The sequence below is a fragment of the Amia ocellicauda genome, chromosome 1, assembly GCF_036373705.1.
Source record: "Amia ocellicauda isolate fAmiCal2 chromosome 1, fAmiCal2.hap1, whole genome shotgun sequence".
NCBI lineage: Eukaryota > Metazoa > Chordata > Actinopteri > Amiiformes > Amiidae > Amia > Amia ocellicauda.
In genome coordinates, this window is record NC_089850.1 from 20,483,569 (window position 1) to 20,743,182 (window position 259,614).

General features: G+C 43.6%; 11 protein-coding genes across 26 annotated transcripts; 5 read left to right on the top strand and 6 right to left on the bottom strand.

Annotated features, from left to right (window-relative positions):
• The first annotated feature begins 784 nt into the window (after positions 1 to 784).
• On the top strand, positions 785 to 8,056 carry dnajc27 (DnaJ (Hsp40) homolog, subfamily C, member 27). The gene is made up of 8 exons (XM_066698162.1): positions 785 to 1,251; positions 1,354 to 1,457; positions 1,897 to 1,979; positions 2,359 to 2,428; positions 2,855 to 3,019; positions 3,344 to 3,466; positions 3,988 to 4,148; positions 5,252 to 8,056. The coding sequence occupies exons 2-8, from the start codon at positions 1,371 to 1,373 to the stop codon at positions 5,382 to 5,384; spliced, it is 822 nt and encodes a 273-aa protein (XP_066554259.1). The 5' UTR covers positions 785 to 1,251; positions 1,354 to 1,370; the 3' UTR covers positions 5,385 to 8,056.
• Positions 8,057 to 12,229: 4,173 nt separating this feature from the next.
• LOC136758676 (adenylate cyclase type 8) lies at positions 12,230 to 25,607 on the top strand. The gene is made up of 18 exons (XM_066713250.1): positions 12,230 to 13,132; positions 13,422 to 13,571; positions 13,862 to 13,992; positions 15,812 to 15,923; positions 16,149 to 16,276; positions 17,973 to 18,131; positions 18,710 to 18,950; positions 19,252 to 19,440; positions 19,812 to 19,912; positions 20,193 to 20,394; positions 20,565 to 20,660; positions 20,828 to 21,000; positions 21,166 to 21,247; positions 21,924 to 22,082; positions 22,279 to 22,425; positions 22,915 to 23,007; positions 23,229 to 23,343; positions 23,608 to 25,607. The coding sequence occupies exons 1-18, from the start codon at positions 12,230 to 12,232 to the stop codon at positions 24,036 to 24,038; spliced, it is 3,612 nt and encodes a 1,203-aa protein (XP_066569347.1). The 3' UTR covers positions 24,039 to 25,607.
• On the bottom strand, positions 25,389 to 58,519 carry lpin1a (lipin 1a). 6 transcript variants are annotated; one of them, XM_066698182.1, is made up of 21 exons: positions 58,331 to 58,518; positions 46,965 to 47,165; positions 46,357 to 46,452; positions 42,177 to 42,502; positions 39,150 to 39,254; positions 38,031 to 38,135; positions 36,883 to 37,009; positions 36,333 to 36,639; positions 36,154 to 36,247; positions 34,304 to 34,491; positions 34,013 to 34,106; positions 33,473 to 33,542; positions 32,141 to 32,233; positions 31,715 to 31,782; positions 31,464 to 31,602; positions 31,024 to 31,172; positions 29,215 to 29,301; positions 28,681 to 28,833; positions 28,457 to 28,571; positions 28,266 to 28,369; positions 25,389 to 27,896 (listed from the first exon to the last, which is right to left on the bottom strand). In XM_066698182.1, the coding sequence occupies exons 1-21, from the start codon at positions 58,463 to 58,465 to the stop codon at positions 27,737 to 27,739; spliced, it is 2,916 nt and encodes a 971-aa protein (XP_066554279.1). In that variant the 5' UTR covers positions 58,466 to 58,518; the 3' UTR covers positions 25,389 to 27,736. The 6 variants fall into 6 exon arrangements, with proteins under 6 accessions (XP_066554279.1, XP_066554270.1, XP_066554306.1 ...); XM_066698173.1 differs by having other exon boundaries at positions 31,706 to 31,782; XM_066698209.1 differs by lacking the exon at positions 58,331 to 58,518 and adding an exon at positions 50,949 to 51,099 and having other exon boundaries at positions 31,706 to 31,782.
• A 4,222-nt stretch (positions 58,520 to 62,741) lies between these two features.
• Positions 62,742 to 97,622, bottom strand: greb1 (growth regulating estrogen receptor binding 1). 2 transcript variants are annotated; one of them, XM_066698241.1, is made up of 33 exons: positions 97,517 to 97,622; positions 86,341 to 86,498; positions 85,854 to 85,964; positions 85,439 to 85,615; positions 84,213 to 84,392; positions 83,760 to 83,900; positions 83,174 to 83,314; positions 82,039 to 82,161; positions 81,547 to 81,684; positions 80,692 to 80,877; positions 80,064 to 80,414; positions 79,608 to 79,736; positions 79,191 to 79,301; positions 78,784 to 78,981; positions 78,365 to 78,545; positions 78,077 to 78,260; positions 77,619 to 77,755; positions 77,153 to 77,492; positions 76,792 to 76,907; positions 73,293 to 73,492; positions 72,950 to 73,039; positions 72,265 to 72,836; positions 71,590 to 71,692; positions 70,904 to 71,059; positions 70,376 to 70,512; positions 69,936 to 70,097; positions 69,633 to 69,837; positions 69,373 to 69,547; positions 69,021 to 69,239; positions 68,711 to 68,846; positions 68,015 to 68,215; positions 67,537 to 67,675; positions 62,742 to 65,698 (listed from the first exon to the last, which is right to left on the bottom strand). In XM_066698241.1, exons 2-33 carry the CDS (start codon positions 86,495 to 86,497, stop codon positions 65,535 to 65,537), a joined length of 5,760 nt encoding a protein of 1,919 aa, XP_066554338.1. In that variant the 5' UTR covers position 86,498; positions 97,517 to 97,622; the 3' UTR covers positions 62,742 to 65,534. The 2 variants fall into 2 exon arrangements, with proteins under 2 accessions (XP_066554338.1, XP_066554328.1); XM_066698231.1 differs by having other exon boundaries at positions 83,174 to 83,332.
• A 6,863-nt stretch (positions 97,623 to 104,485) lies between these two features.
• On the top strand, positions 104,486 to 159,258 carry rock2a (rho-associated, coiled-coil containing protein kinase 2a). Of its 9 annotated transcripts, none has more exons than XM_066698288.1 (35): positions 104,486 to 105,341; positions 127,229 to 127,310; positions 128,057 to 128,157; positions 129,376 to 129,513; positions 132,189 to 132,449; positions 134,046 to 134,193; positions 135,218 to 135,356; positions 138,242 to 138,333; positions 139,610 to 139,769; positions 140,258 to 140,321; positions 140,775 to 140,786; positions 140,903 to 140,991; positions 141,260 to 141,308; positions 141,605 to 141,740; positions 142,158 to 142,249; positions 143,034 to 143,280; positions 143,882 to 143,988; positions 144,334 to 144,493; positions 144,732 to 144,892; positions 145,464 to 145,648; positions 146,130 to 146,199; positions 146,318 to 146,421; positions 146,548 to 146,734; positions 147,674 to 147,767; positions 147,881 to 147,975; positions 148,377 to 148,568; positions 148,779 to 148,947; positions 150,078 to 150,272; positions 151,334 to 151,404; positions 151,799 to 151,887; positions 152,060 to 152,138; positions 152,512 to 152,779; positions 152,910 to 153,123; positions 153,905 to 153,956; positions 157,489 to 159,258. In XM_066698288.1, the coding sequence occupies exons 1-34, from the start codon at positions 105,243 to 105,245 to the stop codon at positions 153,936 to 153,938; spliced, it is 4,383 nt and encodes a 1,460-aa protein (XP_066554385.1). In that variant the 5' UTR covers positions 104,486 to 105,242; the 3' UTR covers positions 153,939 to 153,956; positions 157,489 to 159,258. The 9 variants fall into 9 exon arrangements, with proteins under 9 accessions (XP_066554385.1, XP_066554358.1, XP_066554367.1 ...); XM_066698261.1 differs by lacking the exon at positions 153,905 to 153,956 and adding an exon at positions 154,558 to 154,647; XM_066698270.1 differs by lacking the exon at positions 153,905 to 153,956 and adding an exon at positions 154,558 to 154,637.
• A 310-nt stretch (positions 159,259 to 159,568) lies between these two features.
• Positions 159,569 to 164,571, bottom strand: slc66a3 (solute carrier family 66 member 3). Its single transcript, XM_066698335.1, has 7 exons — positions 164,316 to 164,571; positions 162,832 to 162,914; positions 162,430 to 162,499; positions 162,111 to 162,168; positions 161,567 to 161,687; positions 161,207 to 161,248; positions 159,569 to 160,970 (listed from the first exon to the last, which is right to left on the bottom strand). The coding sequence occupies exons 1-7, from the start codon at positions 164,459 to 164,461 to the stop codon at positions 160,879 to 160,881; spliced, it is 612 nt and encodes a 203-aa protein (XP_066554432.1). The 5' UTR covers positions 164,462 to 164,571; the 3' UTR covers positions 159,569 to 160,878.
• Positions 164,572 to 168,535: 3,964 nt separating this feature from the next.
• On the top strand, positions 168,536 to 170,237 carry LOC136758684 (somatostatin receptor type 3-like). The gene is made up of 2 exons (XM_066713263.1): positions 168,536 to 168,999; positions 169,829 to 170,237. Exons 1-2 carry the CDS (start codon positions 168,536 to 168,538, stop codon positions 170,235 to 170,237), a joined length of 873 nt encoding a protein of 290 aa, XP_066569360.1.
• cimip5 (ciliary microtubule inner protein 5) lies at positions 170,118 to 172,356 on the bottom strand. Its single transcript, XM_066714901.1, has 3 exons — positions 172,102 to 172,356; positions 171,591 to 171,630; positions 170,118 to 171,398 (listed from the first exon to the last, which is right to left on the bottom strand). The coding sequence occupies exons 1-3, from the start codon at positions 172,323 to 172,325 to the stop codon at positions 171,207 to 171,209; spliced, it is 456 nt and encodes a 151-aa protein (XP_066570998.1). The 5' UTR covers positions 172,326 to 172,356; the 3' UTR covers positions 170,118 to 171,206.
• Positions 172,357 to 172,514: 158 nt separating this feature from the next.
• On the bottom strand, positions 172,515 to 176,293 carry LOC136758691 (proline-rich protein 36-like). The gene is made up of 2 exons (XM_066713275.1): positions 176,264 to 176,293; positions 172,515 to 173,774 (listed from the first exon to the last, which is right to left on the bottom strand). Exons 1-2 carry the CDS (start codon positions 176,291 to 176,293, stop codon positions 172,515 to 172,517), a joined length of 1,290 nt encoding a protein of 429 aa, XP_066569372.1.
• A 1,042-nt stretch (positions 176,294 to 177,335) lies between these two features.
• LOC136739269 (leucine-rich alpha-2-glycoprotein) lies at positions 177,336 to 182,465 on the top strand. 2 transcript variants are annotated; one of them, XM_066698349.1, is made up of 2 exons: positions 177,336 to 177,404; positions 177,684 to 182,465. In XM_066698349.1, the coding sequence occupies exon 2, from the start codon at positions 177,699 to 177,701 to the stop codon at positions 178,704 to 178,706; it is 1,008 nt and encodes a 335-aa protein (XP_066554446.1). In that variant the 5' UTR covers positions 177,336 to 177,404; positions 177,684 to 177,698; the 3' UTR covers positions 178,707 to 182,465. The 2 variants fall into 2 exon arrangements, with proteins under 2 accessions (XP_066554446.1, XP_066554455.1); XM_066698358.1 differs by having other exon boundaries at positions 177,386 to 177,404; positions 177,680 to 182,465.
• Positions 182,466 to 254,899: 72,434 nt separating this feature from the next.
• Positions 254,900 to 257,143, bottom strand: kcnf1b (potassium voltage-gated channel, subfamily F, member 1b). The gene has a single exon (XM_066698371.1). It carries the CDS (start codon positions 256,763 to 256,765, stop codon positions 255,326 to 255,328), a length of 1,440 nt encoding a protein of 479 aa, XP_066554468.1. The 5' UTR covers positions 256,766 to 257,143; the 3' UTR covers positions 254,900 to 255,325.
• Positions 257,144 to 259,614: the final 2,471 nt, after the last annotated feature.

A 259,614-nucleotide genomic window follows, 5' to 3' on the forward strand; every position in this document is an offset into this window, starting at 1 on the left:
TGCCAAATAAATGACCACTGCACGACATCATCATATAATACACACAGCAGGGCAGACTAATTCAACAGATGGTCACTGCTGTCAATGTGTAACACAGAAAAACTAAATGTGTGTCTGCTTTCTAAAAGTTTCAATCATATTCTGAAGAATTTCAATATTTTATTATACTATTTCTATTAAATCTATGAAGGTGTATCACATAAGGTTAGAATAAACACGCAAACTGCGTATTGTGTGGGGTTTCTTATGTACTTAACAGTCTATTCAAACAAATGAGCGTATCGGCCTTCAGATGATTTTGATTGAATTACAAAACAGTTGTGTTTAAAAAATAATGCCCATCACCATCTTCAAATAAACATAGACATGATTTCACTTTGCACAATTAATAACGTGGCTACACTTAAAACAATCATTTGATGAGGTACCATTGAATGCATACAAGTCTTGTGATTTAAATGCCAGTGTGTCAATGTGGCTGTGTTGCATAAATGCAGTTTACAATCTGATTCAGGATTTGTCTCGGAATAAAAGTGTAGCTTCTCCTTTAACCCACACAGCGAATCTGCGACCCCCGTCTTAAAGATGACATATACGGGAAGTGTTAACATAGAAACTCTAACAACTGAATAACACAAAATGTAATCTCTTTTATTTACTGCATTTGCTGACCGTGAAGTGTATTTCTTGACATAAAATACATCTATGCTACTGATATATTTTTTTTTTTCGGATTGTGTGTTAGTGTGGAATCTGCTGCTCGGATTTTCATCGCACGGAGCCAAACCGGAAAAGGTGGCAGGAAAAAACAAACAAACTGGACACAATCCCACTGGAAACATGGAGCAGCCGATATTCCCAGTCGACGGTGTGAGGGAACGGGTGTTAAACCATGTCCGATATCCGCAGCAGTAATTCATAAAATCAGTAACTACACCGGGCTGCTAGGATGTTTAAAGAGACGGAAAATGCGCATATTTGTTTTCCTAATGTCAGCTAACCCTTTGGGCCCGCATCACTGACATATTTATAGTTTATGTATGGGCATTTGGTGGCATTGATGAGATATAGTGTCCTATTACAATGCACGCATTAGAAAATATACATGTAGTGATCATTCGCAGAAATAGTTATGAGGACCTTTTTTAAATTGGTTTTCGCTTTTTAATCGTGCGCTGTTGTCTGAAGTGTTTGGCCACCGACAGTGTTGTACTGGGATGGAAACTCATTAGGATCATCCATTCCGTGACGGTATGCTCGCCTGCGCAGATTTGCTTCTCTAGGGTGATTTCGTTTGTAACTCTTTATCGCGGTCACACGTTGGATGTTTTTGAGCATTAATATCACCAGCAGCACGGCGAAGGGGGGTCATGGAGACCAACTTGCAGAAGAGACGGGAGAATAAGAAATCCCTGCGGGTCAAAGTCATCAGCCTGGGCAATGCGGAAGTGGGGAAGGTGAGCCGGCTGGGCTGTCAGGCACACCGGCGGATGGGCTTCACAGACTTCATATACAGGGGGACGGCCATCTAAACTGTGATGATGATCAGCATGACATAATTGCATACAATAAGACATGGCCTGTTCTTAAACCCCTTTCATTTGCACTATTTATGTTCACCAGCTTCCAGTCACTGTGTAGCTTCTTAGCAGTCAAATAAGCATGGCCTTCTGAGCTCTGTTTTGTTGGGACTACAAGTATTCAGTAGCTACATAAATAATACAAGACGTTTATTAAATTGCTAACTTGTGGGCAATGTATTGGTACTGTATCGGTGTAGCATTGTGTGCAGGTGTGTGTGTACTAAACTCAGTAGGAGCTGTTTAGGCAAAATGTACAGGTCCAAATACAGCACCCTGGCATCCAGACAGATTGACTTTTTTTGTTGTTTTTCAGAGCTGCATTATTAAACGCTACTGTGAGAAGAGGTTTGTTCCCAAGTACCTTGCTACAATCGGAATCGACTATGGTGTAACTAAGTAAGTTCCCCTACCCGATTTTCCTGTCCAGCATTCACTGAGTGTTATGTTTAAAGCTCATCTAGTGTCTCACAAAACACAAATGCAGCTTACCTTGATCATTTCTGCTTACTAGGAAGCAGAGGGATAGTCTTTCAACACTTAAATATAGATGCAGATGCTTGTGCTTCACACATTACAGATATGTGGTTTTTAAGGCACTGCCTGGTGTTTCTGTGGTGGTTTAACTGGCACCTCCGGATCCAGGATTGCTTTGACCATGCAGTGTATGCCTTAGAGATTAATCCTCCTTAAACATAACTCAGCCTCTGATCTTGATATGATGAGTAAAGGGATGCTGTCTGATTTACACTTGATTGTCTTCCCATGTTATCCCCAGGGTCCAAGTCCGCGACAGAGAGATCAAAGTGAACATTTTTGACATGGCGGGACACCCTTTCTTCTACGAGGTGAGTTGGGATTTTATTTGCCCTGTACCTAGATAGACATGATGTGCTGAACAGAGGGTGGCAATAAAGAACAGCCTGGTATGATCTCGAGAGCACTGCCAGTGTGTGACAGTTCACAAAAAGCCTGCTGTACTCACTTTCTCCAGCAAAGGGAGCTAAATCGGCAGAGAAGCAGCCATACTTTGTAATGTATTCTTATTAGTTCTTATTAATTTAATTGCTGTTTAAAGTTGTTTTTATCATCATTATTTTCCCAAAAGCAATCAGTGTAAATCTATTGCTGAATTTGTATTTTTTTTCTTTGTAACTGCCTTCCCCACACCCAATCTGGAAGCCACATTAGCAAGCCCAACATACTACATCCTCTCTCCTCTCTCTCTCTCTCTCTCTCTCCCCCCTTCCTCTTCTCCCTCTCTCTCTGGTTAGGTACGAAATGAGTTCTATAAGGACTCCCAGGGTGTGATCCTGGTCTATGATGTGGGTCTGAAGGAGAGCTTTGACTCTCTGGACAGCTGGCTGGGGGAGATGAAGCAGGAGATGGGCTCTCATGCCAACATGGAGAGCATCGTGTTCATTGTGTGTGCCAACAAGGTAAGGTACACAGTGCTCTGTGTCCACAGTGGCTCTCTGTTCCTTGTGTTTGGCCAAACAAGTCCTCCTGCACAGAACACTTCAGAATATGCAGTGGCATCGGTGGGTGCCAGCATTCAGCATTAGTTTCCCCAAATGTCCACACAACACAAGTCCATAATATTGTGTTTACTTAATTTAATTCACATTTGTCCCTTCAGAGCCCAAGCTGGTAAAATCATAAGACGTGCAAGGCTGTGACTGTGTGTGTCTGTGAGTGTGTGCGTGTGTCTTTGTGCATGCATGTGTGTGATAGTGTCTGAACACTGTGGCGCTGTGCCTCAGGTGGACCTGACGAAGAGGCGTGTGGTGGACGAGAGCGAGGGCCGGCTGTGGGCCGAGAGCAGGGGCTTCCATTACTTCGAGACTTCGGCGCAGAGCGGGGAAGGCATCAGTGAGATGTTCCAGGTGAGGCAAGAGCTCCTCCTGACAGTGCGGCACCTGCAGCCCTCCTGCACTGTGCTGAACACTGAGCTGAGCACTGTGCCGGATTGGCTTGAGTCATTGATTTATTTGAATGGGACTGGTCAAATGCAACATATATGTGTATATTTTGTACGTATGCATGTATGCCAAATGATGTCATTTCAAATGCTTTACATTGTGGAGATCCAATTCTCTGGACAGAATTTACAACATTGCTATTAGAACCACCTTTCTTTAATAATTTTGCCACTCTGCCTGCTGGTTACAGGCCACTTTACCACATTCCTGCACTCCGAATGTACATAAGAGACAATGGCTCTCAGGGTGCAACTCAACTCCTTGAATGCTGTTCTCTCAACAGGCAGTAAATGAACAGTTTGTCTGGAAGAAGAAATCCTTCATTGAAGTTTTAGTATCAGATAATCAAACTCATTTTCCAGTCAGTCTGTGAAATGAGAAGCTGTGGGCATCTCTCTGAGTTCAGTGGCACCCTTTTCTTCCAGGCTTTCTTTTCCTCCATTGCGGACATGTGTGAGAACGGGGGCCGGCGGCCCGTGTCAGGGGTCAACGTGGGGTTCACCAGGGAGCAGGCCGACACCATCCGCAGGATCCGCAGCAGCAAAGACAGCTGGGATATGCTGGGGGTCAAACCAGGGGCCACAAGGTCAGTGTGGCGAAGGCATTCACACTGCACTTCAGTCCAGGGTCATTACACAGGTCATAAACCAGCTATCTGCACACAATCCCATAAGCAATGTCACACTATGGACAAGGCGCAAATCATAACCTTCATATGCCGAGCAGCAGTTCAGTTTCACATTATTTCAAAGAAATACATTAATTAATATACCAGCCCACAACAGAAAAGGTCCCCATTAGCAGGATAAGCAGCCTTGCTCAGCAGCAGGGGGATTACTGCTCTCCTAAACCCCTTTACCGGATGGGTTTTGAGGCTTTGCCTTTGAGAAACACCCAGCTGAGGTGACACAACGCAGTCCTGTGACCTGCAGTGGACAAGCATGCACAGCTTTTTTTCTCTTTCTTTTTCTAAATGCAGACAGACTGACAGACAGACAGAGATTCACACACAGACAGACACACAGACATAGGAGACAGACAGATAGACAGACACAAAGACTCACACACACACACATACACACGTACGCACAGTCTTGTGTCATGAAGTTGAGCTCGGGACATGTGCTTAATCGTGTGTGTAAGGAGAGTACAGTGAGAATCTCATTAGCTCATGGACTTCTGGGTATTCGCTCTGTGGACATGAGTTTGTTAGTCTTAGTTGTCCTGTTACTGGATTGTATCATGAGCTCTTGGAGACCAGGACACTGTGTCTGTGGAGCCGCTCCTCCAGCTAGTGAGGAAGCCCTACTTAAAAAATCCCCCCTTAAGCACGTGCTTTAATCTGCTCGCCGCCCGCACTGTGGAGGGGTTTGCTGTAGCGTTCCCTAGACATTTTTATAATGGAAGACAAAAAATCTTTAACTCTGCATATTGGGGGGAAGAAAGCAAGGTTTTAAAGTTCCTGTGTCTGAATTATCCCCCACATAAATCTCCAGATATGCGTGTCTTTGATATCTGTACATTCCTGAAAATACCTTTTAAGGATATTTGGGTGTTTTTTGAGACACCCCAAAATAGTGTAGTTTTGTTGCAGAGATAGTGATGTCAATGGCCTTGTTCTGTGGTGCTGATGAGGCGTGTGTGTTCTGTGAGTGTGTGCTGATGAGGCGTGTGTGTTTTGTGTTGCAGGGAGGAGGTGAACAAAGCCTACAGGAAGCTGGCCGTGCTGCTACACCCTGACAAGTGTGTGGCCCCCGGCAGTGAAGACGCCTTCAAGGCTGTGGTGAACGCCCGAACCTCCCTGCTCAAGAACATCAAGTGAGGTCTGGAGCCAGCAGCCTGGGTCCTGGGAGGCCACAGTCCTCCAGGGGCTTTGGGTCCCTTAACTAACGGACTAAATAAATAAATTAATAAAACCTGGAAACAACAACACTGAATTGGCTCCATCTAGCTGCAGAAACAGGTTTGATTAATTAATTGTGGAGTTGAGGTGGAAACAAATCATCCAAAATATACCAAAACAGAAGACCCTGTGCGGTCCTGCACTGCGCTGTGGCCCTCCAGGACCAAGGAACCCCATCTCTGGGGCCGGCGCTCTCGGGATCCCCACCCCATGTTGGATCCTTCACCCTGTTCCTGTCCACCATAGCAGCCGTCCCGTCCTGTCCTGTGACCTCAAAAGAACCTTGCGGGATCCCAGCGAGCTCGGAGGCACGTGTGTCTGTGGCAGCTGTCCATCACTGCAGGTCTGCTTTGATCTTGTGCCATATTTTAAATATAATTAATTAAAGAGTGGTAATTATAAGCGTGAGCAAAACACTTAATAGCCACAGACAACCTTCCTGACTGCCTGCCGCCTGTGTGAGTGTCTCACAGAGCCAGCTGCTTCCTTGCTCTCATCGCCTATGCACATTCGCATCTCTTGCCCGAGAATGTCAGTCTGCGGTTTTCGCTACTCAGTTTTCCAGGTTATGAGATATTAGAAAGCTGAGATCCCCTGCTGTGGCATGAGAACAGAGAGTGTGTGTCTGGTCTGATGAGGGTGACTGAGACGATTATGGTATTTCATGGGGGGAACAAATTGTGTCAAATGGGAAGGAAAGTTTCCTTTATCTTTAATAGGGCCGTGAAGATCACGAGAGGTGTTCTGTCAGTGTTGCAGACAGGTGTCCGTTATGCTTTTTATTACATTGGGTTTTATGTGGTTTGTAGAAGCATGGTTACCCTGAAATTAAACTCCCTGGACACCCTTGATTTTTGTATGTTTTTCTTGTCCTATTGATTTTTCCCTAGAATTTGCTGTGATTTTGACCTAATTTTTACAGTGAGGAGGTTTTGATTTTTAGCCTTTCTCCATCTTCTAAACCAAGTATTGCTTTATTGACAGACACTTTGGAGACTGGAAAAAAAAATATATATATATATATATATATTTATGTGTACCTGTATTATTATTATTATGATTTATTTATTAGCAGATGCTTTTACCCAAGGCGACATACAGATTTCACAAGAAACATTTTCAAAGCAGTAGTAAATACACTTTCTAATGCTTTGAAAATGTATTGGGTAAAGTATATTCGATATATATTTGTCTTATTTGTTTGATGATTGTACACTCTCAGTACAAACTAGCAGCTACAGACACAGTGACAGTCACCAGTACAGGCGATTCTCACCAGATTCACACTGCTGTAATGTGGTTCACTGCTTGATGCAGGTGTGAAAGGGAAAGGGCTGTGAGGAGTATTACTTTCGATTAATTGATTTCGGTTAATCGATGTGAAAACACAATGTCTTAGGCAGGTGTCAAATTCTGATTGTTTATTCGTTCAGATTGCCAATTGCTTGTTTTCATGTTTTTTAAAGTTGACAGCTCATTCTGGGAACACAGACGGTAAAACAGAAACAAACCGAAAACAAAAACAAAGATGTTTTTTTAAATCACTAGTTTCCCTTTGCTCTCATATAAAAAAAATACTTCTAGTTGAAGTAGTTTCAAATTTGAAAATTGGGGGGGAATGATGACGAGAGGAGGGGAAAAAAACAAAAACTGAAGACCTTGCCTTATAACTCGTTATTATATTGTGTTCAGTGATTAAATAATTATTTCAGGTGCACTGATCATAGCTGATGTTACCAACTGGTCTTTCCTTGTGGCTAAAACAACGCACTGCTGGTGACAACCTTTACACTAAGGAACCATTCTCCCTGGAATCCAGTGAATGTAATCCCAGTTCTGTTTTCTCATCTGATGCATTATTTTTAACTATGTGTGTGTATATATATATATATTCTGTCAATAGATGTATACAGTATGCACAAACTGATCAAGTGAATCTTTCTCTCTATGACAGGGTTCTGTAAATGCTATCCATGAGACGTCGTAGCACTTTCAGCCAGTGGCTTTGTTGCCGTGACCTATAATGATACAGACACTTGGTTTCGTTACACACCAGACACAATATTTTTCTAACTGTTGGCTGAAGAGTCGGTGTACATTGCTCTTTGTTTTTATTGTATGTATTTATTTGCTTTGACTTGACTCTTAATCTGTGACTCTGATCCTGACTACAGAAGCTTTCACTATAAACGGCTACGAGTGTGTTAATCAGATGTCATAACCACCTGTAAATGTACAGAAACAAGCTGCACAGAGCACATCATTTCCCTTCCTTAGGTAATATAGTTACGCTCCTTGTCTCAAGTTGACTTAATGAAGCCACTAAGCATTGTTTTAGTTTTTTAATTAAACCACCCAGAAAAATGTTGAACGTTTTTGGTATCAATTTGCGCACTTCCACAAGCAAGACATGGGTGAGCTGTGATTCGCTGTGTGCAGCTGTAGTTTAGACTGTATTGAATGGTGCACTTTGGCTGACCGTCTCTCCTTGTGTGTTTTGGGAAATTGTTGTTATTTGTGAAATTTAACCAGCATGTTTTATTTTTGACTTATTATTTTTTGTTTTTTATAATAAAATATAAGACAAATGACCAGCCTGCCAAGCCCTTTTTTACTGCAGTGGTGTCTGTCTGTCTGTCTAGCTTTCAAGGTCTGTATTGGCATCTTCATATCTTAAAAGCCCAAATCCTGTCAGTCCTTCCTCGTACAGTTCCCGATCAGGTTCCTGATTCATGTTTCTTTCTCCACGTCTCTCGATAACACACTGTAACGTTTTGGTTGCTTTATAAATAAGAACAATTATGTGGCTTATAGGACCCTTTTAAATAAGGCATTGACAACACAAGTCATCTTGGCTGTCAAATGTTACTGTTACTCACACTGTCATCATCGCCAGAGAGTCTCTTTGCTATTAAAACACGACAGGTGAAGAGGAATCTAGTGACAACTGTTATCCTCTCAGATCAGATGTCTTTCAGATCTCAAGGCCACACCCAATCCTGCAGATTTTAGAGATCTCTGAAAATGTTTACCTGCATTGATCCCTGGGAGAAAGAATTAACGTAAAAGCCTGAAATTGTACTCCGCTAATGGAATAATTAGTTCAATTAACTAGTTTAGAGCTCAAGTGAAATCCAATACCCCTCTGACACTACAGAAGACTATCTGAGGCACATGGTTTTGTGGACCAAAGGTGAAAAACAATATCATGGATTACAGTACAGTGTAAGTGCACTGCAGTGCATTATAGTACAATACAGTACAGTATATTAGGGTGAAGCCCATAAGCTTCTCTAGGTCAAGAGACCAGGCAGTAAATAATGACTCTGTATGAAAATGATGCACAAGTATTTTGCTGAAACTTACAACGGTATTGTGCTGCACTGTGCTACACTATAACTGCACCTTCAACTCCGATCATATTACTACACACAAATCTAAAGTTATCATGTCTCAGGGATGTGTGTTTGTGTCTCGTCTTCTGCCTCGGTAATGGCAGTTTAATTTTTAATAGGTAAATCAACTATTTCGGATGATATAAAGCAAAAATCACACTTACAGTTTAATCTTTCTAGTACAAAAGCTGAGGGAGCAGTTACAAATTGTTGGAATATATTATTATTAATAAGAAGAATATTCCAGCAAGTCTGTTCCCTTGGCTAAGTGTTCACTAGATAGTAGATAGGGAATCTCGTTAATCTATTAATAATAATAATAATAATAATAATAATAATAATAATAGAAGTGGGAGGGATAATTTTTCAAAGCACAACAATTTATTGGAAGAGGAACATATGGCTGTTAGGTAGATTTCCAACCTTGCACAGATCATCATTTATAATTAGCGAGAGCGAGATCACTGGCACGCGCTCTATCCAGCTTAATAGGAATATCCCCTGAACGCAGCTCAGCCTGGGAAACCAACTGTTCTCTCTGTCTCTCACACACAGACCCTAGTCTTGGGGAGGGTGGGTTATCTCCAGTAGAGCTGACAGTCCACCATTTCAGACACCCACTGTGTGAATGTGTTGAACCGCTTGTTCTCAAAGTGGCAGGGAAAAGCAGACAAACCAATCAATAAAAACACTTTACAACCAAGGCCAAGGCACACGCTGATGCCAACGTTAGTAGGAACTGACCAGGTAAGACTAAAGTGGAATGGCACCATAATTACATGTCTTTCTCTGTACAGCATCTGCCCGTCCTGGTGCCATCTAGCCAACTACCTATCGACCTATTAATATAGTGTATGTAAATGGCACAGTTGCAGTAGGTAAGCCAGGGCGGTGTGTGGGATTAACCGCTCAGAGGAGACGCCTCAGCACACCTGACCTCTAGGTTCCCACCCACTAATCGCCTCACATGGGCCAAAGCGTCACCGAATGTTCCAGACTGCTTTCATTGGCTTTCCTTTTTAAAAATATATAAATCCTGATCTTTCACCCCACACCCCACACTCCAAAGTAGCCAATAATAATAATACAGACCTCCATATATCTGGATTTGGGCTTTTTGAAACCAGGTTTGGCTCACACCCCAGACTGGCCCCTGAACCTCCTCCCACTGGTGGGAAGATTTCCATCCCTCCATCATTAGTGCTACTCAAAACGTTCTGACTGTGGGCTGAGCCTCCTCGCAAACTCAATAGATGGCATCTCACCCATGATGGTGTTGTGAAGCATTTTCCTTTCTAAGTGATAAACAATTATTCTGACAATCATTATGTTATTGTCACCCACACCCACACAAAAATGTATTGTGTTTGGGTGTCTTTGTATTCAGTCATATTCCCAGCCAGTCATTAGTTTAGTGGGTCACTGTACAGGTACACAACTTTTCCATATTAACAGTAAACAATGAGAGTCATTATAAAATATATGAGTATATCTGGAGTATATGTATATTCAGGTTCAGGTGTTGTGCAACTCACTTTTTGTGTGAGGCACAGTGATTGTAGACTGTGACAATGCTGCTACACACAGCACATTCATCAACAATACGACATCGACAATACCACTTGATGCCAAGTTAATAATCCTGTTTAATTGACTTAATTTGGTGGCTCTCCCGATTCCTGTGCTATCCTCAGTCATGTTTTCCCTTCTTCCTTACCATACTTCTTTACTCTTTCCTGTTGGGGTTTACACTGGATCCGCTAGAAGGATTAACCTCAACAGCTTGCTGTAGTTAACTATCTTATAGGAAAGGGTCAAGAGAACAGCTTTTGCCATCTGGCTATCTGACTAAGAGTCAACACTACACTACAGACAACTGCTGTGCGGATACAAGACAACACCGAAGACTTACAAGCTTCCTACTGACAGCCGAAGAGCGAGACACTGCATTTTGTAAAAAAATGATTCTTACATCAACTGCTGTATATTGTAAACCTCCACAAAACAAGAAGGAAAGGAACAAAGACAAACAAAGACAACAGCAGCAGCAAACTGGTCTGGAATCAATACTCTAAATATCTTATTTGGCGATGCTTCTAGGTTACCCAAAAGCAAGAACAGGTGAGAGTTTGTGAAAGGACTGAAGGGGACCTGAATCCAAAGTTCTCATGTGGAGTTTCCGGACCTGTTGCTAGATTTCCTCATTTGCACAAAGGGATACAGATTGTTTTCATGGACTTATTCTCTATGATCCACAATGACTCGGGCACATATTATCATAACAACAAAGTCATGACACTTCTTCAGTTTGTACAGGAAGTTATCAGCACCAGCTAAAACACTGTGTTTTGGGAAAATTAATGTAAGTAGTAGTAGTAGTAGTTGTTGTGTTGTTGTATTGAAAAAAAAAATCTAATTTAGTCATACCAGACTACTGAAAAAAGCCTTATTTGCATTTTGTCCTGTTTTAAAGCTTGTAATCCTAAAGGAATCTGCTAAGCAACATAATAATCATAATAATCGTAACAACAACAATAATAATAATAATAATGGAACATGTATGGCTGGATTCACAGACCTTGATTCACAGTTCTTGTCCAGGACAACTCTACCTAAAATAACATTAGGTATTCATTGACTAGTGTTCATTTTAGTCTGTGAAACCAGACCTTAATTAAACACTTAGCAAACTCCTAGAATGCCTAGCCCTCGGCTGTTTGATTGCTGTGACAGATGACAGGTCCCAAGTCCTCCTCAGGTCGCGTGGTGAGCTGAAGCTGGCTGTGGGCCATTTGCCATGTTGAAATCCCTTTTCTTTTCCCTCTCAAGTTAGTCCACACAAACTGTGCATCTGTGGACCTTCTTCAGACTAACCCACTATCAGTGAAGTCCCAAAGAAAATGTATAAATCTTACTACTTATTGCAGTCAAGGTCAAGTCTAACAAAAAACAAAAAACAAAAAAACATTTAATTAAAAAAATGATTCAATGTGTAAGATGTGTAGCAGCAGAATCCACAGCGATTAGGTCTGTAGCATTAGCACAGCATAGCTATATTATAACATGCATGAAACCTGGCTGGATTCTTGTGGAACATTACACTGTGTCTCTTATTGCTCATTCTGGACAATAAAAAAGGACTTGGTCCAGAATGGGCTGTAACTGACCTACAGTACTTCATATTCACTACTAAGGACATTAATACACAAGATAATATTTGGGCTTCTCTCTTATTCTACTATTTATGACGCTGGATTCTGAGATGTGACGTGCTTTCCTTGTTCCTGACTGTCAGGGTGCAGCGGTGGGGTGGCTGTGACGCCTCCTGAATCCTAAGGTCAGGCCTGCAGATACGCTGAGGTCACAGACATGGCGGCAGTGCCAGCAGCGGCAGGGGGGGCTGAGGAAGAAGAGGAATCGGAGTCAAAGGCCTCACCCTTGCGGCTGAAGAAGACGCTGTGGAAGAATGCGGCCAGGAACATCCTGGGAAAACGGGAGCAGGGCGGGGCTGGTGGGACCGGCGGGGGCGGCGGGGGCTTAGATCCCCAGCGCCGGATCACGGTGACAGACGAGTGCATCAGTGACATCAACAGGCAGATCCGCAACAAGATGTCGCGGGGGGAGCAGTCGAGCAAGAGGCGCTTGTCCACGGCCCGTGTGCACCCCAGCGGAGAGCGGGGCTCCACCAGCACGCAGAAGAGCAGCACCCTGAGCGACTGCATTCACGATGCCGACTTCTTCATAAGCTGGGGCACCACAGTCAAGGGCGTCTTCCTGCCCACCCTGCAGCACACATTCAAGTCGCGTGACCTAGAACAGCTGTACCAGCGCTACTCCTCCCACCAGCGGAGGACCTCCTTGATCGTCACTAACATCATCGACATCATCACCAAGATGCACATCATCTTCATCTACCTAGCCATGGCCCCGGAGATGGTGGACTCGCTGCAGGGGGGCATGGCAGCCCTGTTCATGGCCCTGGGGGTGGCGCTGTGTGTGGTGGTGCTCACCAACAAGCGGGCCTCCTCCCCCGACTACCTGCGCTACGCCGGCCTGGCCAGCTGGCTGTCCCAGACTGTGCAGGTGTTGGGGGGGCTGGTGTGCGGCCTGGAGAAGGACGAGTCCTGGTACGTCCTGTTCTCCCTCTTCGCCACCTACACCCTGCTGCCCCTGCCCTTCCTCTGGTCCCTCTGCACCGGCTCACTCACCTCCACCCTGCACCTGCTGGCGGACATATTCAGGAACTTCGAGGAGGCCGCGCTGCTCCGAAAGGTAGGGTCTTCGGTGTCCAGTGTTTTTTTCTGTTTACTAGAAAAAGCCATGATATTAATGGCTTGGGAACTAGTTAATCTTCCCCCAGCCTCCAAACTACACTCTACACCTCAGTGAAAACACCCACTCTTTTCAAAATCAAATTCTCCCATTTAATCTGCCCAGATTTAGCTGCAGCACAAGCACTCATGCATACCTCTGAGCCCTGGTGCTGCAGCAGCCCAGAGTACTGAGGATGCCGTGCCCAGCATGAGTCCCAGTCTTCTCACTGTCCGCTCTTGCTGTGCAGGTGCTGGCCAAGGGGCTGCTGTACGGCAGCATGAATGTAGCTGGCCTCTTCATCCACTACCTGTCTGACCGCACCCAAAGGCAGGCATTCCTGGAGACACGCAGGTGCATCGAGGGCCGGGTGAAGCTGGAGAGAGAGAACCAGAGACAGGTGAGGGCTGGGGGAGACAGAGGGAGGGACAAAGTAAGGAAGGTGGGAGAAGTTGTTTACCTACTGCCAATATCAGTGCCTGTGTCACAGACTGGCTGGTATATGGAGAGAGGCCTGTATATAATGATGTCATCTAGAAGGATCACCAGCACACTACCCTGCAGGGACAGTAACCCAATGCTGGGTGGACCCAATCCAGTCTGCACTGGGGGAGGCTGGGGTGGCATAGGGAAGTGCACTGTGCAGAGCTACAGTGTCTGTATTGTAACCCCCCCCGCCCCGATATGAAGGAGCGGCTGGTGCTGTCCATCTTGCCTCGATTCGTGGCCCTGGAGATGATCGCCGACATGAGCAGCATTGAGGACGAGCAGCTGCCCCAGCAGTTCCACAAGATCTACATCCACCAGTACAAGGATGTCAGGTGAGTTGGGCAGGGCCAGGGGTGGGGCAAAGGCAGAGGCATTGAACCAGCCATCCCAGGCAAGTTAGTACTAGGTCAAACACAGGCGCAAGCACACCGCTGCATAACCTGGAGTGCGCACAGAAACACACACAGGCACACTTACTCAGAGGTAAGTTACACCTGCATACACACACAGGAGTACACCTCCACACTCTCTAGGTAGTCAATCGCTTCAATGACTTCCTCCCCTGCTTGTGAGTTTGCTGATAACTAAACAATCCATTATGGGATGCACACTGCCTGTAACAGACAGAGCACAAAAAAACAGCCCCATTGGGGCAGGTGTAGCCATGGCCATTTTTCTTCTCTTTCGCTTTGCCAGGCAACGTTCAGCCCTTTTCTCCTCAGCCAACTGCACTCCATTCTGGCAGAGCCCCAGAACCAAGTAGTACAGTCTCAAAGAGAGGTGGAGTTTATATCAGCCACTTTTTGTGCCCACCTGTAGAATGTCGGTCCAGTTGCAACTGTCCATACAAGATCTTTCACGGCAAGTGGTCCTATGGCATCCGGTTACATGGCCAAGCCATCTGAGTTGGTGGTGAATGATGGATGCCTCAATGCTACTACAGTTGGTACTAATTTTTTTTAGCAGCTTGGAGCCTCCTGATGTTGAAGAGGTTCCCATGTAATCTAAGTCCAGGGTCACTCCACTCCAAAGTCTTTGTGCAGGAGTGTTGTAACACATAGAAAGAAGACACTGAATGTGATCAGCACAAGCAAACTCCCTTGCCTTACACCAGTACCTACTCCAAAAGGGAGGGATTCCTGACTGCCAAGTATTACATTGGCATCATCCCCTCATTGAACTGCCACAGGATGTTCACAAATGGATTTGTCCTCCTTGTTTCTGTATATAATGACAATATTTGCATCCCTCCATTGATGGGAGATGCACTCTTGACTCCATATCTCAGAGGGGTCAATTGATAACAAATGGTCCTCCCTAACTACACTACACTTTGAGTCAGCAACCCACTCCATCGGCTACAGCAACACGAAACATCAGGACTGGTTGGATGAAAACCCCAAGCATATTACAATCTTACTTGACAGCATGCACAAGGCATATAAAGCCACAGTCAACAAACCCAATTCTGAAACACAGGCACAGGCAGACTGGCATAAACTGGAGCGTACACAGAGACACACGCACCAGCACACTTACACAGGAGTGTACACACATAGGTGCAAACACACCTGCAAACACACACAGGAGTTTACCTCCACACAGGCATGCACACACACAGGCACACATACGTGCAGGTGCACACACAAAGGAGCAAACCTGAGCACACGGAGACGTACAGCACTGTCACCAACAGTAATACATCTACTACCTTTTAATTGTTATTTCTTAGAGAGCTGCAGAGTGAAAGTCAGAACAAATTAAATTACCGGGGTTTCTGATTTGCAAATGGAGTGGGAAATTGGATTGAGTTACTCATTAACTGCACGGGCTAAGACGGGATCTTCTTATTAACATGGCAGAAGTTTCTGTGACTTGCCGCTGCAGCTTCGTCATGCAAAGGTACCTTTAACACTTGTAATTCCTGACCCCTAGTGGACAGACATGCACATAGCACACAATAACCAATACTTGCAGGAAGTTAAAAATGGGATTCCATTTACCACTCTTGCCCCTCAGTCTGGCATTGCTCCTTTAATTGACTTCTGCCCTCCAGTCATCCCATATCCTCTTTCCCTGACCTCAGCATCTCTCCATCCCCTCTCTCTCTCTCTCTCTCTATCTCTCTCTTTCTCTCTCTCTATCTCTCAGCATCCTGTTTGCAGACATCAAGGGCTTCACATCCCTGTCTCTGAGGTTGTCCGCCCAGGAGCTGGTCTGCACTCTGAACGAGCTGTTTGGCCGCTTCGACTGCCTGTCTGAGGTGAGCCAATGCAGCAGCCAGAGACCAGACTGGACCCCCCACCTCCAGTATCCATCAAAAACAATTAGTTTGCCAAATCATAAAGTCCATCCTGCTGTTTAAATGTCAAGTTGTGTATGTGTGTGTACATGCATGTGTACGTGCGTGCGTGGCTGCATGCATGTGTCAAGCTTTGTTGTTTTGTGTCTTGCCACACTGGTTAGTTTTGTTTCTTCTGCTCAACAGGAGCACCACTGTATGCGAATAAAAACTCTGGGAGACTGCTACTACTGTGTTTCAGGTTTGCCCGAACCACAGAGCGCCCACGCACGCTGCTGTGTGGAGATGGGGTTAGCAATGATCAAAACCATCAGGTGAGCGCTTCCTCTCTCTCCTGCACACCAGCACTGGCTCTCCATGCCTTAAGAGTCTCTGGACTGAATAAAAACATATCTGATTAGTAACTCATACTTTTAACTGCTTGGTTTCCTTAAGAATATTAGTAATTCTTTTTAACAGTTAAGAAATATAAAAATAAAAACACTTCCAGCACTTGAAGAGGACTCACATTCATATTACTATACTGTAATCATGACTCTGTAGTGTGGACAGACAGAGAGAGAGAGTCAGAGGGAGACAGACAGAGAGAAAGAGAGACAGAGACAGAGACAGTCTCTGAACAGGAGACTATATCAGGCCTTGGACACTGTAATAATGTACACAAATATATTTCTGCAAACACTGGCCCATATTCTATACCTGAAATATACACTCACCTAAAGGATTATTAGGAACACCTGTTCAATTTCTCATGAATGCAATTATCTAACCAACCAATCACATGGCAGTTGCTTCAATGCATTTAGGGGTGTGGTCCTGGTCAAGACAATCTCCTGAACTCCAAACTGAATGTCTGAATGGGAAAGAAAGGTGATTTAAGCCATTTTGAGCGTGGCATGGTTGTTGGTGCCAGACGGGCCGGTCTGAGTATTTCACAATCTGCTCAGTTACTGGGATTTTCACACACAACCATTTCGAGGGTTTACAAAGAATGGTGTGAAAAGGGAAAACATCCAGTATGCGGCAGTCCTGTGGGCGAAAATGCCTTGTTGATGCTAGAGGTCAGAGGAGAATGGGCCGACTGATTCAAGCTGATAGAAGAGCAACTTTGACTGAAATAACCGCTCGTTACAACCGAGGTATGCAGCAAAGCATTTGTGAAGCCACAACACGTACAACCTTGTGGCGGATGGGCTACAACAGCAGAAGACCCCACCGGGTACCACTCATCTCCACTACAAATAGGAAAAAGAGGCTACAATTTGCACAAGCTCACCAAAATTGGACAGTTGAAGACTGGAAAAATGTTGCCTGGTCTGATGAGTCTCGATTTCTGTTGAGACATTCAGATGGTAGAGTCAGAATTTGGCGTAAACAGAATGAGAACATGGATCCATCATGCCTTGTTACCACTGTGCAGGCTGGTGGTGGTGGTGTAATGGTGTGGGGGATGTTTTCTTGGCACACTTTAGGCCCCTTAGTGCCAATTGGGCATCGTTTAAATGCCACGGCCTACCTGAGCATTGTTTCTGACCATGTCCATCCCTTTATGACCACCATGTACCCATCCTCTGATGGCTACTTCCAGCAGGATAATGCACCATGTCACAAAGGTCGAATCATTTCAAATTGGTTTCTTGAACATGACAATGAGTTCACTGTACTAAACTGGCCCCCAGAGTCACCAGATCTCAACCCAATAGAGCATCTTTGGGATGTGGTGGAACGGGAGCTTCGTGCCCTGGATGTGCATCCCACAAATCTCCATCAACTGCAAGATGCTATCCTATCAATATGGGCCAACATTTCTAAAGAATGCTTTCAGCACCTTGTTGAATCAATGCCACGTAGAATTAAGGCAGTTCTGAAGGCGAAAGGGGGTCAAACACAGTATTAGTATGGTGTTCCTAATAATCCTTTAGGTGAGTGTACTTCAATATATACAATCACTTTCTCATTTCATTATTTGTGCACATATAGAGATGTCTGTTTACATGTTTTGCTCCTCAGGCACGTGAGGAGGCAGCTGGAGCATGAGGTGGACATGCGCATTGGCATCCACTCAGGCTCGGTGCTGTGCGGGGTGCTGGGGCTGCAGAAGTGGCAGTTTGACGTGTGGTCCTGGGATGTGGACATTGCCAACAAGCTGGAGGCAGGCGGCATCCCTGGGTACGACCTGGCCTTCTCAGCCACCCTAATATCAGCATGGCAACATGGCAATGTAGTGGGCATGGAACAATGTGACGCTGTGGTAACACAGATTGGTGATTGACCACAGGATGTTTGGCATTTTGTAATTGTGTATATATATATATATATATATATATATATATATATATATATATATATATATATATGCCCTGGACAATGGCATTTTCTAAGAAATAAAGAAGAAGAAGAAGAAGAAGAAGAAGAAGAAGAAGAAGAAGATTATATCTACTGGACATATGTATGTAAAATCGCAGAACTGCAAGGTATTCAAAGTCCAGAGATGGAGCTATGAAATATGCACAGAGCATTTCTTCTGCCCACTCAGAGAACCATTTTAAAGATACAGAACATTTTTCTCACTTCATTATTGACAACAACCAACAGACAACCAAACTACCTCCACACACAACACCTCCTAGAATGAAAAGTGTTAACTGGGATTGCTGCCCTTATGGAAATGTTAGAAGTTAAGAGTAAAAATTTCCCTGTTGGTTAAAAAAGCCGTGACTTTTTCCCTCTCTTCGCCCCCTCGGCAGGCGCGTCCACATCTCCCGGGCGACGCTGGACTGCTTGGGAGGGCTGTACGAGACTGAGGAAGGCCACGGGCAGGAGCGCAACGAATTCCTCCGTAAGCACAACATTGACACCTTTCTGATCTGCCACACGGACGACGCAGAGCCACTTGGGGTCACCAACGGCGAGGCGCGGCAGCACAGCGCTGGAGAGACTGCCTGGAGACCTGAGCTGCCATTCGGGAACATCATTGGCATGAGCAGTGTGAGTATTCACCACCGCCTCCCACACAGCAGCTCCGATCACTTTGTATTGTTCCCCCGATGAGCACTCCTCTCCTGAGCTTTACAATCTTGGAAGGTCTGAATCTTCATCCTGCCGCTCAAAGTTCTGGAGATACCTGTCAGTATTTCGATTGCCTCTGTGAAGTGTCAGGCAGTAAGAGACAGAGGAAAGGGATCTTCACAATGGCACCAGGAGACAGTTTGTTCCTGGGGTTTTCCCTGCCTGTTTTCACCACACTTCTCTGGACCACTTTTATTTCTCTTCACTGCTCTTCCTGCAGATCTTGGCGACCTTCACAACTGGCACTGGCAGTCAGCTTCCCCACCAGATGGCCACCAAGCTCTCAGGCTCCTGGGAAATCAACAAGTGCATCGAGCACGCCATCGAGGTGAGGAGCAGCGAGCGTCTGCGGCAGGAGCACATTGCCCCCATCACCCTGGGCTTCAAGGATGCGCACATCGAGGCCAAGGTAGAGATTTCCTGACTCTGCTTTTGCAAACAGACCAGGCAATGAGGGAAGGTGGGGCGGGGGGCAATTCCTTTTGTTAAATTCCAGTTCCTGTTCTGTAATTCCAGAATTCGAAATGGAATTGACCTGAAGCCGACCTCAGCCCTGAACAGGAGGGTTTGTTAACAGGATATTGGTACATTCCTAAAGTTGCTCACAGATTAGACCCCCAGCCCTGCTTGATCTGTTCAAGGAAGAGACTGTCAAAAGACACATTAAGACTGTCATGGGCGTATTGATCACAGGGTAGCCCAGCCGGAGCTCAGAGAGTAAAGCCATCACAGACCCTTCTCACTGTGTCCCTTTCTAACTGCCCCTCTGTGCTTCTCTAGTTTTCCCAAATGCGAGATGAGATGTTCAAATCCAACCTGGTCTGCTCCTTCCTCATGGTGGTCTTCCTCATTGCAGTCCAGTGCCTCATCCCTGCCCCACAGTGAGTAAATGTCAGTACCCACAAGGGCCCCAGTGGGACAGAACAACACTGTAGGCTACACATTCCAGCCAAAGCTCAGTTTACAGTTGAGATATGAAGAGTACATTGAACCTCTTACCGGCGAGTCTATATGTTAGCGTGTGGGTCTGTGTGTGTGTGTGTGCATTTATGTGTGTGTGTAGGAGGGAGTTTGTCTTCTATGTTAGAAGACAAAACCTTTTCACAGGAGGAGTGCACCCTTTCTGTGTGGGTAACAAGGTGTCCATCTCTCCTGGCTCAGGATGTTCCCCATGCTGGTGCAGTTTGGAATCTTCTTACTGGTCTACCTGGCCATGCTGCTGGTCACTATGGCAGAAGAGTTCAAGAGCTGCCCCTTGGCACTGCAGTACCTCTGCTGCTGGATCCACGAGACCAAGGGTGCCCGGAACCTGCTCACTCTGACCGCCATCGCCATCAACTTCGGAGCAGCCTCCTGCAACATTGTGAGTCCCCTCCCCTCGCCTGGTGCGATGCCATAGCCTCCTGCTACCTTTTTGCAGTTTTTTTAAATTGTGATTTAATCGCTGCTCAGTGTGTTGTGCAGGTGGCACTAGGGCACATGGGACACAGAATGCATATGATATTCTTTGCATTATATTTTATTCTGTCCCAGATGTGGTGTAAACCCTCTGAAATAGAGAGCAAAGCCAACAAGAGCAGTGAACAGCAGTCCAGTCCGTGGCCAACCAACATCTGCACCCACCCAGAGGTAGGAGGCTCGCAGGAAGAGCAGAGCAGTGTTCTCTGTTCGGGATACATTGAGTTCTCCTCTGGATAAACATACTGGTTTGTTTTTTCTTTAGTGTGAAACTGAATTATTGAACTGACATCCTGGATAATTGATGCTACCCCCTCCTCCCCTCCTCTGCTCTGCAGTACTTCGTCCTGAGCGGGGTGGTCGCCATGGTGACGTGCGCAGTGTTCCTGCGTCTGAGCTCCCTGCTGAAGCTGGCTGTCCTGCTGGTGATGATCACGGTCTACACCTACCTGATTGAGGTGGCCTTCCACATGCTCTTCATCCACCACGACCAACACTACCACGTTCACAGGTGCCCTAACCCCCCTGCCCTTCCCATGCACTGGACTGTGCTTCTCATTGTGCGCCCAACAATCCCACAGTGCTTTGCAGCATCGTGGGGTTTGCCTGCACTGTACTGCTTTGCTAGACAGGCCAGTCAGAGTTCTGAACTGGACTTGTGTTTATGACTCCTCAGCTCCCACTACCTGCGCAGAAAGGGCATCTCTCTGCTGCTGATGGCCATGTTCGTGGTTGCCGTGTACTACAACGGCCGTCAGGTGAGCTCACGCCTGTACTGGTGTCCCGAGAACGTTCCCCTGGCTGTCATGAGAGAGGCTTTGTGAATCCCTGACACTAGATCTGGGTCCAGCATTTCCGAAGCGGCTCTTGGTTTTCAAGACTCTTTTCAGAGCTGTAATAAACAAATCAATTACCCAGCCATTCCTGGCAATGACACAATACAGGGGAGTACCTCTCTGGTCTTGCAGCGCCTCCACCCCGGTCCAGTCCAGCACGATTTCTCAATCTGAACCTGCAGCATCTTGACTGGGAAATGTTGCTAATAAACCCCTGACAGCACTTGACTGGACTAGCTAGAAGCTATACAGGTATCCAAACTCTATAAATAAAGAACTCCCTGCTTTAGAAAGGGCTTCATTGGTGCAATTAGCGTGAATCATAAGGTGATTGATATAATTAGCAGAGCATGTGGAACAGAAGCTCAGAGATCCCACAGAGCTGAGGAGCACTAGACTGGAGGCAGAGGAAATGTGATGTAGGTTAGAGTTGGTCAGTCCCTGGTCCCTGGTGACTGTAAGACCTGCAGGGTTTGTATTTTCACCAGGGGGTCAAAAGCCTCTGTTGTGGTAGAAGGAGAAGAAGAGAAAGAGAGACAGAAACATGTACCAGGTTCTCAACCAATGTTCCTGTTACTGTTCTTCCCCCTCTGCTCAGCTGGAGGCGACGGCAAGGCTGGACTTCCTGTGGCGTCTGCAGGCGAGGCAGGAAGTGGAGGACATGAAGGAGTTGAGGGAGCACAACGAGAACCTCCTGAAAAACATCCTGCCTGCCCATGTGGCACACCACTTCCTGGAGAGGGACAGGAACAATGAGGTACTGGATTGGACCTCACTGGCCAATAGTCTGTATCAGTTTTCTAACACAAACGTTTTGTATATTTTATGAAGAAATTCAGCTTGGGTTCTGAATACACAAATCTCCTCACTGTATCATGCTGTGTCTGGTCTCAGGCCTGAAATGATTTTTGTGGATTTAGCTATTTTTCTCCTCTCCTCCTCCTCATCTCCAGGACTTGTATTCTCAGTCGTATGACAAGGTGGGTGTGATGTTTGCCTCGATCCCTGGCTTTGCAGATTTCTATGCCCAAAAGGAGCTGAACAGCCAAAGCGTGGAGTGTCTGCGGCTTCTCAATGAGATCATCACCGACTTTGACGAGGTGAGGCCCAGCGCTCTCTCTTTGCCCACACAGTGGCCGCACAACACAGCCAGGGGGAAATGAAAGGGCATAAGGAGTCCATTGTTTCAGGGTCACGTGATCTGCTTAAGCAGCTACGGAAAGCATCAGAAGACCTCTCTCTGACTCTGGTCTGAACCAACAAATGGCAAATCACAGGCTTGGTCACAGCTTATTTTACCATCAGAGGCCACTTTCTACTGCTTATAAATAATCTTGTAAAATTATTACGTTTTTAATCTGAGATTTGTGCATAGGGCAACGTTTTTGGTTTGATGTAGGCTTGTGTTGTGTATGTTATTTTCCAGCCACATGAATGCTGTGACAGTTGATTTGGCAATCACAGGATTCTCAGTATATGTTAGTCCTCAATGGGATTCTTTGACATTGTTTATGACAGCAGTTTTGTTTTGGGGGTTTTATAGCAGCCAGAGAGTCACATAAAAGCATGTTTATATATTCTTGGCACAGCTGCTTGGGGAAAAGTATTTTGAGAACATAGAAAAAATCAAGACCATTGGGAGCTGTTACATGGCTGCGTCCGGCCTCTCTCCAGAAAAACAGGCAAGTCCTCTCTTGGCACTCTCATATGTATAGATATATTTATTTATTCATTCGTTTTCCTGCATTATGACTCAGTTGAGCTTCAGCTTGTATTTTTCCAAAGGAAGATTACACTACTCTCTCTCTCTCTCTCTCTCTCTCTCTCTCTCTCTCTCTCTCTCTCTCTCTCTCTCTCTCTCTCTCTCTCTCTCTCTCTCTCTCTCTCTCTCTCTCTCTCTCAGGAGTGCGCGGATGAGTGGCACCACCTCAGTGAACTGGTTAACTTTGCATTTGCTATGCAGGAAACCCTGAGAACTATTAACAGACATTCCTACCAGACTTTCCAGCTCCGTGTTGGTAAGCACAACCCGTATTCTCAAAACTAAAAATAACAAAAACCAAAAAACAGAAAAACGACCTCCTTCATTTGTCCACTGTTGTTCCTTTGCCCAGATCTTGCTGTTCTCAGACGTCTGTCTTCTACATCACCCAACCCCACTCACTTAATCCTCTCCATCTCACTTTCTCTTACCTTGTCTGTACAGCCAGTGACTGAACAGAAATAAAATAACAATAATCCCATCCTCCCCACCCCACCCCACCCCGCCTGCCTCACTCTAGGAATTGCCCACGGCCCGGTGGTGGCGGGGGTGATCGGTGCCAAGAAGCCGCAGTACGACATCTGGGGCATGACAGTCAACCTGGCCAGCAGGATGGACAGCACCGGACTGAGCGGCCGGATCCAGGTGCCCGAGGAGACGCAGCTCCTCCTGGCGGACCGCGGCTTTGTGCTGGAGCTCCGAGGCGAGATCTACGTCAAGGGTGTGAGTGAGCGCCAGGGCGGGGTCCGCACTTACTTCCTGTGCGACCGCAACCTGGGCTCCGGCTTCCTGAACTCCGAGAGGGCCTCCAGCAAGGGAGGGGGAAGCAGCGCCTCTGGGCAAACCGGTCTGGCAGCCATGGTGTTCGGTCTCATTCAGGCACGGAACAAGGAGAAACGCAGAGAGGCCGACGGGGTCTTCAACCTGTCCGCCCACTCGGACCAGTGCTGAGCCCAGCTGGTGGGGTTGCATCTCCTGTGCTGTGCTGTGGGGGGGTGTTAAAGGCGAGGCTCACATTTCCTGCAGGCCGTCTTCAGGAGTGCAGCAGCGAAGGATGGCAGGTCTGGAAAAGCACAGAGCCATGTCATCTGTTCAAAGTACTTTCTGATTGTTCACTGTGTCTGCAAAAGCAATATTTCGTTGTTTATTGTCCTGCTTTGGGGATCTTTCTAGATCAGCTCTAAGGGGTCAGGATCTGTGGTCGACCACATAGGTGTGCTTTCCCAAAAACCTCTTGTTTGCAGGCGAGTGTTCACACGTGGCTCTGGACTCACCTGCTTCATGTAAAGCTGTATGCAAAGACAACCAGATGACACGCGCAGATTGATGACTTCAATTTAGTTTCTCCAAGACCGCCAGCGGACTGTCCTCAGGTTCAGGTCCCGCAAACATTGAGGCATTTGTTCAGCTCGGGTTCTGAACACAAAACGGACAAACAGACCTCTGCGTGCAGCTGCAGGCCCCCTGGAGGAGGAGGACGGAAACACAGCGAATCCACACTCAGCCGAGACGCTCAAGCACTGTTGAAACTAATCCAAAGAGAAATCGTTGTGCATTCATTTGTTTCACAGCTGGACTATGTCTCAGTGGAGGTATAATGTATATATTGTGTATAGAAAGCCCTATTGAGTTTTGTAAATGACTGATCCTCAGAGCCAGTCCCAGGCTGAAAGCAGAATAGATAAAGTAGATAATCTTAATGATAATCACGCATCTCTTCCACTTCCAATTTTGGATACAAATCCACTTTTTCACTGCTATACGTGACTCACATAGTTTTCATTGCCAATATGAAGAGTGCTGCTGGTTTTCAGTGTTAATTTTGATCAAAACTACTTAGCTTTACAAACCCCTAGAGAAAACAGCACAGCACACTCACACAATACACTTCTGTGTACTACACACACACACACACTCACACACAAATATATGAAAGACTAGAATACACCCTTTAAAACACAGAGGAATGTGATTAATTTCATATTTTAATTAATCTCTGAGGTCCTGATTCTATCTTCCAAGTTTCCCTTAAAATCAATACCAGAAAAGCACCGACAAAAATAGAACCCACAAGCATTTTGAGAATCAGGCCAAAATAACACAGGTGACTTACTTTTCCCTCAGCTTTTTGCATTCGAGTTTTGCAACCGGTCATCCAAAGTGGGCTTTGTACAGCAGAAGTTAGCCACTGAAGAGCCAGCTTGGGCTCTCCATGAACATATTAAACAGCCCCCTTGCTTGTAAGTGTGCATGGAGAGAAAGTGAATCGAGAGGACAGGTAAGCCACAGGCCCAGACGGACTGCTGATTTCTCTTAGTGTTTATTGAAGTCACTATTAATACAGCCAGATATGAATGGCATTGATTTCAAAACACATGAAACACTACAGAGGTCTGTTCTGTACATCTCAAAAAGAAATAAACCACAATTAATGACAGCCATGAGTAAGGCAATATAAAGCTCATTATTAACACAGATCTTTCATAGAAAGAATATTGTCATTCTAACTGGTCAGGAAGATCAACAGGACAATACAGGACACTGAGATCAGGGGGGACTACAGAAGACATTTCTGCAGTGGTCTAGAGTAAGGCTGGGAATCACTCAACCTATTTACATTGCAATGTGTAGCTGTGTGGCCAGCGTGTTTTCACAATACTATGGTACTTAAGAGTGTGTCAGTTGCAGAATTTGTTAACAGTGAATAGTGTTTCAGTACAGTAAAAAATAAAACACATACAGTTTAAAATTATACTTCTCTTAAAACTCCCCTGATCTGAAACACAAAGCGTTTTCACTTTTTAAACCTAATGTAATTCATTTGACTCCCATGTATTGATAAAAGGATGTTAAACACACAGTAAGATGGGGTCAACATGAAGGGAAGAGTGAGCGGTGACATAAAAACAAGACAAATTCTGCTAATCCAGTAACCAGGAACATTTTCAATGCAAACTGCGCAACAGATTCATAATCTACGCCTCACATGTTGTCCGACACGTTAGAAAAAATAGATGGATAACATTGTATCCTGTGTTTATAAAATGCACGTTCCTTTAACACCACTTATAAATTGTGTAACAAAATACATATGTTCTGTTCATGCAGGAGACCGATTGAAACCTCAATGTGGGACATCAATACCTGCTGTGATGTAAAATGATGGCTTTTCAACTTCAGTTAGAATGGGATTCCCTTGCTCCTATTGGGCAAAGTCCACTGTCAATCACCTCAGATGGATGTGTGAGACGGTCTGGTGATAATATCAAAAGCACCATCATCAGTCAGCCTGCAGAGCTGAAGGCAGGCGTTTTGCATTGAGCTCTTGCAAAATTGTGTTTAGTTTTATTCTAACATTGTCTCAAAGTGCTGTGTAACACTAACATAAATCACTCCTATGGACTATATTGTCTGCTGCACATGGATTTTAACTTGCTGTTGCTCTGTGTGTCCCAGAAAGGGCAGCGCTTTTGTAGCCCTTGTAGCAGCAAGCCAAACCACAAGGCTGGAGTCCAGTGGTTTTGTTTGTGGAAAAGAATGACAGAAAGATGACCCTGAGTTTTCTTTGTATGGAAATGGCTCATTTTCAAAGCAGAATTTTTTCCAATTTCACTGTTTGGGGGCTATATTTCCAGACAGGTTTGTTGGGAACTGGGCCGTGTTCGAAACGAAAATGATCTTGCCAATATAACATCACCAATAAAACACTACAAAGCTAATGTTCCTATCTGAATACTCTCTACTGGGTGACCAGTATCATTGTATATATATATATATATATATATATATATATATATATGTATATATATATATATATATATATATATGTATATATGTATATATGTATATATGTATATATGTATATATATATATATAGTACCACCACATTGGGATTTCTGTGTAATCTATCATATAAATCAGTGGCATGCGTTGTTAATAGGGACACCTGGCCAGGCTGCAGGTTACTGAACACATGTGGAGAACAGGCTTTGGGCAACAGCCTCACAAAAATGCTTTCCCTTGACAAGGTATCGGATTAGTTAGCAATATCTTTATATATTGATACGTTTATGCCTGTACACTTCTATAAAGCATCACCTCCTATCGTTCACCAAGACTCTTCACAATAAGTGTGAAATTACAAGGAATAGACAGCCTCTTTGAGGGTAGTGTCAGTGTGTCGAGGTCTCTGCTTCTGGAGTGCTGAAGGATGACGTATTGCTCCTTTATTGCACCATTGGAAACGTGCCTTTCCTCACTCTCAAACACAGCAGCTCAACCCTCAGGCTGCAGGCCAGCACCGCACAGCGACCTTCAGCTTATTATTACTTTGAAAATTAAAAAGTTGAAACACGAAATATCCTCGGAGGTCTCTGTGTTGGAGTACCGAATCAAAGACAATCATGCTCTTTTTTCTTCTCTTTCTGATTCTCAGTCAAAGCTTGTGCAATAAGTTAGGTGATTTTCTTGAGTTCAAACCAGCTGTCAAAGGAAGCTGAAACTAAACCAAAACAAACTTAAACAGATAGTCCATATTTTATAAAATAGATCTGACATTTCTGAGAAGTGCTCTTTGCTTATGTGTAAGAGGTATATCGATACAAGGGACGTGTGAAAAGCAGACGGCCGTGCGTCCTTCAGCCCCAGCCTCAGCTGGACTCGATGTGGATGTCGGGACTCTCCACAGACGGCAGCTGCTCCCTCCAGTAGGTGAACTGGCTGAATGTGTCGGAGCAGGGGAAGTCCGAAGAGTCGCCACACCGCATCAGTGGGAACACGTGATCCACCACCTCACACAACCGGACGTAGCTGGGATTCAAAAGAACAGGTCTGTGAGACATGGAGACGCAGGGAGACAGAGGGACAGAGACACACAGACATGGAGGAACACAGACACATGGAAACCAGAAGACAGAGGGACAGAGAGACACAGACACAGAGTAACAGGGAAACAGGAAGACAGAGGGACAGCGGTAAAGAGACACAGACACGATGACAGAGACACACCAAGGTAAAGAGATAGAGAAACTGACACTCAGAGACAGAGACACACAGGCACAGATAAAGACACAGATACAGAGACAAAGAGGTAAAGAGACACACAGAGACAAAGATAGAGACACCCCGAGGTAAAAAGACACAGAGACAGAGACTCTCAAACACAGATCCGCCCCTTACGATGATATGTTGGTCTTTGCGTGTTCTTGTACGAGTTCTCCTTTTGGGTTAACGGTGAAAATTCGGTTCAGTGGAACGCCCACTTCCTTATATGAATACACATCCTAGGGGAGAAATAAAGAAGATACAAATCAGGTTTTTAATTTAATCCACTGCGCCTACACACCTGGTGTCAGTCTGGGTCTACTTACTGTTGGTCTATTTCCAAAAGCAGCGTAAAAAGGCTGGGGGTTTGGAAAAAACAGGTTCTTTATGTCCGTCAGACACTCGATTTTGAACTTCTCTGGTTTCTTTTCGATGACTTCCCTAAAGTGGCAGAAAAATTAATAAAAATCAAATCAGGACAGCTGGATCAGTTATTGCAAGCACTGAAAGCTGAAAGGGGAGATACAGTGTGTGGAGTGGGGGTACTTGCCTGTGGAGAGCTGAGAACAGGCTGCTGGGACTGAGCAGCACGGGACCCTGTGGCAGCATGGTGCCCCTCTCATTGACCCAGTGCAGGTACCCCCGGGTCATGTCCGCCATCCCAATGGCACGAGCCGAGCAGTACAGGAACTTATAGCCGTTCCTGAAAGACAACCAGGAAGCTGCAGAACTCGGAGGCTCCACAATCAGACCACAATTGCCAGCACCTTCACTTGAGACCGTTTTGTTTACTTGTAAGAATAGAGGGGCTCTGCAGGGCCACAGGGTTCTCTCTTAATTCCAGGAGCCCCTTATTTAGCCATTTGTTACTGACTCAGGCTTGCCTGGTGGGCGCCACTACAGACACTCAATCAAAATAAACAAAGTGGGCACAGTCTGGTTTTATCAAGAGTTTTTACGGTCTGGAAAATAATGCTGTGTAATCATGTTGGACCTCAGCCTGCTCTGCTAAGCCGTGCCTCAAGAGTCTCTAGGTGAAGTGGCTGTGTAGGTGCCTCTCTCACCGGTACAGAGCTGCACTTACTGGCTGACTTTGTGATACAGCCGGGCAATCCCCTGGTGAGTCCAGTCTTTACCAAGCGTCGGCAAAATGTGGCCCAGCGTGTCAGACCTGCACGTGCCAAAAGAAAGGTGTTACGAGAGAAAGAACTAGAAGAATGTGCACAGCTGACAGAACACAGACACTATTCTAACATTTAACACAAGCATAGAACCATACAGAACCACACAACCACACAACCACTGCAAAGCAAACAGCAGAACTTACAGTATCTGCTGGTCTCTGCTTTTTTCTTCTTTTAAATGGAATTACACATTATAATAATTGAATACGAATATTAAACCATCAACATGTCCACATACCATCTATACATATATATATATATATATATATATATATATATATATATATATATATATATATATATATAGTAAATACCTTGTACTGGACAAATTAATTTTGTTTTTGCTAGGGTTAAGCGATTGCCTAATTTTAGAAACTGTTTAGTTTGTTTTTGCACTGTGCCAGTGCTGGATGACACTCCTCCCCTGCGAAGGTATCAGTGTCTCTTTCTCGTTTTGTTGCGGTTGTTCTACCGGTATGCTTATTGCTTTGCAAGTCTGAAAAAGTATATTCTATCCATCTATCTTTCTAGTAATTTAATTCTAATTAAATCAATGTTTATTGACTGTATTTCGTGTACAATGATCAATTGAATACACATATGCAAAAGTTATTATTCTCTTTCTTGATTGCGGTTGTGCATATTGCTGTGCATGTCTGAAAAATAAAGGCTTATTCTGTCGTATTCTAGTACTTTTATGTTTATTTTGTCAAATTTACATGGATTATTTAAAGACAAAAGCACAATTATTATATTATATACTTGTAGAAAACCTATACACTATTTTTTAAGTCTTAATAATACACAAAGAAAAGTTAAGCTCGACAGTGCACGCACACACATGACACTAATGTGCAGACACATGAATGCGCACAGAAAGAGGAATTCTCAGCAAACCATCAAACACATGCCTACAGTTATAGAAGTTATGGAAAATTCCCTGCCGTTTACTTTTGGCATAACTCGACAGAGTGAAAACTTTAATCTTTTTCTTGCAAACCTTACAATGCTGTCCGCAAACGTGGACCTTTTTTTAACCATAGTGTATAATGTATATTTAATTGTATCGAGCCACCTCTCTTTAAAACGGAAGCATTCCGGCACATTTGCCTCAGTGGGCGCTGATGCGCGCCGTCTCAGCAGCTCACACTCAGCGCATCAAACACACCGGCAGATCAAACAGGAGTCGTACTGGCCGCGGCATAAAGCAATCAACTGGCTCTCCAACCACTGTAGTTATATCCCGAAGATAATGCATTTAATCAGACTGATGATTTATTATGACAGTGACTAGCAAATTTAAAAAATATATATATTCACAAAATTCCAGCACTTTATTCAAAATTCAAGCACTTCACAACCTTGAAAATGCCACCTTAAAATTCAAGCATTTTCAAGGATTTCAAGCACCGGTACGAACCCTGTATTCTCTAAGCAGATTTTAGATTAATTATATATGATACAATCAATCTAATTCTAATTTCTAATTTAGAGTGTGTACTGGGGTTCACTGACTACAGAACTCCATTGTGCACAGTGCGGCCTGCCTCAGTGTTCTGCCCAGCAGAGGGCACAAGATGACAAAAGCATTACACTCAAAACATAAGCTAGCAACTCCACACTACAAGAATAAATAATCTTTAACAGAAAAAGAAAAGGCATGAGTGTTTATCACAGGCAGGGAAACTGAGCCTCCATTGCCACCGTACCTGGTGATGGTGCCATCGATGTCGGAGATGACTATCTTGTCATCCCAGCTCCACAGGTAGATGGTGCCCTCACAGCGACAGGTGCCCTGGTACTGGGTGGTAACACTGAAGACCACGTCGTTGGGCCCGTCCTTCAGCTGCAAGCTCATCTGAGGAACAGTGCAGTAGATGTCTAAACTCATCTGATAGTTTTAACTGCAAAAATCCAACATTCTTCTAAATTATAATTATTATTTATTTATTAGCAGACGCCCTTGTAAAGAGGAACTTACAAAATAAATCATAGGTAATCTAATTTCTAAGGAGATCACGAGCTCAAATGAAAGCGGTGACTGAAGGCTCAGCTACAACACCAACCCACTTAGACAGCAGGTTCTGCCAAGACCTCGAAAGACAACATTGACCAAAAAAAACAAAGCCATCTTGCCAGGCCCACTCACCAGCTGCTCAGAGGTGAGCCGGAGAGTCTTCTTGTACGAGACGCCAGCTGAGGACAGTGAGACGGGCTCGGCCTGTGTGGAGTCAGCGCTCCTGGCGGCCCTATGATCTTCATCGCTGGACGAAGACTCATCCTTCATCCTGCAGCACAACCAGAGCAGACATTCAGCACCGAGTGTCACTCCCCTGGGAGTCACCGCATGCAGAAATATCCAGAAGGTATGAATGTAAAAGAAAGACTCACGGCTCATACCTGCCTGCAGAATCCATGTTGCCAGTCTGCTCTCCTTTCACACCAAGTCCTTGTTCAGATGTGGATTCCTACCAAACGCACACACAAATCACAATTAACAGTGACCCTTTCTACAGGGGGAAAGGTCTTTCTTATCGTTGAACCACAAAATCGTTTTATGTCAGGATCTCATGATTACGAGGTAAATTCTCTCAGGATCTCCATCTTGAAAGTCCTTGTCCCACAATCATGAGAGAGGGCAATGATAATATCGAGGCACTGAGACTGGGAAAGATGCCAAAATGTTTTTATCGAGGGGAAAAAAGCATGAAGCAAGTGAGAAGACGGTTATTTTTAGTCCACATTTTTTTCCTTTTTTTCATTTGGTTCAATCATGTGTTTTGTGCTTTTCGGATTTGATTTGGTTTGGTTTTTTGGGAAGCTTACCGGCTTCGCGCTGCTGTTGCGGCCCCTCCAGGAGAACCACCACCTCCCTCCTTTCCTCGGCATCTTCTCTTTCATAATGTTCTCTACTGTCGCCTGGAGTAAATGCACAAACTCAACTTAACCAAAAACAAACTCAGCCCAATCGGCAAATAAATAAAGACAAAAAAGGAAACGGAAAAACACACACACACACCAAATAAACCAACACAAGCATGCAAAAACCACAGCTGCACGATCACAATGTTGCAATGACCAGCAACAGAACGACAACCCAATGGAACGACCACGGGACACGAATGGGAACATACAGGGCTGGATCCAAAGATCCTGGGGAAGCAAAACCAGAGCAAATCCACAAGAGACGAGACGTAACTGAAGCATGAGTTCTTGGGGCCACGTTTTTAAAATTAAAATACAAAATAATAATGGAATCACACACAAACCAAAGGAGAAAACAGAGGTGGGGTGGGGGAGGGATAAAAATAAACATTACTCAACTTTCAGGTCAGTGTTTTCACACTGAAGAACACACACAACAGCACAGATTACAGTGGAAGGTTTGCATTGGAATCACAGTTTATACACACGATGCACACAGACGATAGACTTTCACATTTCAGTAGCATTCCCCATGTTTCCAATTGGATCAAGCTGTGGGTTTTAGAGAAATAAAACCACAAACTAATTAATTATGTCCTCCAATCTTTATAGCCAGTGCCAGGCTTTTAACTTGGATTCCAATGCAAGTTGCTCTTGAAGGGATTGTTTGTTACAAGGCTGAAGACAAGAACACAATTGAGAGGGAGAAAAATGACCAACAGAGACACATGTCCAGTTTGTCCCCTGTTGATTGTGGTTCTAAAATCAAAGCAAGTGTGCCTTTGAAATATTTGTATTGCTTACATATGCAAAGTGGCAATATACTGTCTGTGTGGCAGTATCATTTTAATGACGGAAAAGCTTTCAGTTTCCTTAAATGAGAAACACACACACACACACACACACGCACAGAAGCCAGGGCACCTCAGTTGCCAAACCCTTATCATGTCTGCAAGGCCAGTCAAACCACCCTGTTAGTAAATGCCAAACAGACCAAGGGAGCATGCAGCAAAAAAAGATCTGTCGTCACAATCCAAAGTCAGAGCTGACATCAACATACACACAGATGTGATGTGCTGCTACTACTGTGCTATGCTGTTGTGCACTGAGTAAAGTCTTTACAAACACAACATGAGGCCTAGCAGGTCCTCCATTCACACAAAACATCGGCATCTGCACAACTCATGACAGAAGATGATGATCCCACCCTTTCTTCAGCTGTCTCCCACTCACCTTGGGCAGGGGCTTCTGGAAGGCCTGCATTGCTAACATCAGAGGGGCAGCTGTGGTCCAGTTGTAATACCTAAAGCACAGGGGGATATTTTCCCATTAATGTGTATCCGCAGCCCAGACTTAGACACACTGGCCCATAATCATACACCTGTGCGAAAGTGAAATTTGCCATCGCCTCTATTCAGGGACTCACTCAAGAAAACAAAGATTACGTTTCCTGTGTGCTTTATCATGAGCAGAAGGGAAAAAAATAAAAATAAAATAATAATAATAATAATAATAATAATAATAATAATAATAATAATAAAAATAATAATAATACTGAGTGTAAGTCTCAGGTGGAATATAAAAATACCCGCTAACATGTCAAATTGATCACCTACATTTATATTAATTTAATTTGTTTGCATTACAAAGTGTACAGAATGTTGATAAACAGCTTAAAGCATAAGCAGTAGAGCCCCAAAATATAACCTTAAAGGGCATCATAAACTCAAACAAGGTTCACACTGCACGCCTGCTCTTGGCGATGATGCTTACTTGCTTCCGATCTTCACTACAAGGTTTGGATCATCAATAATCGCTGGGTTTTCAACAAACTGTTGATAAGACACTGCCTTTTCCTGAAACTGTTCTAAAGTGAGAAAGAAGAAAACAAATCAGTTGATCAGCTAGTTTTACATGAACAGAAAGCTTTTCAAAATGTGTGAATCTGTACTTGGCCATGGCATGAGTGTCCCACAGTTTGTGTCACAGTTTACTATACCGTCCCATGCTTCGCTGTGAAGTGCTTTGTACTCACACCCTTTACAATTTGGCATGGGGGGTTACCTATAGTGATCTCTTTGTTGTCAGTCAGCCCCCCACACAGGGAAATGGTGATGGATGGCAGGTCGCCTAGCTGGTCAGAGAAGCTCTCCACTCCGCTGTCCATCCCCGAGCTGCCAACGGACTGTGGAGACTGGTTGGCAGAGCGGGCTCCGCTCTCTGAGCAGCTCCTGCCCGGGCCGCCGCCATCGCTGTGCCAACAAGCACAAAAGCCATCGTTATGGCAACAAAAACGGTACTGACTCAACTCCAAATCCCTGTCAACACAGAGATCGTGGGACTACCTGCATTTTCCTTTAATTACAAATCTATTACAAATATATAAATACATCGAAATTGTCTGCATTTTCATAAAATGGTGGTTATATCCAAATAAATTGAGAAATTAAATGAAACGGACCCATATCCTGGATGTGTTTGTACAAGTTTGATTATTTCCCTGTTTTGCCAGTTTCCTTCCATTGTGTTTACTGGGCTATTGGTTCTAACCAGGGTGCCGGTTCAGTCTGGAATCACTACCAAGAACTAGTCAGGAGGGAAAGGCAAACGATACGTCAGTCTTGGTGCATTTCACGCTATGAGCAGGTCATCAGTTGTATGGTTGTGTGTTTTTGCGGTGTGGTCACTGGACCAGCAATCACAGATCATTTAAACCAGTGAACCCAGTACGAGACTCGGCTCTCGGTTCATGGTGGCCTGACGAGAGGCACTGTGTGGGACTTGACACACTGCAGCAAAGTTAAATCAACTGAAATAAATGAGAAATCTGAGTATATCTATATCTCCCAAAAGTCTGGGTTTGCAGATCTGTGATTGATTGATTGCTCAAAACAACTTATTTTATTTTTCATTATTTAAAGATTTTAAAGAAGTAATGTCAAACAAATTAAATAATTCAAAACACACCACCATCAGTGTCACTTTAATTCAGTCTAAAGGCTCGTTCACACGAGAGGTTTGTTTCATATTCGGTTCTGTTGGAGAAGAGCGTGAACAACAGATTTCAATTGGTAAACGAACCAAACCGAAACTAAATGAGACAGCGAAAGACGTGGCCTCGGTCCATTTGGTAAAATAAAGGAGTTCGGTTCGCTTGGAAAACTTGAATGTGACACTGGGAGGTGTCGGTTATTTTTCATAAAGAAAGCTAACCCCACATTTCACAAAATAACGTGTAGTTTTTACTACAGTAACAGTAAAGATAACATGCACATTTATGTATTCATTCATTCACTTATTGTTAACGGTGACATCAGTAATCTGACAACAATTAGATATTGGGCTTTTCATCAAGGGTGTTACAATTTTTTTTCTAAATGGAATATAATGCAAATTAAAGCTAATACATCAGAGTGTACAGTTTTATCTAAGATGCTCCGTGTGAACGAGCGGCTTATTTGTACTTTTGTTTGTGTGGGAAAATAAGTGTCAGAAATAACTATATGCTATATGCTATAAAAACCCTTAAATTTAATGTATTATGTAAAGTAGCACTATGTGTTTAAAGATATGGCAGTAGCAGTAAAATACTCCTAGATGGATATTTAGGGGACGTCACACTACTGTGTTATTGTATATTTTTATATAGGCAAAACAATCACCATTCATTTTCCTGATCCATTCACACAGACCCATTGCTGGAAAACTGCCAGCAATTACACTAGGACCCTTGCCGGAAAATTGCCAGCAACGATTTGCCGGCAATAACCCATTCACACAGACCTTGCCGGCAACAAAATGCCACCAATTGCCGGCAATTGTTTCAGTGCGAATGTGGTTTGTCTTAGCTGTACTGTGTGTCAAATCTAAATCAGTGAACTCTACCTGCTCATGGCTAACAGACTGGTATTCACCTCTTAGGGAAGTACAGAGCGGCCACTTCAGGCTCTAGTTCTGTGATGTCATCCAGATAAACGCCATCCGCTCCCAGGTGGCGGCTCCTCTTATCTGAGGGGAGATCAGAGCACTGGCTCAGTAATGACAGATATATAGACAGTGTGCCGTGCTGTGCTGGGGTGTGGTGGTGCTGTACCTTTCTTTTTGGAGGGCGAGTCAGTTTTGCTGGCTGCGCGGGGCTGCCCTGTGCAGGGGCTCGGATCCTCGCTCTCCAGGTGCAGCCGAGAGGTGGCACCAGCAGCTCCGGCCACCAGGGCCTCCAGCTCCAGCCCCCCCGCAGCCTCGCTCTCACACAGCCCCGCAGGGCCGAACAGGGCGGGAGGTGGGGTGCTGTTGTCCCGTGTCTCCGGGGGAGAGTCCCCCGAGATCACCCTGAAGTGAGTGCTTTCAGACACTGGGATATTCACCAGCACCGACTGCTCTGATTTGGAGGAAAACGAGCGCTACAACAGAAGAAAAGAAACAAAAGAAAGAAAGGATTGTCACTATTCAATAAATGGTCACAGACTGAAAAAACTCACCAGCCTTTGATTTTTCCCCACCTGCACATTGCCCAGCCTTACTGAACGTTAATTTCAGATTCTAACTCGTGTCGGCAGGAGCAACGGACAGGACGGACGGACTGACTGACTGACTCACTGACAGTCCTTCCTCTCAACCACATGTTCTGCTCTGAGGGTCTGTACCTTGGCAGCTTGGGGCAGCTCTCCCCATGCCCACAGCATCTCTGGGTTGTTCTTTTTGCCTTTGTCAGAGCCTTTGGTGACTAGCTCTGAGTCACTCTTCGGGGTCGAAGGTCGCGATCCACTGGGGCTGGAGACAGGAGAGAAAGACCCAGTCATGGGGAAATCCGATGGACAGCCGGCTACACGCACAGCAATCCACTGTACAGGCCAGTTATTAAGCACAAGTGAAACATCCTCACAATGTGGTTAATTTATTATTTAGTCAGGATATGCCTCACCAGCTTCTCAGAAGGATGACTGTGCAGTTTTTTAATCTTTACTTCAATGACATTCAAACTAAATACCAAAGCACCTGAGGACAACTACTGATTTATTTCTCTTAGATACATATTGATAAACAGTTTCAAACTGAATAGCTGATTTACTCAAAACTGCTGCATGCTTCTCAGGGTAATTTAACAAGCAGTTTAGCCCTGAGAAAGGCGATATTAACAAACTGATGGCGCAAGGAATGCATTTTATGTTTCCTTTTGCATCCTTGCAGCTATATTTCTGCCTAAAAAACAAACATGACATCTTGTTATTACTAGTAAGGAAAGCTGGAAGACAAGTGTTATGTTCTAGCTCATGAATACTAATCAGTCGAGTGTTAATGAGGTGCCATAGTTCGGTGTGGTTTTGGTGTCTTAAGGATCGTGATGAGGAGAGTCTCAGCAGCACAGATGGCACAATGAGAGGATCAGGTCAGGCTGAAGAGAGACTGGAGAAGCCTGGACTGTTCTTCAGGATGTTCAGTAAAGGCAGTGAAACTGGGTATGGCTGGGGAATGCCTGAACTATTAGTCTGTGTGCCGGTACACTGCCGATCCCACCAGCTCTTAATTAATCTCCAGTGTCAAGCCCACTGTATAGTGCCCGATGGGAGCCCGAGTCACACACCAGCCAACCCGGGAGAGTCGCCTCACAAAACATTCAAGAAGTTTAACTTTGCGAGACAACTCTCCGATTGTCCGATTCTATGACGAAACCCCACTGGTAGAGAAGGGACGGGCACTATACAATGGGCTTCCGTGTATTATATGTTAGTAGGAAGAACAACCATGTCAGCAGGGTCATGGAGGGGGACAACAAGATGAATCAGTCTTATACCTGTCTGTAGACTGGAAGAGAGAAGAGTTCTGTGGGCAAGAGACAGACAAGCCGCCGCTTGCAGGGATTGGCAGAGTGCACCGAGCACTGTACTCTGTCGTCTGGCTACAGATTTACAGCACAGTGGAAGAAAAAGGTTACATGTCAGGTTTCTGGTTTTTTTTGGGTTTCGTGACTTTTGTTTGTTTTGTTTTCCCCCCAGTTTGGGGTCACAGAATAATACAACATTCTTTAAAGAGGACCCCATGGCACCTGCTTGGAGGGGTGAGGCTTCTGCAGGTGCCACATTAGAAAATGACATTTGATAAACTGAGAGAGGGAATGGAGTCTGGGAGGCAGCGGCGTACCCCAGCCCTGTACATCAAAAGTGTTGTGGGAAGTTAATATTGTGGTTTCTGTGTGTTATTTAATTTGCTGCTCTCTTTGCCATGGTTATGCTTCTATGTGGTCACTGCTTTGTTTGCTAGATATTTCTAACCATGCATTGCAGCACAAAAAACATTGCTTAAGAAAACATTTCTTAAGAGACTGTGACAGATTTAAACAAGGCAGTAGGTCTGTGCTACAGCTTTAGTTCTTTTTTTTTTCCAAAACCTTCAAAGAGGTTTCAGAGTGTGTAGCCAACATTCGTCCCTAGGGCAGCGTCTTGTGCAACACAGAGACCACTCTGACACAGCGGGCAGGACAACCGAGAGCCATACTGCTATCATATGGTTGGCAGACATGACAACCTGCAGACACTTGGAGATGCATTACATCATGCAGGGCAAGGGGGCAAGATAAGTTGGCTGCAAAGTGACTTTTAAAGCCTGATTTGTGGAACTGAGTCACTTTATTCATATCTGTATAGATGCAGAAGCTGGAAACATTAAACACACAGCTTTTAAAAGCAGATAGAGTTAACTTTGCAACCAACTCATTACTTTTTCCCTTTGGAAAATCACGCTCCGCATAGCCAGCTTGTCTCCATGTAGGCAGAACAGGGTTTGCTGGCCACGCTGTCTGAATGTTAATGAAGCCAGCAGACACACTGAGGCTAAGAGAAGCTCAGGTGCAGACCCAAATCTAAAAACATCACAACTACAGTACAACTTCATGAATTCGCCTGAAGCGACGTACCTCTGAACAGGTGACCACTCTCCGTCCGAGCGTGCGTACACCTGGCTCTGCATGAAGGCGCTTCCAGAACAGTTGCCCATAGCTGCATCATCACATGACGAGGTCCTGCCACAGAACAAACAGAGCAAAGTGAGCCGCGGAGGAGATGTGAAGCAGGTCGACAGCCACAGATACCTTGCTCTGACTTCAGAGTCTGGGGACTGGGCGCAACCTGGCAGCCTCGCGTTCACACGGGACGAGCGCCGAAAGGGACCTCCCCGGATCCCCAAACACACTTGGGATGAGGAGCTCAGAGGAATTTTAAAAAGCATCCCTGTGGAGTCATGCCAACTGCCACACAGCGACAGCTTTCATACCCCGAAGAGATGGATTTTGGTCCGGCCTTCACTTCTGTCATTTCCCCCCCAAAACAAAGATGATCCACAAACACTTCACTGTGCTTCAGTGACGTATTCTGTGTACTCATCACCCACTCTCATGTCCAGTACATAAAGAAATAAATAGGAAAGAGAATAACCTTAGGCTTCCCCCAGTCCCCCCACCGTCCCCCTACACCCCTTATCGGCCCCACAACAAGAGCTGCATTGAAGCAGTGGGACTGCCAGTGGAAAGCACAGAAAGTGACTAAATGCTAATTTACAGAGGCCCAACTTCTTCCCAGGGCCTCCCACCATAGAGCACAAATCAGGACCTGAAAACCTTCCTCGAGGTCTGTTTATTCATTGGTTGGTTTTGTTTTCCCTGTCATCTGAAACTCTGACAGAAGGAAAAGGTTTCTTTTGATTCAGTTTAACATTTTAACATCTTTTTTCAAGGATATATATTTTGTTCACCTTTTAAATACTTAGAGCTTAAATTTATAATAAAATATACTTTTTTATCCATTATGAATGTATCAATTGAGGCCTAACTAAGTTTAAAATTCACATATTTTTCCACTTACATTTACATGTTAGCTCATAACCAATCTAATGTAAAACTAAGCGATATGACTGCTGAGAAGAAAACTAATTTTAAAACACAAGGCTCACAATGTCCGGTTAACATTTACATAACTGGAGAAACTGAAAGTACAATTACAAAAATATGAAAAGACACATAGATGCATTGTTACACAAGGCAGTCAGTGGGCTAACCTATTACAGCTCATTAACATCAAAGTGAGTCTTCCTAGCGACCAGCCGGATGGGAAGTATGGACAGGTACTCGTGTTTTAGGGGCTGCAAGCTCCACAGTTTCATCGCACTGAAAACTGCTTACCATTAAACATCCCTCCAGCTGACAAAACAAATCGATTCACTTTGAAATCAACTTAATTAACCTCTTGCAGGGCACATTCATTTCATGGCTTTGTCCCCACTGGGGCAGGTGCCATCACAACACAATACGCACACTGTCACTGGAACAGCACCCAGGCTTGGCACTGCTTTGGGGCGTGACGAGATCGTCCGAGCTCAGAGCAGTGCCGGAGTCACGGTTCTCTGCAGTGTGTGACTGCGCTGCTTTCAGGGGGAGTTTATACACTCAGGAAATGCCAGTATTGCTCTGCCCTACAACTGAACCCACACTGCACTGCTTCCAGGGGAGCCAAATGGGGTTTTGGCAGAGTGACAAAATCCTGTTATTCCACTTTTCTAGCAGCATGAGAGTGTGTGCTGTGTGCTGGCGCTTCCACAGGACAATGGGGCACTGTGAGGTTAAGATGGAGCTTAAATTGTTGTTGCCATTTTTGCCAAGAAATATTTTCATGTTACGGTTAAATATATACCCTATTATAATTATGTATTTACTGTATTTAGTAACAGGCACACCTCCACTGAACACACATCTCACAGTATTTTATCAACAGAAAGGTCCTGGTCAATGCAGACCCCCACACAGGGAGGATACAAAGCAAATCTCATTCCAAGCTCTTCACACAGCAGGCACACGCTACACACACATGTAAAACTGTAAACAGTTCGGTTTCTGCTGCAGCAGATATGATACGTCATCATTCCCAACCTTTTTGTCCTCCCCCTGAAGAATATTTTACTCAAATTATGTATTTTGTGTGTGTGGAAGCTGTAGCATTGAGAGCGAATCTATTAATGAACTCTTTACACTCAACCCCATTGTTTTCAACCCGCCGAAGGGTATAGATATATCTATTATTGCTAGAATTACTATTTTTAATACATAAAAATGTAATGATCATAACTCCTTCAGTTTGTATTTAATTTTTACCCATTTCCTTTTAAAAGTTGTATTTTGACTAGTACTTTAAGGGAAAATGTTTAGAAAAATAAGTTTACATTTTTCCATAAAATCCTAAAATGTCATAATTTATAATTATGCTATTATTTATCTTGGAAAAAAGGTGGTAGTGTTGCAATATTATGTCTAATCATTATCATCAATGCAGAAACTGATTCTGTAGTTTGTATGTTTTCATTTGAGTGGTCCCACATGTTTGTGGCCCTTAAAATGGAGAAATGGCCCTTGTGAGTATTTTGTGGTACAAAGTTTCTCAAAGGTTTTCCACATAGCTTTCCACAAATACACATTATTCCTTCATTTCTTATGGTATTTTCAACCAACATCTTCTCCAAATTTCAATATGAGTGGTATTTCAACAAAACACGTTCAAAAAAAGATTTCCCACAGACTTTAATGGAGAAAAAAGGTCTGAAATTTCACAATTTCAAAAAATGCATTTTGTTTTTGTGAAAAAACTTGATAGTACAATATAGTTTGTCTAATCATGATCAACTATGCATAATATTATAGTACAGGTTGTCTAGTTTTATTTGATAGGTGTCACATACCTGTACTCCTTATAATGTCCATATTAAACACCTGCACATCTAAGAAGTCCAACCAGGCGAAAATGGGGTTGAGTGTTAATTAATAGGTATGGATTTTATATTTCACGCAGAGAAAAACAAACACATTTCAAAGCATGCTGTAACTGACAGAAATGCTCAGAGTGCAAACAGGACCCCGACTTCCCAACCGCAAAAGCTTTAGAAGGCGTCTTCAGCCCACCTGCTGTGGTCACCCAGTTCAGTTCCCAGCTCCTCGTCCGAACTCATGTCAATGGGGAACATGTCGTCGTCCTCCGAGTCCTCCCCGTTGTCCTCCCTCTTCACACTGTCCAACTTGGACTTCCGCCTCCGTTTCCTCCTCTTCTTCACGGAGCAGTTCCCCTGGGGGCTGTCCCCCCCGGAATGTGCCAGGAGGGCCGAGGCCACTGTGGGGCACAGAGCGCCCGGCTCTGACCCTCGGGCTGACCCCTTCCCCAGCTGCGCCTCCATCAGAGCTGCTCCCTGAGACACAATGGGGGAGGTGGCCAGGTATGAGGGAACGACCTCCTTTGGAATTAAAAAGAGGAAAGAGTCAGACGTAAACAACATTAACAGCCTCTTCACACCCCAAGTTCTCGGCTGTGGTTTAGCCAGTCAAACGCATATCTGAGTCCAAGGCAGACGGTCACTGGTCAACACAGCTACTGGCGTGAAAGCATTTGGCAGATAACGCCAATAACAGTACATTGATAAAACACACTTCTTGTGTCTCTCCTGACCTAAGCTGGTATGGTGTATTATTACAGATACAAGGAAATCTATTTACCCACAAGGCATTTTATTTCATTCAGCTGGAACAATGAGCGTAACCAATTTGTATAACTGAACGTGGAGATACGAAGTCATATATTTATGGTCTTTGTGACGCCACTTTACGGTACCACCATAATGACCCTTTCACACACTGACAGGGACATCTGCTGGGGGGACAGGAGGGGACTTCCCTCCAAGAATAGAAAAATCCCTCTTTGTGCTACTGCAGGAAGTGCTGAGTTTAGGGCAGATTTACCCGCTCACTATGGCAGATGAACGCAAGGTTACTCTGCAGAAGCAAATTGCGAAAGCTCAGCAATATGATCTGAAATTGAAATGGATCAGAGTTAATCTGTGTGTAATTATCGCAGCTTGAATTCCTCCACGGGAGCTTGCCAAGCATTTCTCTGTGCAGATAGACCCGGCAACAGACAGGCTGCTCAGACATAAATACTAATTACAACACATTTATAGGACCAAATAAGCAAACTGATGATTAAATGTCACAGCCTGGCCAGTCTTTCTACTTTGATCTATTTGGGATGTAAAGTGGCCGACCGGATACTAATTATACAAAAAAAAAAAGAGACAAACCATTTAATTTGGGAAATTCGAAACAGTCAATAGAAACAGCCAATACAAACTGTCGAAACTCATTCTCCTGTATTAAGCTTTAAAATCAGACTGCACTCTCTCTGATGCCAACATGTAGCAATACGCCAGAGCAGAAAAACAGACACTTCGGCCACAAATACACCACCATGCAGAAAGTGTCCAACTTATTCTCAGACTGAATATTGCCCACAAGAATCACCACCCCTTTCAGATGCACTTGTCAGACTGGACTGTGGTGCAGTGCCATGCATTCCTAAGGGTTCTGAAGAAATGCAAAAGGCATCTAAATTGGGTTTATTCATTTAATTAAAAATAACAAGTGACCATGTTTTCCATTCTGGTAATGAAAAGCAAAGTCAGATTTAAATTTTCCCCACATCCTGTCAATGTTGCACGCATGAGAGATTCTCTATGAACAAGGATGCCGAATCTGAGATCAGTGCTGCACGGCGTATTAATACTTGATGTGGGGTTTCAGCTCGTGGCCGTTATGAATGACTTTTTTGAGATACAACAGCGAGATGTAACAAAGACAAGAAAAAAAAAAAAGAAACCTGTCATCCTTTTTGCAAAGAAATGGAGAGCAGACTAAATGCCGACGGACGAAAGCACAAATCATTTCTGAACGTCAGGTCTGACATTCACTAGCCAACAACTCCCCTGAGTACATTTCCCTTAAAGACAACGGCACTACAGAGGGCAGTACAAGCAGTAAAATTAAGCACTCAGTGCAGTCTCTGGAAGACATAATTGTCCCCCTTGGAGCTGGGAAGCTATAGAGCAACACTGTTAAGCCCGAAGGCAGTAGGGGCTCTTTAAGACTTCAGTCTTGATGGATGTTGTGATCAATTAAGCATCAGAGCTTTGCAAACAGCAGGTTCACTTTGGACCTCTGCGTATGTAACATCACACAGAACGACTTGATTGTCCCGTCATTGTCTGAGAAGGATATGATACCATTTTAAATTCTAAAAGCACGTAGACTAGCAGGATTGAAGAGATACAATGAGGGTAGAGTTGAGCTAACACAGCAGAACTTAAATGCATCTTTCCTCAAAACAACAACTTCCTATAAAAATAAATACTTGTTTAGAAATAGCAACTGACTGCCCTACGAGCTTAGAACTATAAACTTGCTCGGCACACAACTGACAACTTCAGTTAGTGACAGGAAATGTATTAACATTTAGGTAGCATGGCATTTTACTTATTTTTTTCCACAGGTCTCTTTAAAAGAAAATCTACTTACAGCATTTCAAAAGGTATTTCATGCAAAACTGAAGAAGGTTTTGATTGAAAATGATAGGCACTGTTTCAAGTCTTGGCAGCTTTGTGCATTAGCACAAGTATGGGTTCCTTCTCAAAAATAAAAATAGTAGGGTTTTACAGTCATTGTGGCAGTTAAAATGCATGGATTAATCAGATATTACTGGTACTAATTAGGATTTCAGATTCAAAAGAAAATAAGTAATTGATTGCATAAAAAAAGGCCATGTCTCCCATTGTTTCTGGAGCTGATGACTCCCTAGTTTCCTAACACTGCAACATGATACAGGAGCAAAACACACAGTCAGCAGAGTGAGAGAAAGAGGTGGGGAAGAGAGGCAGAGAACCACCAACACAGCACATTAACCATGTAAAATATATGTAAATAACAATACTCTATTTTATATTTGTAAAGTTCTTAATGTTATTGTATATAATTTCAATGTACCCAATTGCTTTGACAATACTTGTGTGAAAACATATCATGCCAATAAAGCTTGTTTTGAATTTGAATTTGAATTTGATAGAGAGAGGCGAAGAGAGAGAGAGAGAGAGAGAGAGAGAGAGAGAGAGAGAGAGAGAGAGAGATCAGGAGAGAGGCCCAGTTGATGCCCTCTCTCCTGTGTACATAGTGAGAGCCAAGTCTTGCAATAATCTGCCTGCAAAGAGCAGCGTCTTTCTCTGCCACTCGTGTGTTGGCACTGAGGAAAATGCCAGCACAGCCCTATCAGCAAGAGTTATATTTATCCACCGTGACATTCACATAAAGATAAAAAGCCACCTGGATCTAGGAATGAGTTTGTGACCTGACCTAGTTTGGGTTTGTTTGTTTGTTTTTTAAAAGCTAAACTCCAGACACCTCTGGTTATTATCCCAATATATCTAGTGTGTGACCAGGTTTAATCTCTGCTCCTACAGGATTCCCATTGCAATTCCAGTCCTCAAGAGACACCAGGTTCCTACTGATTTTATAGGCTCTGTTCTCAACTGGCAGCTGATTGACACCTGGAATAAACAGGTGATTTGATGACTGGTCCTAATATTGGCTTCAATTTAGGGTAGACTTAAAAATCTCTGTATCCCTTGAGGGCTGGAAATGCCTAATTTGTGGATTGTCCACTGCACTTCAAGTGACTCAGACAAAAGGGATCAGATTTCATTCTGCAACACAATCTTGTAACTTATATCCCTGTTGGTTTTTATGTGACGTAGTAGTAATTGAGTTACATGGATATCAGAGTGAAAAGAAAAAGGTTTTTGCTTATCCTCTTTATTACCAGTTCTCACTTTCCACTCTCACATTGACTTTTGACTCATCCTGACCACAACTGCACTGGCTGTGGTCATTATTCTGCCTGGGCTGGTTTTGTTTGACACATCACGTGGCTGCACTGTCTGCTCCACGATCCTGTGCATCAGTGCGAACAGAGGCGCTTTCACATGCAAACCATGCACCGGTTTCACAGCATCAGACTGGCACTAGTCTTTATTCCAGAGAGGGTCGTCCAGTAAGACTAGTGCTAATGCAGATCTATGAAACCTGCTGTTTACAGGGAATGACAGACAGAAGAGCTGGAGTTGTGCAATTCCACCTGGATCCAATCTAATCCAACACAATTCAATTTCTGGAACTCTTGATATTCTCCAGTTGCAAGTCCAGAACCGGATTTGCTATGGAAGCTGCCCCCACACTCTCGTTAGATAGCGGGCGCCCCCGGCAGACTCACCTTATCATTCTCTGTCTCTTTCACGAAGAAAGCTTCCCCGTTTTCTCCGAGCTTCATGTGCAGACTCACAGATTCCCCGTTGATCTCTATGTCCACCTAATCGCAGCGATGGAAAAAAGATCAGATGTGTCTGGATGATAGCAAGAAGACGCATGCTGCCAACTGCAGGAAGAGTGTGTTTAACAGAAGACTCGTCCACTGACATCATTCACCCATGGAAGGCAGGTTTCAGATTCAGTTCTGTTTTTACAGACACAGTGCTGCACACTTGTACTTTGACCCAGAGTTTATCTGAAAATGCATTTGCAATATGCCTCAATATTTTTGACAGACATCGACACTCTCAGCCACTCATTTTAGGGTTAGGCTGGGTTAAGGTTAGGGTTACACCTACTTCTGGGCGATATCTTTATTGCTCAGTCAATTTGCCGCCATTTACTTCATTGACCAACTTGGATGTCTAGCCTTAAGAGACAAGATTTTGTTTTTATATACATATACATATTATCAGGGGCTAAAACCAAGAGGTCCAGCCCTGAAGGTTAGATGAGAGTTCAGGCTGGGCAGAAACTGGAGCCTGGGGGGGTCTGAGTGGACGGGGCCCTCACCACTTTCTCCCGGGACCTCAGCACGCCCATCTTCCCGAATCGCACGTGGAAGGGGGAGCACTGCAGGCTGCCGTCGGGCTGGCGCACCACGATGACGTCGATGCAGCCTGACAGCGTGGCGGGGTTCAAGCCGCGGTACAGCTCCTTTACCTGCACCAGCACCTGCCCCGCCAGCTGCCCCACGTAGTTCATGGTTTGCGTCTGAAATGAGAGAGGAAGGAAAGAACCGGGAGTCAGTGTCGCTCTCCCCAGAGATCTCTACTGCACTTCATATGATTTCACGATTTACTTTACATGCCCTTTCCTAACTTTACACCACCATCCTTCACCTCCACTCCCACAGTCACACACAGACGCTCACACTGTGCACAGAAGAAGGATGTAGAAGGACTGGATTGGGCTGAGCTGAAACGCCTCTCTGAAAATACGTAATCTTAGACACTTGTTCTCCTTCCTGGTCACAGTAAATGAGTCATCTGATAATGTCAAAGCTATGTGGTTTTCCGCTGCCTGATCCAGGGGTACTGCAGCGCTCTGTCTCAACATGTCAGGAAAGCCCGAGACCACAAAAGGAGTATCTTGGTAGAGTGGTGTGCTTCAGAAATTAATCTCTCTTTACGCTGGCTGTCCCAGTGTACAGGCATAGCAGCAACTCTATTCAACGCCACTGCTGTACAGTGTTAATTGGGTAGATTCAACCCGCGCGTTGCAGAGCACTTCAGAAAAGGTCAGCCATATGGCTCCGGCTTCATTCTGACTTCCAAGCAATTCCAATCATGATTGTCCTTGGGAGATGCTTTGACTGACATTAGCAGCGGAACTGGACTGGAAAACGAGAAGGGGTTTCTGACGGCAGGCCATGCTCTACCCTGCCATCTTCACACAAGGCCAAGCGGAGAGGCCATCCCTGCAGACTAGATCAGACTGGTACACTGAACTGCTACACCATGAAGAGTCTGAAATGCCTGGGTAGCCAGTGCAGTACAGGGGTGATGTGGCAGTCAGTTTGGTGCCAGGCATTGAGTTCTCTGGTAACACAGTTCAGCACGGTGTGTAATTTCAACACACTGTGTCCATACAGTTTAAACTTCAGACGCACGTGTTTTTGTTCCAACAGACAGTCATTATCAGATGAAATCTTAGGCATGGCAATGAGTTAACTGGACTTAACTGATTGATTAACTATTACAAATTATGCTCAATGCACTAGACACCAGCTCTGCAGTGGATAACCTGCACACTACCATTACAGAAACTCTCCATTTCCTTAACACATAGCAGAGAGATCTATTTATCCATACCAGAGGCGATTATAGTCTGGAACATACCATAATGTTTACACAGTTCCCTGCCTAAACTGACTGCTTCAGATCTCTCCTGGCACACGCACATGCATGCTTTCTCTCTAGCATTTGTGTTGAACTGTGATTCATCCAGCCGGTCTGCCAGGCTTCTGTCTGGTGACATCAGTGCAGGTACATACCGTTCAAACACACTGTCTCACAATGCACTGCCACTCACAGTCCCTGCCGCACATTCTGACCCGTGACATCACTGGGCTGTCACAGTATGCATTCCACATGAGTAAACAAAGCAGCTCATTTTGAGCAAACAATTTCTTGACTGTTTTAGTTAAAGTAAATAAACACATACCTATATATTTAAATGCATAAACAGATAATTCAAATTGCCTACTACATTGCCAGAATTATTTTCTTGCCAATACCAGTTACAAGTCCTTTCTAAGATGCCCTCCACCAAAGACTATTAACTGCTTTACAGTATTTATCTGAGAGAAAAAAACATGAAATGTAATAAGCTTAGGCATAGTATTTTAAAAAGCCAACTTCTCCCGTACAGAACAAGCAGTTTATTTGCTTGTCGATTTAATCTGGGTTTAATCTTACAGTAGTTTAACACTGTGCTGTATTTTGCTTTTGCAATTAAACTCCATGAATATTGCGTTCTGTGTATTTTGTCACACCTGTCTGCAGTATGTGACCTTGGCACTGTATACATTTCTACAGCTCCTCATTGAACGTAATCTGCATAGGACAAAGGTGTCAGACAATAATTATGATCATAATGAACAATATGCGCACCTTAAATTAGGCTTTACAGTCATGTTTTGAATGCCGAGCTGAGAGGGAAATGAATGAGCCCTGCGGGTTTCAACATATTTTAACAGTTACACTCTTGTAATGTAAAGTGTAGAGTAGTGTTCAGTGCACATGGAGGCTTTTTGAGATGAACAGAAAATATCTGGGCTTTCCAAAAAATGACATCAGCATAACAGACAGGCGATAGGAAAAAAAAAAAGAATGATACTGTAGATACTGTACAACGAAGCTGTGTTTAGACACCTCAGGACGACACTCAGAGGGCAGCGAGTCACACTGAGGATCATCTGAATAAGGTGCAATTCCTCACCCAGTGCCATACTAAACAATTAGCTTACTCCTCTTTTCACCAGCATTCGGCTTCATTCTGGATGGCAATGCTTGTGGTTTTTGAGTCACAACAGGGGATCCAGAAGAGTTAAGTTCAAAATACTGTCATCTGATGGGGGGGCGAGAGTGGAAGCAGAGCTCCAGCTGCCCTTGGAAGCATGAAAGATCATAAATCCTTAATTGTTATCCAGACCTTTGAAAAACTGCACTGCTGGTGTATTTTGGAACCGGGAGACCTATCGGATGAGTTAGAGGAAAGTTAAAAAGGTAACTATGTGCATTTAATGCTAGGCAAGAAAACGACAACTCCAGTATATGTTGGTTAAAGTCTCAGCCATCAGCATTAAATCTGTGAGTTGACGAACGGTGCTTTCAATGGAACGGCCGAAGCTGAACATAAATGACATGGTTGATATACCACCTTCCTATGTCTCTTCTCTCTATGTCTATCTATCGGTCTACCTATCTACCCGTCTTACATGTACAAGGGAATGTGTTACAAATGCTCCAATGCCCTCGGCCAGTTTCACCATCCGTACAAACAAGAACAGCAGAAAGGGAAGATGGGCTACAAACGAGAGGTGGTGTCTGGGCCTCTCTAGAGCATGTGGGTGGTGATCTCACAATGAATGAAACTGGCAAAAACATAATAATCTCTAAAGCACTCATGCATGTATCAATTTTACCAATAAAACGTAGCTTCCTGAGATAAAATCATAAGCAGATAAAGTCTAAGCAGCAGATACTGTTAAACCACCACTGGCCTTCCTGATGCATTTTCTTTTAGGAAGCTAGCATGAGCTCAAGCCATTACTAAACTTAATTACTCTGATCGCTTTTTCTTATTTACTCCTGTTCACAGAATAACAAGGGCTTGTCAACACCGCTGGGGTTTTATGAACTGCCTTTCTGCTCAGCTAAAGAAACAAATCAATTGATGAACATAGCAAATAAGCAAAGTATGCAGCGAAATATTTCAATCAAGACTGGAAGTGGTTCTCTCTTCTGACTGACAGATGGTAGGAGAGGGTAGCGGACAATCAAAGTTTGACCCTCTAAAAGGAATTACTGACATATTCTAAATTAATTGGCATTGATCAGTTGTGGGTAGGGTTAATGACTGTATATAAGCATCAGTCTAGTCAAACAACATTGGTCAAAACAAAACATGGCCATGAACAGAATAATACACACAATATCAATAAACGTCTATCTTTAACATGCATGTTATTTCCTGCACACCGGTTATAAAGGAGTTACTGCAATGCAGCCTGAGAGGAGGAAATCAAAAAAGGTGCAATGCAAACACACAATATATTATATAGCCATAGAAAACTGTAATACTGTAAACATATACAGCCCCCCCCACCCCCATCTCACACACTGTACCTCAATGTGTGTCCCTCTGCAATATGCACAGATTACACATAATTACAGAAGCCACTGTCACAGCTCTCGATAGCATCACAAGACACCGATTCCGCTAAAGCGCATGTCCATCCATCGGAGCCGCAGAGCCTCACCTCGCACTCACCGCGTCACAAGACGTGTCAGCACGGCTCCATGGAGGCCGGAGAGCGGCGTCTGTCGGGCTCAGTTCAGCGGGCTGGGGCAGCCACTGCTCGGTACTCTGCGTCTCCTCCGAGCGGCGGCGGAGGATGTTACCGGACTTTGTCGTCTCTCTCGCTGGGCCGCCTGCCCAATGCTGCCGCTGACGTCACACGGTCAGCCCGTTGCGCCCAGCCAATCAGACGCCGCGACGCACATTCGCACTGTCAGTTTAGACCAACGGAGCGCCTGTGACGGCAGGCTGATCATTTCAACTACATGCAGCCGCTGTTACCACGTCCAAAATAAAATGCGGTTTAAGCTTGTGCAAGAAGGCTCTGGCAGTGAATCGACCTCACTTCATTGATTGAACCTTTGTTATAAAAATAGTTTCTTTAAAAAGTGTATTTTTCTATCACTATGGAAATCAGCTTGCACAAAAAATTACTGGTTTCTCAAAGCATATGGGTGCTCTTTTTATAGTCTCTACCGTGTATATATTTGCACTTTAATAGCCTGTGGGGGTTTGCTAACCTGACACTGATGTGCATTTTATGGTGCAATCTCTCTCCATTCCCTATTAGTATCCTCAGCCCATAATCGTTCAACACTTTTTTTTTGTTTAACGTTGTCATTCATATTTACTACTACAATTAATACTAGACCTCCACATCTCCAGACTAAAAAAATATATATGCATATTCTTTTCTGCATAAACATTTAAGTGCTGTGAGCCTCTGCAAAAAGGTGCACAAGGACCCTACCAGTATTTCAATCAATACTCAATCTGAACCCCCCCACCCAGACCTAGGACACTGAATAATTATGTATTTATGTATGTATGTATTTAGACAGCTCTATCCAGGCTCACTTGCAGCTGTCTCGAAAAATGCACGTCAACAAATAATATCCAGTTAGAGCAAGGACATACAATATACATATTAAGTCGTTCACTTATTGTTTTGAGCTCTTCATTGAATTAAACTCGGTAAAGGAAACACTCAGCTTACATATGAGAGGATGTTAATTCATTGATTTCATGGTCTGGCAGTTTTATACCATCAGATGCATCCTCATTTCCAAAGGCTTCAGATATGGCCCTGTAATTAAATCAAACGCCGCTGTGCTCATTATATGATGCACATGGGCAAACGCTTTTGTGTGCCATTGGTGAGCAGCTGTCAGTTTTAATTTTGCACTTCATGTCCTGGCTTAAGAGTTCCCAGAGTTCATTTCAGTGTGGTGTGGAAACTGCGTTGAATAACACAGGCCCCTGCAGCATAAAACAAGACTGGAGAATTTTCATGTTTTCCTTATCAGTAGAAGATGTATTGAAAAAAAAGCAGTAAGACCTTTATAAAAGCGTTCTACTCCAGTATGCATTTGTTTCCCATCTTGCTTATGAAACAAAATCTGGACATTGGACATAAAGTGTCTCAGTAAGGTGTTGGGCCACCATGAGCTGCCAGAACAGCTTCAATGCTCTTGGCACAGATTCTACAAGTCTCTGGACTCTACTGGAGGGATGAACACCATTCTTCCACAAGATATTCTCTCATTTGGTGTTTTGATGATGTTGGTCAAGAGTGCTGTCTAACACGTCGGTCCAAAATCTCCCACAGGTGTTCAATTGGGTTGAGATCTGGTGACTGCAAAGGCCATAGCATATGATTCACATCATTTTCATACTCGTCACACCATTCATTCAGTGACCATCGTGCCCTGTGGATGGGGCGTTGTCATCCTGGAAGAGACCACTCCCATCAGGATAGAAATGTGTCACCATAGGATAAAGGTGATCACTCAGAATAACTTTGTCATGTTTTGCAGTGACCCTTCCCTCTAAGGGGACAAGTGGACCCAAACCATGCCAGGAAAATGCCCCCCACAGCATAACAGAGCCTCCGGACCCCCTCACTGAAGGGGTCAAGCAGTCAGGCCTGTGCCATTCTCTTGGTGTCCCACACATGCACTCGCCCACTTGTCCAGAACACGAGCCAGTTGAGCGTCTGTGTGACTGAAGATCCTGCCATTCGTGCCCCAATAATGACCCCTCATTTAACGTCACTTAGATCCTTTCCTCTTGCCATCTTTATCCAAAATCGAGCTCAACTGGGCCTGCTCAGCATTTGTATACATGCCACAGAGCATGATATGATGTTAATTGCTGAATTGTATCATTCAGTACACCCATTTGGAGGCATCTGCATTTGTTATGTTCTTCCACTCATTTATTCAGGTTTTTCCCTTTAATTTGTCAGCCGTCTGTATATAAAGCAATTGGTTGTTGCTGCAGCAGCAGCTCTGTGTACAGCATCTCACTACACATTCTCTAACTTAAAGCAAATATGTTTTAAATTAATGAAATTACTCTGGTTTTGTTTTATGAGCAATATACTAAAGGACTCACAGATACACACACACACTGCTGCTGTGAATCAGATTGATTTGTGTCCACACAGCAGCCTGGGAGGAGGGCCAGCAGAGTGCCAGTGAAATATTTCAGTGTCCTTGGACAGGCCGGGCTGATAGACACAGAGTGACTGATGAGATCTGTCAGTCTGTATTTATGGAATGATATAAACAGCAGGAGCCTGTGTCCTGCACTATTTCTATCTGACAGCGTCACACCATGGTCCTTATAATTTGTGTAGCTGGGTATGAAGTAATACCTTCTGGTAATGTGTTCATTTAATCAGCATAATGATATTATTATTGTTCATTGTTAATTACACCAGGCTGTTTTTCTTCTTCTTCTTCAAAACACTGATGCTGCAAGGAATGTGCAGAAGCCATATTCATATCTTGCCACAGGCTGAGGGAGATTTTAATGACACACATTTCTGCATGACTGGCACACCACCCTGTACACAGAGAGGAGAGTGAAACCTGGGTTATAAATCTCACTGTGTGAAACATTCCTTGTCGCACACTGCGGCTGACAAACCTCGACTGAATGTGTGTGTGTTTTAAGGATTTCTCTCTCTCTCTCTCTCCTCCACTCTCTCAATTACTTAACCGATCTACTTATCTGATCAATTAAGGTCTTTTACAGCAGATTGCTTGAAAGCCTGAATCTGACAACATTTCTGTACAGATCATGCGAAACAAACACACATCTGATGATTGTGTGGTTTTAAAATGCACATGTAACTGCAGTACTGCGATCCATCTAGGCAGGAGAACACAGCCTCACAGGGGAAATTAAACTGCCCCTCAGAGAGCAAGACACTGAGACAAAGGTTGAGGGGGATAGTCTGCATTAGCCAATCACAACACAGATGTATAAAAAAACAAAAATGAATCTGACAATAATCTGCTTGGCAAGAAAAACAGAAACCCCATGCTTGTGCCTCATATTGTGCTCCAAACATCCTCCCTACCCCCTGAGCACGGCCTGTGTTGAGTAACTTGTGGAAAAACATGTTTTTGTACAGATACATGAACTCCTTCACATTCTTGAACATGTTTATAAGAAAAATCCTTCCCTTGCTCACTGCTGTGCTTACATTGCACTGTATTCATAAAACATGAATGTCTTGTTAAATTTACTACAACTTTCTTAAAAGGTGTCTAAAATGACGCAAAATAAAAATGAGTGGTTCAATTTCCCTTTGACACTTCCCCACTTCCTTGCATTATTTTTTTTCATTTGGGAAAATCTTGAGTGTGACAGCTTTCCCCATTTGCTTTTAGACAAAATTAGTGGCTACAATAGGCTCCGGATTGAGAAAAAAGAAAAACACAAAACATCACCCTATAGAACAGCCTGACACTGCTGCTGTTGCCCTTGATGAGGCCCGTATGACCGTGGCGTGTTTTTGTTGCCCGTGGAGCGCTGTGTGTGCGGAATGCATAGAGAAGTAGTGGGAGTGAGCGGGGATGGGCGGTCTCAACCAATCACGGCTCCCTGGAGAATAGGGATCCCGGTCACATGTGTGGAGGACTATTGACCTTATGTGGGTTAATCCTGGGAATGGAATGAGAGGTTTCCAAACACAGGACTTTCACACAGTGTGTTCTGCAGGAGTACAGTACATTGTGTCCCAAAGAAGAAAACAAGCAAGCAAGCAAGCATGTTTTAGTGTGTGTGTGAGCATGTGTCAGTGTGTGTATGTGAGTGTGTGTGTGTCTTTGTGTGCACCCATGTGTGTGTGTCTATAGGTGTATTTAATTTTCCACGAAAGAGACAATCCTGCAGACCCTGCAATACAGAGTCGGCCCAGGGCCGGGAGCAGGAGGACGTGTGTGAACACAACACTGTGTGCGAGGAACAGGAAACTGTGTCATCAAAAGACACATCTGTCTGTGACCTTACAGTGGCTAGTTTCAGTCTGAGGTGGAGTCTCCACGGTCGACTCATGCTGTGACATTGTACCACACTGTGCTTCTCAGACAGGAGGTGGAGGGGGGTTGTGTGTTGTCTTGTGGTTTTATTTCCCTCCCTGCAGCTGTGTCTCAGCTCCCGTGTGCCTGAGGAGAAGTCAGGTATTAAAAGTAACTCCCAACGGTCGCTTTCACTGAGTGGAGGGTTGTGAAAAGTGGTCACAGTGGACACCAAGTCCCCAAATTCTTTCTCCTTACGATTATACAGGAAATCAAGAAGCCAAGTTAAGAAGATGGTACCCAATCTCAACACAAACTTGCTACTCTAGTGTTTCTGTATGTGAACAGAAAGCAGGGCAAAGCAGCTGACAACACTATCATTTTTTACTGCAAATTTGAGTTGCTTAATGTAAGGATATCCCCTTGTCCCACATTATTCAGGGAGGAAGGCATTCTGGGATTGCCTGTAGTAATACGAGCTTAAGGGAGGTGGTTCATAGTGGAGTGGCGCAATGAAACACTGTTATTTATCACCTTTTGTGATCCTTTCATAAACACTTAGGAGAGTTTCTGTAGCAGAACAAGTCACAACCGGCTCTGGAACAGTATGAAAACAGAGCCCACGGCCATTCATACAGCTAATATACCTGCAGAGCCGAGCAACTTGCTGTCAAGATAATGTGCACACACACACAATGCAAGCAGTAGGAATAACACACACTAACAGCACTATTACTAAACTTGTGTATGTGAAGAAAAAAATACAGCATTTCATATTTTTTATATGTTTTTTAAGCAGCCACTGTATTGTTTTATGTTGATTCAGCCCTCCAATGTGTTGCATTGTTTATTTATTTATGAGGCATGTGTGGCCCCTGTCTGTAAGCAGAGCAACACAGTAAGAGACCGGGAATGAATGAAGAGGATTTAGAAAATCTTACTATAAACAATACGTAGAGAACGGCTTATTAGATTAACTTGACAGGCCCGTTGCGTCACTTCGCAGACAGCTGGGTACTGGGCTGTGGTTCAGCTTACGCCTCAGTAGAGGAGAGGATCGTTAAACATCAAAAAGAGAAAAGTTTGCAGGTGCCATGAAGTGGTCCCACCCTTTTGTACGGTACCTGCCTTGGGGCTTTAATATTTACAGTGTTCTGTGGTTCATGGTGCGCTGTGTGAAACTGGGAAGACTTTTGATTGAGGTGATGGGGTGTAGGAGAACTTGGGAGTGGTCTTTTGGCGGAGCGGGTTTGGGCGTGGAGCTGTGTGGGTCGGAGCGCTTGGCAAAGAGCTGAAGGTAATGCAGCCGTGTCCTAACAGAGCAGTGATATTTTGGGCAACATGCTCAGTAAATGGTCAATGCCAGGCCCTCACATCACAAAACTGGTGCGGAAAGTCAATTTCAACTACATCACTCCCATTGATTGCACATCAACGCTGAAATATTCGTGCCACCACCAGATGACTAGTGACATGAGTCAGATCACCTGATGCCATATAAGGATCATAAACAACTTTAAGAAGAACTGGAAAAGCCCACAGAAATAGTTACATGTAAACATGAAGAGCTTTTGGTTATAAGAGTCGGTTGTGTTATTGTCAGATAGTCTTCTGACAGGAATGCCTCCGAATCTGATTTCATTGTGCCATTCTGTCTGCACTTCCCTCAGTCCCCGTCAGACAGGGAACAGGCAGCTCCTGCTGGTTTGTGTTTTTAAGCAATAACACCTCGGAAAGTCTGAGGCAGAGGCCACGTCCAACAGTATTTTCAGTGTCATTAAAACAAAACTAAACAAGATAAGCCTATATGTGATTTTGTGATTATGAGAGCACTCAGACTGTGAAGGATATTTTTTTACCTTAAAAGTTTTAGATGGTAAACATCAAACAGCAACAAAAATTGTGCACTGTGTGTGTGTGTTTGCTTTATAAAGAACTGAATCTTTCAGTTTCAGTCCTTGGGAAGGCTTCTTGGGTTTAGCTGCTTCTCTGAAGTTAAAGAGGGTTCTGTAGAGAGACCTCCATTGTAGGTTGTCAGTGAATTGGCATACTGCTGAAATACCATACAGTTATCACCAGTTGTGCCTGTTCTCAGCTTACAGTCACTGAGACAGAATCTAGGTCACAGGTCACTGTTTCTAGTCTATTGGAAAAATCTGCTGTGTTGGCAGAACAATGTTTTGTGTTGTTCAATATTAATGTTAGCTGCTGGAAGTAAAAAAATGTTTGTTATTAGTGCTGTGTGTGTGTACATGTGTTTGAAGGGGGCTGTGGTCAACAGGCTTCCAGAATATATGGGGTTAAATTTATTCAAGGGTTATGAATTTTCTCTCATGGGGGCCCATGTGACCGAGAAGTGCAAGTAATCCTCCAGATACACACACATGCATACACACACAGCTCGTCAGAGATCGGTTTTCACACCTCTGGTAAACATTTGACCCTGCTCCTCAGCCACTATGTGACAGGCCTCCTCGCTCTTTCATAATCACCGGCTCCAAAAATGATATGCAAGCGGATCTGCAATCCACTAAACAAACCTTTCCCTGGTGAAGCGCACGCCCCGGCGGGCCCCGGCACGCCCCCCACAGTCCTTCATCTGTGCGGTCTACAGTTCTGTGGGGAACAGGAGCCCTGAAACCATGTGGCTCGAGTAGGGAACGTGAGCCTGTCCATCAAAGGAAGGACAGCAGGTGGACGTACACGTGGGAACTGATGCATGCTGCCAGATTGTGCTGGATGAGCCCACAAAATAACGAAGCTATGTACACTGTGAATTATTTTTCAGATGTGTGGGTACAAAGACCGTTCACAAGTACAGAGGGAGATGCCTGCCACACACTGCTGCCCTCCCAGGCTCCCACCCTCCTCTCCCTGTCCCATGGTAGGGTAAACCAGCTGCTGGCTATTCAGAGCCTGGTTTGTGACACACTGGTTCCCGTTCGATGAAACCTCCCTCCCTTAACCTCCCTGTGTCCTAACAGGCCGCCACCAGTGGAGAAGCCAACAGAGACACACACAGAAAAGAAAAATGAACTTTACCCAAGACCATGTAGCCTCGCCTTCTTCCAGTTCCTTCAGTTGGTCTCCCAGTATCGTGGCTCCTTTGTCTTTGTCAACGACCACATCCATATGCCCTGGAAGATTGGGACTTTTCCCCTCGCAGACAGACCTCATGTGTCCGTTTCAGCTGAGCAAGGAGAGACTTTGAGCATGCCCCCGTTGCGTAGATGTTTTCTTCCCTGCTAATTTTACCTGAACCTGTTCGAGGAAATGGAGTTCCAAGCCGTAACCTGAGAGGGCCAAGATGTCTCCCCGGCCCCCGTGCTCCTCCTGACTCCTCAGACATCTCGGGGAAGTCACGAGCCTCACTACAGGGACACAGAGCCCTGAGAAAGGCAACAGGTCCAGTGTCACGTCAGGGAGAAATGGACAGAGAAAAAGATGGAGGGAAGCAGATAGAGAAAAACCTGATTGGGCCTCTTTTGAAGAAAGAAACATGGTTTCAGTTCAGCATGCTGCAGACCCTCTGTCAGAGCTAGGTAATCTTCTCCACTGGAAAGGCAATGATTCAGTTTGGTAATAGTACTTTGTATGTTTGTTGTTTTTTTTGTACAGAAGGCACAGCACTAGAATGGGTCTGATATGCATCGTTTTGACAGAAGACCTCCAGGTTCTGGAAAAGAGAAGCTTTTGAATAAGCTTAAAATATCTCTCTAGGTTATAATATTATAACACCTGAACCTGTTGAATGTTTTCTGTAATGTTTGCCTAACCATTTTGGAAACTGGGAAATTGCAGCTTATTTATGATGCCTTCCTGTTTCTCTCCTGCAACTGGTTAGTTGATTCCCAGAGATGTCAACAAGCTCATCTGCGAGTCTGTGAATCCTGCCCACATTCGGGCCACACTAGACTAAATATACCTCACAGAGCAGTGCAGTATAAAGCAGTTAAGCACAGAGCAGTGCAGTATAGTGCAGTAAAGCAGAGAGGTGCAGTAGAGTTCATTAAAGCACAGTGAGGTGTAGTACAGTGCTGTAAAGCACAGAGAGGTGCCATATAGTGCACTATGGGGGTGGGTGGGTAGTGATGGATCTCTCTCTCTCTCGTGCTTCGTAAACAGTCTCAGCTTACAGAGGCCTGGAGTCCAGTCCTTTACTGCATCACAGATCTGTGTCTCGCCAGCCAATCCGCGCTCTGCATTTCTAAGATATGCTTCCGAGTTTATTTTGGGATCAGGAAGTTCATAACTGCATACCTGAACAACATCAACAATAACAAACAGTCTCGGCATAACCTTTATTGGGCCCAGAACCCTCTGCTCACACCTCTTATGGAACAGCTGTGAAAGGTGGTTCCAATGGAGGCGTGACTGAAATAGACAATGATCGGCACCTGCGTATTTGATTCCCATTCTGTATAGCAGTGGTAGCTGGCAAGTAAGAGACTTGGATACATTATTTTCATTGACCGCTGATTATCCTTTTGATTTATGCATATTTTGGCATTTGAGTTTTCTAATTTTGTCAGTTCTGCACGCTGTAATAATTGCTGTAGTATTTAAACTGAGGCATTCACAACAAAGAGCTTACTTACTGTGGCTTTTAAATCACCTCTATAGTTTAAGTGTATATATATATATATATATATATACACACACACCATATACATAGGACTGTTTTTGTCTTCATATTTTATTTAATTTGTATTCTTAATGTTTCTGTTTACTTGGTCATTCATTTGCTTCAATGATCTCTGGCGCCCTCTAGAGTCCACTGCTGATACACCGAGGGCTGTACCTGTAGATTTATTTACAAGAGTAAATGATTCTTAATATTGACTTAATCTACAGTGAGGGAAAAAAGTATTTGATCCCCTGCTGATTTTGTACTTTTGCCCACTGACAAAGAATGATCATCTATAATGTTAATGGTAGGTGTATTTTAACAGTGAGAGACAGAATAACAAAAAAATCCAGAAAAAACGCATTTCAAAAAAGTTATAAATTGATTTGCATGTTAATGAGGGAAATAAGTATTTGATCCCCTATCAATCAGCAAGATTTCTGGCTCCCAGGTGTCTTTTATACAGGTAACGAGCTGAGATTAGGAGCACTCTCTTAAAGGGAGTGCTCCTAATCTCAGCTCGTTACCTGTATAAAAGACACCTGTCCACAGAAGCAATCAATCAATCAGATTCCAAACTCTCCACCATAGCCAAGACCAAAGAGCTGTCCAAGGATGTCAGGGACAAGATTGTAGACCTACACAAGGCTGGAATGGGCTACAAGACCATCGCCAAGCAGCTTGGTGAGAAGGTGACAACAGTTGGTGCGATTATTCGCAAATGGAAGAAACACAAAATAACTGTCAGTCTCCCTCGGTCTGGGGCTCCATGCAAGATCTCACCTCGTGGAGTTTCAATGATCATGAGAACGGTGAGGAATCAGCCCAGAACTACACGGGAGGATCTTGTTAATGATCTCAAGGCAGCTGGGACCATAGTCACCAAGAAAACAATTGGTAACACACTACGCCGTGAAGGACTGAAATCCTGCAGCGCCCGCAAGGTCCCCCTGCTCAAGAAAGCACATGTACAGGCCCGTCTGAAGTTTGCCAATGAACATCTGAATGATTCAGAGGAGAACTGGGTGAAAGTGTTGTGGTCAGATGAGACCAAAATCGAGCTCTTTGGCATCAACTCAACTCGCCGTGTTTGGAGGAGGAGGAATGACCCCAAGAACACCATCCCCACCATCAAACATGGAGGTGGAAACATTATGCTTTGGGGGTGTTTTTCTGCTAAGGGGACAGGACAACTGCACCTCATCAAAGGGACGATGGACGGGGCCATGTACCGTCAAATCTTGGGTGAGAACCTCCTTCCCTCAGCCAGGGCATTGAAAATGGGTCGTGGATGGGTATTCCAGCATGACAATGACCCAAAACACACAGCCAAGGCAACAAAGGAGTGGCTGAAGAAGAAGCACATTAAGGTCCTGGAGTGGCCTAGCCAGTCTCCAGACCTTAATCCCATGGAAAATCTGTGGAGGGAGCTGAAGGTTCGAGTTGCCAAACGTCAGCCTCGAAACCTTAATGACTTGCAGAGGATCTGCAAAGAGGAGTGGGACAAAATCCCTCCTGAGATGTGTGCAAACCTGGTGGCCAACTACAAGAAACGTCTGACCTCTGTGATTGCCAACAAGGGTTTTGCCACCAAGTACTAAGTCGAAGGGGTCAAATACTTATTTCCCTCATTAACATGCAAATCAATTTATAACTTTTTTGAAATGCGTTTTTCTGGATTTTTTTGTTGTTATTCTATCTCTCACTGTTAAAATACACCTACCATTAATATTATAGACTGATCATTTCTTTATCAGTGGGCAAACGTACAAAATCAGCAGGGGATCAAATACTTTTTTCCCCTCACTGTACTAGTTTGTCTAATTGTTCCATTCAGATAAACACTTACTACTCCTTCAGTTCTTGCACATTCCAGACCTAGAACAGTTATTCACCACAATATCTAGTACTTTGCTTGTACTTTTTGTAAGGAAGTGATCAATAATTATTGATTTAAAATCAATTGAAAACAGCACAATTGATTATATGTACCTCAGAAGCGCCTGAGAAGTACCTCATTACAGTACGTGGTTCAATAATAGTAGTGTATGTAGGCTACACTGTCTCTGAGTATCAGTCATTAGCGTGTATCAGTCAGTCATTAGCGTGTCACAAGCGACAGGGGTCCAGGTAGGCGTCAAGAGTGCAGTCTTTGGCCCATTTACTGGTCTGTGTGGATGTGTTTGTGTGTATACTATACTTTACCATATTTTTGACACATTTCACTTGACCACATTATACCACGTTTTTAGCTTGGTACACTGTACCATGATTTTACCACAATTTGTATAATTACATTTGCATGACTTGTGTAATTTACATACTATCACTGATGTATACTACTGCTAGCCTTAATTATACTACTACTACTTGGAGTTCAACCTATTACTGATATTAACCTGCAAACTACCATAGAAATAATATGCATCCAACAATATATTATGCAAAAAGTACCATCACATGCAGACAAAGAGTTAATTCTGTTTTGCTTTATGACCACCCAGCACCACTGTTCTAGTTCAGTTCCTCATTATAACTAATTGACTGACCCACTGATTACTGCAGCACAATATTAGATACAACGTAAAACCATGGTAAGCCATGGAAACACATTTGCATAGATTTCAAAGTTAATGAAAGATAATGAAGATACGACTTCAAAGTTGGGGTTCAAATCCCGGGTGGTACAGTGCTGTTGTACCCTTGAGCAAGGTACATCACTTAGATTGCTGCAGTAAAATACCCAGCTATATAAATGGGTACAAACGTAAATCGCCCTGGATAAGAGCGTCAGCTAAATGACAAAAATAATAATAATAATAATAATACTGTAAAAGACATTTGTTTTAATATTATTTCTGCATGTAGTTGAGAAGTGTAGAAGCAACAAGTTGGTTTGAAAAAATACATCAGTGGCTACTCACAAAAATGACATCTGGACAGAGATAAGTACTTTTGACAAAACACAAAAATAATTTCCACATTTTACAATTGAAATATTTCCCAATATACAAATATATCACTTTTCTAGGAAAACATATTTGACAATATGAAGAAAAGAAAGAAAAAGTGGTCCTCTAAAAAAATATCTTTGTGCAAAACATTTTCTCCAAAATACTTTTTTTTGGTTAAACACCCATTTCTAACATACAGTAGCAATGTTTGGTTCGTTGTATTTATGTATATCAGACACAGAAGCTTCACCCATGTTCCCAACTATTTTGAGTTTATTGCTTTACAAACTCAGAGCTTTGGGTGATTGTGAATAATTCAAACAAATATATTATTCAGTTTCCAAACATCAGTTTTAACCCCCTGCAAAACACCAGGAATACAATTTTGTCCTTTTCATGTAAACTGACCTAGCCGCTAAAAGCAAATTACACATTTTTGAAATGAAGCAAAAAGCCTCAACTTTAATTATATATATATACACCGATCAGCCATAACATTATGACCATCTGCCTAATATTGTGTAGGTCCCCCTTTTGCCGCCAAAACAGCCCTGACCTGTCGAGGCATGGACTCCACTAGACCTCTGAAGGTGTGCTGTGGTATCTGGCACCAAGACGTTAGCAGCAGATCCTTTAAGTCCTGTAAGTTGCGAGGTGGGGCCTCCATGGATCGGACTTGTTTGTCCAGCACATCCCACAGATGCTCGATTGGATTGAGATCTGGGGAATTTGGAGGCCAAATTAACACCTTGAACTCGTGATTCATCAGACCAGGCCACCTTCTTCCATTGCTCCATGGTCCAGTTCTGATGCTCACGTGCCCATTGTAGGCGCTTTCTGCAGTGGACAGGGGTCAGCATGGGCACCCTGACTAGTCTGCGGCTACGCAGCCCCATACGCAACAAACTGCAATGCACTGTGTGTTCTGACACCTTTCTATCAGAACCAGCATTCACTTTTTCAGCAATTTGAGCTACAGTAGCTCGTCTGTTGGATCAGACCACACGGACCAGCCTTCGCTTCCCACGTGCATCAATGAGTCTTGGCCGCCCATGACCCTGTCGCCGGTTCACCGCTTTTCCTTCCTTGGACCACTTTTGATAGGTACTGACCACTGCAGACCGGGAACACCCCACAAGAGCTGCAGTTTTGGAGATGCTCTGACCCAGTCGTATAGCCATCACAATTTGGCCCTCGTCAAAGTCGCTCAGATCCTTACGCTGCCCATTTTTCCTGCTTCTAACACATGAACTTTGAGGACAAAATGTTCACTTGCTGCCTAATATATCCCACCCACTGACAGGTGCCATGATAACGAAATTATCAGTGTTATTCACTTCACCTGTCAGTGGTCATAATGTTATGGCTGATTGGTGTATATAATAACAATATTCTGCTGAGTGGAAACTTTTCTACAGTACTATATATGACTGGGACGTGGTACTACCAGTAAACACTGTGGATTTCCATCAATATGAGGGAATGAAAACACTTCAGCGTAATGAGGTCCTTTGGTGCAGATATGTGAAAGCTGCTCGGGGGAACATGGGCGTTTATCATCAGACTCAGTCATGCGTCACAGGGACTGTACCTGCCTGGACGCTGGGCAGCTCTAAGCATTCGGTGTCTCCCTGATGAATAAATAATTCTAAACTAAGTCACTGAGACGCTCAGTACGTCCGGCAAAGCCACATCGCTGTCATTGGTTAAACAGGCAGACTAGGACAGGAGCTGGTGTATGTGCAGAAGCAGGAAAAGGCTAAATGCAACATCAGTAATTATAATGATTAAAGTACCTACTACACAAATAAATCATGTTTTTCTTTAAAAATCGATAACCTTTAAAACACTATGTAACCATGCACATTAAGATTACAACATCATGAAAGTGAAAATATCATTAAGACACATCACAGCACATCTGCATTTAAAATACAAGACCACTCGTCTGTCTTCCACTGTTCATGGGGAAATAATGGGACTTTGGTTAGGTCAGGTTTCTTTTCTTTGGCACATCATCCTCGTATTAAAAGGCTCGTTGATGTCTTGTTGATGAGGTTGGTCTTCAGTAACGCATTTGTTGCACATAACACTTCAAAACAAAAATCTAATCCAAGGCCACAGACCATAAACTGAACAAGCCGTGTGATTGCTAGTGAAAATAATCTCTTATTTGCCACGTTACAGGATAAAAACTTAGTTCCACCAATGTTAAATGCTCTAGTTATTCCATGCCAGGAGTTATGTACACATGTTTCCCGGTGGCCACAACTGTAAATAAATTAAACCAGTGGGAAATCATCCCAGCAGGGTTAAAGCGAAGAGCTGAGGGATTTCCTGAAGTGCCTTATTCAGGACTGAGTGTTTGGTGTGTCCCGTCACACATCGGGCTCCTGCTGCACACACTGCTGATCCACGGCATGAAACCTTCCCTCTTACAGGAGCCGAGAGGTCAGAGACTCTGAAGACGTGTTCACTTTAACACACCATGTGGTTCAATGCTTCAGTTACAATTCATACGGTATGCACAGGAAATTAAAAATATTTAAAAAGTGGCATAAACAACATAAAAATAATCTCCCCTTGACTTATTTAGTGCAGTTTCATTTGTCCTTCTTTCCCTCTTGAGTATGTGTGTTTGCATGTATGCGTGTGTGTATGCAGCTCACACGTGCTTCCCGGTCAGAAAGAACAGGGGCTTGTCCTCCCTGCAGTTGGCCGTCTGGAACTCGTCCCGCAGTCTGAACCTCCACTCCTCCTCCAGCTCCAGTCTCCCCACCGTCTGCCGCAGCGAGTTCCTGTCCTGGCAGATGACACACAGCGTGGCTCCTGTGGAGAGAGAAAGGGCACGGCTGCTGAGGGTCCAGATCTGTCTGCCATTGGGCACCAGGTTCACCACAGGTTCTGTGCTTTTTCTGGGTCTTTACCACAGTCCCACAATCCCACATAGGAGATGAATTCAACATTTGCCTCACATGTGCGTCACTAAACTGATCCGGAGCACAACATTGTCTCAGGCATGTTTAATTTAGCAGACCCTTTCTTCTCAAGGTCTAGTGCAGGAAAGTACAGGGAACACATGTTGAATCTATAGGCAAACTACATACTATATAAGTCAATATTAAGAATCATTAAGAATCATGACTTATCCGTGTTGAACAGGTACCTGGTTAAGTGTGTTTAGGTTAGGCTGGAGAGGAGCTAGGGTTCTGTTTACGGTTTCTTGTTTTCTGCACGGCACACTGTAAAATAAACCTCACTGTGCACTGTAACCCAGCCTCTCTGTTCCTAAGTTTATATATAGCTTAATACATGGCTCAAAAAAATTAAGGGAACACGTAATCATCACAGTATAACACCAAATCAATTAAACTTCAGGGATATCAATCTGTCCAGTTAGGAAGCCTAAGCGATTGTGAATCAATGTCACTTGTTTTGGTGCAAATGAAAGTGACAACAGGTGCACTGGAAAGGCAACAGCAAGACAACCCCCAAAAAGGAATGGCTTTGCAGGTGGTGGCCACAGACAATTGCTCTCTCTTTATCCTTCCTGACTGATTCTTCTCTAGTTTTGCATTTTGCTCGTGTCCTTGTCACTACTGGTAGCATGAGGTGGTACCTGCAGCCCATTCAGGTTGCACAGGCAGTCCAGCTCCTCCAGGATGGCACATCCATACGTGCCGTCGCAAGAAGGTTTGCTGTGTCTCCCAGTACAGTCTCAAGAGCATGGAGGAGATACCAAGAGATGGGCCGTTACACGAGGAGAGCTGGACAGGGCCGTAGAAGGGCATCAACCCAGCAGCAGGACTGGTATCTGCTCCTTTGTGCAAGGAGGAACAGGACGAGCACTGCCAGAGCCCTACAAAATGACCTCCAGCAGGCTACTGGTGTGCATGTTTCTGACCAAACTGTCAGAAACAGACTCCATGAGGGTGGCATGAGGGCCCGACGTCCTCTGGTGGGACCTGTGCTCACAGCCCAGCACCGTGCAGCTCGATTGGCATTCGCCAGAGAACAACTTCAAAACTTCACAGATGAGAGCGGGTTCACACTGAGCACATGTGACAGGCGTGACAGAGTCTGGAGATGCCATGGTGAACGTTATGCTGCCTGCAACATCATCCAGCATGACCGGTTTGGCGGTGGGTCAGTGATGGTCTGGGGAGGCATATCCTTGGAGGGTCGCACAGACCTCCACGTGCTAGCCAACGGTACCCTGACTGCTGTTAGGTACCGGGATGAAATCCTCAGACCCATCGTCAGACCTTACGCTGGTGCAGTGGGCCCTGGGTTCCTCCTGGTGCCGCCAAGTAGCGCCACAGACTGTCCAGGAGCTCACTGATGCCCTGATCCAGGTCTGGGAGGAGATCCCCCAGGACACCATCCGCAGTCTCATCAGGTGCATGCCCAGACATTGTCCGGAGTGCATACAGGCATGTGGGGGCCATACACACTGCTGAGTTGCCGTGATGAAATTCACGCAAGTTGGAACAGCCTGTGTTTTCAATTGTTTTACGTCATTTTGTTCTCAACAAATTACACAATGTACAGTTAAGATTTTGATCTTTAATACATTTCATTCATCGAGATCCGATGTGTGATTTAAGTGTTCCCTTAATTTTTTTGAGCAGTGTATATAGTTTGAGGGGCGGCCGGGGCTCCTGTACCTTTCAGGAAGTGGAAGCTCTTGATGAAGCCGGCGGTGACGAAGGAGTCGCAGCCGTACAGCAGCAACCCGCTGAACAGCATCCCGGCCGAGCCCACGTTCACTGAGTGAGGCCGAGAGCTGACGTAGCACACAGTCACCTGCAACACACAGCACACACTCAGACAGCACTCAGCACACATTCAGACAGACCAACACTCACAACACACACAGCATACTGTTACCTGAAACACATTTCTACAAAAGTGAATCCTGATCAAAATGATCATTTTGCTAACCGATGTCCCCAACAGAAGTCAGGGATTTATCTGCCTGACTGGCTGTCTATAATTCACCAAAAGCATTAAACATGTCAGTGTAACATCAAGCTATAAAGCGTTGCCACATTTGCTGTTTCTGTTGCTGGTGGCTATAGAGGCATGCCTCACAGATACACTATGTCCGAGTGGCTTTGGGTGGGCTTTGGCAGAGAGCTGTACCTCAGGCCCCAGGTTGAGGTAGCAGTCCACAGACAGCACCGGGTGTCCATGGTTCGTCAGGGACAGGGGGAAGAGCCGCTGGCCGCTGTGCTGCAAGTACTTCTCCAGGAGGAGCTGGGGCGGTGCAGACAGGAAGGTGTGCTTACTGTCAGGGGCACAGGTGTACTGGGAGGCTGGCACCGTGGTGGGCACGTCCGTCACCTGTCAGGAACCCACGCAAACACACACGGACAAACAGAGACGCACAGACACACACTCAGAATTAACTACTGATGAGGAACAAGTGGATGAGTGGATACAGTGTTTACTGATTCAAATGAACACAACTCAATTAATTGCTTCTTTCGTTTTATTATTTTGTACTACTTTAATGGTTTACTGCTACTGATTACTGAAGCGAAAATACACCTCTGGATTTCACATGAATAACCAAATAAAGGCTGAAGGAGGCACTGAGAGGCACAACGCCCATCAGAGGGAAGGAAGACTTCTTAGAATTTTTGATGTTTCAACAAGAAAATAAAATATATATTTTCCATGACAAACAACTTGACTAATATTATGTTTTTTGGAAGTTTAAAAGTAAACCACATCACTGGTGGACATTTTTGCCCTGTTCTGTAAAACAAAACTGCGGGCCCTCTGATTGGCTGACGAAGGGGCAGGTGTCAGGCAAGGTTTCACTGATTGGCTGACCTTTGACTTGATGATGAAGGTGCGATGGCCCCCGATGGGGATCTGTTTCTTCATCACGCTGAAGGAGTTGAAGCGGCAGAGCAGCAGCCCGGCACTGTGCGCCCGCAGGTTGAAGTCAACGTCATCGCAGGTGAACCTGGGGGAGGAGGACGGCCGAGGGACACCGGTGGTTAAACTAAGACGAACAACGCAGTAATTACTGAGAAAGGGAAGTAAACTATACATTTTCTATTTTTATTTTCCTCAGTTTTCACCATTTCATGTTAATTCTTATTTGCAAATCAGTGTCCAGTGTCCAGTGCTGCCCCACCTGTGCTGGTTGTACTGGACGTTCTGTGTGAGGTCGACATTCAGCAGGACGAGGTCGTGCAGGTGGCAGCGTGAGAAGGGCTCTCTGCACTGTGCCGCCCCTCCCCGGCTCGACCACTTCCTCATCCCACACAGCCCGTACTGCGCCACCCCAGGGGTGGCCTCCATGTGCTGCAGCACCCGCTTCAGAGACACATTCCTCTCCGAGAGCATGGGGGCACTGCAGGGAAACACCGGAGTTCAGCGACACACATAATAATAATGATAATAACAATCCCAGTGCAGAGTGATAGTAGGAAGAGTAGGATTCACAACAGAGAGAGAAAGAGGAGGGTACAAGCGAGTACAGAGACCTGTTGCCGTCTGCGCTGGTGCTGGAGTGCACAGCGTTCCACATCACACACGAGTCGTCCGCCAGCACGATGAAAGGCCACACCTCCTGTGGTCGCACGCCCAGCTCCGCCTGCCGGTGCCGCTCAAGCTCCAGGTTGTGGTAGGACAGCTCCTTGATCAGAAAGTGAGCCGCACCTGCAAAACCATGGCGGAGTTACTGAGCAGCAAGGATAGACAGAACTGTACTGTGTCTGTGTCTTTGGTCAGGTGTGCCACCTACCCACACCAGCCCCATTGAAAATAGTGGGCAGGACCAGCATGATGTGGTTGGGCCAGTATTTCTTGTAGACGGCCATCTCGTACTCCTTAACTACCAGGACGTGCAGGTGGCTGGCTCCGTCCATGGCATGGTACAGATTGAACAGGCCATGCTCGTGGCGCCCGGTGGTCGGGGTAAAAATCGGGCTTTTGATGCCATCGGGATTCTGACATGGAAACAGGAAGCACAGGCTATAATATCTCAGCCTCCATAAGGGATGACAGTGACGGTGGTGGTTACGAATACTGCTGTGATTAAACATACCCTGCTGGAGGTGAGAGGCAGACGCATACTCTCCAGCTGGCCCCCTGGCTGGCTGAAGGCAAAGTAATGCTCCTTGGACTTGGGGATGATGAAGTACAGCTGGATCTCCTCTCCCAGCATCAGGTACGAGAAGGTGAAGGCGTGCAGAGTGGACTCGTACAGCTGCATCCCAGCGCAATGGCAAACAAGCACACAAACAGCAATTGTGAGACTGAGGGCCTCCCAGACATTGTTTAAAGTCACTGCACTGTGGGTCTTGTGTCGTTTTGCTCACTCCAGTCACAAAGTAAGATGCAAACCAGTTCACACTGAAGCAGAAATGCTTTTTAAAACACAGCATATCTACATTATAAACACTGAAGTGGTGTAGAACTGCTATCAAGTAAACATATCAAACCATAAGGTGCTGCTAAGAGCACTCCGGGGAAGGTCTGTCTCACCTGAAAGCGGGGGTTGAAGCCCATGTACTGGTGGCACTGCTCACAGTGATGGTAGGAGTTGTAGGCTGCGTACTTAGACAGTTTGATTCTGGTTGTGCGACGGCGCAAGTAAACGTCATCCTGCTTCCTGGAGCTTCCTGGAAGGCAAATACACCTCAACTCAGTAAAGAGTCTCACCTCGAAATCAACAAGGATAACTCAGTATGTGGCTATGTAGGCACTCTGAAGCCGTGTGAAGGGCCACAGAGAGTGCAACACGAAAACAATGAGAAAAAGAATTGATAACTTGGCATGTTTTCTCAACCAAGATCCAGGTCAGCACTTTGTCCGTCGAGGGTCTTTATCAGAACAGACTCGCACATGTCAACCTCTCCTAAACAGCAAACCATCCTGTGCCCAAGGTTACCATCTGAGGAGAGCTGCATGAAGAACATGGTTACAAACACAACAGGCTCCTCTTACCGTGTTGGTCTTCCTACCTTTCTTTCTTTCCTTCCTTCATTTTCTTAAGTTTCAGTCTTGACTAACCTTCATTGCTGAATGCAAACCCTGGGGAGAAAACAGGGCTGATGTCATCGTACTTGGGGTCGTGCACTGTGTAGTCGAAGGGCATGGACTCAAGGATGTCAGCAGCCGGCCAGGCTGCCCCCTGGGGGTGATACTGCTCAGACCCCTCCTGCACACCTGGGAGGAACAAGAGAACAAAGCAAAGATGCAATGTAATTCACTTCCAGTCTCCAGAACAGGGTTTTCCTATCTCTCTGCTTGGTCCCTTCATCACCAAACTCTGTATGGAAGACCGGCGCATGGTATTGCCTGCTGGGAGAGGATGTGCCTTTTGCAGAAGACTGCCAGGAGTGTCTCAGACAAACTTGTTGAACTCTCTGAATTTGGCTTGGAGATTTTCTCCTAACATGTTTTCCTGGATCTCAGGGAAAAGAGAATCACTGAAGAATGTGCCTGTGAAATGGAGTTTTGTTGAGGCCAAATGAAACAATTCCTCTTTTTTCCCCATTTTGTTCCAGTCTTTCTATTGGGAAATCCGAAACAGCTATAAACAGGAATCAAATAAATATCACCCAGTTACACATCTACATACATAATAAACATACCAGCACCTCCATCACCCATCCCACCCAAAGTAATTATTGGTTAATTAAAAAACTAACTATAGATCTAGGAATACATTAAATGCCAGTACAGCGTTTACTCACTGAAGTTAATATCCTCTTCATCATAGATATCTATCTCCATGAGGCGAATTAGCATCCGGGACAAGATTCCTAAAAACTGCATGTAAGCTCCTGTCTTTCCTACCTGTCAAACAAGATTCAAACACACAGAAACAAAGACATCCTTTGAGGTGCAAGAAATCATATTAGATGTTTTTCAATAAGGAAAAATAAGAAGCTGGGTGCAAAGGTATTCCCAAAACCTCATTCAAGTCACTTAAAAGGGTTTACATCAATTGTATCTTGTATCTCTGTATCACTAAATTAATAATCCTGTCACTGCAAGAAACATGCTAATAACAGCATTGGTCTCCTGTGCATTTTACATAAGTGTGTCAATGATGCCAGCCCCTGGTCTAGAAAGTCATTTAAGAGCTTTCCTTTCTAAGAGCTTTCATCTCCAGAGCAAAGCGTATTTCTATTTAAAAAACATCTATAAATTAAATGCAGATATAAGGGAGAGAGGAATGGTTGAAACCTAAAATGTTGAAATCTCTCTTGACACACAACGTCTTTCCACGTTGGTTTATTTTCCTGCCAGCGTTTGCTTAATCAGCTTTGGGTTACACCTTGTCACCGGTATGAATACATCTGGAGGCTGCCGTATCTGTAACAAACACAGCCCGTGTTCAGAGGGCGGCTCAGGTAAAACGGTACCTGCGGAGGCCCGCTGAGTAACAGTCTTCTGGGGTGAAAGTTATCGGTCCGCCCCTCTGCTCTGTTGCTGCTGTCCATGTGGGTCTGCTTGGGCAGCGTCCACTGGCGGTAGTACAGCGACTGCTCTGTGCACGTCATCATCTTGCTGAGGAGCGGGCGGAAGGAGCTGGCCCAGCTGACCGAGAGATGGGGCAGGAAGGACGTGGACTTGGGAAGGCCGCCGCTGTCCACCGAGACCACCACATCGTACACGGCTTTGGGCAGGAACACCACAGGGGGCCGGTTCAGACACCTGGCCCAGGAGCACCTCTCGCGGCCGGACTGGGACATGGCGGAGTTGCGGGTGGAGGAGGACGAAGCGGACGAGGCGGATTTGGATTTGGACGGTCGTCTCTGTCCGTCATGCGGGGTGCAGGGGTTGGCCTGTTCCTCGCTGGCCCCCCTCACTGCTCTGTCTGCCACCTGCTGCTGCGTCTGTTGTCCTAGCTTCAGGGCAGCACTGTCCGGTGGGTTTGGGGCCTGGCTGGGCAGAGGGTTGTGACCAGGCTTCTCCGCGCCAGTGTCGCTGCACGCTGTGGACACACAGAGAGAGGGTGAGAAGGCACACAGTGAGACCTTCCTTATGATCTATCTCTCTCTCATCTAGTTGAAAGTATGGAGAATATGTTATACATGTCTGCCTTACTTGAAGTTTTCAAAGACGAAGATGAGGAAGCAGAGTCATGGGAGAAAGATCTCTGCCTCTTCACTGGACTCCTGTTCACAGAGCTGAGTGCTGTGTCCAAATACATAAGCAACAACAATTCTGTTGTGTTCTACGTTCTGTAACACACACTCACACATACACGCACGCACACGCACGCACACACTCATCCCCCCCTGTGGCTAGCAGCAGTCAAAGGTTTACACACTCAGTCTGATGCTGAATTGTTTGAGGGTGTTATTTCTGGTTACAGGTTTAAATAGTTCTGGTTTATCTTGAATATACAATCTATATGTAAATGGCCAAAGCAGGGCTCTGAACTCACCGTCCACCACTACTTCCTCCTCCTCATTGTCCGTGCTGCTCATCTTCTCGGGGTCGCTCTCAGAGAGGTCGCTGACTGCAGCCCTCTCTCCGCACTGCTCAGTTGTCACCAGGTATGCAGCCAGCCCCAGCTCCTGCTCCAGAGCCGTGCGCATCAAGCACGTGGAGTTTATCAGACGCAGGTCACAGTACTTAAGAGACCTGGGCAAAGGAAATAAACAAACACACAAAATGTTTATATTATTTATTTTATTCCAATAAACGTTGTATATTAATTTAAAAAAATTACATCAAAGAGGTGAAATCCTTCAGGAATTACATGAACCATCTTGCATGCGTACAAGAATAGATACAAAATGAATACAAACAGGGTTCATACAGCTTTTCAAAAGTCAAATTCAAGCACTTTTCAAGTACTTTCAAGGTGCATGGTCAAAGCTTTTCCAGCACCTCGCAGCCTTGGTAAACTAAACCTTCTAAAATGCACACTTTTCTGCACTGAACTAAGCACATTCAATTATAATTTCACTACACTATTAGATGTGATTATGCTGTAACACCAAAAAAATTTCATGAGAGCCTTCATGTACACTTGGCATTGTGTTGTTACCTGGCTTAAATCAGGTTGATATTAAATCAATATAAATCAATCTTGCAATCAGTCAAAATTAGTGAACACCAGTACACAGTAACTTCAGTTTGAATTAAAGCTTTAGTGACAATTGTTTTAAACATGCAAAACATAAAAACTACATCAATACTTTTCTTTACTGAACTTCCATGTACATTCAACGAGCAAATGTAAAATAGAGCATAACAAAGCTCTATGAGTCAATCCATGTATATTCAGTATGCTCACTTACTGTCAAAACAGCATCATGTTTATTCTCTTCAAAACAAGTATAAGTTCCTATATCCTTAACCTAGTAAACGGTGAGTCTTTATGTTATGGAATCTCCCTCAGCTATAAATACTTTGCATTAGTATCTGCTGGTCTCTGCTTTTTTATTTTGTTAAATGGAATTACACATTATAATAATTGAATACGAATACTAAACCATCAACATGTCCACATACCATCTATATATACACTCACCTAAAGGATTATTAGGAACAACATACTAATACTGTGTTTGACCCCCTTTCGCCTTCAGAACTGCCTTAATTCTATGTGGCATTGATTCAACAAGGTGCTGAAAGCATTCTTTAGAAATGTTGGCCCATATTGATAGGATAGCATCTTGCAGTTGATGGAGATTTGTGGGATGCACATCCAGGGCACGAAGCTCCCGTTCCACCACATCCCAAAGATGCTCTATTGGGTTGAGATCTGGTGACTGTGGGGGCCAGTTTAGTACAGTGAACTCATTGTCATGTTCAAGAAACCAATTTGAAATGATTCGACCTTTGTGACATGGTGCATTATCCTGCTGGAAGTAGCCATCAGAGGATGGGTACATGGTGGTCATAAAGGGATGGACATGGTCAGAAACAATGCTCAGGTAGGCCGTGGCATTTAAACGATGCCCAATTGGCACTAAGGGGCCTAAAGTGTGCCAAGAAAACATCCCCCACACCATTACACCACCACCACCAGCCTGCACAGTGGTAACAAGGCATGATGGATCCATGTTCTCATTCTGTTTACGCCAAATTCTGACTCTACCATCTGAATGTCTCAACAGAAATGGAGACTCATCAGACCAGGCAACATTTTTCCAGTCTTCAACTGTCCAATTTTGGTGAGCTTGTGCAAATTGTAGCCTCTTTTTCCTATTTGTAGTGGAGATGAGTGGTACCCGGTGGGGTCTTCTGCTGTTGTAGCCCATCCGCCTCAAGGTTGTACGTGTTGTGGCTTCACAAATGCTTTGCTGCATACCTCGGTTGTAACGAGTGGTTATTTCAGTCAAAGTTGCTCTTCTATCAGCTTGAATCAGTCGGCCCATTCTCCTCTGACCTCTAGCATCAACAAGGCATTTTCGCCCACAGGACTGCCGCATACTGGATGTTTTTCCCTTTTCACACCATTCTTTGTAAACCCTAGAAATGGTTGTGCGTGAAAATCCCAGTAACTGAGCAGATTGTGAAATACTCAGACCGGCCCGTCTGGCACCAACAACCATGCCACGCTCAAAATGGCTTAAATCACCTTTCTTTCCCATTCAGACATTCAGTTTGGAGTTCAGGAGATTGTCTTGACCAGGACCACACCCCTAAATGCATTGAAGCAACTGCCATGTGATTGGTTGGTTAGATAATTGCATTCATGAGAAATTGAACAGGTGTTCCTAATAATCCTTTAGGTGAGTGTATATATATATATAGTAAATACCTTGTACTGGACAAATTAATTTTGTTTTTGCTAGGGTTAAGCGATTGCCTAATTTTAGAAACTGTTTAGTTTGTTTTTGCCCTGTGCCAGTGCTGGATGACACTCCTCCCCTGCGAAGGTATCAGTGTCTCTTTCTCGTTTTGTTGCGGTTGTTCTACCGGTATGCTTATTGCTTTGCAAGTCTGAAAAAGCATATTCTATCCATCTATCTTTCTAGTAATTTAATTCTAAATAAATCAATGTTTATTGACTGTATTTCGTGTACAATGATCAATTGAATACACATATGCAACAGTTATTATTCTCTTTCTTGATTGCGGTTGTGCTTATTGCTGTGCATGTCGTATTCTAGTACTTTTATATGTTTATTTTGTCAAATGTACATTGATTATTTAAACACAAAAGCACAATTATTATATTATATACTTGTAGAAAATCTATACACTAATTTTTAAGTCTTAATAATACACAAAGAAAAGTTAAGCAACTTAAGAAAAATTCAAATCTCTCGACAGCGCGGGGGTGAACTCAGTGCACGCACACACGACACTGATGTGCAGACACATGAATGCGCACAGAAAGAGGAATTGTCAGCATACCATCAAACACATGCCTACAGTGGCCTTTCACGTCTAGAAATTATGGAAAATTCCCTGCCGTTTACCTTTGGCATAATTCGACAGCGCAGACTCTCCCATAGTGAAAACTTGGACCTTACAATGCTGTGCGCAATGTGGACCTTTTTTTAACCATAGTTTATATTCAATTTTATCAAGACACCTCTCTTTAAAATTGCAGCATTGCGGCACATTTGCCTCAGTGGGCGCTGATGCGCGCCGTCTCAGCGGCTCACACTCAGCACATCAAACACACCGGCAGATCAAACAGGAGTCGTACTGGCCGCGGCATAAAGCAAACTGGCTCTCCAACCACTGTAGTTTAATTTTCATTTAATCAGATTGACTGATGAGTGATTAGCAAATTTTTTTTTTTTAAATATATATATATATATATATATATTTTCACAAAATTCCAGCACTTTCAAGCACTTTATTCAAAATTCAAGCACTTTCACAACCTTGAAAATACCACCTTAAAATTCAAGCATTTTCAAGGATTTCAAGCACCCGTACGAACCCTGTACAAAGAATAACACTGAGACACGGACCTGGGCAGGGACTCCCCTTGAGGATCCATGCCTGTGAAAATCAGGATGCAGGGCAGCGCCTCCAGCTCCAAGTAGGTCTGAGGGACCCAGTTTGCATCCTGAATTTTCAACCACATCTGGAGGAAAACAAGACAGGCAGCTTTGAACAATATGTGTGTTGAAAGTGTGAGAAAAGCTTGCTCCCTGACTAGCTTATTCCCTCAGTATTCTGTGTCCAAATAATACACAAGCTAGAGTTTTTAATAGTTGTCATCATGCACAAATGGGGGAAAATCGAGAAGAAGACAGTGAGAGATAGCAACTTGTACCTACATTTTCTACATCCTGAGAAACACTGTCAAAAGTGCGCTCCCCGGCTCACCTTTAGCTGCTCCAGGAAGTGCTTCCCCACGGAGAGTTCGGAGCTGCCGTTTCCCAAGATGATCTCGAACCGGTTCTGCAGGCCTAGCCGCTCCCGGACCCGACAGAGCCGCTCGAACGCCACCGAGGCCAGGGGAGGGGAGGGGATGCGCAGCAGGACCATGTGTCCATGTCCGCAGGGGCACTGCTGTGGCGCGCTCACAAGGCCCTGCAGCATCTCCAGCGTCTCCACTGAGGTGTGCTTCCGCAGCTGGGACCGTCCCGACACCACCATCAGTGCCACCGCGTAGTGCTGGATCAGCACGTAGGTCCTGATCACTCCGCTGTGCAGCCTGGGAAACCTGGGTACGCATGGGAGACGGGAAAACAACAACACAGATCACCATCTCTCGTTTGTTGGAAAGCTACATATGTGTTGTTAGGTTGTTAATTGGCAATTGGGGCTTTAATGGCATGTGCAAAGGTACCTCTCCTCCAGGGACATCGCCACCGCCTCGAAGGAGCTGTCATATCGCAGCAGAGGCAGACCGTGTCCAGAGCGCGTCGAGTCCAGCAGCTCCGATAGACCAAAGTATTTAGTGCTTTCATGATACAAGTCAACATCCTGTCAGGAAACCAGAGAACAAACACCCGTTTAGATAGTAATACAAGACTTTAGATATAAAATACAAAACTCTAAACTATCACACTGAAAAATCTGCCACTAAACTGTAGAGGAAATATATATATATATAACTCAGAAATTGCAGAAATCGGTGCAGGCCCATGTCTTGGGCATCTGTTTGCTTTATGTAACAATAAGGTCAAGGATATTCAAATTACTACAACAATTCTGAATTCAACACATTTGAAGGGCAGCTGACCATTTGACCACTGAACATAAATATCAAACGTGGGGCATTTTTTTATTGCTGCGGTTCATTACATTGTTGTAGGCAGACGGCCAGTGGACTTCATTGTAAGGGCTGATGCGAGTGAGCTGCGTCTGGAGGCCGAAGGGGAACGAGGTGACGTGCAGGGTGAGGATGTTGGGGGCCTCACTGATCTCTCGGCAATTCAGGAGCTCGTCCACTAGCCCCGAGTAGGAGTCCCCCGGAGCGAGGGGGCCACTAGGGAAGGAGGAGGAGACAAAAGAAGATACAAAAGTCAAAAGTGAAGACAAATGAGCAGAAGAAATAGAACAATCGGAAGATGTAGCTCACGCCTCTCCTACCTGCTCATGTCCCAGTGGGCGTGGTCGTGCACCAGGATGAACAGCGTGTACGGGTTCCTCTGGGACATCTGAATGAACGTGTTGATTTTTTCCCTAGCCTCTAAGTCCAGTTTCACCACATACTGCTCTGCTGCCTTCTTGGACACAAGCTCCTTCTCCAGCCCCAGCTCCAGCAGGATCCCTGAAACAACAACACCACCACTCACTCCCACACTCTGTGCATCTCAGATTACTGTCTGTGTTTATACATTTGTTCAAGTCTGCTTACAAGTTTAACGAGAGTGCAATGTGATCAGAAGACTACACTTGCTGCATGGCACCCTGCTGCACACAGGGAGGAGGCCTGGCAGGAGATGTGCAGAGTCTATGAGGTTTGAGGAATCTATGGAATTGACCACCGCAGTGTCACCAGTGCTCACCTGAGTTCCAGAGATGCATCACAACCTGTTGGAAAGTCACTTCTGATGGCGGCACGAAGATCAGGAACTCCACCTTCCCGAAGGAGCCCAGGTCCAGGTTCTGCGAGCTGGAGTCTGCGATGGCGCACACGTGAGACAGCAGCTTGCGAGCCACCGCCAGCTGGATCGGACGGATCTCCTGCCATTTCACCTGGAACTCTGTGGAGAGATGGAGAGAGAGAGAATTAAAAAGCAGAAAGATGAGGACACCATTCAGTCACTTCAAAGAGCCAAAAAACACAGTGTCAGGTGTCCCCTTCCAAAAAAGCACATAGAAATGACCGGTTTTGCACTGAGCTCGTGAAGACAAGCACCTCTGAGAGCACAAGGTCAAGGCCCCAGGTGTGCCCACATGTGGAGCTGCTCACCTGAACAGCTGCCCTGGTCCGTTCCCTCAGAGGAGCTCAGGTTGTTTGAAAGCCCCACCTGAGCTTTTCCATCCGCACTGAATTTGTCCAGTAAGCTGTCGACGTCTCCTTCTGAAATGTGGACAGGATCATATTAGAACTGGAGAAGAGCTGCTGCCCAGGTCCTCTGATTGACACATCAGCACTGGGCGCAGAACTCAGGCCCGATATGTAGCATGGTTGGATCCCCATTTTTCATGGATTAATTAACATGCTATACTGTTGTTTCTGTACATGCTTGTGTTTGCATGTCTAAACTGGTGCAGGAAAACATGTGAATTCAAAATAAATAATCTAAGAACAATAAACAAACCACAATGGTCCTTAATTTTACATTGTGATTTCCATAGAAACAAGCAAACGCAGAGAGGTCTTAACCTGGACACAAAGTGCTGAAGAAAGCTCCCAGCGCCGCTGCTTTCCCCGTCACCAGCTCATAGCTGATCTCCTGCAGACACTCGGCCGGGGTGTACATGCTCTCTGCCAGGGCTCGGGCCTGGTGCCTCCCTGTGGCAAAGAGAGTATTTTGTGGCAGGTTATTACAGTGCTCTGCAGTCCACAGGCCATCGCCTCTTCAAACTACACCATGTCTACTCTGAAGGGCTGTGCTGTGATGTGAACTTATAAGCACCAGACAATTAACACCAGAGTCCGCAGTAAATTTAGGCTTTTGTCAAGGTTAGGGTTGTTTTTCTACTGCGTTAACTAGATCGGGAGAGAGGGTGAGAGAGACAGACAGAGAGAGGCAGAGAATATATTTAACTGTTAGTGCTTTACAAAAATAATCCTTTGTCTATTCTGCTTAGTATGTTTGAAGTTTGAGAGAGATCTCACCTGTGACCACCAAGCATGACTCTGCCTCGCGGGACTTGGCCGTGCAGATGATGACCACGAAGTTGGTCTTGTCCAGCTGGCCCTCCACCAGGGCCCGCAGTGTGTCGGTCAGCCCGTCGGCCAGGGAGTGGGCACAGTCCACCACGCGCACACTGTCATTGCAGGAGCTGGCCGCCAGCTTGGCCAGCCAGGGCAGCTGGGTCAAGGTGACGGGCAGCACCTGGGCCAGCGCCTGCGGCAGCAGCTGGGGGTGAGTCTGCTGGTACTGCCTGATCTCTGTCAGGTGAGACTCTCGCCAGGAGCGCATGAATATCTGCTCCAGGTCCTCGATCAGGGGCATCTGGTCCGGGGCTTGGCGAAGGGAGCAGAAGGGTGATTTTGTTTTTACAAGGGTGATCCACAACATGCCATGTTGTGTTATGTTAGTTTTTGAGGATTTCTGTACACCAAGTTCAACCACAGAGCAAGCACACCACAACATCTAGACTACAAAATAAACACAAAGGTGGTAACCAGGGGTGTTTTTCAGTGTAACACATCTGAGAGAGCTACAGTATGGCTAAAACAGGACTGCTGCCTCATCCAATACAGGAAGTTCAGGAAGTACCTCTGACCCCCTACAACTTACCCAGCTGGACCAGGTAGTAGACAGTGAGCAGGATCTGCATCTCCACGGACAGCGGCTGGACGGGGGAGGTGCCGTACTGCTCGTACACTCTGGGCAGGGCTTGTGAGCTCCTGTAACAGGACTGCAGCAGCGAGCTCACAATCACGTCCTTCACATTCCCACACAGGTACGGCAAGTTCCCGTGGCCTGAAACATACAGAAACTCAACAACACTGCTGAGCCACTCAAACAGGGTTCCCTAAAATCCAGTTACAGATGGGTCAGTTCTTATTGTGTGTAATCCCAGCTTTTACCAGCAGAGGGCCTGCTAATACTTCCAATCCCCTCTAAATTCTGCCTAGCCACACTGGTCAGCAACTACAGGAAACCCGTGGACACACAGCAAAGGAGACATTTGAATGAAAACTCTGGAAAACAATCTAACATGATGTATAATTTTGGTCTCCTGCTTTTCTGTGCATGAGTTGTTTTCATGTCCGCTGGATGGCAAATGCAAAAAAATAGGAAAAGAAGAAACAAAACAAAGGAACATCTTTCTCTCCCAAATTGACCTGGGGTAAAAAAAAAAAATAGGACATTTTTCAGACTTGTTTTCAGAGTTGTCCTTCATTTTATTTTTATTTTTTTGTAAACCAATAACTTTTATTTTAGACCTTAAGAAACACACAAAAAAACAACAGGAATGTAGCTCACTGACTCCCAGCTTCATGGGAGTCCAGGTCAGGCAAGAATGACACCCTCACACAGAAACACCTTCCCATTGCAAAAAGATCTTCAGATGTCCAGTAGATAACAACAGCAGCGCAGGGGTCTGATCTATGATGTGGTAGAAAGATGTTGTTGTCAAGCAGTTACCTTTAAAAATGACGGGCTGGGTCCTGCACACTGTCAGGAGGTTATCTGGCACTGTCACAGTTTCCCCCGGTGTCAGTAATGGAGAAGAATGGGTTGATCCTGGGGTCAGCTGAGGCAAGCTGCCCGAGGCCTCGCTGTCTGCAGGACAAACCGCACACTGCTTACTGCTCACATCTTGTGCACACCCACAATAACACCAGTTTAAAAGCTGTGTAATTATATAATATTTAATTTTATATATGTATATATGCCTGCACTGAATGATGTTCTTCACTGTTGTTGCAGTAAAACATGCAGAATGTGTGCGAGTGCTTAATCCTTCTGTGTGTGATGTATTCTTAGTGCGTGTGTAACCTGTGTTGTGAAAGGTGGCTCTGGGTGTTGAAGACGTGTCATCACTCTCAGCTTGACTCAGTGATCCTCTCACCCCAACTTCATAGGATGGTGGGACTCACAACTTGCAATCCCATCTGAATCCGCTCTCCCACCTACCTGTTTTAGTGCCATTACTTGCCCCCGAGAGCTGGCTCTTTCTTAGCGGATCGGCCGGTGATGGGGACTCCGGTGACCAGCCCTTGTGTCGTTTCTTTGGAGGCCCAGAGTTTGTGATGGTGCCTGTGGAATGGTCACACTGCTTTAACCACATGGAGCAAGAGAGGCAAAAAGATACGCGTCTGTCGTCTATGTCAGCGGTTCTGAAACTGGGGTCCGTGAGAGAGTCGTCGGGGGTCCGGGGCAGAATGCCCTAATTGCCCCCCCCCCCCCCCCCAAGTAAGTTACCCCCTCCCGTTGTCACGAACATTTTTCGTCAACCCCACCCCGTCACTGAATTTTACCATCAACACCCCACCGCGCTCTCAAGAATTTTCATGGTTTGCACCCCGCCCTATCTCAAGAAATTGTACCGTCAACACCCCCACCTCACGAAATTATACCATCAACATCCGCCCCATCCCTCTCCACTCTCGCAAGATTCTCCCAGCAGCACTCCCCCTCATCCTTTGGTAGGTGGCAGTGCTCAGCTAAACTCTGGGCGGCAAAGGGGTCCCTAGGTCAAAAAAGTTTGAGAACCACTGGTCTATGTCAACTCCAGACCAGACAGTGGGAGAACCCTGGGGACAGTGCTGCGCTGTGAGACAGCACTGTGTTTAGGAGCCGCAGGGCACAGTCTGTCCAGCTGCAGGACCTGAGCAAATCAAAGCTGTCAGGCGTAATTACAGCCCAGGGAGGAGAGCGATTCCAAGCTATGGGGATGACCAGGAGCTCTACTGTGTGTGAGGAATTAAACGATCAATAAACCCTACTTCTGTATGCAGCCCAAGACAACAACAACAATAATAATAAAATGAAAAATCATGTGAAAACTAAAAAAAAATAATGAAAGCAGTGTTTAGTGTGGTTTAATTCTTGCGTTTTCTTGCTAAACCTTACGGACAGGTTTTATTGACGTCTCCTGCCTCAGGAGGTAAAGGAGGTGCAGGGGGCTATTTTCTTTCCTTTTTATAAAGTACTCTGGAAGTCAAGCCACCGCAATAAAACCCAACAATAGAGCCTCTTCCTAAAGCTGTTAAGTTGTTAAAACCGGAACAAGTGGAGCCTGCCCTCCCTGCAGGGAGGTGTGAAGTACCTATGACTGAGGGCCGACTGGTGTTCTGGGGTGGCTGTGTGCCACTGCCTCGCTGTGTCTGCTGTGCGCTGTGCTCTTCTCGGCTGCTGTACAGAGGGGCAGACGTCCCAGACACCAGCGGGGGGAGGTCAGAGGTCAACCCTGCAGCAACAGAGGGCACTGTCACAACAGAACCAAGGTACAGTAAAATCAGCAGAGTGAAACAGTGTGTAACTATATTGTATATCACCCTTGTATAAGTGTAACCACATGGGGAGGTATAGTATAGTAAACCAGGATACAGACCATTGGAAAATCATGGAAAACAAAGAACATGCATTGGGAAACCAGGGGGACACTGAGGTATGCTGTGCAAATTTACTGTGGTTAAACCAAACTCACCAATTTGGGTGGACAACTTTTGGAGCTTTTATCTTGCATCAGAGTGGATTGCTTTCAAAAAGCCAAGAATAAGCGCTTAATTAAAGTCAGAGAACTGACATTATAATGTGAAATAATAAGGTTATCTTTCTGATCGAGAATACTCCCCAATGGGGGATGGGAGATTGTTCATGAGTTCCCATGGTAATGCCCCCCGTGCTCGTACCTGTGTAGAGGCCGGGTGCGGCAGCGTTCTGATCCAGCACACAGAGAGGTTCTGCAGAGGCCACTGGACCCAGGTGACTGTGCTCCTCAGCAGGTGAAGCATTCAGACAGGTGTTAGAGGTCAGCTGTCTCACTCGACCTTCTTAAAATACAAAACACCAAAACACACATGTAAACATGTCTTGTGTGCTGTCTGCAGTCTACAGTGTTACACATTACATTGAGAAAAAACTAATAAAACAAATGGTGAACGAAGAACAAAACTAAATAAAATGCTAACCGATATCTTGTCAACCTCCTACACCGTTGAGTGGCACTGTTTGAACCCCTCAGCTCTTAAGTTACTGTCAATCTGAGCAAGAAAGGCAGGAGGGGTCAGAGGCCAGCTTTGTTCTGTGACCCTGCTCCAGTCGCTATTGCGGTCTGGAGAAGCAGGCTGGGTGCGGCCTCTTACCCGTGCCTTTCCAGCAGATGAGCGCGCCCTTGGCCAGAGTGCCCTGCGTGTTCCTGAAGAGGTAATACTTTAAGTGCTTCTGTTTCTTCGGCTGTGTCGTCAGCTTGAGGTTGATGTGGTTGGAGAACTCAGTGAAGTAGCGGAAATTCTCTCCACACCCGATGCAGTTACCCGAAAATCCTGAGTGCAGAATTAATGAATACAGACAGACAACACACACAGACAAACAGACAAAAAAGTTCAGAACATTTGAGTTTTTATATTTTACGTATAACTTTTTTTAAATCTCCCTTCTGGTAAGTAGGCAAGTGAATAAATGAAAATGGTGGGACGTTTTAATTCTGGTAACCCTGATTCCAGTCTAGCAGTGTCACAGGGTGGGCCAGGCCAGGCACATAGCAAGAAGTTATGAAGAGGAAACTGTTCTGAGACTATACCTGCGCAATGCCTGCATTGCAAAAAAAGCAGAACTGAAACTCTGCATGACCAGAATGGCACATCAGGCCCTCTCAGAGGATCTGGTTTCCATAGCCACGGCCAGACATCACAGACGCAGGGCTAAATAGGCCGTAGATACGAAATTGCATTAAAAATGTGTCTGCAGCTCGGTGCTGGTCACGTTGAGGCAGGGCAGGTCACCCTGACACACAACTCCACACCGGAGAGAGCGAATCCTGCATTATTCACACACCTTGCCAGCATGTGCTAATCAAGCTCTTCTCTACATAATCTACATGTTTAGTCATATCCACTTCTGATGCTGTGCAATGGAGGTAGTCTTTGGGCACTTCCCTCTGCAGCACTCTGCCAGCTATTTCTTTATGCAAAATCACAGCCAGCAACCGACCTTTATGTTATCATTTTATTTGTTATGGAGAAACCTCTGATGTGTTATACCTGTGGGATACATGAACTTTATCTGTGGTTGTTTTCTGTTTATTTATTTGTCTGTTAGTGTGCTGTGATCTACCTTTACAGTAAAGTGCCAAGGTTGTGAAAGACTGAGGCTGATTATTGATTTCTTTCATATTTCACAACTCAGATGTTATTGTTACAGTGAAACAGTTCCCCCTCACCCCCTGCCTAACATCTACAGGCTGGACTCTGAAAATATGGCAGGGTCACGCTGAGCCGGACAGGATACTCTCTGGACATGGTGCCAGTCCGTCGCAGGGCAGCAGACACACACGCAGGGCAGTGTAGAGTACCCGGTACAAGGTTCTCACCTAACAGTGCATTGCGTCCACTCTCATCCGGGAGGAAACGGCGGTCCACAGCACACACCAGCAGGTGCTCGGGCAGACTGGGGGACTTGGCCCCCACCAGCAGGAACCCTGGGGGCACCTCCAGTGACTCGAGGGACAGGGATCCCAGTCGCAGATCCTTCCCAGACTGGCAGAATCCTTCAAGGGAAGCAAACACAACTGTTCCGTGTGCAGTTGCAGTTTGATCACAACAAAAACACAGTGATCCTCTATACAACAATCTAGACACTTCCTCAGTGGTCCTGTCTGAACTATTATGTATATACACTATTCCTGAACACTATGACTGTGAGACTGAAGAAACACAGACACAGATGCTGCCTGTTATGGCTGTCACTGAGTCTGCATGTCTGACAGCACCAGCAATGTCCCTCACCATCTGTGGTGCAGCAGCCCTGAGGAGGTGGCTTCATCAGGTAGGGGATGGGGGGGCTGCTGGATTCCGAGCTCTCGTCTTCATCCTCTTCCTCGTTCTCTGCCCTGCCTGCTGAGAAGTATCCAACAGCCATGAACACACACAGACACACACACACACATAGTTTTCAGCCTGGGGATTTTCACAGAGAGGAACAGGGTATAAACACAATCATGCATGTACTGTTGGCAGACTGCCCTTTATATAGTGCTGTTAAAATTGTCGGATTTTCCCAAGCTGGTCAGTGTCTGTGAGCAGCAGGTGTGCTTAGTTTATTAGTGTAAATAGTTAGTGTAACATGCTGCCTGCTTTTCTACCCACACAAAATTATGGCTCCAATAAATGATCTTCATTTGAAAAATCTGAGGAATGTAAGAAACTGTATGGAACTTGCGAGTGAATCATTTGGCTATAGTGGTAAACAAGGCCCTGAGTGTGTCAGCCTCACCTCTAACCGAGGTGATCTGCTGCTCGGCCTCCAGGTAGAGCTGTGAGAAGACGGGCCGCGGTGCCACGGTGCTGGAGCGTAGCGACGCCTCAATGGAGTTGTGTAGGACCTCCTCGAAGCGCGTCGTCTTCAGCTGCCCAGCATATGAGTTTCCCATCCTTTCACACACACACAACAAAGTCTCTCAGGTGGGTGAATACAAGGTGGTACAGCATCCCCCACCCCCCTTCTCCCAAATGTAGACTGTGTTTTAAAAGTGCAGCACAAAACAGAAGCAAAAAGAACTAAAGCCAGCAACCAGTAAAGGCAATCTCCTCCTCCTCGTCCTTCAGAGCTGCTTCTAGTGATCCAGGGAGGCAGGAAGGCTTTTAGTGAAGGCAGTTCCCCCCCCTGCTGTGTAATGACAGGAAGTCTTTTATAAGGGACTGCATTTAACTCAGGGCTGGCAGGGCCAGACACCCTCTCACAGACACTCATCAGTGGAAACCTGACTCTTGCAGGCCGTGGGCACTATCAGTCAGACAGCCGAACACAAGCCTCTGAAGTCGCCACAAACAGCCTCCTCCCTGTCCTGTCCCCCTACAGCAGTCACAGCGCCAGGTTTACAGCTCTGAGCAGAAATGATGCACAAAAACAGACAGGCAAGGGGCCGCGTGGGGGTGTTTGTCGTGGAGTTTGTTTGCTGTCGTTTTGTTCTGCATTTCCTCTCAGACACAGGCTTTCCTTGACCCTGTGATGTGGACCACAGCACTGCCTGGCTGGAGGTTGTAACCTAACCCACGCATGGCAAGGCGATCCAGCTCCTGTCCCTGCAGACGGCCTTGTTTCCATATGCAGTGCCCACCGCCCCCCCGCCTCAGCTTGCTGTTCATGCTGCTGTCACTGTGGGAGACCCAGTAAACCCAGTTCACCGTGGCCGTACTGAACACAACATACAAGGCATCCCAGTTCACCAGGAGAAAGTCTATGTACACATGACCAGGTCTCCATATTGACATTCAGTACTATAATACGCCCTTACAATAAATACAAATAATAATAATCTACTACCTATTCATATACATATTCATATCTATATTATGTGTGTATATATAAATATTTCAGACATATATATATATATATATATATATACATACCTTCGACACTTTGATATTTCCTTCCTCATTTACTTACTGCTTTGCCATTTTATGTCTTCTTTCTAGTGGTAATTCAATACATGCTCATTACAATGCCAAATGAGGATTCAGGAAGATAATTTATTCTCCAGCCTCAGACACTCAGTCCAGTCTTCCAGAGTGTGTACACAGCAGTGCACACTATTTCTCTTCCCTCCATTGCCTCTGCGTATATATAGTGCGAATGAATGCCATCAGTACACGGTGGTACCCGATAATCTGTTCCCTTAGAAGCATGTGGATAAACTAACATACGATTTGCCAGAGAAAGACACACAAAGTGCCTGTTTTGTTCTGTTACAGCACACAGCGCTTTCGCAGGTCACAATGTTCTCCCCGAGGTACTTAGCAGGAGCTGGCAAGAAACAACAGCCAGGCCCGACCTCAGCTCCGCCAAGCAAAGCTGCAGGAACTCTCCCCAGCACTCAAGAATCCCACTGGCATCTCAAGGACTCAGCCCAGGGACCCTTTAGAACTTTACTGAAGTCGGTTCTTGAATTCATTGTGAGGGAAAAGCAATTTGTGAAATCAGTGCTAGTAGGTGATTGAAACAGCAATTGAAAGAAGACCTTGACCTAACCAAAACCACTCCCACAGAATTCCCTTTGAGTGCCCGTGTATAGCCAGACACACTACTACCTAAGTGTAGCCAGCACAGGGTACTAACGACACACTGCAATTAGAACCACCGTGTCACACTCGGCACAGTGCATTTCATCAGCCACAATACTCTATCCATCCATTATCAATAACCACTACATCCAATACAGGGTGACACAATACTTATTTATTATTATTATTATTATTATTATTGTAATTTGTTTGTTTTTTAGAACCCTGGCCAAATATTCTGCTAGTTTACCAAGATGTATATATTAAGAGATGTATATATTGAGAGATGTATATACAGCTCTGGAAAAAATTAAGAGACCACTCCAAGTTCAGAAATCAATGTTAAGTGGTCTCTTAATTTTTTCCCAAGCTGTATATAGTAGTACTTCCAAGACCTTAATTTGATACACTGTTATTCAATGAGTTGAATAGATATTGTGGAACGAGGAATTCCAGTGGTAGACTTTACTGAAACACTGATTCAGCACAAGAGAGGAAACAGTCTAAAATTGCAGCTGACGGCACTGAGTGAAGACAGAGGATGTGTACAAATGTTACAGTGCTGAACCTTGGAAATCAGGGAGGATTTCACCCCAGCCGGATGTGATGGATTTACAGGGTTTGTGGCGATGGAAGAAGACAACTTTCTATTTTGTTTAGTTTTGGTATCGTAGCTCACACAAGCAGAGAATGCACTGAACCTCAGATTGTCAAATCCCTCTACTTTTCTATCCACAATATGGCACAATACATAAAAAAACAGCAGAAGAAAGAAGAAAGAAGTAGGTCCGACTGCTGCTGTGTGGACAGTGTGGGGCCTCCTCACTGTACCTTTATGGTGATTGGTCCATACGCCGATGTTTAAACCTGATGCACTCTGTTGTGTGAAGTAGCTTCTTGCCTTCGATGTGCAGAAAACAGGCACACACTGCTGCCCTCGTACGTCAGCTGCAGGGAGACACCTCCTTCATCTGGGAACTCACTGCACAACACAAAATATTCCTCAAGTGCTTCTGTACCACTACTTCATCCTCACTAACGCAGGAGATGATAACTGCATTCATGTCAAAGAGCCCATATGTTCAAATGTCTTAAAAAGCCAAAACAAAGCCATTCGGATTCAGCTGATTTTTGTATTGTAATCATTTCTGGGGAAAAATCTATATCTGACAAAGAGATACAATGCTTACAAACAGCTTGATGTCTAAGTCACACCTTTGAGTTATTTACTTTATCAATATTCAGGCCTAAGTATGCCAATTTTATATGTGTACTTTATGTGAACAAGGCTGTCTTAGACACCAGTTGCAAAGCAGATTCATCTGGATGTATTTCAATGACTCCCTGAAATACGAATAAAGGCGGCCAAACTGCTGTTTACACAGAAAGAAGTATTTCCTCTCTCTGTTCAAATCAAATGCACTCCCTCCACCCAACACCCCTACGCCTAAGCCAACACAGAGTTGTAAATACACCACAAATATGATATAACTATTACATTATTAGTATTAGTAGTAGTAGTAATATTTCAAGGGTCCACAAGTGTCAATATCTCACAAAATCACCTACATTGATACTACCCGGTGACCATCTTTTAGAGAACAGAGCCAACTCAGTGTGGACAGCACTGTCAAAATACTTCTGTACCCCAACCTCTTCTCATCCAAACAACATATTAACTCACTGCAGAGTTACCACAGAATCAGAAGGCAAACGGAGGTGGATTTGCTGTTCTAACGGTTACTATCATCGCACACAACGCCATCTGCAGATTGTCTGCCTGGAATGTAAACAGGAGTAACACAAATTGACATTAAGTGCATTCATTTGCTGGATCATAAAGCAATTTGACAGACATGTCAGGGCACCCTGACCTAGGCGTTAAGTCCTCCATTCTCTAATCAGCAAAGCAAAACTCATTTATTGCAGTAGGGTTTCATTATGCCCTGATTACACTACTCTATTCCCTGGGCAGAGAGTCATTTATACTAGGAGGAAAAGATAAATAACAAGCAGGCTCAAAAGTCAGTCACCCCAAGCTTTTCATAATCCATCTGTCAGCCTTTGTGCAAGGCCCCCTCCCCCAATGCAGAGATATCTGTCCATCTCTAAAGGGTTTGAAGAGCTGACCGTTGTATGCCTTGATAACGACCACAGCATGCCATGGCCCAGGGGAGACATCTTAAACTGTCTTGACAGCTGCTGACCCATTTATGACACTGATGCACATTCTTTAGTAAATTGGATCTGAATATTTTCATATCGGTCACAGTGATATGTGTTTGTTTTTGTTGGTTAGTTTATTTGCAAGCTCTGGCTTTTGATTGGCTGGGCTTATAATTGCTGTTGGGCCAGATTAAATCAAAACTTTGACCCACCCGCAAACAGCAAACTACAAACCTGTACATCATAGCGGTTACATTTCTGATTAGAAGAAAGTGGCATCTTAATAAAAATGAAGCCGCAACTGAGTACAGTTCTGTAGTTTTCTATTAGCGGGTGGGTCAAAGTTTTGACTTAATCTGGCCCGTTATCTTCAGATCGGTTCCTTTGGATCCGGCCCATGAATTTGTTCACAAAGTTATGAATTGCGTACTCAGATTAAGGTGTTCTGCTTTGTCACAGCCCTCACCGAAGACAGAGGACTCTGACGTACTCCTGTGGAAAGCAAATAGCCACTCTCTCACCGGGAACCTTTTAAAGGGAGGAAATGCAGGGCTCTAATTGCAAGAACAGTGAAAAATAGTGGTGCTTCAGTTCAGCAAAGAATGCAGTTTGCAGCCCCTGCAAATGATGACACATCCACTGCTCTTACACCACAGCCTGGAGGGGCCTGTTGTGTATTAATAACAGAAGCACCTAATAATACACAATTCAGTCAATGTATGTTTTCTTTCCATGGCAAAGAAGTATAGATGCATAATGTAAATACAGTAATTGTTATTATTATTCATTCAATGTAATGGCTTAGGCTAGCTGAGTTTACGCCAGCTATAACTGTGTCTTGGCAGCTCGTGTCGATAGAATCCAGCTGATGGAGGTCAGAAAGACACATTCACACCTGCGCACCTGCCCAGCCAGGAAACAAAGCCAACCTCAACAGATGCCCCCGATAACCGGGGCTATAAACAGACAGTCTAGACAACTAGTGTCACTTTATAACTGCGACCTCTGCTGGGTTCGGGCATAGTGCCATGCAATGTCACTTTTGGATTCTCCATTAAACCATCATCAGGCAGCCCTTGAACAGGGAAAGAGCCTGTCCTGACAAACACAGGAAAAATAAAAAAATACAAACATCTGGTCTAAATCAGGGCAGCCTTCCTGAATACCCAGAGCAGTGAATTTTAGATTCCACATGCCAGGCGAGACTAAAAATGAAAGAAATCACTATCAAAGAGCCGACGGCAGTGCCTGGGAATGGACAAATGGACAAAAAGAAGGAGATCAGTCCAAGCCGTGTGTCACACTGTGTCCAGCTGTGGACAGACAGTGTCCAGTCCAACCTTTTAACTATAGTAGAATTTCACTTACATTTTAAAGAATGAAGATGCAGCACTTCCCTTGTGAACCGCAGGAATCTGCATGTAAACATGTGGCTCATGGTTCTGGATGTTCTGTGCTGTAGTGTGCTGTAATGCCAGAGAAACGAACTGGCATCACATGATAAACCACTTCAAGCTGTACAAAGTGGTCCTGTGGGATGTTTCCTTCTAAATAGCCCTGTGTGGACCCTGACAAGGCAGTGCAAAGCACAGCCTGCTTAATCCCCCTCATTAAATCACATCTCCCATATGCTGTCCTCCTGCTGGCTCCAAGGAACAGCACCAATCATTTCAGATAAGTTCTCAATCTAAGCCTCCAGTCCAGCCTATTCGTATATATTCTTTGGCGGGTGGATCCCTCAATCTGCTTGACACTACAATGGATTTACTCTGTTTTCTTTCAGGGAAAATAAACAGCAAATGTTACACTGTGTTGCTATTGGCAATTTGATGAAGATTTCCCAGGCTAGGTCTTCCTCTCTTGTAAAAATCCAGGTATAGATTATCCTACAATACTTAGAAAACAAAATGCAAATGGTCTTTCTCTCTCATATATGCACTCTCTCTCTCTCTCTCTCTCTCTCTCTCAGCTTGCAACTTTAACAATAACTAACAATCAGTAAACACTAACGCAAGCCAAGTTATTCGGCCCAAGTCCTGATACCACTCACTGCACAAATGGGAAAGACTTGAGAATTTAAAATAAGCTAAATATCAGGGGTTATGTGTTACCTTATATTCCCACTATGCTCGGTTATAGGCCAGTTTTAACTTTTACCGCACAGAATCAAAGTCTTAGTGGGTGAAATAATAATTGAGATATTTCCTAATCTTAACTGAAATGAAAGAGTGAACTCAATCAGTCATCAAACGTTGTTAAGAAATAGTCACTGCACCCCAGTGCATCCTAGCACGTCATGAAGAGCTGAATAAAATACACAACCATTGTAAAATGCACTGGCATGGCTGAGAAGATATGCAGATCCACATTACAACCGGGTGGCAAACTCTTTCATCAATTCATCTGTTGTCCCCAGGATCCTCCTGCTATTGTTCACATTTATGACCCAAACCTTTAAATTGCTCGGTGTCTGTGAGAATGCCTTCCATAGAAAAAAGGCAACATGCTTTGGCAGAGTCTACAGGAATGGAAATGAAACCCAATCATTTCCCCCAATATTAAAAATAAGTTCACAAGCACACGAGCACACGAGCAAACAAAGGAATGGCATCCCCTGACTCTAAGATCTTAGATGAGAAGAATAGATGTAATAGTGCAAACATGCTGCCGTGTCCGTTCCTGAACAAACACAGAAACACAATACATGTAAGAGCTGTGTTTTGCCTGATACACAAAAGCGGATTTTTTTTTTTTATGTTGGGGTGTTGCATCAGTGTCTGCTCAGGCCTCAGAAAGTTAAGGTTTGTCTTCTCTGAGCTGGTATGCAACACTTTAAATATATTACAAAACTGAAATACAGCAGGTACTACATTGTGAAATCATCTGTTTATAAAGGGTCTCTTTCTTTCCAGCAGTGACAGGAGCACTGGAGTTTGCAGCCTCATACTGAAGCACATCCAGCGTTGTCCAAATACTAGGCAAACGTGCTCCACAACAGCAGCAAGAAGAAAAAGAGGACTGATGCAAATTAACCAGTGGAAATAAGTTGCCTTCCTAGATTATTCTACATGTAGGACACTTAGAGGCAAAGATCTTGTAGGCAAAGATCCAAGACTGATCTCCAAAGATTTGAAGAACGACAAACAGCATCTGGCATAGCAAATGCACAGTAACATAATAATTGCTGTATATATATGCGATATTCAATGTGAAGCACAATGGACAACAGTCCCTAAAAATGAATATAGTGAAAATGCCAAAAAAAACAAAGGGAGTCTTTGAAATTCTTCAATAAAAATAATTTGGTCTGATGAACATGAAGTTGAAGTTTTTCCAAGAGGCATATGTTAGGGTTAAAAAAACAGATCACTTTCATTGAAGAAAAAACCCTGCTGCCAACAGTTAAACATGGCATTGATTGAGTCATCGATAAGAGCCAGCCAGCTGTCTGGGGTCTATTGTTACCCTTGTGTTGTTCATAGTGTTTACAAAACTGTGTCTGATAAAGGCATCTGGTAAACATCTTAGTAATTGTATGCATTTACCCAAAACATCTATTTAAATTGTGCATTTTGCTTCTTATTTGATCTAAAATGGCTCACCAGCTCACACATACCATTATTTTCACTGAGGCCAATGGAAAAAAGCTTCTCCATTCTATGAGGCTCAGTCACGATCACATTTACACACTACTTCAGATGTATGTGAACTCAGAATTGGTGACTGAGACATAGGATCTCGACATGAAGCTGCAAATCTGATTAAAGTGCAGCATCAATATCAGAAGGACAGGTGCAACAAAGACTATCCCGAACCCCCCGCCCTGAACTTTTGTCTTTTGAAAACTGTTTAGGGTTTGTTGGCCCTTTGTCTCTTTTGCAGTTCTAACACAATTATCAAATTATCCAAGCAACAGTGGGCAGTTTAAAATGCCCAGCGTTAATTTGTTGTCTTTCCTTCGTTCATTCTCTATTTTTGTTTTGCACCCGTATGCAAATCATGACTTTCGCTGCTCACTGTCAGCCTCCTGGGCAATAAAGGGTTACAGCCCTGCTGGGGAGATGGAGGGGGAGGGTAGAGGGAGATGAGTGTGTGTGTGTGTGTGTGTGTGTGTGTGTGTGTGTGTGTGGGGGGGGGGGGGGGTCAACAGACAGGATAATAAAAGAGTAAGCAGACTTGTCTGAAAAAAAAAACCTAGAAAACAAATGTTCCTTATGTGCGGGACGGCCTGGATTAATGGCCTCAGAGCTGGGAGCTGGACTCTGTGCTGCTCTCCAAGTTCTGGTTTTGCTTTCCTTTCTTCAGCTCCGCAAAGGCCAATTACACTGCAGTGGGCCAAAGGGCGCGGGTAGATAACAGCGTTAGGGCAGTGCTTTGATGTCCATAGGCATCACCCTCACCAGCGGCTCAAAGAAAACAAAGGAGCCTCGAATGGCGGCCAGCTATCCCAGCCATTCTTCTCAGCACCTTGTGACATCCTCCGGCCTTTGCCCTTCGACCTCTTAACTCTGACACAAAGATCCCATTTCAGGGCTGACCAGTCGCATTCAGAGTTCCTTTTCAGTATTCAGCCACTAAGCCTGAGATTTTTTGTTTTTCTGGGGGGGTGGTGGTGGGGTTTTGGAGTTGCTTTTCTCTTTCTATCCCTCTCTCACTCTCTGAAAGCTTTGATTACTGATGCAATGTGCCAGCTGGCTATGGAGGGCATGTCAACGTATGCAACTGTTATTTTTTCTCCAGTTTGTCCTTCAGCGAGAATGATACGTTCACTTGCTCCCCCCGCCCCACCCCCAATCGTGGTACTATCACCCAGCTGCTGATTCATTTTGATCTGGCGGTGTTCTGTTAGTTAGTTTGGTGGTTTCTGTATAGAAAATTACGGACTGATGTACTGGTGCTTGTGCAGTAAAGATGTCTTCACACTCCCATCTATCTCTCATTACAATACATGTCAAGTGATGTATTTTTCTCATAAACGGAAGGCATCACCAGCTAAACATGATCTGACACTGAAATAGTTTCAGAGATCCCCGTTATTTATACCATTGCAGAGAAAACAGCCCAGAACAAAGCCCTATTGTCTACTAATGGGTTTATCGTACAATTTACACGTGTGATTGCAATTGCTCCCCTCCCAATCCCTATCCCGTTGTTAAGAGACTTCAGATCTTCCCTCCTTGAAGCCAGTTATTGTATGCAATTCAGTGCCTACCTCAGTCCTAACTTTCTGACATAGGCCTAAGATACACCCCCTTTCAGAGACACAAAGACAGAGCTTCTCAATATTATTAGCAGATGTTGAAAGGGAGAACAAAAAAGACTCCACAAGCAGGCTGGCCTCTGAGAAACAGGATCTAATCTACTGACTGGCAGTCGGTGCAGAGCTGAGGAAATCCCCAACATGCATCCCGGACACTGCATTCATCTCAGACTCTGAGCCGGGATGCAATCTAACTGTACGGTTGCATCTGTTTGACCGCGGACCACGATTCAAATGGTCCAGAGCAGTACTTGTCAGCTAAGGGTTTAGTCTGGTCATGATGGCCTCAGCTGGAACTGAAACCAGAAAACGCAACAGGTGCCCCAAGACCACTGTCTCAGTGCCACCCAGGAGGCCTTGGGGAGCCTCCAAAACGGATTAACTATCATCCAGCAATGGAAAGTAAAACAATAAGTACATACATACGTACACTGGAGACTGCAGCACTTTCTGTTCTGTCACTCTGCATGCATTCAATCCCTGCAGTCCTTCAGGTGGGGGGAGGGGGGCTTTGGGCGCTTCCAGGCTCAACCTAGTGTCCTCTCTGCATTTTGTCACTATCTGTCACTTGCCACAATCAACAGAGATAATGGCTCTTAGCTCGTTGCCATTGTTTTAAAGTTTTGACATTTCCCTGATCCCTTTGGCTGGCTTGATTAGGACGTTCTGCACTGCCCTGATCCTCAGAGATGGATTTGGGCTGCATTGGTAAATTAAATTAATTTAGGTGGTTTAATTTGCTGCCTAAAAGCGCATAAGCTTGGCTTTTCCCTTCAATTGCATACGTGACTGTTGTTTTCATATAACCTCCTCTTTAGCTTCAAACACCAACACATGTTGCAGAAAGCACTGCGTTTTCACCTCAACTGCAATACAGTATCTTTAGTGGTCAGTGTATAAATCATTTCCACTGTCAGTGAGGGCAGGTGGTGTTCATATTGTGCTTGGGATGAGCTGGAGGTGGATGTGGCAGCAGCAGGATTTACTGCCCTTGACAAACAGCGGGAGATACAAAGTTTGTTTTGTCTACAGTGGAAGGAGAGAGAAAATCCCACTGATCTGACTGGGGGGGGGAAAAAACATGCAGCTCATTTTCAATGCCCTTACTACTCCGTGCCACACTTTTCAACACCATTACTTTCAGACTGTAAATACAAAACCTCCGTTAAAGCAAATGTTTTCCTTTCATGCATTCTTCTGTTATAAAGATTCATAAATCGGAAGAAATCTTTTGAGTTACAACCTGACTACCACTACTGCACACTGGCCAAAATGATAGCTGCACATCTGAAAAATGTGTGTGAGTGTGTGTGGGGGGCTATCCGAGCTTCTAATGCACTGGTACTGCACGAAATACACCGGATAACAACATACAGTTGAATGCAGAAATAGCCCCGAATACAACTCTTAGAAAAACGAGTCCTGGCGTTTCCAAGTACCGGTTTTACTCTTATCGCACAAGACACACAAAAAGACTGCGATCTGTCTCAGCAGCCAGGACATGAAATCCAGGGGGTCCCATCACGTCGCTTCCACCATGCAAACGCACTTCAAATGAGCAAACAGACGAGGAAACCAGCTGGCAAAACTCAACAAATGAAGACGAGCACTTTGACTATCCACATTCCAGCATCAATGAATTGTTACATTTCGTCAAAGCTGCCTACTCTTCAAACGACAGAAAACATTCGCCACCCGTGTATTGTGCCGCTCTGATGTCTGCATGCCTTTGGCTGCTTGTTTAGTGATGTGTGCTTGTTTCGCAGTTTATTTCAGTTTTGCGTTGCTAAAAATCAGACCTCACTGCACGCGGCTGCAAAGCATCGCCGCACTCCACTCACGCGCATTTCTAACTATTGAAACAATATGACAAGCTGCTCTTCCATGACACACACATGCTTACATATGTGTGTGTGTGTGTGTGTGTGTGTATATATACACAAACAAATAAACAGTATCATACCTCAGTGTGTGTTGCACAAAAATATCCTCACGCAATTTCTTCTGACTGAATGAAACATTTAAAATCTCTGATGCGACCCGCAGTATGTCCTATCCTCGGCGCTCTGGAGTCAATAAACAGCGGCTGGGGCTCAGACAGATCATCCCTCTCGCAGCGCACTGCCCACCCCCCCCAGTTTGCCGCTGCAATGGTATGGCCCTCGGAGGGGACCTGCGAGACGTCGGGAGAGACCACTTTCTGAAGAGGGGCCGCATGTGTGTGCTACACAGAACAACTCTTTCCCCTTAGGGTGGTCCCGAGTTTAAAATAAACGTGTTCAGAGTGAAAGTGTACACAGGTATACACTTTTTTGCTTGCCTTGTTCCTACATATTTAATTTTGCGAGTATCTGTTCATTTAATTTGTTGATTATGGATTCCAATTCACAGTCATGTGCATTTTAAAGTTAGATAATATGAGAGAAATACAACTTAAAAAAGTGTAAGTTTTAGCAAAATCATTAACGAGGTTTTGGAAATTAATTTGCCTCATTTTGCTTCCATAAACCCTGAAGTAAACCAAATCAACACCTGACAAAAGGAAAACAGCTATCACTTTATATACATTTGGTAAATATTGGTCACATCTGCTGTTTACATTTTAATCAAATGTTTTTTTGCAATCTGTAAATTAGTTAAAAAGACGTTTTAGTGTTTTCTAATTTGTAATGTCTCCTTATGACAAAACATGCTGTCTAGTTAATTTAGTTTCAAATCCAGACTGAAGTAGGACAAAGTCTCCCTCTTGTGGATCCCCTGTGTTATAACTGACACCAATTCTGAAATAAGAAACTGTCCCAGACTGAGTTGGCCCAATGTTGGTTTTATGATTGGCTTGGTTGGCAAGTTTGCATGATAGCTATGGGTCAACATTGGCCAAACCTAAAACTGCTGTCTGGGTGGAGAATCGTAGGGGAGGGAACAATGTCAATTTCTCTGCTCTCTTCCTCCTGGATCTCATGAGTTCAGGATCAACTCAGCAGTTCCTGCAGGCTTCCTCTGCTGGTGCTAGTGCATCTCAAATCAAAGACCCAACCATGATCACCAAAGAACTTTCAACAGAATTCTGGTACAACATTTTTGAAAGGCGGAGATCAGGGGATGGGTATAAAAATATCAAAGGCCTTGACAATCTCTTGGAGCACTGTCAAGACAATGAAGTAGAAGGTGTATGGCACCCCCAAGACTTTGCCTAGATCAGGCCATCTCTCCAAGAAGGAGACTGATCAGCGAGGCTACCAAGAGGCCAACAGCGCTTTGGCAAGAGCTACAGGCTTTTATGGCCAAGACTAGGCAAAGTGTGCACATGACAACAATATCCTCAGTACTGGCAAAAAGGAAGCTATTACTCAAGAAAGCCAATATTGAATCCCATTTGAATTCTGCAAAAGACAGTCAGGAGATTCTGTAGCCATGTGGCAAAACTTTTTGGCCTAGATTCAAAGCGCATTATGTTTAGCGCAAACCTAACACAGCACATCACCCAAAGAACACTTTCCCTACTGTGAAGTATGGTGGTGCAGCTTCATGTTAGGGGGATTGTTCTCATCACCAGGGACTGGGGCACTTGTCAGGACAGAAGGGAAAATAAATTGAGCAAAAATACAGAAAAGACCTTGAGGAAAACTTGCTGCCCTCTGCAAGAAAGCTGAAATTGAGAGGGAGGTTCACCTTTCAGAATGACAATGACACAAATAACACAGTCAACACTACATTGGAGTTACTAAGGAAGAAAAAGGTACATTTATTCTTTAGTGGCACTGTCAGAGCCCCAACCTGAATCCAATCAAAAATGTGTGGCATAACTCAGAGTGCTGTCCCTTAAGGCTCCCCAAAGGAACTTGACAGAGGTTGAACAGTTTTGTAAAGAAGAATGGTCAATATTGCCGAATCTAGATGTGCCAAGTTGGTTGAGACCCATACCAACAGGCACAGCTGTACTGTATTTTCACAATATATTGTTTTCCCCTGAACAGTGTGGAGTACGGTGTGTGGCTATGTTGAAACAATCCTCATTTAAAAGCATGAGACTCTGAGGCACTGACACAACAACATGTTGTGGGGGTGTAGGAGATGTAGACTCTCTAAAGACATTGTATGTTGCGTTGGTTGATATTAACTCCTGACAAAATGTTTCTGATATTTAAAAGTGTGTTTTGTTAAACACAACAAAGTACCTTATAGAAATCCTAGTGGCCACCAAGCATCTGATAAAAGAATTTCAGGAGGATGTACTGAAGTCACCTGTCAGCTCACTTGAACAAAGGAATTAAGTTGATTATAAGCATGATTACAGCCTTTAATTAATTTCCAGTGCTTGTCTCCCTTCTACCCACTTTTGTGCGTCTGTGTGCGCTTGGCACCACTCACTGTTTTCGGGGGTTGTGTACAGCATGTTCTGTTGACCTTCTCTGACCTTTCCTATTTCTGTCTCTGGCATGCGGAGTATCCATCGATTATCTTTTTGAGTACTCTGCTCTGAGTTGCAGTTGCTCTTCCCACAACACATGCGGTATAGAGAGCAGGCGCAGAAGAGATTGAATTAAATTACATTTCACGAGAAACGATGCATTCCTTGCTAGACGCACTCAGAATTAGTGTCCCTCTTGTAACAAAAGCTATCTAATAATAAAAGGAATATGCAGCAAAATCACACTCTGATATGTAATATAAAGGAAAAAACAGTGGTATACTATAGTGTTATACATTCTGTTCCTTTTACAGAACCACACTGCCATGAGGCACTGAGCCCACAGCACCATTGGCCTCCTTTTAGCTTTGCAACATGTTTTTAGCGTCTCTCCTGTCCACAGTACCTCCCTGTTGCAGGCTAAGTACCTTCAGGCTGGTGTATCTGGCAGCCCTGCATTCCTCCAGTGCCACCTCTGACATGGCTGTAGGACGGGGGTCAGGGTGACGACCCCACAAACCCCCTCGGGTTATAGACTCGCCAGCATACTGGGACTGTAGCAGGCGTAAATAGGGCTGAGTCCCAGGCACTTTCCAGTCACCCTATACAAGTTGTCACGTATACTACATTACACTTTACTGTGTTTTTTTCACCTCCCCATCGTATTCGAATACTCAGCTATGCCGGATCCGCCTGCGCGCCATTTCAGTCCCTTCAGACCTCTAGGTGTCACCACCATCCCACGTCTTGCACACAGGTCTGTCCAGAACATGAAGGGTTAAACCAGTCCACAGCGGGAGAACATCACTGACTTTTGGACTCGCTGCCTGAATGAGAGGACAATATTCATGTAAATTAAGCTTGTGACTTGGGCTAGGTTTAAGGATTAAGTAATCTGGACTGTTTTAGGGTCTAAGAATATATTAAAGCTATAAGTCCACAGAAATGAGAGCAATGTGTTAGTCTGGACATTTCCATTTGTTTTCAGCATAACAGAGTAATAATTGCTTTAGATTACCAGTGTGTTTGTTTATGGGGAGGATGAGAGGAGACACTCACAGGCATGTAACTCACGCTTTTCAGACTTAACAAAGAAACCTCTGCCAAAACAAACATCCATGGGATTGGCAAGTGTAATATGTGCAGAGCGCTCTTTAGTGCTGGTTGCATTGAACGTCACCAGGTAGGAGGGATCTTACTCTTTACATTAATGTGATTATTACAGACTTTAATAATAATAAATGGATTATGATATCTCTATCCCTCTACGCTCCTCGTATTCTTACATACTATCCTGGACAACATTACTTACCATCATGGCTATGCCTACTCCTAAAATCAATTGTCCCACAACTGCTTAGAAACAAACTCTCACTGATATTACCCTGCATACGAACATGCACCTTCTCTGACATTACCTCTAACACAGCAGCCTAATCTCCCGAGCTGCTCAGCACTCTTGTTATTATGCGCTTTATTTAACTTTGCTTCCTGTGCTCCCATGTACTTATGTATTGTTGGCCCTTCTATTGTTTTATTGCGACTGCTCCTTTAGCACATACCTGGGACTTAACTGTATTATTCCCGCACTAGGATGTATGCTGACCCTGTTTTGTATTGATTGTATTACTGCCCCTTTGTAATCCTTTAAAATGCTTCTTGTATCAACTGCAAGCCACCCTAGATAAGGGCAATAAATAATAATAATACACAATAATACATATTCAGTAATAATGTATGCAAAAAGCATTGTCACACTGTCCCATGCAGGCAAAGCAGATACTTAAAATTCTAGATTTGCCTTTCATGGCCAATAGACACTATGAACCCATGCAAATTGTGTAGGGAAAGATCTAGAATTAGTCACCCTAGCTAATAAGCAATCTCTGCATCACTTTCAGGTGCGGACATTCAGAGCTCAGTCCCGACAGACTTCATTACTGACCCGGGTGGGCGAAGGGCGCACGGTACTTTTAGCATGAGTGTGTGGGAAGGTGTTGTTTTTTGGGAGCCAGCACGCCCTGTGAAGTACAACTGTGCACAGCCTGTTATCTTCCAGACTGAACAGATTCTCCCACTTCCCAGAGCTGTGCGGCGCAGGCAAACCCCGGCAAATCTGACTGCAGGCGTTGCACTGGTAGGCAGCCTCCCACACATTGGAGGATACTTGGCAAGAGTTATGTGTCATCTAAGATTTAAGACATAAACACGAAAATACCTCCATGCAACGCTGACTATAAGCAGCAGCAGCAGCAGCAGCAGCGGTCTCCCATGCCCTTATGTGTGAAGCTTAGGCCTTTTTGTATCCGCCTCCTACAGAATGTGTGTATTATTAGTCTGTTGCACAGCTGCCACTGCGTTGAGAAGGACAGGGTCTCCAGAGCGTGGGCAGAGATTGGCAGAGGTTTATTAGTAGACCGGGGCCAAACAATTTAGGCTAAGGTGTAGTTGGTGTTTGCTGTGCTTGTAAATAAATACATACACAAAATTAAGTGAAATAAAAGTGGTACTCAAAATGTTGATTCACATGCTCTCAAATGAATTCCTAATTATGTGAATTTGATGTGATCTATCCTACCAGTACTGAGAGAAGTGTTGTGGAGAATCATGAATACCTATATTAGTACTTCCCAGGTCCCTGCAGGTGCCCCCTTTACCAGCAGGGGGCGGTCCAGTGCAGTGCTGCGTCTATTATTAGTCGATCAAAGGGATAACAGCACGATTAGTGTCAAGGCAGTCTGATTAATCCGCTTCAATTCATTTCCAAGGTGTGTTTGAACGCGAAACTTCAAGATAAAAACAAATATTTAATTAGTCACACATGGTTACAATTTTGAAAGCATAGCAATTGTATCCATATGAATTACAGTCATGTAATTAACCCGGACACTTTTCAAAAGTAGTAAGTAAATCGTTTTCCATAATTCCCATTGAGGAAATGTCCGCCAAATCCGAATTTACTCTTATTCGTTTTATTCTGTGAATATTATTATACAGCTTTTGCACCAGACACACGAGGCTGCTAAACGTGTGTCCTTCCAAGACACTTTCTTTCCCACTAGGACACTTTTTTAAAACTCATATGATACTGTATTTTTGCTGCCTATGATTTTTTGTGTGTGTGTGTGTGTGTATGACACAGTAAAGTGTAGTTGGGTGTACCATGGTAAACATATGATAACATGTACAGCAGTGTACAATGGTAAAACCATAGTAAAGTATGGTAAAATTTTGTGTACCATGGTTAAAAGAGAATACAAATATAGTAAGGTGTAGTGTGGTGTATCTTGGTAAAATCACAGTATAGTGTGGTGTACTGTGGTAAAAACATAGTAAAACTTAGTGCGGTGTACCATGGTGGAGTGGTGTATGTTCTGTGGTAAAAACACAGTAAAGTGCAGTGTAGTATATGTGGCAACTTACATAGGCTGACTGGAAAGTGCCTGGGACACAGTATGCTGGCGTGGCAGAGGTCTGATAGTGTCTATTCACACAGCAGAAGCCAGCACTCCCACAGACTGACAAACGTGTACACACAGACCCACAGCAGGGTAGAGATAACAGGAGGTGTCGTATATGGGACAAATATGAGACTGCAATACTTGTGTTCCTTACAACACCACCCCTGTTGCCTATGACACACCCCTGTGACACCACCCTGTCCCCTAGGGCACAACCACAGGACATTCTCCTCTGTGACCCTGGATTGAACGACTGACACACTATCAGATTGTAACCTACACACACTACTATGACTAAACTACACAATGTACTGTAGTATTATCGCTTACATATATGTATATAAAAGAATAGTTTAATTCAGTGATTAACACATATATGTATGTATTGGTGACATATATGTGAGAGTTAATGTTTCAGTGGGAAATTAACTGCAACCCTACTTAATGTGCTTTCAAGGCTTAGTTTGATAAGTGTGTGTGTGTGAGAGAGAGAGAGTTTGTTTGTGTGACTGTATTTCCAGATTAAATAGGTCATGTAGTTCATGCAATAGTGATGCACACACATTGAACACGAGCCTATGTTTAACTTTTCCCCCCTCAACAGAGTAACGTGTAAGTAACTATCATAAAATTCGACCAACCCCCCAACGAATTGACAAATAAGGTGTCGCTGCCTCCAAATTGTCATCATATATATATATATATATATCCGCTGGCAGCACTGCGAAACTGCAGCTCAGCTGTTCTAGTCCGGCCGCGGCAGGGTGCAGCTCAGACGGGACAGTTGAGGCAGTGAGTCAGCCTGCAGGCATCCGCGCCGAGCACAGGAATGTCTTTGCGCAGACCGAGCCCTGCGCAGCTGAGGGAGGGAGAGCCACAGGTCGCCTTCGCGTAGCGCAGACCTCCGCAGTTCTGCACGGATCTGCGCGGCTCCACCAATGGCATCGGCGGGATTCCGCAGACCTGCGCAGAGCTGCGGAAATGTGCGCAGCAGGAACGGGAACCGGAGGGTTGTGGGTAGGCGCGGCAGTGTCTGCGCGTTGACGTCACAGAGAGAGCGTGATGTCAGGGAGAGAGAGAACTTGGAATTTGAAAGAGTATGGAGTCTGCTGACATCATGTAGACAGAAATGACCCTGAAAAGTTGAGAAGACGGAGGCAGAAAGCGACTTTTTTTCCGCCACCGCCGTGCATCTCTCCGCGCTGTCCCCGACTCCGGCCCGGGGTCGCTCTGAGAACCCGTCCCCAGTCCGCCGGGCTGTCGCGCTTGCTCGGCGAGGGAGCGGACGGAGTTGCGATTGCAGGCGCTGCTGACTGCGCTGCCGTGCGGCTGCCGAGCGAGAGGAATTTGAATTGGACGAGGGCGGTTGGGAGCGCTGCTGGAGCAGGAGGAGGAGGCGGAGGAGTGGGGGCGCCGACGCGGAAAACGCCCTGTTGCCGATATTTGAACAAAACCCCGAGTTTCTCCATCGCGCCCGGCGTCAAACAGTGCAGCACAGCGCGGAGAATCATGCGCCGATAGCGGCTGGGCTGGGCGGACTGCGCGCTGGCGTGCGGGGGATCCACACACTCGCTTTGTTTTTGGAGGGGGGTTCCCACCCCGCCACAGCGAGCCTGTCTGATCCCAGTTTCCCCAGGCGGCCTTGGAGGCGGATATTTGGGCCCAGGGATACTACTTCCCGGGAATAACAAGACTGCTGGAAAACGACCCTTATGTGATCAACTTTAGTCCTGGTGTTTTTTAAGGGGTCCTATTATTTTTATTGCGATCTTTTTTTGGGGGGGTGGGGAAGGGACGGACTTTGCCCAACTGCTACCATGTCGGCCGGGGCGGAACGGAGGACGGAGTCCCGGTGGAAGAAGCTGGAGTCCATGATCAAAGACCCCAAGTCTGCGATCAACGTGGAAAGTTTGCTGGTAAGTTTGCAGCCTTATTGATGGATTAATATTTAATGGGCCTCCGTCCCCCCCGGCTGCGGCTCAGGGCTCCGGCTCTGCCTGCTCTGCTGCCCGCGGACTGAGGGCTCGATCGATGCGGCGCTAAACAGAAGCACAGCGATCATAACAGGAAATCAATATTAGTATTATTATAATTGAATGTACGGCGATGCCTTTCTCAAACTAGATTTGTTTTGACGTGCATACCCGCGTTTGTATTGTAGGTTGTATCGAGGAGCGTTGCTTTTCTTTTTCTGATCATAAGTGTGTCACTGGGTTGGTGCTCGTCTGCTGCTGGAAACTGTAACGAGTTATATTGTGCTGTTTCACAGAGCAGCCGTGTCAGTAAACAGTGACTGTAATCATGCTCGGCACATGTGTGTGTTGTGTCCTGCTGTCGCTGGGGATTCGTGTTGGCGAGCAGTGCCGACCCTCGCCGGGCCGGGACGGTGTCTTTGTTTTGTCGGCGGACTGTGAAAGGCAGAAGCAGCCGTGTATTAATAAGACTGCGCTGCCAGCACTGTTACACAGCGGTCACGATTCATAACCGGACAACGAGGAAGCTGCATTTCCAAACGGGTTGACATAGATGCTAGCTGCATACTGAAAATGTCTGTCTGGTAAACGCACATTGCATTTAAATACTGCTACTAATAGTACTAGTGATGATGATGATGATGATACAACGCGTTGCTCTCGATCAGAGGAGAATACACCTTGTTGTTGTTGTGCGCACTACACGCATGTGAAGTGGACATCTCCAGTCGCACTGTCCATTTGAGTGTGTTAGTCGGACCCAGGCCTGCTTCCCACCGAGGACATCTGTGTTTTGGGTCGTTTCCCCACTTGAGGAATGTGTTTGGGGGCAGGTGTGACGAGCTACCTGACAGGGTTGTGCTGGTGAAGTGGGTTTCCTCAGGGTACTGCCTGACTGGATGTTTGTGCACCATAAACAAAGCGATTTAAGGACGCCAGGGCCTGTACCATCGTTACACCTTAGCAGTGCACCTACACAGGGCCTGTGCTATGGCTACACCTTAGCAATGCACCGACACAAGGTCTGTACGATCCCTACACAAGGTCTGTACGATCCCTACACAAGGTCTGTACTATGGCTACACCTTAGCAATGCACCGACACAAGGTCTGTACGATCCCTACACAAGGTCTGTACGATCCCTACACAAGGTCTGTACTATGGCTACACCTTAGCAGTGCACCTACACAGGGCCTGTACTATCCCTACACAAGGTCTGTACTATCCCTACACAAGGTCTGTACTATGGCTACACCTTAGCAGTGCACCTACACAGGGCCTGTACTATCCCTACACAAGGTCTGTACTATCCCTACACAAGGTCTGTACTATGGCTACACCTTAGCAGTGCACCTACACAGGGCCTGTACTATCCCTACACAAGGTCTGTACTATCCCTACACAAGGTCTGTACTATGGCTACACCTTAGCAGTGCACCTACACAGATAAGAGCCCTGCGCTCTGACTCACTTCAGGAATGTGTGTTTGTTTTTAGCCACACGAACTGCCCATGCCTTTCGTGTTTCAGCATGTGGGAATTATTTTTAAAAGGGTTTGAACACAATTAATCTATTACAAACTGAATCAGTTTGGTAATTGGAGTATTTATACTTACTATTTATGTAATGCAGTTCTGTTATACACAGAGTGTATAGTTTTGCTATGTGGTCATCTTGGCCTAAATAAGAAAGTGAAGAGATGTACAAGGCAGCAGTGTTAGGATGTGACTGGAGAATGAATCTGCGAGTGGGAGTGAGCAGAGTGTCCTGTGAAGTTTGCTCATGATGCCATTTTTAGATCGTGTCTCAAAGTGGACAGCCCACAAAAATCCTCTGCTGGCCTGTAGAGAGACAGCAGCGCCTTGAGCTGAGCGCTGCGCAGTCTTGGGGAGAGGGTATTGAAGTTACACAGACATAGTGCTAAAATCCTTCACTATTCACTCTCTCTCCCTTTTTGGTCTTGGAACCGAATTTACTGGATGGTAATGGAACTGAGAGTGCAGTCTTTCTTAACTTTTGAAAATAAACTAACACTATCTGAAATTAAAAGTATATATAATATACAGCATCAACATTTAGGTATTGAGGACTGCAGTGGGTTTTCACAAGGTTCGGGCTCCGCGCTGTTCTGGCCAGAGAGGTGCACTGAGTCCCGTCATCACACAATTATAGGTACAGCTTATTTGTGGCTGTCCACACACTGGAGTCAATTCCAGTTCTGCATTACTACAGTGTGTTCTGGTTTGTGTGCTCACCAGAGTAGTCAATTGCTAAATACAGAACACAACAACATAAAAACAGGTTACAAAAAACGGCAGGGGGTCCCGTGGTCTATCTAGCCCATTCAGTTGCATTGCAGATCATGATGGAATTTAGGGCAGCTGCTTGCTGAAGGATCCTAGGAGTTTCTGTCTCTCTCTCTCTCTCTCTCTGTCTGTGTCAACGACATGGCTGACGGATGTTCCACACATTCCCACCATCTGCGCAAAGAAACGTCTCTGTAAATTAATATAATGTTTTATTTTTTTACATTAGTCTTATGTAGTCAGTTACACACATTTTACTTTAAGTTGAAGTGAGTTTGTGACCTAGTCCCACGGTGCATTTAGGAGCATGAAGAGCAAGTGTTCAATGAATCGGTTTCATTGTGTAATTAGTCAGTAGCTGAGAGCTGGGCTGGAACACTGTCCAGTAGATGCTGCAGATGGCCCCAGGATCTGAGTCTGACCCCTCTGTTCTTTGAAGTATTCATTGCAAAAGAAGCTCCTGAGGAAAACAAGTATTTATTTATTTTTTGCAACAACTGTGTGGATGATTCGACTGTTAGAAACTTTCCAGTTTCCTCTAAAATAAAGGTTCTGAGCCCAGGTCCTGAACAACCCATAAGAACATAAGAAAGTTTACAAAGAAAGGAGGCCATTCAACCCATCGTGCTCGTTTGGTGTCCATTAATATCTAAGTGATCCAAGGATCCTATCCAATCTATTTTTAAATGTTCCCAAATTTTCAGCATCTACCACATTGCTGTGGAGTTTGTTCCAGATTGTGACGACTCTCTGTGTGAAGAAGTGTCTCCTGTTTTCTGTCTTGAATGCCTTGAAGCCCAATTTCCATTTGTGTCCCCGGGTGCGTGTGTCCCTGCTGATCTGGAAAAGCTCCCCTGGTTTGATGTGGTCGATGCCTTTCATGATTTTGAAGACTTGAATCAAGTCCCCACGTAGTCTCCTCTGTTCCAGGGTGAAAAGGTTCAGTTCCTCAGTCTCTCCGAGTAGGACATTCCCTTCAGACCTGGAATAAGTCTGGTTGCTCTCCTCTGAACTGCCTCTAGAGCAGCGATATCTTTCTTGAAGTGTGGAGCCCAGAACTGTCCACAGTATCCAGATGAGCTCTAACTAGTGCATTGTACAGTCTGAACATCACTGCCCTTGTTCTCAATTCTACACTTTTGACAATATACCCTAACATGCTGTTTGCCTTTTTTATTGCTTCCCCACATTGTTTGGATGGAGAAAGTGAGGAGTCCACATAGACTCCTAGGTCTTTCTCATGCGTTACTTCTTCTAGATCTGTTCCTCCCATAGTGTAATTATAGTGGACAATTTTGTTACCTGCATGTCTTACCTTGCACTTGTCCACATTGAATTTCATCTGCCAGGTGTCGGCCCACAACTGAATATTATCTAAGTCCCTTTGAATAGCCTGTGCTGCCAAGATTGTATCTGCTGAGCCACCTATTTTAGTATCATCTGCAAATTTGACAAGTTTGCTAACTATCCCAGAGTCCAGATCATTAATATAGATTAGAAAAAGCAAAGGCCCTAGTACTGATCCCTGTGGAACTCCACTAACAACCTCACTCCAGTTAGAAGCGACTCCTCTAATCGACACCCTCTGCTTCCTATACATCAGCCAGTTCATAATCCATCTACTTACATTACCCTGAATGCCTACAGCTTCCAATTTGAGGATCAGTCTTTGGTGTGGTCTTTGTTCTGTGAATTGTTTTAGCTGAGCTCAATTACATAATTCGATTCTTTATCTCTACTATCTCCAGTCTTTTAGCAGCTGACTGTCATGAAAAAGGTCCAATCAAGCACTTGCAGTTTCAGTCTTGGCTGGAACTCAAACCAGCAGACACTCTCCAGGACCCGGGCTGAAAACCACTGACCCACTGCAGGCAATGGTGCCTAGCTGTTTAATCAACAAGGAGAGCTACATGAATCAAACCGAGACCGTGCATTCCTACCCAGTGTGTTAATCTTTCCCTAGACAGCCGGGGGGGTCTGGAAAACAAAAACATTTCGCCATCAGTTATTTCGTCACCCTGGCAGACGCTATTTTGTTTTCTTCACGTTGTTTTTTTTGTGTTGTCAAGAAAACAAGCTGCACGTGTGAGCGCAGTGTCTGCCTTCTTCGTCACCCAGCATGTCCAGTAACTGAATTGGTCTGATTTAGCTGATTAACTGGATGAAGAAGTGCAGCCTTGCACTAAAAGGATCAATTGCAAGAAAAAGAAACCCAACCCACCCCAATTATTTTTTGATGTGTCTAATTGATCAAATGACTCCATTAGTTAACTTTATATTGGAGAAGTTCAGTTGGGAAGAAAATACACAGTGGCCCTCCAGGAGTCTAGTTTAATGACTTCTTATTAAAACCTCTATTGTGGGCACCTTACTGATGATAAAAAAAATCAACAACACATAAACGGCAACAAAGTGAAGAGTGGAAAGTTAGGTAGATGTTTTTTGTCCCAGTTTGAGGTGAGATAGAGTCCGATTGTCAGCTTAGCGGTGTGGGAATTGGAATTAACAATAACAGTGTTACAGAGTTGGACATGCAGTTGGAATGGATGTAGAGTTGCAATGGACCTAGCTGAGTCCCGGCACTAATGAGATTGGTCAACTCGTCCTTTGTCGTATGGTCTGGCACCAGTCTTCCCTCCAGATCGGCTGTTTCCCCATGTCTACAGCAATTTACCTTCAAATGCGCTCAAGTAACTGGTATATAACATTTTAAGAGAGGGGTCGTGGCATTCTCACCTGAAATCCCTTGTGTCTGAGCCTTCAGAATGCACCAAGGTCATAAAGGAATCTGTCTTTGAAGCCAAAGAAACATACTAGTCATGTTTTTGTCTTGTTTTGTATAAATATGTCTCTCTTCTAAATTTTTTTTTTCTTAGTGGACTTTTTAAAGACCTTAAAAATATATCTACACACAGGCACAGTCATTTATTGTGGCATTTCCTTGTCCATGTGTTTTGTTGTTTCCTCACTGATGTATTGCAACATTTCTACAAAATGTTTAAAGAGGAGGCCAGCATCCTTCAGGTTATTTTTCGGTGAAGATTAGTACAGTTTAAAGTCAGATTTGAAAACAATCAAATGAAGGAACAATGGCACCCAAATGGATCCCAGGCAGCCACTGAAATAACTTGCTTCCAGGTGAAGCCTATGGAAGTGCTCTGGGTGTATGGACATTCCCTGCTTGCTGGAAATGACGTCTTTTAATTCTGGGTTCAGCTTCCCCTGCATTTCAAGATCAATTAGTGCTGCACAGGGCCGCTCCATGGCAGACGGGCTGCTGTTGTGGGAACACGGGCTCTGAAATGACTGAAGGTTGCACAAGCCAGTTGACAGTTTCAGCATTTCTTCCACTGAATGCAGTCATTTGATCTGTCATTGATTCTATTAAAAGCATAAAACTCACCAGCATGCATTTCAGTTAGGCCCTTCTGAGGGGTCTCTGTGCAGTCTGTGTCTGTCCAGAGCAGTTTGATCTTGTGATCCTACCAATCTTTTCAAAACAGTTTTATCATATTACAGTAATGATATTAATGCAAAGTGTTAGACTGAACATTTATTTAGATATGTATATTAATTTGTTGTATGTTCAGTTTAAATGTACTGTTTTAGCTGCAAGTATTTAAGTTGTACTTATTTAACAATTATATATTGTTGAAGTCTGTGGAACATTGATACAACCTAGACTCTAGAACACCACAAATAAATAAATCAATAAATAAATGCAGTACTTAGGGAATCAGAGTCACTGCAGGGGAAGTCCACACTGCGCAGTGTAGGCTACACCTCTGCCAGTCTTCCCTCGGTTCAGTCAGCTGGAATCCTTTCTTTCTGCTGAATTGGTGTTCAACAGACTCTGAAAAATAAACCCCTGCTCTCACCCAAATAACTCGCCACACCCTGCACATTCTGCTGTTTGCATACGTTGTGTGAGGAGTTTAGCCAAGAGCAGGATTCACGGGGGTCTGCCACCAAACGTCACAGCTGAGGGAGAACGGTGTGGTGATAAAAACAGTGCAAAAAGGCAGTGCAAGGCCGGAAGGGTTGAAATCAGTTCCTTTTGTTGAATTGTATTTCTAACTCATTTCCACTGCTGATTCTAGAACTCCAATATTTTTTGGTTGCAGTTCCAAAAGTTTAGTTTTGAATTTATTTTGTGTGTGCCTTGATGTTTTGTGGGGCTTTCACCAGTTCAGATCACATGGACAAAAAATCGGCTTTTGATATCAGAATGTCTGTAACTGAAGTGTGAGTAAAAGGACATTTCCTAGAGCCTATTTAATTTTATTTTGTAACATGCTGTTAATAAGACCTGAAAACAGGGGTCTGAAAATAGATATCCATTTTAGTGATTTAGGTAGACATGCCAGTTCAACTGTAATTAAGGAAAAAGAGAATCCATGACACAAAGTGATTGCTCCCCGAAGTCTAGAGATACAGCTTGGCTCCCTGCCAGCTCATTCAGTGTAATTTTATGAGAGAGAAATTTGATTTTCAGTGTAGTTAAGACTAGGTGACAAGAAACTGGGCTCAGTGTTCATTATGAGTCTCTGAGGGGCGGCCTTTTCGCTGTCCCAGGGTAAGCTGGCAATGTGTGCAAAACCTACTCTTCTCAATCTATGCAAAGCACACTGTTCCTCAAGGGAGGTAGAACATATGTAACCGTGTGTTGTTGTTTTTTTATTTTTAATGTTCTTGCATCATCTTTTGCTTGGCGTTCCTGTATAAAGCACAAATAGACATAGAAAGTGCCTGAATGTGGGCTAAGAGCAACCAGTCTGAGGAGGAGGTTCAGCCTGGGTAGATTGAATGAAGACCTGTACAGTTTGTTACCTGCAGTTGATGCGTTTTCTTTTGGGATTCACACATTATATGCTCTGAGCAGTCCGAGGCGTGTTGCAGTTGGCACAGTGGGGCCTCTTGGGCCCTCTTGGGTTCGGTGTTCGAGCTGCGCCCAGGGCTGCAGTTACACTGTGGAAGCAGGCGCCCCCACGGGACAGCTCTGTGAGCAGCCTGTGTGCCTGGAGGTTGACTGAATGCTCTTGCAGATTTTAGTTTATTTTTTTTCCCCTCCCCTTGTATTGTGTACAGAAGCACTGTTACCCTGCCTTGTTTATCACTGACATCATCTCCCTACATGCACTCTCTGGATGCTGACAAATGCCTGACAGGAAGTTGAAATCACATCCTGATTTTAACTAAGAGAATCCCCCCCCCCGCAAGAACCAAGAAAGGCAGCATCTCAAGTGTGAATCTTCAATGAGAGAGAGGCAGCCAAGGCAGCAACTGCTATAAACAAGAGACTTTCTTATTAATTTGTCTTTATTTATTGGCTTATTTTATTGGGGGACATTCTCAACACACAGATAACTGATTTTAGTGAAGCGGAAGATAGAAGCATACTGTATGTATTGGCAAGTAAAACAAAACCCTACAAAACCAAACCGGAAAGGAGGTGTCTGATTCGTGTTTTTTTTAATTTATTTGTTGTTGTTTTTCTCTTTAATTACTGTCAACATTTACAGCACGGTTTCCTGTAAAATCTGAAATGCTGCAGTGGGAAATGGGAGCACAGAAGCCCAGAGATCTGCAATGCTACAGATCCTCTCCCTGCTGCCTTTCGCAGTGTGTTTAAATTTAGCACCTGTGTTTCCTTTGTGTTACCAGACAGGTTCCAATGCGTGGTATTTTTTTCCTAATCTGTTCCCAGTGCAGCCTAGCTAATGAATCTTCTTAAGAATAATCCTGGGTCAGAATTTATATTAAATAGCATTTTCTGTTTTTACGAATGAGAGAGCAGATTAGCTACACGATTGAGCTTGAAATTTTAATTATGTAAAGATCTTTTCAGACTAGGTTTGGGCAATATATTGGAGTTTTGGTATCCATGTTTGATAAGTATAGTGTGCTAATTATTAATATGTGTCATTATTATACATCGTGGCCTGTTATCTCAACATTTCTCAGAAACATACTGAAACATTCCAGATCCAGAGGCTTTTCTAACCGTGACGCTGAAATTAGTCTGTGCATACGTGCACAACGCCGCCCCTCTCTGCGACACTTTTCAGATCGTTTGTCTGTTGCATTCCTTCCCCCTGACTCGCAGAGGCCGTTCTCGACTGGAGTTGATGCTTGGCTTGCAGCGTCGCACAAGCTCCGGCCGGGACGTGAAAAGCAGACAACCGAGTATTCCTAATACATGCTGTCATGGGCTCAGCCAGTTGTGCTTGATGGACAGGAGGAGAAATGAACTCCCAATGTTATCAAACCACCGTTTCCACTTTCCTGTGTGCTGATTCTAATTATTAACATCCAGGCATTTGTTTTAACTTTTTTGTTTTCTTGTTAGTGAGGCAAGGGGGGCAGAATTGCAATTTACACTGTAGTGTCGTGGTGAAGAAACAAACAAAATGGGATTTAGTGTTTGTGTTAGCTGGCACTTGACAGAATTAATCCCTTTGAGTCGAGTCCGTTCTCGGTGCTGTAGTTAATGACTGCTTTGTCAGTTAATGCCAAGACACAGAGTCAAGTGGCATTAGCTTGAAAGAAAGGGTCATTAACTTCCAGGAATGGGTGAATTTTGGAGGGATTATTACTATTTTAGATTAATATAATAACACTTTCCTCTCAGGAAAATCCCTCTTATTTTCTTACTCCAGTTGAATAAGATGAAAGCAAGGCTGTGAGTACAGAATTGTGGCTTAAAGCCATTTGTGGAAAGAAGCTGCTTCTATTTAAAAATAACAATTAAAAATGTTATTCACATACTCTGACGCCCTACAGATGTGTTCTTGCAATTGGAACCCAGGTTAATGTGTCCATCCATTAAGGATCCTCATCACATTGAACCCTCCTGCTGCAGCTGCTGCCAGGTGTGCGAAAGCGCTTTGCAGAATTGCGTGCCCCCGATTTGTTTTTCCCTGCCACTGCAGTGAGCGGCATGTGGTCCGATTCCTCCACGACTGCAGCAGTTTAAAGCAGCCAGTCCTGTACAAAGCCTTCCCTAAGCACTCTGTGGACCCTGTCAGTCTGGGCTTTTCGTAGGGGATATGTCCCTGACAATTTGCTACCGTTTCCAGCAGCCTTTCGGGGCATCCCTGTGGTTCTAGTCAAGCAGCCTTGTTACAGTGCTGGAGATGTGATGGCAGGTGAATTAGTGTCTGACTTCACAGTCATGAAGGAGATGCACTGTGCTTTGCAGGCCCGGTGCTGTGTAATAAAAATCAAAGTGATAGGCTAGTTTCTGCTGAGATGGCTCTTTCTGTTAATATTTGATCAGTCCTGAAGGAAGTATTCTTTGTGCTTTTCTGTGATCAGTGCAGTTTTGCATTGATGAGCCACTCGACAAGGAACTAACAAAGTGTTCGCTTTTGAAGCTAAGAGCCAGCACAGAGCTGTCGGGTGTTTTTATCAAGTAATTTTCTTCCCCATTAATGTTCAAAATGAATCTGAAATGTTTACAAATGGGCCTTGAATTGAGCACGCCTCCGGTTGCTTTTGAAGCTGCGTGTTCTCCTGTGTGTGGCTCACGTTAGGCCAAGCCTCCCAGTTGGAAGTGAGGGAGACGGAGAGTCACAGGCCCCGGCAATATGTCTTAACCACAACGTACTCCTTGGAGGCTGCACCTTCTGCCTAGCCTACCTCCAGTCTCTTGTCTCTCTCGGTGTCCCCTCTCACCTTCTGCAGCTGCCTTAGAGAGTCCTTTCCTCTTTAGCCTTAATAAGTAAATGCCATTCTGTTTTTTCCTTGAGATGGCAGGGGTATCAAACTAACTTCATGGATGGACACAAAATCCTGGGGCTTTTATTCCAACAAACCAGCCCACCCAGTTCCCGTTAACTCTATTTTCCTTATCAGCTGATCAACTGGATGAATTTAATACTTCTCTACATACTTATTCAATCATAAATTGCACTACTTGAATCACAAGAATGTTAGCAGTTAATGGTAAGAAAACAAAACCACACATTAAAGGCAATGCTATTAAGGTCTAATTGAGGAGTGCCCAACCTTTTTTAGTGGGTGGGCCACTGAGACCTAATGGCAACCTTGCAAGAGCCAGACAAATATATTTTAATCATATTTTAAATAAATCCTAAACATTTGTTGCCAAGTTAGGTAATCTGTATACAATTGTTTGTGTTTATTAGTTTGGTAATTGTTTGTGTCTGTCAACAGGACTATCTTTTGACATTCAATCATAAAATAGATAAAAAATAAAAATAAACCAGAGTTCCATTGTCACACAACACACTGTAGATCTTCTTCAAACAAGACAAAAGGTAACAAAAAGCATATCTTGCTTATGAATATAGAAAAATATAGCCTACACTTACTGACTTATTGAACTTTGATGTTTTCTCATCTGCCAGTTTTCCAATGTTTGGCTCAAAGTTGGAAATACTCATACTTAGTGCATCATGCAGGTGGTTGGTTGTCATACGGGACCTGTTTCATGAGTCAGAGTTTGTTTGCAGATGTATGTGCTGCCAAAAACTGCACATTTGTCTGGGAAATGTTTTAATTGATCGTTGGGAAGGAAATTAGCCAGTATGTCCTTGAAGGAATTAAACTTGAGCAATGTCTTCTCGTGAAACATATACTTTAAGCTTGAGTTACATTTTAGATCAATAAGTTCCATTTGAAGAGAAGCAGGGACATTATCAACCCCAGCAACAAAGGGGGTTTTAAACAGACTAATGTCGTTTGAGTCTGAGTTGAAATCTGAATCTGAATCTGAATCTGGCCTCAGGTCTAGTAATTTTGACATTCGGGCACAAAGGAATTGAACACTGACATCTGTATCGCGACTGAGTTCATCACAGGATTAGAAATTAGACTGTGTACCCTGAGTGTTGTCAGAAGTTTGAGTTTTGGCTGAACAAGCATTTCTTTACCTTGCAGTTTTAAATTGATGTAATTGTGGCTTGTTATATCTGTGAGGATCATCAGATCCCACAACTATACTGCGGTCTGAGAGAAAATATTGATATCATTCTGCAAGAAAGAAGCCTCACTGTGGTCAATCATGTCCCCATATTCTGAATCGGGTTCCTTCAGAAAAGCTTGAAATAAGCGGTGATTCAAACCATGGGCCCTGATTGAGTTTACAGTGGCAATCATGACACACATTACATTTTCCAAGTTTAAAACTTTGCTACACAGTGTCTGCTGGTGTAGAATTCAATGCAACGCCATCAGTCGTCCAGCATCGCATGATTCAGTCTCCTTATTCACCCGACCAATCAATCCAGTCTTGCTCCCTCCCATGTTCTTAGCACCGTCTGTTGCCACTGCAGCAAGTTGATTCCAGGACAAAACAAGGCCCTAATGGTTTTGGAAAGTTTCTGAAATACGTCCTCGCTGAAATAGTCCTCTCGTGAAGTGGAGGGCAGCAAGCTCCTCAGGATGACCTTGCGGAGACTGGAAGACCACATTGGAAAGTAAGTACACTTTCACTGACTTAGTTTTTTTTTTTTTAATGTTTAAATGTACTATTATTGAAAGGTATTTATTGTCTAGGTATGTTTTAAGACAAATACATAGTGGATTTTTTCAAAATAACATTTTTTCTGTAACACCAAATAGTACAAGTTAATTGAAAAATATATCTAATGCGTGCATTCATTATGCAGTGAATGTATTTAATTTAAACTTGTAACTTATTTGTCAGAAGTGAAAAACTGAATAATGTTCACATTTTCTCTTTAAGAAAACACACTTCACAGCTAATTTTGTTTTTCTGTTTATCTAGAATTGAGCCAAGACGTGTCCAGAGGATTCCATGCAGTTCAGTTCAGGATCTCGGTCACTGAGAAGCAAGATCAGACGTTTGTCATTTATTCTTTTGTTTCATCTAATATTTTTGAATAAAATTGGTGCTTTGTTATCCCTTAATAATGCCTTGGCTGATTTTGAATATACGATCTTAAATGTTGTCTTGGTGTGGGAAACATAATTTAATGTTTTGGTATGGGGGTGCATATTCTCCAAGTTAGGTCAACTATTATAAGGTTTATTTATTTAATATTAAATGCAATATTTATAAATTAAAACTAAATTAGGCTTGGTTCTGTTGAACATGTTTAAGATGTCACCTTTTTAAGTAAGAGTGTATTGGAAAATACTAATTTCAGAAATATTCTCAAGCTTCCCACATTCCTACCTGACCAGGAATAGCGAAAACGAAGCAACAGAATTGAAAAAGTTTGATGGTTTTGTTAATGTAGTGTTCTTCTGCAAAATATTTATACAAGATGAAGAACACAGAATGGCTTCTAAAAACACTAAGGGTTACAGGACAAGGACACTGAAGGAATGAGCAATACAGGATAAGAGCAAAGTTGTGTAGTTGTGCAGAACACCACAATATTGTACCATATGTAAAAAAAAAAAAAAAAAAATGCTGTAAATTATGCTGGGCCACGGGTGGTAGGTTGTGCACCCCTAGTGTAACTGATCAAATAACTATATTAAGTAATTGAGAGAGCGAGTGAAAGCGAGCTCCACCTGAAAGTGAAAATCAGTGGCTCAGAGATGCACACAGACCTTGCTGAAATGTTACATAAGCCTCCCTGTTCCTCTGTCCGTGCTGAATTGTACCCTGCTGAATGAAGAAAATACATTAAAAAAAAAAAAAAAAGTTTCAGGATCATTGTGCCAATTGAAGTCAGCAAGAGACGACCGGCTGGAAAAGACGACCGTATAAGGTGGTGTTGCTGTAGTAGCATTTCATAACACAGCACTTGCTTTTCTTCGGCAGCGTGAGTGTTTCGAAAGCGGCTTTGTAAATGGCATCCCGCAGGGCTCCCTGGGCAGAGAGCAGCTCCTCTGCCTGGCGTGAGGCGGGTGTGTTTGGCTGCTTGGCGCTCCGTGCATTTGTGCAGATTGTTTACTGTGTGTGCAGGAAGCATGGACGGCTCCGGTGAAATTGTTTTTACGCTCGTCTTCCTGTCGGCACGGAGACTCCTCATTGTGCGTCTCCCCAGCCCCCCCTTACCATTTGTAACTGCTTTTAAAAATAGTTTTGCCTTTTTCACTGTTGGGGCTTGCTTGTCCTGAGTGGGGGCCTTCGTCACATCTGCCGTTAGCGCACAACTTGAATCGGAGAGCTCATGGCTTTCTAACCCCTTCCCCCGAGTGTGAGGGTGGATTGATGTTTTTGTTTCTTCTCTGCTCTTCAACAATACTAAGTGCTGTTGCCCACAGGAAACCCCTTTATGATGAGTAGTGTGAACCTAAAAGTCAGAACCCAAAGAAGTAAAGTAAACCTGGTGTCTGGATTCCCAAATATTTATTAATGCGGTCTGATCTCATGTGAGGGGTTTGATCTGGAATCTGTCAGAGGTTTGTGTCTCTCTGTCTCACTCTCTTTCTCATTCTCTCTCTGCTGCTCTCTCCTCTCTCTTGAGAACTTTTATATTAGTGATAATAGATCTGTATCATTGTAAGAACCGTGAGCAAGTGCTTTTAGGTTGGAGCAGGACTTGCACAGAGAACAACAGATACTGTACAAGAGCTTTCCATTCAGCTTTTCCCTTCACAATACCCCAGTATCAGTGAATACATGTTGTGGTTTGGTTTCAGTACTTGTTTTTTCAATATTCAGTGCATCTCTAATCAAATTCTGTCATTCGCAATGAATGCTGTAACCAGGTGAATTAAGTCATTGGTCCTTCTGGCGATTGGTGAACTAGTGACTCTAAATAGATTAATCAAATGGAGCAAATGCCAATGGAATTAGTGGGTGGAGCAATGCAGCACTAATGCTGAACTTCCTTGCTGGGGCACGCTGAAGTTATGGTCTCTGTCAGTGAAAGAGGAAGCAAGCTTTGATGGCTCAGCTTCATTACTGTGGCAGGCATGTCCCGAGAAAGAAATGCAGAAGTGAAAAACCTTTTCAGTATATTTATGTAATGTGTTTAATTGCTTTTTTTCCCTGTTTTATTGGCTTCTGATAGAGTAGGTAGCTCAAAAACCACACCTCTTGTAAGCTGCATTGTGAAAGTGTGGTGAAGTAGCGAGCTGTCCTTGAGTGGGTGGGGGGGCTGCCCGGTCTATTCGTGTGCTCGGGGATCAGGGGAGCATGCTGCCCAGCTATTTCAGGGTGAACTATTTTTTCCACACAGGAGTTCAGCGCACGGTCAGATCGTTTACAATTGCAACGATGGAACAGTTGATAATCCCCTCAATGCCAGTCCTGTGTGGGGCCCCATTTGTATAGCATGGTGTCCAGCAGAGATGCACAAGCCTTGCCAACATAACACTGTTCAGTTGCCGTCCTCTCCAATCGCAGAATCCATGTATTCTGCATCATTTTTATTCTTATGGTTTCTTTTTAATGTAGAAGCACCGTAAGTCTGATTAAATCCACAGCTTTCCCTTTTCGAGATCTATTCCCAGCTGGTTAAACTCAGTTATTTTTAGGATCCAAAACCAAAGAATTCCCATAACTTGTTCCCTGTTGCCATAGCAGTCAAGTCATCAAACACAACCTATTGTTTTCTTGTGCAGAACAAGACTGGTTTTGGTAATAGTGGGCATCGCAGTTCACCTCTGTCCAATCAGAGGCAGCACTGTTGGCTGGACAGGAGAGGCTGCAGGGCACTCCAGTTACGAAAGGGCTATACGTAGGAACAGGAAGTGTCAATCCAACAACATATTTATTCTTGACGTTTATATAAAATTAAAATGTATAAACTCAGCAGCTGTTGTGTGGGCGCGAGTGGTGTTTTTAACATGCAGAGCTTACTTACCCCTAAAGTCTCTGGCTTTTCAAAGATGGGGGAGGCGTGTCGTGCGTCTTTGCAGTCTGTGCAGTCAGTTGTTTGGTGGAGGGTGCTGTGTAAGGGGCTGAAGGGTGGCACTCAAGGTGTCAGTGTTGCACCTGATCTCTCAAGGTGAATGAATCCAGTGAATGAAGAAGATGATGATGTAGGGCCACTGCAAGATGGATTGATAGATTGGGGCTTTTTGCCAGCACTGTGACTGAGAAGATGAGTAGGTCATGAGAAGGGTGTCTCTTATTGTGTAATAGATCTTGTGAAGTTTCTGGCTGCACAAACTGCAGAACATGATGTCTCGTATACAACAAGAGACTTTATAATTATTATAAATTGCTGTCATAAAGATTAGACACACCAATATCTTTACAGTCTTTACATATTTACAATCAGTGTCCCTTTATCTCTGCCTAAAATGTTTTGATCCAGGATCTGCCTAAAATGAACGACAGCAGCCAATCTGTGTTGCATTTTCATTGCTGGTTAAACATAACAAAACTGTATTAATTATAACCAAATGTACATCCTGTGAAACTGGCACCACTAGCATGTGTGTCCTGAAACGTTTTTGGTAGCTGAAGAATTTTTTAACACTGATAATTCTCAGCACAGATGACATTTTTACACAAGATAAGAGGTATAGGAATGTTTGGAAATGCTGCTCTGTGATTGGCTGGTTTCTCATGTGATTTATAATTACTATAATAATCAAACTGACCCCGCTTTTTGGCAAACCCTTTGCCAGATTTATGAAATTGGGTCCTTTTCTTTTTGATACCTGACGGTATGATTTAGTGGTTGTTGGATGTCTGGATCATCACAATTGTGGGGGGATGGTGGGTGGGTGAACACAAACATTTTCCAGTCCATAACACGTGACTCGCAGCAGCGGTGAAACCTTCCTCCATCCACTTCCCCCGAGTTACATCTGTAGTTGGAGAGCAGTGCACAATAATTATAGGATGGGAGGAGAATCCCACAGAGCTCGGTCTGCCTGGATTAACACTCCCAGCACTGTGGTGCGCACAGCTGCCAGCACACGCACTCGTGTCCACACACTGGTGTTCAGCGCACACTTGCCATTCTCACCTCGACACGCACACGGCTCCAAACTCAACAGTTGGTTTTGACTAGTATATTCAGTATATTAAACGGACTTGTGTTTATTTATTGCAAAATAACTTTATTTCTGCAAAATTGCATTTTGGGTGGATTTGCATTGATCAACCCCTGCAGTGCTTCATCGACTGCATTGTTCATCACAGGAACCACAAAGGAATGTAGCGTCTGAATAGACAGCAGCATGACAGCTTGCTTTCCGTTTCTTTCTCGTTTCTAGTGAGGGCGATCCAGTGTAGTTTCCCGTGTTGTCCAGTGCAGTGTCGTTTCCTCAGGACAGATCGGGCAGTCTGCAGCAGTTCTGTCTTCCTGTGCACCCAGACATGGAAATGCTGCTGTTCAAGCCTTGCTCACATTCTTGGCGTGTTGTGCTTGGCGCTACATGTGCAGAAATTCATGACTCTGATTTTCATGGGAAGTTATTCACATTTCATTTTTATGTATTTTTAAACCTTTTCTCTGCTTTGCCCTGGCTGCTCCACATTTATAGTACAGGGAGGGTTTTTAAAAACAAACCTAAAACTCTGTGCTGCATGTAGTGGCCATTGTTGTTATTGATGTAGTTCCACATGGAAAAATTGTGATTTGCATTTGTTTTCTCAGATAAGCAGTGAACAATATCCTGTAGATTGAAATGTGTGCATATTTTAAAAGAAACAACACTCAACAACAATAATGTACATTATTATGCCTAATATTATGATTTCTGTTATCATTATTTTTATTAGTGTCCTGCTACCTGGATCATGAGCTGTTTTCTGGGCAGAAGTCCAGTCTATGGCATGTCGTGAAATAGTTTGTCCTGACCCTGATTGTTGTGGATTATGCAGTCGATGCTGTCCTTGATCTCTGGTGGGCTGAACACGTTGGGCCCCTTAATATCAGTGGCGTCCTCTATTTATGAGATATTAATAGAGCCATGTTTCAGTATCCACAGCTTCCTCTGCGGTGCCTGCATTGAGGTCGAAGGCTGAACAATGCCAAGACCTCAGACCTCAGACTCCATGTCTATCGCTGGAGCTGCAATTCCACAAGAGTCAGGCTGAGGTTGAAGGTTGCTGCTCATAGCGGTGGTTGACCAATGTGCGGACAGGCAGAATGTCGTCTTGAAGCACGTCCTTCTAGTGATCGTACGCCTGGCCGCTTTCAGATCTGTGCCTGCTGTCTGTCCAAGAATGAGTTGAACGCAGCTGAGGTTTTTCTCAGTGAGTGAGTGACATCTAGATGAACCCTTCTTGCCCTCTGAGTGTGCAGTTTTTTTTTTTCCCAGAAAGGCTAATAAGAAGGTAAGGGAAAAAAAGAAAAAGAAAAGGGAAGTTTAGCCACAGCAAAGTACACAAGGAGGAAATGAAAATGTGTTTCATACCCCTCGTAAATTGAGGTGTTTCCCTGTGGATGGGAATGTCCATCCATGAGGATGGGTGCAGGACGGGGAAAAGTTCAAGGTTGTTCTGTTTAATACTCAGATCAGCGTGCTGGACCCCCGCTTGTGTGGTCTTGCTTAACACTTGTGTTTGTGAGCGGTTCAGTTTCATCCAGGCTGTGTGTATTGTGGAATAAGAGGGTTTAATCAGTAATGTTAGAAAACAAAGCAAAACAAGCCTGCATATCTCCCTGCAAGATCACAAATGTGCTCTTCATTCAGAATAAATGCATGGAAAGGAAAGGTGCCCCTCCAGGTGCTACTGAAGTGGCACTATAATGCTTTACACTCCCCAGTGTGTGGGTCCATCTGCCCAGCTGCCTCTGAAACACACTGGCTGGTGCTCTGGGGAATGCACGGTCAGGGCTGCAAGAATGAAGAGTATTTTGGAGGGCAGGAGGTCAAGCACATTGTAGCCGCCACCCATCTGAAATCCTCCTGCCCTGTCTCGCCTGTGCAGCTGAGCAGAGCTAGGCTGACTCATAGTTGCAGGCTAGAGAGAGGGAGGGCGGGAGTGAGACACTGAGAGTGGGAGAGACATGGAGAGAGGGAGGGAGTCTGACAGAGGTTCTCGCTCTCTGGGAGCTGTGCATGCTGTGGTCTTGTCTGTCGTCTGTAGGGCTGTCTCCTCTGGAGGACGAGGAGTAGTAGGTGGTATCTGTATTTGAGTGAGTCGGGGAGCCCAGAGGCCTAGCAATGTGCTAAAAGCCCCCAGCATTGAGCAACTGTTGACTTGTGGGAGAGACAAAGTTGATAGTGCGCTCCGTTGGTGGTTTTCTCTGACCTCCCCTCCCCCTCCAGACATGATCGCTGGAATGCCCCAGCCAAGCACTTTAACCCAGCTATCTCTCCTGGGCATTATATAGTCATTAAATAGCCTGGCAGATTGAGGGGCACCGGGGGGGAGGTGTTTAGGGCAGCAGTACTTCACCTCTTAAGGGCAGGGGCTGTTACTCTCGGGACCCTGCCCCCCTGATACTGGCCACTCATTCCTCTCCCGAACTTGCTGCCCACACCCAAGGCACTGGCATGGCTGGCCTGAAACGGCAGGCGAGTAAGAGAGCAAGGGGAGTTACAGAGCTCTCTACGTCACACCACCAATCCTGGGAAAAACTGCAGTACAGCCTAGCGTAGTTCATTACAGCACAATATAGTTTAGTGCAGTACCATACAGTCTAATGTAGTTCAGTATGTATGTATGTATGTATGTATTTATTTATTTATTTTTGTATTTCTTATCAGACGCACTTACCCAGGGGAGTAAAGCTTGGGTAAGTGAGCTGCTGCCGGGTATCGGGCCCAGCAGCTTCACCACAGAGGAATGCGTGTGTGGAATGGGTGTTCAGACCCTGGTGACTTCCTGTTGTTTTTTGCGAGGGGGTGGATGGGCGTGGGTGGTATTTTTAGGAAGAATCTAGTGCCGTTATGGGACGTTGCAATGCAGCAGCCAGTGCAAACAAAAGGATTTATAAAAGGATAGGTCTGAGCAGGAGAGCGTGCCGGGCTACTATTCCTTCACTGAGCCTTGCTGTAACCATTTAACAAGCCCACTGATGTTTTTTTTGGGGATGAGATGTACAAAGCAATAACACCACATAGAAGCTCAGAGGAAATGACCAGCAAACTCACTGCAAGAACCGTGTTTCCGTACTGAAATTACGTTATCTTTCAAGTCCTAGTCTGGATGTGTCATTTCCTGTATTGTAGTTGCCAGTGACACAGTTCAACATTTTCTCCTTAAATAGTAGGTTTGGTGCAGTGGGAATCTTTGGAGGGAAAGTGGCCGTGGTCTTGCTTCCAGGTCATCACTGTCCCTTTGTTAGGGAGAGGTTTCTTGGTGTAGAAGCACAGTGTGAATGGCACAGTTGCTCTGAAATAAATTTTAATTAACATGAATTGACTCCTTTGAGATTCAGGTCTAAGATTACTATAGTGTCTCTGAAGGTTTCAATCCATCTTTTTTTCTAGTTATCTTCTTTTTCTGAGAATTATTAAAAGAATAAAAAAGTTGTTTGAATAATTGTGTGACTGTTTTGCTTAGCCACTCAAGTGGCATTTCATCATCATTTGCAAAATATTCTTGCTACATATATTTTATTTTAACCTTCGTCTCTTTAATGTGTCATGAAATAAAATAGTGCAGAACTGGCACTTCCTGTATATTGACAGCTTGTGAGATTGATCCTGTGGAAATGTATTGTTTTCTTACCCAGCTGTGGTAGATCAGTGATATTTCTTCTGTGGATGACGGTACCCTTCATTAGCTAAATGCATATATATGTATATGTCTAGCTTTTATATACACACACTCTATTTTCCGATGTAATACATTCTAACACAGCCGTAAACTAATGCTGTACTTCTGTATCTATCTCAGATGCAGCACTTTGTCTCTCTCTCCATTTCACTCCAGTGTGCTGTAGACCAACTCCTCAGACCAGTGCAATTCTGTCTGTGTGCTGGCTCTCTCTGGTGAAGCACTATGGTTTATGGCACGCACTCTGTTTCACCATGTTCTGTTTGTGTGTATGCAAAACTTCCACCTGGACAAGATAAGCCAGCAGTATAAAATTGGCACTGTGTTTATACCCCACTACAACCTTCACATGCACGGAGGACACTTCCTGTTAAGGGAATAGTTTAAATGTGGTGGTTAGCAAAAGCTTCCTTCCTCTTAGAAATGGAGAGTATTTCACCGCTTCTGTTCATACCCTTGCCTGTGGTGCTCTGTTTGCGATTTAGGTTAAGCAGTCTAAAATATGATATGATATTAATAATAGTAATCAAAACAGTCTAAAGTGTCATTTAATTATGATCGTGTGTGTGTGTTATATACCGTGTGTTCCCGGTTTTTATTTATTTTTTATTTTTCCTTTCACTGGAAAAGTAATCTATTTTTCAAATGTATGTATTTCTGGTTGGAATGTAATGATCGACTTGCTTAAATGATTCACACAAAGAGATGTGGTTATTTGGGGGTGATTAACTGTGCTGGATCTCAAACCACACTAGTGATTTGGGAATCTTAATTCTTCCGCATGTTTTCCGTTTCAACCCATACGGAAACGAACTGAAAAATTGTCTGTCCTTGTGTGCTGTCCCGGTGCTGGCGCTATTGATCAGGCCATTACCGACACTGCATAAGCCACTGTCCATCTGTGCTATATATATATAGCTGGCGTTACATTAGTTTTAATGCATCTTAAATGCGGGTGCCTTATCCCAGGGATTTTATATAGAACAATTATCCGGTCAAGGACTGAAGGACAGCAGCTCCCGTCTAAAAACAGTCCATATTCACCGATGTCTCAAAAATGATATTTTAGAGAAAAGTGAACATCACAATGCCTACGCGTTTCGACTTCTCTTCCTCAGAGCACATGGACACACAGTATGATTTACTGTCACACCAGTAACAGTGATCACGCAGCACATGCGCAGTAAAGGTCCAGATTCAGGCAGATTGAGCACAGCCGGGTCTATAGCGGCGCATTAACATCTGCTGGACAGACGTTTCTCCTGTGACTGTCGCGTCTCGATTCTACTGACCGGTACAGCACGATGTTAATACAAAATAGTTATAATAATAATACAACTGTTGAACCACTTCACCATCATACTAAAAACATATACTTTCTGTATGTGTTTGCATTGCTTTCCAATTTATTAAAATGCAAACAAACGTTTATTAATTTTATACAAATGATATCAGTCTAAATTAGCGGGGGTGGGGGTGCCTTCAGATCGAGTTCAGCCCGACGACGAGAGCGGGTGGACCGTGTGCGCTTGCGCATTAAAGCGTCTCTTGGTTGTGTTATTGTGTGTCGGGTCTCATGTCCGTCTGTGTTGCTGATGCTCATTTCTTGCCGCATCCGACACGTGTGGAAGAACCGGGGAGAACGCAAAGCGTCCTAATGACGAAAAATACTGCCGTAAAGATTGCAATTTGCGACACCACGATATGAACGATAGAGCATAGTATGAAACGATAGACGTTTTTCTATCGTCATACGATATATATCGTCATATCGCACAGCCCTAATTTGAGCAGAACCGAACTCCCTGTAATTTTACTTTTTCTCTTTTCATTATTTTACTTTTTGTTAAATTCGGATGGATATTGTACATGGTTTGTTTTCTGTACGATGTTTGGCACATTGCAAAACAACTGATTTCTGTGCTTTTTGTGTTGTCTTTCAGGATTCCATCAATGCCTTGGTTCTGGATTTGGACTACCCTGCTCTGAGGAAAAACAAAAATGTAGAAACCTTTCTAAATCGATGTGAGTATCATCTAAACTAAAGCAGCACAGCCTGTCTGTGGAAGTGCAGGTGTATTTCAGATCACAAACCGCCCTGCATCATGTATTCAATGTCTTTCCTTTGCAGTACAGCATTTTTTTGTCAAACTGTTCAGAAATTCTAGGAAGGCTCTTAAAATCTACTTTCCAATTCGGTTTTATTGTACAGTAGAACTACACAAATACAACACTTTTTTTTTTGTGTTACAAAATCCTGACTTTAAAAGGAGCATTTTAAATACTTTATAGCTTCAAATAAATATTTAAAAGAACGATATGTAAATGACTTGGTTGCAGTATTACAAACGTGTGCTTTCAGTTATGTTGTGTATGTGGAGCTTCCTTGCCAAAAATAACAATGATCGCATCGGAGTTGCAATGTTTCGCTGTTAGTTTTAAAAATAATTCTTAAATGGAGCTTAATATTATTAATAAGTCTGATCACATTATCAGAGCATTGTAGCCCAAAAAAGCATCCCAGTCTTTCATAACAATACTAAATACCAAAACAAAACAAGAAACCTACAATGATAAAAATAAGATGCTTATAATAGGACAAAATTCCCATTTTCCCTGTTTAATAGGCTATGAGGAGTCACACTTGCTCATGAACCAGAATTACACATTTCAAAAACCCATATGTTTAATATATTTTTCAATATGTTGAATAACGTGTGGGGGCCGCCACTCTGCTGTGCCTGTAACTGTGTTGTGGCTCTGTCGTGCAGATGAGAAGGTGATGGGGAAGGTGCGCGACCTGCAGATGAAGCTGGAGGATTTCGACCGAGTCAAGGTGATCGGAAGAGGGGCCTTTGGAGAGGTGCAGCTGGTAAGTGGTCTACTCCCCCTCATCCTCGTTTGTATCCATTTATACAGCGGGGCATTTTTCTGGAGCAATCTAAGTGAAGCACCTTACTCAAGGGTACAACAGCACTGCCCCACCAGGGATTTGACCCCCACAACCATCCAGTTATGAGTCCAGAGCCCTAACCACTACTCCACAGTGCTGCCTCTCAGCGCTGCTGGGGAGGAATATGCCAGCTGCAGGGTATGGCATTCACACTGTGCCATGGCAGGGTACTGCCTCGTACCTGCCCCGTCTGCAGGGATCCTGTCCGGCCACATTGCTGCGGTCCTGGTCTGTGGAACATCACAGAACCTGTCTTGCAGAATGTCTGTCATGTTCCCTTCTGTCATTTTTTAATGGCTTGGTGGAACTAGGGTTAGGCTTGAAACGGTGTCTACAATGTGAAAATCAGATTTAGTTTATTATTTTTGTATTGATTTATGGCAGTTGATAACGGTCGTACCATTTAAGAGTAAAGTGGGGTTATGTTATGTTGTTAGGCTTCCTTTTCATTGTTTCAGACACACCCAGTACCACGCTCTGCTGCACTTAATAGAAATGTGTATTTTGGAATGAAAAAAAAACAAACAATTGTGGTTTGTAGTGCAGGATGTGCTTTTTGTTTGTTAATCAGTTCAGTCAATCAAAAATAGCTGTCCGTTGCTGTCACCTTTATAAACTTAGAGGGAGGTGAGCCAGGTTTAGAGTATAAATCTTTTCATTTCACTTGCTCTAGGTGTGGTGCATTTTCTCATTCTCTACCATATATCACATGGGAGTGCGTCTGCCCAGAATGCATCGACCTCCTTGCAAGTCTTCCCTTTCGCTTATGAAACCATTACACGCGCCCCAACTGTGGCCAATATGATCTGAACATGATTCTGCATGCCGGGGTGTGTCAGGACTAGCTGAGGTCTCCCTGCAACATGTTAAAATCTTTTTTTATGATTTGTGTTTATTTGAGACATGTAGCATCCCAGCCTGTGGCCAACCACACACGATAAGTTTCCTTGTCGCTTTCTTAAGTTTAAGCATGTTGCACAAACTACTGCAATGCGCTGAAGCCAGAACGCTTCCTGCGGGGAAACGCTTCTGTTTAATATGCGAGATATTCAGTACTAAAGGTGCTAAATGCATCTGCTCCTTGGCCTGTTACTCTAGTTGCTGTTAATGTTGAATCACCTCTGCTCTCTGTCCTAGGTGCGGCACAAAGCATCGCAGAAGGTGTATGCAATGAAGCTCCTGAGTAAATTTGAAATGATCAAGCGCTCTGATTCAGCCTTCTTCTGGGAGGAGAGGGACATCATGGCCTTCGCTGACAGCCCCTGGGTTGTCCAGGTAAGAATTCTGGTTCTGGAATGGCATCGCTTCTACAGAAGCTTTGGAACGCAGTGGTTTGAAAGCCTATCTGAGGCAGGAGGTCAGAAGCACATTCCTATCACTGACTGTGCTGTGAACTAGGACTGCAGCTATCGTTTAATATGACAATCGATTATTCTGTACATAATACGATTGATTATTCGAATAATCACAACAACAAAAACTTTGTTTTATTATCACTGCGTTCTTATGGGGTCCTGGTGCCAACATGGCATCTTATTCTCGAGTTCGCAGAATATAGGGCTCTGATTGCCCTGAGGAGGACTAGACATTTTACATTACACTTAACCACTTCAACTCGAGACAAAAAATGGGTACCAGGTACCAGATGTAGAAAACAATTATAATAATGATTTAAATGCCTGAAATTGATTTAAAATGTAAATATATGATGAATGAAATCCCCCCCATGTTTTTCATTACCCCTTTATGCTCCTGTGTACTGCAGAAAACAATGCAAATGCATTTGTTTACAATATTATACTTTATAATAAATAACGACCGTTTGTAATAAAAACAATAAACACACTAAAATAAAAATAAAAATATTAAACAATACACTGGAACACTAATAATACGAAATACACTGGAACTCGTATAAAAATAATAAACAATACACTAAAACGCTGTAATAAACAATGAACAGTAATTATCAATTAAAACTAAATCTCTATCAAAACCTGTGCCATCAGCGGCTTGTTCTGTGCAATGTCTTGAAATGTTCAATACAATAAGCTTGGAAGGATGGGCTAGAAATGCGCTACTGGGCTCCGCCCGGCATTGTGATGGATCTGGTTGCTGCAATCGCTGCTTCATTGCCTTGTATTCAGCACTGTTTTCTGAACGTATCTCACTACAGCACTGTATAGCTCTTGCTAAAAACTAAATAAACTACAACTAAACAAGTCCATCTAATAATAAAATAAATCTGTATTTATATACTTGTAAAAGGTGAATGAATTGCCGCAATAGACGGAAGACTTCGAGATGAACACAGGTACATGGAGGCTGTAATCTACATGAGATTGGATAAAAACATGTAATGATCGCCTTCCCCGGCTTTCAATTCACATTCTGCAGTATCGTCAATGGCTTTCGGAATGACATTAAACTACATGGTACTGAAGGTTTCCATTTGACGTGGGTGAAATACATCATGGTATTGAAGTGGTTGTTCAGTCCTGTTTTCCTCCATAGTGCCCAGAGTCTATGTTTCAAAAGTCTGTATCTACAATTTTACGTAGAATTTGACATGCCTGAAACATAATCATAATCCATGTGTCTTCCATCGCAGCACACGTATGTGCAATATCCCACGTCTACAGCATCACGTAAAAATGACTTTACACGTAAACCAGAGTTTCCCAGCTTAAATCAATTCATTCGTTCAATGCTGCGACTATCGGTGCACAAGCATTGGCGAAAAAACAATTGATATTAACTGGGAAATTCTGGTGTGCTTATATTCAACAGTTACCTTTTAAGGTATTCTTTACATTTATTCTTTATGTGCGCCACGATTGAAGACAGGTGTAGGATTACGTGCATTTTTAGGAATGTCATATTCAGTGTCTAATTTTGGATATAGAGTTTTACATAGATTAGCATGAGAGAAAAGCTTACATTGCAGGAAAGAGTAAATGGAATACTTTCATCTGCGCAATTTCATAATTAACACCACAGTTGCGCTATTACTAGCAGCATTGCCAAAACTTAGCATGCGTTTCGTTTCTCAAGCTTGTTGGATGTGCTCTTTTGGAAAGCTAATTCTGATTCACACAGTCCACAAAGCACAGTGCGGTTATCATTCTCTCTCTTATAGATACTCCCACAGTTTTGATGCTTTCACCCGAGTTTTGTTTCGTGTGGTCTCTGGCTGCGACGTGCAGGTTCAGACATTTTCTCAGTGAGGTACACATGTGGATGACAAAACAAGTACTGCCACCTACTGCTGTTTAGAATGAAACCATTGTTCTCAGACAGAGCTAGGAATACGGGCCAAGGATATTGTGTGAAATGGCTCAGATCAAGGATATTAATAAGAACGGTTAAGATACAGGCAATGTAGCAAAATGACTATTTGACGGCTGAAATAGAAGTCAACGTATTTTACTAGTCGACTAAGTAGACTAATCGTTGCAGCCCTACTGTGAACACTGTTGGATTGTCCCCAGTCTTACCAATTTGTGTGGAATCAATAGGTCTGACTAGCACTTGGGTGAAGAAGCTGTTTTTCTTGCACACTCCTGGTGGAAGCAAGGAGACGAACAAAGCCTTGAACTTCCTGATTTGTAAAAACTCCCCAGTGGCGAAAGAAAAGCATGATGTCTGTGATTGTTGTTGATAAAACAAAGCTCTGTGTCCGGACGGTCCTTCCCCTGGTCCTGGAGAGCCACACGCCCTCAGTCTTCACAGGACACCCTCAAGTCATCACTACCCTTCACCGAACAGGCACCTGTACATACTTCATTAACCCATAACAAACACATCTGCCCAGTTGCAATAAGCATAGGAGGTGCTGAGATGTAAACCTTACTTCTAAATGCGGTGTGTCTCCCGTACCAGGCTGGGCTCTGTCTCTCTCCAGCCTGGAAAACCTTTAACACCCTACTGCCATCTGTCTCCCCTCCCAGCTGTGCTGCGCTTTCCAGGACGACCGGCACCTGTACATGGTGATGGAGTACATGCCCGGTGGCGACCTGGTCAACCTCACCAGTAACTACGACATGCCTGAGAAGTGGGCCAAGTTCTACACTGCTGAGGTAGTGCTGGCCCTGGATGCCATCCACTCAATGGGCTTCATCCACCGGGACGTCAAGCCTGACAACATGCTGCTGGACCGGCTCGGCCACCTCAAACTCGCCGACTTCGGCACCTGTATGAAGATGGACACAGTAAGTGGCCGGTCCCAGGGGCCTTTTCAATTCCTTTTTTGGGGAAAGTACACATTGGGCTATTGTCAAAGGAAGGACATGTTTCCCAACAGATGTTTATGCACAAAAAACATGACACATGATTTAACTGCACAAAAATGGAGACGAGAGGCAGAGTCTCTGGCGAGCGCAGGCCTGGCTCAGCCGGTCACGCTCGCTGGGGATAAACACAGGCACTTTTGCCCTCCGTTTATTGATGGCTGTTTTTGCTGCAGCTCAAGTTAACGGTGCCGATAGCGTGATCCCAGATTGCCTGTGATTCCTATTGGGCTCAAATCCAGCTCAGCAGTGCCATTATTTACAGAAGGCTCTGGCACGGCACTTTTAGCAACTGCGCTCTGTGAGGATCTTTGGTCTTCAATTGACTTTTGTATTTAATTGCTCTATTCTTACCACTCTTGAAATATGTAGTTACTTGTTGAATCTAATCAAATTGTTTACCGTCGTAATGTAGAAATTGTAAGTAATTTGTATGTCGGGGAGAGAGAGAGAGACAGAAAGACGGTCGGGGAGAGAGAGAGAGACAGAAAGACGGTCGGGGAGAGAGAGAGAGACAGAAAGACGGTCGGGGAGAGAGAGAGCCAGAAAGACGGTCGGAGGGAGAGAGAGACTGAGGGACGGAGAGAGAGAGAGAGAGAGAGAGACAGAGAGAGACTAAGGGACGGAGAGAGAGAGAGAGAGAGACTGAGGGATGGAGAGAGACAGGGACGAAGAGAGAGACTGAGGGACGGAGAGAGACTGAGGCGTACGGAGAGAGACAGAAAGACGGTCGGAGAGAGAGAGAGAGAGAGAGACTGAGGGACGGAGAGAGAGAGACTGAGGGACGGAGAGAGAGAGACTGAGGGACGGAGAGAGAGAGACTGAGGGACGGAGAGAGAGAGACTGAGGGACGGAGAGAGAGAGTGAGGGACGGAGAGAGACAGGGACGAAGAGAGAGACTGAGGGACGGAGAGAGACGGAGGCGTACGGGGAGAGAGAGAGAGAGAGAGAGAGAGAGAGAGAGACGGACGGACGGACGGACGGACGGACGGATGGAGAGAGCGAGGATTAAACATCCTTCCCAGAGAATCGAATGACCACGAACACTGCTTCAGTGCAGCTGCTTGTGTTGCACCACCCCCTGGTGGCCATGATGTGCATTGCTGTTTTAGCCTGTGCTGCCAGCTTTTCTCTCCCCCCTCAGTTAGTGAAACACAATTACCATCCTGGTCTGCACATGGCATAGCCTCATAGGCAGTCAGCAGATGTTCGGTCTACATATGCACGGGCCAGGGCTGGACCTTCGATTCTATTGGCTGAGCAGTTCTGAGCCACTTCAGAGTCTACCAACTGGGTACAATCCCGCCGACTAAACCAGGTGGTGTTTGAAGGAAAGGAAATGAGCACAGTGTCTCCAGGCGCTAGTGTCAGAGGACAAATCGTGTGCACAAAAGTGTCCTTGTTGTTGAGATGCTCAGCGACTCCTGATCAGAGCACGGTTGCAGGCCTGAAGTCTGACAATAGGTTCGCAGTGAGGTGTGTGGTAGGGTGCCAGGACTGACCGCTCTCTCGACCCAGCAGACGGGCATGGTGCGCTGCGACACAGCCGTGGGAACGCCTGACTACATCTCCCCAGAGGTGCTGAAGTCCCAGGGAGGTGATGGCTACTATGGGCGCGAGTGTGACTGGTGGTCGGTGGGTGTCTTCATCTTCGAGATGCTGGTTGGTGAGTTGATGGATTTTTGTTTTTTGTTTGTTTGTGTTGACTTAACAGGACAAGTGAAATCCAGTTTTAAGTTTATTTCTTGTGCTCTTAAACCAGCGGGGCTCTCACTGCCGTCTTGCTGACCTCAGGAATTGGGAAACTAGCACAGTCACTATAATTAATAGTTTATAAGAACTTGTGTGTTTGAATGGAACAGAGAAATCTCAGATACTCTACTTATACTCACCCCTACTATCATGTTAAAACTTTTTAAACTTAAGCATCACCTTCACCACAGTCACGGTTACTGTAAACACCCCCGAGAGGCTCTTCTGTGCTTCGTGGGGACGTTCTGGATGGCAGAAGAGACTACCTGTAAAGGGCGTGGGATTTGTCCACCCCACAGCAGATAGGTTCAGTGGCACTGTGCCATAATGGAAAGACAAGAACATTTTTATCAGGCATTATTTACACCTTTTATTGAGTCCCGTTGCAATGCAATAACTACATAAAACATTTGTATTCCTCATCTTTATCGGTTTTACATTTTTTATATGATAGTCGCCGATTACCTCCTGTTAATCATTAATAAATTAACATTATAAACACTAGGTGTAATATAAATAAAATAATTCTGCCTGATCTACCCTCTGTATGCATTAAGGATGTAACTGCACTGTTTTGTACTTGTTTTAGATTTTGTATTTTGTTTCTTTTCCTTCCCTTTAATAGTTGGTTATGCCGTAATCATGTAACAAAGGTTAGACAATGAGAACAGCTGCTCTTGGCCACCAGCTCATGCAGTTTTATCACTGATATCTCATTGATCCAAACATTTCATGCAGCTGTTTTTTCAAGGATGCTGGTTGGTCTATCTGCCTCCTTCAGTGACATGGCTGGGTAACTTGTTCTAGGCTCCTACAGCCCTCTGCATGAAAGACTAGAAACACTTTATGTATAGTCTTTCATTCATGATGTGATGCATCAAATGTGAAAACGGCAGTGCTTACTTCCTCAGGTTAATCGATTTCATTTCTTACGGCAGGCGATACACCGTTCTATGCGGACTCGCTGGTGGGAACGTACAGTAAGATCATGGACCACAAGAACTCGCTCAACTTCCCAGACGACGTGGAAATCTCCAAGGATGCCAAGAATCTCATCTGTGCCTTCCTAACAGACAGGTGGGTCAGCTGCAGAAACATTGCAAAGCTATTTTTATTTGTTGGTCTTTTGTTGGTTTTGGGTCTTCTCGGCATGGAGACACTTTGCAGCTCGCTGTCACCGCAGGGTCTGTTACCATCCTCAGAACAGTTCTGCTCCAGGGAGATGCTCCTCTGTGACCCTCTAGGGATGTAAATCACACTTTAAATGCCTTTCACTTTCACCACCTCTACTGATAAAGAGTGCAAAGTGTCCCTGTCAAATAGCAGAGAAAATCATGAGCATGTTCGATTGAGCTGAAGTGTTAAGATGGTGTGACCAGAACCTCACCTGGGTGGATACGGTCCTCATAAAGGTGCTTTGAAGGGCGTTTCCATGGCAGTTGAACCCGAGTCTGTTAAGCCCTCGGCAGCACAAGAGTGCCTTTCTTAGTCCCCTCGGTGGGCCTGAATCGGCCACTCTTGCGACAGCCCTCTGGGAGCATGCTTCTCGCCTCCTTACCCTGTGTGGTCTTTCTCCAAGCTCTGGCGTCCCCCCAGTGAGAGGAAAAACTAAAAAAACTAACAAGCAGAAGAAAAACACTTAAACAAATATGCCTTGCTTACGCAGTTGAAGCGAGAGAAAAGCAGCCGTGCGTCCAGCACTCGCTGTTTGTTAGTGTTATTTTACACCCCCCCTGCCATCGCCTCGCCGGCTGCATCCCGGTCACAGGCTGAGCATTGTAGGGTGCGCTGGGACGGTCACAGAGGCCCAGTGTCTGCAGGGTCGCTCCGAGGCCTCTGGGTTGGCCAGGATTTGTATTTGCAGCCTCCAGAGAGACGGCTATCTGACACTGTGGCATTGGCCTAATGGGTTGAGGTCGGGGGATTGTTTTCAGAAGCCTGGGTCCGGGGAGCAGCCAGTGTGTTTCCGTACTGTTGCGCAACACTTGTAAATATTCCCCAGTCCCATCCAGCGAGGCCTCTCCTGTTGCAGTGCAGGTTTAACAAAGAAAACAATTGATTTACACTCTTTCTTTCTTGCTGTTGTTTTCAGTTTTTTATGTTTAGTACACTGTTTTGTGTCTTCAGCATGTTGTAATACAGTGATTGGTACTGCGCAGAATAGTTTGAAACCCTGGAAGGCCAAAGTGAAAGCCTACAAGGAAGCATTATTCTGGTTTGTGTTGTGGAAGGAGCAGTGATTTCTTCACAGTGGGCAGGAATGTCATTTACAGCGCTCTTGTGCATACTGCTCTTCTCCAGGAAATGAGGGGGTGTTTGTAATGGCATTTGTGTGGCTCTTATGGGGAGCTTGGTATACAGATTTAACTGCTTGTTTATTTTTAAGGTTTCAGCTTTACAGCCAAATCTCATGGATTCACATCCTGCTGTTTTTTAGCACCAGGCTAGATGAGTAGAGGGCAAGACTGTAATATAAAGAAGCATAAGAAACCAAGCCAGCAAATAATTTGGAAATGTTTAACGTTATAGCGTATAGGAAACTCAGAAGCTACAAACACAATGCAAAGTTGTGTTACAGACTCTGGACAATGAAAGCTGAAATTGTATAGCTTGCAATAATGATTCAAGAATCTTACGCGGCAATGCCAGGATGTTGGAATTGTGACTCTGATGTAGAGAGGTGTGGGGCAGGTAGAGAGATGGATATACAGGGAGATAAAGAGACAGAATGACAGGGGAGAGGGAGGGGGAGAGGGTGAGGGCAAGGGCACTAGTTAATCTTTTTCGGTGCAGAGACTACATGATGAATGGCCTGTTCCTGAGGAAATGCCATTCATGAAAGAGCTCCCTGTAGTTGGCTGCAAAGCCCGCCGCAGCCTGGAGAGAGGGAGGGAGAGCAGAGCAGAAGAGAGTTGAGGCTCAGTGCGAGCCCGTCTCCCTCGTGCGGACACTTCCTGTTTACACTAGCCGCCCTGCTCGGGGGAGTTCATGTAAAACAGATGCTCTCTTCACATGCACAAGCTGGCCATTCAGACACCGTGGGTGGGGGGGAGGGGCACTGCGTGGTGTGGGACGCTGGCATGCATCCCGGCCCCTTTATCCTCGTCACCATCGTCAGCATAGTCTGATTCTCATGCCCGTTTCGCTGTTATCATCTAAGACAGAGTCAGGAAAGGTACACCCCCTCTCTCAACATAAACACTCTCGTTGTATACCCTGTCCCGTCCAGACGCACCCCCCGAGTTGCACTGCCGAGTGTGCGAAGGGAAACGCGATCTGCTGCGACTTGTGAGGCTCCAGCAGTCTGAGGAGGATAGCCTCTTCTGTAGGCGCACTGGCTAACTACTACAACATCTTGAACTCTACAACTGCCCCCCCCACCCCCCTCCCCTGAATCGTGCCCTGCAGCACTCATATGTTTTCGGCCACTCTCTCCTGCTTGCAGCTGATGTCTTGGCTCGCAGTGGGAGAGGGAGAGCTCCCTCCCTGTCTCAGTTTCAGCTGGAATAAAGCTCTCGCCACACGTGGCAGCAACTCCAGCTCAACAATTTAAAAAAAAAAAAATCCCCTGAGCTGTTTTTTATTTTTTTAAAGCCCCTGTAAAGCAAGGGGAGTAGAAAACAGAGGGGAGAAAGAATAAGGAGGAGGAGGTGGAAAAAAGGTGGCTGAGGAAGGGGGGAGAGCGAGAAGAGAGAAACAGTTTGCTGGGACCAAGGCAGTCCTCGTCTCCGAGGTCTGGAGGGGTAACATCAGCACATTCCTGCAAACAGGCGTGTTATTGTCAACCTCCTTTCTATATCCATCTCTCTATATATATCTCTGTGCTCTTGAGTTTTGCGGTGTGGTGTTCAGTTAGCAGAGCTGTGTGGAGCTGCCGGAGAGGTCTGCGTGTGAAGGTGTAGGGCAGGGGGGTGGCTCTGCCGATGTGCTGCTCTTTCTGACGGTCCTGTTGCTATGTACAGGGAGGTGAGGTTGGGGCGCAGCGGCGTGGAGGAAATTAAACGGCACCCTTTCTTCAAGAACGACCAGTGGACCTTCGAGACCATTCGTGAAAGTAAGTCACTGCCTCACCTTTCAGCCCCCTGGCATATGTATTTTATAGTGTTAGTTTAATTGTAACTTTACGAGTCTGTGAAGTGCTGTTGGGTGTGTGTGTGTGTATATATCTATATATATATATATATATATATATAGAACAAATGTAGAACAAGCATGAGAGATTTTCATATTTTGTTCTTTAAAGTTGAGATTGCCTTGCCAGATGTTTTTTTTTTTTTTTCTTTCTAAATCGGCTTTCCCCAAAATATCCTGTGGTTTGTTAGTTATTCTTGACAGTAGGTTAGCTCTAGTAAACTTTTTTTCCCCCTCTCTCTTTTTCCACCCAAGTCTGAACTGTATTTGCAATGATCTCTGTACCTAAAGAGAGGCCGATGCACTTCAAAGCTGCTTGTGAGACGATGCACGCCAGTGCGCTCAGCAGGCACCGTGCAGCTCTTGCTAATGAGAACATGCTGCATGGCGAGCTATAATGACAGAGCCAAGTGGGAGAAGATTGCTGGGTATAAACTTTTCAATCTCTGATCCCTCCGTTAACTGTAGCGAAGGCCCTCTGCCTGCATCTTATCACAGGTCTTTATGAGCCTGTCTAACCTGTGTATCCCAGGCTGCATGGCTGCATTTCAGCCAGCTTGGGAATATGGGGCTGGACTGAACTCAGTGGATGTTTTTTTTAGCTTTCAGCTTTGTTTTTCTCTGGACACTACAGTCTTTCTCTGACGCTGTGCTTCTTGGGGACATGGGAACATGCCAACATTGCTGCACTACGTCTCGCTCATTTCTAGAGGAGGAGAGGGGAGTGGGCAGTACCATTTATGGGACCAGTGAGAGAGACTGGTATAGGGCACTACACAGGAACACAAAGGAGGGTCTTTGATTTATTCAGTGTCTCAAATGTTCAAGCCATATTGAAGGAATTGAAGGCCAAACCCTGTTTCTGGAGGCCCACAATCCTGCAGGGTTTATGACCCGCTCACATGGGTCATATTGGCTGATGAAGCCTGATAATTGAAGTTGGCAAAGAGGTTTGGATGAACAGGTTTGGACAGACACCACAGGTCTCCAGTACCAGGGTTGGCCAACCCAGGTAGAGAGGATAAACTCCTTTGTGCTGTGATGGTTACACTTAGGAGGAGAAATGCAACATTCATCAGTATTAGGGATGAAGACAAATGTATTAAATACAGGCACATCTAAAATTACCCACATTGAGAAAATGGTCAATAAAGTCACTTGTAAAGGAGTAATTGAGCCGTCTCTCTACCTGCCCGCAGCCGTTGCCCCCGTGGTGCCCGAGCTGAGCAGCGACATCGACACCAGTAACTTCGATGACATCGAAGATGATAAGGGCGATGCGGAGACCTTCCCAGTGCCCAAAGCCTTCGTAGGCAACCAGCTGCCTTTTGTGGGCTTCACCTACTTCAAGGAAGATCAGTAAGTACAGCTCCGCCCTCTCTACTCCTTCCCCCGTCAGACGGACCCACATTGTGTTCTGTGACGAACATAATGGCACAGTCCAAATTAATCTGTTTGCAGTCGACCAGAATAAAACATAGCAGCACCGAATCACCTCGGCTTCATCTGAATATTTGGTCAAATATTGCCTGGCATAAGGGTCAATTACAAGATAATTTTTATAGACAAAAATATCCCTCGTCCGATTTAAAGTGAGCATGTGACCCCTGCAGAGAGAACAAAGCAAAAACAAACTAAAGAAAGTATTTGTTGGGGGGGGTTAGGTTGGGAATCCAGGCCCAGAATTGAGTGTGCGTGTGTGTGAATGGGAGGCTGAATGGAGCGGCCTCTTTATCCAGTGAAGGGGTCTGTGGAGATTAAGGTTTTTAAGGGGCACTGAAAAATATTTGCTGTGGTTGGCACGGGCTTCCAGGGTTTGAAATAAGAGCCGTTTCTTCTCCCCTCAGGTTGCTAGGCGACTCAAACCCGTCCGCTGTGGAGAATGAGCATCAGGCTGCAGTCAAAGGGGAGGTGAGCACCTTGAGCTCGGTAGCAAGATAGTCTAATGTAGGCTGGGTAAGAAGCGCATGACGCTGCCCATGCTGTGTTTAGGCCCGCTGAAGGAATTTCGGCTGTTTTCAGCTGGTGGCGTCCTCTCTCTGTCGGGGGACGTTGCTTGAGGTTGTTGGACTGTCCACCTGGAGGCCCAGACACACCAGTAACAAAACAAAAGTTTTGTTACTGGTGTGTCTGGGCCTCGAGGTGAACAGTCCAACAACTTTAATGGCTGTGCAGTTCCACACTCGCACGGGCAGCAAGAAAGGCTTTACCACTACTGACTTTGAGAAATCTTCCTCACTTCCATAAAGAAGATATGGTCCTGATCTCTTCATGCGGGTTGAATAGGCTGTGCTGATGTGTTCCTGTTTTCATCTAGTAGTGAAGCCTAATTAATGCCCTTTTCTTCTTTCCTTCCTTCCTTAGGACAATAAAGTGGTGAGTATTTTTCATTTGCGATTAAACAAAAATCTATATTCTCTGATGCTAAATTTTACTATTTGGAGAAGGGTGTTGTATGAGGATGGGTGACAGTGTGTTTTGCCATGTGACAGCTGATCCAACTGCAGAAGAAGCTCCATCAGCTGGAAGAGCAGCTCAATAATGAAATGCAAGCCAAGGACGAACTGGAGCACAAGTGCAGGTAGATGTTTATAACTATACAGCTCCTCCTCTTCTTCTTTTCTCTCCTCCTCCTGATATCCTGGCAGTTCTGCAGAATGAAACCTTGTAGTCAAACTTCCCACCTGATAGGAATCATTGGCATGTTTGAATAACATCACAATGCTATTCCTGCAGTTCTTAACGGTGTGGCTCTGGGCTGAAGCTGTCCAGCTTTACCATCTCTGCCTCTTTGAGATCTCATGATTGATTTGAGTTCATGTTCATCACTGTTTTTGTTTCTTTGTCAGAACTGCCAACACCCGTCTTGAAAGAGTTTCCAAAGACCTGGATGAAGAGGTGACACATTTGATGTTTCGTAAATCCTAATGCTCAAACACACTGTTTTGTAATGACAGTCTACTGTGCTATATCCACTGCACTGCACTATAGTGAAAAGGGATCAATTCCACTTGTAGTGCAAAGGCATAATGTTAAGTATTATCTACAGTAGGGGGTTGCTGCTCATCTTTTATGGACCTGTGGTGAATTAAACACAAATGTGCAGAATGTAACCCTATGGTCTTGTATTTTCTTGATGTCATAGTAAGTTTTCCTTCTTAATTTTTATTCTTCTGGATGGGTAAACATTTTAGATCAACTTGAGGAAAAACCTGGAGTCCAGTCTGAGGCAGCTGGAGCGGGAGCAGGCGCTGCTGCAGCACAAGAACGTGGAGAACCAGAGGAAGGCTGAGAACGAGGCGGACAAGAAACGCTGTCTGGAGAATGAAGGTACAGCCTAGCCAGGCTTGTGTGGCACTGTGTGCTTCACACTAGGGTGCGACTGTGGATGCATTTACAAATATCCAAGTGGAAGTCGCACTGAGATAAAGAGACCTTGTGTGTGCAGGGCCTAGCTAAGAAAGGACAGAACAGGAAGGACAGCACCTTTAAACTCCCTTAAAGCATGCACCTTTTTGTTTTGTTTGTTTTCTTCAGGTGGGTGGGAGGAAATTCTTGCAAAAGGCCATTAAAACACTCTTCAGAAAATATTATAATTTTTGCATTCGGGAGGTTTCCGTCCTTGACTCAAGAGCCTTCTAAAGCATGTTAAGCAAAGTTGCCATCCCTGTGCAGTATTTCTGTCATGTGCACCTGTTTACCTGTTTGTGTGTTTGTTTTAAATCGCTCCTCAACCTGTTTCATCAGTGAATACCCTGAGGGATCAGCTTGAGGATGTGAAGAAGAGGAATCAGAACTCTCAGATCTCCAACGAGAAGGTCCTACAGCTGCAGAGACAGGTGGGGGTCCTCAGGGCTGGGCGTTCTCTCCAAATTGGTGGAACCGACTTCTGTCGGAAAATCACGGCGTCACATTTTGGCGTTTTTTAAATGTATTTATTTAGCAGAAGCTGTTAATGTAAAATAACTACCATGGGTGCCCATTCATACAGTTTCCGTTTTTTATTGTTATTTACCAGAGCACTCTGGGTAGCGTGTCTTTGCTGAAGAGTCCAGGACCCTGAGCACTCATCCTTTTCACCATGTTTACATGCTGTACAGACTTGTCCTAGAGTTAATCATGCATTATAACGAGAATTATTATAATGTCGAAGTGTAGGGTTAATTAAATAATAAAACAAAGCTTTCGTAATTCGATTCAGCTATGCATGTAGTCACCAATCTTTTTTTTTTTTTCTTGTCAGGATAAAAATATACCGAATGAGTCAGTTCAGTCGCATGGGAAAATGTTGTATTAATTAGGCCAAGATCTAATTGAAGGCAGGATCTCCAGACTGTGTGTGAGGAGCGAGAGACCCAGTCCAAAGAGGCTCCTGAGCCACCGGCTGCTGTAGCTTGGGATTTTTTCTTTTGGATATTTGGACTCATTAAAATAAATAAAAAGCCAGTATCCCTTCCTTTCTGCGCTGTATTGGCGCTGGCGCAGCATCCTCAATTGTAATTGTAACAGATACGCAAAAGTTGTGGGCAAGTCCAGGGCACAGACCGCAAGCAGTGGTGTGTGCCAAGTTTTATTTGTATCCAATTTCTTAACGTCACCTTCCCCCCTATTTGATCCTCCCAGCTGGACGAGGCGAACACTCTGCTCCGCACGGAGTCGGATGCGGCCGCCCGGCTGCGTAAGACACAGACAGAGATGACCAAGCAGATGCAGCAGCTGGAGTCCAACAGCCGCGAGCTGCAGGACAAGTGCTGCCTTCTGGAGAACGCCCGGCTCAAGCTGGAGAAGGACTTCCTGTCTCTGCAGTCCGCTCTAGAGTCCGAGAAGAGGGACCGCAGCCAGGGCTCTGAGGTCATCTCCGACCTGCAAGGTATCACAGCCAGTCCAGCACACACATGCCCCTCTGTTCCTCTCTTCTCCTGCCCCCCAGGGTCCCTCTTCTCTCCTCCCCCATTCCCACTCTCCTGCCTCCAGCCCAATACCTCATTTTTTTGGTTTTTATTTTTCCGTTTTAAACACAAATCTGATACTTTTGTGGACTCAGTCTTTAGTCATATTTTGGATTTCCTGGGGGATATAGTTGTGCTTCTGTGGATGTTTCCTATTAGAGAAAAGGTTTTATGACTCAAAAGTATATTCTGTCTTTGTTTGACTCTGGAGGAAGGAGGCAGGTCAGACTGCTCTGATGGGTTACTGTATCGGCCGCAGAAACTACGCATAGCGTGGGCAGAGTGCAGGGTTAGGCTTGTTCATCGCTCACTTGACTTTTAAATGGTAACCTCTGCTGAGTGGAGTGGTCAGCTGAACTACTGCCCAGCTGCCCCAGTGAGCAGGTGACAATTAAACTGATGGATGGATGTCCTGTGAGACAACGTTTTACGTTTAAGTTTTTTTGGATGATTTGAGAGTGTTTTCTGTTGGTCACTGCCAGTGAAAGGGCTCTGACACATGTGGTTTGTGTGCTCTCACAGGGCGGATCTCCGGCCTGGAGGAAGAGCTCCGCCACGTGAAGAGCCTCCTGTCAAGAGTGGAGACGGAGAAGAGACAGCTGCATGAGAAGCTGACGGACTTGGAGAAGGTGAGGCTTGGCTGCCAGGAGAACCGGCCGTGAGCTGAGCTATAGAGGCAGCTGTACCTACGCTTTGTCTTTTGACCTCCATTGGCGGGAATCAGTCGCCTGTCTTAAAGTAGGACGGATCAGCTGTCATCCACTCCAAGATTAGTTTTCAAACATCTGAGTGTGACAGCTGCCTTCAAATGTGATTGAATACTCTGTCCAATGAAATACAAATGTATCAATATCTACCTGCCTACCGATAGAATTGGAATTGAATCAAGAGTTCTACCAATCTTCTCTCTCGCTCACTCTTTCCCTGTGTTTTTATATTCCCCTCCTGCTGACCTGTCGTTTTCCCGCCCACAGGAGAAGAGCAACATCGAGATTGACATGACCTACAAGCTGAAAGTGCTGCAGCAGAGCCTGGAGCAGGAGGAGGCCGAGCACAAGGCTACCAAAGCGCGGCTTGCCGACAAAAACAAGATCTACGAGTCCATCGAGGAGGCCAAGTCCGAAGCCATGAAAGGTGAGACAATGCGCAGCTCAGCGGAGGACCCCCGCTGCTGCCTGAGCCATCGCACAGGGCTCTGGTGTTGCACCCTACCTGCCCCGCTATACACAACGAATGTATATTGTTTGAACAAATCCCAACACCTGTTCTGAACCAAGCCTTGTTTGAATACGAAAGACTGGCTGCTCTGGGTCAACCCAGTAACGGCGACCGTGTGTGTGTGTGTGTGTGTGTGTGTGTGTGTGTCCTGCAGAGATGGAGAAGAAGCTGCAAGAGGAGAGGGCATCCAAGATGAAGGTGGAGAACATGCTGCTGGAGGTGGAGAAGCAGTGCTCCATGCTGGACTGCGACCTCAAACAGTCCCACCAGAAACTGGATGAGCTGCGCCGTCACAAGGAGAATCTCAACGAGGAGGTATGGACCGGACCGTGCTGGGCTGGTGGTGTTTGTTCTGCTTTACTGGACTGGACTACAGTATTGTCAGCTGTACAGCTGACTCCACTGTGCTATACCATACAGTACTGTAGTAGACTGGACAATACTGTACTATACTCTAGTAGAGCTTGTTACATGACCAGTCTGAACCATCCTGTGCTGATGCACACAGAGACTTAAGGCAGCAGGCAGGTCAGCCACACTGATCTCTACAGGTCAGATTGCAGTTTGGAAAACCTTCCAGTCTTTCACACGAGGTCCTGTGAATTATTTTATTTTTCCTCTCTCCTTCACTGCCTTGGACACATTTTGCGATGTTTTTCTATTTAGGGCATGCCTCGTCCTGCCACGAGGGAAACACATGAGATTCCACAGGGTCGCTGGTTTTAATTAACTGGGAGAAGCAGTTAAAATGATTAAAGTATCGGCCTAATAAAAAGCACATAAAAAAAGGTCTTTGTTTCTTTGGCACGTGAAGTCTGTCTGTGTCTTCTTAATCAGGAAATGGGCTTGTTTTTTCTGGTCTCCTCCCCCGCCACCCTCTTTTCAGGTGAAGAATCTGAGCCTGAAGATCGAACAGGAGACGCAGAAGAGGAGTCTCACGCAGAACGACCTGAAGATCCAGAGCCAGCAGGTGAACTCCCTGAGGATGTCCGAGAAGCAGCTGAAGCAGGAGATCAATCATCTCCTGGAGATCAAGCAGACGCTGGAGAAGCAGAACAGTGAGCTCCGCAAGTAAGGAGCGTTTCTTATGTTAATATTCATAAAGTGGAAATTCCAACTGCAGTTTTCTTTTTCTTTTTTTTTTTTTTAGCTGTAGACAGGAATAGAAATAACTTTTTTTCCTTTTTGAAAAATTCCCGGCTGTTTTTTAGTTTTGTGTTCTAACTGGACTGTGGAGTGGCTGTGTGTGCCAGACCTTATAGCCTTGCCCTGTACACTTGACCTGCCTTGTTTCGAATCACTCCTATTAGGGTATTAGATTACATTATTACCTTTGATTTGTGTTTCTTCAGTCGGTGACTAATCCAACTCCATCTCTTCTACCTCACAAGGAGAGGAAAAACTAACAAAATAAAAGGGAATTATTTTAACTGCAGGAGAGAGTGCATGTTCCTTCCAGCATGTGGCAATTAAATGTCCCAGGCATGTTGTCTGAGATGAAGGGCTGGGTTCAGGTGTCACAGTACCAGCCTGCCTCTCTCTCTGTTTCTAGGGAACGTCAGGACGCCGACGGGCAGATGAAGGAACTCCAGGATCAGCTCGAAGCAGAGCAGTATTTTTCGGTACACTTTCCCCCTCTCTCGAATTTTCTTCAGCTTCTGATGTTCCCTCCCTTCTGTCTGAAGGCACTGTTGAGCAGGCTGTGGTGCTGAGCTGTGTTGTATTGCCTGTGTCTTGCAGACCCTGTATAAGACGCAGGTACGGGAGCTCAAGGAAGAATACGAAGAGAAGAACAAACTGTGCAAAGATATGCAGCAGAAACTGCAAGAGCTCCAGGATGAGAGGTAACCACGACGAACAGTTTGAACTGAACTGTTGTATTATTTCTGGGTTTGATTCAGTGTCAGAGAATGGACTCTGTCTCTCTCTCTGTGGCGGTGTGTATGACCCTTTGTGTGTGACCTCCTCAGGGACTCACTGGCTGCCCAGCTGGAGATCACACTGACCAAGGCGGACTCTGAGCAGCTGGCGCGCTCCATAGCCGAGGAGCAGTACTCCGACCTGGAGAAGGAGAAGATCATGAAGGAGCTGGAGATCAAGGAGATGATGGCCAGGCACAAGCAGGAGCTGGCGGAGAAGGACGCCACCATAGGATCGGTGAGGGAGCAGGCCGCTTCTGTGTTGTTGTGCTGGCCGAGATTTGTAGAGAATTATATATGGGATATGAAGTCAACCGTTAGATTTGACATCTCTAGTCATATCACTTAGAGACTTCACTTCCCATAATCCATTGCAGAATAGATCTGTCTGGCATGAGTGTCTGAGAGAGATTTGGCAGTGGTGGAGAAATTACGGTAGGTAATTTTGTGTAGAAATCTATTGGTTAACTACCTAGTGGCTTATGCCCTGTTTGCCAAACATAAGCAGCGCGACAAAGGGGAGTGATTGTTGTTGTTGTTGCTTGATTTGTAAAATGGCTGAAAGAATGTTTAAAATTTGTTTTTAACAACTGAATCTTTGCTAATAGTTTTCACATTGTGGTTACTTCCGTCTTCCATTCATAATTCAAAGTGTCTGTATGTATGGCATTAACAGGCAGTGAGTTGAGTCATTTTGAAACTCTAGTGATTGACAGGCATGGATAACTGCTGTCCTGCACTGGGTAACGCACTGTACAGGTTGTTCTATACTGAGAGGAAACCAGCATTGTTTTATTGTTAACCAGTATTGGCTCTGGGATCACTGGAATAGACCGCTGTACAGAGCCATGCACTGCCCATGAGTATCACTGGCTCAGATCTGGGCAAAGATATGCCGATTAAAACATCCCGCTGTCTGTGCCTGTCACACAGAATGGAGTATGAGATGGTGCAGCAGCCACTCTAGATCAGAACAATGATGCTTTTGACACTTTTCAGTGGATTCCATGAAAAATGTAACGAGACCGTTCACTGAGTGCGTCACTGCACATTCTGTATGCTTCCACAAAGGTGTGAGGAAGAGGCTGTGTTTATTTATTTTGAGTTTTCACTCGCAACTGCTTTTTCTATTCCTCTCTTTATTTCATTGTCATTCTTGTTCTTTCTCTGTCTGTAGCTGGAGGAAGCAAACAGGACGTTAACCAGCGATGTGGCGAATCTGGCCAATGAGAAGGAAGAGATAAACAACAAGATGAAAGAAGTCCAGGAACGTGAGTGGGCCTTTCTTTCAGTGACTTTTAAAATTATTTTTATTTGTCTGTTTGTGTTCATTTTATTTCCTTCAAAGTAAACTAAACCTGAGCCCACTGTTTTTCTGAGACAGAACTACAGCAGTCTATGGAGGAAGAGCAGGCCATGGCAATGACCAAGGCTCAGTTTGAGAAGCAGCTGCAGAGCGAGAGGACACTAAAGACACAGGTGCCCACTGCTGTTTATTACTCCATGAGGACCGGCAAGCTCAGCCTGTTTACTGGGCCTAACATTGAGGACAGGGAAAGAGTCCAAAGCCTGTGGTTTAGGCTTTAAATACTAATCATAGAGGAGTATTCCTGTAAAAAGCAAATATCTGTAAAGCTAACGATTGTGGTCTGCTATTGTAGACCTAAAATGTATCAATTCCTGAGAGAGGACATTAACAACAGATTAGACCTGTTGATTGGTTTCTGTGAGGAGCTGTGACAGAGGTTTGGAGGCTTTACTGTGAGTTTCATCAAAACAAAAATCAGACCTTAGAAGTCACAGTCTAATCAAAGACTCTGTGTCCCCGCTGTGTCCGTGTCCCTCTGACTGTGTCCGTTTCCTCTCTCTGTGTCCCGCAGGCCGTCAACAAGCTGGCGGAGATCATGAACCGCAAAGAGGTGCGGGGCGGGGGCAGCCGGCGTGGGAACGACACAGACGTACGCAGGAAGGAGAAGGAGAACCGCAAGCTGCAACTGGAGCTGCGCTCTGAGAGGGAGAAGCTGAACAGCACCATCATCAAGTACCAGCGGGAGATCAACGACATGCAGGCGGTAAGGAGGCTGGCAGGGACGGAGAGCCAGGACATGCAGGCGATTGTTAGCCTGTTTTGATTAACTTTAGATCCCAGCAGAGGCAGACCTTGGTGTTGTGCTTTCAAATAGGAACAGGCAGTTTATTTTTCAAACCCCTAACAGAGGCCATTACACTGCCTTGTTGTGCCTGTGTGTTTATAATGTGGTCGTGACTGTTTCTGTCCCCAGCTGATCGCCGATGAGAGCCAGGTGCGCATCGAGCTGCAGATGGCCCTGGACAGTAAGGAGAGCGACATCGAGCAGCTCCGCTCGCTGCTCAACTCCATGAACGCTCACAGCCTGGACACCAGCAGCATCGGCAGCGGGCCGGACTTCGACACAGACGAGTCCTTCCCCGGTAACACCGCCTGCCCCGGCCTCCCCTCTCTCTCGTCTCACCATTTTCAATATGTTTTTGGTTTTGTTGTTTTCCTGGAGGGTATACCGAATCCTGATGTTGTCCTTCACTGTGGGTCGCAAATTATAAACTTGTAGCAATTGTGATTTTATTATTATTGTTGGAATGTTGCCTCCAACAATAAAAGAAACTGCTTTGGGTACAAGTGTGTCATTTGCGATTCAAAGGTCAGAGTTTCCATTCTGTCTGGGCCCTTTGTTGTGTGTTTTGTTGTAGGGCATCGCACACAGCTTTTAATCATGTATTTAATATTTGTATTATTCTGTTTTATTTATTAACGCACCTCTTTGGGTTCTTGCCTGACAAGACAGAGAGAGAAAGAACACGCAAAGCTTTCCCACATGGCTTTCACATTAGTTTTAATTTTGCTGTTTAGTTTGGCGTGTGATGCACAGAGCCTTGTTTTCATTTGGTTTTGCTAATTTTGACGATGCAGAAAATGTTGAAAGCTTTTGTGGTTCCTCTGTTTAAAGCTTCATCTCTACCCTCACTTTTTTGTTTTTTATCGATGCAGATAAAAAAAATGCTCCCCATCTTTTGAAATGGGAATTGGGTGGGTTTGTTTTGTGTAGTAATTTTTGCGTTGACCTGTATTGGCTGACTGTGATTCTTAGATCATTAAGTTACTGCAGCTCTAAGAATGAGCATGATGTGCCGACTGCCCTTCTCTCGTTTGGATCTCTCCTCAGAGCTTATGCTTCGTCCCTGGCTTGACTTGTGCCTATTTCAGTTTGCTTCACAAGATGGGGAGCACATTTTTCTCTGAGGCAGAAACTTAGTCAACGTAATGGAATTCACACGTTAAGCTCTCCTGGTGAACGTCCTAATCCAGGCCTGCAGCTCCAGCACCAGTCCTCTCGCCGCTCTGGAGTGTTTCAAGTCTCCCCCAGCTTTCAGCTTTTTAATACATTTTTTTTGCCACTGCCAAGTTTCTGCCTGAGCTGTTTCATTTAATCTTCTATTCTCCTCTCCCGAGATCAGTATCTACCTGTGCATTACTTTCCCTTTTCGTTTTTTTTTGTTTTGTTTTCTTCTCTCCCTTTCCACCCCCCCGTGCTGTTGCCCTGCAGTGCGCATCACTCAGACCCACACCTCCGAATCCATGTCCTTCACCTACAAGCGCACCTCCGCCTCTGTCAGCATTGGCACTAGGCCCTCCCGATCCTTCGTGCATTTAGACTCCGACTCCGACTCTGATGCGGAGGAAGATGCAGAGCCCGAACAGGAAGCTCTGACCTATGACCCGGATGAGCTTGAGAGCACAGGTGACCTGCATGGACAGAGAGTGAAGGGGGAGAGCCAGGAACAGCCACCCCACCCAGCCTGGCCTCTTTTCTCCCCCAAACACTGCTAACACTTTTGGAGCTCTGCGCCACACTAACCCTTCCCCTGCCGGGCGCGTGCCAGTCTGCTCTAACAGTGTGATGGGAGTGCCCTGAGCGGGGTTCACTAGCACTGGTTGCATGACGGCCCTGTTTCGTTTATCGTTCAGCTGGTTTGAAAATTTAAAGTCAGTCGCCTTTGCTTGTAGTAGACGGAGTGAAATGGAGTTCAAATTGTGAATGACCTGTAAATAAATTTATGAAGCCGGGTTTGTCAAACTGGAGATGAATGTGTGTAGCCAGTAGTTTTGTCCTCCAGTTTTGAAATGGACGATTTCACAGCTGATTCTTATTGGGGCGGAACTGGTCTTTTCAGTGACTGCAGTGGCTTTAAAGTGTTTTTTTTAAGGATCTAAGAAGGAATGAGACAATCCCATGTATCTGTAAAGTGGCTGTGCTGTAGAGGACTAAAATGCATGCAAGATCAACACTTTTGTGTGTTTTCTGTATTTGCTTGCTGGTAAGAGAGAGTGACAGCACTGTGTTTTTGGACCAGTTCACACTCACTCTAGTCTTGTCCCTGCACAATATTGCAATTCACACTTGTTGGCACCTTTTCGGGAAATGCACACTTGCTGCTTAGTGTGTGCAAAAATCCTCTTGGCACCTGGTGATGGTGTGTTACAGCCTTCTGCATTTGGAGGGACGGGCGGCCATGCTGGCTCCGTCCCTGGTTGTCTGAGCTTACAGAAGTGCAAGCTGAGCCCTTGACCTCTGACCCTCAGGAAACCTCACCAGCTTTTTAGGAGAATAAACAGTAAACATGGCATACAGAGTGTAGTGCTGGGGTTCTGTGGTGTGTACGCTTGTTGTGTTTCGGTGTTTGTATCGAGGGAAATGAGGGACAGCTCCCTCCCTTGTGCGAGGTTGTACAGCACCAGTAACTGGACCTGTACGTCCCGGAACACAATACTGATCTCATTTCTTCTCACCCCGCGCTGCAGAAACCCGTCTGGAAGGCTGGCTATCATTACCAGTGAGGAACAACACCAAGAGGTTCGGGTGGGAGAAAAAGGTGAGAGGAATCGCACTGCTATGACAGGTCACCGAGCATTGTTACATATATACACGTATAAACAGTCCGTGCTCTATTCCCCTATTAGTATCTGACCACTGCACCACGCTGTGAAACTCAGCTTTTGACAGTGAAGACTGTGCCTGACGTCTGGGGCACTCTCTCTCTCTACCCTATGGGGTGAAGGTTAAAACGGGGTGTGGGTGACATGCTGAGATTGAGCGAACCAAATTACACAGGATCCGATAAGCAGTTGTAGTGTAGGGTTTATACAGTAATTTATTTGTCACTGAAGTGCAGCTCAGTACAGGTTTTAAAGATCTCTTTAGCTGTACAGCAAGACTGCAATAATGTCTTATTGTTGCCTTTCTTTGTTTTCCTTCCTCCTTAATAGTATGTTGTGGTGAGCAGTAAGAAGATCCTGTTCTACAACACCGAGCAGGACAAGGAGCACTCTAACCCCTACATGGTGCTAGATATCGAGTGAGTAGGAAGCTTCCCTACTGTCTCGGCGCTCTCCCAGCAGCCTCTGGGCATCTGTGCTGTGATGGTTTTCATCCGTGTTTTCCAAGTGTATATTGCAAATGCCTGTTCTTTCAGCTGCCCTTAAAGGGGAAAAGCGTTCATTATCATAAACGTCACCTTTTCCTCCCAGCAAACTGTTCCACGTCAGGCCGGTCACCCAGACGGATGTGTACAGAGCCGATGCTAAAGAGATTCCCAGGATATTCCAGGTAGGCCGATTTCATTTCAGTGAACAGCAAGCACAACCCCCAGCGAATAAACAGTCAAAACCTTTTTCAGTCGGCTTTATTTTCTTGTTGTTCCATTCTTGTTGATTTAGTGAATGTGCACATACAATATTGTCTGAATATTGCTGGCGCTGGACTAATGCCTCACTGACGTGTTTTCCTGAACTGACCTCGAATTTATGCTGCAGTTCTGAAATATGACCGGGCTTGTGGTCAACAAAACATTTAACCAAGATGGAGAGATTAGGATTTGGGTTTCTGGTCCTGAGTTAGCCAGGGAAGAGCTGAATCTGTCGAACGGCGAGCTCATACGTGCGTGTACGTTTATTTTGACGCTGTTTTTTTTTAAATGCAGATCCTGTACGCCAACGAGGGAGAGAGCAAGAAGGATCAAGAGTTCCCCGTGGAGCCACTGCCCATCGGGGAGAAGTCCAGTTACATCTGCCACAAGGGCCATGAGTTCATCCCCACGCTGTACCACTTCCCCACGGGCTGCGAGGCCTGCACCAAGCCCCTGTGGAACGTGTTCAAGCCACCCCCTGCCCTGGAGTGCCGCCGCTGCCACATCAAGTGTCACAAGGACCACATGGACAGGAAGGAGGAGGTCATAGCGCCATGCAAGGGTGAGAGGGAGGGAGAGAGAGGGGTGTAAATGGGATTTTAAAATGTTCTGTACAATTGCTTGGTTGTGTAATATTGGAAACTTGATGAAGTCCCTTTGTTGCTCTCTCCCTCTACTCCCCTCTCCTGCAGTGAACTACGACATCTCAACGGCGAAGAACCTGCTCCTGCTGGCTATATCCCAAGAGGAGCAGCAGAAGTGGGTGAGTCGGCTGGTGAAGAAAATCCCCAAGAAGCCGCCGGCGCCGGATCACTTCGCCCGCTCCTCCCCCAGGGCCTCCATGATGGTGCAGCCCAACCAGTCCATGCGGCGGCCCAGCAGGCAGCTCCCCCCCAACAAACCCAGGTAAGCACCCCCACAGGGCAGCCGCATCTCCCCGCACCCTCTCCTCAGTCTGGGCAGTAGAGTTGAACCTCTACCCAGGGAGAAGTGGGCATTTCTCACCAGCTGCTGCCCAACGCAGATCAAACGAGCAGTCGCTCCCTCTCAGCTGCCAGATGGAGAGCAAGTCCTGGTGTCCGTAGCGTTTTTGAGTGTTTCATCTTGGTTATCCAGTTTTTATTTATTTCTGTAACTGGAAAAACACTGGTTCTTTTTAGGGGGTTTGTTTGTTTGTTTTTTACCTCAACTATAAGATAGTCTTCAAACTAATTTCCCAGCTCATCTGAAGTATTCATGCAGTTTACTTATTTTCAGAAGTTAGTTCTTGCCAGACAACCCCAGTAGACTCATTAGTAAATGGAGTTGATTGTGGCCTAGACTTGCTACACTGAGGGAGCGATGACCCGGACCCTTTTTACTATGTGCAATGAGCCAAGGAGATGCTTCAGGGGCGGCATTTGGGTTGGAGGAGGAAGACAAAGCAGGGAATGCTGGGAAAGTCTGTTTGACCAGACACTGATGCTTGGGAAGGCATAAGTCAGGCATGAGATTGGGGTCGTCCTCTTCCCGGACTTCAGTTTAAAACTCCATTTAAGAGAGGAGACTAACATTCCATTTGACCTTCATTGCCAGAGCCCCTCTCATTAACTTCCTCCACAAGATTTCACCCTTTTCTCAGATCTAGAACCTAACCACATTTCCACATTTTTGTTGTTGTTTTGTTCTTTTCTGCTAACTCCTGTAGCACTGGTCCCATGCTTCGAATCATCCTTCACTGACTTTATAAATGTCTTGCAGTAAGTAGTAGGGTGCTCCATTTCTCCTTCCTTCAGATTGGCATGCCAGCACTAGTACTAACACCACTCTGCATGGTGCCAGGGAGACCGCAACACACACCTGCGTTTCACTCTCCAGCAGGCAGTCCAAACTCATGTCATGGCTGACTTATCCACTTTAGATCCATAAACCTTATCCCTTTTTCCTCAAGGCCTGCAGTTATATCGATATTATCTCTGCCGCTGTGGGAGCTGCGGTGCCCGAGAGACACTCGTGTAAATACAGCGCAGGGGCTGCCAGGGTTTTGTCTTCGTTTTCCCAGGCAGTGTGAATTCGGCACAAGACTCCCGAGGAAGTGATCACTATATGTTAATTAGGCTTTGCTTCAGCAGAAAACCAAAAAAAAAGATCTCCCAGATTCAGTCAAGTGAGGAATCTTTTTTTTTTTTTTTATATATATATGTATATATATATATATATATATATATATATATATATGTATATATATGTATATATATATGTATATATATATATATATATATATGTATATATATATATATATATATATATGTAGTATGTTGTTTTTGGTGAATGGCTCTCCGCTCCACCTTCCTGTTACAGATTGCTAGATTTGACGCTTAAAGACTGGGACTGGTCGTTTGATGATGTTGATGATGACGATGTTTTTGATTTCTGAAGAAGTGAGAAAGGGTAACTGGGTGCTGTGCAGATGCCTGACCGGGTGCGGTGGTGTTTGAGACAGCATGCTCCTCTCACAGGTGCCTGAACATTTCAGCATGAGGGATAAGAAACCGGAAAAAACAAAAGTAAATTTAAAAATGACCGGTAAGCATTGTTTATTTTAGGGCACACTTTTTCAATGATAGCCATTACATTTCTGGTCCTAGTGCGATTTCCACACTTCCAACACTGAACACTGGAGGGAGCTGTAGATGCTGACACTTTCAGGCACCACGTTTGTATTCTTAACAAGGAAATTAGAGCTTAATTAGTTACATCTGTGGCATTTCTCTCTCCCACTGTTCTTTCGGCTGTTTGATCTTGATAAGCCACTTTTTAATGTGCTGACCACTAGCGAGCTGTCGAGGCCTGCCAGTGTGTTGCCAGCGCTGCTCCAGGTCATTGGCTAACCTGCATATTGGCAATGGTGGCATCAGCCTTCTGCCAGCTGCAGTGCATTTAGTCAAGTGTGGACGCTCATGTGCCAGGTCTCCAGGTGTGGGTTATATATGTATTTAGTTTGCCAAGGCCAGTTGCACATGCTGTCAAGGTGAGCTCTGGAGCCTCACAGGCCGAGCTGCCTGACAGACCTGTCCAGTCCTGCCTGTGAGTGGACTGCAGTGGCTTATGTGTCATGTCCAGGTACACAACCATCAGTCCAATTCATAAATAAATACACTTCCCGTCATTTGTGTCAAGGTAAGTAAAGGTAAAACTGAGAAGCTGTACATCTCTCTTCCTCACGATGCCGATGTGATGCAAAGCTTTACTGCTTTATAGCTGTGTCCTCCAGTCCCAAGGCTCAGGGGTTGCAGGCCAGTAGTGTCACTCATAGGCACCTATACCATAGGGCAAAATGGGCAAATTTAATGTAGTGGTAGCAAATCTATCTCTTTGCCCCCCCTCATATTTTTTGTTACCGATAACTACAAAAATACATTTGAAAACGACATCATGATTATGCAAAAGAAACACAGTTGTAACTAACGTAATTGTGTGATAAATGCTACCAATAGCAATAGAATGACTCGATAAGTCGCATTTTACAGAATGACATATTGGATATGAAGTCAGCATTTAGATTTCATGTCTCTAGTCCTCTCACTTAGAAACTTCAGTTCCCATAATCCATTGCAGAATTGATCTGTCTGGCATGGATTCTCTGAGAGAGATTTCTGTCAGTGGGTTGTCATTTTGAGCAGGGGCGAGTCTAGAGGTGGGGCCTGGGGTGGCCATAACCCCCCCTGAAATGTGGCTGCCCCCCCAAATCGCGATTGAAACGGAAGTGCGTCGTCAGCACCCCCTGCTATTATGATCGAAACACCGTCTTGAACGAAACTCCACCCCATTAAAAGCGTTCAGGACATGCCTCTGATTTTGACCTTCTAGTGATGGAAAGGCAGTGATAAATACAGTCCTGCACTGGATAACGCACTGTACAGGTTGTTCGATAGAGTGGAAACCAGCATTGTTTTAATAACCAGCATTGGTATTTGAGAATAAACAAACTACATGATTCGGTGTCTCAGACAGCATGTTAATTTAGCTACATACCATATATGCATGGACACTGAATTGATAGCAATGCATTTGACTCTTTAAAAGTGCTGGGTGTGCGACCACAGCAAATAGTGTAGAATTGCAGGGAATTGGCGTTAAAATAGCTTTTTTTTTCTCTATGGGGGAGGAACCCACTGCCTGCTTAAGTTTGGATTCTGCCCCACCCCACTTTCAAACAAAGTTAGGCATCCATGGTGTCTGTCACAGGTTCACTGACATGCTGTTTATTGCTCATCACAGCCCCCCCCGGCCCGGAGCTCCCACGGATTAAACAGGAAGACTCCAGTGCCAGAAATCTTATATCTCTCTCTCTGAAATATATATATTAGTGTTTGTGTATATAAATATTGTACATTTTTTGTTTTGTCATTTTAAATGTGAAGGTTTGCAATAAAACATGCAACACAGCACCACGTAAGGGCGTGGAATTGAGTTTTGTACTTTGCAGGTGCATGGTTTGTGTGTGTGTGTGTGTGTGTGTGTGTGTGTGAGTGTGAGTGTGTGTATAAACGCCGTTCGCTGCATGTGAAAGAGCAGTAACTGCCTGGGAGTGTGCACTCGGGAGTGTGCTGGGCTTCGGTGTGAGAACACGACCTGCATGTTTACAGTAGTGGCTGACCACTACTTGGGGCTGATGAGATTTTGTGTGCGTTTAAAAAGCTTTGCTGTGTAGTGATGTCCAAAATTGCATAGAGAGCAAGATCATTCTGCTCACAGCGTTCCCGTCAGATACAAAGGGGATGCATTATTGTTCACAGCCTTTTGTGCATCCCTTAGATATCCCAACATTTAAAAACAGTAAAATCATGTTTTTTTCTGCAAAATACTAAAGTGTACTGTTACTTTTAGCTATGAGTTTTCACTCAAATGAACACTGCTATATTCCTTACACTAGAGTTCTGTAAAAAAAAAAAAGTATTAAGTAAAACTAAGTTCCTTCGTACAGGGTGCACTTGCTTACTCAAAACCATCAGATCTCCTGTCAGTGCCTTTCTCTTGCCAGGGAGGGTGATTTGATTTTGAGTTTCAAGACAACTTGTATGATTCTAGGAGAGTCATGGAAATGTTCACACCACACGGGGCCTATTTACCTTGAATGAACAAATACTGCTGCTGCTACTACACAACAAGAAAGGGCTTCATCCTCCAATGGAGGTGGCCTCCAGGAGGCCCCCCTGCCCCCGAATGATGGATGAGAACGCCAGTGTGTGGCACCAGAAAACTAACTGTCTTCTCTCTCTGTTTTTCCAGCTAACTGTCTTTATATGGAAATGCAGTCACTTACAAGGTGGTGGGCGTCTCTGTCACACAAAGACTGAAAACACAACGTACATGGCGTATCCAAAAAAAAATGCACAAGTGCTTTGTATACATCTACATACATGCCTACATATATATATATAAATGTTTCTATGTATATGTATGTATGTGTGCGACTGTGTGTGTACACATTATTATTTTAGAAAGACCTCTTCCTGTCATGGTTTACAGCACTTTCCTACAGTATAGAATACTAACCTCCAGACGAGAGGGACAGGGGAGCGGCAGGTGGGACGCGTCTGCCCTCTCCAGTGAGAACCTCAGGTGTGGGGGTGTGGTGCAGACCACTCTGGGGTAAATGAGGTGCATTGGTGACGCGATCATTTTGTATTTGGAACAAACAAAAAAAACATTCTACCGCGTCCAAACGGTCGCATCGAGCGTTTTAAGAAAAGGATGGCAATGGCAAAGAACTGCAAAATAGCCTGATGCAGGACATTCTCTCAAAACCAGAAGGGAGGATTAAAAAGAATATTGCGACTGGACGCCAAGAACAGCCTTCAAACCTCTGTGCACACGTGGACATGCAGTCAGCCAACCAACAGCCTGCAACACAATAAAGGAAGAGGGAAGAACTGCAAGTATTGAGCACCAAAACTGTATCATTTTCAAATTGTATTGTATTGTTTTGTTAAGTTTACTCCGTTAATGCAGCTATGCACTTAAGCGGAAGGCCTGGGTTTCCAGACGCAGGCTATACTGCACGCGCTCACACCTCTGCGGTTTCCAGCGGCTGCAGCACGTACAGCAGCGAGTCAGAGCTCACCTCCGCCAGGACGCAGACGGTGTGAAATCCAGGTTGCTGTTCACTTTCATGCAATGCCTTAATTCATACTTGACAAGTGCTTTGCCCTCTCCCAGAAAGTGATGTGTACTGGCGGTCGGACAATTGATGCAAAATGGAGTCAGTGCACTTTATTTTATTTTTATATATATATACATATATATATATATATATATAAAAATAATACATCACGGTTACATCTTCCTGTCATTGAATGTATACCTGCATAAACTTTTTTTTCTTTTGGAGACGATGGAGAAAATACTAAGCCGAGCATTGTAAGAAGGAAATTGTACATTTCATATCTAAATTATAATATAAAGGTGTGACTTTATTACTCAGCAGAGTCAATGAGAAAAACAATGTGTATTGGTTTGATCTTGCTCTCACTAAGTGCTGATTTGTATCTGGCCTTTGGTTTGTGTGTTCTAGAATGTTATTTTATTATGCCTAAGAAGAAAGAGAGAGAAGCATTTTGCGACTTATTTTTACTAAAAAAAAAAAAAAAAAAAAAAAAAAAAAGCAAAAAACAAATCACAGCACATATAAAATTCACCAGCTCTGAAATGTTTCACATCATCATACTGTAGATGCCTTTCAAAGTGTTTTGTATAAAGCTCTCCTGAATGCATACTGGAGCAATAGCTACAGCGAACGGTCCTGAACGTGTGCTGTGAGGACTTCCATTCTTCAGTAACAGCAGACTATCCGAATACTATAGTGCATGTGTGTGTGTGTGTGTGTGTGTATATACACACACACACGTACTATTGTACATGCCATCTTCATGTGTAATTTATATTGGCTTGACCACTTTATATTTAAAGAAATTGCTATGTTGAGAATGCATGTTTTCTTTAGCTGCAGTATGCTCCAAACAATGTAAACATATTCGACAATAAAATGATGTAGCCTTCTGCCTTTGTCCTTTGATTTTCTGCTCACGTTTTAATTTTATTATTATTAGTGAAGTACTAGAAATGTTGCTTCCATAATCTGACCACAGAGTTAAAATAAGTTTTCTTCTCAATTAAGTGTTTGTGGTTTGTAGGACAGTGTGGTCAACCCTCATGGCTCCCTAAACCATCGATCACTCAACACTGGGGTAACTGTAACTACCGAAGCCCAATAATCAAATCAAGTGTTGTTAGGTTTTGATGGTCTTCACTGAAATAGCGGAGTTAAGAGTGACCTGTGAACCCCAGACACAGAAGACACAAAAAAAACTTGTTATCCAAGTGGATGTTTTTAATTTGCACAGACAAATCATTTATAAAACTTGAAACAGGATTAGAACACCATGAAAACATTAAATGCACCTGGAGTTTCAAAACCATATAAAAGGACCAAGATAAGAATACATCTTCTATCTAAACAGGTTATCAAGTGTTTCAGCACCAACCATTGGGTAAATCTGGGGTAACGTGCCCTGGTCCAGGAGTGCCGAATGTCCCTTCTGTGTTTATGTTCAGCTGAGCACATCCTTGAGCTGCACTGCTGCCATTCATTTAACAGCAGACAGGGAAATGAGTAACTGTAGTTTAATTGTTTCTAATGAAGAGATTTGGGGTTCATCTAGAGAATAAAAACCCAAGGTGACCAGTCCAGGGCTGGGAACAGTGATGTGCAAAAAACCCTTCATTTGACAGGCAGGCAGTGCGTCTATCCTGCCCCTAGGAATGATTTTCCACTATTTACCCTTTATCAAAAGGTATCACTCTTTCAATATCATTAAAGATACAAACCTTAGTGATTTGGTTACAAAAAGCATGTTTAAAAAACGTATTTGTTTAATCGGGCAGAATGTGTGCATAAGCATACTGCCTGCCTTGCATATCGTATAACGAGCGATAATATTAAAAACACTTAATGGGTCGAATGGCCTCCTCTGGTTTGTTTGTAAACTTTCTTATGTAGAAGAGCAGCCTTCTCTGGACCTCGTCCCTGAGGAGTCGTCATTCTTGAACACATTAGCGGGAGGATGAGAACATCCCACTAACAATGCACCTTCTCCATCACTGCGGACAACCCCAGTGCAGCTTCATCATCACCGCAGCGATGATTGTTTTGTATTCACAGTGACCTTAATGCTAAAATGCAAACGAAAAACACCGAACATAGAACACAAATCTGGACAGGAAGAGCTTTGGGCCGATACAGGAGTTCAAAACCCGCTGTCTTCAGGAACAGACTGGTGAGCATTGAGACGAAGGGTTGATGATTTAAAAAAATTAAAAATAAAAGAATTGCACTGGTTATGAATATTTTTTGTTGTTGTAGAAATAAGCACCACTGTTTGGAATAAACTAAATCATGCACATGGGTGAATGAACAGTCTAGTTAAACCTAAAATAAATCTCCCACACAAAAATATAAGAAATACAAAAGCAGTCATCGTAGTGACGTGGGTTTCAGGTTAACTGGTGTGTTGGGTACAGTACGCTTGGCAAGAGGTTGCTTGGGCTTGCCGCGGAGAAGATGTGGTGCGTTGGAGGATTTGTCGTGATAAGTGCGTCCGTCCCACAGTCCAGCCCAGCTCAGTCCTGCTTATTTCCTGCTCTTCTGTAGTACAGCACGCTGCCCGTCACCCAGGCATTCAGAATGGACATCACGATGAAACGCACAAGAACTGCTCAGAACAGAGAAATGCACAGACGCAGGAACAGAGGAGCATGTCATTGAAGGAGTAGCAGCTTCACAATATAGAGATGTTTTAGTTGAGGTGTACTGGACCAATCAGAGGACATCCATTCCATCCACAGTGTTTCAAACGCTGCTGTGACTCCATTACACAATACAAATCAATCAATACAGACATAAAATACTGGCAAACTGGCCAGCACAGAGTAGAATTAAACCGCTCACCCTGCATGTCCCCTGTGGTCATCAATGTGGTGTAAATCCGAGCTGAAACGGAAAAAAAAAAACAAGTTGAGAAACATGCCATCAGACTGAAGAGGCCACTGCATCAAAACACAACCCAACCGCTGGCAACTCTAATCCTTCCAGAACAGTGTTTTCATATTAATCAAAGCCTGGTTCTGGAATGGCCATTTGTGATTGGGTGACAGGGGGGTCAACGAGATGTCACACTTTAAAGTTAGAAAGATGTAACGAATGTTGAACAAGGGACACGCCCTGTAACAGAGTGCTCTGGGAGCTGCAGTGCTGTCCTGTCCTGTCTTGTCTTGTCTTGTCCTCTGCCCTGATCTACTGTGCACTTACCGAGGCCGGTGAAGGAGGCCAGGCCCCAGGTCAGGGCGCTCACTTGGCCCGAGTCCTTCGATTCCCACAGACACTGCAGCTGTGCCAATTTACTGGCTGCGCTGATGAAGGTGCAGAGGCTCTGTAGAGAAGCAAAGGGAAACAAGAATATACGAACCTCCAGTCATTATGTATTTGTCAGCCATCGCAGCAACAGACCATTAGAGGCTCGTGTACATTCGATTTGCATTTGGTTCTTAGTCGTTAATCATTCTCTCATGTCAGCTGACATCCACACACCTCCTTACACAAACAATCTATAACCAGACACGCACACCTCCCGGCCTGTGTGACCCTCAGGCATCCAATCCACGTGGGCTCCTGGCTACTCTAGGAGTGTCTCGGTTGGACCACTTTTAACAGCAGGACCCCAGTCCTTCAGGTGCTGAGGATCCAGAGTGACCTGTAAAACCCACTGGACCTGTGAAGCTTGACTCTGAACACTACTGCGAGGTAGTCAGGTAGTGGCGCCGGTGCTAGGTGTGGATGAACGAGCAGCCCTTACCATGGCCAAGTCAATTATCCAGCTCCGCAGGGTCAGCGCATGCCAGCCCCCAAGAAACCTGCGCAAGCAAAGGTTAAGGGCCAATGACTGCTACTGCCACTAGCACTGCTATTACTGCTACTGTTGCCCTACGACTACAGCTGCTACTACCAGCACAGTCAGTGATAGTGCCATCACTGCTGCTGCAACTAATGCTACTGCTTCTCCTACGGCTGTTTTTACTATTAATACCGTTATGTTAACTTGATGCAGCGCAACTGTTTCCAAGTGGTGAGAGTAATAGCGATGAAGGACAGCCTCTCTCAGACAAAGAGGATACAGGGCCGCGTACAGCACACTCTGCTTCAGGTTTCCATCGTAGTACAGAATCAGCAGCAGGAGGATCACATCTGGAACACAGAATGCATCATTCATCTGTACTTCCATATGCCATCAATGCAACACATCTTTAATATCTATCCATCAGTCTATCTGTGTCAGATTAAGTTTCATTGATATTACCCATCCATCAATACATATGTGTGCATAGATAGCTGAGGCAACAGATGATGCCTTCATGTATTAACACAGTCAACCTACAATCTCATAAAGACAATACAGTTATTTCAAATAGATGTTTTGAGAGAAATATATAAATATATCCCAGATTTGGTTTTCTAAGCCGAACGCAGAGTGCCATGGAAAGCCGGCTGTTCTGAGAAGCACAGAGGGGTCACTGTACCTTGAGCGATGAGGATGGGATACTCCAGGTACGTTGGTGGTGGATACTCGTAGTACATCTGGTACGACACAAACACAATGAATCTGAAATAAGAGACCATGTTACAGTTAAAAGGCTGATTGTTTTTCCCAGCTTGGGAAGGCTCATACAGCTGCTGATATAAACTAGTTTGCATTGAAATTTGAATGTAGTCATGCAGTTTTTTTTCTCTGAAATTGCATGCAGCAAGTTGAATACTGTGAGGAATGCAATGCTTTCTTCCCAGTTCTTAAGCAAACTCAGCATGTTTATTATGCAAGACTGTGTTAGTCACACTAAACCCTATTACAGGGAGCTAAAATGTTACTAATAAATACGTTAAAACAAACAAACAAACAAAATACTGCAAACTTGTCACTTAAGCATATGGAAGATAACTTATGAATGCAGACAGCTGTAACTGTAACTGTAAAAGCACATCTGGCAATGAGCCCAAGCAGCACAAGATGACTATATAAAAAAAAGGTAAATTGCAGCATTATTCAATTATGTTTAGTGATTGCATAAATACACTGTAATAAACCTGCAACTTCTCAACAAGGCTATGTGAAAGAGCATGACATGAATTAAGGCAAAACTTCAAACACAAATATAAGCTGCGTTTGTTCTCAACAGAAAGCGGTTTCAAAGCACTACTTCATATCCGAGAAACTTTTGACCAGAATGGCACTTGTAAGCTGTGGACCAGTTGATGAATCAATTTAAGATCGGTTTTCTTTTTCTTTCTTTCTTTCTTTCACATGGCTTATATAGACATGGTTTCTTTTTTGAATCCTGTACGGCTCATTCCCACTCAGTTCATCAGACAAACCGCACAAGTGTCAGGGGTCACAGTAAAGCCACGGCAGACAGCGGCCGCTCGGCTCGCACATGCGCACACGGCTAGTTCGGGAGGCGACGCTCTGTATACATACACGCACTTCATGAACAACCCGCCGGTCCCTGTGGTTATTGAGGGGAAACACATCATTAAAAGCAAAACTATACATTCCTGTCCGGGATGATAAAAAGCACAAACTCCCAAGTAATACATATTGAAAACGGATTAACTGTTAACCTGGAATGATGGATACAAGTGTGTATTATTGTATTTTAATCGTATGGAATTATAGTAGAGTTTAATCCTTTTGTTTCTACGGTTATATGCGTTGTACTTTTTCTAGGACGGACAGAAGCTAATCGGGATATTCATCCGTCCCGTAAAATTATTAAAATGTAAGTGAAATCAAAAATACAAATACGTGAAGTACAAGCAACGCGTTTGTGTGCAGTAGGCTGCAGATTCATTGTCCTAGAGTTCAAAACAGGAAGTCAAACGAAAAGCCCCATAACTCTTCAGTAACTTTTTTCAGATAAAAATGTGTTTTGCAATTAGTGGCAGCTACTGTTTTTCTTTCATTTGTGTGTCTTTTTAAGGAAATCGAATTAAGAATACAGAATCTTACCCTACGAGTTCCAGCACCAAGCTTTTCACACTTATTCCTGTGGTTGACTTGGCTGAAATGAGCACAAATATCTGCGGGAATTTGAGCACCATGCAAATAAACAGGGTGCTAAAATTGGCTAAATGCAGGATCGTATCGGCCCCCATCGTGCAGAAGGACAGGACTCTACAGTGCAAGCAACTGCAAGCCCAACAAATGTCACTTTTCTGTAGCGCGATTCAGCCTCGCCTTCCGCAAACGTCACTTCTAGCTGTCCAGTCCCCTCCGAGCACCCGTACTCGAGAAAGCATCGCCGTGTAACCGAGAAGATTAACGCTATTCATTGGGCCTGCGTGCCTCAAATATGGCAGGAAAACCAGCAGGATTAAAGTGCATGTTTTAGGTGTGTTTGAAGAGGTAGACATTTAAAGTAGAATTCAAATTATCTGAAGATGCTTTGCATGTGAGAGTACTTTTTGCATGATGCAGCTCTGGAAGAAATTAACATTGATTTCTGAATTTGGCGTGGTCTCTTAATTTTTTTCCAGAGCTGTATATTACTAAATATGTGTTATTTTTATGCGGGTTCATATCAGTGATAGTTTGTAATAGACGTAGTTTAGGGTAGGAGTAGTGTGCATCAGTAGTAGTATGTAAATGTAAGTAGGTTAGGAGCTGTAGTATAATAGCAGGTAAGTTCATGATAGTATGTGAATTTGTAGAAGTGTATATAATAATAATTGTAATTATTATTATTGATCATACAATTGAAATTGCCCCAAGAGTAATTAAGCTGCTTTTACATCATGGGCTAAATATGTCTGTGACACTTTATGGTTAAAATGTGGTTGATTACATGGTAAAATAATGGTAAGATATGGAAAAAATGTGGTATAATCGAGGTTGTGTGTTCAATCCCAGGTGGGGGACACTGCTGTTGTACTCTTGAGCAAGGCACTGTACCGAGATTGCTCCAGTTAAAACCCAGCTGTATAAATGAGTAATTGTATGTATAAAATAATGTGATATATTATAACAATTGTAAGTCACCCTGGATAAGGTCGTCTTCTAAGAAATATAATAAATAATATATATACTCAGCAAAAAAGAAACATCCCTTTTTCAGGACACTGTATTTTAAAGATAATTTTGAAAAAATCAAAATAACTTTACAGGTCATTATTGTAAAGGGTTTAAACAATGTTTTCCATGCTTGTTCAATGAACCATAAACAATTAATGAACACGCACCTGTGGAACGGGCGTTAAGACACTAACACCTTACAGACGTAGGCAATTAAGGTCACAGTTATAAAAACTTAGGACACTAAAGAGACCTTTCTACTGGATCTGAAAAACACCAAAAGAAAGATGCCCAGGGTCCCTGCTCATCTGCGTGAACGTGTCTTAGGCATGCTGAGGCATGCTGCAAGGAGGCATGAGGACTGCAGATGTGGCCAGGGCAATACATTGCAATGTCTGTACTGTGAGATGCCTAAGACAGCACTACAGGGAGACCGGAAGGACAGCTGATCGTCCTCACAGTGGCAGACCACGTGTAACAACACCTGCACAGGATCGGTACATCCCAGTATCACACCTGCGGGACAGGTACAGGATCAACAACAACTGCCCGAGTTACACCAGGAATGCACAATCCCTCCATCAGTGCTCAGACTGTCCGCAATCGGCTGAGAGAGGCTGGACTGAGGGCTTGTAGGCCTGTTGTAAGGCAGGTCCTTACCAGACATCTCCAGCAACAACGTCACCTACAGTGAGGGAAAAAAGTATTTGATCCCCTGCTGATTTTGTACGTTTGCCCACTGACAAAGAAATGATCAGTCTATAATTTTAATGGTAGGTGTATTTTAACAGTGAGAGACAGAATAGCAGCAAAAAAATCCAGAAAAATGCATTTCAAAAAAGTTATAAATTGATTTGCATGTTAATGAGGGAAATAAGTATTTGATCTCCTATCAATCAGCAAGATTTCTGGCTCCCAGGTGTCTTTTAAACAGGTAACGAGCTGAGATTAGGAGCACTCTCTTAAAGGGAGAGCTCCTAATCTCAGCTCGTTACCTGTATAAAAGACACCTGTCCACAGAAGCAATCAATCAATCAGATTCCAAACTCTCCACCATGGCCAAGACCAAAGAGCTGTCCAAGGATGTCAGGGACAAGATTATAGACCTACACAAGGCTGGAATGGGCTACAAGACCATCGCCAAGCAGCTTGGTGAGAAGGTGACAACAGTTGGTGCGATTATTGGCAAATGGAAGAAACACAAAATAACTGTCAGTCTCCCTCGGTCTGGGGCTCCATGCAAGATCTCACCTCGTGGAGTTTCAATGATCATGAGAACGGTGAGGAATCAGCCCAGAACTACACGGGAGGATCTTGTTAATGATCTCAAGGCAGCTGGGACCATAGTCACCAAGAAAACAATTGGTAACACACTACGCCGTGAAGGACTGAAATCCTGCAATGTCCCCCTGCTCAAGAAAGCACATTTACAGGCCCATCTGAAGTTTGCCAATGAACATCTGAATGATTCAGAGGAGAACTGGGTGAAAGTGTTGTGGTCAGATGAGACCAAAATCGAGCTCTTTGGCATCAACTCAACTCGCTGTGTTTGGAGGAGGAGGAATGACCCCAAGAACACCATCCCCACCGTCAAACATGGAGGTGGAAACATTATGCTTTGGGGGTGTTTTTCTGCTAAGGGGACAGGACAACTGCACCGCATCAAAGGGAAGATGGACGGGGTCATGTATCGTCAAATCTTGGGTGAGAACCTCCTTCCCTCAGCCAGGGCATTGAAAATGGGTCGTGGATGGGTATTCCAGCATGACAAAGACCCAAAACACACAGCCAAGGCAACAAAGGAGTGGCTCAAGAAGAAGCACATTAAGGTCCTGGAGTGGCCTAGCCAGTCTCCACACCTTAATCCCATAGAAAATCTGTGGAGGGAGCTGAAGGTTCGAGTTGCCAAACGTCAGCCTTGAAACCTTAATGACTTGGAGAGGATCTGCAAAGAGGAGTGGGACAAAATCCCTCCTGAGATGTGTGCAAACCTGGTGGCCAACTACAAGAAACGTCTGACCTCTGTGATTGCCAACAAGGGTTTTGCCACCAAGTACTAAGTCGAAGGGGTCAAATACTTATTTCCCTCATTAACATGCAAATCAATTGATAACTTTTTTGAAATGCTTTTTTCTGGATTTTGTTGTTGTTATTCTGTCTCTCACTGTTAAAATACACCTACCATTAAAATTATAGACTGATCATTTCTTTGTCAGTGGGCAAACGTACAAAATCAGCAGGGGATCAAATACTTTTTTCCCTCACTGTATGGGCACAAACCCACCTTCACTGGACGTGATTTCCTGCAGGACAGGAATGTCGGTGTTCTGCCATTGAAGAGCGTGGATCTCAATCCCATTGAGCACGTCTGGGACCTGTTGGATTTGGAGGGTGAGGGCTAGGGCCATTCCCCCAGAAATGTCCGGGAAATTGCAAGTGGAAGAGTGGGGTAACATCTCACAGCAAGAACTGGCACATCTGGTGCAGTCCATGAGGAGGAGATGCACTGCAGCACAGATACTGACTGTCCCTTTGTTCACGGACACATTATTCCATTTCTGTTAGTCACATGTCTGTGAAACTTGTTCAGTTTATGTCATGGTTGTTGAATCTTTTTATGTGCATACAAATATTTACACATGTTAAGTTTTCTGAAAATAAAAGCAGTTGAAAGTGAAAGGACGTTTCTTTTTGTGCTGAGTATATATATACACACACATACAATGTTCTCACGTGCAGATTATTAATAAAGAGCCTGTATGAGAATTACTATACATGTTCTCAAAGTGATAGTGTGATCGTAAGAAGAAGAAGGAGAAAAACAGCTCCATTGTAGTTTTTTCTGGCAAAGAGACATGAAAACAATATTACTGGATGCCCTCTGTCATCCTGTCAGTTGGGAACACACAGACCCAGAAACAAAACACCATTTCCCGGTCGAAGGCAATGCTTTTCCCAGCCTGGAGTCTAGAGAGTGCTCTCACAGGGAAAACAAATCATTCTTCTTCAGTTACAACAGGCACAAATAACTGCACTGTGAGGGAGTTTCCGAGAAAATTCATTTTCCCAGGGCAGATAAAAGGCAGCCAGTGTGGCAATGGACCTGCCCAAACACCTGTCACCCCTGAGCCCTTCAGCCACTCTCCCGTGATCTCCAGATGTGCGCAGACCTGTCCAGCAGAACCGTAATTTCCCCCAGCTGGGGCATCCCCTTTGGAGCCCCGTTCCAACCCGACCTGGTGGGGGTCCTCCTCTTACCGCTGTACGTCACAATCTGCGTGGGGGGGCTCCTCTGCAACTCAGTCCTGGTCGCAGTCATGCCCATGCACTTGAGGCTGAAGAGTGTGAGCGATGTTATGGTGTGGAACCTGGCCCTGGCTGACATCGTGGCGCTCCTGGCTGTCCCTGCACATCTGGCCCAGATGCTGCTGCCGGGCTGTCTGTTCGGGCAGCTGCTGTGCAAGGTCCACCTGTCTGTGAGCTACCTGGACCGCCTGAGCATCAGCCTCATACTGTCACTCATGAGTGTGGAGCGGTGCTGGGCAGTGAAGAGGCCACGCGTTACACCTCCAGCAGGCCGCCAGACATCTGCTGTGGTCTGGGGGCTGTGCTGCCTCATCTGGTAAGTGTGCCAATTTAAGGAGCCAATTTAAACGCGGCCTCGCACCGCGACCGTTTTTGAGGACTGAGACAAAAAGTCTGGAAGCTCTATTGTATTTGATTCAGATCTGGTTCAACTATTCTTCCAAACCCATTCAAGGCAGGGATGACCTTACAGCTTATATTTAGACTGTGTTTAGAGTGATATTTTGATTAATGTAACTAAAGTTGGTGAGAAATAAAGTTTAGGGTTCTAGTAACATTTTGGTTTAGGCTGGGGTTATGGTTATGGTTGATGTCCTCAGTAATAATATAGGGTTAAGGGTTAATGTTGTGTTCCAGGTCAGTTTGGCTGTGTCCGCTGGGGTGAATTAGTTGGTCATTGGCTATGGTTGGGGTTCTGCTTATTATTATGACTGATTCTGGGGTTGGTCTGTTATTATTGTGAGACAATGTCAAGTGAAAAATATGAAACTATCACACTGACACATGGAAATATGTGGTTATTGTTTTATGTGAGTCCTTTGTTCATCAACCCTATTGACTTTGTGGTCTGTGGAGAACTTCCCAGAGATTCAGGTACTGTGCATGGGAAGAAGAGTTTGAGACCCCCATTGTCCTAGATTCTTTTGACACTTTTATTCTGGATTCAACCTTTAAATTTGAGCAATTGACCGGTTGATATGCTAAATCTGTTTCTACAGGACTGTATTATGTGCTCAGTATGTTCTTGTTTTATTGTTTTCTTTCTTTCGCTTTGTCAGGCTCGTGTCCTCACTGTCTGCAGTCCCTGTAGGCCTTGTGGCCACAGCAGCAGTGCCCCCTCTGGCGGGAGGTGGTTCTGTCTGCAGGCTGGTCTTCCCTGAGTGCATGCAGCACTGGGTGGCCGTGTGGAGGTGGGGCTCGCTGGCGGTGCTGTACGGCCTGCCCGCCTGCACCCTGCTGCCCTGCTACTCCCTGCTGCTGCTGCGGCTCCGCGCGGCAGGGCGTCACTTCCCCATCCGCAGGAGAGCCATCAGCCGCGTCAGCAGGCGGGTCGCAGGCTGTATAGGAGTCTTTGCCGTGTGCTGGACGCCATTCTATGTCTTCATGGTGGTGGCCCTGATTGTGCAGTTGGAGCCCAGCTACGGGGCGGAGATGGCCAGGAGGGTCTGTGTTTTTCTCGGCACCGCCAGCAGCTGCGTCAACCCTGTAGTGTACGGCCTCTTGGACAGCAGGGTGCACCGGCACTGGACACTGACCACTTGTGCCTGGAAGTGACCGGACTGGTCAGCTTCACATTTGAAACCTGCTTTTTAGAGCATTAAGTGTGTACTGAGCTGTAAGATTGGTATATTTAAACTTAGATTTATATAAAAAAAGTGTGGTAGTCACCTAGTTGTTTACATTAATGTTATTTTAGCCACTAGTAGGCCCACAGTCTTGGATATTGCATTAAAAAAAAAAAAAAAAAAACAATGCACATGAAATAAAGATTAAGCATTTAATTTATGGTTGATATGTGTAGATGAATGCTCTCAAATTACATGCAGAAGTGTAGGTGGACGCCATTGTTTAAAGCTTTATTGCAAAAGAGAAAAGATGGCGAATAATGGTGCAAAAATGGCAGGCAATGCTATTAATTCTGTATTTAACGTATTTTAAACTTGCTTTCTGTATTATAATAGATTTGTTTCTCTTTACATTTGAAAAATAAGACAATTTTGAATTCAGTCTTTAGATTTTCCCTTTATTATTAAAAATAATTTAAATCCTACAAAATGTAAATCCTCCTCCTCTTTCACACCTCACACAGCTGAAAGGAGAACAGTTGGTACCGCACTTGTTTTCTCATGCATTGCCTTATTTTAGGAAGGTCCTACTATGATTTTATTACAGCCTTATGCTTATGTATGAATGAACATGAAAAGATTGTGTTCATATGACTGCACTGGAATATGTGTCCAAAACATTGCAAACATTATTAACCTAAGGTACTAGTACAAAATAAAAAAACTATTAGGTTAAAAAAAGCTTCTATCGTGCTGTATGGTTGTATTACAAATAACTTACCCAAAAAAAAACAAAAAAACTCAAATATAATACATTTTAAGACTTTCAGATGCTATAATAATCTGATAATTCAGCAGGAGATATGTATATGTGTTTGCTTCAATTTAGCTTCTTGTTACACAAAGTCCTGCATATTTGACCAGTTCTTGAGTTTAAACTGAGAGCCCATGGACACCCCTAGCACGGCAGCATGTCTTCCCCAAGTTTGGTCTTCCGGTTGCTTCGGAGCATGAGGTTGTCCATCCGTATCAGAGCTTGGCCCAGCTCCGTGTCCAGCCGGCTGCCAAACGTGTGGTTCATGGTGTTGGGCACCGTGTCCGAGAACACAGGCTCATACTCCGGTAAGGGCTTCTCCTCCCTCGGGCCTCCCTGGTGGAAAAACACAGGTAAGGCCTGTTACCGCTTCTACTCCTCCTCCTGGCTCCTCTGGTGGATCACGAATCGAGATTGATTATTCGTTTAAACGCATGATTTCCTGAATTGTATTGGGCTGTGTTTCAGAGTTGCTGAGCACCCTGGTTACATCGATGGGAAATGTGTCCATTAGATAACGAAACTTACCAACTGGTCATAATTCGATAAGAAACTCCAATTCTTTTGCCTGTTGAGGTAAGAAAATTACCAAAATTACCAAAAAGCAATATCTGTGCTTTTAAAGCAGGAACTATAACAGAATATATGAAATGTATGTCGCTAGAGTGACTGATTTTGTGGTGCGTGTCTGTTTTTCAAGAAGCAACAGGTGACTCCGGAGAGCAGGAAAGCCAGGACGTCCTCCAGAGGGCGCTGTTTGTGTTGGGCAGCCTCAGACTCGCCACAGATGCAAACGGAGAGACAAGTCCCTCACATTGTGTTTGTCTATTTTATGGGCCGTTATTCGGGAAACGTGCAGTGGGCACCTATACCTTAGTTTACAGGATCAATTGTGCACAATGCAAATGCGCAATGGAAAAATGCACTAGAGACAATTCAGAAAATGAAGACGTTCAATAATGTCTATTTTAGTGGATGTCCCGCATCGTAGCGCTGTTGTCCTGCACCCACTGCGTGTCCCCAGCTCAGTTGATCTCACCACTGCCGGCATCCCTCCCACTCCGCACGGACAGACTCCCTCCACAGCCGGTCCTGCTTCACCGCGTCCTTCGCGCCCGGGTCCCGCTGCTCCTGGGCTCGGGTCCCGTTAGATGCCGCCCGGGGTTTCTGTCTGTCATTACGGGCGGACACAGAAGAGGTCGGGGTCAGAGGGTCGGTCGCCGGTAGTCGATACCCCGCCGAGGTGGCCCGCCTGCTGCGCATCAGAGCGGGAGAAACACGCAATAATCATCCAGTCGAACACATCCCGGCAGAGCCGACGCAAGTTTGCCGCGGTTTCCAAACTGGTGCACAGAGTGTCATCTGATCAAACCATCCGTTTAATGATGATATAGACAGGCTCTGGTGGCTAGAAATCTGTACTTGTTTGCTAAATTAGCCCAGCGTTTTGCACTACAATAAACGCACAAATAAGAGTGCAGCGAGCGGGGCAGACAGCGGGCAGACAGGGGGCAGACAGTGGGGCAGACAGCGGGCAGACAGTGGGTCAGACAGCGGGCAGACAGTGGGCAGACAGTGGGGCGGACAGGGGGGCGGACAGGGGGGCGGACAGCGGGCAGACAGTGGGGCAGACAGCGGGCAGACAGTGGGGCGGACAGCGGGCAGACAGCGGGCAGACAGTGGGGCAGACAGTGGGGCAGACAGTGGGGCGGACAGTGGGGCAGACAGCGGGCAGACAGCGGGCAGACAGCGGGCAGACAGTGGGGCGGACAGCGGGCAGACAGCGGGCAGACAGTGGGCAGACAGTGGGGCGGACAGGGGGGCGGACAGGCGGCGGACAGCGGGCGGACAGCGGGCAGACAGTGGGGCGGACAGTGGGGCAGACAGCGGGGCAGACAGTGGGGCGGACAGTGGGGCAGACAGCGGGGCGGACAGTGGGGCAGACAGCGGGGCAGACAGCGGGCAGACAGCGGGCAGACAGCGGGCAGACAGTGGGGCGGACAGGGGGGCGGACAGGGGGGCGGACAGCGGGCAGACAGTGGGGCAGACAGCGGGCAGACAGTGGGGCAGACAGTGGGGCAGACAGTGGGGCGGACAGCGGGCAGACAGTGGGGCAGACAGTGGGGCAGACAGTGGGGCAGACAGTGGGGCAGACAGTGGGGCAGACAGCGGGCAGACAGTGGGGCGGACAGGGGGCGGACAGCGGGCAGACAGTGGGGCGGACAGTGGGGCAGACAGTGGGGCGGACAGCGGGCAGACAGTGGGGCAGACAGTGGGGCGGACAGTGGGGCGGACAGCGGGCAGACAGTGGGGCAGACAGTGGGGCAGACAGCGGGCAGACAGTGGGGCGGACAGGGGGCGGACAGCGGGCAGACAGTGGGGCGGACAGTGGGGCGGACAGGGGGCGGACAGGGGGCGGACAGCGGGGCGGACAGTGGGGCGGACAGTGGGGCAGACAGTGGGGCAGACAGTGGGGCGGACAGTGGGGCGGACAGGGGGGCGGACAGGGGGGCAGACAGGGGGCGGACAGGGGGCAGACAGCGGGCAGACAGTGGGGCAGACAGTGGGGCAGACAGCGGGCAGACAGCGGGCAGACAGTGGGGCGGACAGTGGGGCGGACAGTGGGGCGGACAGTGGGGCAGACAGGGGGCAGACAGGGGGCAGACAGGGGGCAGACAGTGGGCAGACAGCGGGCAGACAGCCGCGGTGAGGCTGCGGGATGGACCCTGTTTACCCGCAGTGCCCTTGCAACACAGGACCCCACAATGAATATTCATTAGATTACACATCTGGGCAACATCTGCATGAAAAATGGCCCTGTTTACACACGGCATGTACATATCATTATGGAATTGTAATGCTGTAACTGAAAGACTGCTATATGTTTCCAGTTGCTGCAGTTTTTTCAGAGTCAAGGATCACTGTAAAATCTACATTAAACTGTAGATTCTGCACCAACACATAACATCGGAAATACTGAAGGCGATTTATTTATAATGTATAAATTCTGCATGCATCAAAATGTTATACACACCTTCCTTTCATTTACATTAAACTCTGATCTTGACCGTGTGTATGTTTTTAAAAACTAGCATTTTAGGAGAGACAGATGATGATAATACGATTACTAAGAATAATAAGAAAAATAAAAACAATAATAAGAACATGTAACATACAGCTCTGACCACTGCAAATTTGTCTTAAATCAGCATCTCTACATGTATGGCAGCCATTCCATTCCATTCATATAGTCAGTAGTTTATAGAATAAAACAAAAATGTTAATTTTACCCAAACACATACCTATAAATAGTAAAACCAGAGAAACTGATCATTTTGCAGTGGTGTCTTAATTTTTTCAAGAGCTGTATTTTCAGCCTATGTTTGCATATTAATGCAACAACCTAAATTCTGTTTAAAAACCTCACTGGCCAGTTATAGAAAATACATTAAACTGTTATACTGTTATTATTACTATTTTTTCCAGAACCTACAGACGTGCTGAAATTTGTTGGTACCCCTCCGCAAGAAACAAAGAATGCACAATTTCCTCTAAAATAACTTGAAACTGACAAAAGTAATTGGCATCCACCATTGTTTATTCCAAATGTAATAGAAATCAGACTTTGCTTTTGATTTTTTTTTCCAACATAATATTGTAAATAAAACAAATGAAAATGGCATGGACAAAAATGATGGGACCCTCAACCTAATATTTTGTTGCACAACCTTTAGAGGCAATCACTGCAATCAAACATTTCCTGTAGCTCTCAGTGAGACTTCTGCACCTGTTAACAGGTAGTTCAGCCCACTCTTCCTGAGCAAACTGCTCCAGCTGTCTCAGGTTTGTTGGGTGCTTCTCCAGACTGCAAGTTTCAGCTCTTTCATAGATGTTCGATAGGATTCAGATCAGGACTCATAGAAGGCCACTTCAGAACAGCTGACGGAATGTAATCCTGTGTTAGCGGGGGTTTAACAGGGCACGGGGGGGTAGGGGGTGATGGAGTTTTATCCAGTGTCCCTTTCCACCTTGGGGCTCCACGCAATTGCGTGGTTTGCGTGTTGGGAAAACAGGCACAGCAAAGCAGCCCCACAACATAACTAAGCCCCCTCCATGTTTCACTGTAGGTATGGTGTTCTTTTCTTTGAAAGCTTACTTTGTTCCATCTGTGAACATAGAGCTGATGTGACTTGCCAAAAAGCTTCAGTTATGACTCATCTGTCCAAAGGATATTCTCCAAGAAGAATTGTGGCTTGTCAATATGCATTTTAGCAAATTCCAGTCTGTCTTTTTTATGTTTTCCTTCAGAAGTGGCGTCCTCCTGGGAGGCCAATTTTGCTCAAAAAGCGAAACCGACGTACCTTCACCTTGGAGTTCAGCTTGTATCTCTTTGGCAGTTATCCTTGTTCTTTTTCTGCCATTCGCACTATCCTTCTGTTCAATCTGGCGCTGATTTTCCTCTTGTGGCCACCCAGGGAGTTTGGCTGCAGTTCCATCAGCACCTTGAACTTCTTAATAATATTTGCAACTGTTGTCACAGTAACATCAAGCTGCTTGGAGATGGTCTTGTAGCCTTTACCTTTACCATGTGTGTCTATTATTGTATTTCTGATCTCCTCAGACAACTCTCACCTTTGCTTTCTCTGGTCCATGTTCAGTGTGGTGCACACAATGATACCAAAGGGCACAGTGACTACTTTCCTCCATTTAAATAGGCTGAATGACTGATTACAAGATTGGAGACATGTGTGATACTAATTAAAGAAACTGATTAGTTTGGAATATCACTATAATACAATTATTTATTATCTTTTCTAAGGGGTACCAAACAAATGTGTCCAGGACATTTTAGAATATCTTTGTAGAATGAGCAATAATTCATCTCTTTTCACAGCTTCTTTGCTTTATTCTATGACAAACCAAAGGCATGCAAGTATACATGATGCAATAGCTTTTCATTTCATCACTTTTCAGGAGGAATGAAGCATTATTTCAATGAGCTGTAAGGGTACCAACAAATTTGAGCACGTCTGTAAAGTAGTTTAAGCAACTGGTCACTGTTTTTTTGTTGGCAAGGAAATCAGCTTTACTACGTCCTGTTAATTTGCTGTTTGGTGTAAAAGACACTCTCCTGTCCTCTACATTGATCTCTCTCAGGTCACAGTGCCATGGCAACAGGAAAGAGACCAAAGAGACGGAACTGGGCCCTTGTCCTGCCCCCTGCGCGCCATTGTGTCTGCAGGCACAAGTCACAAGTACTCCATGGCTGTTTACAATATAATGGTGAAGGTATAGTCTGTATACTTTATATTGTACTGTTGTAAAGCTTGGTAAGTCACCTCATATAAAGGTATATTTCAACTGAATAATAATAATAATAATAATAATAATAATAATAATAATAATAATAATAATAATAATAACATTAACCATTGTAGCAAACTGCCTGCTGAGAGTGACGTCATATAGAATCCTATAGTTCTTAATTATTTAAAGCTGAGCTCCAGGGTGAGTTGACACAGCAGACAAACATCATCTTACCACTAAACAGGAAAGAGAGCTGTGCAGTGCTGATATATTGTTGTGTCTGTTTGTTTGTGTGTGAAATACTAGCCCTGTTTTTAATCCCTGGTAATGTCCACTGAAGTGTTGGCAATGAAAGAAGGACAGGGTACAATTGCACAGGCCTGTCACCTGTCTCAGCTCCCTGTGATGACTGAGCTCTTTTCTCTGCTTTCACAACCGCCTGCCTCTTCACACACTTGTGCAACTCCCTCCCTGATAACTCAAACTCTTCTGTTTGTCCTGTTCTGTGCCGGCTTACTGGAAACACCAAAAGAGATATGGAGAGGCTTTCGGTTTAGATAAAAAGCTGCCAAGTTATTTGGAAAGTTATTTAGAACTGATGTAATGTATTTTAACACGTTTAAATTCCCACCATAATAGTGTATCTTCATATTTTATGTATTTATTTATTTTTCATTTACAATTATGAAAGTATCTATCCATACATGCTGTTATGAATGTTAGCACTTTAATTTAATTACAACAGTTTTCAACATTAATATTACATTTTCGTGCCCATTAAGAGTGGGCAGACAAATTTCCTTGCGGATTCGCAATGTTTTTTTTTAATTGAAAGTAAACAGCAGAGAGCTCGCCATGTAACCCACCATGTTTACACTTGAGGTCAATGAACCCGACTGTCTGGATTATGGGAAAGCAAGCTGGTGGGGGCCGAAAAGGAGGAGGATCCAGAGAAACCTCATATAAGCCAGAATTAGAGAGAGACGGTTTAGTAGTTCATTGCCATTTACAGACAGAAAAGTACAGACAGGCAAGGTAAGAATATTTATTAATTTCATTATTTCTCTGTATTTAATTATACCCCTTTGCCAAAATCCATTGTGAAAAATGCAGCAAGCTTAATATAATTGTACTTATATCGAGGAGAGATTTATCCCTTTATTTGGTTTTATGATGATGTGCACATGATTGGATTTTTGTGCTGATCTGATAGAGCCGCGATTCGTGCAGCAAAATGTCTGCATGTGAACAAAATTGGCAAGACTCGAACAATAAAAATAACAACTTCTTGTCCTGCTCATGTGTTTGAGTCAGCAGGGCTGTGGCACGATGATGCTGTGGATCTTTCTCCTCATGTTGAGCTGGTGTTGCTGCACCGCGCTGTCCTGTCCGCTTGAGTGCATCTGCCACTCTTCCCCCAACGGCACTGCGGTGATCTGCACCTCCGCCTCCATCACCTCTTTCCCCAGCGGTGTCCCCAACAACACAACTTCACTCTCAATTGAGTTCACCAACCTGAGCCGCATCGTTTCCCAGGACCTGGAGGGGCTGTCTGACCTGCAGGAGCTGCACCTGTCTAGCAACATGTTAAGACAACTGCCCCCGGACTTCCTCCAGCACCTGCCACACCTGCACACTCTGGATCTCACCAGCAACCTCTTGCAGGATGACCTGCCGCCCAGTGTGTTCTGCTGCGCCCCTCTGCGCAGCCTCGTTCTGAAAGGCAACCAGCTGCTGTCCGCCAACCCTCTGTGGTTCCAAGGCCTGTCCAACCTCACCTGGCTGGATCTCTCCGACAACAAGCTGAGCTCTTTGCCGCAGGCTGCTCTCCGCCACCTCCCCCACTTGCAGGTCCTCAATCTGGGCAACAACAAGCTGGAGATGTTCCCAGATGGCTGGCTGGATGTCCTGCCTGAGCTGGAGCGCCTGCACCTTGGGGGAAACCAGCTCAGATCACTGGCCCCTGACATGTTCGAACACAGCCTCAACCTGATGCACCTCCAGCTTCAGAACAACGCGCTGCAGAAGCTGCCCCAGGGGCTGCTCCACAAGCTCTCACGTCTGGACAGTCTGAGCCTCGAAGGCAACCGGCTGGCCTCTGTGCCCCCGGGGCTGTTTGACAAGCTGGAACGGCTTGGGTTGGAGTTTGGCCAGGGCTTGGGCTTGTCTGAGAATCCTTGGCAGTGCGACTGCAGTGTTCAGTACCTGTGGCAGTGGCTGAAGGGCCACCAGGATAAGGTGTTCTTCTCCAGGGATCTCCAGTGCACCTCACCAGAAGGACTCCAGGGGAGAGCCATCATGTCCCTGACCGAGGCCGAGGTCAGAGCTTCCTGCTGACATGCTTAACCAGCTTCCTTATATGGCATGATCTGGTGTGCAGCTTCCTTTTGACAGAAATTAGTAAATGTGCTCAATTCGAAGTGTACCTGCTCCCAGCCCCACTCTCCCAGTTCCCTTTCTCACAGAGGGATGTTATTCCACAGTGTTCAGAATGATTACTTGTATTAAATGTTTTATGAGTCGAATGCCCCACATACTCTACTTTTATTGGAAATTAATTTAGTGCAAAGCTCTGCTTATTCTGCAATTAATATTTACAATTCAGAAGGGTATATGAAAAATATAGGCTATGTGTATACTTTTTTGTAGTTAGAAAAAGGAAGCAAACATTTGTTTGTTCGTGGATCGCAGAAAATATGATCGATGCCTGTGCACTGCTGCTGAAAATGTCTGTTAATGTTTTTTGTATATATAGAAATTGGTGCTGCACTTTTTATAATAAGGAGCAATATGTTTAACTTTTGCAGGTGCTCTTTATAAAAATGGCACCTGCATCATAATGCCACAAGGTGGTGCCACACATTGAAATCTGCAGATAACTGTGGTCTCAAACAGTGCCTTCCCAGCCCTGGTGCTGGGGTGTGCAGTGTGTCTGCGGGGGGGGTTGGGGTGCAGCGTGTGTTTGACAGTTCTTCCATTGCTCCACCTTGCTTACTGTGGGAAGCAGATATTGATCGTGGGAGCTCTTTGTGTAATTATGATCAGCCTCGGGGCTTATTAATCTTACAGGCTCATATTACTATGGATCGCTGGGTTTTCCTCCTCTGTCTCCCATCCTGTAGGGATGCTGGGATGCAGAGCTGAGGAGGGGCCAATCAGACAGCCCAGATCAGTGGCCTGTCACCATTCCCATTCTGATTCCTATTCCAGTTCGGTCTGGTCTAATTCTGCAGCCGCTGATCCATGTCCTCACGCTGCAGGGTGTCATGGTGTGGTGTGCCGGCTGCAGTGCGCACACCTGACGCCCCTCTTGACTCTGCTGTAAACGCAGAAGTCAGAGCTGCAGCAGGGTGCAGGTGCAGGGCCAGGTGTGCATTTAGAGTTACAGTGAGTTTAGAAAAAAAACCAATGTCTTTCAGAAGGTTTTTTGTTATTAATTAAAAGCCAGGGTCTGAGTGCCGTGAGTGTGTGTTTGTGTGTATGTGAGTGTGTGTATAGGGGTGTGTGAGTGTGTGCTTGAGAGTGTGACCTACAAGAGTCACGGCTCCTTGCTTTCTGGCGTAAGCTGTGACAGCCGACCATGGGAGTCCTTTGCCGTATAACTGGAAGAATTCAGTGAGCTGGCCGACCTACATGGCTGCTTGTGGCCCAGGTGCGGGTTTACTGAGGATATCAAAGTGTCTCTGGTCTTGTGCACTTGTGAAGAGGAGCATGTGTTCCACACAAACAAACCTTCCAAATGAACTAACTGTGGATGGCCTGCCTCTCCATTACTCACCATGAATCCAGCGCCTTCGAGTTGCCTTGCCATTTCAGGGAATCAAATGAACACATCTTTTGAAGTGAGTGAATAGACTGAATTAAATCAAATTAATCCAGTTAGCAAAAATTAATCTAACTGCCCATCGCTAAAGCATAATTAAAACTGGTGTGACTGGTTTGGCACATAGAGTGAGCGAGACGCTGTTAATCTGTCCTGTGGACCTCCTCTACACTCAGGAAACCATGGATCAAATGTATAATTATCTGATACATGAGAAATAAAGCACAATCGGGAGAAAGGTTCAGTGTTTATAAAGTCTGTTTAACATCCATTGGCAATGGAATTCTGTGCTAAGATCTTCAACATCTTTTCTAAATAAACACGCAGCCAGCGGTTAATGCATTTTTAAGATGTACATTACATTTTTCTTTGCTAATTTTCTGCAGATTAATGACCTGTGCATAATGCTCAGTTACATAGAGGGAACAGTTGTCTTGCATGGACTAATCCAAGTATTCAGAATCAATGTCAAATGAGTTTCTCCTTGTTTCGGAATTTGATGTAGCCCTTATGTATTCATATATATATATATATATATATATATATATATATACTCAAACAATTAGACACTTTTAAGTCAGTAGTTCAACAGTAGTCTTCCTTATGGTTCAGCTCTATCCAAATGTTTACCAAAGAAATGGAAATGCAGACTGCAGGGATTCCTGTATTAATTAAGAGTTTTGATTAAATGTAGGGAAATCTATTCATATGCAAATGTGTGCCTTTGGTGGAAACTCGTAAATTACATTGATATGACTGGCAACACGGGTATTCCCATGAGAGTAAGCATGGACCCGGCACGAGTCTTCCAGCTAACACGTGCTGAACAATCAATACGTGATTATTTTCAAGACACTTGTTGCAAATGGGGGCTTTATTCTTAATGTGCAGCATGACAATATTCTAGCAGTGGCAGTGTTATCCTTACATTGAATAATCCAACAACTGCAAATATCAGTTTCAGAGCTGTCACACTTGGTTGTATGGGAGTCCTGATAATAATAATAATAACAATAATAATAATAATAATAATAATAATAATAATAATAATACATTTTAATGACAATAGTATAGGCACTTAATTGGCATTCCAAAAAAAAAAAAAAACACAAGAAAAAAAACCCATCATATTTTTATCAAATCAATGCTTTTCAAAGAATACAATACAAGCACACCAGGTCAAAAGCAGGTCACAAGCACTTGTTACATGCCCACTTCTGAGTGACAGCATTTGCTATAAGCAGGTCCACTTACCCATTTGTACCTTTGGCTCCCAAGTTGAAATAGGAGTACGACAAAGCCATGACAGCCAGCAGGAGAGCAGCCTCTGTTCCGGGGGAAAGTTGTGAGAATGGCACCCTTATAAAGTTCATCCTGTTTACTCTGGGCTCTGTAAGCAACATGCCTCCTCCCTAGCAACACTGGGTTGGTGTTTTGGAGATGATGCCAGAGTACTGTTGCAGATTAACATTTTCCACTGCGCTATTTCCTTGAGACAGCATCACAATCTTCCTCCTGAACAATATGACAGATTGAAACAACAACAGTAGCAACAAATAGACTAAACAACACACATTCTGCTTTTGATTTTCCATTGCAGCATGTTGAAAACCTGCTCGCAAAAAGGGATTACTAAGCCTCATTGATTGACCAAATCTCCTCATTGAAATTTTGTAAAGGTGCAGAAAGGGAATTCATGATGCGGATCAGCATAGTATAAGCAGTTTATTACATAATTCATATGAGATTTTCAGAAATTGCTATACATTTTTGACCTACTCCTTTTGAAATCTTGAGACCAGCTGTGGACGACACACAGCTTGGACATGAAAATTGAACAGATTTGAACTTTGCTGGGTATTGAGAGGCACTAACTATCTATCTATCTGCTGGTGGTGTATCTAAGGCCATCTTTGTCTTCTGATTCCTGACTGCTTTCAAACATAAAGTTTGCCTGTCATATAGAGCTGCAATGAATTCAATCACAGGTTTAATTTCCTTCTGGCTGTTTGCTTTCTCTCATCAGAAAGATATTACTGCCCATTTTTATGTGACAAATTTGTGAAATCACCATAATAATTTAATGCTTGGCAAGGTTTTAATGAATTATATTACCTGCAGAAAAGTTCAATTACCTTAGTCCTGTTTAATGGACTACAACTGAAAAGGAATATCGAACACATTTTCTGATTGTTCAAGACAATCGTCTGTTGTAATATATGTTTGAGTAGAACATCAGAACTACTGGCAATAAATATCTGCTATGTTTACTATTTCCATCTTATGCAATTAATCCATTGATCAGTCTTGATTTAATATAATGCCTTTCACAATAACATTCTCACATGGTGCTTCAAATTTGATTACATACAAATAACAAGGTAAAAAGAAGTAAAATACTAAAACAACCAATAAAGGAAATCCACTGAGATGACTGACATGGCCTATTGGGAATTTAAATATACCCTTTACATTATAATAATAATAATTGTATCTATGATTTCAATGAATTAATGTACTACTTTACCAGTTGTAAAGTACTTGTTATTATATTTTAAATCTTTGATAAAATAAATATTGAAACAAAGCTCTGGAATAGAATGAAGGGATCTTGGGACAACTCCAGCACCAGGTGGCTGATATTTAATAGAATAGAAACCCAGTTCGTCTAGGCTTCTCATCAAGGGTAATGAGGAGATTCTGTTCAGCTTGGATTCAGCGTTGCTGTCGATCCATTCCCATAGAGCTTCACAGGATTGCACACAAAGCAACGCATTTATTTGATTTTTGTGATTCATGGGTTCACACAAGATTATTTGCTGACATCTATGATGGTGCTGGACAGAAGAAAATACAAATATTACATTTTGAGATGTTATTGACAGGGATTTCTTCTGTGTTGAATGAGCTTTGTGGAATCACTTTTATTTTAATGTACATTTTTGCTCTTCTTGTGAGTTGCAGAAGAGCAGACCCAGTGGGAGATGCCTTTGTTCCTTGTGTTAATAACTGTCGGCTCTGTACAGGTGCACCTGCCAGGAAGAACCGCGAGGATTCCTCTCTCATGACTCAGATGCAATGCCTCTGTTGCAGATACAGTATCTGGTCTGTTTAATATGGAAATTGACAGGCTGATTGCACGGTAAGTCTCAATTTTCCCTTTTTCATCAGATGGAATGACGATAATGATTATAATGAGCTGTGGTTTGAGTATGTTATTAACGCGGCCCGTGTTTGCTGTTTGCACACGGGGTTGGTATATTGTAGGCATTAACACAAACATTGTAAACTCATAAACCAATTGCTCTGGTTGGAGAGTTGATACAGAGCTCTGCTCTTGGGCAGGTTGTGTTGGAAAACGGTCAGTTTACATCACGTTTAACATAGACTGCACTGAATGCACTTAAAGCAAACTCCCCTGAAAGAAGTGTGACAAAACACCAAGTATAAGACCCACTCTAGTAGTCTGTCCTTGATCTCAAAAGCAAGGCCTGATGCAGAGGGCTAAGAAGACACCAGACTTTGGGTACATTTGTACTGATGGAAAATCCTGCCTGGGATTTGACTGGGATGTTCATATGGAAGTATGAACATAAACCAAGGTTCCTTAGTGGTGCCATTGACCTATTTACCGTTGTCAATAACGCATTCAGTAATGGTACACGGTAAAGGCAAAAGGTAATTGCAATTCACCCATCCGCACTGCGACACACCAGACGGTGCTGAACTGCACTCAGCCATATCAGATGGCTCCCCGACAGCAAGGTGAAACTGAACAAATATAAAATCAGAAAAGGGATTTATACTACTATCAAAGGGAGTCGCCTCCTGGAGGGCATATTGTTCATTTGTTAGCGCACCCCCCTTGAGCCAGACTCATTACCGAGAGTGAGCAGGGTGTAATTTATCGTACTTTTAAATAAGGGAGTGAAAGGGGACGGGTACTTATGAAAATTAAATCAGGGGAGAGATAATGCTCTCAAGAAAATAAGTCAAGTCTTGAAAGAAAAGCTGCGCACGACTTGCATGCCAAATTCTCACGCAGAGCTTCTTTCGATATTAATGAAGTTATTTATTTATTTATTTGTTTATTTATTGTGCTGAGACACATTTATGGAACAGTCAATATATGGATGTGTGCCTGTGTTCCACGGCACAAAAGTACTTTCAAAAGAAATAGAGGTGTTGACAGATACCCATGGAGCTGATAAATGGCCAAAAAATGCTGTATGCTTCTTTCCTGAGAGACCTGTTTAAGAGACGATTGGTGTTGTTACTGAGTGACCTTGTGAGAAATATCCTCTAAGCAGCCTTTCTTCATCAAACAAGATTTCGTTGTGGGCTCCAGGGGCATTTGAAACAGCAGATTTGCTGTTCAAATCCCAGGTCTTTCACAACTGCTCTTCACACTGTTAATGGGAAAAATCCCACTCGGTCCGTGGTGTCTTGGGTTGTTCATCCTGGTTTGTTTGGCCTGACGGAGCTGCATCAGCAGTGTTACTGTGAGCGTAGCTACTGATGTGCTAATGACATCTAAAGCAAAGCAATGTCTCTGCCACAAAAACTTAAAAAGCTATAAAGCAAACTTTATCTTCATAGTCACTCGTTCACCCCTGGCAAACTGCTTCCTTCATTTGCCCTGTGATTAAAAAAAACGAAATAAAAATACTCTTAAAATACAAAATAATTCTCCCTTTGCAAACCATTCTTATGTTCTTTATTTCTAAACATATATGCATATATCATGTGTTTAATATATTTTGGGGGATATAGTAAATGCTCACCAGGTCCTGTCAAAGCTGTGGTGTCATCTAACAGTAGTTGGCAGATTAGGTTTCTGTTCCTCTTTGTTTAATCTTGCAATCACTGCTGTGCAAATAGTCTCCATTATCCACTCTGAGAGTAATGGCTGTTATCCTTTCAAACCAACTGCCCTGGTATTGATGCATATATCACTTTAAAAGGAAGGGAACATGACACATTTTTCCTCTTACAAACTCCTAAGATAAATAATATGTATACATTATATATATATATATATATATATATATATATATATATATATATATATATATATATACACTCACCTTAAGGATTATTAGGAACACCTGTTCAATTTCTCATTAATGCAATTATCTAACCAACCAATCACATGGCAGTTGCTTCAATGTATTTAGGGGTGAGGTCCTGGTCAAGACAATCTCCTGAACTCCAAACCGAATGTCTGAATGGGAAAGAAAGGTGATTTAAGCAATTTTGAGCGTGGCATGGTTGTTGGTGCCAGACGGGCCGGTCTGAGTATTTCACAATCTGCTCAGTTACTGGGATTTTCACGCACAACCATTTCTAGGGTTTACAAAGAATGGTGTGAAAAGGGAAAGACATCCAGTATGCGGCAGTCCTGTGGGCGAAAATGCCTTGTTGATGCTAGAGGTCAGAGGAGAATGGGCCGACTGATTCAAGCTGATAGAAGAGCAACTTTGACTGAAATAACCACTCGTTACAACCGAGGTATGCAGCAAAGCATTTGTGAAGCCACAACACGTACAACCTTGAGGCGGATGGGCTACAACAGCAGAAGACCCCACCGGGTACCACTCATCTCCACTACAAATAGGAAAAAGAGGCTACAATTTGCACAAGCTCACCAAAATTGGACAGTTGAAGACTGGAAAAATGTTGCCTGGTCTGATGAGTCTCGATTTCTGTTGAGACATTCAGATGGTAGAGTCAGAATTTGGCGTAAACAGAATGAGAACATGGATCCATCATGCCTTGTTACCACTGTGCAGGCTGCTGGTGGTGGTGTAATGGTGTGGGGGATGTTTTCTTGGCACACTTTAGGCCCCTTAGTGCCAATTGGGCATCGTTTAAATGCCACGGCCTACCTGAGCATTGTTTCTGACCATGTCCATCCCTTTATGACCACCATGTACCCATCCTCTGATGGCTACTTCCAGCAGGATAATGCACCATGTCACAAAGGTCGAATCATTTCAAATTGGTTTCTTGAACATGACAATGAGTTCACTGTACTAAACTGGCCCCCACAGTCACCAGATCTCAACGCATTAGAGCATCTTTGGGATGTGGTGGAACGGGAGCTTCGTGCCCTGGATGTGCATCCCACAAATCTCCATCAACTGCAAGATGCTATCCTATCAATATGGGCCAACATTTCTAAAGAATGCTTTCAGCACCTTGTTGAATCAATGCCACGTAGAATTAAGGCAGTTCTGAAGGCGAAAGGGGGTCAAACACAGTATTAGTATGATGTTCCTAATAATCCTTTAGGTGAGTGTATATGCTTACCTTTTCGTCCTTGTTTTTATAAACATATTCAGCATAGTATTATTTTGTAAGTAACACAAAAGAGTAAATAACTACTGGAAAACCAAATGTAAATATAAATGGTGGATTTGCTATTTCAAATGTCCACAGTAATTATTTTCCCTGTTTAATACAATGTATATTTAATTTCAGTTCCATAATGTAGTTTGGCCTTTGCTGAACAGATCCAACTAATTAAACAGAAAGTGTCGGTTCTTATGTTGTTAAGACATTGAGACTGAATTCCGTTCTTAGTCTTCGGGTACACACACATTATTCAGTGGCTGCTGCGTGGTTGCGGGACACAGCTCTATGTGAGCATCAGTTCACTGCTACGTTTCTGTCCTATCTCTTCACCATGACTCTTTCTTATAAATAGTCAACCATGCAAACAGAAACAACCACTCCTGTCTATGGAAGCAGTAATCAACATCAGTGTGGGGAAGGAATACAGGAAAGCTGCAGGAGCCCTCAAGGCCAGTGAGACCCTGCAGGTCTGGGAGGTGTCACACAGAGGCGTGTCTGCTCTGTAAAGGGCACTGTGCGGGGAAGAGGAGAGTGGGAGAAAATGGACTGGCCTGTCCCGATAATACAGTCTCTCAGAGGACACTATGTTTTTGTCCTTGGCCTCATGCTGTGATGTAAAATGGCAAAGTGATTGTAGCTGGTGTGCAATTTGAAGAAACAAACAAATTAGTTATTAAACAGGTGTATTTTCGTTTCGGGTGCACGAAATGTGAGGCGTTGCGGAGAGAGATGCAGCGTCTAATGGGCAGCTTCCTTTCTGTCACGCCTCTCAGCAGGAGCAACACAGACATAGAGAATGCAAACAAAACAAAAGGAAAAAAGCAGGAGATGTCACAAAAGCTGACTAATTTACTGTTACTGAAAGTAATTATACCTCTTAATTCCAAGGCACCACAGAGACACCTGGGGTATCGCTGGGCCCTCTCCAGTCAATCCTGAATAATGAATGATGGTTTAGCAGAGATCACGGCACCGAAAACTTTAATGAGATGTAAAAATATTCCTGAGCATGAATGATCCTGCCTGGGGTAGTACTGCATCTACACTAACAGTCAAAAGTTTTAGAACACCCCCATTTTTCCAGTTTTTCTTGAAATGTAAGCAGTTCAAGTCCAGTGAATAACCTGAAATGGTACAAAGCTAAGCGGTAAACTGCCAGAGATTTAAAAAAAAGGTTACCAAAAACTGAAAAATAATGTACATATCTGAGTTATATACTGTGTTACTACACCCTCTTAAGCATTATTTGGCAGTGTTATGCGGAGCTCCTGTGTACAGAAGTTACACTGTATTCCTACAATGCACACATCGTTTGAAAGCTTATTCTCTTGGCTACCAGCGCGTTTCATTCTTAAACACATCCGCTTTAAAGTTTCCGCCCGCCATCATTCAGAGCCCGGGGGGTAAACGCACAGTCTGCTTGGGAGGGGGGGGGGGGTCTCATTCAGACGGTCACAGATCACTCAGTTTCGATCTTTGCAAATAGGCTTGTTTTGCTCAGAACAACCTAATGATTCATCCAGTATATATTACTTGATGTTCTATCAAACACAGAGAAGTTCAGATCCAGTTATGTCAAATCGTTGTGTATTGGTACACTGTAAACAGAGTTTTCCATCTTGATATTTTGAGCTCTCTACGGGTGTGTGTTGCTTCTACCAAAACGTGGATGGTCTTGTTTTGATCAGTAGATCAAACTCTGGTTCCAGAATATGTCATAATTGTCAATATTTTCTGAGATTTTGTATTCCTACTCAGACCAATTATCCCCCCACCCCCCCATTTCAGAAAGTGGAAGGTGGGGTATAAAAACAAAATTTTTCACATCAGAGAATGCTTCACATCACAGGATACTAAATACTAGGCAAACAACACAACAGTGAAGAGTACACATGGGATTAAAGAGAAGCACATGGATTTGGTGCCCTTTTAATCGTACCAGAGGGATTTGTCCATTATTTCTTTTTTATCTCCAATTGTTTATTTGTTATATGCTTTAATTTCAGAGTAAACTGAGATATTAAAACTGCTTAAATTTCATTACAAACTGTAAAAATTTAGGTGTTCTAAAACTTTTGACAGTAGTATACTACTGCTTGTTTTCTGTCTTGCTTTTAATATTTACGTACGTATGCATGTATGTATGTATGTATACATGTATCTATTTATCTCTCCGTTCATCCATCCATCCATCCATCCATCCATCCATCCATCCATCTCAGGGGAATAATTTTTTGGGGGGAGGACATGATGTACTTCATCCAATTTGCCCCCCCACGCTGCAGCCTCCACACGATCACTCGAGAATGACCTCGGAGTGTCTCTGCTGGCGAGACTAGAGCTCCTCCCAGGTTATCATCAGTATCCTGTGGAGCTACATCCAGCATCCCTCTGAATTACAGCTCAATTACAGGTAATGTCAGTGCGAGAGCAGTGATGAGACAGCGCTATTTATCTGGAAATCTCAGTGACGGCTTACAAGTAACACTCGCTGAGAAAAATCGATAGAGCACAGGCTGGGAGAGGTTGCTTCTCAGGGTGTTACATACATCACGCACCAGTCACTGGAGAATTCACTTCTCCTCTCACAAGGGAACATTATGACTCTGGTCAAGGGTATGTTTCCGAAGTGGGTTTGCTTATAAAGGTATCCCGGAGTGGGTGATGGTGCAGACCTGCCCCTTTCATCTGACAGTTAAGCAGACACTCAGTGGAACTCACAAAAGATCAATAAAATCAAAGTGTGGACTGACCTAGTGTTTCTGGCACTTTTTAAAGGTGCTGAGCTGAAATTATCTCATCTGGGGTGAACAACTGACACAGTTGGAAGAGTTTTTCTGGCCCCTAATATAGGAAATACCAGTAAACTGTCCTTGTGGGTGTGGGTGACTGTCCTGAAAGGAGAAGGAGAGATTTCTCAGACTCTTTGGTTACAATCCGTGAAGGTGTTCACCTCAGAGTCTTTAAAGCACTCCATCAGCTTTTCAAATTCAATTACATCAGATCAGATTTCCCAGACCGAGTGACTGAGAGCACTTTCTCAAATAAATAATCTCCAGGGACAATCTGTTTAACTTCAGGATTATTAAGTAATGCTGGCCTGTTCTGAATTATAGCAGAACTTACTTCAGTGCTGTGAATGATCTTTTAAAAAGAGAGGGGGGGGTGGCTAAAAGGCTTGTGTCAAATTAGATGTTCGGTCGAGAAGTCGCAACTCCGAGTCCTAAACACAGGCTTTGTGACGGAAGCATAGACAGATTAATGGGGGTCTCTGTGGTGGAAAGACATTAAGCTTCGCAAACAACTGGACATGAGAAGAAGAAAAACAATAGCCTCTGTATATATATGTATATACACTCACCTAAAGGATTATTAGGAACACCTGTTCAATTTCTCATTAATGCAATTATTTAACCAACCAATCACATGGCAGTTGCTTCAATGCATTTAGGGGTGTGGTCCTGGTCAAGACAATCTCCTGAACTCCAAACTGAATGTCTGAATGGGAAAGAAAGGTGATTTAAGCAATTTTGAGCGTGGCATGGTTGTTGGTGCCAGACGGGCCGGTCTGAGTATTTCACAATCTGCTCAGTTACTGGGATTTTCACGCACAACCATTTCGAGGGTTTACAAAGAATGGTGTGAAAAGGGAAAAACATCCAGTATGCGGCAGTCCTGTGGGCGAAAATGCCTTGTTGATGCTAGAGGTCAGAGGAGAATGGGCCGACTGATTCAAGCTGATAGAAGAGCAACTTTGACTGAAATAACCACTCGTTACAACCGAAGTATGCAGCAAAGCATTTGTGAAGCCACAACACGTACAACCTTGAGGCGGATGGGCTACAACAGCAGAAGACCCCACCGGGTACCACTCATCTCCACTACAACTTGGAAAAAGAGGCTACAATTTGCACAAGCTCACCAAAATTGGACAGTTGAAGACTGGAAAAATGTTGCCTGGTCTGATGAGTCTCGATTTCTGTTGAGACATTCAGATGGTAGAGTCAGAATTTGGCGTAAACAGAATGAGAACATGGATCCATCATGCCTTGTTACCACTGTGCAGGCTTGTGGTGGTGGTGTAATGGTGTGGGGGATGTTTTCTTGGCACACTTTAGGCCCCTTAGTGCCAATTGGGCATCGTTTAAATGCCACGGCCTACCTGAGCATTGTTTCTGACCATGTCCATCCCTTTATGACCACCATGTACCCATCCTCTGATGGCTACTTCCAGCAGGATAATGCACCATGTCACAAAGGTCGAATCATTTCAAATTGGTTTCTTGAACATGACAATGAGTTCACTGTACTAAACTGGCCCCCACAGTCACCAGATCTCAACCCAATAGAGCATCTTTGGGATGTGGTGGAACGGGAGCTTCGTGCCCTGGATGTGCATCCCACGAATCTCCATCAACTGCAAGATGCTATCCTATCAATATGGGCCAACATTTCTAAAGAATGCTTTCAGCACCTTGTTGAATCAATGCCACGTAGAATTAAGGCAGTTCTGAAGGCGAAAGGGGGTCAAACACAGTATTAGTATGGTGTTCCTAATAATCCTTTAGGTGAGTGTATACTGTGATTGTAAATTACCTTTATTGGAAAAATTGCAACTATAACTCTTTGCACAGTATAGTGCACTACTGCAGGGGTCTCCAGCCCTGGACCTGGAGAACTACAGTACACACACACATACAATCTGTATTGTAGCTCCCTATAATGTTTATTCTACTGCATTCTCCGTACAGATATCAATCACCAAAATCTATACAGTTTATTATGTATTTTAATTATATATTTCTCCCAGTTAAAACTGTCTGTGATGTGTTTTAGTGTTAGAGTTTATTTTCTTCTCTGCTCCAAGAGGCAGACAAATACTGTTTTATGTATTCTGCTGCACAGCCGAATTTGTCTGATGCTTATTTTGGTTATATAAAGCAGCCATGCTTTCGACAGCAAGGAAGGCTCTCAGAAAATGTAATCTGCAGTTAAACTCCCCGTGGAAGCACTGTAATTTCCTCAGGCAGTTTGGAAAGTCCAAGACTAAACAAGGCAGTAATTTAATTGCGAATGGTGGAGCCCCTTAATTTGACAGCTCATCGGAATCAGGCTGTGCTGAGGACGAGCTTTAGAGGAATATGATCAAGACTTTCTCTTCTTTCTGTTCTTTCAAACACTACATGCTGCTCTATGAAAGACTTTCTCCTTTAAATATTTCATCTGTGGGTAGGTGCAGCTTTTTATGTTTTTGTTTGAATGCGTGGCGATGATGATTGAATGGAAGCTCTAAACTTCAGTTTTAAGCAGAGAAGACAAAACTTTCTGTGATTTCTCCGATAGCAGCAGTGGATTAAAATAGACCCGAGACAACCTAGAAAAACCTTCAGTCGAGAAGAATAATTCTCAGCAGCCCTTCTGGGGGAGAAACACCATAGAGACCCAGTCTCAGCTCGATGGCAAACCCACAAGCCCAGACAATATGACTTTGTAGGCCTCGGGCATCTTAGAAAACTAAAGCCACAGTTACACTTTACTGCAGGTGTAGTATTTTCCCAAGTCACACTCTCACCTCAGGTCTCCCCCTGTGATAATGGCAAACAGCGCCACCTGCTGGACAATCTGCGAAAGTACGACTCACAACGAATTAATCGTGGTTAAATAATAAATTTATATAGTTTCAAAATTTTATATTTAACAAAGTAAGTTTCACTTCCGGTACACAAGTTGCATTATTTAATCCAGGTCACCAGAAAGAATACGTCACCCTTGCAGTCCAGGCTCCAACACGACTGCATGGAAAGTCATTGGAGCAGCAGGACGCTCGGGCAATGTGTCACAGTGTATTTAACTCAGTCCTGTGGGGGGCGCTGTGTAGGCTTTTTGAATTGGACTGACTCTGAGTCACTTCCGGTTTCACAATCTACCGGAAATGACGGATGAAGCTGCGGTAGTGACAGCGAGACAATGACAGCGGTATGTTTGTGTCACTTATCATTTGATACGTGCATTGTTTTGTGTTACACACAGCTTTAATATCAAATTGCCACATGGGAGCTGGCTGTTGTGATCAAATTGTAGTCCCTGGGTCGCAGTAACATGGACATTGTCAAAACTCATAAAGAACCGTCCCCTCGGGTGTCATGTTGTTGTTTATTTTTTTACATTGAAAATTGAATGCGCATCAACTCTGACAGGAAAAAGCGACGAAGCCACAAGCTGTTACAGGCTGTCTTGATTTTTGAGAGATTGGAAATGGCATATTGAGTTAGTCTCGAATAGTGGGGCCTCCATGCGCGGAACATAATGCATCCGGATGGGGAAGCGCTGGCTGAGTCACTGCAGAGATCAATATCGCACAGCCGCGGCTCATTTCTATTCTCCGCCCGTCCGCCGCGCAGGACCATTATCCCCCGCTCCCGGCTTTAATAAGATCACTGATCAGCCTGCTATGTGATGTGTGTGTGTGTGTGTGTGTGTGTGTTGTGCTTCACAATGCTGACCTTTCTGGCCTCCTCTTGATCCGTGAGATCAGTCACCCCAGTCTGAAACATCCTCCTGTCCGAGGCGAGTTTCTCCAGGGGACACTTATGGGGTCAAGACTGTTAGAGACACCAGCTCTGGGGAAGTCCTAAGAGTCTGTGCGAAAGCCTTAAACGAATATGAATAAACTAGTAAAACAAAATTATTGCTAATCATGTTTCAGATTGTCACAACATCACTATTTCCACAGATACCAACAACCAGTGCAGTTTTCTTTAAAACCACCACATTTAGTATTAAGAGGTAATGAATGAGATTTCTGGGATATGTTTTATAAAAACAGCTGTCTGTGTGTGATGTAAATGGTAGATTTTACTCTGAAAAGCACACCGTGAGAGGGCATACCCACCTCTCACACCCAGGAGTTCAACACCCTCCTCCTATCGATTAATGTGCAGGAGAACAGTTGCTGCACACCCCTATCATACTGTCATCGAACTCCTGAGTTTGAAAAGACAAAGGCTAATACCTTTCTCTCTGATAAAGCGCTTTAATTATGCATCTCCTCAGTGGCGCTCATTTAATTTGTGTGTGTTATGGCTTTGTATTGCCTGACAGACTTATTCTGCAAACTGGTTTATTTTCTTTCCGGCCTTTGGAAAACAGGGTTTTGCAGAACATCACAATGGCCCTGACAACTGTCCTGTCTTGCTTTGATGTTAGAATTTGAACGATATAAACACTGTGCTCATGCATATTCATGGATGGCTACTATGCAAAGTCTGTGGGCTGTATTAATCAGCCCATATTGTTTGTGGCTTTCAGAGATTTGTATGGAAAATGAGACCTAAAGACAACTGTAATTATGCAAGGCACTGGGTCTGTCTTGCGCCCATCTGTATTGCAGCAGAAAGTGGCGGCCATTGTAACGACAATAAAAGATCCCGCTGCTTTACATGTTTACAGCACCAGTAATTATTTTTTGTTAGGACAATGCAACAGGGCTGTGACTGTCTTGTTATGTACTCTTTCATGTACAGTACATTGTGTCAGGGATAGTAATGGGAAAGGATTAAGGATATAAATACTTCCAAATGAAATAAAACGGAAAAGAAAAAAAGAGAAACACAAAGGAATCATGAACTGACATCTTAGAAATAATGTAGAAAACTTATATTAATCATATGACAGCTTCATTCCAGGAGGATTGAGATGGGCCAGCTATGAATATCAATACATCCAACTGGGCTACACATGGAGGCCTTTTTGGCAGTTGTATAGGCACCTTCCATTTAGCGACTGATTCAGACCTGCAATCAACAGGGTGATTTGATCCTAATAATGACTCCCATTAAGTAATGAAGGTGGAATGAAGACCGGAAATTCCTTTGACGTGTATTTGAATTTGACCGTCCCTACGCTTAAACATGCAAGCAGGGAAATGCATGTCAACACAGCAAACACACCAATGCAGTGCAACAATAATACTGCCAGGGAGAAATACTGAGAAGTGCTCAGACTAATTATAGTGCGCCTCATTTTCTCAGCTTCAATCCTGACATTTGTAGTGCTGTCTCTGGACAGTCTTCTGTTTTGGCCACACAGGTTGTCCCAGATCTTGTTGTAAAAATAAGAGTTTCAGTACTGTATTTTGCCATTTTCAATTGACTGCTGAACATCATTGGGGTGTAGAGTTAAACATTTTATTATTAAATCAGATTTGAAATTCACTGTTCTATCATACACTTTTGTTGTCTGTAATGGTTTCTATTTTTATCTGTTTTACTGTGTTACACTGTAACATATTTTGCAGAGTTCTGAATTATGTATCACAGCTGTTGGTAACCTAATTGTTCACTTTTTTGGGGGGAAATACTAGCAGTGTAGCGGCTTCAGTGTTAAACAGATGGAAACACGTCCTCGTTGGCTGTTGATCAGCACCCTTGACTGAAACCTCAGAGTGGCTGAAGTTTGCTTTTCGTTTGACAGCAATAAATAAACCAAGGCTGGTAATGGACTATCTGCGTCCTGTGGCACCCTGTAAATCTGATCTTGTATTTGTGAAATAGTTCGTTAATATCCCAAAGTCCTGACCTTCCCAGGGTAGCTGTAAGATAAGAACTGCCTTCGCAGATATAAATCAGTAGTGCCAGTTTCTGTACAGCTACAGCAACACCATGGTTTATTTATGCTTTTGACCATGGTGCGCATTCCACTGGCATGAACTTCAGTTCAGATGGACCATGTTCTATGGGAATCTTTTGAGGAAATATAGGTTGAAGTTAGTGCATTGATTTTCTCAGTTTACATATGTCTGTTGTATAATGCCAGCAACAGGTCGTATTTTGTAGGTTTTGTAAGACGTTCTAGCTATTTTTAATGTAGTTGTGGACTTATTTAAATAGATACTTTTTAAATCTTAAATGGGTAAACTATGCATGAGGAACTTTCAGATGCCAATAGGTAAAAAAGTTTTAGGCTAACCTAAAAGTATGCTTGCTAGAGGTAGAACTCTCATTAGGTTTAAATATTTATCATATAATACCGTCTAATGTTTTGTTGTGCTTTAAAAGTAAATGGATCGATCATGTTTTAATTATGAGATTCTTGTATTTTTGTTTTATGTCTGTCAACAATTATGTACCAAACCTTTATTCTTAAAAGCTGTTACATACATTCTCCGCCTTCCTACCAAAATGTGTTGATTGAGATTTCATCAGGGAGATGCAACAGTTCCCATAGAGCTGGCACTCCCTGTCCTCTCAGAAGATGAAGTAAACTGAGCTGCATAGCTGGGCATATTCATGGTTTCATTTCTCCCGTAACTGTTGAGGAAACATCGTGTTCTGTCACAGCGGGCTGTCTCGAGGCACGCTGGAGAATTAGGTAGAGCATATTTTCTCAAGCAAGTTACATTCAGGAGGACTTGCAATCAATTTCCTTCACAGTAACCACGTACATGTAATAAACATTATGTCAGCAAATTGGATGTGAGAAAAATGTGCTCTGTAGTCGTCCTTCTTTTTCATTGCACTAAAAACATGTCAGGACAGGAGTATGACTGCAAGTATTTTAATACTTGCTGGAATAATTTGAAAGGCATCTGCTTTATATTTAAAAAATCACTTTATTTGTTGTGTTTCTTGTTAGATTCTGAGAAGGAAGGAGAATTAACATATAGCCTTTGTAGCCTATGTCTACAAAACGAAACTTTGAGAATAAGTAAATAAACCTATCCTACTCTTGAATGTCCATTATGTTAGCTTGATTAAGAGAAACAGGGACCTTGACAAAACAAAGAAACACTGAAATCTGGGACCTGCTGTTTCTGGGTTGGTTGGTCACACATCAAACCTTCTGTTTCATCAACCAGCAACAAGAGGAGGGGGGAAAGCAACCCTCTGGATGATGAGCTTTTTAAATAGTAGATTGTCTCTCTTTTTTCTTTTCTAATGCAACACTGTACAACTTAAACCCATGACATAATCATTATTTTGCATGCCTTTTGTATCTAGCTGTAATGGCAGGATAATAATTGTAATTAGCTCTTGTGACATGGCATTTGAAGATAAGTGCTTAATACATTTGTTCTGTGGTGTGGTATTTATTAGTCCCAGAGTATCTGCATCTCTCCTTGTTCAGAGCAGACACGTTTGTGTAGGATCCTTACATTAATTTCCCATTCCTAACATACATCTCCTTTTCGTATTCGGACTGTGCCAGGGTGGAAGGCGATATATATATATTTGCAATTAAGATTCACAAAGGGGACATTTAACATCATTGCCTGAAGGATCTGTATCCCTTAGATACAGTTAATTAGCTGTATAACCACCAGACTTGTTCCCCTATTTATTTATGCTTTATGGTTTATACTTGAAGTTTAAAAGTATGAATTAAATTCAATTTTCTGTGAAATGGCTGACAAGTCCAATTAGAATGTACTTTTGACTGTACTATTATGTTTTAATTAAATTCTGCTAACGGAGGACAGGCAGAACAGATTATGGAATTAATTATGTTTAAAAAAAATCAAAAACTGAATCAGTCCCTAAATAGTCTCTCCTGGCCTTTTCCAGTGAAGCTTATAGCGTTTACTTCAATTTCCATTGTTTTGGCATTTGAATAGGAGAGCATTATCTATTCTGGTTAGTATCCAGGCAACCACATAACGTGCACTAAATTTAGGATGGGAGAAGTGGGGGTTGACGAAGGAAAGGAAAGCACACGACACAGAACCGGTGCAGATGCTATTGCCCAGAATGTTTGTTTTATTAATTTTGTTACCCAGTCAGAACTTTTTTTTCTTATGTAAAATGTATGGATTAAATGCTTGATCAGACAACCCCTCACCCCCCCTTCACACACCAAATTACAATGAATTACAATGTCAATGAATGTTTTCCTACTTCAGTCATCATAACTCGGCCCAGTATTTACAAGAATAGTTATTTCCAATACTGTATTTGTCTAGGTTTCATACAATCCTTAGTGCTTTCCAGAGGAAGCCATTCTCCTGTCTGGGAGTGGAAGGTAATCCTTCAGGTCTATTTGTTTCATTCATAGCAGCGTCTGACAGGGAATTGCACGGAAGAAGCGGGACACATCAGGGTGTTTTACACAAGTGATGTTGTGACCATGAAGAGATGGACCTGACATTATAGTTACAATCTGAATGAACATTTTTTTATATTGCATTGTTAAAGTTTTTAAATCTGTAACACAGGATTATCGTTTCGTCCTCTTGACACGAAAATCCATCTATTTCATCCTGTCAAAGTGAATTGCTGCTGTTGTGAATGTTTAGCTGCACTGTATTAGCTGTGTGGGGTGATACCTGCGGTGAAGATCTATATATATTGAGCAAACATTGGGGAAAGTAATAACAAGTCCAAGTACTTTTTTCTTTCCTTGTGAAATGAAACTATTCGCACTTCTTCTAGCTGGAAATATCACCTTCGCAGTTCAATAAGGATCATGTGGAATATTTCATGCTCTCCATATGAGAATTGTTAACCGTGAAATCCTTCATTATTGTTTCTTCTGTTTTTGTGTGTGCTGTGGTCTCAAAGGGACACGCCTTCAGGTATAAACAAGAAATGCAATTTGGTATATTTGTCTCTGTAACTAAGGAGGAATGATCAATGAAAGGTCATCGAGGGCTACTCCTCACACAGGACTACAGGGAACACTCTGCTTGTAATGATTGTGGTGACTAATGTATTTCTTAGAGGAACAGAAGTCTCTGTCTTGTAGTCTAGGAAACACAAAAAAGAATAGGCTACCTCGAAACTTGGTCACAAGTAAATATAGGTCTTATCATGCCAGGGACATTTATGGGCACTGGAGCCATACACAGGGATGGCTAATTGCTTCTCTCACCAACCCGGGTCAAATCCAGAAAGGTCCCAGGAAATGTGTGTGAATGACCCTCTGTCCTGATGGTAGCCAGCACTGAAGAGATGCATGGGATATTAAATGCAGATAGTGGTTTTAAATAACAGATTTGATGGATGTCATCTTGGATGTGTTTCTATTCACTGGGGAATAAAAGATCACAAGAAACCGACGCCTCATGCTTGGCTTCTTTGGCTTTAGGTGTTCTGTATTTTTGATTGTTTTTTAATAAGTCTTATATTTGTTGAGGTATTGCATTTTCAAATAATCTTTTCTCCAGGTTGTTATCCTCTTAGGCCTGTCATGGGATTCTCTTTTCAAATAATGAAATGCGTGAAATACAATAATATTGTTCTTCACCCTTGAGCTGCAGAGCCTGAGACACAGCAGATGGGATTGCTGCAGCTGATCAGCACGTGCTGGTTTTGTTTGCGTTTCCTCATAAGAAATACAATCAAATAAAAACCTTTGCGGCATTTTGTTTTCAAAGTTAACAGCTTGAGGGTTTATATTCTTATCAAACTGTGGCCTGTAAAATGTAAAGAAGTACTGTAGACATAAAGCGACAAGCTACCATTCTTTGCTGTGAAGCTATATTCAAACCTCCTTTTAACACGTTTCTTAACTTGTTGTAATTGTGCAGCAGCGTGGAAAAACGTTCTTCTTATTCATGGGTAACGGCAAGTAAAATTAAAATCTTAAAAATATTATAAAGTAAATCTAAATAAACAAATAAACCAACTTTAGCATGAGTGCCGTTGTGTGCTGAATTGTGCTGGGTACGGAGATGTCAGGGCTGAAGGAAGCAAGCAACAACCCCAACTCTGATCCTTCGTGGAATTCACAAGTGTGACGCTTTTAAACTAGAGAGAGAGCAGTAACAAGTACATGTGTTATTATTATTGCAGGGTTTTGAATAAAAGCTCTGTTAATTTATTGTGATAATGACACCTATCGTAATCTGTATGCTTGTATCCATATTATACAATTTTATTTCCCATAGCCAGTTCTCTAGGAATATGATGCATATCACATTCACTTAATAAAAAAAAATATATATATTTTTGGAAATCTATTAATCAAATTATTTTTGCATAAATGTTATTTTTCAAAGGCTGCACTTTAATTGTATTCATTAGATTTCATACTGAGTCCCAGTTCTGAAATGAAAGCAGTGCATCTCACAGCAGTGACACGATCTCTGCCTCTGCTTCTCTCAGATTTTAATTTAGTTCTGGGATTTCATTAACCTTTTTCAGTTATTCTGCTAGATATGTGACTTTGCCAGTCATTGAAGTTAAAGCTATAAAGAGCTTATTATTCTTGTGTTTACATACAATTGAAAACAAACCATTCCTGCACTGTAATTACTATGTAATAAATTGTGGTTTAAGACAGCAGCAGCCTTTGTTAATGCACTTAAGAAATATTTAAGTGAAAGATGAAAAATTTGTATAAATAGAATGTCTCTCTTTTGCTTTAGTTTGGCATTCCATGAAAAGCCTGTTTTACTTTTACATTAAAGTATAAACACAAATATCAAAAAATACAATTATAATTTTTCAGTAGTTTTAAAGGATGCTAGTAGGATAAATGTGGAGGGTGAGATGAATGAACTGTTCACTCCGCATTCCTAACCTTTTGTGTGGTACAAGGTGTGAAAGGTTTGGCCCAGAGGGATTGTTTTGACATTTCCAGCTGATTGAGAGATGTTTTTTGTGCGTGAGTGAGTTAAATAAAGAACAGCTCTTCTACAGTTTCTCACCCAGCCTTCCCGGAATAGTGTGCAATAAAGAATTACATGTTTTTCAAACCTGGTGAGGTTGTGTGTGTCACTGTACTTTCACCTTTACTTGTAAAGGCACAGAATTACCTGGTCTCTTCTGTAAAAGGCTTACATTTAAAGTCTCTATGCTTTGTGGGGGGTAGAAAATATCTGTTAAGATTAATGAAAACAAATGTATGAGTCGTGGATGGTTTACTGGATGTAGAACAGATACATTTGGGATGTTGGGTGAATCTTTTGTCTATTTTTTTTCTGAAGCAGAGATTATTTGTTTTATTGGGACATTCAATCAATTCTTGTTCATAGTTGGCAATTCACTGTTTTGGAAGTATGATTAGATTGTAATGTGCTTTTTAGCTAATTGATTTATTCTGTTCATGGAGAAAATAGCCAGCTCAGTGCTGTCTGGAAAATGTAATCTTTGTTTGACTTAATTATAACACAGATTTCTGATGATCGATGATAAAACAATATCAAGCAAAAACCAAACCAGAAAATAAAGTTGACAACACGCTTAAGTTCTCCGGCATCTTTATTCACCAGATCTGCTACACGTATTAGTCTGTCCTCATACAGATGTATATTGACCTGTGAAGTGTGAAGTAACTGAAACCAATTAATAAAATCCTATTTTTTTCCCCTGAAGTCCATTGACATTTGAGAAAAGGGATTTGTGAACATTAAAAGCTTGCCCACTTATACAGGGCAGCCTTAAGTCAAATAAAATGCTTTCCTCCTCTTATCAAAATGCTTCTGCTGTAGTTGTTGCTTGCTTTTAAGCTGTATCTACATTTTACATTTTCTTCTGACTTCAGGGCAGATTCAGGCATTTTTAAACTGAACAAGGTAGTCCTTCTAGGAGCTCAGCTGAAAGCACCCTTTCAGAACACCCTCGCCATTCTTTCTTTTTTATATTGAATCAAATTGAGTCCTCCATCATACTGGCATTTTATTATTTATTTTTGTAATCATTGACATGTGTTGCTCCCTGAACCCTGTTAATTATTTCTGAAGGGCAGCTTGGAGAGGGGGTGTATTGTATGCAGAATGATTGGCCCAGTACCTGTGCAGAGGAAGTTGTAATCGAAAAGCAAGTGCCGCAGGACAGTAATCCTTCATATCAAACCCGAGTCAAAGGGCTCCAGCGGTCTGAAGAATCAGACATGCACTCCTACAGCGAGAGACTTTTGCAGCTTCTCTGTAGAATCGATAAGAAAAAAACAGCCTTCAGGAAAGTGGGTACACCTCGGGCATATCTTAAAAAATGAAAAAATAAAAATAATATTTGTAGTGAATCAATCACTCTCTGCATGCGATTTATTTATTTATTAGTTTTTCTCCTCAATACTTCTGCGATAAAAATGTCCAGGAGTCCTTGTCAATCAAGTCAATTAAATGTCCGTGTTGCTAGGGAACCCTGCTCCATCTCTCCTTTTGTCTTGAGGAGCGTGCAGGTGACCATGCACAGGTTCCTTAGCAACAACCACTGCAGCTGCACTACTCTGCAGAAGAGGCAGTGGGAGCCAGTCTGTCTGAGCACCGTCCTCAGAGCACCCCAGAACTCCCCCAGAGGCCTGTACGGTGCCCTGCCACGAGTCTTTCACATTATGCATCAGAGCAGAAAGGCACACAAGGAAACTAAATCTTTTGTGTTCAATGCACATACCTTTAAGAAAAAAAAAAACCTCATCTGATGTAAAAACACTTTCCCTGTACTGTAAAGGGAAGAGGAACAGTTGAGTAACAGTTATAATTGTTTATGTTTCACGAACAGATGAGGGGCTGTGAAAATGACCCTTGCAAAAGTTTTCTGCAGCACACCATGAAAAACCAACAAACTACAACAAAAACAGTTAAGTGTAGAATGGCAAAGTTTTCTGTTCCAGTTGCCCAGATCCTAGACGTCTAAAAGTAGGAATTGGGAGAACTGTGAGAATATGAAATAACTGTCCATGATATTGGCATCTGGCACGGCCACCTTCCTCTCCAGGACCAGCAGGGAGGCAAAACAGCAAGGCATCTGAGGCCTGGTGACGGAGGGCGAACAAGGTACATCTGGAGCACGGAGACCACAGGCAGGCGGGCAGAGCAAGGAAACAGAGGGTGGGGAAAACGGAGGACCAATGACACAACGTCCGGGCCCGGCAGGGGAGCAAAGGATGTGCCCTGTGGCAACGACGCAACCTCAGAGGGCTGTGAAGGAGGGACACGTGGCAGCCACAGCCCCTGGAGCAGCAAGCAGACCGCCTCACCAGGGACCATGGGCAGAGGGATCCAGGGGAGCAGCAGGGAAGCAAGGCAGAGGCAGCACCAGTGGAGCGATGACCACACAAGCAGGGTCAGAGATTGGGGACCGGGCAGGACCCCCCAACTGGAAATCACACAGGGCTCTCCGGGTCCTCCCATGGCCCTTTTCCTGCCCCTGCAGGCAGCTCTCTGTCCTTCCCTTCAGGCATTGGGAGGAACTCTTCTTCCTCCCATTCCAGCTCTGGCACCGCAGGCCACTCCTCATCCTCATCATTGTCATCCTTGCCAGTCTCCTCTGGGAGGCATAGCTGCTCCTCTCACTCCTGCTATAGTGGAGCCACCGGCTCCAGCGCTGTCGGACAATCTTTCTCCTCCTTGTCATCGAGTTCAGGGTGGGGTACCTCTTACTCCCATTCGAGCTTGGGTAGGGTTATTGTTTTGTCTTCCTCTGGCTCATGAAGCGCCACTGGCTTCGGATTCCGGGGACATCTGTGACCCCACTCCCACAGCCGGAGAAAAGCATAGCAGTCCCTTCTCTCCAGCATAGCGACATCTCACGGCTCTCCCCTGAAGGACTGTAGCAGCGTTTCCCTCTCATCTTGTGTAAATTGTAAATTTCCCATGTAAGGGCATCTGCTGAGAAATTAATACTAATATAATAGTGTAATGAAGATGGAAACTTCTGAAGGCACAAAACTTTAACTGGAACAAGGTGTTAAACCATTTTCACATTACCCCTCTCTGTAGGGGCTCTGAAACTGGCATCAGGCATCAGGCTTTGAGATACTCCGCTGGCTGCCAGTAAAATCTCTGCCTGGCTTTTGCCTCTCAATATGCACAGAAGGTCACATAAAATGTCAAATCTGTGCCATTGAAATCCTGGAAATAAAAGCCAGCTTTATGGGAAGTAGAGCCCCAGGCACAATGTATTCACTCTCTGCAGTAGCTTCACAATGTCTGCTTTTCTTTGATAGTTTTGTTTTTTAATTCATAGATGTATAATAAATAAGTTGAATTTCACACCCATTTCCTCAAAGATGGAAACATTGATTTATACTAATGAACCCTTAAAGAGGATTTTTTTTTAACCTAACACAACAGATTTATTTGTATAGCATATTTTGTCAAGACCTCAAGGTGCTCCACGTGCAAGCAGAATGCCAACTCGGAACAAAAAATAGGACTTGACATTTATCTAGCTATTGTCTAAGCTATGTCTAGATTTTATGATTTTAGAATAATCCCATCATACAGAAAACACTTTCAGCTGGTTTCACAGACCTGAATTAGCACTAGCCTAAAACTACCTAATCTTTAATAACAGTGAGTAATCCAAAACCAGAGGTGGAAAGAGTACTGAAAAATCCTACTCAAGAAGTACTGTTACTTCGATGAAATTTTACTAGAAGTAAAGTAGAAGTAAAAGTACTGGTTTAAAAAACTACTCAAGTAAAAGTAAAAAGTAGCTAATTTAAAAAGTACTAAGAGTACAAATTACAAAGTTACTTTTAACAAAGCGTTGTCACATGATCTCTAAGCAAATGCTAACACACACATATATAATAAACACACATATATAATATCACACACACACACACACACACACACACACACACACACACACACACACACACACACACACACACACACACACACACACACACACACACACACACACACACACACACACACAGGTGGATGACAAATTAAAGGAAAAACCTGAATAAATGAGTGGAGGAACATAAGGAATGCAGATGCCTCCAAACAGGTGCACTGCATGATACAATTAAGCAATTAACATCCTATCATGCTCTGTGGCATGTATACAAATGCTGAACAGGCCCAGCTGACCTTGATTTTGGATCAAGATGGCAAGAGGAAAGGATCTAAGTGACTTTGAAAGAGGAGTCATTATTGAGGGATGGATGGCAGGAGCTTCAGTCACAAAGATGCTCAACTGGCTCGTGTTCTAGAAAAGTGGGCGAGTGCATGTGTGGGACACTAAGAGAACAGTACAGGCCTGACTGCTTGACCCCTACTGTGAGGGGGTCCGGAGGCTCTGTTATGCTGTGGGGGGCATTTTCCTGGCTTGGTTTGGGTCCACTTGTCCCCTTAGAGCAGTGGTTCCCAACCCTGGTCCTGGAGGACCCCATACCCTGCTGGTTTTTGTTCCAACCGAGCTCTCAATATTTTAATTGAACCTTAATTGAAGTACAAATCTGCTTAGATATGACTTTCTAAATTAGGTAATAAAAGGGTTGTTTAAAATAGTGAAAAGGCTCTGATTTAGGAAATTATTAGTTCAGTTAAGGGTTCAATTAAGTAATTGAGAGCTTGGAGATATGCAGAGATATGTAACAATAAAGTAACGGTTTTATTGATTTAAAAGTTTGTGTTATTATTATTATTATTATTATTATTATTATTATTATTATTATTATTATTATTATTATTATTATTATTTCTAAATGGCTGTAGCTGATATTTAAATAAATAAATACAAATAAAATCACAACACCAGCTTACCTAGAACACAAATAAGTGTTGGTATAACTTTACAATTAGTTTATTTCGGACAGACTAAAAGGAATGACAAAACTGAACACCCATTGACTATAATGGAATGCTTATAGACTACAATGGGGAAAACAGAAGGACGGCCTATATCTCCAAATCCCACACAGGAATCCTAAAATCCTGAATACACTTTCTTTAAAATAGCCTCAGAAAGAAAATGTAAGTGGAATGACATGGAATGACAGCTGCTTTCTATGGAATGACAGGCCTGGGATACTGAAAACATAGCACACATAGGATTGACTGCCTATGAATCTATATTGCATTAGTTTACATACAGTTGCTCATTTACACAGATAAATTTCAGATAAGGTTGAACTTGCAGTGTACATCAATGTAGATGACACATATATATACACCGATCAGCCATAACATTATGACCACCTGCCTAATATTGTGTAGGTCCCCCTTTTGCCGCCAAAACAGCCCTGACCCGTCGAGGCTTGGACTCCACTAGACCTCTGAAGGTGTGCTGTGGTATCTGGCACCAAGACGTCAGCAGCAGATCCTTTAAGTCCTGTAAGTTGCGAGGTGGGGCCTCCATAGATCGGACTCGTTTGTCCAGCACATCCCACACATGCTCGATTGGATTGAGATCTGGGGAATTTAGAGGTCAAGTCAACACCTTGAACTCGTGATTCATCAGACCAGGCCACCCTCTTCCATTGCTCCGTGGTGCAGTTCTGATGCTCACGTGCCCATTGTAGGCGCTTTCGGCAGTGGACAGGGGTCAGCATGGGCACCCTGACTGGTCTGCGGCTACGCAGCCCCATACGCAACAAACTGCGATGCACTGTGTGTTCTGACACCTTTCTATCAGAACCAGCATTCACTTTTTCAGCAATTTGAGCTACAGTAGCTTGTCTGTTGGATCGGACCACACGGGCCAGCCTTCGCTGCCCACGTGCATCAATGAGCCTTGGCCACCCATGACCCTGTCGCCGGTTCACCGCTTTTCCTTCCTTGGACCACTTTTGATAGGTACTGACCACTGCAGACCGGGAACACCCCACAAGAGCTGCAGTTTTGGAGATGCTCTGACCCAGTCGTCTAGCCATCACAATTTGGCCCTTGTCAAAGTCGCTCAGATCCTTTGCTTGTCCATTTTTCCTGCTTCTAACACATCAACTTTGAGGACAAAATGTTCACTTGCTGCCTAATATATCCCACCCACTGACAGGTGCCATGATAACGAGATTATCAGTGTTATTCACTTCACCTGCCAGTGGGCATAATGTTATGGCTGATCGGTGTATATATATATATATTATTCTATAGTCATTCCAGGCCTGTCATTCCATGGCATTCCACTTTTATTTTAAAGAAAGCATATTCAGGATTTTAGGATTCCTGTGTGGGATTTGGAGATACAGACTGTCCTTCTGTCATTGGGCATTCCGTTTTGGCATGCGTTTTAGTCTGTCCACTGTATTTTACAGAAACAACTCTTTCCAAAAAGCAAATTGATATTAAGTACGGATTTGTAATTTCTGATATTATCTGATATGTTGTCAACATTGCTGAATGATGTATTCATTATGATCATGTGAACGTTTACCGTTTCAGAGATCAGTGTTATTTTCAAAAATGAGCGTGATGCTGATTGGCTAAAATAGATATATTGCGTTTTGATATAAATCAGGAAAGTCAATTGTCACCATTTTTAACATTGGGATTACAAGACATATAACTCGGTTTAGATTAAACTGTGTATACTATGTGAAAAGAGTACCCTCTAGGAGTATATCCACATCATGAACCTGAATTATGTGTGGGATTGGCTTCATTTTCATGTTTTGCCAAGAAGCTCTTCAATGTTTGCTCACTAATAGGGGTGTATAACAATTCCACACATGTTCCATTCGGTTCAATTTTCGATCGTAGTTGTTATTTTTCTTCACACACTTGTCTCCAAATTAATAACCTTTCTTGACAAAAATCGAACAATTATTTTAACACTGCCATCCAGGAAATTAACAATAAATGAACAGTAAGGGCTTATGAAACCCACTTTAATGGACTTTAAGTAGTTCTAGATTTGCTCCTCACTGCTGCTGCGCTGGAGGACCGACAGCAAATCTGTGATTAATGACTGACCAACCGTAACCATCACACACACACTGTGATTGGCCTGCTGAGTGCTGTGGGCGGGATGCTGGACATTTGAATGTATTGCTCCTTCATTTATTGGTCTGTCAGACACATTTTGTTTTTCCATGACAATCTTCAAAATGTGTACTCTGTAACGAATGCCTTTTTGAAAGTAGCGAAATACAATACTTTGCTCAAAACATACTTAAGTAAATGTAAAATTCCCACATTGGAAAAATACTCAAAAAAGTACAAGTACTCAATTACAGGAATGAGAGTAGCTGTAATTCGTTACTTTCCACCCCTGTCCAAAACCACCCCTTTTTTGTAGTAGCCTGACTTCACATGTCATGAAGTGAATCTGTTGCCTGGTTGTGTACATGAAGAGTGAAATCTGAGGACAGTTGGTGGGCTTGTAGTCCAAGCCAGTGTCCCACCATGAGGGCAAAGGCCACATCATTAATGCAGGTAGTGTCTTAACAGTGTCAGACTAAAGTCATCTGCCTAGACTTAGAAGGAGCTGGAATGATAAAATCTACAGGGTTCTGAGTTTTAAACCTGGCTACATTCCTTGGCAGCCCCCCCCCCAAAAAACATTGTACATCTTCAAAATGCTTTTTTAAGGTCAAAGATGTTATTTTAACCCCCACAGTAACCCAGGATCAGTCTGGTACACAGAACCTTTGGCCATTTGGCCGAGTAGGAGGCAGGGTACCTGAATTTCTGCTGAAGGAGATTCTTGGCCAGCATGTCAGTGTGGCCAGTGCACATCTGTATGAGAGCCTCATGTCATGGAAGGAGTTGTAAGTCAGTTTTGTAACTGGAGGACAGGTTCATATGAATGCATTGATGATGGTAAAGGCCCCGATGTCCACCACATAACAGTTTGGCACTGAAGTAAAATATATGATTGTTAATGCTCTGGGAGAGCTGTACGTTGGACTTTCCCATCCCTCATCTGCCGGGATCCCCTCTGTCTCCCTGCTTTCATCACACTCCTGCAATTGAACCTTTTCCTTTACTAAAACCTCTTTCACCATGTTTCCATTACCAGCTCTTAGAACGTTGGATGGAGTTAGAAATGATGATTAGTCCTTGACACACAGCAATCTCTTCATAAGAGAAAAGTCTTAACTGGCATCTGCAAGGTCACCTGCACTCTAGTTTCCATTCAACGCTCACAGACAGGAGTGGGTGGGGGCAGCCAGGTGTGTTAGCAGAGGGTTTTGTGTTCCCTCCTGCTGGTACACTCGCCTCCAGCCCACCTCGGGGCATCTTGCAGCTCTGCACAAACTCAGGAGGAGTGCAGTCAGTCATCTCCCTGCAAGGTAATGAGTGGGAGGAATATGGGTCGCCTATTCGTGTGCATTTACACACCGTCAGTGAATTTGTGTTACATTTTGTGATAACTAGATCCAGCACTAATACAAATTATTTGACACTGAGCCCTTTACTATATCACGTGCATATGTGTAAAATTAAATTAAATCAGATTGATCAGGATTTTACCTTTGGGTTCAATTAAATCAAATGGCAAATAAGGTGTCATTTTTAATTCCTGACAAAAGCAGGATGGAAGTACCAATGCCTGTTGGTAGAAGGGTGTTGCAGTACAAGGCTCTGTATGTGTTGGACAGGAGCGAGGAACCCCTGTGTGACTTGGCTTTACCTCTGCAGGATGAGATTAAATATTAACACTGCAGATACTCTGAACTCTCAGCTACAACTCAAAGTATGTGCGTCCCTTTAGATAGCAGCTGTGTTGCATTTTTAATGAGGCCTTTTTCTTATTTTTGGTGCACCTTCCTAATGCCGGTTATTAGACATCCTTGATGCCTGACAGTTTCCCATACACTGTTGCTTCTTGGCATATTGTCTTTTTTTCTGTTCCTCTGCTTTGATACTCCAGTCAGTTTCACTCCAGAGCTACCAGCAAAACCAGAGCCGTGTCAGAATCTGTTGCAAGTGTTCATTTTAAGGAGTGTTTAGCAGCTTTTTGACTGCTCTGCACAGATGATGGCAGATCCAGCGATTCATTTATCAAAGACGATGGCCAATGACCACAGAGATGCTGCGACTTGAGGCAAACTGGTGAGAGTGAAAGCTGACTCAGTTTGTTTTACACAAGTACTCCAAGGTCTTGGGAGTTCGTTTATGGTCACCAAGAGGGACCAGATAGTATCCATACTGTCAGGAGGGTCAGGCCCCTACCATAGTGTGTGTGGATATCTTGCTCTATGGCTGGCACACTGCTCCACTGCCAAACCCATTCTCTGTCTCTTTCAATGGGAATTCAGTGATGGAAACATAGAGACAAGGCTGCAGCCTGGAATAAACTCAGAGAAATTTCCACTAAATCTGCACTGCTGCATGTACACCTGGGGTGCCCTTGAATGGTGTTCTACATCACTCCTGCAGGCGATGACATATTGCGCTAGATACGACTGTCCTAGGAAGGTAAAGAAATGTAACACACGCAAAGAAAAGCATGTATTGGCCTCGATTTTTGTTTATCTTCTTCAAAGACCAGTGTGAAATGAATAATTTACAGATTGGGAGACAGTGCTTAATATTATTGTACTGAATAGCATGTTTTCGGTTGTATAATGGGTTGATGCAGCCTTCCCTTGGAGATTGTGTTGAAAGGAATTTTGTGTGGAACACAGTACTTAGAAAACAAGTGTGAGGTCAAAACTCTTCCCATGTGTTTAAAATTGATCAAAATGTTTTTGTTTTTTTAACACTGCATTGTTTAAACTGACAGGGTAAAACTTCTTTTTTTTTTTTAAGAGTTGTACAAGAAATTGTAATCTAATTACAGGGGGTTCTCTCCCAACAACAAGATTTAGTTTAAAGAAGACAAGACACCCCCCCCTCCACTACCACCACACACACACACATGCACACACACACACACACACACACATACACACACACACACACACACACACACACACACATACTAATAATGTAATCATTAAGTATCCTCAGGTTCCTTAAAATGCTTGGCTGCTTCTCTAGTTTAGTGTTGCTTCCTATTTATTTTCAAGCAAAAATACTTAAATTCACTTTAGGGGAGAATATGTTGCAATAGATAGCGTCTTCATGATTTTCATTTAAGTGAAAAATGATTCTAATCGGCAGCAGCTTAAGTTTAATTATCTGCTGCTCACCTTACAGATACAGCCAGCATGCTCAATTCGTCTGACTCAGTGGTTGCAGGGTGGGCCTGAAAGTACTCGTGCGTCTTAAAGGGCACACTTACAGGAGTTTTACAAAGACCAGAGAGCTCATTTCCTTTTTCATCAGGGAAGACACTTGCAATCCACTTATCTTCCAATGGCTCAACCCCATAGTACCATGCAGATTACCTATATACCCCTCTTTGCATTTTAATACATGAAATTACTCCGAACAACTTGATCTTGCCCTTTGTGTTGCTCTGAATCAAACGCCTGTGTGTTTCTACTCTGGCTGTTCCCAAGTCTTAACTTTGAACCTTTTTGTGTGTTGTGATTTTCTTCCTCACACACACATACATTCTGTGCTTGTCAAGATTCTGTTGAGCCAAGGTGGCAACGTCTGGAACAACATGGGCAGCCTGGAGAGAAGTGATCAGTTCATAAAGCGAAACAGTTGATTGTTCACTCCAGGACTCCAAACAGTTCTAAGGCAACTGTGCCTTGTGTCAACAGCATAACTTTAACTGTCAGCTGTAAAATAATTGAATAAATAAATACATTAATCTAGTATAAACCTAATTGAGAGTAAGATTGAATTAGTGCACTTAGCTGAAAGACTGGACCTCTAGCTTTAGATTTATGTACTGTTGAGAAGCCAAGCGAGTGATGTCACTCTAACAGGTTCATGTTTTATGACCATAAGTGAATTTTGGAGGCCAGGTTTTTCAGACTTGCAAAGCCTGAGCTTCTATCCTCACAGCTCCAAAAACAGCATGAATGTAAAATATGCTTCCTCAGGCACAGGGCCAAACAAATTATCCTCATATCAGTTTCATTTGTGTATTTTGTCCATGTATTTGTGCATTTGTTGGTACCATTTCCACTTGGGTCGTTCCACTCATTGCAGCCCTTCCCTTCTGCAACAATATATTTTTTTAACAAGGCTTTGATGACACAGAGATCAAGTACGTTCCTGGGAGTGTTTGAGAGGAGCCGGAATGAGGCACCAAAGGTCAGAGTAATAATAATAATAAAAAAACTTTATTTTCTATAGCGCCTTTAAAAGGTGCACCTGTTTACAAGAAAAAAATGTAAATACATTGAAATACAAAAAAAAAGGAAAACATACAATCAGAATAATTCAAAAAATAATACAATAATAAATCACATAATAATCACAGAAAAGCAATAAAAAAAATAGTTTTAAGAGAAGATTTTAAAATACTAAAAGATTCAGCATGTCTAACCTCAGAAGGAAGAGAGTTCCACAGTTTTGGAGCAAAAGAAGAGAAAGCCCTGTCACCCATAGAACGTAGACGAGTAAGAGGAACAGTTAAAAAAACAGATCCAGAGGAACAGAGATCACGCATTGGAGTGTAGGGGGTTAAAAGTCAGACAAATATTGAGGGGCCCAACCATGCAAAGCCTTATTAGGGAAGCATGAGAATTTTACAGCGTTAATATCTCTCTGAGGTGGCATCCTTCTGTTGTCTCTTCGATTTGTTCCTCATCCGCGGGGAGCAGGATAATCCAGCCAGGGAGACGCTGAGAAAAAATGCCACTCCAGTCCAGCCAAGGTCACTTTAGCAGGAGGGTTAGGCAAACAATCACAAGAGCAGCTGTTGCAAATGCCTTCCAAGAAGTCAGTGCTCTCAAAATAGATGTGCGTAGAGGAAATGTATATATGTGTTTTGTTTGTGTTTTACAGGCGTTGCATGTCATAGCCAGCACATTCATTGTGTTTGTGTACGGTGGATTCAAAAGTATTAGTACCCTTCGTGTGAAATTGGTTTTACTCCATTAATTATTTAGTTTGAATAAATATTGTTAATTATAATCTACAACCATAGTGGTCCTGAGTTGGATGAACACTGTTATTGTGTCTCTTGTGTCTACAGCATGCTGTGGGAGCTCCAGTTTGAAAATGTACCAGGGCCTGACATCGACTTACAGTGAAGATGGATGTTTTGCCGAGTTCAAAGCTGCGATTCCCCACTACAGAGCAACAATAGGGAGAAGTGTCAAGAAATGTATAAATAGATGAGACCCAGCAAAGAAGGGTAGCCTGAGGTACAAACATCAGAAGCGTTTATTGCAGTCACTAACTTTTCATGTATTTCCCTGTGTGAAGCCACACATCGGGGCCCATTGGTTTCCCACGATGGATCTGACAGACGTGACTGCACTGGAGCTTCTCTGCAGTCAATGTTGGTTTGACCGGCTCTAGATCTGTACTATTTCATGGGCTGAATGTTTGTATGTTTGTCAAAATTACATATCATCTTTTTTCATCCCAAGTACCCTGACAGTTTGGGTTTTCAAAAGAGGGAAAGCTGGTTGAAAAGTCATGTTGATTTATGTTAAGTTTAAGTAGAATGTATCCTGAATCTACTTTTCTGCACGTTTTGAAAAATATGCAAAAAAAAAAAAAGGATTTGGTTGATAGGCATGCTGTGGTTATGGAAAAAAGACAACTACAATTTAATACTTAAGGCTAAGTTGTGGTGAATGAAGTCAGACTTGGATTATCAACTGTAAACAACAAGGATGTTAAAACTACACAAATAATTAGCTAGTGTTTATTAAGTGTGATGAGCTGGTCTTTATGAGTCAAAGCGGTTGTTTACTGACCTTTAGGGCTGGAGGCTCTGACCCTTGTGGAGGATATCCATTTCAGCAGTGCTTTCAGAGCTCAAGTAACTCAGGCTGTGGCCCCCTGCTGACCACAGCAAGACCAACATCCACATGTCAAAGCAACTAATGGAGCTTGTTTGCACTGAGGTTGGCTTGCATTGAAATAAGTGAGAGAGAGCTTTTATTTTTTTATTTTTCAGAATGTAAAATGTTTATTGATTATAAATAAAACATAATATCCTTCCAGGCAGTATTCATCCATGATGTAGTTGTATCTGTAAGAATTTGCATGCATATGTGTGAGTGTACACCTGTCTGGCTTTGAAACAGATGTTGACTTGGCAGATGTGACATAAACATCATCTTCTAAAAGCATCTGTGACTGTAGATGGCCTTCCACTGAGGTCGGTGAAGAGAGTGAACAGAGGAAGGAAAGGGGAGACCTGGGCTGCTCTCTGTGCCGCGTCATTAAATTGTCTGGAAGGACATGAGTGAAGGCAGTTCATGCAGTTCTGAAGCAGGACACACACCCAGAACCTGAAACCTCAAAGCGCCGATCGGTGTTTTTGACAGCCTCTCTTCCGAATGTGGTGTGGCGCACCCAGAGGAGCATGCCCTGTTCTTGAGTGTTTTTGCCGCTGGGCAATCAGGACTCTGGGGTGCTGAATTAGAGTTGCCGGGGTGTGTTTTAATTTTTTCTTATTGGCATTCACATCACTCTCCTTGAAGTTAACGATCAGTCAATAAACCAATAGATTCTGCAAATAACCTTTAATTTTCCTGGTATTTTGGACACTACCAAAGCTTTAATTAACAGGGCTTGGCAGACACACAGGCTTATGTTCTAATGGAAAATGAGACCATTCACCTCAATGGCATAATCCTTCAATTTATATTTTGGTCCTCTTTGGAGAGATGGAAAATCTGCATTTCCTTACAGTGAACTGATATTGTAATACATATTACTGCACAATCTATGCCTGCTTCGTAAGATGATGGACTTCCGCTATTAAGTTAGAAATGCTGCTTTACATTTAACCAGTTTTTAATCAGTTTTTCTTGTAGGGAATCATTTTAACATTTTAGTTTCATTAGAGCCTTTTAACAGAGTGAAAAGATGATTTTTGTAGGCCACTTACATAGCTTGTCACAGAGTTCAAAGCAAAAGGAAACAAAACAAACAAACTTGGCTTTCCCTGCTTTTTCTGAAACAAGTAAAGAAGCCCATTTTGTTTGCATGAGAAGCACGGTAAACAAGAAGTGCTGTAAAAATTATGCAATGGCTGTGGATTTGCCTACAGTAACCGATTGTGCTTCATCACATTTTGCTGCTTCAGGATGTGTGTCTTTACAAATGAGCTTTTGCTGGATTTTGTCTGTAATGCGTTTAAAAGCTGTCACATCACGAAGCTGCACCACCCACAGTGTGCTCAAATCCCTCATCTCTTTAGACAGTGAGAAACAACCAAGCGCACAGTGGATGATTTAAACAGCAAGTCTCGAGACCCCACATTCTGTGCTGTTCTTTCAGCCAAGCTATGACCCAGGCAGGGAGAAGGGCACTCTGAAGCCTTCGTTGTCGTGCAGTGCACTTGATCACAGGGATGTTGGAATGGTATCACTGTGTTCCATACCGTTAACCTTCTTGAATTCGTCTTCACACATCGAGCATCCTCACCGGAGTGAAACTGTGCAGGGATGGCCATGCCAGTCCATGAGGTGCTTGCTTCCTGCATGGTTTCATTGGCCTCTTTCAATCCACAGTGTGAATTTGACTTCTTACACTGCCAATGATGCCAATTATGTAATTAAGTCACTAAGGTGGATTGAAAATCAAAAACTTCTTTGGCCCTCAGGGACTGGAACTGCCCAACCCCGGCCCTGCTCAGGTCCGTTAATAAAGGCAGGGTGTCATTTAAGCCAGTGAACTGTGTCCTGTTTGCCATATGTCCAGAAAGAACAATGGACATCTCAAAACCAGGAGGGAGATTGAGGTTGTGCTAAAGCTTCATTGACAGGGATACAGTGTTACAGGTTATTCTTCGGCCTGTCCTTGCTGGGCCGGCCTGGGTTGGCTGTGACTAATGAAATGAGAAATTGCAATGTGTTTGACAGAACTTAATTTTCTCTAGCTTTCCTATTCTTTAATTCACAATAAGTGACATTATCCTGAACATAATGGGAACTGACATTTTTGTATGTAACATGGTGTTTGAAGACTACAGTCTTTCATTTTGGCTTGACTAGTGTGACTGAAGAATGTAGTTATGCCAGGTTATAACAATAGCTGATTGGAGGAAACATTTATTTTGCACCTCCTGCCTACCACAGTCCCCTCGGGGGAATCAATTTGGCTTTGGTTTCAGACAAAACAAAATATGTACATAATGAAAGGTGACAATGGAGAACCGCAACAAAGTGAAAGCGCTGATGTGTGCCAGAATTCCCTTTAAGTGACAAATTTATTGTCATTATTTTTTTTCCATTATGGCTAATATTACAAGGCACTAATTGGGTGATGTTAAGGCCTTCTGATGAGCTAGAGTTCTGCAATGCAGCTATCCACACAGATGGTCGTTCACATGGTGTGTGTCAGCCAGCGGACTCCGAGTCCCCTCACTGTCTCGTTACTCTCTGCATGTTCAAAGCTCAGGAAACTGGACCAGTACAAGAGCAGAGCTTGTATAGCAGTGCTCATTAAAACTCTCCCCCCAGCCAGCAGAGATTTTTAAAGCATGAAACAAATCCTGCAAGCATCAGTATGCAATATGGGACGCTGTTCCCTCAACAGCCACCATGACGTGAGCCTGTTACAGTGATGTCATCCACTCCACACTTAGGAAAGCGGTCAAACCCATCTTGTGTCAGGGCAAACCCATCTCTTGTCCTCAGGTGTGTCGCTCTGCTGTTGAGACTGTGTGGATGTGATGCTCAGAGGTGTGTTGAGACAGTCATTTGAATCCAAGCAGGGCGTCAGACTGCACACGCTACAAACACACCCCAGCTCGGGCAACCAAGGAAGCGTTCAGCTGTTTGTGTTATATCCAAGGACACCAGGTGTTTGCCACAGACGATGCACTTATTAGAGCTGCAAGCTTCTTAAGAGAAGGGAGTTAATCAACAGCTTCCTTCATGTTTTATGTCTGAAAGCTTGGGAATTGTTGATTTCAATCCCGCGGAGTGAAGGATTTAGTTTTGCATATTCAATCTAATCCTCTGCAGGCACTAATAGTAACTTTCTAAGAGGAACAGCCATTGATCTGCAGCTGCATTGATGTTGGCTAGGAGAAAAGGGCAGTTTTTTTTTTTATGTTCCTGTAGCCAAAGCTCAAAGCAAGATGTTCCACTGCCCATGTACGCTGTCTCTCCTGAAACTTGGATTAGCAAGACCAATTAAAATACTTTTTTTGTACGTTTCTTTGAAACACAGCAGCTGCCTTCTCTTTGAAAATGGGTCTGACCTTCTCCCATTAGATACTTGACCTGGTATTTAATTTTATGAAATTGTCTGTCCAGTATATACCCTGCCTGTAAGGAATATCTAAAGGACACAAACAGAAGCAAGATCAGTATGCTGCACCAACTCATGAAGGTGCTGGTTTTGTGAAGTTAACATCCACGGATAGAAATGCATTGTGATATGCATTTGGCCTTGCTCGGACCTGCATCGCCCTGGAGACAGACTTGCTCGGCTTGTGTTTGACATGTTTCTTCATAAGATTAATACATGAAGAGCCACCAAATAAAGCTTTATTGGGCTTACTTTTTCCCTCCCCTGATGAATGTGCAGCGACAGGCAACCTTACCTGTCCTCTTTGCACAGTAGTAATTTTGTGGTTTCTGCCATCACATGTACTTTCCTGGTTTTCCAGATTGGATCCTGTTTTACTATCGTATACACTACAGATCAAAAGTTTTACAACACTCCCATTTTTCCAGTTTTTATTGAAATTTAAGCAGTCCAGTGAATACCGCTTACCTCTGTACCATTTCAGGTTAAACTGCCAGAGGTTAAAAAAAAGTTTAGGTTACCAAAAACTGAAAAATATACATTTCAGAGTTTTATATACTGAGTTACTACACCCTCTTAAACATTATTTGGCAGTGTCATTTGGCAGCTCCTGTGCCTAGAAGTTACACTGTATTCCTACAATGCACACATCGTTTGAAAGGTTACTTACAAACACATCCGATTTACAGTTTCCATGTTGCCTGCCATAATTCAGAGCCCGGGAGGGAAAATGCGCAGCCTCCTCCGGGGGGGGTCTCATTCAGACGGTCACAGATCACTCAGTTTCAATCTTTGCAAATAGGCTTGTTTTGTTCAGAACAACCTAATGATTAATCCAGTATATATTACTTAATGTTCTATCAAATACAGAGAAGTTCGGATCCAGTTATGTAAAATCATTGTGTATTGGTACACTGTAAACAGAGTTTTCCATGTTGATATTTTGAGCTCTCTATGGGTGTGTGTTGCTTCTACCAAAACGTGGATGGTCTTGTTTTGATCAGTAGACTGTCTGGTTCCAGAATATGTCATAATTGTAAATATGTTCTGAGATTTTGTATTCCTACTCAGACCAAGTATCCCCCCACCCCCATTTCAGAAAGCGGAGGGGGGAGGGGTATAAAAAACCTTTTTTTCACATCAGAGAATGCTTCACATCGTTAGAAAGCTGGGATTCTCAACAACACAACAGTGAAGAGTACACATGGGATTAAAGAGAAGCACACAGATTTGGTGCCATTTTAAGGGTATCAGAGGGGTTTATCAGTTTAAGGGGTTAAATTTTGTTAAAGAAAATGATTCCATGATTTATTTATCTCCAATTGTTTATTTGTTCTATGCTTTAATTTCATACATTGAGACATTAAACGCTGTAAAAAAAATAATTAAATGTAAAAACTGAGGTGTTGTAAAACTTTTGACCGGTAGTGTACCTCTCTGTGTTATTATTTCAGTTTTCTTACACTTTGCTATAGTTTTAACATGGTTATACTACAGTAAACCTTCATAAGGGCAAACCCTTTATGGGAGTTACTACTGGACTGATGCATAGGTCAAAATACCTGCACTGGTGAACAGTATCTTCCCATTGAAGTCTCTTAGTTTTGTATCCGGTATGAGTCAGGCTTTGAACCTGAACGAGTTCCACAGATTACAGAGTGAGCTGTTGTAATTCAACAGGCAAGAAAAAGGGAAGGAAAGTGAGTTTTGCTCACAGAGGAGGCATCATACCGTCAAGACATTTATTTCTGACTTTGACGCACAGCAGTCAAGATCTCAGACTAAAGGCACTCAACACATGAACCTTTCAAGAGGAATAAAGCCTTTAACACATAACAGTCAAGATCTCAGACAAAAGGCACTCAACACACGAACCTTTCACTGAGGAATAAAGCCCAGTATAGAGGAACTCACAGCAACTGTTTCTGTCATGGGTAGTTGCAAGATGAGATGGCGAGGAGAAGACTTTGATATGTATGGCAGGTGTCTCTGTGATTTTCTTGATGAGCTTTTAGAGATCACTGTTATTCTTAAAGCATCTAACTGAATATCAGCACCACCTACCTAAATACCCGCAGATGATGAATGATTGCACAAAACAGCTAGAATTAAATGAGTCATTGGCAGCTAAGTACTTTTCTGACAACTTGTGAAAGAAATACTGAACAATCAAGCTACAAATCATTGCATTTGCCATCACAGCATTACTGGTCTGATACTGGTGCTAAATTGTAATGGGAGACAGATGGTTCAAATCCAGCTCGGGAACGATCCCGCCCCAGAAGGATTAATGTACAGTGTAACTGGATTCATTGGACTCATTGTCCAGAGGCTTGGGATAGCTGTGACACTATGCTCTAGCCTCACTCTGCTGCACAGTTCTTTTATTAAACGGTCAAAACCACAATGGAATCTGGAGCTCACGTTTCACTGAAGAACAGAAAAGGACATGAGATCTGCTAGCTGAAATCAAATGAAAACTGTACCTTGCTCTGGTTTGTTGTGGTTTTGTATACTATATCTCCCCATACTGTGCCTGAATTTCAACTAGCTTTGCAACTACAGTTAATCTCTGTAAGAATGGTCATGCCTCCGCCTTTAATGCAAGGAATTCTGGGACTTCAGTAAGGAACTCTTCCGCAGAAGTGTGCTCTTGGGTACACTCGGTTGAAGGGTGCATTGGAGGGCACCATACAGCTCCCTTCACTCTTTGCCTAAGGAATTAGACATGCCTATTACTTCTCCCTGGCAAGAGAAGGTAACAATCAAGCAGTTTGGGCCCTAGCCATGTTTCTACCATGTACTTAGCCTTGTCCTGGGTTTTTATGGTTTGTATCCTGGTTCACTATCCTATGCCTCCTCATGCTTTACCACTGTGCCTCCCTACACTGTACTGTTTTACAGAAAATGACAAACTACTTTGATTCATTTTATGCTTCCCTAGGACCCTTTCACCCACTTTGGACACTATTTAATTTTACCCTTTATATATTAAGCATCCAGTTGGCCTCCTTTGTGTGTGGCGGTGCTGAGAATGGCCTGGTAAGTTTCAGACGACAAGGTGTTTGTGAAGCCAGCAAAGCCCAGGCAGCCAAAAACGCAATTTATGATAAATGTTCTTTCAGTCACAACCTTGGACAACTGTGCTTAGTTGAGCTTTCTGCCTGGGTGTACAGACAACCTGCTGTGCACTGGCAGCACGTAGTGCAAGTCAGGACAAGTGCCACATTACTGGCAGGGCATTGCATTTCCAGAGCAGGCAGGGCAATGCAACGGGGTCCAGAGGCGGCACTGCACTCTGCTACCCCATTGGCTCACAGCCTAGCCAATCACAGCCCTGTGTCCATCAAAGCTGAGCAGGCATGTAGTTGCTTCATTACAACATTGATACAGACATAAACTGTATAAATCTCTTTTAAATTAGGACCCTCCTGTAATGTCTGATGAAGACAAGACGTGCATACAGGCCAGTCTGTGTGATGGCTAATAGACAGTCCATAGGAGGACCCCCTCAGCTCCTGCTTTTGCCGGCGGGAGCAATATATGTCAATGCATTTTTTTAAATGTCACAAATCTCATGCATTGGCGTTTTGAAAATTTGAGAGCTATGCGTACAGTAATCTGATGTATCATTTAATTACCAATAATGTAAAAACTGTTCTAATAGTATTATAAATTAATGGAAAATGCATCAGCTAAATAAAAAAAAACTAAACAAAACCATCAAACGAACAAAAACAAAACAATCAGATGCATTTAAGAAATATAAAACAGTCAATGCATTAGACAAAACAAAACTACCAAACAGTCAAAACAAGAGAAAATTAAAAGCACTTGGACTTGGGGTCTTGGAGTATCCATCCCCAGAGGTGGGATCCCATCATAGGATTCTAAGCAACCCCAGATTATGGATTTTCCAGTTCTTAAAGGCTTCCTTCTTGCCTCTCTGATGGATCTCCAAATTGACATGATCTCCTACTAGGATCATGCCCCTCCGTGCAATCATCTTTGGGTCTGGCTCCTGCTTGTTAAATAAGCAGATGTTCCGTCCCTCCCACAGGGCCTGTTTCACCATAAAGATGACGCACCACCAGCACTTCAGAGTTGATGTTGAAAGTCCTCTGGCTGGTCTGTAATGGATCTGCTGGGCTGTCCTCCAAGCAGGAACGGCGATCCTGTGGAGGAACACAGAGAACAAGAGCCAGAACCTGCATGTAAAGGGGCATTCCTTAAAAATGTGAACCTCCATCTCCGTTAGGATACTCTTCAGTAAGGATACTCTTCTCCATAGAAGGTGCCAGTCTACCCTCTCTGTACACCGACCCCATGACCTGTGCCAGATCTTCCTTAAGCACCTCCCAAAAGATCTTATAGAATTCAGCAGGGATCCCATTGGGACCCGGTGTCTTACCAGAGTTGAGGCTCTTCACCACCACTGAACTCTCTCAGGTGATAAACTCTGGATCCTCCTCCTCATCCCCCTCTTTATCGGACTCCAACAGGGACAGAAAGTGATAGATCAGATTTTGATCCACCACCTTCTGATCGTATAACTCCCTGTAGAAGTCCCACACCACTGTCTCAACACCCTCTCTGCCCTCCACCTCCTGCCCCGAAGAGTCGATCATGGAGGACATTGTAGGCCACTTCTCCTTTATCTTCTTGAAGAAGCAGCTACATTTCTAATCATCCTCCATGATTTGGACCCTGGAAAGGACCTTGATCTTTTCCGGTTCCTCCCTATAGAGGGTGAAGAGGCTATGTTTTACCCAGGCTACCTTATCAGCCAGGTCGAAGCCTCTGAGCTGTAACAGACTCAGGCACTGGAGACGGGCATTTAGATGGGAATCTCTCGGCCCCCTCTCGCAAGGTTTCCGTTTCCCTAGCTGAATGAAGTAGCCCTTGGTTCTAACCTTCACCATCTCCAACCACTCTATCAGAGAAACAAAAAGGTCCCTCAGGGTCCTCCACTCCTCGAGACATCTGCCAAAGGTCTTAATGACACGAGGGTCATCAAGCAGAGAGGTGTTGAGCTTCCAGACCCCAGGCCCCAACTCACCATCACCCAGCTGAACCGGGGCACCAGGTCCCGACCTGCACGAATGCAGCAAGATCCCTGCTGCATCTATTGTCATGGGGCTTATTCTGGTCTACATCCCTCAGGGCACAGTTGAAATCACCTGAAATGACAACCGGCAAGGTGCCGATCAGGAGCAGGTGCAGCGGATGGCTTTTACTGTTGCTATCCTTGAAAACCGGGTACGGCAATCCCATCCGCTCGGGACACGTTGGACACATTGGGAAACATTGGATCTCCGGTCTGTCCCAGAGATCTTTGTATTCCTTCTGGAAAGGGATGCCCCACTCCTGGAGGCAGATGACATCAGATTTCATACTAGCAAGAGAGTTTAAAACATCGTCCCTCTTTTTCCTCTCAGCAATGCTTCTCACATTAATGGTTATAATTGTGAAAGCCATAGAGGCAGTGAGAGCTAATACCCGCTCCATAACAATCATGTAAAGAAACCTTCCTCTTCCCCACTTCTCTCTTCTCCCTCACCTAGCTTAGTGCTCGCACCCATAACCTCAACCATTTTTTTACACCAGTATTGACTCTCTTACTCTTCACCACCCCCACTCACTCTCCTCCTCCCTGCCCTTCTTCTTTTCCCTACCATAACGGTCCACTTCCCCTCTGCCTCCACTTTCAACTCGGAGTCTAAGAGGGAGCCCTACCACTTCTATGCTGACCTACCACTTCTACGCTGATGATGCCCAGATCTTCCTGTCTTTTCCCTCTTCTGACCCTCTCATCCCCTCTCGCATCTCTTCCTGCTTGTCTGCTATTTCCGCCTGGATGCACTCGCACCACCTCAAGCTCAACCTCTCCAAATCGGATCTCCTCTTTTTCCCCCACTCTTCCTCACCTTCTGCTGACCTCCCCATCTCGATCCTCTTGGAATCCACCACACTCTCTCCTTCTTCTTCCGCAAAAAATCTAGGAGTCACCCTTGATCCTACGCTCTCTCACCATGCTGACACGCACCTGTAGATTCTTCCTGAGCAACATACACCGGATCCGTCCCTTCCTCACCGACTACTCGACTCAGCTACTCGTCCAGTCACTGGTCCTCTCCCGCCTGGTCTACTGCAACTCCCTCCTTGCCGGCCTGGCTGCATCTACTACCCGCTGCTCCAGCTCATCCACAACTCTGCGGCTCGTCTGGTGTCTCTCTGCCCCGATTCGCACACGCTACTCCACTTCTCCGCTCCCTCCACTGGCTCCCGATAGCGGCACGCATTCAGTTCAAGACACTGACCCTCACCTACTGCTGTCTCGACCACGCTGCACCAAGTTACCTTCAGTCACTCGTCTCTCCATACATCCCCTCCAGACCACTGCGCTCCTCCAGTGCCAGAAGACTAACTCTGCCTCCTCTCCACTCTCCTTCCTCCAGAGATGCTCCTTCTCATCCCTGGCCCCTAAATGGTTGAACGATCTGCCCACCGAAGTCAAAACCGCAGAGTCCTTGACCTCATTCCGGCGCTTACTCAAGACGCATCTTTTCCGACAGCACTTGTAATATTAGTCCTTTATCCCTGCTAGATAGCACTTCACAGTTCTTATTATGCTCCTCGCGTTCTTGATTGTTTTCCTCCTTGTTCCCTTTCCCATAGCCCTTGTCTGTGACCCTACATCTTGACAGCTCTTAGCTTTCACCGTCCAGGATGTAGGAAGTCACTTACTGTACTTGTGTAAATTGTAAATTGGAATTTGTAAAATGTATTATTCTGAATTGCTGTTTTAGCTAAATTGAATTTGTAATGATTGATGCCTTGTACTACTGTATTTTTGCACTTATGTTGTAAGTCGCCCTGGATAAGGGCGTCTGCCAAGAAATAAAAATAATAATAATAATGAGACTCCTGAGGACTGTCTCCCTGCCCTCATCCTGGCATTTCATTTATAGGAGCCCGTACCATATTTGCATAGGAGGAGGGACAATTCCTAAAAAGGTGCCCTCCTCAACCGCACAGGTTGCAGGCCCTATCCTACTTGCAGGCCCTGGTCAGATGGTCCTGGCCACAGATCTTGCACTTAATAACTGTGCAAGCTGTGTCCAGATGACCCAGGACCGGCCCAAACCCCATCCATAACTCTCTTACTCTCTGACAGGATCTCACGGTGTCTCCTCAGCCATACCTCTACATCGCACTACGAGAAATCTGGGCTCTGGCTGCAGGGTCATTTAGCCGGTCTGGACTGGTGGGTCCCTGAAATCAGAGGCCTCTCCTGGATCCTGGGCAGTTTGGGCTCTGGGTAGATGGTTGGCCGAGCTGGGACCCAAACCGTGAGAAGTACCACAACTCCTCTGGCTAGGTCTCCCCTTGGTCCCAGTCCATACCAATCTCCAACTGGCCTCAACCTCCAAAGATCCAAGACTCTGCATCTCTGTCAACCGGAATCCCCTGTCTTGTCTGGCCTGGTAGAATCAGCTCCCTGAAAACAGAAGAAAAAAGACAGTCAATAAAATGTTTCAATTCATCACCCCCTGCTGGCCAAGGATTTCTTCATGTAATGAAGAGAAACCAGAGTTGCTGATAGACAGAATGTGCTCTAACATTTCCTCTCATGGTTTGCCTTTAAGAGTAAGGGGGACATGTTGGTTTCCTCTTGCTGTTTAAGACACATGATTGTGGTGTTTATTTTTAGACTGCAATGTCCTAAAGCCTATCTTTTAAGATATTTAATTTTACAGAATAACTTTTTTTAAATGTTGGCAGTGGTGCAGTCTGGGAAATATATACAAATCATTATCTATAGGAAGGCCCCTGAAAGATGACCACATAAAATTAGGGAAGATATAATAAGGTGATGTACAGCATCTCTTTTCCGGGTCATATCTGAACAAGTGGAAACATCTTGGGGAGAACCGATGTTTTTGAAAGCGATCTTATTCAATATATTAAGAAATGTTGAAGTTTCACATAGAAGATCAGGAATTTCTGCCTTCAAAATAAATCAATGAAGCTCAGGTATGGAAGAGCCCTAATCAATGAATTGGAAAAATGCAATGTAATTTAATAGGTCACTATTTGTTTTGCTGGGGAGTCCATCCCTGACAGTCTTTCAAAGATAAATGGAAAAAAAAACTGTTTCTGTTTCCTTTACTGGAGCCTTTTCTGTTTTTATTATTTAATGTTTAGGAACATTATTCTCACCCATCGATGCCAAGACATTGATGAACTCTTCAAATGTCAGAGTTTTTCTGACATTGCAAGTTTGATTACACTTTTTTAGCCTGTAGTGGAATAACTGGGTTACATTATTAAGAAATTAAATAACCCAAGGCAGCTCCTTTAATGCCAGATCCATTGACATTTTGATAACAGCCTGTAATATTGATTCAACTATTAAAATACAATTAATTCCCTCTTGAAACAATAACTGTGTCAAATATGTTTTTGTTCAACAGACATGTTTCTGTGAATTAATATCTCTGTTTTTTGGGGGGATCTTCAAACAACACAATACAAGACTAGGTGTCATGTTGCTGTTAAATAACATACACTCTGCTACCAATAGTTATTGTACCATAAACAGAAAGGGCAACCATTTCATTAATATTTAAAAATCGTTCAAAATGTTTCAATTGCTCCAATAATTCACTTCCCAAGATTTGTGGAACACTAATGTCTGCAAATTAAGTGTGCTAGTACTCAGTGTATCTCCAAATCCCACATTTCACCCATAAGATCTTTACATGAATCCTGCAGGTTGCATTCAAAATTATTTACAGGGGTGATTTTTTTTTTTACCATGGCCAAACTATAGAGGTTTGTTTCAATGTATTTAATAATAATAATAATTAAAAACAATAGTTTTGTGTTTCATCTTTAGTTGACAGATCTTTCCAGTTTTAACCTCGCCGGAGTGAGCCTTCTGTGTGTGTTGTTCAGCAGGTGTACATTTTAAAGTGAATATTCACGACTGTGGAATGGAAAGGAGGAGAAACAAATTACTTTTCCATTTCTCTCTGTGCTATCACCTATAATCAAAGCATGCAGGTGCCTCCTTATCGCAGCCGATTCCTTTCAACAGGATTACTGAGCATTGATTCGTTTCACTCCCACTGCATTGAATGTAGACTCTGTGACAACAGAGTTGCAAATGTATGCATAGGAATGTTCACCGTTGCTTTCATTGGAGGATTATATCGCTGGCACATGCTTAAGGCTGGATACAGAATATGCGGTTTCTATTAAGCAGGCGAATGGTGTTTCAGAACATGAACACTTTTGTTTCCCGCAGAGGCAGGGTACGCTAGAACTCTGGGGTAGACGTATTCTCGATCTGCAGTGTGTTTTTCTACCAGTTGCATCAATACCCACACTTCCTCTTGTGTAGAGCGCCGGATACAAGTTGGAATTTGGCAGCTTGTATTAAATTTGTGCACCGTGCCGTGTACCTCTAATTAGGAACATTCATTATAAAAGGTAGACATGGCAGGATGTGTGGGAAGAGGAGTCCTGAAGAATTTCCCTTTAAGAAAAGGAACTCGATCCCCCTCTGTATGTCTACAGAGGCACAGTGAAATTTCATCTGATTAGTTTCTGCTGCCTGAGAAGCATAAGATTCACATTTCAATAAAAGCCCGCGCTGCATCTGGAGAGCCTTTTAGAGACCGGCATTTCGTTGCCTTGCTGTGAAGTGAGAATCAAGGGCATATTGCGGTGGCTTGTGTCTTTCAGGGCTCAGTCAAGCGTAGGAGGACAGACCCGAAAGACTGAGCAACAAAGTGCTTCCCTCATCTAATGCAGACCCCGACTAGAAGTCTATTACTTGTTGTTGCTGTTGTTTTTCAGAGCTTTCAGTTCAGGCTTCAGAAAGCACAGAAATGAGCACCGTCTCTGTTATGTTCTGCAGGGCCAGGAAGGCGTGTGTACAGTGCAGGGGAACTGTGGTGGAGTTCCAGAGCTTTGGTGACAGTTTTAGATTTGGCTCCTCACGTGAGGGATATACCACCACGGCAGGATTTCGTCTTGGAATGGTGGAACTGTACCTTGTTAATTGAATAATTAGGCAGTTAATGGCTGACAATATTCTTTCAATCTAAGGTGCTGAGAGTAACTGAGAGCTGGGTGAACTGGAACCAAAGCCAGAGGACAAGTCTGAGAGCCCTGGTCTAAACAGCTCTGCTCTTGCCTGACTGTACAGTATCTCTCCCAGGGCCTTCGGGCTTTTAATGCACACTTCACAACACAACGCTTTGGCCCAGTGAGCTGAAAGTGCCTGAAAGGAAATAATTAATCTCCAGTCAATTTTAATTGACTGCATATTTGGTACAGCTCATTTAGTTTCAGTTAGATTTCAGGCCAGCCTTTCTTTTATCACATCCCTCCTGGGCCTCTGCCCACAAAACGGATTCTATCCAGTGTTGGGTATTAATGGCGAACCTGGCACTTCAGAACAGCAATGGAGACATGAGGCTGGAGGGCATGGGTGTGGAAATTAGGCCATAAAAAAATATTTTATAGGGCTGCATTTCCTCGTACTTATGCTGGGAAAAGCGCCAAGTCAAGGACATCTGAGAACAACAGTATCGCAAAAGCCTCATCCTGGCTTTTCTCTGCGCTTTCCACAGGGTTGTTTAAATGATTTTCAGAACTTATTGCAGCTCGTCAATGGGGATGGGCCATGGGGTCCCCAGGTGGTGGATGTGTAACGACGTAGACGTCCCCACTCAGATAGACTATAACATTTTTATATTAAACTGTTGATGTATATGTGCATTTATACAGGCTATAACTGTTACTTAAAACCTCAATGTATTTTAATGGAAATGGAAAACAGATTAATTTAATCGATGGAGAAGATTTAGTTTGGCAGTAGCTGTTGATCTGGGGTCTGTGATATTTAAACAACATTACTTAATGCTACGATGTGGTGAAAACCATGTGGAGGTAATTAATTGCAGGAGGACCAATGTGTTATTGCATGATTGTCTTAAGTATTTGAAGGACTCAACTGTAAATCTCAATAGATAAGGTTTCTATTTTTTTTACTTGTAGGTTATCATAATCTTCTAATAACACTGTTGTCAGGATGAAAGCCTTTGTGATGCTGAGCATCTTCTTTGATAAATGTCACACGCAAAATGCATGTTTTCAATGTGATGTGGTGTAAGGGGATCTCCATTGCAACTCCATCTTTTATTTGAATCGCTGCTTATGAAAGACAGGATATTCTCAGTGGCCAAATTAGAGAGGATCCAGTGGTGGGGAGGGATCTCAGAGGGAGGCCTGGGGGATGTGTGCACAGAAGAAAGGAAAAGAAAAAAGAACCCCAGGGAGATTTAAAAGTACATAATGAAACCATGCAGATCAGTGTCTTCTCTCTTTCCCACATCAAGGAGGGGATCCCCCCCCCGGTGAGTGTTATGAACCCACAGGAACTTATGAAACAGGAAATTCATCAATCAAGCCTGAAAGAGACGATGTTAGACAGGCCATCAGGGTTGTGCTGTGGCGAGGCAGCAGTGTCCGTCTCTCCACATCGTAAAAAACGCACAACAAATAAATATTTTACGAGCTTGCTATAAATTTTAAATTACCCACGGATGCCTTAATTGAAGCACAGTGTGGTGAAGTGACATTTCCCATCGTCGGTCCACCTCTGTGTCCATAAACCCTTCACGGGTCTGTCAAGCACCATGGCGGTCAGGCAGGTTTATGCCGCAACCTTTAGGGTAGAGATGTATGAGGTCTGCGGAGATCCTCTCACCTTTCACCTCAAGTTCAAGGTCAGTGAGCAGAACAGTCATCTCTGAGTTATTGTGTGCAGTGGAGCAAGGCAGCCGACCCCACTGGGATATACTGTCACATCCCTGTACCTTGATGAGCAAACTAGGGTTCTGTGGCTGGAGACAAAAAGACTTGAAACGTACTATTTGAAACACAGGAAGACTGTACTGGAAGAAGCGAGTATTGAATATGGATGGATAGCAAATAAATTACATAACTTTTCTTGGAATTTTTTCAGTGAAGGTTCAGTTTAAATTATCTGTTTAAGTTGCATAACGTCAGGTGGGCACCTGGTCTTCCTGTGTAGAATAAGGAAGATTCCCACAGGAACACAAGCAGAGGTTTGCTGTGCGATGAGCTCTCAATTGTCACAGACAGGCCTTGCTTTTTGCTTGACCCTTTCTTGCTGAACACATTCTCCTTGCTTTTGATATGATGTGAGACTTGTGCAGACAGCAGCGACATGTCTCTAATGCCCGTTTTCCACTGGCATATCCGAGCCATGCTGGAACCGAGCCGAGCTGAGCTGGCTTGGCACGGCTCGGGTGTGTATCCACTGTAATACCTGTGCCGGGTGAATGATGTCAGACGCTGTGGATATTGAGAGTTACGTGCCTGACACTGAAAGATAGTTGTTTCTTTCAACTGACAACAATGCAGGAGCTTTTAATATTTTGCTAAATGGAAATGAAAACCAGCTACCAAACTGTAATAGTGAAGCTGCAAAGACATACATTAAAATGACATAAATTAAAACAATGTCAAAATGTGACAGAAACAACATGTGCAAGATCGTAATGATTGAATTTTAATTTCAATTTGTTAGGCTATAGTATAATTTACCTAGTCATTGAACCCTGATAATATGGAGTATTCCAGCATGCACTGAAACAATCAATTTATATAATAATTATGTATAAATATAAGGCTTAAGATTGAACGCAGTTATGTGGTTTACTATTGGACTTAACATGAAGTTTATATTGATTATTATTGACAATAATGATTATCTTGTAACTACGATAAACCTTATAAACAAGGATTATATGCAGGGCTTATTAGATTGTTAATGTTACTTACCCAGCTAACACACGACGTTGTAGCAATGTAAATTATGTTGCTAAAACATTGTGGCAACATTCTGTGTTAGCAGGGTAATTGTCTCCATCTTCTATTGGTAACATTAGGATTAAAAACTTTGATAAGTAATTATGTTTTAGCACATGAAGGTACGTTACACAATACATTAAGCATTTTAGACTCGCTTTTGTCGTTGTAAAATAAAATACAGGCTGAATCTCGTTATAACAAAAATCTCACAATAAGTAAACTATATAATTATGTCCAAGTCCCAGGCCATTGTCAATAGTAACACAGACTCTTTCGATATAATGTATAATGTGTAGCTCTGTATTATTAATTTACTTGTATGAATCATTGTGTTTGAAGTATCCATTAAAAACTTGTCTAACCAACAATGCACCAACTATAAAAAGAGCAGAGACAAGCTTTTCAGAGAGAGAGGACCTCTGAACTTGTGAGAGATCAACTCGGTCATAAACAACTTAGGGGTAAAGAGAAGGCTATACATTTTCAAGTTTAGTTATTTCAAAAGCTGTGTTACAACATGCAAATGTTTGGTTTAATGGTTTATTTAATAATTAAAATGCTATCAGCGCTTACTGTTATAAATAAATAATCATATACATCATGAGAGGCAAGAAAACGAGCCTAAAAAAAAGTTTTCGGATGTTGGAGGTTAAAGACCAAACATAAATTACAGATGAAGAAGGGCTATCGCTCGGTACGGTAACAAATTAATGAATTTAAACAAGATTTAAACTCAATCCTATGATTATTTTACTGGTATATAAATAGCAGTAGTAGTTTGTATTTGTGGTGTATTTTATTAATGTCTTCAGTATTTGAAATGTATTTAGACCTAGTAATCGGGTAGGCTGACGCTACGTGAAAATGAGTTCAGTGAACTCAGCCCTAGCTAGCCCTAGGTGAGGATCAGAATCAAAAACTCGCAGCCTGGTTCCTGGTCGGCTCGACGAAAGTGCCAGTGGGTAACGAGTCGAGCCGCGCCAGCTTAGTCCCGGCACGGCTCGCATATGCCAGTGGAAAAGGGGTAATAGTGTCTGACTGCATTTCCTACCCTTTCTTTGCTGTCACTGGTCGTCTATCATTTTGCCATGGAGGCTCCCCATCAAGAACCCTGCAGTCTCCGTGGAAACCTGACAGATCTCTTCAAACACCAGGGATATCAGTGTGACTGATGAAGAACCTGATTTATTTATTTATTTATCTATTTTATCACTTTTGTTTTGTTTTCAGACTTCACTGCAGCGACGCACACATTTATTTACTTATTTAAGGAATGATTAAAACAAAAACCTTCTTGCATTATGAAGGTCTGGGCAATGTAACAGGAATGAAAACAGCAGCAGCAACCCTGAAATTACTTCATGCTGAAATAGATTTCAATTTTTTGGAGCAACAGGAAGCTGAAATGGATTTTTACACTTCTGTATGTCAGGACTGAAGGAAAGATGCTCTGCACTGCTGATGGGTTGAAGTTTCTATGCCGTTTAAAGTAAATATATTAAGAAAAACAAAAAATGCAGGTAGCACAATTTTTTCAAAATGGCATTGTAAGGCCTTTCTTAGGATTTTCTTTTGATCCTTTTATGAAAACTGTGCCCATGACTCAGTCTTAACAAATTCGAGCTCAAATTTGTCTCTCCCCTGTCGGGGAATTAATCGGTGTGTGTGGGCGCTGGAAAGTCCATGTCTTTAATGGTACATCAGTAACTGCGATATCCCTGTCATTATGTCACAGCACAGAGATATGCGTGTGATTATTTCCTTCATTAAAAAGAAACTCGTCTGTTTCCCACAATAAGGTTGTCTCTTAATTGCAAGCAGCACCTCGGAGGCTGCGGGCTACTGAGATCATGACTGGCTGAAGCACAGGAATACATAGTTTGTAAAAAGTTCCTTTTGGGGTCTTTTATTTAATCTTTTCACAACAGGTCACCTTAAAGATTTTGGTATACTATATTATACTATACCTTGATATATAATACTTCACTACTACTACAATATAACCATAGAAAATGACAAACACAGCACTATACATTCTCCGTATACTTCTGAAGTAGGTTACGTAACAGTTTGTTTCTTTTCACGGCTGATGTTTCCCTGCAGGTTTTTAACTGTGTTAATTGGATGACGGCTCACTTGTCCTGTAGCTGTCCCCTCGTGTGTCTGAGCCGCTGTCTCCTCTGTTCCTTCAGGTCCTCTGACCCTTTTAAGCACACTGGTCTCCGTACTCTTAGGCTTTTCCACCATTCGGGGGGTTTTAAGTCTCCACGGTGAAGGAACAATGCATTTCTAAAGGTACTAAAGGGATTAACAAAATTAAAAATGAACAAATCACCTGGGCCAGATGGTATAATTCTAAAAGTACTTAAAGAAATCAGGGAAACTATTTATAGGCCGCTAACTAAAATATTACAATTGACACTTAGAACAGGGGATGTGCCAACTGATTGGAAAACTGCAAATGTCATACCAATCCACAAGAAAGGGGACAAAACTGAGCCAGGAAATTACAGACCAATCAGTCTCACCTGCATCACTTGTAAAATGTTGGAAAAAATGATTAGACAGAAAATAAAAGAGAATCTTAATGAAAACCATATTCTTGGAGATAGTCAACATGGGTTTAGATGAGGCAGATCATGTTTTACTAATGTATTAGAGTTTTTTTTAACTGCAGCTGCAGCTGCAGATATACTTAGATTTCCAAAAAGCTTTTGATAAGGTTCCGCACCAAAGACTGATCCTCAAATTGGAAGCTGTAGGCATTCAGGGTAATGTAAGTAGATGGATTATGAACTGGTTGATGTATAGGAAACAGAGGGTGTCAATTAGAGGAGTCGCTTCTAACTGGAGTGAGGTTGTTAGTGGAGTTCCACAGGGATCAGTACTAGGGCCTTTGCTTTTTCTAATCTATATTAATGATCTGGACTCTGGGATAGTTAGCAAATGATGCTAAAATAGGTGGCTCAGCAGATACAATCTCGGCAGCACAGGTTATTCAGAGGGACTTAGATAATATTCAGTATTCAGGGCTGACACCTGGCAGATGAAATTCAATGTGGACAAGTGCAAGGTATTACATGCAGGTAACAAAAATGTCCACTATAATTACACTAATAGAACTGGAAGAAATAACGCATGAGAAAGTCTACGTGGACTCCTCACTTTCTCCAGCCAAACAATGTGGGGAAGCAATAAAAAAGGCAAACAGCATGTTAGGGTATATTGTCAAAAGTGTAGAATTGAGAACAAGGGCAGTGATGTTCAGACTGTACAATGCACTAGTTAGAGCTCATCTGGATACTGTGGACAGTTCTGGGCTCCACACTTCAAGAAAGATATTGCTGCTCTAGAGGCAGTTCAGAGGAGAGCAACCAGACTTATTCCAGGTCTGAAGGGAATGTCCTACTGAGAGACTGAGGACCTGAACCTTTTCACCCTGGAACAGAGGAGACTATGTGGGGACTTGATCCAAGTCTTCAAAATCATGAAAGCCATCAACCACATCAAACCAGAGGAGCTTTTCCAGATCAGCAGGGACACACGCACCCGGGGACACAAATGGAAATTGGGCTTCAAGGCATTCAAGACAGAAAACAGGAGACACTTCTTCACACACACAGTCTTCGCAATCTGGAACAAACTCCCCAGCAATGTGGTTGAAGCCAATAATTTGGGAACATTTAAAAATAGACTGGATAGGATCCTTGGATCACTAAGTTATTAATGGACACTAAATGAGCAGGATGGCTCTCGTTTGTAAACTTTCTTATGTTCTAATGTTCTTAAAGCAATGCCCAGCAGCTTCAAGATAAATGGTACACTTGCGATCTTAGCTTTACTTTGAGAAATCCTTTAAGAGTAGAGCCCAGTGTGGCAGGCCAATCCTTCCCTCCCTAGTGCATTCAGCTGAACTCTGAGAAGCAGATTCCATTAACAACATTTTAGCTTGAATCCGCTGGTAACGGATGAAGAGACTATTCAAATGCCCTGGACTGCATTCTGCTGGTCAATAGAGAGAGAGGAAAAATCCCTGCACAGAACCCTTATTTATAATCCCTTGGTCTTCCCAGCACACGGAAGCACAGTCTTGCTGCAGTCAAGATTAATTATAGTCTAAGTGAAAAAAAAAATTCCAGTAACACTTTGTTACCAAGTTACAGAGAGGAATAACAAACTGTAAAAGCATTGTGGATGTTATCGGCCTTTATAAATTCACTCTTTTCCAGAAAAGCTGAAGCGAGAGCATTCCGAAGATAGCCTGATAAATAGTTAATCCATTGCAAGCACGGTGCTTCCAGTCATTGGACAGCAGCCCTGGGCTTTTGATGTTCAGTCACATCTTCCTCAGAGCACACGTACAGTATTTCCATATGAGACGCATTATGTTAAGATTATGGGAATAGTGCTTAATAACTACATTAATAATGCTATATGGTGTTAATCATTGATTAATATAAAATAGATTGCTCATTCACGGATATATATTTAACATTATTATAAACTCTTTATTTTAATAATATGCATGTAATATGCAATCAGTATTCAGATTATGACATTAAAAATAGTTCTGTGCAGTTGCTGATCTGTACAGCCGCACAGCAGGTACATGCATCAAACATTAGGAAAATGCTTTGACCTAAAAAACAAATTGGTGGAAGTGAGATCTGTGTTTGTCTTTTGTGAGGGAAAGTGATTTTTTTATTTTTTTATTCAGCTGCTTATAAATATCTGTTTGACAGAGGCTTCTTCTCCCTGTAGGAATGGAGACTGTAAATATATGCACAACAGCAACAAAGGCCCTGTCAGAAACGAAGATCTTTTCAGGGGCTGTTTGCTGCTCTCTGTAATCATATGTTTTGTTGCTCTGGCTTTCACTACTGAAATACCCCCCCCATAAATAAGAGAAAGCTGTAGAAATTACATTAGATGTATGTATATGTATAACAGCTTTTTTTTCTTCTTGTAAGATTGCTTCAAAACTGTTTGAAAACTGGTCCCCACTCCGAAACAAATAAAAAAAAATAAACAAAAAACTAAAAAAGCTTATCAATGCCCACAAGATTAAATGTCTGAAGTATTATTGGGTGAGATGAGTTAGTGTTAGTTTTTTGTGTGTGTTTTTTTACAAGTTGGTCTGCTTCTCAGTACCTGGCAGGTGTTCATAGCATCAGTACCATCACCCAGCTGGCAATGTGTGGCACACCTGCAGGTCTGTCCTCTGACCGGCTCTGGGAAAAGGGGAGTGAGCGGGAAAGCCGGCACTGGGATTTAGAGCTTCAGACGGGGAACGTTTGTTATTCACATTTTGGGCTTTGCATTTTTGCTACTGTTCCATGACCACCCACACGCTCGCTGCCAGTGGGGATACTGGCGGCCCACCTGCCTCTGCGTGATAACACCCAGCTGAGGAGAAAATGTCCTTTAACGCTTTGTATTTCAATTTTTTTTTTCTTACCTCTCCGCTTCTTGACAAGCAATATCCAGACAGACATCACTGAATGGAGGTCCTCTGAGGTTCTAATGGGGAAAATTCTGATCAGTGTTGCAGAGACAAAAGAGGAGTAAGAAAAACAAACCACTCAAACGCCCTGTTATAATGAGCTCCGGCCACGCTGATCTCTTGACTCAGCGGTTTGTCCATCAAAATGATTTTTTGTCAGCTCTGTCATTATCCCACATTGACACTGAAATAATTTCCTGATACAATAGCGGCCAACTGTGCTTGCCTTTTAAACCTATGTTCAGATGCTCAGGAGACAATCGTGTTCGCTTAATAGCACCTGTAAAACTCTGGCTGTCAACAGCAGTACTAGGCTTTCCCATAAAAAAAAAAAACAGGAATAAAAATAAAATGTTTACAGGAGAGCTATGACTCTGAGCCTGAGCACCAGAATTTAAAAATAACTCAACACTGGCAAACTCCATTCACTGTTCACCCTCTTTGATAAAATCCATTCCCGCCCCCCCCCCCAGCCATGAATGCAACACAAAGCTTTGTAATGATGACATTTCTGAGAGCTAGGAAAGACTTGAACAAACACATTAGAGGCTGCTGGGGCTTTGTATCCTTTACCTGCCAGTGAACCACAGAGGAGGGCTGATAATCCTTGTCATTGAATGCTGTCAGTTCTTTCACGTCCTTAACAGGCAAAGCTGCTCTGATACTGGAACATTTTACACGCGGAAAGAATTGAATATTCAAATATTCCTGCTGGGATGACTTTTAACTATTGTTTGTTGAATGAGTTTAAGTTTGTCACTAGTACTTTTCCCCTGTACTTCGTGTGCGTGTGCGTGTGTACATACTCTTTTTATCATTTTATAATTAAAAGTACAAAGCACAGAGGATGTCAACCAAGTAAGATAATGGTAACGACATATATTTAGTATAAATATTCAAAAAGATCCTGTATCTCTATCAGCCTTTGTTGATCTAGTGCTAAATGAAGGCCTTCCCAAGCAGGGGTGGACAAATCACTATGTGTGGTAGTCCATTGGGCTACCAAAAGGTAAACTATGGAAGCCCGCCACAGATTTTGGTAGCCCACGTTTTTTATTAGCTTCAATAAATAAATTGTAGACCGATCTAATTTCAAGGTGGTAAAAGGTTCAGAACAGAAAAACACAAACACTCCCAAGTACATAAACTATAAATGTTTTTTGTTGTGTTGAAACATTCCACATTTACATTGTCATATAAACTTGACATTAACATACCCCTGATTTTCAAGTGAAAGTAATATGCCTAGTTAGAAAGGCCTGTATATTGCTTGGTCTGTCCTAGATACCTTTTGTGAAACTAAAATAAATCTGTGAACAGTAGACCTAGTAGTAGCACATAAAGTAATTATATTTGGCATAGTTTTATTTCTGATGCATTGGACTCCCATCTGTGTTTTTAAGTTAAACCAAAAACAAAATTAAAATTAAACAAAAATAATTATATCAAAAGCAGAATAATAGTAATTGAAAGGAAATACTGTTAAAGGGAGAGCACTGGAGCTTTCGCCGCCGGTTTCTTTGCTTTCGTTTTTTTTCGTTTACCAGTTTTGGTGCTGTTTTGTCGTGAGGGTGGGGCTTAGAGGGAGGCGTAGGTCATGGCTCTCCATTGGTCCAGTACGTTTGAGTGACGTTTTTTGCTTTTGATATAATTATTTTTGTTTACAATTCTATACATTTTGCTTTCAATTGTTTTATTTTTGATCTCAACATCAATTTTTTCTTAACTTATGGCGCAAATTTGATAGGTATAAACACAAAAATGGCAAAATAAATAACATAAAATAAACTTTGTCAAAATGCACCACATTGTGCAGAATATGGACACGGGAAACTGACTATGAAATTATTTTTTTGATTGGCTGGGGGGGGCCAGTCAGATTTCAGCCTCCCCACAACCACCCCCCCCAGCTCTGCCCCTGGTTTGTGTGCGTATATATATATGAAAGGTCTGTTTTAGATTTTATATTGTTTTAGAGTCACGGTAGACTTGCAGGCTTTGGGACATTACAGTTTGGTAGTCCAGTCCCAATTTTTGGTAGTCCCAGGTGTCCGGACTACCGATTTATCCGCCCCTGCCAAGATTTTTCCACTTGTTACAATTCATCTACTCACCCATCCGTCCATAAACATCGGACTATAGATGCACATTGCTGGTAATGGGGTCTGTACAGCCTCTGGCAACCCAGAGTCTTACAACTGACTCAGCCTCTGCTCTTCTGAAAACTAGACAGAAATCTGAATCGAGTACCAGGCCTTCAGGGACTGGGGGCCATCAGTGTTCTGTGGAGGGCAGCTGGAGTCTTTGTCTTCAGTGAGTAACCTGAGGATCTGAGCTGGAAACATCTGCTGAACATGTTCTTTTGGAATTTGTTCATTTAAGGTCTTATGGATTCACCTACAGCACCATAGGCTCTGTATTGCAAGTGGTTTAATTGTATAATTAATATAATTAATTAGTATAATGAATTGTTAGTGGCATACTTTTCCAACTTAACTTAAAAGAACATCCATTATCTTTCATACAGATGTGGCATTACTTATTATACACAGTAACACTTTCAGGCATGGTTGCTACTGTCTAGTCTGGGGGAAATCCTGTATCCTGTATTTTTCTCTCTGCACATTCCGCAACACCACTGAATGAATACATCAATGTATTCCTCATTTATTCTCTCACTGACAGTCCCATATTTGTTTTATTTTCTCCCTTTTTATTTATGGATTACTATTGATTGCTGCGTTGGGTGTTGACCACAGCTTATAGAATGCCCTTCTATTCAGCTTTTGCTTTCTTCGGGCTGCAGAAGGAGAGAGAGAGGGAGAGGTAGAGATTGTTTAAGCAAGGACAAGCCCTAGAGGACAAACATAGATGTGAAACTCAGCAGGTGGCCCATGATTCTGTATATTTACTGTGATGTGAGTGTGAGGACATTGGTGCTCCATTAAGAAAATCACAGAAGGATGTCTCGTTCCCCTGCCGGGTCAAGGCGAGTTTTCAATTTTCTGACTCCTCTCAGGCATGGCTATTGATACACTGTGCAGTTAGGAAGACCTAGGAGCCTATGAATAGAGTATCCCTTTATATTTCATTCACTTCTACCCCCCGTACATTCACCTTTCATTACCATTAAAAGGCTTTTGTTGTCTTAGATGAGAAGGAATTTCATTCTGGGAGAAAAGATTTAGAAATGGCCCAGTCTGTGTCCAGAGACATGTACAAGAGAAGAGGAGACAGTGAGGAGAAACTGAGAGAGTGAGAGACAGCTGCAGGGACAGGGACTGATAGACAGAGGTGAATGAAAAGAGAGACAATGGTGAGAGAGACAAAGATGAGGGAGAGGAGATAGAGTGAAGGACTGTTAAAGCAAGGACTGGTAACAGAGGACATATGGAGTTAGACAAACCTATATCAGACATTGGATCTTCTCTGAACCACGTGCTCTTTGAAGATGCCCATCACCTGCGTCCGCTCTTGCTTGGATGCGGCCCTCACTCCTCACCAGAATAAATCGGATGACGCCTATTCATTTTTAATGAGAGCCTCTGCAGATCCAGGACGAGTTTTCTGAAAATAGATGTCAGGTTTGTTGAGGCATCAAGCCGCACTTGTCTCCTGCCTGCATCAAACTGGCACAGAGATCTAGTGACCAGATGGAGACAGTGGACAGAAGACTAATGCAGAATATACTGCCATCCTGCTCATTATCCCTGAATCGAGGCTCAGCTGGTTGACCACTTTGCCACAGGTTTGCATGCCTCTCCCCCACACCTGGAAAACAACGAGACTGATAAGGAGCATGTATATGTCACAGGTTGCCTGCCGTTCCTTTTGTATGGGCAGTTCAGTCATGTGATCGTTTGGAACTGTAGTAGATACAAGTCATGACTCCTTTATTCTTCACTGACACTGTGTCAAGGAGGATTGATTTGCCCTTGGCCCTCTGAATAATTCCTCAATACCTAGTATTCCTGAGCAGTAGCATGCTATGGCCTAGAGGGGCAATGCACCTGGGAAATATGAGTGAATTGTTTTTTCTATTGGTTGAAATCATTAGGATAGAATTATATATCTCTGCAGAGTGGTGGGGGACGACGACGAGATTTAGTCCCATAAATAAGTGTGGAATGTCCTCCGGAAGGCAACAAAATGTATCTAGCTCTAAATTGTGGTTTTGGCAAGGGCTGAAGATCAGGCTGTTATTTGGCCTTAAAATGGAACGGGTAACTTACAGATGTAATGCAATGGTTCATAGTGCAAGGTCTCTCCTTCCACACTCCAATGCAGTATCACAGTCCAGCATCACGATTCTGGGTATTATCTTGAGGTTAGGCTTATTAATTGCCATATCTGTGTGAAATGAAAAATCGGAAGTTAACGAAAAAATCTGGATTAAAGGAAAATGGAAAATCAGAAATTCTGATTTTGGCACCGAGCGGCAAGAGCCAATTTTGTTTATTTTCCCAAGAACGAGGGAGGAATGTGTGCTGTGATGGAGATAAGGGTGTTGTGTGGCACCTCCTCACTGACAGTTTTCACAGGCTTATATTATGATTGTCTCCCATGCAAAGTAAAAAACATATAAAAATATAGACACAAACAGAGACTCTCACACACAAACAGACACATAAACACACATACACATAAACACTTCATACTCAAATACATACTACACTTTATATATTTTGCCGGTCAGTGGGTTTTCAATTCCTGACAGGTTCACATGCCCGTGCGAATGGGTATAGTATTGACAAGTCTTTTCTCTGGCTACAGCACTCACTGAAGGGCTTTATGCTGATATTAATCATATTTGCCGAATGCGACACTGTTTAGTGATGGGATTAAACTTGATAATGTTATTGTCTTACATTTTACTGTCACCTGGGAGGGGAGGGGGGGGCTATATCAGTAAATACCATATTAATTATTTGAAGAATTGTACTGCATTCCACAAAAGAAGTCTTATCTTGTCTGTATGAACTTGATACTATGCTGTTCTATTGATACTCACATTCCCTTTTCCTATTAAAAGATTGTAATTTCAGTTGCTTCTCTTCTAATTCTAATTTGCCAGGAGTTTAAATTGAATTTTTTAAGAGCCTTTTACTTGCAGATTATTACACATTTCTTTTATGTATTTCCTCTGGATCTATGAAATTCAGAGCACACTGCTTCATGTGAAGACTGAGAGTAGATTTAAAAAGAAAAAAAAACTTGCAAACCAAAACAAAAGTGAAGGAATAGGGAATTACAGAAACATTGTGAGCCTGCTGCTACATTTAACCCAGGATCACCTGCCTGGTCTGTACTGACAGACTGGCAGCAACACAGTGCCCAGCGTCCACTTCTAAGACCCTCATTGCATTATATACTCTCCCTTCTGAGAAGAAGTCAAAGCCTCTTTTGCAGTGTAATCAGAACAATGTATCATGTTCACTGCAGAAATATCCTTAGATTCCTCATCTTTTTTTTAACCACCGACGGAGCACAAACTTTACAAAGCTTTAACCGTCAATTACCTTAAACATCTTGCAGAATTGGAAATTAAAAAATATGTTGAAGAAATATCTATAGATTCTCACTAGAGTCAGAGCGGGTAGGGGCTCAAGTGTGGTATTTAGTGGTATTACAGTTTATCTCCATTGCTAAATCAATGTTAATAGAACTGTGGTGAAAGACATCAATATCAAAACTTATAATTTGCATAACTGTGGTTCTTTTCACAGAAAATCCAATTCTCAAACACATATCATTTGTAATCAAAATCAAAGCCTTTGTTTGCAGCAGAAAGCAATCAATTCCAATTCCATTCATCTGTACTTCACGTGTACAAATGGAAGTCACTGAAATGTTCAATCACCCGTCAGTCCTGAAACATGAATAAAAGAGTCCAGTGGTAAATGCACAGTTGCTGTTTAGAAATGCAGCAACTCAGAGAGGGAGGGCATGACAGACAAGGATGACAACCTGGAGCCCTAAGCGGAAGGGGAGTCCTTACGTGTGGCTGTAGGATCGGATGCTGGGTTGATGGTTTTGAGAGAGTAGCACAATATCTCAAGAAATGTATTGCAAACCATTGGGAAAAAATGTAATGAATTAAAAAAAGTAATGATATACACTGTGTATAGAGACTTAATAAGTTGCTTTGGGGTCATTTGGTTTTTAACCAAATCTTGATTTCAATAACAAGAACATAGCACTGCTGGAACAATGGGCGTGCATCAGCGTATTATATTACAATTATTTTTTAATAAAGGGGCCACAGCACATGGCAGGCAGACAGCCACTGAGCATGGGATTGAGCTTCTTGTACAGTTCAAGAGATAAACTGCAGTAATTAAGATTCACATGGTAAAACACAAATGCTATCAAGTGTTGAAAAGTGTAAGGACAGAAAAGTACCTTTGTCTGAGTGATGATCTTCCTGAACTCGTTTAAACGGGTGAAAATATTGAGATCTATACGTTTCTGTGACTTTTGATAAGGCTTTTGTCTCTTTTCTTACCTATTGGTTAAACCTGGGGCCTACTTTTATCCCGTCCTTGGAATAAATTAACCTTCTTAATGTCAGTGCTTCATCTGTGCACATCACAGACATTCATCTAGGTTAGCATTGCTGGCTCAATGAATATGCACATTGTCATGGATTGGTTTAGTGTGTGACCTTTAAACTGAGACATACATTTAATTTTAAAATCCTACTATACATACCAGAGTTAAAATGACTTTTCTGTGTGTTTGCAGGTGGAAATGAACAAACTTGTAAATGGCAAAAGCAATCCTGATCTCAGCCTGCATCTCCCATTCTTTCTGTAGACTGAAACTCGAGGTTTAAGAGAGTGACATTCAGTTTAGAGTCGCTGTAATTAATTAAACCGCATCATGCAGCAGTTAAGGAGATATTACTGAATAATTGAAACCTTTAACATTCTGGACAGCTTTCCTGGTACTGAGCGGATGCTGAAAGGGCACTAAAACCCATAGAGGCATCTATTTGTCTTTTCTGATGCAGAGCCCATTGCCATTGGCAGTAATGCGAGTCTGTTGCAGCCGTGATTACAGTTTAGATTCACTGTGTTAAGTGCAGCAGGAAGAACGTGGGTTTAATTCCTGTATGTTATTTTATAATACACAAAGACAAATTTGTGTTGCATTCAGCAAATTATTATACATGAACAGCAACTCTTTAACTGGGATGTGGTGGCTTGAAAATGTATGTTATAATTTTTTTGGCCTGTGGTTTAAATTGCTTTCCAGATAGACGGATAGAGAGACAGATAGATTTCAGTTTTCTGTGCTAATAATGAAACTAATAAAACTAATAATGAAATATACATATATAATGTATATGTATATGTATATGTATATGTATATGTATATGTATATGTATGCAGTGTTTTCAAGCCATTGATTTAATGTATGTTGTTGGGGACTTTCCTTGATAAAGCACAAGCCTCTCGGCCAGTCAACTGATCTGAGTAACTGCCTCGGCGGTGACCCAACTGGGCAAGAATGCCAGCTGGTGAAAGCATCCGTCTCTCTCTGCCATGACCTCACTGCTATGCGATTGTTAAAAATGGAGAACTTATGCTGGGCATTCTTCTGGGCAGCTATACGGTGCTCAGCAGAGCTCACAGTGTGTGACGATGGGCTTCAGAGAGCAGATCACTGATATGTATTTATATACGTATTTGAGCACAGCTCATGACTTCAGCACCTGGTAGATCTCTTTCGTGGAAGGCTGAATGATTGTCTGTCATTGCCAAGGCTCAGTTAGTTGAAAAATGTCTGTGTGTCTGTGACTGTCTGTGTAAATAACCCTGTATGCTGTCCAGTGATAAGTAGAGTTGTTTTTAGTCTTGCAGTCGTTCAACATTCATAAGCTTCAAGTCCTGTATTGAAAATTCAAGATAGCTTCAGGTTTTGTTAGGAAATGTCACCTTTGTGATATATTTATCGGTGGAAATAACACTGGGTAGACGGCAACAGGTGCATAGCAACCACATATTCATAGGTTTCTTTAAGTCTGTACATCTTTACAAGGTGTACAAAAGGGGGGTAGGAAGTTTACTGCACGATTCAAAGATTCTTTCTACCCGGGAAATGAAGGATCCGACTCATCCGATCCAATTAAAAATACTGAAAGCAAACGCCCGAATCCTGGCATGGGTGCAAAGGCTTCTGACGCCATCAGTGGAGGTAATTAAGGTGCAGGAAGAGAGTGGATGTGGGCAGTAATTAGCTGACTGCACAGAAAGCCAAACCTTGCTTTATGCAAAGTGGTCTTATTTGAAGCTGGCTCTGCTGTCGTGTCAGATGAGGTCACTGTGATGTGAGCTACTGCCTGATACGGTGCGGTCTTGTTCCTGCATTTCCCTTCTTGAAGCCGACTGTAGTAAACCATGCTCCAGCCGCAGTGCGGAGTTTGACAAGCGAAGGTGAAATGGGGGTGAAGTTCGGAGAGGTATCAGAAACATACAATCCTTTGGGCAGCGACAAGCCTCTCACTAGCTCACGAATTGCTATGATTCTGTTTGGGGAAGAGTGGTAGTGAAACAGCACTTTGTCGGAGAAGCACCAGCAGAGAAGCCCCTCAGGGAAGCATCTGAAGCCCCAGGTCAGTGCTCTGTAAAGCCCCTCCTTCAAGGCCAGGGTGCTTCTGGTTTTCAGTCCACCTGAGCCCTTAATTAGTTAATACTTATAAGTTAATATAACCTGCTGGTTTTTAAACAAGCAATAATTTTCTGAGCTTTCTTGCACTGCAAAGCCTATAGAGTGAGAGAGAGGGAGGGAGGGAGAGACTTGGCGGGGAGGGAGAGAGATAGAGAGAGAGAGAGAGAGAGAGAGAGAGAGAGAGGGAGAGGTGGTGTGGGGCGGGGGGAAGTTATTTGTGGTGTGCTTGTTCAAGCTAGCTTTGTATTTTTAAAATGTTTCCTGACTTCATGATTGATTTAGCAAGTACAGGATAGGAAAATATCCTTCTATTATCCTTCTCTCAAAAGTTTGCATGGGTTATTTATTGCAACACACAGGGTAATGTTTTGTGAAAGTTTTCAAGCATAGAATTTCAGGGAGCTTAAAAAGAATAAAAAATGACTGATTTCCTCTGTATTTTTTTTTAACTCTGGAGGAGGTTAATTGAAAATAATAAAAATGCATTTGAATATGCTTGTTTTTCACTGGTGTCTGGTCAGGCACAGTTTGAAGAGTACTTTTGTTAAATTCATTTTAAAGGCAACAGCATTTATTGACAACACCATCTGTTTTATATAGATTAATAATATCAGTTGAAGTGTACAGTAGGTTAGTTTTACTGCATTATTTTACTTCCAAATCATCAAGAATGAAATTGTAAATCTGTTATGCTTGTCATTGATGCACCCAGTGGTGTAGTTGAGGGCATATGCAAGTATATGTTGTATGCCCACGTCATTTGAAGGAAACTTTTGTGTATGCCCACATAACTTTGGAAGATTTGTTGTATACCCTCCTATAATTCCTCTAATGAATTCTGTCGTCCGCCATTCCCCATTTGACAAACCGCCAACACCTCCCTCCCCCCCCACTGTTGACAAACAAGCACCCCTGAGTCTGAGTACTGAGACTGGGAAGACAGGACAGGCCACAGTCCACTACTGCAGCTGGGCATGGGCATGGTACACACAGAGGGGGCCTGTCCTGCCGCACAGCCTCTCACTGACAGCCAATTTTACAGCTCAACACTAAAGAGGGTCTGTCTAGCCCAGGTCAACGGCACTTGAGGTGGAGTGGAAAGCACAAGAGACAGTGGGTTGTGGGTTAGGGTTAGGGCCAGGGCTGGGGCTGTGGCTGTGATTTTGGAAGAACTGCCTTATGCAAAATGGTCAAAGAGGACCAGGGACCTCCAGGTATCAGAATGCTCACACAATGTGCAGTCAATCAATCAATCAATCAATCATCAATCAATTTTTATTTATCACAACACGTTGCCACTGTGCACTTCACACATAAGAAAGAACATAAGAACATAAGAAAGTTTACAAACGAGAGGAGACCATTCGACCCATTGTGCTCGTTTGGTGCCCATTAATAACTAAGTGATCCAAGGATACTATCCAGTCTAATTTTAAATGTTCCCAAATTTTCAGCTTCAACCCCATCACTGGGGCGTTTACTATGAAACATAAAACATACAAGCTCAACATAATACCACAGAAGCAGAAAATTAGAGGGGTGTGATCCCATGTGGCCAGAAGGCATCATCTTCATCAAATGGCCCCCAGCTCTGGTCCTCCAGGGACTGCAGTGTCTTATCTGTCTCTGTCTCTCTCTGGTTATTTGATACATTAGACAACTAAAAGATCTATGCATTTTGAAGGCTTTACATTCAAAGTGCCCCTATTTCTCACTTAATTTGCAGCCTGCAGAGATGTATTAAATGAATCTTATAAATCAGCTATTGAGGCCAGTTCAGTACGTGGGAGTCAGGTGGGTGGGCAACCAAGGTAGACGACACTTTGACCCTCCAGGAGTTGAGTGTGAAATCACTGACCTGTGTAGTGAATCAGTGATGCTTTTAAAATAAATAAATAAATAAATACAGGCTGTCTTTTGAATATTGAAAAGTAGGATCTCTGCACCACCCCCTGTCAATGCCAATCAGATCAATGGATGTCTGTCACACGCTTGACTTGTAAGTCTGTCACTGAAATACACCGCAGTGCCTGACGGATGGGAAACTGAAATGGGCAGAGAGGATCCCTGGGCCCAGCTTTCTCCACGGTGCTGAAACCTTGAAGTGTCCTTTTCTGATTCTGCTAAGAGGAGATTTATTAAGCTGATCAGCTCGGATTCAAAGCATGCGTGTCATTTGACTCCATTTCAAATGAGCTGTCAGATATGGGCGCTACAGTATCCATCACTCACATCACATACAGGCTGCTGTTTATTAGTACTTTGTTTATTTATTTATTTACTTCTTTGATTAGCCATATGAAGTACATTCTCCCAACCTTATGGCTCAGACACCCAACCGAAAAACAGATATAAAGTGTGTATCTATACATATACATATATGTTTGTGTTTTTCTGAATAAATCAGCACCAGCACCAATTAGGGATAAATTACAGTTTGAGCTACCCACCTCAAGTTGCTCCCGCAGTGCTTGTTTTATGTGAGTGTGATTTGCACTGATTTAAAGAGAGTATGCGCTTTATTACCCATTCTAATGAATTCTCTCAGACTTAATTGTGTTGATTCATTCCCTGTAGCTGTTTACTTCTCACAGGTTGGGGCTTTGGGAACCCAACTTGGATGTCATTGGAGCACCATCTCATGCTGTCCGGGGGATTCCATGACACCCAGAGACCTTTCTGCATTTATGCAGAACACAAGAATTACAGACAGTAATTAAATGACTTGTAAATTAGGGGTCTAATTAACTTCATCTAACATCTTGCATTCTAAAAGCACAACCCAAAGGTTTAGGAGAGAAGAAATCTGACAATTTCCCTATAAACCTGTATTAAACCAAACCTTTGATAAACTGGAAATTTGCAACCCGGTACCTGAAACGGTGTTTCTGTCGGATAGTGGCAGGAAGCCTCTAACAGTCCTTGTTAAGCTCTGAGATGTTTGTTGTTTTAAAGATTGGTGGGCAGGGCTGAAGTTATTTAATTCAGACTTCACTTCTGTGATGATTACAGACATCTTGTTATGTGATTCTTCAAATGTCATCTATACTAGTACAGTTAAAGGATCTCTCCCTATAAGAATGGTTATACCTTCCTGTGAGCCCAAACAATCAATCAATGACCTATGAATTGACTGAAAAATAAATCTGTGTGTTTTGTGTTCTCGGGGTTAGTTAAAAATCTATGTAAAGACTTTGCTGCAGCAGTATTCATATGAATCCAAATGATAACAGTAAGTGCCTGAAGCATGGAAAATGTTTTATCAATACACGGTTCGTGTGTCATCAGACCCACACTGGCCCAGCATGAGCTAACATTATTGCATACATGAGAAATACAAATTATGAAGGAAACCGTATTATCTGCGCGATGGTAAGCTAATTTCTCCTGATGTCACATTTTCTTCTCCCTAGTATGATGAGAGATAATCTTCTTCAAGTTTGCAGCATGAGGGAATTTAACAATCCCAGCAATATGCAATGTGTCACTAATACAACTAACATATTTACCACTGAAATTGCACAGATGGGAGCCCACGAGAAATAGAATGCCAGAAAAATTACAGGAAAGGTCTCCATAACTGGTTACAAAGAAAACATTACACTACACTGTCTTTATTCAATCTCTCTGTCTCTCAAGGTTTGCTAGGTCTGACTCTTGCTCATTTAGCCTTTCTTATTGTGTGGGCTGCTAATTAGAGAACTTCAGTTGTAATTATTTGACTATGGGAACTTTAACGAGCAGCAAATTCAAACTGCATAGGAATCTCTTAAGCCTCTGCTGTTTCTTACCTAATTTGAAAGTCTGAGAACAGACTTGCCCTGGTTTCTCTCCTCTATAAACACACTCCACAAAAGCTAATCACAAACGGATTATTATTGCAGGTAGAGGATCTGACATTAATGATTTTAAATAATTTACCCTTAGTTTTTCAGTGAATATGCTATCGTGGCCTTAAGTCTTCTTCACACTATTCATTCGAAACAATGTTTTTTGGTCTTTTCATTAGTTTAAAATATGCTCTGCTCATTTATCAAATATATATGTTACACACTGCTTCAGCACAGCAAGAGAACCATATGGATTGCAGTTCAGTGCATAGATCCCACTGCAGAGAGATTGACTGGGACCGTGTGTTTCTCATCCAGCTCAACGCCTCATCATTGCACATCGATGAGTAAAACAGATGCACATGTCTAGACGTGATCTGCAGATCAACATGGTGATGGCAGCGAGGGAGAGAATGGCATCATGATTTGCATGACCGCACAGACTTCATGGCCTGTCTGCGGGCACACAGGCCAGCCTGGGTTTGTAATATAATTGATGCTGTTAAGTTATTTGTTTCTTATAATAATACATAATACAATAAGCCCCAGCACAGGGACTGGAAAGGTCACCCTCCCAGACAGCAATGCCCTCTGTCCTGCAGGCTGTACGCAGCGCTAAGGGCATGACTCCAGTGGTAGGTTCTGCAGTTGGCTGCTGTAGGGAGCCCAGCTCTGCTCCCGGGGTGCCGTTACAAGAGCAACTGTGATTAACATGTTCTGTGAGGACTGTGTCTCCAATCAAATGCAGAAAATAAACTATCAACTGTAGAACTCAGAAGAAACAAACAAATAAGTAAACGGATAGACAGATAGATGGATAAGGAAACTAAATTAATTTCCTAAATAAGAGCTCCCCTCCCCCCACCCCACAGAAGAGTGTCCCTTTCTGGTCTGCAGCTCAGGAGCTGGGGGCCAAAGAATCTGCTGTGTCTCACAGAAAAGCATTGGCAGCCTCTACGCTGCAGTGTAAAAGACTCCCCCCCAAGGGACACCTATGCATGCAAGACATTTACAGTAAGAGCTGATTGGATGCCAGGCCGGAGTACAGCCTCTCTGATTGGCTTGTGCGGAGGCCTCCTGTCGCCAAGACACATTTCCGATCAGGTCTGTTCCATTTGCTTTGGCGTGATCCAAGTGTAGTGTCTTTTTGACTTGCAATAGTTTTTAATGCTGCTGAGGATAATATCAGTAATTAAGCACAAGGTGGGAGTAACAAATGATGTGGGGATTCAAGTACAAAACACACAAAGCAGAGTAACACAGGTACCATACATACCCATACAGAGCTGTGTCATCGCCAGGTCAAAGGGAGTGAAGGCGGTTCTCGGATAAATCCTCTTGGCTGGAGTGTGTCCTTTCTGAAAATCACCACAAATACTCACTATTTAGGAGAAGGTGATTACTTTAATCCACACTTGTGTATTTCTTTTCTCTACTTTTAAAAATGGCGATTTAGATTTGCCCAATTCAAAGTAAATCAAAGTACCCGGACATTTGTTTTAAAGGAGCTGCCACAGCTTGACAAAGGAGGCATCTGTACTGTAATGTCACCTACACTGATCAGAGGGTAAGACTGATGTTGTGATGATTATGATTACTATATATATGTGTGTGTGTGTGTAACATGGTGTGAATTTAAAATGTGAAACAGTAGAACTGACATTTACACCCTATGAAAACAGGCTGCAGTATTACAGAGGGTCTGAGCGGCTAATGGAGGGAAGAGAGGAGTGACAAATTGTGCAACCTGAGGGGGAACAAGCAGGATGTGATTAGTCAAGAGGAGTTCATTAAACAAGCTACAATTTATGACTTCTCAGAGGTGGAAGTGTATTGTTAAAGTCTGGCACACGTGTGAAGGGGCTCATTACTCAACGGGACATATTACCAGTACAAATGAATAATAACAAGGCCTTGTCAATGTATGATTGTGCTCTGAACAGAGAGCAATGTTAAATGTCTAAGTTAAGATATCAACCCTGTTCATGTCCACAGGATCTCTGCATTTCTGTGTGTAGAGGGTCGAGTACGCTAGGCCTCTGAAATATGACACAAATAATAAAAAAGGTTAAGGGGGAAACCTATAGACTTAAAGTCAAGCCAGTATAATATTTGGCGGCGCTGTGAGTGATGTTATGCATATTTTTAACTCGATGATCTCTGCAGTGTAATATCCTGCTGTGTCTCCCATTATACTCTCCATGGCTCTGGGTTATGCATTTGTCTTTTTTCTCATTCAGTCTGTCAGAACCTAGCTGGTAATTTTTCTCACCATTAAAAACAAACACAAATCAGAATGCGTTTTTCTGTTGTAGAATAGTGTACAACTGTATCAGAACATCCTGCTAAATAGTCGCATGTGTCCTGAATGACAGTTTCACTTTTAGGTTTTGCAGCTATTCAAAGAGGCCACATGAAGATTTCAAACTGAAATGGCATGGCTGATATCATTACCTTCTCATTAAACTGTGCTAAGTTATGTCTCCCCTTTTGAAGTGTCTTCCCTGTGACATTGTAGCTTTTCTATTGGGTTTGAAATCTTTTTACAGTCTACAGTTACACTAGCTTAGTTTCCGATGGCAGAAAAAAAATAGGGATGTTAATTCAATCACGGACAAAATCAGTACAAAGTGCTCCTGGTGACATCATGGCAGTTCTTGAGTAAAGTCTGAATATACAACACTTCACACAGTCTTCTCATGTTTATGGACATTTTTAAAAAGCCTGTAAAAGTGTCCAGAGTAATTACATTTTTAATGTAAAATAGCTGTGAGAATCTTGCATTCATATTTAAATTATGGCCAAAGTTTTATTAATAATTCCCAGTGCCTCTAGTCATGGGCATGAGCTGTTGAAAAACTCAGAACGGGTGTTGATCATCGGTGTGTCTGTAAAAGTAACGCTCCACTCTTCTGTCTGTGTCTTGCACTGGCTCCCCATGCTCAGTGTGCACTTTCTCTTCCTGGAGAAGTTTCAGCCGGCCTCAGATTGGACACCTCTGGCTTGGCCGGTTTGCTGGTTCTGTGAGGAGCTTCACTGAACATCTGCAGTATTTCACTGTACAGGAATAACAATGATGACGATGATGGTTATTATTATTAAAGTGCTGCACTTAATGCAATGAAGTCCTGCAATGACATGGCACAAGTGTCTCCCAATTTTCAAAAGGAGACATAAATGGAAGAAACGGATCCAAAAGTTGTCTGTAAGATGTCAATTGGGGTTGTCTGCAAAATTCCTTTCATACAATTCCTGATATTACTGCGGTGTTTTCCAGGACTGTACTACAGTAAACATTTATATGGGCAGATTAGGATGAGGTCTTGGATTCCACTGAGACACACCGACCAGTGGCTGTAAGGCGAGCGCCCCCACTGTTGACACAACATCGCTGCTCAGAAAGCCCACACTGGCATCTCGCCACAAAGTCTCTCAGGACGTTTTCCCTTCTGTAGCTTTCACATACAGTACTTTAACAGACACTCGTCAGAGCTATAAGGCGTGATTGAGCAGCCCTAAACCAAACAGCCCGTGTGTTTGTTATAATGATCTAGACATCTTCCTGGCAAATGTCAATGCTTTAGTCTGAAAGGGTATTAACTATGAACAAATAGTACTGCAGTCTGTTGCATTCCTTCCATGAGCTGAGAAACATACTGACGCACCACAGTTTAAAGCTAAATGGTTTCACAAAGAAAATCTTACTGCCGAGATCAGGGAGGCCAAAGCCACTTTTTAGTGATATCCTGTGAATAACCCCAGGCCCTTCATTTGTGCTTGAAGAATGGTCACTGACTGCTGTTTATTGAAGCTCAGAGATGCATATATGTTCCCCTTCACAGTCTCTGATAGGAAGATGCTGTGTGCTGCACGGAAACACATCATGTCTTGTTAATTCCTCATTAACACCAACTAAATAAAGACTAAAGTGAGACAGGAATGCCTCAGACCTTAGCAGTTCTGAACCCAATAAGTTTAAGCTGTTACCAATGTCTGTCTCTGACTCTTCAGCTATAACAGGGAGAGGTGACTGGGGAGGGTGATGGATTAGATGGCATCATGGGACGTTTCCATCTTGTGTGAATACCTGAGGCAAGATGTTTCTCAGGGATTCACACTGTCATTTGCTTTGTAAAACAGCCTTCTGAAGCCTCTTTCTTTCTTCACAGAAACCAAATCAAATTACTGCACAGCTTGTTTTCAAATGACAGTTATAAAAATAGAAACATTACCTTTTTAACAGCAACAGCCTTCTATTTTTGCTGTAAAACAAACAAACAAACAAAACAAACACGTGTTCTAGCGCAATGAAGCGGGACTGATTTAAATAGCGATGCAGACCGGATTTAGTTAAGAGGCTGCTCGTCCAGCAGTCTTTGATGCTCAGTGAGCCGTCTGCAGACATCATTGAAGCTCTGGCAAACTGCTGTTTGTCAAACAACAACAGGAATCGGAGACCTACATCAATGTGCTGCTAGAAAGGTAATCAATGCAGTAACATTTCCGTTTTCTAAAGGGGAGTGTAAATCTGCCCATAAAAACAGCTGAAATACAGCCCAAGCTCCTTCATATTCACAATGCTTGTCATCAATCACTGGACCCACTGGTGAGTGACTGCAGGACATGGACATGAGAGACATGGTGGGAAATGGCCTGTCGTAACAAGAGCTGCTGCAATAAAAGAGAGGCCTTTTTATATCAATATAATATATACCTGTATATATGTACATAAATCTAATCCATAGGAAGTGTGAACCATAGGCTGGAGCACTACAGTTCTGGGGGGTCAGAGTCCAGTCCAGTCTATAGGTTATAAGTCACTGGGAATCACTGTGGGGTGTTTCTAACCTGGTCTAGTTGAGCCAGGAAGGATCTGAAATGGGCTGTTAGAATCAAAGGGATGTTTAATCCCTGAGAACATTACATCCCCTCCACTGTGACTAAAACAGCCTCATAATCACAAGGGATTGTTTTGTTTTTGTTTGCTTTGTTTGTGTGGTGTTTTTTTGGGGGGGCAATACAAAATACAAAATATGTTTCATCCCTCTGTGGAAACTGGAAATGCCAATGCATACATCAGACGATGCAAATTCTGTTTTTTGTGTAAAGTAGGGGCTCTGTGGTATTTTCTTATTTGTAATTGCTTAACATTGATCTGCTCAGCCTGAAGAGCATTTTCACATGCAGTGAGTGCTGCACACAGGTAGGCAGGCCTGTGGCGGCAGGCAGCGGACTGGAATATTTTACCTGTCAACCAGCACAAAGGGGATTTACACGAAAGGGGAATGGCAAGTCTGGTCTGGAAGGATTAAGAGGTGCCTGCCTGCCTGCTTGGCTGAAACAGAGATATGGCCGAGGATGTGTGGGTGGACAGAAAAACAAGCTGTTGTAGAACCTGCTATTAATCTCCCTGCCCACATGTTAATGGCTGAAAATAGCAGAAGCACAAATGGGCACACAGCACAGCCTGGGGACTCTTTTATCCCGCTCCCATCCACGCTGCCAGCATCTTGCTTTCATTCATTATGTATGTGCTGAAACATCTGGCCTGTTGACAGGTTCTGTGAAATGTTGAGCTAAACATCTGTCTATTTCACTGGACACGAAAAACTATTATTAATATTATTATTATTACAATAGCATACTGAACGGTGGTGATGGTGGGGGGGTTATTCTGTCAGGAGCCTCTCTGCCTTTTCTCTAAACACAAATCTAAAAATTGTCCTTTTCTTGTCTTTTGAAGTGGTCATGTACTTTCAGAACAAGGTATAACAGTCTGGGGTCACTGAAAGGGCTAGATAGGAGAGTTATGTGACCTTGTGAGTGTCTGGTTGGGTACTGGGCACTGGGGCTATGGAAGGAAGGTGAAGGAAGGTGTGGATACACAAGATTGAGTTACAAGTTAATATTACTTAATAGAAACCAAGTGTACTTTAAGTATTTAGTTACCTATACACTGTTAACCAGCTAATAATAAAATAACAAATTAATTAATATTGAAATACTTTAAAACAAAATGTACACCATTTCGACGGACACAAGGACTGAAGAAGTATCACAATAGCAGCTGAGTGTTTCGTTGTCTGTAAGGAAAACGACATTTATAGAGACATACCGGTACATGTCGCACATATACTAGCACTAATGCAACGCCTGTTTTAAGTCATCTGTACAATGTCCACTACACATTGAAAACTAACTCCACTATACACGCCGCACCCCGTCTAATGTCCTGCCCTAAGCCCAGGGGGGTGGGTGCTACCCGGGGCGGACTGTGCGCTGGTGTCCGTGGTGCTGACGGGACAGCTCCCAGTTCCCAGCTCTCCCAGCCCAGTCAGCTGAACCCAAGAGCGCTCTGCGTCGCAGCGCGTCATTGAAACGCACGGAAAATACCGTGTATTATTTTACTAACTGACCGTAACGCACAAATAATACCGAATAGGACTCCCAGGTCGTTCTCAAGAAAAACACGACTGAATATTACTTTACAAAGTTGTTGTTGTTGCTATTATTATTATTATTATTATTATTATTATTAGTAGTAGTAGTAGTAGTAGTAGTAGTAGTAGTAGTAGTAGTAGTAGTAGTAGTATTAATCTTAAATCAGCTTGTGAAGACGTACAAAACTAAACGTCTACGAATGTATTGTAGTTTTAAAGCACATTTTGAATACGTTGTATAATATTCACATAAACGAAGAAAAAAAGTGAATTGAATGATATGGTTGGATACCCTGAATTTTAATCTTTGAATATAAATTCCTTTACTTTCTTTGATATCAATTAGATTTATTTACTCATGTGTTGTATTTAAAATGTACTTGAATTGTTTCTTTCATTTTAGGCGTATCTACTATTTCAAAGGTTGGAAAGCCTAATTTGGGGCGCAGTAGTTGAGTTTAAGGTACTAATGTGTAGCCTATATGTTGTTGTTGTCTTCGCCGTTGTTGCTGTTGTTTTTGTTGTTTTCTTTTGAGAAAATATCAAATGTTTAATTGTAGTCAATCTAAAACTAAAATCTACTGATATAAAGGTGTCCGATATAATAGTCGATGTATGACATGGGTAATTATCTTGTCTGTGATATTTACACATTTTGAATTAAAAAAGTATAGGTAATATACACATATTATAGGCAAGCAACAATGTATTTTCCGGTTATTTTAATATTGCTTAACAAGACTACATAACAAGAAAACCTTTTAAACGTTAAAACCTTTTGGCTTTAAACGTATCGTGTGAGGGGTGCGTGTTGTTGTGTTTAATGTGAGAAAATATTTCATCTACATTCTAATTTAATTTGCCACTGTGTGTTAAGGGCATCGCATTAAGCGCTGTATTATAAAAAATACAATATATATGTGTGAATATATATGCTTATATTAACTGTTGGTGGGGAGAAAGAGAGAGAAAGAGAGAAATTACAAATTAAAGTATACAGTAGACAGTCTTTTTTTTCTGACCGCTTTAATAATTTATTTTATATATTTAATTATATTTCAATATTCTTAAGCAAGCCAGTATTGAAGCAATCTTATTAAATAAATTAATGAATACATACAAAAATATGTTGACATAAAACAATCAGAAAGTACTCACATCTCTTTATATAACGTATTTAACTTTATTTGATATTGATACATATCCTACGAATTGTCCAAGTTAAGCACATTGTAGTGCAACTCATGCAAACTGCAGAAGTGCTGAAGGATTCACTCTGCTCGTCGCCACGATTCCCAGGTAAAACTGGAGATCTTCCCGACCCTCATGGCAAGTTTACAATACATTGGAGTTTAACTTCAGGGCGCATTACTGGCCCTAACCTGTAAGATTGCACAACAAGCCCCGGGCTCACATAATACTAATACTAATACTACTAATAATAATAATAATAATAATAATAATAATAATAATAATAATAATAATAGTGATCAAATATAAAAGCAGGTTATTTACAGCTCTGCAGCCGTGTCCTGAACGCGGAGTCGGACAGCAGGGGGATGTACGTGTCGCTGTGGGACGCTTTCATGTTGCCGTCCCACAGGCGCGCGCCGGCGCTGCGCTTCTTCTCGGACCCCGGGCGGCGCGCGGACGAGTGCAGCTCCATGAGGTCCAGCTCGTGCTTGGCCGCCGTCTCCAGCACTTTCTGCTTGTTGTAGTAAATGACAAAGTTGTTGATGATGGGGTGGATGGGCAGGGCGATGGCGATCACCCCGCACAAGAAGCTGATGGCGGCGTTGCACCTGCCTAGGGTGGTCTTCGGGTAGATGTCTCCGTAGCCCACCGTGGTCATAGTGATGACGGCCCACCAGAAGGACTGCGGGATACTTTTGAACAGCGTCTCCGGGTGGCTCTGCTCCATCGTGTACCCGAGGGCAGAGAAGACGAATATGCCCACCCCCATGTACATGAGCAGCAGCCCCAGCTCCTTGAAGCTCCTCTTTAGGGCGTAGGTGAGAGTCTGCAGCCCCGAGGAGTGGCGAGCCAGCTTGAAGATCCGGGCGATCCTCATGATGCGCAGCGCCTGCACCGCCTGCTGCACGTTGCTCAGCTCCATCATCTTGTTCCCGAGGTAGGTGAGGGTCAGGCTCACGTAGAAGGGCATGATCGCCAGCACGTCGATGATGTTCATAAAGGTGAAGGCGAAGCGGAGTTTATTGGGAGAGGAGACCAGACGCAGGATGTATTCCACTGTGAACCAGCCTATACACGCGGTTTCGATGGCGTCCAGAGTCGGGTGCTCCACGTGGTTCCCCTCCGTGTCCTCCACCTGCAGTTCTGGGATGGTGCCCAAGCACAGCACCACGGAGGAGATGAGAATGAAGAAGAAAGACATGATGGCGATTACGCGCGCCGGCAAGGAGGACTCTGGCTTCTCCATGAGCTTCCACAGAAACTTTTGGCACTTCTGCCAGCGGGTGGCCGTCGGGTCCCCTTCCAAGTCGTCCAGAATCAGCTTCACCCTGTCTGCGATCTCATCCAGCTCCTCTTTCTTCTCGCTCAGGTTGCTCTTGCAGCACTCGTCCAGGAAGCTGGCGTCGATTTTCCAGAACTCCATTTCGTGCATGAAACAGATGGGGCAGATCCCCCTTTTCATGTGGATCTCTCCGAAGTAGTACACCTCTAGGATGCACTTGAAAGAGTCCGGGTCCCGGTCAAAGTAGAATTCCCCTTTCCCTGGGTCGTAGTCGTCGCACAGAGAGAAAATCGCGTCATAGCCGCCCGAGGAGCAGTTCACCAACTCGGCGAGCCGGGTCTCCGGGTACCGGTTGAGCACATCCCCGTAGAGCACTTGCCTCACTCCCCCGATATTAACCACGATTTCCGTCTCCTCACTGGCCTCCGAGCCGTTGCAGTCCGCATATCTCGACTTGGGCATCCCCCACATCTTCTCCTGCCTGGCGTGGACGCGTGTGGGGGACAGGCTTTCAAAACATTCGCTCGACTTCAAACATAAGCTCACCTCTCCAAGAGAAATACCAATTGCGCGTAAAAAGAACAACTATATATGTATATATTAAATGCAACACTAGAGATCCATAAATGAAACTGTCCCAGGCTAGTGTTGAAGGTTTTTGGAGAAGGTGAATAAGCAGATCTGGTAATTTAGTTTATGGGTATTTAGGGTTAGCAGCTGCAGAGAAGCGCAGCGGTGCACCCAGCTTGCGCACCACGTCCATCCTGCTGGAGAAGAGGACCGGCTCTGTAACAGGTCTCTCTTCCTTCGGCCTGCTCTCCGACAGGCGCAACTCGAGCAGCGGCTGCCTTGCTGTTGGAAAGTTGAATCCGGCGGCTCTGCGCTGTCTGGGTTATTTATCCAGGCGTGCTGCTTCTGCGTCACAGCCCCATCCATTCTGGGAGAGCATTAATGAAGAGCGGGGTAATTGACAGCTCCGGAGGGAGGGCAGTTGAGGGTAGAGGAGGAAGGGGTTGGTTGCGCCACCGTGCCCTGGTGCAGCTCTGGTGTGCGGCTCGAAAACCCACTGTTAAAAAATAATAATGTTACAATCTCTCAAAAACGATCAAACTCGACAAAAAAGACAGTAAAATGTTCGAATTGATTTTCAACACCTATATTACACTGTAAAAACAAAACAAGTGTTGTATTTCAACCCTGCATTTTTTGATCATTGAGTCAAGAGCTTAAGAGTTGTTAAGATAATTAATTTTGCAAAATCTTTTTGAAAACGTGGAAAACTAGTCAGAAGAATATATTTCAATCACAGCAAAATATAATAAACGACTGCTGCCTTTAGCGTAAACATTACGTGTAATTGCGTTGAATAATATATATCTGTGTTCATATTAATATCAATACATAGTTGTTTTTTTTACCTGTAACCAATTGAGATTTATATATTCTCCAAAACTTTACTGCTGAACTCGCGCCCTCCAGCGATTAAATAGAGGAATTGCAAATAGAAATGCAAGCCCTCTACAGTGCTCAAATGAGCTGTTCTTGGGTTGAAACTACAGCAGCAGCAACAATAAGAATAATATAGCACCTTTCACCAGGGATATCCCACAGTGTTTTATAATCTGAACACTCGTGAGAAAGAAATGATAATGATAAAACACAAGGCAGGAGTAATATAGTTTCAGATGACAGTAACATATCTGTGCCTTTCTATAGACAATGTGTATCTTTTTCGCTATCTGTGTTTGTATGTATACTGAGAGCATGCAGAGTATTTTTCTCTTGCAAGATCTCTATTATTATTATTATTATTATTATTATTATTATTATTATTATTAATAATAATAATAATAATAATAATAGTATTCATAACTTTTTCATGATATCATTTACTAAAAATAATATATTCCTAAAGCTAACATTACTACTACTAATAATAATAATATCTAGTATTTACTTATAGCAACTAAGATACTATTAATATAAATATGAACATGCGTAAGAACATAAGAAAGTTTATAAATGTATAACTAAGTGATCCAAGGATACTATCTAGTCTGATTTTAAATGTTCCCAAATTTTCATATTCAGCTACATCGCTGGGGAGTTTGTTCCAGATTGTGACGACTCTCTGTGTGAAGAAGTGTCTCCTGGTTTCTGTCTTGAAGCCTTGAATCATCTGCAAATTTGACAAGTTTGCTAACTATCCCAGAGTCCAGATCATTAATATAGATTAGAAAAAGCAAAGGCCCTAGAACTGATCCCTGTGGAACTCCACTAACAACCTCACTCCAGTTAGAAGCAACTCCTCTAATCGACACCCTCCGTTTCCTATACATCAGCCAGTTCAAAATCCATCTACTTACATTACCCTGAATGCCTACAGCTTCCAATTTGAGGATCAGTCTTTGGTGTGGAACCTTATCAAAAGCTTTCTGAAAATCTAAGTATATCATATCATATGCTCTCACGTGATCTACAGCTGCAGTTGCATGTTCAAAAAATTCTAATAAATTAGTAAGACATGATCTGCCTCGTCTAAACCCATGTTGACTATCTCTAAGAATATGGTTTTCATTAAGATGCTCCTCTATTTTCTGTCTAATCATTGTTTCCAACATTTTACAGGTGATGCAGGTGAGACTGATTGGTCTGTAATTTCCTGGCTCAGTTTTGTCCCCTTTCTTGTGGATTGGTTTGACATTTGTTGTCTTCCAGTCAGTTGGAACATCCCCTGTTCTAAGTGTCATTTGGAATATTTTAGTTAGTGGCCTATAAATAATTTCCCTAATTTCTTTAAGTCCTGTTGGAAATATACCAACAGGCCCAGGTGATTTGTTTGTTTTTAATTCTGCTAGTCCCTTTAGTACCTCCTCCTCATTTATCCTGATCTCTCTTAGGGTTTGACTGGACTGATTGTTAACCTGTGGCATGTTATCTGTCTTTTCTTTTGTAAAAACCTCTGTGAAAAACTCATTTACAACATTTGCCACCTCTTGTTCGTTTTCCAAGATACTTCAGTTTTTGCCCTTTATCTGTTTCACTTCCTCCTTTATTGACCTCTTGCTGTTGTAATATTGAAAAAAGCTCTTTGCATTAGTTTTAGCTCCAAGAGCTATGTTTCTTTCTATTTCCCTCTTTGCTTTCCTGATCCCTTTCTTAAGATCTCTTTGCAGCTCAACATATTCTATGTATGTTGTTCAATCTCTATCCCTTCTACATGCGCTATACAACATTTTCTTTCTCTTGATATTTTTTTGCATACTTCTATAAACCATTTTGGCCAATGTTTCCTCAATTTGCTAAAGTTTGGTACAAAA

Coding starts and splice junctions, on each gene's coding strand:
- dnajc27 (XM_066698162.1), top strand. CDS start 1,371: ATGGAGACCAACTTGCAGAAGAGACGGGAGAATAAGAAATCCCTGCGG. Junction 1,458..1,896: donor GCAATGCGGAAGTGGGGAAG/GTGAGCCGGCTG, acceptor GTTGTTTTTCAG/AGCTGCATTATTAAACGCTA. Junction 3,467..3,987: donor GCATCAGTGAGATGTTCCAG/GTGAGGCAAGAG, acceptor CTTTTCTTCCAG/GCTTTCTTTTCCTCCATTGC.
- cimip5 (XM_066714901.1), bottom strand. CDS start 172,325: ATGCGCAGCAGGCGGGCCACCTCGGCGGGGTATCGACTACCGGCGACC. Junction 171,631..172,101: donor TGGGAGGGATGCCGGCAGTG/GTGAGATCAACT, acceptor TTACCTCAACAG/GCAAAAGAATTGGAGTTTCT. Junction 171,399..171,590: donor TATCGAATTATGACCAGTTG/GTAAGTTTCGTT, acceptor TTTTTCCACCAG/GGAGGCCCGAGGGAGGAGAA.
- LOC136758676 (XM_066713250.1), top strand. CDS start 12,230: ATGGCGGCAGTGCCAGCAGCGGCAGGGGGGGCTGAGGAAGAAGAGGAA. Junction 18,951..19,251: donor ACATCATTGGCATGAGCAGT/GTGAGTATTCAC, acceptor CTCTTCCTGCAG/ATCTTGGCGACCTTCACAAC. Junction 20,661..20,827: donor ACATCTGCACCCACCCAGAG/GTAGGAGGCTCG, acceptor TCTGCTCTGCAG/TACTTCGTCCTGAGCGGGGT.
- slc66a3 (XM_066698335.1), bottom strand. CDS start 164,461: ATGGGGGCCGATACGATCCTGCATTTAGCCAATTTTAGCACCCTGTTT. Junction 161,249..161,566: donor GGCCTCCTTCACCGGCCTCG/GTAAGTGCACAG, acceptor TTTCCGTTTCAG/CTCGGATTTACACCACATTG. Junction 160,971..161,206: donor GACCACAGGGGACATGCAGG/GTGAGCGGTTTA, acceptor TGTTCTGAGCAG/TTCTTGTGCGTTTCATCGTG.
- LOC136739269 (XM_066698349.1), top strand. CDS start 177,699: ATGATGCTGTGGATCTTTCTCCTCATGTTGAGCTGGTGTTGCTGCACC.
- greb1 (XM_066698231.1), bottom strand. CDS start 86,497: ATGGGAAACTCATATGCTGGGCAGCTGAAGACGACGCGCTTCGAGGAG. Junction 73,040..73,292: donor GGAGGAAGTAGTGGTGGACG/GTGAGTTCAGAG, acceptor ATTTGGACACAG/CACTCAGCTCTGTGAACAGG. Junction 71,693..72,264: donor TACTCAGCGGGCCTCCGCAG/GTACCGTTTTAC, acceptor CTTGTTTGACAG/GTAGGAAAGACAGGAGCTTA.
- kcnf1b (XM_066698371.1), bottom strand. CDS start 256,765: ATGTGGGGGATGCCCAAGTCGAGATATGCGGACTGCAACGGCTCGGAG.
- lpin1a (XM_066698173.1), bottom strand. CDS start 58,465: ATGAGGTCTGTCTGCGAGGGGAAAAGTCCCAATCTTCCAGGGCATATG. Junction 34,492..36,153: donor GCTCTGTACTTCCCTAAGAG/GTGAATACCAGT, acceptor TTGTTGGCACAG/CGATGGCGGCGGCCCGGGCA. Junction 29,302..31,023: donor ATCGATGGCACCATCACCAG/GTACGGTGGCAA, acceptor TGGCACGTGCAG/GTCTGACACGCTGGGCCACA.
- rock2a (XM_066698254.1), top strand. CDS start 105,243: ATGTCGGCCGGGGCGGAACGGAGGACGGAGTCCCGGTGGAAGAAGCTG. Junction 141,741..142,157: donor ACGCTGTCTGGAGAATGAAG/GTACAGCCTAGC, acceptor CTGTTTCATCAG/TGAATACCCTGAGGGATCAG. Junction 143,281..143,881: donor GGTCATCTCCGACCTGCAAG/GTATCACAGCCA, acceptor GTGCTCTCACAG/GGCGGATCTCCGGCCTGGAG.
- LOC136758691 (XM_066713275.1), bottom strand. CDS start 176,293: ATGGCGCGCAGGGGGCAGGACAAGGGCCCA. Junction 173,775..176,263: donor GGGGGCAGGACAAGGGCCCA/GTTCCGTCTCTT, acceptor TCCATCCCGCAG/CCTCACCGCGGCTGTCTGCC.
- LOC136758684 (XM_066713263.1), top strand. CDS start 168,536: ATGTGCGCAGACCTGTCCAGCAGAACCGTAATTTCCCCCAGCTGGGGC. Junction 169,000..169,828: donor GGGCTGTGCTGCCTCATCTG/GTAAGTGTGCCA, acceptor TTCTGTCTGCAG/GCTGGTCTTCCCTGAGTGCA.